Genomic DNA, 288,358 nt, shown 5'->3' with positions numbered 1-288,358 from the left:
TGATATTGCTTCGTTGTTTATGCTACCCTTTAGCAGGATGTAGTTTCCTTCCTTATCTCTTTTAATTAGATCAATTTTTGCTTTTGCTTGATCTGAGATAAGGATGCTACCTACTTTTTGACTTCACCTGAAGCATAATAGATTTTGCTCCATCCAGCCTTTTACCTTTACTCTGTATGTATCTCCCTGCTTTAAATGTGTTTCTTGTAAACAACATATTGTAGGGGTCTGACTTTTGATCCAGTCTGCTTATCTGCCTCCTCTTTATGGGGGAGTTCATCCCATTCACATTTACGGTTAGAATTACTAATTCTGTATTTCCTGCCATCCTAATAACCCCAGATTATGCTTTACTTTTTCTTGCCTCCCCAACCCTCTTTCCCCTTTTTGAACTTATGTACCCCACTTATATCATGATGCTTACCCTCTTTAGAATCTCTCCCTCCCCTTTGAATCTTTTCCCTTCCTTCCCTTATTACTCTTTTTTACTTTTCCTCTCCCCCTTTTTTAATGAGGCGAGAGAGAATTTTCTCTAAAACAAATGTCAATTATTTTCTCTTTGAGCCAACTCTGATGAGAGTAAGATTCACACAATGTTCCTCCCCCTCTCTAAATTCCCTCAGATATGATAAGTTTCAGTTTGATAACTTTTTAAGCATAGTTCCAAATTGCTCTCTAGACTGGTTGGATCTATTCACAGTTCCAACAACAATGTATGAGTGTCCCAGTTTTCCCACATCCCCTCCAACATTTGTCATTATCTTTTCTTGTCAATATGAGAGATGTGTAGTGAAATCTCGGATTGGGGCAAATTTTTTTGAATGATGATGCATCTTTCTGAGGCTTCATATTGTTCAGATGCTTAATACAATCAAAGCAATTTTTCAAATTGTACTCTGCAGTAGATTTCTTCTTTAAATGTGGTGGAAAATGCCTTTGGTGAGAATACATCTCTATTTTATGCTTTGCTTGACATAAATGAATAATCAGAGGGTCAAAGAACAAGATTATCTCTGCTATTATATCTTTCAAGAAATTTTATGTAATTTTGACTTGCCTGGGAAGTACTTTGTTAAAGAACCCTTAAAGCTGAGAAAATAAAATTGATCTAGTATTTTATATTTGATTCCATTCTGTAACTGATTCTGCTCTGTAACTGCCTGAGCCATGTTTCTTTGTCTCTGAGTTAAGTTCAGAAGTTCATGAGTCCAGTAGTTCAGTTTTCCTCTCTGAGTTAAATTTAAAAGTTATTTCTCTATAAATCATTAGGGTTTAAACTTTATTTAAAAGTTATTTAAAGTTGTAAGGAAAACTTTAATTGAAAGAAAACTGTTATCTCAGTACCACTAGTGCCCTTGTACAATTAGAACAAATCTGTTATCCTTGAAGGGGGCAGATTGATGCCAGGGAGTTTGATCTGTTATCTCTATAATAAATACTGTCCTTCAAGAAAATTTGATTTGATATGGCTGTGATACTAAGTAACCATGTAAGTGGACATTACCAATGAGCTTTCTCTAGCAACAAAATGGAAGGAGGGATTGTTATATAAAGTATGGAAGATGAAACCAACTTGTAAATGGTAAATTACAGTAGAAATGTATAATATTCTCTTGAAAAGTTTTGCCTTTCCTGAGGGGATGATTTAAATTAAAAAATGATTCAACTTTACTGTCCTTTGCAACTATTCAGTAAGCAGTGGTTATGTGCCTTTCACATGCATAGCTCTATATATGTTGAAAGTCTTGCCTGACCTTATCATAAGATCATAGATATAAAGATTGAAGGTATTGTAGAGGTCATCTATTCTAAAGCTTCTTAAATTGTAGGTTGCGACCCAATGTTGGAGGGGTGTCATGAAATTATAATTTATTATTGGTAATGTCTGATTTGTATACTTATTTTATATTTCTTTATATCCAGGATTGCTTAAAAAAAGAATCATGAGTGGAAAAAATTTAAGAAATCCTGATTTAGTCCACCATCCTTTTTCCAGATAAAGAACTTGAACCCAAAGGAAGTTAAATGACAGACTCAAAGTCACAAAAATAGTAAGTGGCTGACTTAAGCCTCAAATTCAACTCCTCCAAGTTGTACTCTTTCAACTGTGGCATGTTATGGTATGTACTGTCCTAAGGGGACATAAAGAAAATAACTTGTTGGCAGGATCAAGGAGGGAAAGGAATTGCCAAATAAGTGACAAAAATTTGAATATGCCAGCAAGCTACAGGAAATTCATTTAAAGGGACCAAAGGATTTTTGCCAATCTCACACAGAGCTTCTATATGCCTAGAAATCTATGATTCTGGATGTCAGTGGATACCTAAGGAAAATGCATAGAGCAACAATAATCTATCATCGTAACTACTTGAAATTTGGAATCCAAATTGAAACCCAATTCTTAAAAAGGGTTATCTTCCATACAATATTAAATATAAAGGAATAATGCCATTATAGCAACTTATTCCAGGACCATTCCTATTTAAATAACATTGAAAAAGATGAGAATGAGATGGTAGTGGTAGAAATAGTAGTAGTAGTAGTATTCACAAAAATAATAACTGTCATTTTGTCTGATATTAGTGCAATCTTGAATATGCTATTGATGAGTCTGCAAAAAATAAGCTTATATTCCAATGATTATTTAATTTCAAAAAATGTTTAATTTCTTATTATCCACCTGGACATAAATGTAAGAGGAATAGCAAAATACTTTCTGGGACTTGGGACTTTTTCTCTCTGAATCCCATTTTAAAAAAATGAGAACAAGATAATAGTGATAAGAATAGGAAAATAAGACAGGAATAATGACGTTTATATTGCATGTGCTACAGTTAGATGATGCATTAGATAAATTGCTGAGTCTGAAGTCAGGAAATTCTGAGTTCAAATTTGGCCTTAGACATTTCCTAGCTGTGTGATCCTGAGCAAATCACTTAACCTCTACCTATCTCAGTTTTCTCCACTGTTAAATGGTGATGAACAATAATACCTACCTCTTAGGGTTGAGTGAGAATCAAATTAAGTAATATTGGAAAGGGATTAACACAGTGCCAGGCCTATACTGTGTTTAATAAATGCTCATTCCCTTTCATTTTTTCACTTGAAGTTTTGCAAAGTGCTTTTTCTTATTATCTTTAGGAGAATGAACAAATACATGAAAAAATGTATTAAATACTAATCACATGCAAAGCATGGGGGAAACAAATTTTCTATGTCCCTCATTTCAAGGAGCTTACATTCTAATGGGGAATAACACATATAAGGGAGTGGTTTCCATGGAGGGATATTTTGGTTAGAGAAGACAACAAAAATGTTGAATGGAGCTATAGGAAAATAGATTGAGGCATTCTTTGTATTTAATTACTTTCTATTAATCTCTATATAATTGCATATCTAATCACTATCTCCCTTGTAAGAATGTAAACCCATTATGAATAGGAATTATTTCATTTCTTGTAATTGTATCTCTTAGCATCTAGCACAGTATTTGACTACAGTAGGTATAATGAGGTAGTGTCTAAAAAGATCTCTGAAGGCTGTATATTGATTAACAAGGCTACAAATTAACATTATCTATGTTGAGTTAAATTTTTTTTAAAAATCGTTAAATGGTTCTCAATTGCATTTTAATCTTGTACTAGGATTGTCAATCTGATTCTTCTAGTGTAGTAGACTGAAACTTATTTTTATTTCCAGCTCAGTAATCCTTTTGTTAGGTGACTTCTATGAGTTGGGCACTACTAAACAGCCCTTGCTGTCAAAAGAGCTTTCATTTTTTATCTCTTAATGTTTCTTATTTTCCCAGTTACACATAAAATAATTTTTTACATTTTTCTGAACTTTGATTTCTAGATTCTCTTCCTCCCTTCCCTCATTGACAAGGCACATGTGAAGTTATGCAAAATATTTCTATAAAAGTCATGTTGCAAAAGAAAACATAGATCTCTCCTTCAAAAAAAAAAAAAACCTCAAGAAAAAAAAATAGAGACCTTTAATTAAAATAAAATTCAATTTTATTTAAGTCAAATCCATATTCTCTCCCTCTCTTCCTCCTACTCTTTTCCCTATAGACAAAGCAAGAAAAAACAAAATCCTTTACAAATATGTATAATCAAGCAAATAAACTTCCCACATTAGCCATGTCCAAAAAGTTATGACTCACTCTGTATTCTTTTTTATTGTTGTTGTTCAGAGTATTTTTTAATGGAAACTTTTTATTTTCAAAACATAAGCAAGGATAATTTTTCAACATTGACCTCTACAAAACCTTGTGTGCTAATTTATCCCCCCCTTGTTGGAATCTTTTACAAAGTGTTAAGACATTTCTTTACAAAGTGTGAAGACATTGGAGTTGATTTGATCTGATTTTGGGCCAGAACTTGAAACAAGGTATTAGGTGGAACTGATTGAACAATGCTTGTGTTCACACCTTTAGAGAGCTCAAGTATCTAAGTACTCAGTGGAGTTCACATGAGAATTCAGGGCTTAGTCTGAATTCACACCTCTCTCAGGACCAAAGAGTACTCTGGGAGATAACCCAGAATCCCTCTCCTTCCAGAAGGCGGAGTTAACCTTTGGGAGATCACATAAATATAGCCAGCTTTTGAAGCTTGAAGGACTTCTTCAGGTGGGACAGACTGGAGGTTGAGAAGCCACGAGTCGGACCTGACTGGAGGCTGAAGAAAGCAGAGGCAAGGGTCCAAGGACAAAGCTGCAAGATCTCTTGGAGCCAGGCAGAGAGCTAGGCCTCAACTAACCGGGCTAATTTGTAAGGAGAAATAAATGCTTGCATTTTTAACAGCTGGCTGCGATTTTGGATTAATTATTGATTGTAACTGAGACTAAGGCTGACCTTCCAAGAAAAACCCCTCAACACCCCCTTCTTTTTAATCCCTCCCCCAGATGGTAAGTAATCCAGTATATGTTAAATATGTTAAAAAAAATATATATGCTAAATCCAATGTAGGCATACATTTTTATATAGTTATCTTGCTGCACAAGAAAAATCAGATAAAAAAAATGAGAAAAAAAATAAAATTCAAGCAAATAATAAAAGAAGTGAAAATGCTATGCTGTGATCCACAGTCAGTTCCCACAGTCCTCTCTCTGGGTATAGATGCTTCTCATCATCACAAGATCATTGGGACTGGCTTGAATCATCTCATTGTTGAGAAGAGCCACGTCAATCAGAATTGATCATTGAATAATCTTGCTGTTACCATGTACAATGATCTCCTGGTTCTTCTGTTCATTTCACTTAGCATCAGTTCATGTAAGTCTCTTCAGGTCTCTCTGGAATCATCCTGCTAATTGCTTCATATTGAACAATAATATTCCATAACATTCATATACTATAACATATTCAGTCATTCTCTAACAGATGGGCATCCACTCAGTTTCCATTTTCTGGCCACTACAAAAAGGGCTGCCACAAACATTTTTGCACATGTGGTCCCTTTCTCTTCTTTAAGATCTCTTTGGGATATAAGCCCAGTAGAAACACTGCTGGACAAAATAACGTTTTGGTCATGTATACATCATGTATACTTATTGTGTATCTAATCTATATTTTAATGTATTTAACATCTACTGGTCATCCTGCCATCTAGGGGAGGGGGTTGGGGGGTAAGAGGTGAAAAATTGGAACAAGAGGTTTGGCAATTGTTAATGCTGTAAAGTTACCCATGCATATAACCTGTAAATAAAAGGCTATTAAATAAATAAAAAACAACAACAACAAAAAAAAAAAAAAAACAAAAACAAAAAAAAAACACTGCTGGATCAAAAGGTTTGCACAGTTTGATAACACTTTGAGCATAGTTCCAAATTGCTCTCCAGAATGTTTGGATCAGTTCACAAGTTAGTGGAATCACCAACAATGTATGAATGTCCCAGTTTTCCCACATCTCCTCCAACATTTGTCATTATCTTTTCCTGCCAATCTGACAGATGTGTAGTGGTATCTCAGAGTTGTCTTAATTTGTATTTCTCTTATCAGTAGTGATTTAGAGCACCTTTTCCTATGACCAGAAATGGTTTCAGTTTCTTCATCTGAAAATTGTCTGTTCGTATCCTTTGACCACTTATCAACTGAAGAATGGCTTCAATTCTTATAAATTTAAGTCAATTCTTTATATATTTTAGAAATGAGGCCTTTATCAGAACCTTTGAATGTAAAAATATTTTCTCAATTTTTTGCTTCCCTTCTAATCTTATCTGCATTAGCTTTGTTTGTATAAAAACTTTTAAACTTAATATAATCAAAATTATCTATTTTGTGTTCAATAATGAGCTCCAGTTCTTCTTTGGTCACAAATTCCTTCTCCAATCTGAGAAGTAAACTATCCTATGTTCTTTTAATTTGCTTATAATATCACTCTTTATTTCTAAATCATGAACCCATTTCAATCTTATTTTAGGTGTGGGTCAATGTCTAGTTTCTGCCATACTAGTTTCCAATTTTCCCATCAGTTTTTGTCAAATAGTGAATTCTTATCCCCAAACCTGGGGTCTTTGGGTTTGTCAAATACTAGATACCTGATATGGAAAATAAGTTTTGCATGATTTCACATGTATAATTGATGTCACATTTCCTGTCTTCTCAATGAGTGAAATGGGTAGGAGGGAGAGAAAAAAATTGGGATTCAAATTAAAAATAATAAAAATAAAAATTTTATTTTTTTAAATAAAAAAGCAATTTTATTTTATATTACTTTTTTTTAACCGTTTAACTGAACTTCTAACTATTCTCTATATAGAATAATCTATTTTCTTCCTCTATGTCTTGACACAGGTGTGTATTCCACATCTGGAATGCTTTCTGTTCTCATTTCTACTTCTTTTTTTTAAATTAAAAAATAATTTAATTAATTTATTTTTTATTTATTGACAGTACATATGCATGGATAATTTTTTACAATATCCCTTGCACTCACTTCTGTTCTGATTTTTCCTTTCCCTCCCTCTACCCCCTCCCCTCGATGGCAAGCAGTCCTATACATGTTAAATATATCACAGTACATTCTAGATACAATATATGTGTGCAGAACCGAACAGTTCTCTTGTTGCACAGGAAGAATTGGATTCAAAAGGTAAAAATAACCTGGGAAGAAAAATAAAAATGCAAACAGTTTACACTCATTTCCCAGTGTTCCTTCTCTGGGTGTAGCTGCTTGTCCATCATTGATCAATTGGACCTGAATTAGCTCTTCTCTTTGTCGAAGATATCCACTTCGATCAGAATACATCCTCATATGGTATTGTTGTTAAGTATATAATGATCTCTTGGTTCTGCTCATTTCTACTTCTTGAAACCCCTAGTTACTTTGAAGGTTCAGTTCAAATGCATTTGGTCATCTGCTAGAGCAGTGTTTCCCAAAGTGTGTTACATGTACCCCTAGGGGTATGGGAAGAGTTTGGTGGGGGTATACGTTTCACCAGAATTTGGTGGGGATATGCACTGCATTGTGCTAAGCTGCGCCTAATTCTATGTTCTCATGAGTCAAGTCAAGACAATCTTGTGAGGCATGAGATCGTCTTGTGAGGCATGAGATGGTCCAGTGTGACACGGGGTGAATATACCGCACTTCAATACATAGACAACTTACTTCGTTAATAGTTAGTGGATTCTCCAGGCACCTGTATATTTTTAGCTTTTGTGTGATTTTTCTTATAGGAAAGGTTTATGTGCTTTAGTAAGTCCCACTGATTTTGATTATTTTTATATAGAAGGGTGAAATTGTTTGTGCTGAGATAACAGATCATCATAATTTGTTTCCCTGGTTGTTAATTTTAATCTGAGATGTGGCTCCACGCCCAATAGTCTGTTCCTTTTTTTCGACTTCATGTCTACAAATTCTGAAAAAGCAACTTCACATAAATATGAAGTTATTGATAATATTGATAATATTTTAACAGAAAGGGAAAAACTTATTGTTTATGTGGGAGTTATTTCTGAGTCAGCTATCTGTGGACAGGCAAATCATCAGCTTTGTTAGAGCAATGTTTAGTATAAGCAGAAAAAAAAAGTTAAAATGAATAATAATGGAATTATCATTGCATATAATTGAAACGACTCAATGATAAAATTGGTAATGGACAACAAAAATATTGAATAAATAAAAAAACATTTTTTGAGCACCTGTCCCAAACACATGTAAAGTACTAGGTATCTAAACATATAGGCAAGGAGTTTACTTTCTAAATAGTGGGAAGTTATACCTATAGGAATAGCTTGAGAGGGCCATTTTGGTTGGGAAGCCACAAGAATGATGAATGGAGCCATAAGAGATTTGAATGACATACCCTCTCTAATAAGGTTGATAGTAATGATCTGTCAGCTTCTGAAAAGGATCTGGAGAAATTTGACTTTGAGGATTCTCTATTATCAGAGAAATGGAAGGAGAGGTTGAGATAGTAGTAACTCTGCAAGAGGACAAACATGTTCTAAGTGAATGAATAGGACATAGAATGTGCCCAAAAGGCAAGTTCTAAGATCCAATCCACTGATCCTCAACTGTTATGGGAAATATCTAGAAAAATTGCTTTATTTGCAGTGAGTGAATCTCAAAGGACTTTTATTGAATGTATCCAACAGTCCATATATATCCTTATAGTAGTAGAATAGAGAGATATGTATCTGTATTGATGCTGCATTTTGAGCAAAAGACAGAGTAGATTAATATACCATGCTAAGAATTCAAAGTGTCCTGGATTGCCTATTAGGCAGTCAGTGTTTTCCTGTATTACGCCTGTTCAGGTCCTTATGGTGAAGAAAGACATAGGAAAGATTATTTTTCTTTATCCAGCTGGATTTTACCTAGTTGAGTGCATTCTTGAAAATATTTCAGGTAGATTTGCTACTTCCAAAAGATTATTGGAAAAAGCACTTGGAGACATGGACTACCTGTAAATGTTTGTTTATCTTAATGGCACCAATGGTATCATGTCTATAGGAAGACCTTAGAAGAACATAAGAAAGACTGAAGAAAGCATTTGATTGGCTAAAGGAAAGTGGCTTTAAAATTTCCATTGAGATGTACCAATTTTGTAAAGCCTCAATAAAATATGTGGGTTATACTGTATCTCAACAAGAGTATGAATGCTGCTCACCCATAGCAGACAGAAGCATACCTGACTTGGCTACACCAAAGAACCCTGGAGACCAGAGGACTTCTCTAGGGTCTGGTGGTTATTATTGAAAATTTGTTTAAAAGTCCAATTCTTTTTGTACAGCAAAATAACTGTTTGGACATGTATACTTATATTGTATTTAATTATTACTTTAACATATTTAATATATATTGGCCAACCTGCCATCTGGGAGAGGGGGTGAGGGGAAGGAGGGGAAAAATTGGAACAAAAGGTTTGGCAATTGTCAATGCTGTAAAATTACCCGTGCATATAACTTGTAAATAAAAAGCTATAAGAAAAAAAAGAAAATTTAAAACCAGCCGGCTATTACTAACCCAATGATTGACCTCGACAAGGTTTTCCTTTAGTCACTGATGGACAAGTTAAGATTTGATCAAATACCCCACACATGCACCAGCATCAACTTGTATTGAGCCAAAACAGTTTCTTGCCTTAAGTGGAGATGCCATCTTGGAGAAGCTGAATGCAGTCCTGTTTCAAGAGAGTGATGGTCTATGAAACCAGTTTCATTTACCATCAAATACTTGAGCGGCAGCAGGAAATACTACTACAAGCTGTAAACAGATAGTATTGCGAATTCAAAAACTATGTGAATGAAGAGAAGTTACAATTGGACTGACAATAAGCCACTGATATTCTAACCAATGCCAAAGTGGATTGTATTTGTCAGAGGTAGGTCATAGCATGAGCCAATTATAAATTCAGCATCTGCACATGGCTGGCCAGGCAAGACTAATATGGAGATAGATGCCATGTCCAGAAGGCCTTGTGACACTGAAATTATAGTGATGTTATATATAACGCCCAAGAAACTGGATTACAAACTGGTAACAATTCAGTCAAAAAAATGGTACTTTTCCTAGACAGCATGTCAGCCATATACATGGACTTCATTGAACTAACTCTTTTTACTGTAGTCATCCTGTAGTTGATTGGTAAGGAGAATAGATAGCTGAAAAAAGACTGTGCAGTGATTCAAGCCAAGAATTAAGTCAATGCTATCAAAAGATTCAGATACTAGTCCACTGAAGGCACTTTGCAATTGAGACAATGGCAAATATAGGAGCTGTGCAATTGAGTCTTATATTAGAATGTCATTGATTGATACTAGGAAGGACTTGGTGCTGCTCAGGGTATATCTTTCTTTTTCTTTTTTCTTTTTTAAAATAGCTTTTTTATTTTTCAAATACATGCAACAGCAGTTTTCATGATTCACCTTTGCAAAACCTTGTGTTTCCAAATTCTTTTCCCTCCCTTTTCCCATTTCCTCCCAGAGCCAGCAAGCAATTTAATATAGGTTAAACATGTGCAATTCTTTTTTAACGATATTTCCATATTCGTCATGCTGCACAAGAAAATCAGATCAAAAAGGGAAAGAAAAAAAAGAGGAAAAAAAGCAAACCACAAAAGGTGAAAATACTATGCTTTGATCTATAGTCAGTCTTTATAGTTTTCTTTCTGGATGCAGATGACTCTTTCCATCATAAGTATGTTGGAATTCCCTTTAATCATGTCATTACTGAAAAAAGCCAAGTCCATCACAGTTGATCTTTACATAATCTTGATGTCACTGTTTATAATGTTCTCTTTTTCTACTCACTTCACTTAGCAGCATCAGTTAATACAAGTCTTTTCAAGCTTTTCTGAAATCAGCCTGCTCGTTTCTTATAGAATAATAATATTCTGTTACGGTTATATACCATCACTTATTCAGCCATTCTCCAACTGAGGGGCATCCATTCAGTTTCCAGTTCCTTGCTGCCACAAAAAGGGCTGCTACAAATATTTTTGCACATATGGGTCCTTTTCCCTTTTTTATGATCTCTTTGGAATACAGGCCCAGGAGAGACACTGCTGGATCAAAGTGTATGCACAATTTGATAACCCTTCAGATATAGTTTCAAATGGCTCTCCAGAATGGTTGGATCAGTTCACAACTCCATCAACAATGCATTAGTATTCCAGTTTTCCTACATCCTCTCCAACATTTAGCATTATCTTTTCCTGTCATTTTAGCTAATCTGAGAGATGTGAAGTGGTGCCTCAGAGTTGTCTTAAATTGCATTTCTCTACTCAGTAGTGATTTGAATTTTTTCATATGACTAGATATGGCTTTAATTTCTTTATCTGAAAATTGTCTGTTCATTGTTCATATCCTTTGACCAAGGAATATCTTTCTATAGCCATGAAAACTCTACATGAGAACCTTGGACATAAGGACTAAGAAAGGGCTCTCAAGCTAGGAAGAAGTAGATTTTACTGACACTAGATGATTGTAATTGTCATAAAGAAATATGAAAGTGCTTTAAAATGCTACTGATTTGTGCAATGTATTTAGAGAATATAACAGCAAACATTTAGAATTTGTCTGCGTTGATCTTTTTTTTTTTTTTTAAATTCTGGAAGGAGATAGCAAGAAGATTAGTCATATATTGGTGACTACTTTACAAAGCAGGTACAGTCATACCAAACCAGGAACCAGGAACTAGGAACTAGGAGCCAGAAAATATCAGCAGTTGCTAAAATATTGTAGAAGTAGTATTTCTCAGTACATAAACTCCCTTCTAGGATGCATTTGTACCAAAGTAGAGACTTTGAAAGTATATTTGCTCAAGATCGCATTAGCTTTGTCTGGCATTAAGAAGTTCAGACAATACCTTATTACTCTTCAGGGGATCTACAACCCAAATGTTTCAATTGCACACTGAATAACATGTTAGGAACATGGAGACTAGAACAAAATCTCAATGGAGTGAACATGTGGTTTTCTTAGGATATGCATAAACTCTGACAGGAATGATACCACTGAAATTACATATTATTTGTTGATGTTTGATTTATGCTTTGGACTCTATGAAGATGGAAAACCTGTAAACACAACTACTGCGTCTCTTTCTGAGTGAAAAGCAAAAAGAAGTGATGAATGTAGTCTAGAGGAATCTTGAAAGAAATACATGATGATAGATGCCTAAGTTTGTTTTCAAGACATTAAACAAGGAACCCAAAAATTCTGCTGAGAAATCTGTTCATGGGACAAATGAGTTAGCTGAGCAATGCAAAACTACTTCATAATTAGTTGGAGACAGATTATTAAACTTGCCCATTAACAAGATAGGGCCACGGTAAAAAGACAATTCACTTCCATTTGTTATTGCCAATAGGTGATTTAACTGTGCTGGCTGGAGTAGGACAAGAGCAAGTGAGTACTCAACTTATGAGCATTTAACTCAATGGAAATTAAGCAAAAGGAATTGCTTGCCATATATATAAAAATCTACCAGACTGAGATAGTAGCTCAAAAACAGACTTGTTAATTGAAGACTTTGCATACTATATCTAAAGACTAGTTCAGGCAATCTTGGGCAAGAAGCCTTAATCTTGATGCCTTCCCCTTCAAGGTATCCCCAGTCTATCTCGTATACATCTTGTTTGTACATAGTTTTTAATTGCTTTTTTTTTTTGTTCCTCCATTCCTTTTGTTCTTCTCTTCCTTCTAGATCCCCACTTCCCCATCCCCACCCACACCCCCATTAGCCTATAAGGTATTTAAGAGCTAGGACAATTTTTTGCCTTTCTTTGTACCAGTCCTAGCCCCAACTCTCAGTGCTTAGCACAGAGTCTTGTAAAGATTTTTTAAATGCTTGTTGAATAACAATATAAATGCACTGAACCCAGAGGTAACAACTTTTCTATTAAGTACTTCAATTCTAGACACTTAGAGTGCAAATGCTTCCTACAAACCACAATAATACTGCTATCATGTTATAAGTTAGAAGTTGTTTCATATTAGGATCTTGCATATATTATGAAGTTATTTATTCTTAGTTTTTATCTCACCTCTGTGCTCATAATCTATTTTGTACTTATATGTGTATGTGCATATGTATTTATTTATCTTTTTAGGATATTGACGTAATAGAGATATTGCTGGGTCATAGCGTATGCCTGGTTTTATAGACCTTTGGACATCATTCCAAATTGCTCTACATAATGATTGAATAACTTCAACAGTGATTAGTGTTTTAATTTCCTATTTCCCCTCCAATGTTTATCATTTTCCTTTTCTATTATATTAGCCAATCTCGTAAGTGTTTGGTAATCTATTTTGCATTACCTACCAATGTTATTGTTGTTTTGATTTTTTTTTTTTTGATGTTACGTAAGGCCAGAGAAATTGAGGCAAGACAAGAGATTGCTTTTATTGCTCCACCTTTTTTTAAACAGGTTTTTGAAATAGACTGCCTTTCTGTCAGATCTTAAAAGTAGCTAAGGTTTTTTTCCCCTGTTTTTTCCCCTCATATTAGTACAAACAGGTTACAATTAAGTTCAATGAAGAAGTTAACACTCATAAAGCATTTGTTTTATGCTAAGCATCTTTGCAATCTTGAAATGACTGATTGCTTAATTCTTTAATCATTGTTCTTAAAACTTAACAGAACTTCTTAAATCAACACAACAGACAGACAAGTCAGAAACAAACAGCACAGACACAACACTTAACAAATACAAACTAGGGGCAAATTCCTGATATTTCAGGAGTGCCATGAGGGAAGTTTTCAGGTCGACTATCTCTCTCTCCCAGAAACCCAAACTGAGGCTGTTCAAAGATTAACCAAGCTTCCAAACTCCAGAATAGAACTGGAGAGATCAGATCAGGTGTGTTTCCTGCATTCACAGAGAGCACTCAGATGCGTTTTCCTGCATTTTTACACACAAAAAATACCCAGAACCAAACTGTGCCTAATGGCACCCAGATTTGTGCCTAAAGGCACCCAGATTTGTTCCAACAGGCATCCAGACCAAGTTGTGTTTAAAAGAAGCAACCAGATTTGTGCTTGAAGGCAACCAGATGCAATAGTGCCACATGGTGTCCCATTGACACTTCCCAGAACTGTATGGCTGCATTCAGGCCAGCTTTTCCTGGGGACCCAAATTTGCTATCAGACCAGCTGGAAAATTTATCCTGCAAGGGTTTCAAACCAGATTCTCTACTTAGGCCAGATAAGGGTATCAGTGGTGAGTCCTTGCTGTGTTTGATCTGGTCCCCCTGTGGGGCTCTGGAACAAACTAGGGGCTAGCTCCCCTAAAAGAGTCCAGAACCAGAACCAGAACCAGCCAACCGAATGGAATTCATGTTCAAAATCATTCGGCTAGTCTAAACTCTCCACATTGAAAGATTAAAAACCAATCTCTCTTGGCTCTCTTCAACAATGAGATGATTCAGACCAGTTCCAATTGTTCAGTGATGAAGAGAGCCATCTACACCCAGAGAGATAACCATGGGAACAGAGGGTGGAACATAGCATAGCATTTTCACTCTTTCTGTTACTATTTGCTTGCATTTTTGTTTTCCTTTTCAGGTTTTTTTTCTTCCTTTCTAGATCTGATTTTTCATGTGCAACAAGATAACTGTATAGATATGTATATTGGATTTAACATATAATTTAACATATTTTAAAAAAATAATCTTTGTCTTGCCTCAGTTTCTCTGGCTTTACAGTTATAGATATTTGTTTATTACATAGATATACATGTACTGCAGACACACCTTCATATACTATATCTTGCATAAAATTCAGATTGTAACCACTAAAGTAGCCTATTAAATAATGTTATGTATTGTATTAGCTCTATTACATGTGTTGTTTTTATGTACTTGTTCTGGGTGTGTGTGTGTGTGTGTATGTGTGTGTATAAAATATGTATTTACTATGAATGGCACCCTAAGATGATTATCTGGGACTTCAGATTTGTCATCTTTGTTCTGTTCAGTGCTGATATATATATATATAAAATTTGATGCTATAGTGTATAATTCCAGATATCAAGTGTACTACAGCTGATTTTGCAAGGGCTTCACAATTCTAAATCCCAGGGAAGAATGTAATCTGACTTTGAGAATTTGCTGGTATCCTAGGATTTGCAGTTCAGAGGGAAACATATTTTCTCTTGACCTTGAGGGAAATTTGGGACTCTTTCAGTCTTGGAACCAAAGGTAGATTTTATTTAACATTTGTGAGTTCTTAAAAGGACACATGTAGTCTGGGAGAGATAAATAGAAGAAAGGATCAGAGGCTGTAAGAGTTGAGTAGTAGCAACAGCTGTGAGAAAATAACATTTCCAGCACAACCTCAGATTTAACAAGTTGAGCTGAAAAGAACTAGTGACTGGCTTGGAGGCAACAACCAAAAAGAGAAACTGAAAGAAAGGTAAACTGCAGCAAAGCAGGGAGAAATTGAGTTGTACCATTAGACCCTGTAAACATCTAGGAACAGAGAACTGAGATCTCACACACACACACACACACACACACACACGCACACAACTATATGTACCTCTCCAAGGACTGAGCAAAGTTTCTAAAAGAGGTCTGCCTTTGTTCCAAATTCTCTTCTAATATCTATGTAATAACAGACAGTCTAATATTCTTTATTTTTTATTTTTTTTACCTAAACATATTATGTATCCTGATTTTTCCTCAGACACAAAAAGGATAGAAATTACTTGGGGATACACAAAACTTAAATTAAAACAGAGTACCAAATCTACTCTGCTCTGTACCAGGTACAATGTTAAGTACTTTACAAATATTATCTCATTCTATCCTCATAACGACCCTAGGAAGTAAGTGTTATTTTTGTGCCTATTTTATAGATGAAGAAATAGGCAAACAGAGATTATGTGACTCGTCCAGGATCATACAACTTGTAAGAATGCATAGCTGCATTTAAACTGAGGTATTTTTGACTCCAGGTCCAGCATTCTAACCATTGTGTCGTCTCAGTGCCTAACCTTTGAATGAGTGTTATTTTTTTTCTAACTGGGGGCTCTGAATTATTGTGATTTTACAAATAACTTTTCATCTGATAAAAACTCCATAAAATAGTAGGAAAAGTAGTTACTTGAACATATGAATTAACATAATGCCCCTAGAATAAAAGTAGACTCACTATTGTGATAGAATCTAGCTGATTAGATTTCCAGTTTCTGATATGAGAAAAAAAAGGAACAACAGGACTTGGGTTTGAGATTTAGGTCAAATTCTGTGCTCTCCCTTCTAGTTGAGAGGAAGGAGCAAAAAACATACAGCATCTTCTGTATTGCCACCCACTGGTATAATTCAAACATTCTATCAGCATTGTTGTATTTCTTTGAGACATATAACATCTCTGAAGAATTAAAAATGCCTATTTTAGAAAGCAGTGGAGAAGCAACTGGTAGACATGAATTGTGTGTAACAAATAACCAGTGAGGAAACTTCAAAGAAGAACAGGATAAAAAGATGCGGAACAGGCAGTTTACAACCAACAATTTACTGTAGGCCAGATACTGTAGTTAGTACAAATACAAAAACAAAACAAAACAAAACAAAAAACCCAGTTCCTGTTCTCCAAGGATTTACATTCTAATGGGGGACGAGAGATATCATCATCTTCATCATCATCATTATCATAGTAGAAAGCCTAGAGTCAGGAAGATTCATCTTCCCAAGTTCAGATCTGGCCCCAGCCACTTGCTATATGACCACGGACAGCTCATAAAACCCTGTTTGCCTCAGTTTCCTCATTTGTAAAATGAGCTGGAGAAAGAAGTGGCAAACTACTTCAGTATCAACCCCAAATGGAGTCATGAAGAGTCAGATGAAATAACTGAACAATAGTAACAACAAAAGGGAAAGAGAGGGAAAACAAACCACAAAACAGAGCTAAAGAGCAGGAGTGGGGAGAAGAAATAAAGTGTCTTAATGAAATCTATAGAATTAAAACACAATCAGGAGAGTGAAACGTGGCTAGCCTGAAAACATTCTAAAAATGGAGGTCCCCAAAAGGAACTCACTAATGGAAGAATGAGGCTAGAGAGGCAGAAGGATATTCCAGGGGGAGAAGATCCTATCATCATGGAAATGTGTGATAGGAAAATAAAATAAGCTGATTCTTTGTTAAGGTTGAGGGTTAACTAAAGTGCTCTCCTGGCATTCTCAAAATTCTAGAAGAAATCAAAGAAGATTCTTAGCCTGTCAGATGGACCCATTCTTATAAACTTATGAAAATTTCACAGGATGAGCAAGAAGAAGGTTGTGATCTGCATGAGGGAATATCCAAATTGATGACATAAATCGGCTTGCATTTTTGAGTATGAATCATATCTAGTTATTAATTATCTGTGTACATATTGTTCTCCCACTCCACACCCAGCTTTCTTCATTGAGCTGTTTGAGGGTAGGATGGTTTTATTTTTATTTATATATGCCTTAAGCACTTAATAAATGCTTAAGGGACATATTTCTTGTAAACAACATATTGTAGGATTCCATCTTTTGATCCAGTTTGCTATTCACTTCCATTTTATGGGAGAGTTCGTCTCATTCACATTCACAGTTAAAATAACTAAGTCTGTATTTCCTGCCTTCTTATTTGCCCTAAGTCATACTTTTTTCTTTCTTTTCCCCCTTTTCTCCTTCCCAATATTTTGCTTCTGATGACCACCTCTAAGGGACATATTTATTAAACTTCATCCTAGAGGCTAAAGTATAATATAAAATTCTTTAATGAATTGTAATATATTCTACATAATGGCATTAGAGAAAGCTGGTAGTTGGAATAGATTAAAGAAAAAGGATAGTCAAAAAGAAAGAACTGGTCAGGAAGAAAGACATTAAATCTGATAAACAGCAAGATCTGGTCACTGGAAAAAAGGGATTTGCTAATGGAGCAGGAATAATTCTTTAGGTACCTCCCCCAAGATCATCCCATTTCATTCACCTTCATTTCATGCTCACTAAACCACATGAGTACAGTCTTCTGGGTAATTCATACTAGGAATGTAGTGCTCTGGATATGTAAGCATCTAGTCCCTATAAAGGTCCCTTTCCTATTACAAATTAACAAATTAGTATTTTAGTTTAATGGATGAAGCTTTAAAATTTGGGCATCATAAATCATTCCTCGGCAACTTGTCTTTTTATAGAGAAAATGATAAAGTCACATTCTTGAAACACAACTCTTTCTATTATGTAGTTTTTTAAGTGGAAAGTAAGGAGGTTGTGAAAACAAGCTGTCTTAACACAATTGTGTCTTAACACAATATCCAGGAGACAAGGCATGATAGCTTCCAATTTTTTTTTCAATTTAATTTTTTATTTATTTTAACATTAACTCAGAAAAATTTTGAGTTCTGAATTCTTTTCTACCACCCGACCCGCTCCCAACCATTGAGAAGGTAAGAAATATGATGTCAATTATACATCTTTGAGGGCAGGGAATGTTTTCCTTTTTGTCTTTGTATCCTCAAAGGATTCTCAAAAGTCTTCTCTAGCACCACAATTTGAAAAGTGCTCACCTTTTTCCTTAGTAGGTGTTTTTTATTAAATGTTATTTGGTTGAAAGAATTGACTTGAATTGAAATTGACTTTTTTTAGTTATGGTATTTTATTTTCCCAAACACATGCAAAACATATTTCCATGTTAACCAATTTTGGGGGGAAAAACAAGAAAAAAAGTGAAAAAGAGTGCTTTAATCTGCACCCAGAATCTATCTCTCTCTGAAGGTGGATAGCATTTTTCATCATAAATCTTTCAGCATTGTCTTGGATCATTGTGTGATCAGAAAAGCACATTTAATCATCATAAAATATTATTGTTATTTTGTACACTGTTCTCCTGGTTCTGTTCATTTCACTTTGCATCAGTTCATATAAGTCTCCCCAGGTTTTTCTGAGAGTGAGCTGTTTGTCATTTTTTATAATTTTATGCTTATCATTTTTATTTTTATACTAAAATAATAATTTGTCACAATTATATACCAAAATTTTGTTCAGTCAGTCCTTCAAATTGATTGACCTCCCTTCAATTTCCAATTCCAACATCCAATTCAGTTTCCAATATCCTCTTCTTAAGTAGTTAAAGGCTATCATGTTCATTAAAGAGCTATCATGTGTAAAACAAAGAGATTAGGTTTATTCTGACTGGACCAGAGGACAGAATAAGGAACAATTTGGGGAGAGGCAGATTTAAATTCCATGTAAGGAAAAAAAACTGCTAAGGATTAGATTGGTTGCCTTGGGAGATAATGGAGTCCTCATTGTTTTTTGTTTTCCATCAAAGGGTGAATCAGTTATTTGTCAAGAGTATTATAAAGGGTCATCACTCTGTATTTTCCATCATAGGTTGGATTAGCAATTGTCAGGAATGTTGCAAATGGTTCGTGTTCAAGTATAGAATGATAATGATCTCTGAAGTCCCTGCCACTCTTAGATTCAGGGGAAGCAGGTCATTCCTAAGGAGGATGGACTCTGGGGCAATTAATATATGTCTGGGAAAACTTCCTGCTTTTATGAATCACCCTAATATTCCCACACTAATGAATAAATATCATTTAGTTAGAATGGACATCAAAGGCAGCACTCACTAATGACATTTAAATGGTAGCTGTCAGAAATAACAATCATTAAGAAAGATAGGTACAGGGAGAAAATAACTCAACCTGGCTACATGAAGACTAAAGAGGTTGCAAAGGACAAGAAAGACCGACTACAAACAAATAATAAATGTATTTTAGACATCAGTAGTCAAGTTGTATTCCATCTCCTTCTGTAATTGCCAAGAATCCTAGACATCTCCTTGATATGTAACTTTAGGGATGGATACTAGTAACAACAGCTAACATTTATATAATGTTTGCAAAGTGCTTCATATAGATCATTTCCCTTGATTCCCACTACCACCCTATGAGATAGGTGCTATAATTCCTTCTCCCCCCCATTTTAATGTTGAAGAATTAAGGTTAAGGAATGTTGTGACTTGCTCTGGGTTGCATAGCTCTGTCTAGTCTCATTTACCTTTCTATAAGGGCCACCAGGTAAAAACTAAAGACTCTCTTTAATTTCCTTGCCCCCAGAGACATAAATCTACTCAATGTTGTGAACTCTGGAATAGAGCTGGCTTGGCTAAGTATTGGAAGGTGAGTATTTCAACAGAAATTTGAATCTTCTATGACCCTTCAGCATTCTGTCGACCATTGAACAGAATCAGATTTGCTGTAAGCCCTGCCTTACATGTGTTAGAATGTAAGCTCCTGAAGGCCAAGGAATGTTTTCTTTTTTGTCTTTGTATCCCCAAAGGATTCTCAAAAGTCTTCTCTAGCACCACAATTTGAAAAGGTGCTCAGCTTTTTCCTTAGTAGGTGTTTTTATTAAATATTATTTGGTTGGTAGAATTGACTTGAGTTGAAAATGACCTTTTTTAGTTATGGTATTTTATTTTCCCAAACACATGCAAAGATAGTTTTCAATATTCGCCTTTACAAAACCTTGTGTTATAAATTTTTCTGTCTTCCTCCCTCTCCTTTCTCCAAGACAGCAAGTGATCTGATATAGGTTAAACACATGCAGTTCTTCTAAACATACTTCTATGTTTGAGAAAAACAAACAATAACTACAACAACAAAGATGAAAATACTATGCTTTAATCCACACTCAGTCTCTATAGTTCTCTCTCTGGATGTGGATGTCTCTTTCCATCACCAGTCTATTGGAATTGCCTTGAATCACCTCATTGTTGAAAAGAACCGAGTCTATAACAGCTGATCATCACATGTTATTACTGTATATGGTATTCTTTTGGTTCTGCTCACTTCACTCAGAATCAGTTGATATGTCTTTCCAGGCTTTTCTAAAATCAGTCTTCTCATCATTTCTTATAGAATAAGAAAATGACTTTTTCCCCATAAGAATTGGGTTGTACAACTAGGCCTGGGAACATCAACCAAGAGTTTAAATTAGGGCCTTAAAAGATGTATCTGTCTTGGGGGTAGTGAATTGGTGGTGATTGAGAAATTCCATTCCTTGGAGGAACTTGACCAGACAGAACTTTACATGTGAGTTCTCTGTTATCTCATCTCAGTTCCTTCTTGCTCAGTTCCACTCTTTTGCCATCATTGATATTTCCCAGAGAGGTGAAAAAAAGGTACTGGTAATTCCTCATTCCTTATATTCACAGTCTCCCAAATAACTAAGAAGAAAAAACCACTATTTCCAAAGCAGTCCCTTTTCAATGGAGAGTTATCTCTGAAGTGGAGAATAGAAAGACTGAGAGAAAACAGTTTAAGATATCTAAATTAACAAGCAGATCCTCAAAGCAATGACTCTATAATCATAGCTGATATTTATAAAGTGATTTCTAGTGTTAAGACTATTTTGTGCACATTTTTTTAATCTTCACCCCAATACTGTGAAGAAAATACTAGTTATAATTGTCCCAATATTACAGAGGAGAAAACTGAGGGTCAGAGAAGCTGAGGCTACCTGGTGGTCATATGACTATACATATAGTTTTAGAAGCAGAATTTGACCCCATATTTCTTCTGATTCCATGTTCAATGATTTTTTAAAGTTAGATTTTTTTTATTATTTATGAACTCAAAAGTTATCAACAAAATGTACATTTTGTTATAGGAAGAACAAAAAAGAAGACTGTATATGAAACTATAATCTAAGTGGATTTTTAAAGTACATATTAAATTTAATAAAGTAGTAGTAGTAGTAATAGCTAAGTTGTCCTGTCCCAATTATGTGCTTTTTAAAAAAACTACAGATACTATCTCATATATTAGCACATTACCATTTTTTTTTTTCAGTTCTTTCAGTCCTAAGCTTGTGTGCATAGGATGAGAAATAGCTGGAGTTTAATGGGGGAAAACCATCTGCAGGACTGGCAGTCAGGAAATCTGATTCATTTTTTGAGCCTACCATTTAATACTTGTGTAACCTTTGGCAGTAGAGTATACTATATAGTATACGTAGGATAATGGACAAGTTGCTTTTTCCTATTCAGTGGTGTCTCATTTTGGGGGGACCTTAGGCCTTAGGCCATTGCAGTTCAGAATTCCTAAACTCAAGTGATCCACTAGTCTCAGTCTCCCCGGCCAAAGGAGTGGTTTCCCAGACTAGATAATCAGACTAGAATTCACACTGATATGTTGATGGTGAGGGAAAAGGTTGCATAATAATTAGGAAGTGCTATCAGGCACAGGTCTGGAAGTTTTGAAGGGAACTAACAGGCTGGGTGATTTCTGTGCAACTTGACATAGATCACCTAACCTAGAAGGAACTTTGCTCATCCAGTCTAATCATTTTGCAGATGAGGATGTACAAACCAGAATCAAAATCTCCTAACTTTTAGTAGTTTTTCCAAATTCCCTTGTAAGAAACTGACTTTACTTGAGTAGGAACCTCATGTGTAACATCCCTGGCAAGAGGTCAACCAGAATACATATGAAGACCTCTAATGAAAGGAGACTCATTACCTTTCAAAACAACTCATTTGAGACAGCTCTATTTATTAAGAAAATTTTTCTTATATCAAGTTTGAATCTACCTCTTGGCAGCTTCTATCCCTTGCTCCTGGTTTTCCTGTCTGGAATCAAGCAGAGGAGATCCATTATGTTTTTCAAAAAAGGCTGTCATATATTGAATACAGATGTCACCTGTAAAATGATGGCATTGGGCTGGGTGATCTCTAGGGTATAGTCCAATTTTACCTCCCATAAACTTTTGTCTATTTTAAAAGTTTTCTCTTTTCTTTCTAGCCATTAATTTCTTCAGTCAATCCTCACATGACCTATCTTTGAATTCCCTGACCTAATTGTTCTTCTAGAAATATTGCAGCTTTTCCAGACTTTCCTCCAAAATGGCAACTCAAACCATAGAATGCTGTGGATTTCAGCTAACTGGGGCAGACAAGAGTATTATAGGATTAAAAATCTTCCTTGTTGTGGACATTATACCAATATTAATGCAATCTAAAATGGTAGCTTTTTTACTTCCTTCTTGGCTTATAGGCACTCTACTAACAGCCCCAAGTTTTATTTTTTTTTAACTCAAACTATTATTCAGCCACATCTTCTCCAACTTGTAATTGTGTAGTACCTAGTCTCTGTTGATGGACAGTATGGTACAACCAACTAACCATTTATTAAACATATGCTATATTCCAAGTATTACAGAAGTGGAAGATAATATATCATAAAGAGAAATAGCAAGAAGGTACATTTGGTAGGATTATAGTGTCTATGAGAGTATTAATGGATCTAGAAAAGTAAGCTATTGTGGCAGTTAGATGGCTAGTATATAGTGCACCAGCCCTGAAATCAGGAGGACCTGAGTTCAAATCCAGCTTCAGATATTTAATACTTACTAGCTGAGCAAGTCACTTAACCCCAACTCTGTCATCAAAAAAGAAAAAGAAAGGTAAGCTATCGAGGGCTTTAAATACTAAAATAAAATGATATTTTATTCTAGAAGCATTAGGGAACCATTAGAGTTTATTAAGTAGAGGAATGGCAATCAAATTTGAGATATAAGAAAATCCTGTTAGTTAGTTGGTACAGAGCCTAGAGCACTAGCCTTGAAGTCAGGAGGACCTGAATTCAAATCTGACCTCAAACACTTAGCACTTCCTAGCTGGGTGACCTTGGGCAAATCACTTAACCCCAATTGCCCCAGCCAAAAAAAAAATCTCATTAGGAGGCAGAGCCAAGATGGTAGAGTAAAGGCAGGGGCTCACCTAAGCTCTCCCCCAGTCCCCTACAAGTACTTTAAAAAAAAGTTATTCAAAACATATGCACCGACAATTTGACAACATTGACCCTTGCATAGCCTTATGTTTCATATTTTCTCCTCCTTCTCCCCACCCCCACCCCGAGATGGCAATATGTTAAATGTCAAAATAGATGTTAAATCTAATATTGTAAACATATTTATACAATTCCTTGTTGTACAAGAGAAATCAGATCAAAAAAGAGAAAGTAAATGAGTAAGAAAACAAAATGCAAACAAACAACAACAAAAAGAGTAAAAATGTTATGTTGTGATCCACATTCAGTTTCTACAGTCCTCTTTCTGGGTGTAGATGGCTCTCTTTATCACAAGATCAATGGAACTGGCATCAATCATCTCATTGTTGGAAAGTCACATTCATCAGAATTGATCGTTGTATAATCTTGCTGTTGCTCTGTGCAATGATCTCCTTGTTCTGCTCATTTCACTTAGCACCAGTTCATGTAAATCTCTCCAGGCCTCTCTGAAATCATCCTGCTGGTCATTTTTATATAACAATAATATTCATATACTATAACTTATTCAGCCATTCTCCAACTGATGGGCATCCACTCAGTTTCCAGTTTCTTGTCATTATGAAAAGAGCTGCTACAAACATTTTTGCACATGCGGATCGCTTTCTTTCCTTTAAGATCTCTTTGGAATACAGGCCCAATAGAAACACTTCTGGATCAAAGAATATGCACAGTTTGATAACTTTTTGAACATGGTTCCAAATTGCTCTCCAGAATGGCTGGATCCCTTCACAACTCCACAAACAATGTATCAGTGTCCCAATTTTCCCACATCCCCTCCAACATTCGTCCTTGTCTTTTCCTCTCATTTTAGCCAATCTGAGAGGTATGTAGTGGTTCTCAGAGTTGTCTTAATTTGCATTTCTCTGATCAGTAGTGATTTAGAGCACCTTCTCATATGATTAAAAATAGTTTTAATTTTTTCATCTGAAAATTTTCTGTTCATATCCTTTGACCATTTATCAATTGGAGAATGGCTTGGATTCTTATAAATTTGAGTAAATTCTTTCTATATTTTAGAAATGAGGCCTTTAATATAAAAATGTTTTCCCAGTTTATTGCTTCCCTTCTAATCTTGTCTGCATTAGTTTTAGTTGTACAAAAACTTTTAAACTTAATATAAGCAAAATTATCTATCTGGTATTCAATTATGAGTTCCAGTTCTTCTTTGGATACAAATTTCTTCCTTCTCCACAAATCTGAGAGGTAAACTGTCCTATGTTCCTCTGATTTGCTTATAAAATCACTTTTTTTTTTTTTTTTGCTGAGGCAATTGGAGTTAAGTGACTTGCCCAGGGTCACACCACTAGGAAGTGTTAAGAGTCTGAGACCAGATTTGAACTTGGGTCCTCCTGACTTCAGGGCTGGTCCTCTATCCACTGGGCCACTAGCTGCCCCAATATAGTATCACTCTATGTCTAAATCATGAACCCATTTAGATCTTAACTTGATATGTGGTGTGAGATGTGTATCAAGCCCTAATTTCTTCTACACTAGTTTCCAATTTTCCCAGCAGTTTTTGTCAAATAGTGAGTTCTTATCCTAAAATCTGGGGTCTTTAGGTTGTCAAACACTAGATTGTTATAGTTATTGCCTATTTTGTCCTCTGATGCTAACCCATTCCACTGATCAACTACTCTATTTCTTAGCCAGTAACAAATGGTTCTGATGACTGTTGCTTTATAATATATATAGTTTTAGATCTGGCACAACTAGGCCACCTTCATTGGTATTTTTTTCATTAATTCCCTTGAAATTCTTGACCTTTTGTTCTTCCCGATGAACTTTGTTACTATTTTTTCTAAATCTGAAAAATAATTTCTTGGAAGTTTGATTGGTACTGCACTAAATGAGTCTAAACAAATTCTAAGGCAGCAGAACCCACAAAAAGATGGTGTGGAGCAATTGTTCAGTCCAAGATAATTTAGATGTTCAGTAGGAAAGGTTTATTGCACCAGGATGAGAGTGGAGCATAGTCCACACAGCATGCCAGCACAGCCCTGGTCCCAGCAAACTAGGAGCATGCTTTGGGAGGCTTTGAATCAAAAGCTTCAGTAGTGGCTTCCAGAGCTCTCAGTCTGCAATCTGTAAGGAGGGTCAAAGAGGTGGTCAGAAGGAGATTATAGAAGTCTCTTTGCTGACATTGAGGTTGCACCCATATTCAGAGAGGGATCTCAATCCTGGGTGGCAGTCTGAGAGCAAGGAGGAGCACAAGCACACCAGAGCTTACAGCCATAGTGGAGTGGGAACTCTCCTCACAGTTCCAGAACAGAAAAGAAAAATGCTTGTGATCACTCACAGGTCAGGAGAGTAAAAAACACACTTCTCCTTCAATCTCATCACCCTGGAAGAACTGAAAACTTATACCTTCTTAGAAGGATCTCTAAAAACAGCTGTACAAAACTCCCCCCAAAATGGTAATGTGCTAATATATGAGATAACAAAGGCAAAGAAAGCTCCATATTCAAAACCTTCAAAAAGGTAAGAATTAGTCTCAGACCAAGGTAGAACTCAAAAAGGATTAGAAAAATCAAGAATGAACTGATGCTGAGTGAAGTGAGTAGAACCAAGAGAACATAATACATAGTAACAGCAAGATTATGGTAATGTAAGGTAATTCCAATAGAGTTGGGATGGAAAATGCCATCTGCATCCAGAGAGAAAACTATAGAGACAGAATGTGGCTGGAAGCATAATATTTTCACCTATTATGTTTGTTTGTTTTTTCTTTCTCATTTATCTCCTGTTGGTCTGATTTTTCTTGTACAACATGACAAAGAGGGAAATATGTTTAAAAGAATTGCACATATTTAACTTATATCAGATGTTTGCTGTCTTGAGGAGAGAATAAGTAAGGGAGGGAGAAAAATTTGAAACCCAAAGTCTTACAAAAATTAATGTTGAAAACTATCTTTACATGTATTTGGGAAAATAAAATACTATTAAAAATCAAGTAAGAGAGGTAGAGGAAAAATTGAGAAGAGAAACGAGAATGATGCAAAAAGAAGTACAAAAAGCAAAATTGGTCAAATGGAAAGGTGGTACTCACTGAAGAAAAATTCCTTGAAAGTTAGAATTGTGCAAATAGAAGCTAATGAGTTTATGAGAAATTAAGAAATAATAAAACCAAAAGAATGAAAAAATAGAAGACAATATGAAATATCTCATTGGAAAAACAACTGACTTGGAAAATAACTCCAGAAGAAATAATTCAAAAATTATTGAACTTCCATGAAGGCATCATCAAAAAAAAAAAAAAAAAAAAAAAAAAGCGCCTAGATGTCATCTTTCAAGAAATTGTCAAGGAAAACTTTCCTGACATTCTAGGACTGGGGGCAGCTTAGATGGCTCAGTGTGTAGAGCCTTAGAAATCAGAAAGACCTGAGTTCAAATTCAGCCTCAAATACTTAATTGACACTTATTAGCTGTGTGAGCCTGGGTAAGTCACTTAACCCCATTGCCTCACCAAAAAAAAAAATAATAATGATGATGATGATATACAGGGTAAAATAGAAATTGAACGAATCCACTGATTCCTCCTGAAAAAAAAAAAAAACAAAATGAAAATTTCAAGGAATATTATAGCCTAATTCCAGAACTCTCAGTTCTAGAAGAAAGTACTGCAGACATCCAGAAAGAAACAATTCAAGTATTGCAGAGCTATAGTCAGGATAACACAAGCTTTAGTAGCATCTACATTAAAGAATCAGAGGGCTTGGAATAATATTATTCTAGAGAGCAAAGGAGTTAGGATTACAACCAAGAATCACCTACCCAGCAAAATTGAATATAATTTTTCAATGAAATAGAGGCTTTTCAAGCATTCTTGATGAAAATACCAGAACTGAATAGAAAATTTGACTTTCAAACACAATATTCAAAAGAAGCATAAAAAGGTAACAAGGAAAAGGGAAATCATAAGATTAATTGGTTTACATTCTTATATAGAAAGATAATATTTGTAACCCATAAGAACTTTCTCAATATTTGGGCAGTTATAAGAGTTAGACAGAGGGCACAGGTGTTAATTGAATGTAAAGGGATAATATTTTTAAAATAAAATTACGGTATGATCGAGGAATGTACTGAGAGATAAGGAAAGGGAGAGATAGAATAACATATATTATCTGCCATAAAAGAGGCAAGAAAAAGTTTTTACAATGGAGGGGAAGAAGGGAGCCAAAAGGGAAGTAAGTGAATCTTATCCTCATCAGAATGGGCTTAAAGAGGGAATAACACACAATTGGGTACAGAAATTTATCTTACCCTACAGAAAAGTAGGAGGAAATGGGGTTAAAAGAAAGGGAAGAGTTATAAAAAGGAAGGCAGATTGGGAAAGAAAGTAGTCAAAGCAAAACATTTTTGAGGAGGGACAGGATGCAAGGGGAGAGATAATAAAATAAATGGGGGAAAATATACTTTGCAATAGTAATTGTGAAAAGAATTTTCTTTTTTTTTTTTTAATAGCCTTTTATTTACAGGATATATACATGGGTAACTTTACAGCATTAACAATTGCCAAACCTCTTGTTCCAATTGTGAAAAGAATTTTCAAGTTTCTTTGATAAAGTTCTGATTTTTCAAATATATTGGGAACAGTAAAATTTATAAAAATGAGTCACTCCCTAATTGATAATGACCAAAAGATATGAACAGTTTTCAGATGAAATAATTACAACTATTTATAGCTATATGAAAAATACTTTAACTTATGATTGATTGGAGAAATACACATTGAAACAATTCTAAGGTACTACTTCATACCTATTAGATTAGCTAATAGTCCAGAAAAGGAAAATGATAAATGTTGGAGAGAATATGGAAAAAACAAAACACCAGTGTACTGTTGGTGAAACTGTGAACTGATCCATCCTTTCTGTAGAGCAATTTGGAATTATGCCCAAAGGGCTATAAAACCATGCATACCCTTTGACCTAGCAATTCCACTATTAGATTTGTATCCCAAAAGAGATTACAAACAAAAAGAAAAAGAACTTATATGTTCCAAAATATTTATAGCAGCTCTTTTTTCAGGGCAAATAACTGGAAATTGAAGGGATGCTTATCATTGGGGAATGACTGAACAAATTGTGGTATAGGATTATGATGGAATACTATTGTGCTATAAGAAATGAAGAGTGGGATGCTCTCAGAAAAATCTGGAAAAACTTTCATGAACTCATGCATAGTGAAATATATTAAGTACAAAATAATGATAACATCTGTGAATGACATAACTATTATCAGTAATACAATTATACAAGACAATTATCTGAAGAACTTATGAAAAATGCTATTCATACCTAGAGAAAGAACTGATGGTATCTGAATACAGATTAAAGCATACTCATTTTATTTTTCTTGAGGTTTTGTTTTTGTTTGGTGGGGTAGAGGCAGGGTCTGTATTTTCTTTTACAACGTGACTTTTATGGAAATGTTTTGCATGACTTCATATATGCCTTCTCAATGAGGAGGGTGGAGAAGGAGAAAGGGAGAGAATATGGAACTCAAAAGTTTAAAAAACAAATATTAAAAATTATTGCACATGAGAGGCAGCTCAGTGGATAGAGTACCAGCTCTGGAGTCAGGAGGACCTGAGTTAAAATGTGGACTCAGACACTTAACACTTAATAGCTATGTGATCCTGGGCAAGTCACTTAACCCTAACTGCCTGACCAAAAAAAAAATTTTTTAACTACTGTACCTGTAACAGGAGGGAAATAAAATACTATAATATACTAAATAATGAAAAAAAATTAAATATGAGAAAGATACCCCCTCTACACAAAGACAATGATCCAAGATAATTCTAAAAGATCCAGGATGAAAAATACACTCCACCTCCTATTAGTGAATTGATGAACTTTGAGTGCAGATAGAAGTATACTTTAAAAAAAAAACTTTCTTCACTTTTCTTATTGTTTGGTGCATGTGATTTCTTTACAGCATGGTTACCATGAGAATGTTTTGTGTGATTTCACATTTATAATTGATATCATATTACTTATCTCCTAATGGGGTGGAAGGGAGGTACAGAAAAAAGTCAATTAAAAAAATTAATGCTAAGAAAAAGAAAAGAAAATTATCCTGGCAGTTATGTGGAGGACGGACAGGAGAGAAACTTGAGACAAAGAAACTAATTAGGATGTTATTACAACAATAGAAGTGAGAAACTATAAAGGCCTACACTAAGTGGTGGCCACATAGGTAGAAAGAAGGAAATGAATGTGGGAGATGTTGTGAAGGGGGAAATCATAAGATTTGGCAACTATTTGGACATGTAAGGTGAGAGAAGAATTGATGACAAGTTTGTAAACCTTGATAGGTGGAAGTATCTGTCTTTGGCAGAATTGGGAACTTAGAAGAGGGGTAGTTTGGGGGGGGGGGAAAGATAGTGAGTTAAGTTTTGGACTAGTTGAGTTTGAGATGAAGAAAGATATGTATACCTATCAAATTTTTGTTCTTTATGCAAAACATTTCTGTAAAAGTCATGTTATGAAAGAAAATACAGATTCCCTCTTAGAAAAAGTCCCCAGACCTCAAGAAACCTTTTACTTGTTTTATTTTTCTCCATTTATGTTGTAGTAGTTACTTTGTATATTGCTTCCTTGGTTAGTTTATTTTATTTTGCGTCTTCTCTATATTTCATTTTTATATAAACATATGTATATATCTATATATATCCCGATGTATAGAGCTATACATATACCCATATATATATATATACCTATACATATCTTTCTTCAAGTTCATAATTATTGTTTCTTAAAGCAGAATGATATTCTATTATATTCATGAATCACAACTTATTTAAATATTCTCCAATAGAGAATCTTTGTTTCTAGGTTTTTTGAAACATTTTGGCGTATACGTGATCTTTCTTTTTTGTTAGTGATCTACAGAGGCAAATGTCTGGTGGCATAATCTCTGGGTCAAAAGATAATGGACATTTTGATCTGTTTTATTCACATAATTCCAAATTGCTTTTCAGAATGGCTGGGCCAGTTCACAGCTCCACCAATTCACCAATAGTATATTAGCAGTTTTATAATCTCTGCAACATTGTTTCAATCTTTTGTCCTTGTCAGTTTGTTGAAAGTGAGGTAAAACCTCAGAGTTATTTTAATGTGCGTTTCTCTTATTAATAAGGGGGAATATTCTTCTATGTCATTGTTAATAGTTGTAATTCTTTTAAGAATTATTTGTTCATATCCTTTGCCTCCTTATCTGTTGGAAAATAGCCTTTGGTCTTCTATCTTTTAGTTTTTATCGGATGCATATAGAGATATGTGCTACAAAAAAATTTTCCCCCAGGTATTGATTTCCCCTTTTATCCTGACTGCATTAATTTTGTCCATGCAAAAGTTTTTCAACTGAAATTGTCTGTTTTATGTTTTAGGCAGTTATTCATTCTACATTCTGCACAATGCCCCCCTAAAGGAGTCTGAATTTTTTTTTTCTTTTTCTTTTATGGTGTGTTTACAGCTCCTTATTGGAAAATTTGGGTTAAATATTTGGTTATAGATTCTATGTCATCTGCTGTACTTGATGCGTTTCCTGGGGTTCCACAAAACTCCCCCCAAGTTTCCATTTAATTTCTAATGCTAACCAGTGATGTATCAAAACTGCAATGAGAAAAATTGTGATGTGTAATCTCTTCTGTTTCTTGGCTACCTAAGAATTCATCTCCTATCCATTGATGTGAAAATTACATAGTCTGTTTGTCTTCGGATTTTTTATGGTAATATCTTTAACCTGGTCACGTATCCATTTTGAATTTATTGTGGTTTATGGCAGGGCTTCTTAAACTTTTTCTACTTGTGACCTTTTTCACCCAAAAAATTTTTAGCCAGACCCATCTTGAATTTGAATTGAGTATTTCTGGTAGCGGTATGCAGTACTAAGTGTGCATGTTGTGTGAACCAAGGCTACAGTGAAGTGGAGCAATGCAACATGGGCAAGTGCTGTCACAAACACCCCGGATTTATTATGTGTTTGATTTTGAATTAATATTTGATTGTTGTGTTGCACCCGTATGGATTTTTAAAGCTTTGGTATATGGTATAACATCTTGGTCTAGACAATTTTTGCTATACTGCTTTTCAGTTTTCCTAGAAGGTTTTGTCAAATAGGAATTTTTTCTTCCAACTAGTTACGTTCTCAGTTGTATTGAACGTTGGGTTCTTGAGTTAATTTTTTCCTTGTTTAGACTGTTTCCTTGATCAATATTTTTTGGGGGTGAAAATAGTTTTAATTATATCTTTTTATTTTCAAAATACACGCAAAGCTACTTGTCAAATTCATCTTTGCAAAACTTTTGTGTTCTAATTTTTCTCCTTCCCTTTTTCCTATTCCCCTTTCCTAGATAGTAAGTAATCCAATATAGGTTAAATATGTAATTCTTCTAAATGTATTTTCACATGTATCATGCTGCACAAGAAAAATCAGATCAAAAAGAGAAAAAAGAGAAAGAAAAAAAGCAAGCAAACAACAACAAAAAAGATGAAAATACTATATTTTGACCTATATTCAATCCCCATGGTCCTCTTTTTGGAAGCAGATGCCATCACAAGTCTATAAGAAATGGCCTGAATCATCTCATTGTTGAAAAGAACCACATCCTTCAGAATTGATCATCACATAGTCTTATTGTTGATAGGTATGATGTTCTTTTGGTTCTCCTCACTTCACTTAGCATCAGTTCATATAAGTCTCTCCAGTCTTCTCTGAAATCATCTTTATAGAACAATAATATTTCATTACATTCATATACCATAACTCATTCAGCCACTCTCCAACTGATGGGCATCCATTCAGTTTCCAGTTCCTTGGCACTATAAAAAGGGCTGCTACAAGCATTTTTGCACATTGTAATATTCTTCTCTAAAATGTAATATTCTCTGGGAGCAGTTTTCTTGGGGGGCTTCTGGGGGCAGCCAGGAATCACCACAAATGCAGCCAGGGATTAAAGTCCAATTCTTTTATTGGCTCCTTCAAAATCTTATCTCCTTCACTTGGGGCTCGGCTTGTTCTTTGGAGTCCTTCCGGATCTTGGTTTCAGTGTTCTCCACAGGACAGTCTGCCATCACTTCCCTGTCTTCCTTCATTCTGCCTGACTGCCTTCTCTGGCTTGTGAATCTCCTTGACTGAATCCTGGCTTCTGAATCTCCAGGAGTGAATCCTGGTTGAGGCTCTTAATTTATATATGTTCTCTTAAAGGTGTGAATCTTGTAGAACTCTAGTTAGTACTAAGTACATAATCATTGTCTCTATCAATTCCAGTGAATTAGCACCTTGTTTCAAGTTTTGGCCCATACCATCTCCTTGTAGGATCAGATCAATCATACTGAACCATGCTAAATTAGATAATTATTGTCTCTATCAATTCCACTGACTTAGTACCTTGTAAGAATTCTAACAACACATGTGGGTCCTTTTTCTTTTTATAAGATCTCTTTGGGATACAGACCCAGTAGAGACAATGCTGGATCAAAAGATATACAATTTGATAGCCCTTAGGGCATAATTCCAAATTGCTCTCCAGAGTAATTAGATTAGTTCACAACTCCACCAACAATGTATTAGTGTTCCAGTTTTCCCATATTCCCTCCCACACTGATCATTATCTTTTTCTGTCATGTTGGCCAATCTGAGAGATGTGTAATATTGACCAACATTTTGTAAGCAAACTTTACCATTTTTCTTCCCTGTGTTTAGAGAACAGATAGTATCAGATGTTATTTTTAAATTTTGACAAACTTAATCTTTAATTAAGCTTTCTATTGCCATAGTATTATCAGTTTTCCATTTTTTTTCTGTGAAAGTCAGACCATTTTCATAACAATTACATCAAATCTCCAACATCCCAGTAATTTTAAAGGTATTAGTATTAGGTGAACCAAATGATGATAATTCTACTCCACTGCAGGACATTATTTTCATATCCAGTTTCACCTACCTAGAACTAAATCCTTTTTTGAAAATAGCTCTGGCAGTTTTTACCAAGGTCAGAGTATGGTAGAGAAATAGACATTGCTGAGTGCTGACAAGACTGCCTCAAAAGAAAAGGACCCACATGTACAAAAATATTTGTAGCAACCCTTTTTGTGGTGGCAAGGTGGCAAAAACCCTGAAAATTGAGTGGATGCCCATCAGTTGGAGAATGGCTGAATAAGTTATAGTATGTGCCTCCAGAAAAATAGTATATCCCTCCTGTGGGAACTGAATGTGGATCACAACATTTCATCTTTTTTTGTTGTTGTGCTTTCTGTTTTCTTTCTCATTTTTTCCTTTTTGATCTGATTTTTTCTTGTGCATCTTGATAATTGTTAAAATATGGATACAAGAATTGCTCATGTTTAACATATAGTAGATTACTTGCGGGGGAGAGAGGAGGGAGGAAGGGAGAGAGAAAAAAATTTGAAGTGCAAGATTTTACAAGGGTGAATGTTGAAAACTATTTTTGCATATACTTTGAAAAATAAAAAGCTATTATTAAAAAAGATATATACATACACATACATACATACATACATGTGTATATATATCTATATCTATCTGTTTATAGATAGATATAGATATATATATACACATCATGGTCTCTTCAGGGAGCCATACTTTTCCTGAAAGATAAGAAACTGCTATAGGGAGACATGCACCAATGGGGAATCAGGGTCAGAGACATATATCAGGATCAGAGGGAAGAAAACACAATTATGTTCTCCTTTCTAAGATAGTAGTCATTACCAGATATAATCAGGAAGAGGAGAAGGATTCAGGGAAATTAATGTATGTGGAGGGACAACCCAAATCTATGGTACAATATGTCATATGAATTATAGGGTTTTTGATTTCCAGAAACTCTGAGTTTGTAGGAGTTGGGTCAACATCCTGTATACTAGCATGAGTCTAGAGGATTACATAGATACCTAGGGAAAGTATAAGAACACCCAAGAGGCAAAGGGAATTGTATGAATAATAAATGAGCTCATGAATACTTTCCTTTTCTTTTTCTTTTTTTTTTTTTTTTTTTTTTTGAATGAGGCAGTTGGAGTTAAATGACTTGCTCAGGATCAGCCAGCTTGTAAATGCTCAGTATCTGAGGTCGAATTTGAATTTAGGTCCTCTGGACTCCAGGATCCACCATGCCACCTTGCTGCCCCCTCACAGATTCTTTATTGGGTGTGCAAAAAAGGCAATTGGGTGGCACAGTGGCTAAAGCCCTGAGTTTGGGGTCAGTAGGACTTGAATTCAAAACTGGCTTCAGGAATACTTATAAGCTGAATGACCCTGGATATGTCACTTAAATTCTCTTTAATTTTAACTATAAAATGGTGGCAATAATAACATCTACCTCCTAGGATTGTTGTGAGGATCACCATTTGTAAAGGGTTTGGCATATGGCCTGGCAAATGATGGATGCTATATAAATTCTTAATCCCTTTCCTCCTTCCTGAAAAAATTGACAGGCTGCTGACCCTGACACACACAAAGACACACTTATACATCTATATACATATATGTATATATTTTTTAAAATAGAGAGACATCGCCATTGAATCACTCAATCAACTGGAGGAATGAACAAGCAAAGCCTAAGCATTTCTATGAAATCAATTGTCATCAAAGGCTTTAGACTGGAATTAGAAGTCCTCTCTGAGTTGATCAATTTAGAATCCTCAGATTGGTTGTACAAAAAGTATGTTTGGACTGGTCAGATCCTCGGGGTTTTGTGTAAAATAGTGAGCCAATTTGTAATCCAAGCATTTGAGCATCTGGCAATTGAAACAGATATTCCAGCCAAGAAGGAATTGCTTGGGGAGAGGAGAGAACCTTAGTTTTCTCTGCCCACCTTCTCCCTATTCCCCCCTACTTTGGAGGTCAGGAGAATTTGGTATTGCAGTAGCTGGCAGGGTAATAGTGACTGGCAGCAGTATTGGCATTATCAGTAGCTGAAGACAAATTCAAGACACAGAGGAATGGTAGCTTTGATACTCTACGATCAGTCCAGCAGAAAGACTGCAGCATGCTTAAGGAGATCCTCATGAGTTCGCCCTCTCCACCGAGGGAAGGAAAAAGCCTCCAGTAACGGAAACTATGAATTATTCTTTTACCACATATGTTCTCTAAACTGGAACTCCCTTTCTTCTCAACTCTGTATGTGCTTGTGGGAGAACATATCACAAACTTTGGGAAGATGGAGGAGAAGTGGGAAGGGTTTTGTTACACCTGATATTACCATATCACTTTAAAATAAATATCCAGTTCCTTAAAAAAAAGACAACTGATATCAAATGATAATCCTGGTGGGAAGCATACCAGAAGGAGTTTATGAGTTGTAGATTTAGAAAGACACGCTCAAGAAAAGGATCTACATGTGCAAAAATGTTTGTAACAACTCTTTGTAGCGTCAAGGAACTGGAAACTGAGTGGATGCCCATCACATGGAGAATGGATGAATGCCATGGTATATGAATGTAATAGAGTATGTTCTATAAAAAATGATCAGCAGGCTGATTTCATATCTGGCATATGAACTGATACGGAGTAAAGTGAGCAGAATCAAGAGAACAATGTACACAGTAACACAAGAATATGCAATGATCCGACTGTGATGTGGTGTGACTGTGATCAACAATAAGGTGATTCAAGGCATTTCCAATAAATTTGGGATGGAAAATGTCAATCACATCCAGAGAGAGAACTATGGAAATTGAATATTATTCAAAGCATAGTGTCTTCCCCTTTTTATTGTTGTTCTTTTCCTTTCTTGCATTTTTTTCTCTTTTGATCTTTTTTTTTTTTTGCACAGTATGATGAATATGGAAATACATTTAAAAGAACTGCACATGTTTAACCTATATTGAATTACTAGCTGTCTAGGGGACAGAGGGAGAAAAATTTGGAACACAAGGTTTTGCAAACTATCTTGTTGAAAACTATTTTTGCATGTATTTGGAAAAATAAAATACTATTAGAAAGATACCCTCAGCTCCTTGGCATTACCAAGAGCAATTTGTGTATAGTTAGTATTCTCCCTTCCCCTTCCTATTTTCACTTTTAAGTCCTCTTGATTAAAATAAAAACATACAACAAATGACACAAACCATTGTGAACATCTCTTCTGTATAACTATTTTAAAGAGTTCAAGTTCTTGTTATGACAAGGCTGTAGCACTCTCAGGATGAGACACAGCTAGATGGCACAGAAGTAGATGGAATGAAGAGGTTGCATCAGGCAGAGTTAAATTCAAATCTAGCCTTAGATGCCATGTGTGACACAAGCTTTAATCTGCTTCATTTTCTTCAACTGTCAAATGGGTATAATAGCAGCACCTCTGAGGTTTGGGTAAGGATGAAATGAGATATTTGTAATGCACTTGGCACAGTGTCTGGCACATAGTAAACACTTAAGAAATGCTTATCCATCTCCTTCTTCCCTCTAGAAGTGAGCTTAGAGGTGTGTGACAAAGTCAAGCCCCTACAGAAAGCTTAAATCCATTTATAACATTCTTGATTAAAAAAAAAAGGGGGGGGTAAGTTCTATTGCTGGATGATTTTAATTCTGTGCCTGTGCCTCATAATGAATTTAAATCTCTCTCCTTGTAACTTCTGTTCTTTAACCCTAGTTTTGTATTTAGGAATAAAGCTAAGTCTAATCTTTCTTCCATGGGAAAAAAATCTATCATTTCATTCTTGGTGCACAAGATCCCTTTCAGATCCAAGTTTCTCCCACTCTTCATTCCTCAGCAAAGTTAGTTTTTCTTGAAGCTGCAGGTACAGTGCTGATGCTTGGTATTTGAAGGTAACCTGACTGCCAAATAATTGGTTCATGTAGGGGAATCCTTCATCCCCCATGCTGCTAGGAGAGAATAGGGTAGTCCCATACTACACTATGCTCTTCCAGGATAATCAACCTGAATAATGAACACTAGGTGGCAATAGATGGCTGTTCTCTCTCATTTCCCTATCCCCAAACGGAATAAATTACTCTCTTTACTCTCTTTCAGAAACATACTTCTTCCTATTGATTGGGACATTTGAGTCTCCTTCCTTCCCTCCCTCCCTCCTTCCCTCTCTTTCTCCCTCCCTCCCTCCCTTCTCTCTTTCTGTCTCTCTGATTTTGTCTCTCTGTGTCTCTGTGTCTCTGTCTGTATCACTGTCTGTCTCTCTCCCCCTTTCTTCCCCTTTCTCCCTCCCTCCCTCCCTTCTCTCTGTCTCTCTGTGTGTCTGTCTGTCTCTGTCTCTGTCTGTCTCTCTGTCTCTCTGTCTCTCTGTCTCTCTGTCTCTCTCTCTCTCACACACACACACACACACACACACACACACAAAACTATTTGCATGATTTTGGGCAGGGCCCTCCCCTCTCCTGATCTGTTTCTCTGACTGTAAATTAAAAGAGTGATCCTTAAAATCCCTTCCACTTCTAACACCCTATGATCATTCGAGACACCAGCAACCCTATACAGAGACATAAGCATTGTCAGATGATTTTTTTTTTGAAGCAAGGCCTTCCCTTTGGGAACATGGGCAGTCATGTAAATGTAAGCTGGACTTTTTATTACTTGTCTGGCTTCAGTAAGTGAAAGATGGGAGAGGGGAAAAGAGAAGGAAGGGGATGTCAGAAGCACAGTAAGCACTAGCTTTCTCTTTTCCTTCTGGGCATTTCCTCTCCTCATCCTCTTGAGATTTCACAAAATGCAAGTAATTATCTGGAATCTAGACAAGGACATCAAGAACTAAGTTCAAATCAAACTTTGTTTCTTTTTTTTCTTTTTTTTTGTTTTTTGCTTTGGTCTTTGGATGTTCTGAAAAAGAAACTTTCAGAACTAAACAGACTGCCAATTTAGCAGCTGGCTCCCTAGCTTCTGACAAGGCCTTCAAGAGTTTGGGGAATTAAGCTGCTGTAGTTCAAAATAGCATTATTGCTTTCCATTTGAATATACTTTTAACTATTTCAAAAGATTTATTCACATAGAGAGTAAGTGCATCATTACTGTAAGTCTGGGTAGTAGATAAGTCATCCGCATTCTTCTATACATAAAGATACTGAGTGATTGGGGTCATATAGCTATTGGAAAAGCCAAAATTAGAACTCTAATCGCCTAAATCCATTCTTACCCTAGTGTGTGTGAACTTTTAAAAAAAATGTGGTAATTTCATTTCAATATAATTTTCATAACCCTTTATAATCCTGTGTATTTTATTTTATGCATTTGAAAACATTTTGAGGTGTCAATAGGATTCACCAGGCTGCCAGTGGCCTCCATGATTCATTCCCCAAAAGGCTAAGAACCCCTGAACTACAGTATGATGCTTCACCTTTTCTTTCCAAAAACCAACTAGGCAAATCGGCAGAGAAGAGAAGGAAGGAGGAAAAGCAAAATGTTTAGAATGGGCCACCTGGCTCTTTTTATGGTGGCAAAAAATTGGAAAATGAGTAGATGCCCATCAACTGGGGAATGGCTAAATAAATTATTATATGTGAAAGTAATGGAACATTTTTGTTCTATTAAAAAAAATGAAAAAGCTGATTTTAGAAAGCCCTGGAAAGATTTATATGAACTGATGCTGAGCAAAACAAGCTGAACCAGGAAAACATTGTACACACCAACAGTAAGACTGTGATATGATCAACTATGACAGACTTTGTTCTCAGTGGTTAAGTGATCCCAGGGCAGTCCCAGTAAACTTTGGATGACACACTCAGAGAGAGAGAACTATGGAGACTGAATGTAAATCAACACATGCTGTGTTCACTTTTTTTTCTTTCTTCTGTTTTTTTTTTTTTTTCTCTTGTGGTTTTTCCCTTGTGTTCTGATTTTTTTCTCCCAACATGATTCATAAGTAAATATGTAAAAAGAAATGGCTGCACATGTATAACCAAAAAAAATGTTATTTTTACATGTATCTGGGGAAAATAAAAATTTTAAATAATAAAAATAGAATTGACTACCGTGCCACATTTTTTCTCTTAGATTTCTACATGATTTGCCTGAGACAAATCACATCCTGGTATTAGACTTAGGTCCCCTCACACACTTCTTCTTTTTTTTTTTTTTTTTCCTGAGGCAATTGGAGTTAAGTGACTTGCCCAGGGTTACACAGGGAGGAAGTGATAAGTGTCTGAGGCTTTATTTGAACTGAGGTCCTCCTGACTTCAGGGCTGGTGCTCTATCTACTACACCACCTAGCTGCCTCCCCTTGTAAAGACCCTTTTAAAGACAAAAGCAAAATTTGCTTTCTTAAAACACATCCTTTTACTTTAAGACTCCTATTCATTTTCCTTCCCTTCTCCTCTACCCCCATTCTAAGGAAGAGATGCCCATTGATCATAGAACTAGAGAGAACTTTGGAGAACTTCCAATCCAACTCTTTCAGTTTACAGAGGGAGCTAAGGTTCCAAGAAGGGAAAACACTTTACCAAGGTCACAATTTATCAGTGACCAAGACTAACAATCTAGGTCTCCTGAAATATTAGACTTATCTTTTCATTACATAATGCTACTTCCTCAAAAGGACTGAACTCTTACCCAGGTTAGTCTCCCAGTATATTGGAAAGAACCCTCACAAGCTCTGCCATTTTTTTGTGTATGAATTCACACAAGTTGCTTTATGTTTCTTAGCCTCAGTTGCCTCATCTGTCATATAGTTGATAATAATCCCTGCCACAATCCTTTTAGAGCTATCATGAGAATCAAAGATAATGATGGCGAATGTGCTTAAGAAAATTGGAGATTTAATCAAATATAAGATGTAGTTGTTAGAGTATTTGGGGTACCTATATACATGTAAATCTCAGAGTTCCTGCACATTACCACTGCCATCACCAACCTTATCCCAAAAATTGTCAAAGGTGATAAAGGCAAGAGTCGCATTAGGGAAAACAGCACCACTAAAAGCAGGTGATGTTTACAGAGTATTTCAAGGTTATAAAATATTTTATCTACATCAGTTCATTTTTATACATAAAGTGTTTTTGTTGTTGTTTGTCCTTCATTCTCAAAGAGAACCATGACATCAGGGAGGTGATGCTATGACATGCAAGTGAATGGGATTGAAATGAGGGAAGCCTGTAGGAGGTCACCTGCCTTAGTTTCCCCTAAAGAGCCATCTGGATTCAGTAGCAGATATAAATCAGATCACTGGACATGACCCTGGATGCAGTGAGAGACCTTGGTCTTTTTAAGCTAAAGTTTTCAACAGGTCTCAGTTTAACCGAAGCTGCCCCCATTCAGTGATTAGGTAGCAATTGAGGCAAAGAAACTCCTCTTTCACCTAGTCAAAAAAAAAAAATCTAAATAAATAAATCTGGGAAGGGAAGAGCCTTGGGGTCTCTGGCCAAAGCAGAAATGATTGCTATTTACATTCATTCTGTGTCAATCAGGATCTACTCTTTCTTCCTTTCTCCCCTCTCTTCTTCCCTCCCTCCCTCCTTTCCTCTCTCCCTTCCTTACTTCTTTTCTTCCTTTCTCCCCTCCTTTTCTTCCTCCCTCCCTTCCTTCCTTTTCTGGCTTCTTTCCTTCCTCTCCTTTCTCACTCCTCCCTCCCCACCTCCCCTTTCTTCCTTCCTCCTTCCCTTCCTTCCTCCCTCCCTCCTTTCTTTTCTCCCTCCCTTACTTCTTTCCTCCCTTCCTCCTTTTTTCCTTCTTCCCTCCCTCCCTACTTTTCTTCTGCTTTCTTCCCTTCTCTCCCTCCCTCCCCCTTCCTTCTTTCCTTCTTCCTTCCTTCCTTCCTTCCTTCCTTCCTTCCTTCCTTGCTTCCTTCCTTCCTTCCTTCCTTCCTTCCTTCCTTCCTTCCTTCCTCACAATCCAGTGCAATATCCAGTGAAACAAACTGTCCACACTTTGTCTAATAATGAGAAGAAACTGAAGATTAGAGAGATTTAGAACTAATTCAAGGTTACATAGCTAAATATGTGGTTGAGGCAGAATTTGAACCTAGACCTTTTGATTGAATTCAGGGCTGTTTCTATTACATCAATGGTGTCAATATCAAATAGAAATAGAAGCCACTAAGATGTACAGGCAACATGTTAATTTAAGTTTTAAAATGTAATATCTGTTTTGTATTTTTATTATTTTGTCAAATATTTCCAGACTACATTTTAACTTGGCTCAGTGGCACCGAAGAGTGTTATGGGCCAAACTCAATTCTCCTATGCCTTTGTCCTACATAGTGCTGCCTCTTGGATGTCTTTTGAATTTTTTGTTTCACTGAAGGGAAGAATGCTTTAGGATACTGCAGGCTGGTCTGTACTCTAGGATACTCTCTGTCCACCTGTCTGTTCCTCCATTGGTAAGAAATTATTCATATCTAGTCAGAGAAGAAGTATGATAGGGAAGAACAGAGAAAAAATAAAATGGGAGACACAGAATAGCTGCAAGCAACATCCAGGAAGGCAAAGTATATTCTTCCTTCCCTCTGGAAAAAAAAAAAAACAAACAAACCACAAACTGTGTTCCTTAACTCAGAGCATTAGTACTTGAGCCAACTTATACTTAGCCAGGCTAAAAATGTGCTCAAACAGAAAGGATTTAAACCGCTGGCTTGTTTTTGGCCTCCTTCCAAGGAACCAGAACAAGAGGGTTTATTTGCTGCCTCGAGATTTAGCAACAAACCTTCATGCAAAGCTGGGTGCAGTATGCAGTGTTTGGAGAGACCGAAGACTCAGTTCTGGGCCAGAGCTTTGTATTCCAAGACCGGTCCTCTGATTGAGTGTGTAAGAAACCTTTGATTTAGATCTGTCCTCAGGTCACCATATCTGTAGGCCAGTAATTGTATCTCTCAGCTCAGTCTATCTTCTGTAAAATGGGATTTAATCCACTTTTTATTCAATTTAATAGCATTTTACTGGATCTATATATTTATTGCCTGGAGGTTGTTAAAACACCATGAAACTATTATAATAAGAAATTTATTTGACCCAGTTCAAGCATATATAAATTAAAGTATATGAATGCCTATAACAGGTGCTTGGCAAATGTTTGAAATGTCTAGCTGTGTGGGATTTTTTTTTTAAAAGAACTAAATAACACTTCACCTGCTTGGAATTCTTTGGGAAAGAGTTATTCTAAAGAGATGAACTATTTGAATAAAATAGGATTTAACCCTTTAAGCCCCTTAAAATGCTTTTCTTGATATTTTAAAGGAAAATCTTTTAAAATATATATATTTCCCTTCTTCCTTAGAATATACTGATCACAGAGGCAGCTAGAATGACACAGTGGATAGAATGCTAGACCTCAAGTCAGGAAGATTGAAATTCAAATTCAGTCTCAGACATTTTCTAGTGATCTTGTGTTTGTCACCTCAGTCCACTTCAGTTTCCTCATCTGTACAATGGAGATAAGGATAGCATCTATCTTCCAGGTTATTAGGATAATATGAGATTCACAAAGCACTTTGCAAACCTTAAAGCACTATATAAGTACTATTACCACTGTTATTAATTCAATCTTTTCTTGATGAACCAGGGCCATCATTATGGATCTCAGTTGCTGCACTGACATCAAAAAAGAGTACATACAGAGATATCTGCATGCTAAGTTTACTGCAGAGGAGAGGGCTCTTTGAAACTAATGCAGCTGTGCTTTTTTGAGTTCTTGTTTCTTTTATAATTTTTCCAAGTTTTACTTTGTTAATCTTTACTTTGTAAATCCTAGATGCCTACTGGTCCCTTCTTTGCTTCTAAAAAAAAAGTATGTATAACCTAAACCTTAAAAACCACTCACTGCTACTCTTCATCCTCCTTAGCTATCTAATTTATATCTGTCTTCCTTTCAGCTATACATTCTATGTCTCCATTTTCCTCTCTCTAAATGCTTTGCAATCCTGCTTAGAACTTCATCACTCAACTGAAACTGTTCTTTCCAGAATCATCAGTGATCCCTTAATTGTCTAATGGAAATTCTTAATCCTTCTTGACTTGTCATTTAACACTGTTTTCTAACCTCACTCTGAGGGCTTTCATTACATGGTTCTCTCTGGGCTTTCTTACTATCCATCTGATACCTTCGCAATACCTTTTGCTAAATTATCATGCATGTCATCCCCACTATGGATGTACCTCAACGCTCTGTCCTGGACCTTATTTTCTTTTTTCTCTAACCTCCTTGGTGATTTAATTAGTTCCAACGGACATACTTATCATCCTTATGCAGACGACTCTCATATATATACATCCAATCTCTCCTCTGAGCTCCAGTCTCATATCATCAACTACCTATTGGGCATTTTGAACTAAATGTTCAATAGATATCTCAAACTAAAAGAGTTCTTTATCTTTCCCACAAAATCCACCCTCTTCTAAACTAACAATTCTTGAGAACATAATTCTTTGAGTCATTCTGGCTCACAATCTTATGTCATTTTCAATTTTTTCATTTTTACTCACTTCACATACTCAATCATTTGTCATATCTTGGCATTTCTATCTTGATGATATCTCTCACATCTCTCAGAGAAACATCCCCCTAATTCAGACCCTCATCATCTTTCTTGGTCTATTACAAAAGCTTCTGATTAATCTACCTGCCTCAAGTTTTTCCCTTCTCAAATGCATCCTCTGCACAGATGCCAAACTTTGTGTTTTCCTAAAACACAGGTCTGATCATGTAATCCCACATTTTACCCCATTCAGTAAGTTCTATTGGCTACCCATTACCTCTAGGGTTAAATACAAAATTTTTTGTCATTTAAATCTCTTCATAACTTGACTTCTTTCTATCCTTCTAATCTTCTTATACAATACTTGCCTCCATTCAGTTTGGTTTAGCCATATCAACCTATTTTCTATTCTTAACACAATATAGTATTATATATTTCCCTTTGCATTGGCTATTCCCCATACTTGGGGTGATTTCTTTCTGTACCTCTGTCTTTTAGAATCCCTGGTTTCCTTCAAGAGTTAGCTCAAATTCCCTCCTTCTGCCTTTAAACATCACCTCAGCTGTTAGTGTTTACCCATCTGAGTTTATTTTATGCCTTCGTTGTGTCTTGAATATATTTATGTGTACATGTTGTTTCTCCTATAGAAAATAAGCTCCTTGAGGGCAGAGACTGATTTACTTTTGCCATTGTATCTGGAGAACTTAACATAGTACTGGCATAGAAATGCTCAGTAAATGCTTATGGATTGATGGTTGGGTGATCAACTGTCATTTCTTGCTGTTCTCAGGGTTCCCATTTGTAATTGGCATATTTCCTTATAATTTTCAGCTTTTTAATCTGTTGTGGGATTTATATATCAAATAACCAAGCTTATTAGACTTGTGTGTTAATACCAAAGTAAATCAGTTCCAAGTGAGGAACTCTAGGTCCAACATGCAGAGCTTTGAGTGCATAAACTTTGTGGCATCTATTTTGGTTGCTAAGATTTCATTTCTTCATTTTTTCCCCTGGTCCTCAACTGTATTCTTGATAGATGAATTCCTAAGTAGTTAAATTCTAGATAGCTGGTATTATTTCATAGGACATTTTCTCTCCTAAAGAAAATTATAGTCTAACCAGAAAGAAAAGATGAAATACAAGAAATACTTTGAGAACAATTTAAGACTGCTCAGGAGTGATCCATGCAGTCACTTAATTTTTAGACCTAACATTGCCCATTCCTAAATGCTTAGCTTAGTTCCCTGACATAGAGTAGTGTAGGAAGCAGCGCAGTAGAAAAGAATACTGCACTGGGAGTCAATAAACTTGGGAATGCAGGCTAAGTTTAGTTCTATCATTCCCTTGGCCCTATGACCTTGGGGGAAAAATGTCATTTCTCTGAGCTCCTCTTGACTTGTGTTCAAAATTTACTTAAATGTTAGATTAAATCATCTTTTAAGTCTTCTCCAGCTAGAGCTCCAGGAGAAGCTTTGATGGCAACCTTTGCAGGGTTGGCCAAAGCAGTTCCCATCCAAGGACAGCTTTGTTAGTATAATACTGAAGAGTACTACAACCATCTAGAGAACTGAAGGTCAGGGCTGGAGCAGTGCTTCCTAAATTAAAGGCAATCTGTCTTCAAAACCTGTCTTCAAAGGAAATAAATCAAACCAATTCTGGGCCCCTTCCCTACTCCTTCCCGAGCCGGAGTCATCTAGTGTCAAATCTCTTGGGCAGGACTACAAACCATAGCAAAAGAGGGAGAAGTTAAATAATCATGATGAGAGAAGACAGAAGGGATGGTATTTTCTTCTTAGTTGGTCTCACTCCTCATCAGTTTCATTTTGCCTTTTCCTTATTCCTTCCAACTTCAGATGATATAATCTTTTCAGTTGATTCTTTTGGCTTTTTATTGCCAGCTTCTGGGGTACAGCCAGATTATTTATAATCTTAGAGCTTTGGGGAAGCCAGTGGAAAGGAGCTCCATATCTTCCCCAATGCCTCTCAGCTAAGTCCTGCTCCTTCAACAATAAGCTTTTCCTTTAATGCTTAAGCATAATCTCTATTCCTCACTAGTTGGCATGAAAGGAAAGAAAATCTTGTAGTTTGAACTAGAAGGTGACATGCATTAATTTAGTTATCATTAGGGATGCAAACCCAAGAGTTCCATATTCTTTTCAAAGCCTCAAGGACATCATAGCATTACAATTTTTTAAAATGATTAGACACTTGGTAATGTGGTAAATAGCAGCAATTGGCAAACCTCTCAGGGACCACTATTGGCATTGTTTCTGTCTCTGAGCTCTTAGAGATTTCCCCAAGGATGAAATGGGGGCAAATAGACCTTTAAAAAAGTAATAAAGCGGTCCAGCTCCTTGCCTTCCCCTGCCCCAAGCAGTTTTAAAGTGGATGGTAATAATGAATAGGTATTTTTCTTTTTACTGTTGCTTCTTAAATTAACCCAATTTCTTCTTTGCAGAGATATCCCTGATCATTCTCAGTTTTTAATATCTCTCTTATAAATTAAATAATACGTTACCTTTGTGATTGGTTGAGATATATGACTCTTTTATAAGAAGTAGCAGGGTAGAATGATAGGGAGTCCTTTTCCCAGTATCTCTATGTTCCTAAAGGCATAGCCTCACATCTTTATTAATCTCTGAGACAGGGTCAGTCTCTTTCTGACAGTATAGCTTTGGCAATAGCTATCATGCACAAAGTTAACATCTCTGCCTATTACTTTTTAAAGATTCGTTGGCTTAGACATCAGCAAATCAACCTGCTCTCTGGAACAGTTTAGTATGGGCTTTTTATCCTTTCTCTCTTAGATATGAATACTTTTTTAGAGTGGTCTTGAGATTGTGGTCTTTGAGAACCCCCAATACACAACTTCATAAATGTCAATCTCATCTCTAATTATAGGGAGAGGGAGAAGACACTTAGCAAGCTTGCAAAGGTAAGAAAAAAAACCTTAACATCCTTCTGGAGAATATTGCTTTAAGGAAAACTTCCTCAGCAATGTCAAATTAATTTTTTTTTACCTTGAGGGAGAAGGGCAGAGGCAGCCATATTTAATGGAATAGATGTATTTTTGAAAAGTTGTATGTAAGTGGAATTTTTGTAAATATTATATGACTTAAAATGTACAAAGGTTGCTTGCTATTCAAAAGAATCTTTAATTACCTTGTATGATAAAGAATCATCTATTGTATCTTTGTCATAGACAAAGAGTTTCATTTAATAGGTTTGCTTTTAAGGCAAACCCATAAACAATTTACCATCTAGGGAACCATTTCTCTGTTCTTCATCATCAATAAGCTAAGAAGTTGGAAATATGCAGTGAAATATTATGTTCAAGAAGAGAAGAAGCTGCTTATACTAGAGATTCATCTTTTTAGTTAAGGATTTTGTGGGGGAGTAATTGGGGGATGGGTTATAATAAGTCTCCAGTTTCCATTTTCAGAATGACTCTTGAGCCTTTGGCTGTGTGGAGGCCAAGGGTTTGTTGGCAGAAAAACAAGAGAAAAATTAGTTTGCGTCCTTAGTCTGTGGCTGTCTGCCAACATTTTCTTCAAATGAAACATTCTTATTTTCATCCTGGAAGTATTTGTCAGGTCTATTAAAATTAAAGGGTAGCAGAAACAAAAATGACATTTGCTGGGCTGAAAGTACTGCTTTTAAATCTTAACTGGAAAACAGAAAAAAAAATACACACATATATAATGTATGCAAGACATATATACCTACACACACACACATATATATAGCTTTCAAAGGGGAGAAAAAGGCTCTTTTATAATTACTTGTAAACTAAAATTTGACATGGCTTTGTATTTTTACATTGGTCCCTGTGTTCTGATGTACATATGTGTTTATTTGTATATAGTATATATGGATATATATATATATTTATATTCAGAATCACTGAAACCTACCTCTCAGAAACATATGTAGGACAGATGGATATTATATTCACAAGATAATTAAGAATTCTAGTGGATTTCATTTGCATCTAATTTTTATATTTCCATAAACTTGAAAGCTGTGAAATTAAAATTACTGCCTGACACAACAGTGCAACAAAAGTGCCAGATTTAATCTTCCCCAAATCTTGATGGTTAACAAATCAAAAACTAAAATCAACACCATTAAAAAAGTAGAATAACAGTATCTACAAGGTGTTTACATACAAATCCCTTTGGCAATTTGAAGCACATAAACTTTCTTACTTTTCATTCTTATTAATTCATATAAATGTCTACCTAAAATGATTACTTAATGATCCTTCCTAGCATCAAAATCTGGCTAAGAAGATTTGTTTAGTTCTGGTTGATTAAAATGAAAGGGGAAAAGTCTAGGTCATTCATAAGCAGACTATATTCATTTCATACTTGCTGTACAAATCTACATACCTGTTACTTAATACTGTAATTAAATTTTAACAAGTATTAAAATCCTTGAAATTATATTCAAGAGGTAAAGAAATACACAAACAGCCTGTGTGGTCTGGTTATGACATTTCTAAAGCTCATTTACTTAATTTTTTAGCAAAATCTTTGAAACTAGAAAATCTGAAGTAACTTAGGTTAAAATCCAGGCCATTGCACATTCAAATTCAGTCTCTGGTAAAGTTGGCTGTGAATGTATGGTTACTTACCTCTCCCAGATCTGCATTGTTTCAGTAGATCCACTGGCAAAATTAACTTCATTCTTCTTGTTTTAAAAAAGCCCAAATGAAAATACACATTAGATTATTTCTCTGTGTGTGAAGATCAGTGCCTGAACAAAATTCAGCCAAGCCAGAAAACTTGGTTGCTACAGCAGAGGCAATTCATCATGAATATGTACAGTAATGCAGCTTTAAAAATTTTCTTATTGACAGATTAGCTCCATCTTCTCCTTTGTGTCAGGGAACAAAGCTGTTTAGGAGAGAAAGGCCTCTCTGTTTTCCTTTCACATCTGCCTCTTTGCCTGGGCTTTTGCCTAAGGAATAGGAAAACTGAATTGTATGTCTCTAGGTCCCACACTCCTAGCTGTGCACACATTTTGTATGCACAGGGTAAGCTTCCCAAATCAGCAAATGTGAGATGGCACTGTGCTTCAGAGAATTAATTCTAGGTTGGTATTTCTTGTGCCCTTCAGCACTTCTTTCTCCCTTCTGTAACCAACCCAATCTGGATCTTTTTTAGATCATATGCATGTGAGCTGTGCAATAGAGTGGTATCTCCTTCTAAACGTCCCCAATTTTTTTGATCAGATTGTAATTTTAAGCAAGGTCATATTTGATATACTTTAAGGTTCTTCCAGTTCCATCTGTGAAGTTAGGTATTATTACTGATAATAAGGGCGATGTACCTACGGACTGATGTTCTAATAACAATGGATCTAATCTGAGTTTTGTAGCACAATTTTCATTTGAAGTTATGCCAAATGAAAAAAATACAACAACAAATTTCATGTTAATTACACTGTATTTTAAATTATTTTCCCAGCTTTCTATAGCTAAAGTGTGAAATTTTCTTCATTACAGTAAAACATTATAGTATACAACTGGTTACAAGGTCTGTAGTAATGAGTCAAAGATCATGGTGTGTTTATTCTATATACAGATATAGCTTAATATTTCACAGATACAACTTCTTCTTGGCTTTGGTTCTTGACAAAGCATAAATATTTTTTTTGTTTGTCTTTTTACAATTAGCCTCCTAAATAGCCTCCTCCTCCCCCCAGCTGAAGTAAAGCTTCAACATTTCCCATCAGCAGTGTTTTCTGACCTTCAGCTATGGGGATGAGAGGGTGAAAAAGAGTGATAAAATGATTTGCTGGGAATGAGAAAAGATCATTAACCACAATTTCTAGAAATTGGGATTTTCTTTTTAAAAAAAGAAAACTGTCCATTGCTTTTGAAATTGAAAGGTTCTTCAAAATCCACACAACTGTTGTTTTTTTTTTTTGTTTGTTTGTTTTTTTGCTATTTCTTCCTGCATTTCATGACCAGCAATGGTTGTCTTCATGGCTAGAATCTCTGGCATATATGATATCAATTTCAATCCACAACATATAGTCAATCTCAAATCAAACAAATGCTTAGACAAGATCAACACTTATTCCCACTTAAGACTAAGTGCACAACTTTAGAGTAACATAAAACAGTATAGTTCTTAAGACATTCAGATTTCTCAAGTCAAATCTCAATGAAACGATGCTTTTATGATGTATCTCATCTTGTACATGTCATGACTATACACATCATATGGAACATGCAACAAGAATCACAAAATTACCTTTGGTATGAGGAGTGTATTTGAATTGATAAATTATAGTTTCAATTGCCATTCAGCCTTATACACCAGAAGCACATAACCATAAAGAAACCAGGTTTTGAATAGTAACGAATTATTAATACATTTAGGGAACATTAAATCCTAAAGGGATATTGCGCTTATCTTGAGAGATGTGTAAAGTAGTTAAGGCTCTGGTTTTTCTGCTTAAGTTGAATACTATAACTTTAAAAGGATATTATAAGAGACCCTGTTCTTCATACACAGTAAGATGGCTTAATATGATTGGAATTGTAGAGCTTTGGGAATCTAGGCTTGTTTTTAAAAAAAAATGGCTAGGAAACAGCCCCCTGTCACCTGAGGCTTAATTGCAAACTCTGGATGGTTTCTTGTTTAGTAGCCAAATTTAAGGGTTGGACTTCCTAAACCCCAGGGCAACTTTAAGAATTTATAACAATCTTCCAGAGGGAAAATGCATTCTGTGGTATATTGGGTCTAAACAAGACCAGAGAATCCATTCTGGTCTGCAAATTGAGACATAAGTAGAGAGGCTTGTTTCTACGCCCGATTCAGTCCCAAGAGTTAGTTTTAGCTAATCACACTTGGGAATTACTCTCTACTAAGGACCACATGAGGTTTATGGAGAACTTCAGTGTAGTATTCTTTCCAGCTTTGTTTTTGTTTCAATTTGAGTTTCTAGAAGTTTGTAAATGATATAGGGATCTGGTGTGTAGGTTGGGCAAAGTACAACAGGTTATGGTGCCCACTGAGCAAACACAACAGACTGCAGGGGGTTAGCAACTCTTGGTTAGTGTTATATGATTACTTTCCTATACTTCACTTAGAAGCAAATAAGGAAGAGATCACTTTCAACAAATGTGATAGTGCAGTTGTCTGAATGTACAAGTTGGCACTATTAGGGCCCTTAAAATACATAGTAAGTTTGCAATGATGCTATATGTAGTATTGCTATGGATACTGGTGAAATAGGGCATATGTATATGAAAAGAAGAAGCCCCTAAGTTTAGAACTAAAGAAAACTATCAGGAGTGCTCATAAATCTGAACTAATTTCCTCTAATTTGTTAGTTTCTCTTTCATGGTTTGAATTTGCTATGATTTGATAAACAAAAAAGTTTCAAAAAGTATTTTACAAATAAGAAAATAAAAAAAGATTGTAAAGCATTCATTGTTTTCTATACAGGAAAAAGGAATTAAAGTATCTGAGAAATTATCTTACTTAATAGTCCTGCCTCTTAAGGCACAAACATGTTCATTTTTTTTTTTTTTTTTTTTGCTATTGTCATTAACATATGGTCACCACTTGATTAGATTTAAAAGGCCACATGCATTTCAATAATTTAGAAACAAAGAACCAAAAAAACTGCTAAGAGGAAAAAGTAACTTCAATAGTCCATTTGTCATTCAAATATCAGTCTTTCAAAAAAAATGTAAAATCATAGGCATAACCCTCAAGTGGAAATTGTATTTTATCTCATTTGTTGACCTCATTTTTATTCTCACAACTTTAAATACATCACATTTCAGTCTACCACCAGAATTGGATTCTCAATTATTACTGTGGAAAGAATGGAATTCCGGAAATAAGATATTTGGCAAATAGTCATTTACATGCTACAAATACAAATAGCCTGATATAGTGGGAAGAGCTTGATGACTCAGTGGACAACCTGACCAAGTTAGTTAATTTTTTAACTTGTTTTCTAATTTAATTGAGTGGATGTGGGTTCCTTAACTACTTAACAAACTTAGCAGAAGGGGAAAAAATGTATTTTTAGATCCTTGGGAAAAAGTACTCTGCAAATATAAGGCTATCCTATGCACAGGCGTATTTTTATGAGTTGTCTGTTTATAGGATATAAAAAGTTTCTTGATGTCAAAAGAACATTCTGTCTTTCATATAGAGGCACAGAATCTCAGAACTGGCAAAGATCCCACAGACTTTTTGGTCCCACTCCTACCTAATAGTAAATCACTCTACAAATTCTCTAGTAAGTGGTCATCTAGCCTTTGCTTAAACATCTCCAGTGATATGTAAAACCTTCCCCTGAGGTAGCTCTTTCCATTTCTGGATGGCTCTATTTATTAGGAAACAAGTCAAAATGTGTCTATGCAGTTTCTATCCAGTGCTCTTACCTCTGCTCCTTATGTGCCAAGCAGAACAAGCTTACTCTTGTTTCCACATGAAAATCCTTCAAATATTTGAAGATAGCCATCATATTTCACTGTGTCTCCAAAGACTTTTCCAGGTTAAATATCCTTAGATCATTGGATCTTGAGTTTTGAGCTCCCCTTTCTATCCTGGTAGCCTCTTCTGGACAAATTATAGCTTATCCATTTGGTATGTAGAACCAAATACAATACTCCACATAACGAGTATGGAATGGATCATGGAATGATCACTACTTAGTTCTGAATATACGTAATTCCCATAGCCTGATGACACATTAGCTGCCTCTCCATCCTATCCCATCATTATGTATACCACTGAGTTATATTAGGCTTGAAGTTCACTAAAATCCCAATAACAATTACACATAACTTTTTGTTCAGTCATATCTCTCCCATCCTGAAATTGGGGAATTAAAGTCTTAAATTTAAATACAAAATTTAACACTCACCTCCATTAAATGTCATTTTATTAGATTAGGACTATCATTCTAGTCTGCTGAGATTTCTTCAGATCTTGAATCAATCGTGTAACAAGTTAGTTATTCTTCCCAGCTCTGTATAATCGACAGACTTGATAAGCATTCCATTCTATTCATGATTTCCTATAAATCACTGTTTAAAGGGTTGAATAAAATGAGACTGAGGACCAAGTCCTGGGACACCTTACAAGAGAATATGAAATTCGGTTGACAGTCCTTTAGTTAGACTGGAACTCTTTGTTTCCAGTCATTCAACCAGTTTTAAATCCAACTAATTGCACCATTATCCAGATCACACATTTCTATCTTCTCTATAAGAATATCTTGAGGGACTCTGCCAAATGTCTTGCTGAAACTCCAGTCAGTAATGTATGTCCTATGGGTATGAATATTTCCTTAGGAGTTAGGAATGGGGTGCGTCTGTGAAATTTTATTTTGTTGATCACAGTATTTAGGATAGGACTCTGAGAAGACAAGTGGAAGGGCATAATAGAAACAGTTAGAATCTATTAAGTATACAAGATCTATGCTCTAATATTGAGTATATCTTGTGAAAGTTAAAAAGGTTTAGTACTAGACAAACTGGAGAGGTTTGCCTGCAAGACTGGGAAGGATATATTTGAAGTCATGATGGTTGAGTTACATTGAAGAAGGTATGGGATTGGTTGGCAGTTTAGTTTTGCTCCTACTATAACTTCTCTTACTTCCTTTTTTTGGAATACTGCTCTCTATCTCTTCATTTTTTCCTATACTACTTTTTTTTTTTTAGAGTTGTTTAAATACATCATATCTATCTCTTTAGAAATTACTACTTTCTTTCCTAGCTTTTTTGACAAATTTTTCTTTGGCAATCAAATGACAGGGACATTATAGACATGGGATGAAAAAAAGAATGCTGCTGAATCATTTTCTGGGAATCTCATTTACTATACTTAGTTCTGATTATCTTTGAAGTTTTCTACATAATTGATTATAGATATTCACAAATTATAAATATTATAAATATTCCCAAAGGGAATTTAAAAAAAAAGTAATAATCACAGATTTCCAAAACAAACAAATGACATTACATATCAGGAATTCATACTGCTGAAGTGGAATATGTTGAAATCATACTATTGGTACTCAAACATTGCTGGAAAACTGGACATAAAATATGCCCTCAGTAGCCAAAGCAGGGACCTCTATAATTTAAGTACAACATCTCAGAGAGAGGAGAAAAGCCCTTTGCCCTAGAGAACATTTTTTTCTGAAAGACTCACTAATGAAAAATATGCATCTAGTTCACAAATTATACATTGCACCTTTTCAAGAGAGATTCAGTTTTAAATAAAGTTATGGCTTATGAGTAAAACTGTGAAATGTGCTCTTTTATTACCCTTGACATCAACTCAGTTAGGTGGTTCTGATTCCATTAAACATCCTTACTCCATGGCTATTTTGCCATACGATAAATCCTTTAAGACAATTATAGATATTTGAAAAGAAAAATGATCTCAAGGTCACTGTTAGATAATGTAATAGATATTTGGCCACCACCAAAAAAATTAATAAGTAGAAATTTTTCACTTTAATGCAGAGAACTCTGCATTTTCTTCAGCAGACTACAAGATCCTTTAATAGCAAATGCACTTAAAGTATAGTTTCCAGTCTACAAATTTCCACAATTTGTTAAATAGAAGGCTCCTTACAAAATCTAATGTGCTGAATATAAAGAATATTTACATCACTAGACTCCATCATTTACCAACTGGAAAAACTGTGATTAATTTCCTACTATATAGAGAGCAAGTACTATCAAACTCTTAAATTTGATGAGTGGCTCTGTAAGCATTTAATTGAGATAAAAAGGACAAAAGTTTAATTTTAATCAGAAGAAAAAAAACATAAATTATTCCTACTTAGTGTCGTGATTTACATTTAATTTAGTTTATACTGGAGAAGCAGCAATTAGAATTTTCCCAAAATTATTATTTGGAGTAGACCATATTTACTATTCCTTCAAAGGAATTCAAAGTCAGTAATAAAGTTTTTGAAATATGTTGAGAACAAATAATTTTACACAAGAAAATTTTTACAGATGTAAGTCTTTTGAGGAACTTAAACTTCAACAAATATATATATAAATATGTGTGCATATTTTTTTTCAATTACTATCTTTTTCCTCTGGTCAATTGCTTTTTCTAATCCTTTGGTTCTATATTCTAAGTAGGATCAATTCAATTAAACAAAGATTTATTAAGTGCCTACTATGTATAAGGCAGTGTGTTAAGTCTTAGGATACAAGAATAGTTTTTTGTTTTTTTTTCCCCAAAAGGAGCATCTACATGGTGGGGGAAAAAAACTTCAAGTGAGTGAGGAAGGAATAATGAATGAGGTCTACCCCAAATCAAAAGCTGCCTCTCTAGATCATCTATGAGATTTTCTAATAGTTTTTTAGAGTCTCTTTTTTGGTTAACAGACTTGTAAACCAGAGTGGGAGTGGGAGAGAAAGCTTATTACCATTCTCTGAATAAATCTTTAAAAGGTCTAATCAAAAAGATTCTTAGGGAAACCTAATGGAAGATGTTGTTTCTGTCATTATCAATAAATCATAGATGCTGAGTGTTCAAAGAATGATCAGTTGGATGCCTTCTCTCTCTAATCAAATTAGCAAGTCCCCCAGGGCCCATGAGCTTATTTCTACTTATTAGTTCTCTCAACAAGTACTTGAAAAGCTCTTTTGCACACTGTGGGGTTTCAGTGTTGGCTGACTCACCAGAGAAGGGCCTAGGGAAGTACACAGAGACATTCAGAAGGGGACACTCTTCTATGTCTGGCTTTTTTTGGTTGTAAGCTTTCTTTGTTTATTTACGGTATGACTAGATGTGAATGAAATTATTCTTAGATCACATGGGTTCAAATCTTGACTCTGCTACTTCCTTGCTATGTGACTATGGGGAACTTATTGAACTTTCCTTGAGTCTCAGTTTTCCAAACTATAAAGTGAAGACAATAATACTAATGTGACCTACCTGTTGTGAACTTTACAGCATCAGTTAAATGTGAAACATTGTCACTGCTTGGGGAGGAAAGGATTAGGAATAAGAGTGAAATGCTACCACTATTATTTTCTTTTGTAACCTGATCATTAAAATATTATTAGTTTAAAGATACAGTTAGAAACAAAACATCCCCTGGCCAATTCCAACCAAAGCAAATATGCTTATTAAAAGCAAAATTAAAGAAAACAAAAAGCCTTCTGACATCTTCTTTACAAAATACTTTTTTAAGTACTGAGGGGAAAATTAGCCTAATATTTCAGTCACAGAATAGAAAGCACAAGAATATTGTCTTAATGCTTAGGTGGTGAATATTTAGATTTAAGGGTATTTTTGAATATGTTTCTTCTGTAGATGAATTTGGAGGTGATAAGAATGAATCTAAAAGAACACATGTGTAAGAGTTAAAAGAGAATTTGTTTCTGTAGACTGCAATACAGGTTCAAGGCATAGGGTAATTTTGGAAGCACCCAATGTTGCTTTGACATTCTTAAATCAAAAATCTATAATGCACACAAGGGATGTATTTTTAGGAAAAAGTAAATATCATGCACAATCTGTGTAATGTGAAGTATACTAGCTTTTGTATTTTCATGTTCTGATGAGGCATATAATTCAAGACGCAACTTCTAAAGCCGATCAAGTCACTCACAGGTGTTCTGGGTTTAATCTTTAAAATGTTTGATTTATTCAGAATTTTTTTTTATAACTGTCTTTCGAATGTTAAGAGAAAAAAATCAAGTTTTAAAGAAAGAAATACTGTACCTATTCTATGAAAAATTATGGAAAACTCAATAAAATACTTGGAAGAGGCAGCTTAGAATAATGGAAAAAACACCTGGGCTTCAAGGTGCCACTCTGCCCCTTACTAACCATGTGACCTCTGGCAGGTCATTTCATCTGTCTTGTGCCTCAAGCACCTTCTTTATAAAAGGAGATGGTTGGATTAGGTAAATTCTGATAATTCTATTAATTCTATTCCTTATCTGACTTGGGCTAAGGAAGAACACGGTAATGAAATGCAATCCTAAGTAATTGTTGGCACACATTCAGAAGTTGTTGCTTCTGACATTAGACTCATAAGGCATAATTAACAACCACACCAAAGAACAAGTCAATGAAAGAACAGCGACTAGCTTTTCAGTTCAAAATTTGGAAGCATGCTCACCTAGAAGAATCATTTGCTCAATGCTTATAGGATTAGACTCAAAGCTTTTCCAATACAGATTCCGTGGGGGACATAATGAGGTAAATAAGCTATGTTTTCAAGATCTGTGCAAGAGAACAGTGAATTAAGGACATGAAAAGTTGCCCAGACTGGCTATTTAAGTAGGTTCAGGATAACTTTTCTGGAAGACATCATTATAAACTTTAAGGTCAACCTTCCTTTCAATACTACTGAACCTAGTTTCATATAACCATGAATACTAATTTAAAAAAAAAGTTTGTAAAAATAATACTAACTGACATTCATATAGTTTTAGTTTCACAAGGTGCTTTTATATACATTGTCTCATTTGATTCTCATCACAGTCCCATTAAATAGGTACTATTGGTATCATTTATCTTCAATTTACAGACAAATAAACTGAAAGTAACTCAGAGAACTCATGTTCATGCAGCTAATGTCAAAGGGAGATTGCAGGCCTATTTTCCCTCTATTCTTGGTCAACACTCTTTCCATTACACCTGGTTTCTTCATGAAAAGGGAAACCTCTTTGAAAATAGAGCAGCAAACACAAAGTTAATTTAAGCAGTTACAATGGCTAGAATTTAAGCAAACCAGAGACTAGATCCTAGCGAATGGAAGAGAAAAGGAGATTAAAATATTCACACTCTTTAATATTGAGAGAAGAAAAATGCCCTCAGGAAGAGAATATTTCCACAAGGAAAGCATCATTTAGCATGTGGTGTGTGTGTGATATGATGGATAGTGTGTTGTACTGGAAATGGTGGATGACTGGTTTGTATCCTATCTTAAATCCTGTGTAATAAACATGGGCAGATCATTTAATTTTCATGACCTTTAGTTTCCTCACCTGTAAAACAGGGATAATAAAACTAATACTACCTATCATAAGGGGTGGGTTCTAGGAAAATCTTATATAAATCTGAGTTATTATTATTATTGGTCTGAACCTGTGATTCCATCCATGTAGGGATCGTGGAAGCTCCCCTTACCAAAGCAGATCAGCAATTCAACAATAAATTATAGTCTTTTATTATTATTATTTCTTGAGAAATAAAAATAAATTCTGCATTTTTGGAAGAATACATTCTTTACAGGCAAGAGGTATTTGAACAACTACACTTCCTTCAATAGTGGAAGACCAACAATTTGACAGGCAAAACCTGAAGAAAAACATTACTGTTATTGATAATAATGTTATTGCCCAATAAAATAAGCATTATGGATATAAAACTGTACTAGTGGGTACCCACCTTTGTGTTCTTTATGATTAAACCTGAGCTGTGAGTTAGATGATCATAATCAACATTTCACTCAGTGGAGAACAATATTATGAGAACCAAGGATTTGGTAAGGGCAGTTATAATAGGATTTAAATGGAGTGACATGTTGCTAGTAAATCATATTTGGAATCTTAAATATAGAAGTAGCTTTCTCAAATTATTTGATGAGCTATATTTTAGTATTGCTTCAGTATTAGCAGCTTTAGAGAAACTATAATCTGGGTTCAGTTCTTAAGGAACTTAAGGTGGAATAAAAAAAATTTAAATGTGACTGCATAAGGAGATTTCCATATTTTCTTAAGTTGATCAACTCAGTTTTTGCAAATTATTTCATCTTATGGTATAGGGTAAGAACTCTTTCAATCTATAACAGGTGAAAATTAGCTTAATGGAACACATTTTGTCCCTCCCCCTTCCCCTATAGGTCATCCAGTCTGAAATAAAGAAAAGGAGAAATCAAATTTGTTTAAACAAAGGGAATACTAATATTTGTAACCAGGTCCTGTGCTTCTTAGCTCATGATGAAAGCTCTTTCTATATACATCCTTAAATGGGACAGAGAAAGCATTTTGATCTCTATACCTGCAGTGAGTAAAGAGGGCAAGTACAAAGCCCACAGAATGCCAGAGTGCAACAATGTACCACAACACAAAGCCTGAGGGCACTGGGCAGGAGTATCAGTCCATATAAAATGGGAAGCTGGGATTTTCAGATTCAACATGCATTTGATGACTTGGAATCCACACCTCCTTTGATATAAATACTGCTCAACGTCCTCACAGTGGTTGGTAGCTAAGTGGCTGAAATACTAACGGACAATCTGATTATTGTTATATGATATTCTTTGCAAACAAAATCTATTTCCCTCTCTCGAGACCCCTACTCCCAAACCCATTTCCAACCTAATCACATTTATTGAAAATAAATAAATAAATAAATGCAACCCTAAGACATTTATTTTAAGTTCTTTTCTTAAACACACATACTTCAAAGACACTAACTTTGAACTTGAAAATCCCTTAAAAGTAGGGATTCACTAAAGTGAAAATGGCTTCTCTGATACTTGGTGGCCCAGACTGAAGATGCTTTGTTACCTATTTGCACTTTGAAGACTGCCCTGAAAGCAGATGAAGTCTGAAAACCACTGAATATAAGGAAAGTGACACATCCAATACACACAATGGCATGTGTGTGTTTTCAAAGCATTTGCAAAACAGGATGGAATCACCACAGCTACATCACAGGCTTTATCTAAAGGACAAGCCACTGTGGAATCAATGCCTTTCCCAGCTCACTACACATTATTCCCTTTCCTTTAACATCCCTTCTCAGTACATTATTGGCACTTTAATATCAATTTCATAAATGCGAGTGTGTTTACATAGAAAGGTCAGATGATGATTGTAAAACACTATAATATATACACACAAAGAAATAAACAAATCTCAAAGAGTTGTATTAGCCAAAAATGTGAGAAACAACAATAAAAATGATATCTTAACCACAGCTTTTGCTTTAAAATGCAATTGATACCCAAAGCCATGATTCGCCAACGGCCTCTGTACCTAGACTTCAAGGCCATGGAAAATACCTGAAGGCACTTATTTTCCACACTGCTGAAAGATAATTACAGAAAGAGGTGGGAAGCTTTTCCAGGAGGGGAAGTGATGGAAGAGAGATGGATGAAAATGAATTCTGAACTTCTGTGATCCACACAGAAGTCAGGGTTTAAATGACAACATAACATCTAGGCACTGGAAATGTGTCTCTTGAAAAAAAAAAAAACAGCCAAATTGTAAATATTATTGTGTTTCTATGGATAGAGCACCTCATGCAGCTGACTCTTTGTGGCTGCATCATACACTCTTTGAAATATTTAGCTTGGTTAGCTCATTGGCTTCTTCAATTTCCATTTCACCACAGTCACTTTTTTCTATGGCTTTGCCAAATCTACACCTTTCTTCTGCTTTTACTGGGTCTTTCCGAGGCTTCTTCGCAGATAGGTGAGCATCCTTCGCCTGTGTATTACTATCAGAACCATAAGATGTCTTGTCAGAACTGTGAACAGAAGGCACCAAGTTGGCAATCTCATCTGTTGGAGACCGTCCAATGCTGCCATCTACTTGAACTCGAATGTCCGGTGATATAGATAATTGATGATGTGGCACAATCCCACTGTCCATGCATTTCGGATAAAGGTAGGTTTTCATTTGACCTTTCCCCTTCACATTTACTGTTCCCCTGTAGTCAAATTCATATCCCATCTTGTTCAAGATATGGTAGCTCTCTTCACTCACCTGTATGCGGCACTCCACTCCAGTAGTATCCATCCTGCTGGCAATATTCACTGTATCTCCCCAAATATCATACAGTAACTTTGTAGTGCCAATAACCCCTGCAGTGAGGGGTCCATGGTTAAAGCCAATTCTAAGTTTAAAGTTGAACCAGAGCATATTATTGTTGAAGTCGTCCACAACTTGCATCATTTCTTTGGCAAATTCAAAAAGGGTTCGCAAATGTTCATGTGGATGATTGCTGTCTTGACATTGGGAGGTATTCAGTCCAGAGGCTGCCATGTATGTGGCCCCGATGGTTTTAATCTTCTCAATGTTGTTATAATCTGGTTTGCTTAGCAATTCATCAAAGTCTCCAATCAGTTCATTTAGGACTCGATAACACTCCTTACCTCCTTCGTAGTTCTCTTCATAAAATTCACTGAAGTTTACAATGCTGGCAAAGATTACCCCTCCACTATCATGGTTTTTAGAGTAGCTTTGGGAAACCTTCAGTTGTTCTGCCACATGATAAGGAATAATGTTTCTTAGCAGCCAGTCAGCCTGATCTCTCATACTCTGGATTTTGGTACGGTGAAGATCAGCTTCCACATTTCCATGATAGTGAAGCCTGTAACTGACTTCAAACTCTCGATTCAAGAACCAGACCAGTAAAAGCAGGAGAAAGCAAACGAGTGTCACCTCCTGGCCAATTAGGTCTGCTGGTTTTTTGCTAAAATTTGGCATTGAAGTGTTGCATGGATTCTTCCTGGAACTAGAGAGCAAGGAAAAGACAGAAAAATATTCAATTAGAAATGTTTAATTTTTTTTCTTAAGTCTAACACTTTTATTTTACAAAAAAGAAAATTCAAATCAAAAAAAGATTCTGGCTTCTCCAGAATCACACAACTCATAAGTATTTTCAATATATATATATATATATATATATATATATTATTTTAGTTTTTATTTACAGTTTTTTATTTTTAAAAATACATGCAAAGATTCAATGTTACCCTTGCAAAACTTTCCCCTTCTCCTCTCTGGACAGCAAACAATTCAATATAGTCAAACGTGCAATACTTCTAAACATAAGAAATATGTTTAATATTAAAACTGCTAATCAAAATTTCAAAGCATATAAACACAACACTTAACAGGCATGTAGAGGACCAGCACTTCAAATATCTACTGAACTCTAATTTTTTAAACCAGATCTTTTATATCTCTTGTATAGGGAAGTCCCAGCAAGGAGATTCCTTCTACCAATGCAATTAGCACCTATTTTTTTTTAATTTTTTAGTTTTAACTGCCCATGACATAGCCTTCAGCTAAAGATTCAATTCAGTTTTATTCTGCTAGCAAAAGAGCTAAGAATAATTTGAGATTGAATAGTGTATCCTATATACTAGATCTGGAGATGAATAGAGAAAAACACAAAAATCACCCTCCTGGAGGAGTTTATATTCTACTTGTGGAATATAATATGTGCACAGATAAATAAATAGTTCCCCTTCTTGGAAGAGTTTATAAACTACTTGGGAAATATAATATGTACATGTGTAAATAAATACTTTTCCCATTTACAATCTATATCTTGTATGTACATAGTTACATGTTGTCTTTGCCATTAGAATGTGAATTCTCTGAGAACATGTTTTTCCCTTTCTAGGGCTTAGTATGATGCAGAGTACATGGTAACCACATAATAAATGTTTGTTGATTGACTAATATGAGCTGTAGAGATGACTAAAAATGAGAAAGATGAGTAGAGGTTTAAGAGCACATGATCACAGATTTAGAGTTGGAAGAAACCTCAGAAATTACCTAGTCCAACCCTCTTGTTTTATATATGAGAAAGGAGAGGATCAGAAAAACTAAACGAATTTCCAAAGTCATACAAGTAGTAAGAGGCAGAACTAAGGTTCAAAACCAGATCCTCTGAAAGACCTATGGGTCTGTGAACTGAGTTTTGAAGGCAGATCATCACCATTACCACTACAGTCACCACCCACCACTATTTACTCCTTTCTATATAGCACTTTGAGATTTGCAAAGCAATTTATGTTATCTTGTCTGATAAGGATTTGGGGAGTTTATTCAAGACATGGAGGGTAATGTGCATAGATGGAAGTGGGACATATAATGTCAAGAATGGGAAACAGCTAGTTTTAGAGTTTGATTAGAATATTTAGTGAATGTGAAGGGAATGTGAAATGTAAAATAGATCTGAAAAATAGGCTAGTTTTAAATTGTGAAAAATTTTTAAAAGTGAGGCCAAAAAATTTGCATTTTAACTTAGTGACAGTAAGGAGCACTGAAAGTTTTTTGAGTGAGGACTGACACATTATTTTGGCAGCTATGTTTAAAATATCATGGAGAGGAGAAAACTGGAGCAAAGACACTGCAAACTGCCTACAACTGCCAGGCTAAAGTCAAACTCTGATTCTTACTGTGGTGTGGAGGAAATCTGCCTATTCTAATAGGTTTTACCCTAGGTTGATTCTGTCTAACTGAAATAATCAGAAATAGTTTTCATTTTGTACTTTTATGGACTCTTTTTCAAAGAATGCCAACACAGTTGCTTGACTGACTATTCTGGTTGTAACAATGAAGATTCAGTAAATGAAGACTGGCAAAATTCTTAACTTTTGTGAAACAAAAATTTATATTAACTTTCATTGATATATACATGCATGTGAATATACAAGAAAAAGAAAAACAAGCATGTAACACAAAACAAAAAAATTTCTATGATTGTAAAATTATGTGATAAGGTCAAATAATACAAAAGAAGTGTTCCAGAGGCAGATCCATATATTTTCACAAATTAATTTTTAATTAATTACAAATTTTGGTTATCCATTCCCCAATTATACTGTTGATAAAGAAATTAATGTAGCATTTTTTCAAATGGGAGTTCAGTGGATGTAAAAATTCTGAAGAAATTCTGAAGATGTGCAGGGGCCAAGGATAGGAGAGAAGTGAGATTGCTTGGGAACTAAAACAAATCCACAAATTGGTCAGATGGAATATATGAGAAATACTAAGTTTCCTCACTTTGTTTCAGGAATGAGCAGTGTTTATATGTTGCTGTTCTTGTTTTCTTATAGAGCAACTCATTTGATTAATCATAATCTGTAGAGGACTGGAATTATTGAATTCAATGCACTGAGTTCAGGACTGCTGAGCGTTTGAAGCTTACTACTGATTGGACAATACTCTATGGGCATATGCTTGGAAAATGGTTCTTTCCACTATCCGTACTGGATCAATGATTGGTGTATAGAGGATTGTAGGAGGGACTAAGGGGTGGAGTAAAGCTAGCTAGAGACACACTCTCTGTGGTAGGCCGGGAGAAGGCAGTCACAGAGATTCTGCTTCCATCCTGTTCAATCCTGCGTCTAAGACCAAGAATAAAGACAGACTTTTGCTTATCCTGACTCCGGCTGATTCTGGGGTACCCTGGGTGCTAGCGCGGTCTTACAATAATCAATTATTGCTAGTAGACAATTAATAAAATGGATCAGTGGCACTCTTGAATGCCAAAGATGTTTATATGCCTTTGGAAGAATGGGTATTCCTGGTAGGTGGCAATCAACTCCAATTGATTAATAATTAATGAGAAGAATGAATATTACAATGAAAGGTAGTGAGGGTCTAAGGAATGTGACTTTGATTATGTCACTTTTACTTCCAGATAACTCCCAGTCCTTCAGAAATCTAGACAAAGATCTACTGTCCCACTCAACCCTGTAGAACACAGTGGGATTTGAAAAATCCTGAAGAAAAAGTTAATTCAATCTCATTATAAGTAATGTTCTTCAAATGTTGACTTGACCTAATAGAGAATGAGGGAAAAAATTTGGGTCTCCTCGATAATTGGGCACCCAATAATTATTTTTGGGGGGGAACTTGCTCAGGATCCCATAACTAGTAAGTGTCTGAGGCTGCTTTGGAGCTCAGGTCTTCCTGACTCCACACATCCAATCATTCCCGTGTTACTATACTGATCTTTTTTCTCTTTTGCTCTTAAATTTCCACAACCCTCACATAGTCGGCTTAATATCTGAAGGGTTTACCCCATGCAAGATAGATTCATTTTGGCTCACAGTATTAAAGACTCAGGCTAGTGATAGAGCTTTCTTGTGTTTTCAGTATAGAAGCCAGAGCTACCATAACATGGTTCCTGCCTCAGGCTTCTGGCTCACACACTAGCAGCAATATCAACACCAATATGATCAAGTTGCACTCACGTATATCAATGCTGTATCCTAACTAAATAGTCTTTCTTTGACCTGAATATCTTCCTCTGCTGCGACTAAGTAAATCTCTTTTGCCTATTTGTATCTCAGCACATAGCACAATGCTTGGTACATAATGGTTGCTTAATAAATGTTAATCAAAATAAACTGGAAAAAAAGGGAATATTTGTGGGATTAAATCTGTGAAAAAGGAACAGAAAATATTCTGAAGGAGGAAAGGAGGTAGAAATTTGGATAAATTAATAAGATCACAGATTTGAAAAAAGATGGTCCAAACTCCTCTCTTTTTTTTTATTGTAGGGGAGGCATAAAGGTCTATGTATGGGTAGAGTGGCTTGCTCCAGGGCCCGTAGGTAGTAACTGGCAGAAGCTAGATTAAATCTCATTCTTCAGATTCCAAGTCTCGAGCTCCTCTACTATACCAAATCAACTGTCCTTTACTACTCCATTAGAATTCCTCCTTCATAAATTGATATTTGAATAAGGCTTCAAAGACAATGGTCTCCCCTAAAAAGGGACAGGCAGGAGGAAGAAATGGGGATTCATTTCCTTGAGCTGGGCAATGGAAGGAAAAATAAATCTCATTGTAAGACCAAAGATAATTCATGTACAGGCCAAGTTTTAAAAGAGTGGGGGATGGGAGATAGGGACAGAAGAGTCTAGATCATCCTAGAAAGGGAAATTTAGTAGAAAAGAGGACAATTTGAATTAATGCTTCTTACAAAGGAGCATGGCAGATAAAAGTCATTTAAACAAAGATGTGAGGTAATAGATAGAATATCTCTTGTTCAAATCTGGATTTAGCTCACTATTCAAGCACAGTGTTTATACAAGATATAAATACTAAAAGATCCGTTTTATGGGTTGTCTATCCAAGTGAACAAAGCCATTCTTCAAGTTGCACATATTGAACCTATATAGGATTGCTTGCTCTCTTGGGGAGGGAGCAGGAGAGGAGAGAGATAAAAATTTGGAACACAAGGTTTGGCAAAAGTTAATGTTGAAATTTATCTTCATTTACTTGGTTTCTTTAGTTGAAGAGCTAAGCCAAAGTCTGCATAATTATGTATTTCACTTAGGATATTCTATACTGTCTTATACTTAAATGCAATCAGCATGATGTCATCCATAATAAGAGTAATTGAGAGTGTCACCATTATAGGGAATCTCCTTTCAATTTGGATTCTTAATGGAATATCTTCTATTGTGATTAAAAAAAAAAAAAAACATGGACAATGGGGCAGCTAGGTGGCACAGTGGATAGAGTACCAACTCTGAAGTCAAGAGGACCCGAGTTCAAATCTGGCCTCAGACACGTAACACTTCCTAACACACACACACATAACACTGTGTGACCCTGGCCAAATCACTTAACCCCAATTGCCTCAGCAAAAAAAAGAAAAAGAAAAAAAAAAAAAAAACATGATGAGTATACATCTCTTCATTTCACATTTTTCCTAACAAATAATCAAAAGGTCATTTAAAAAGATACTTTGATAGTATAATCATTTAAGAAATCACATAATTTTGATGAGTACATGGGAGACATTCTGTTTGAGGAGAGCCCTTCAGGTGATGTTTTACTCTTTATAACCAAATAACCTTTTTATAGACAACAAATGATATGTAGTCTGAAATCACATATTCACTATACCTTTGAGTCACACTTTAGCCAATTGTGTGATTATGAACAATGTAGTCTCCTGTGGAATCACTAATGAATATGGCTACAAAGATTTTAACAAAAAATTATAACAATATAAAAAAAATTACCCATAGTGATCAAGTTAGATTTATCTCTGAGATATAAGAATTACTGAACATATATTAAAAGCAAAACCATCTAAAAATCACATAATTATCTCCCACAGATACAGAAAAGTCTTTGACAAAGCATAACACTCATTTCTATATTAAAAAACTAACAACTTTAAAAGTATATACATGAAGGAATCTTTTTTTTTTCTTTTTTTGCTGAGGCAATTGGGGTTAAGTGACTTTCCCAGGGTCACACAGAAGGGATCTTTTTATCATCAGAAAATACAATTATCTAAACAAAAAGCAGGTATTATATGCAATGGCGACATAGCAATTTTTAAAATAAATACATAAGTAAAGATGCCCACTTTCCTGCTATTATTTAATATAGTTCTATCAATGCCAGAAATATCAGTAAGATAAGAGAAAGAAATTAAAAAGCATAAAGATGGATAAAAAAGATATCAAACTATCCCTTACAGAATCTAAGAGGGAATAAGGAAAAAGGAAAACCCATTCCAAATCACTATAAAATACATATTTGGGGATCAATCAACTAAAACATACAAAAAATTGTATAGATTCAATTACAAATACTTTCTAAAATGATAAAGAATAATTTAGCTGGGGGACTATTCAGAGCATGGCTAAGCTGTGAGCTGTGTCAATATAAAAATGATAAAGCTACCAAAGTTAATTTATAATTTTAATGCTGTATCAGTGCTTTTGATAGTTAAAAGGATATGAACAAATAGGTCTCAATGAAGAACTGCAACCTATTAACAACCATATAAAAGAATGCTACAAATCTCTACTAGTAAGGGAAATGCAAATAATGACAACTCTGAAGTTTCATTTCACACTCTGCAAATTGGTAAAGATGAAAAAAGATGGCAATAGTCAATATTAGAGGTTGTGGAAAGAAAAGCACACTAATGCTCTGTTGGTAGAACCGTCAGTACAAACATTTTGAAAAGTAATTTGTAATTATGCAAAAAAAATGACTAAAATATCCATATCCTTTGACCCAAAGATTCAACTACTAGATTTATATCTCAAAGAGACCCCTAATAAGAAAGTCCCCATATTACCCAAATGTTTTTTAATAGCACTTTTAGTGATAACAAATAATTGAAAACAAAATAGAAGATAACTGATTGGGAAAAGGCAAAACAAACTGACATATAAATATAATGGAGCATAATTATGCTGAAACAAATAGAAATACAAAAAAAAAAAACAAAAAAACAAAACAATCCAGGGAAAGAGCTACATGGGCTAATGCAGAAGGAAACAAACAGAATCAAGAAACCAATATATACAATACGACAGCATTGTAAATGGGAAAAAATCAAAAGTGAATGCTGCAAAATAACAAAAAAGACAAACAACTACAAAGAAAAGATACAAGAAAACATCTCCACTCTCTCCTTTTGCACCTTTTGTAATACATATATTTTCAATTTTTTTCAATATAATGATGAGTTCTGCTGGGCTTTTTCTTTTTCCTTCCTTCTCTCCTTCCTTTTTCTCTTCCTTCCTTCCTTCTCTCCCTTCTTTCCTTCCTCCACTCCCCCTCCCTCTAATATTACTTATGTGAAATGACACTCTAGGAGAGAAAGAGGGAGAGACACTGAAGAAATTTTGGTGATGTAAAAAAATCAAAATATGTTAATAAAATTTATTCTTTAAGAAAATTCTCTTTAAAAAATTAAAAGAATTAGTTCATCAAAAGCATTTGTTAAGCCCTTGCTATGTAACAAGCATTGGGTATATATATATAAAAAACCAAAACCCTATCCTTGGCTTTTAAGGAGTTTATATTCTAATGAGGGAGGCAATAATGTAAATTATTACGTACAGATAAGATATATACTGAGTAGAGGGAAGGTACTAGCAGAGGGTGAGTAGGATTAGAAAAGAGAGCCTGCAGAAAGTAGGATTTTAGCTGAGTCTGGAATAAAGCCATGAAAGAGAAGAGACAAGCATTCCAAGAAGTTGTAAGAGAGGAATGAGACTGTCCATCTCTGTTTACACATTTGGAAGGTTGCTCTGTCTCTCTGATCTTGCAAGTGCTCACTACAAGCAATGGGAGTCAGAAACTGGAAAGCAACTCTTCCTTCTCTAGTTGAGAAATACTTGATTATGCTTATGAGACTGCAGAGCAGTCAGAAGTGATAGAAGATAGAAGCAGTCAGAAGACAGAAGAAGATAGAAGACTGCCATTAAGCTGGCAGTCAATTTCTTTTAGGAACAAATGAATTGTTCCTCACTTGCCATTATTGTTATTTATGATTTGGTTCCTCTCTATTTATATAAAAGACATATTAGGTAACTATTAAATCCTTATCTGTTGTGATTAAGAACAGTAGTTCAGATAAAGATCTGAGATGTTTTGATTCTTGTGAAGAGAGATGGAACCTTTTAAATTTTTATTTTTTTTATTTTTTAGCATAACTTTAGGTACCAGGAGAAAGGGAAGATCCCATTGGAAGTCAAAGCAAGGGAGGTATATTTATATCATACCCTCTATGAAAGCACAAGTTGCCATAAACAAGAGAGAGAATGATTCTCTTTGTCTGTCTCTCTGTCTCTTTGTCTGTGTCTCTGTCTTTCTCTTCTGTCTCTGCCTCTGTCCCTCTCCACCTACTCCAATATTTTCCTAGACCTAAATGAGATAACTCCTTGAGACAAAAGTGAGCTAAATTCAAATAGGGCAAGTTTCCTAAAGGGGCAAGCGTGCTACACATAAGATACCCATTTGTAAATGTGCTACAAGGGAAACAAAACCCTACAAGCAGGAAGCAACAACACATATACTTCCTTATAGGAAGGACTTTTGGTTTGGGGAAGTAATTTTTAATCTTTTTATTCCCTCCCCCGTCCCCCCGCTTTCTCTTATTGAAATTAATGTTTTTAAAAATTATTTTATTATTTTTAAAAGGTTATTTTAATCATCTGTGTGATACTAGGATTTTAGTGAAAAGTTTGAACTGAGCTTGTTCCAAGATCAGATTTTGCTGATACAGGTTACAAAAGAATTTTTTGCTCTTCACCTTCCCCTCCCCCCACCCTCCCACCCCCTGCTATTTTTATGTCTTAGTTGTTTAATTTTAAATATTCTTTGTGCTGGGGATAGAAGCAGAATGAAACTGTGTAGGGACATCACAAGTAAATAGCAGGCATAGAGGCTTGGGCCTGACAAAGATAAACCAAAAGCTCACAGAGGAAATAACTCAGGAAGTGAGTCACAAACACTGGTAAGTTACCAGATCCATCTGATCATTCAAAAATTCCTGTTGGAGAAAATTCTGACAGCAGGAAACAGGATCTGGGAATTAATCTGTAAGCTAGCCTCTGAGGATATGGAATTGCTCTAAAAGCAGAAGCTTTAGTGGAAAAAAGAAATTAAAAGACATGCTTAATTTTAAGAAAAACACTTCCCGTGTAGGTAAGGTTAATGCCAGACCTCAGACACAAGAGACATGTCAGATACAAGTTAGGAGTCTTTTGAAGGGCATTAACAGTGACCTCCAGCAGAACAACAACTGCAGAATTGGATTTGCCAAGCATCAGATTCACCCCAGCACTGGCAAGCAAAAGGGTCAGAAAAGAGAGTCATTCTGACAGAAAGTCTTAGAGGAAAAGGTCCCACATTGATACAGGTTCTAATGGCAAAATCTAAAGATGTAATAGGTTGTGGTAAAAACTTACAGAAAGGTTAGATTGTATTTATCTAGTCCACTGTTCAATATAAAGATGAAAAACCATCTCTCTCTTTTGATTTTAAGCACTAAGAGAGGTATGGAAGGACCTGAGAAAACAAATGAGATCAGACTGAAGCAAATACACAGAGGTCTGAAATATTACTCTGAACCTTCCCATCCCTGATCATAAGTAACGGCTCCTACTGCCACAGTTAGCAAAAATAGGATAAATACTAACAGAGATAAAGGACTCCAGCATCTTGACTGGCTAAGGAGCATCCTCCCCGTGTGGGCAGTGGAAGCAAACCAGAGATCATATTACATGAGAAGATTCAACAGCAGAAGCCTACAGAAAGATGGAACAGTTAAAAAAAACAAACCTGATCTCCTAGTAAAGGTAAATGAAAAAGGAAACAGATCTTGAAGTTTAATATGATATGGTAAGCAGGGGGATGGTGGATATGACGCAATTACTTGCCAGGGACAATCAAAGGGCATTTTTAGCAAATACTACTGACCTGATACCCAAATAAATTATCAATGCATATGACTCAGACCTTCAAAGCCCAGATAAAGAAGCCACTAAAAAGATAACAGAAAATAAATGAGAAAAATTTGTGTCTGCTGCAGCCATTGCAGTTTGAGTTGCAGATAAACTAACTCTTGCCCAATATATCTGGTACACAGTATCTCAACAAGGAAAGGCTTCCAATTCTAGATCTAAGCAAAGAGCTATTTGGATGGTAGAAAGGCAGAAAGACATAATAGAGCTTCCAAAGTTCAAAATTAATAAGAAATTTGATTAGTACTGGAGAAAAGAAATGATGGCATCAGAAGAGATCACAACAAATGCTGAAAGTAATATTCATGAATCAACATTATCAATTCTTTACACATCTATTCCATCTGGACTCTAAGGGATCCTCTATATATACAGTAGGTCTCAAATTACCATATTAATCATTCTATCAGAGATATCTAAGGAAAGTACCTTTATTATCTAAGGAAAGTACCTTTATAGAATTTGAATGGGTTTAAAACTGTAAGATGGAGTAACAGAGACTCCCTATATCTGAGATAAATTAAGGTGATCTTGAAATTCCCTAAAGAAGTTGTTGGTATCAATAAGAAGGTGGGACACTAAGGGTTTAGCATGTCCAAGTCTATAAATTCTCTCTCAACTATTAGTATCTGCTGAAACCAATTCAAGTTTACCACAAATACTAGGAAGATATTGCAAACAACAATCTAGGATTCAATATCTGCACATTTTGAGTATCCATACAGTTGTCTAGAAAAGAAACAGACAAGAGAAACTGTGTATATTATAAGAGTTCTTGCTTTATACTATATCTACTAGTATTTGGCTAAGAACTATTTCATTTACTTGTGCTTTGGAATTTCAGAGGAGCAAAATGATGAGCATATCTATAACTAGTACAACTCTCAGATGAAAAAAGCTGAAAAATGGCTATCAAACTAGCCACAATCAGACCAGAGCTCTGAAATAAAATGTAGTATAATGCCTAAATCTATTGTCAAAAATTCCAGCAAAGAGAGAGCGATCTATTGAGAAGCTTTGATGTTCAAGAAGAGCAGTTAGCAGATCTATGAAAAGCTAATCCTGACAAAGATAGTTGGAGACTAGGCAACTTGCCTGTTTACAGAGTAGCCTAGTGAAGGGGAACTTTAGAGGCAATTCACTGCAACAACTTATTGCCCAAGAGAGAATTGATGGGACTTTTTGATGAGCAGATAAAAAGAATCTATGGATACTTACCTTAGTGGTCTCTGAACAAAAGAGAACACCTATTAGTTGTCTGGGAATGTTACGAACCTTATACTGGCTCTGAAAGGGATGCTTCTAGGGAAGGCAACTCTGTTTTGTTACCCAACCACTTTGACTCAAATTGAGGGGTAACTCAGTTCAGACAGGGGGAGAGGATTGAACTAAGAGGCAACTCTTTTCTTTCTTTCTTTTTTTTTAAAGCTTTTTATTTTCAAAATATATGCATAGATAGTTTTCAACATTCACCCTTGAAAAACCCTGTGTTCCAAAAAAATTTTTCCCCTCTCTTCCTCCCACCCCTTCCCTTGGATGGCAAGTAATCCAATATATGTTAAACATGTGCAATTCTTCTACACATATTTCCACAATTATCATACTGCACAAGAAAAATCAGATCAAAAGGAAAAAATGAGGAAGAAAATTAAAAGTAAGCAAACAGCAACCAAAAAAGTGAAAATACTATGTTGTGATCCATTCTCAGTCCCTATAGTTCTTTCTCTGGGTACAGATGGCTCTCTCCATCACAAGACCATTAAAACTGGCCTACACACCTCACTGGGCAACTCTTTTCTTGCCTAGAACTTTACCTATATAGATTCCTAAAGCATAGAGACAACCTACAGAGCAAAGAAATGCTGACAGCCAATATAATGATGAAGCTCATATTATCAGCAAACTCACTTATAGGAACAGAGAGGTCAGGAGATCAAAAGAGAAAAAGACCTATTCAAATTGTATCCAGAATAACATTTACCAGTGCACTGGAAATAGTTACACATAAAGCCCAGAAACATTATAGATTGCCCATGTAAAGTATACCTTGCATGAAAAGTAAAATGCTTATTATGTTTGTGTATTTAATGCTTTAGTATAATAAAATATATTAGCTATGTACTGTTTTATTCACTGTATATTTGTGCATATGCTAATGTTCATATTTATATTTGTTCTTTATAGACCTATTGATATTAAAGCTAGCTAGTGTTTTTTTCTTCAACTTATGGTTATTTGCCTGAACACTATGTAAATGAATGTAAAATGTCCTTCATGTAATTTACCTATTTAGTCAGTGAATTGTCCTATCAAGTGATGATCTGTATTATGCAATGCTTCCTATGCATTTTGTTAATGAAAATTTGCGATCATTGATTCTATAGGATGATTACCTAGAATGCTGGGATAATTATTCTTGTTATATTAAAATGTTGATGTTCCTTTGATACTTGTGCTATATAACTGGAAAATGCAAGTATACTTCAGCTGATTTTTTTTTAGTTGCAAAATATTTGATGTGGGAGAGAACACAGCACCCACTTTATAAGGTCTGCTATAGAGACAGAAGCTTCAAGCATACACTAGCCCCACATTCACAATTTAGTGATATCTTTACATTCTGGCTTGCTGGGGCTTTTTTTTTTAAAACAGGTTTTTGAGGGGATAAAGAAATCAGAAGAGAACACTAAGGTTGTCTGTCTTGTCCATATCAACAGAAGAAGATACACAGACCTGAAGTCCATTGATCCTTACATCTGTGACCCAGCAAGCTCCAAGTTTAGACGATGATAATCAGAAGTAGTTAAAAAACTGATGGATATGCTGCTGATATTGGGTAGCCACCAGAGCTGCCTCTGCTTCTCTCCACCCCCTCCAACCCATTGTTTTTTATTTTTTAAAAAATAATTATGAGCTTGAATACCCATTTTCCATATTCAAAGGAGAGCAGAAAAAAGATTGAACTTTAAGTTGCTAATCTCTATTAAATACAACTTGCTTTTCCTTAAATATATACATTCAACATGAAACTTTGAAATATGTCCCACTTGTTTGTTTTCTTTAGGTCTTTTGCTCTTTTCTGTGCACTTGAACCTTCTTCAATGACCCTCTTTTTCTTTTCTTTTCTTTTCTTTTCTTTTCTTTTCTTTTGGCAACCTTACCACAATCTAGCCTTTTCCCCAACTCCCTCTTCCCCAACTGAAAAAAAAAACCCTCTTATAATAAATATGTATTCAATCCAAACAAATTCTCACATTGGCTATGTATGCCATGTACCTTTAGTTCATCACCTTTTTATTGGAAAGGGGGTAAGTAGTTGCCAATGCATTAATCATAGTTCTTTTAAATCTTTCAAAGATGTTTTTCTTCACAAAACTGTAATTGAATAAATTGCTTTGTAGGTTCTCCTAATTTTATTCTGCATCAGTTAATATCGGTTTTCTCAAGTTTTTTTTTTTAATCCATCCCTTTAAATATTACTTATGGTATAATAATATATCATCACATTCATACATTTATCATTTGTTTAGCCATTCCCAAACTGATGGACATCCTTGAGTTTCCAGCTCTTTGTCACTACAAAAAGAATTGCCATAAATATTTTAGTACATGCAGATCCTTTTCTTCTATCTTTTTGGAGCAAAAGCCAGTAGAATCATCACTGAGTCAATGGATATACGTAGATTAGTGATTTTTTAAAATATAGTTTCAAATTGCTTTTTTCATTCAAATCACTATGCCCAATTCATAGTTTTATCAAAAATGGAAAACAGCATGCCTGCTTTATCTCAGCCACTCCAACAATTGTCATTTTTGCCAAATTTATGATTGCAAGATAGAACCTCAGAATTGTTTTAATGTACTTCTCTAGTGATTTGGACCATTTTTTTGTATGGTTGTTGATAGTTTGGATTTCCCCTCCTATCTCTCCTCCTGACTTCTGGACTGAGATGGGATGCTCACCTCTTGAGCAGCTATAAGGAACAAAAAAATCCTATAAGTGGAAACCAAAAAAGCTCAGTCCAGGTACAACCTCCTTCAGCAAACCTGGTCCCCTTTCCTCTCCCCAATGCATTATTAGTATTCTTCCTCTTCAAATGATCTTGCATTTACTAGATTTGTATATTCCCCCAATAGAAAATAAGATTTTTTTATCTTTGTCTGCCTACTATTTAGTATAATTTATTGTGTGTAGTATATAGTTAATATTTATTGAATAAATCAATTAATATTGACAAAATGTGAATTCTTCCAATTATTCTGGAAAAAAACTTTGAAATGACAAAATAAGTTATTTAAAATATTCAAACTCTCTGATCAAACTATCCTTTTATTAGGTTTATACCCTATACTTAATGACAGCAAGATAGATTTCCTATATAAAAATATTCTTAGCAGCACTAATAATAATAACAAAAAGCTGGAAACAAAGCATATTTTTACACAAATTGTATTTTACTAGACAAATTGTAATATAAGACTATAAAAGAATATTAGAAATAAGTAAAGATGAATATTTAAAAGTCTGGGAAAAACTTTTATGAACTGATACAAAGTAAAGAAAACAGAACCCAAAGAACAATATACAATCTGACAATAATGCAAATTAAAGCATCAGTAAAAGCAAACAAATCTTAGATCAAATATAAGGAATATTGTTAGCGTCAAAGTACTAAGGTTAAAATATACATACATTCTGTTAAATGGTAACCTACAAAAATAGCAAGTCATAAACTATCAGTCTAAATCACTAAAGTTCTACTTAGCCTTCTGTGTGTGTGTGTGTGTTTTTTTTTTGGGGGGGGTAACAATGGGGGTTTGTATATTGGGAAATAACTAGTTTTTCACAACAAAATGTATCAACTGAAAAAATAAATCACAGTTATTTATACCTTATTTGTCATTGGAAAAAAGGAGGAAACAAGAGTATACCTAGATTTTTGTGTTATTTGCCCAAATGATTTTGGGATAGCTCCTGCTAAGATTTTCATTACTTAAGTAAATCAGTTTCAATCCAGTCTTTGAAACTGACTAACATGGAGTTGTCCTTGGGATCCATGCTAGGTAGTTGAAGAGGTAGGAAGGAAAATATAGGGAGAAATATGATTTAGGAGATGATGGTAAGTCCTGAATAATTCCTTGAGTTAAAGGAGAAATTGCCACACAATTAGGTTAAAATGAGGAGGAAGGGGTTGCTTAGGTGATGTAGTGAATAGAGTACCAGCCCTGTAATTAGGAGGACCTGAGTTCAAATGTGACCCCAGACACTTAACATTCCCTAGTTGTGTGACCCTGGGTAAGTCATTTAACCCCAATTACTTCAGAAAAAAAAATGAGGAGGAAGGGAATGGCTCTGACAAGAGGTAGAAGAGTGTTGTATGTATTGCAATTAAAAGAGAACCAAGCTTAAAGCAAAACTTGTAGAAATGCATACTTGTTTTTTTTTTAAATGACAGACAAAAATAATTAAAACATTTAGTCATTGCTTAACATAAACAATTAATTCTATAGCCAACGTGGCTAGAATGCAACTCTTCTTTCTATAAAGGAGTGCTGACAATTTCAGGGCAGCTTGGTGGCGCAGTGGATAGAGTACCAGCCTTAAAGTCAGAAGGACCTGAATTCAAATTTGATCCCAGACACTTGACACTTCCTAGCTGTGTGACCCTGGGCAAGTCACATAACCCCAATTGCCTCAGCAAAAAAAAGATAAAAATAAAAATAATAATAATAATTAAATTTAGCATGATAATCTAAAGTAGTCCCTACTTGCCTGTGTCTTCCTTTGAAGTATTTTCTTTGTAGTTTAAAAATATTTCACTGATGCTCTTTTCTTTTCCTTTGGTATCACTATCACTAACCATCTACTTTCCCTCCAGAATGCTCCCTGTGCCCTTCTCTTCAACCTTCCTCCCACCACCATACAAATTCTCCCTATTAATGAACGAATATAGTCAAATAAAAATTTCATACAATTCCTGTTAAGGTAGTTACTGCTTTCACCATACCCCACTGTCATTTTTCATAGATATATACAATATATAAAGCTTACCTGAAATTCTGTACTGCATCTAAGTGGGATGTTTCTATGGAACTGAAATACAAACGTAGAAAAACAGAATTTTAAAAATAAAGCAAATACTGATGAAAGCAACTTGATGATTACTTAAAAATTTTATCTACCTTTTGAAACACTGAGATGGTTAGCATAAAGACAATATTATATTAATATGGTTTAACCAAAATTCCTGGTTGAGAGTAATTGGGTTTTTTTTAAAGGTACAAACAATGAGACTGTATGAAGACTTCCCTACCACATTCTGAAAATATGTAGTTGACTGTGTGCAGCAGACCCACACAGAAAAGATATCTAAAAACCCATAACTAACTTCCCTCACTTTGATGAAGAACACAAAACCTGCTAGTGGCTAAATACCTCAAATGTCTTTACACACAAAGCTCCAGGGAAAAACTAAAACTAGAATCCTTAAAACAAAAGTTGAAAACAGTTATTTGGAGAAGGAATCACCTTTCATTCATAAAAGTGAAGGGCTAAAAAAGGCACCCAAGACCAAGAATATCCCAATATTATAAAAGAAGATCTTTTCTCACCATCTAAGCAAGTAACATTTTTTTTTTAAAAAAAGGTCTCTATCATTCCTAGGGAGTATCCTGTTATCTAAATCAATGGTCTGACCACATAAGATGATAGTATTACTCTATCTTTATTCACTTTTGACATGTCAATTCTATAAGTATTTAGTAAGCAAATTTTATATGATAGATGCAGAGGATAAAGAAATAATCTCTGCTCTCAAGGCTTTTACCATCAGATAATGGACATAAACACCAAAGCTATTATATAAGGGAGGTCACAGAAAAACAGGAAGAATTCAAGGAGAGAAAAAAGTTCTAGCTGAAGGGACAAGGACTGGGACTGGAAGGAAGAGAATAATTTTGGCTGGCAGAGATGAGAAAGGAGCCTGTTTCAAAGCAAGACATGTTTAGATGCACAGAAATAGGGAGAAGGTGGGACAAGACTGAACAATGACTGTTTGATCAACATGTTCAGAACAGAAAGCAGATAAAAGGATATAGTGTAAAATGTGACTAAAAAGGTAGGCTGCAGTCACATTATGGAAGGCCTTGAATGTCAGGCTTAGTAAGGGGGCATGACTATAGGGTACATTTCTCATTAGCAAACCTTTTTGGAACAAGACCTTATTTTTTGGTTTATTTGAAAAAATGATACCTATACCTGAGCAGGTTTGAAAATATTTTTGAAAACCCAGCTACTTTCTCCCTCAATTAGCTTTTTGGCTTTTTCACCTAATCTACTAGAAATACTGGGATAGGGAGAGGGACTGGTGGGAACCTATGAATTACAGAAGTATTTTTGAGGTATTTCAGGCTGACATACAAAAAAACCCACCTGATTTCAATTCAACAAGTTTTTAAGCACCTACTATGTGCTTCAAATATGCTCATAGACCATAGGATCATAGAAAAAAATTTAGAGATCATCTAGTTCAATACTTAAAATTCAAATAGAAACAAATCCCTGAAGGCTGCATGCTGACTTAGAAAACCACAAATTAACATTATCTTGGTTTCATTGTATTTTTATTTATTTTGCTAAACATTTCCCAATTACATTTTAATTTGATTCTAGTGACACTCACACTCAAGATTTTAGTAACTCTGATATAGCTCAATTCTCATTTTTATAGATGAAAAAATTTAGGCCTGGAAAGAAAATGTGACTTGTCCAAGGTATCACAGATAGCAGTGACAGAAAAGGTACTAGAACCTAGGTGGTTAACCTCCTAATGCCATTTTTTTCCCCATTACATCATGCTGCTTCACACTGAAAAGAAACCATATGTGAAAAATAATGCAGAAGAAGGTAAACTTATTTTGCTTTTTCCTAGAGATCAGAATTGGCAAGGATTATGAAAAGACAGATTTTGATTTAATATGATGAAAATATTTCTTACCCATCCCAGCTAAATTATAGCTATCCAATAAGGAATGGGCTGATGTGTGAAGAATCCCCAGTCACTAGAGGTCTTTAAGCAAACATTTATTAGCAATGTCACATAAGAGACATACTTCAAGTAAGAGTCAGACTATATTATATTTTCAATTCCTGCCAATTTGGAGATTCTGTGGTTCTCTTTGGGGATTTCTATCTTCTCTTTAGAGAAGACAGACTAGGTAGGGATCAGATAAGACAGAAGAAAGCAAGGAAAAAGTTGTAAGTTTGCTGAGGGCAAAGATAAAACTATTGCTCCACTCTATTACTTCTGTCCAATGACTCCCAGGAAACTCTGTCAAGATAGGCAGGAGGGAGAGAATTGGGGATGGGCTAAAGCAGTATTTATTCCATGTAGAATAACAAGGACTTCTTGTTGAAGTCCCAACTGTGAACTCTATTGATGATTTTCCATTTGAATAGGGAAGCAGCATAGAATAGGGCAAAGAGCTTTGAACTGAGAGGATGTAAGTTTGAATCTTAGATCTTTCACATACTGTGTGATTTTGAGTAAGTAAAGTCTGGGGTTTAGTTTCCTCCTCTACAAAGTACTGGATTCAGTGAGGTAAGAGTTCTTTGAGCTTTAAATCTATGAGTCTATAAGCTGACAGTATCAGTTAATTGTGGAAGACAATAAATGGAGATATTTCTTCAAGGATCTTACATTTAAAATGCAGTTCAGTCATATGAAAAAAAAAGAAAAGTATTTACAAACAAGACTTGTAGCACCGTTTATTTAATCTTTATTCTATTGTTAAATTTAAGTAACTTCCCATTTTTTTGCAATGACAAAAATGCTGTAATGAAAATCTTTGAATGAAATATATATTTACCACACTCTCAAGGTAAGTTTCCAACAATGGGATTATCAGGTAATAAGGGAGCATGGACAAATGACTTAGGATGCAAATACTGTTAAACAAATTTGGACTGAAATTTTTACTGATATCTTTATGTTTATATCATCTGCATTTCTCAAAATAGTCTTCATTTTCCCTTTTCAGAGAGTGCTTAAAACAAAGACTAAAAAAGAGGGAAGAAAAACATTTCAATAAGCCTAACCTGCACAATGAACAAATTTGACATTATATGCACCATTTAAAAAAAATTTGTGTTGAATTAAGAGTTATTTCAGAAGCAACAGTTGATACTGTAGGCAATTTTGTTTTATTGACTGCTTTGATCTGTTACAACCATAACTTACCTGTCTGGACACAAAGAGACATAGAGTAAAATGACAAGCACAACTCCCACAATTGTTGCTAATGATGATCTCATCCAGAAACTTAGCTGGCAAAAATTACAGTATTGCACAATGGTGATCAGAATTGCAGAGCACATAAACATGGTATACTGCAATAAGGAAAAAAAAAGAAGCAATTTCAAATTTAATTCAAAATTTCAACAGAACTTCCTATTATATAAGCTTAACTGAGTAACAATATTCAGTGAATATTATATGAAATAAAAACAGTTCTCCTGAAAAGTTATAAAGCCAAATAACAACATGGAGATTTAGAACAAGAATGGGCTTAAAACTGTTTTACAATTAAAGAAACTGAGTCTCATAGAGGAAAGGATTGGCCCAAGGTCATATAGCCAATTACTAGCACCACGGGGACTAGAACCCAGGTCTTTGATTTCTACTTTGGTGCCCTTTTTACTTTACCAGATGCTTTCTATTAGTAAATTTTTATTCATGCTCTTACTCCACCCTCCTCCCCAGTTTGTTGCCATTGATTCAAATACTTCTCAAATGTCATGTCATGCCCTCCCCCACCCCCCCAAACCTGGTCCACAATCATTTATCTTCTTTCTGTCCTTTCAATACGCTTCTCTAAGACATTTTGACAATATTATATTCTGTTACTAAGTATTTTTAAAAGTTTCTTTTGTTCAATACTTATATATTAAGTTTGAGATTAAGTTGCTAAAAGCAAATGCTATTTTTATACATAGTGACTTAGTTTTCCAGACAGATCATTTATCATGAAGTTCATTACCTAGATTTTTAAACAAGTTTAAAATGACAAGTCTAAATTAAGTTTTCTAAGATATTCTAAATCTAATGCTGTTGCAAAGAAAAATGTTGTGTGTAAAGCATCATCATTTCAGAGTTGCCACTATATAATTATGATGCTGTCTCTTAAAGCATCCTACTATGGATAAATCAAACTATAATTTGGCTCTGAAAGAATGAAAATGCAATCATCCCTTAGATGCTTATTTTACATTAGCTTGCCCTAGAAATAGACACAATTTTCAAGTTGTTATCAATTCACAAATTGTGGAGTTCAATTTAGAAGTTCTTTTCTTGATAAATTAATAGCTGATATATGCTGCACTCCAGATCTATGTTATTTATGAGGGGTCATCAGTGTACTAAATGCCTACTATAGTTTCTTTATAAAAATACTTTATTTATTAAATTGAGTATTTGGTAAATGGGAATTTGGAGTTTTTACCTGGACCTTTGGGATAAAGTATTTGAATTTGAAATATCAGAATATTAGAATTGTAATAATTCTAAACTTCTCTTTTACAATTGAACTGTACTTTTCTTTTGGGAGGTTCTTCAAGTGCTGAAGTAGAATTTATAAGTCAGTTAAAAAATTTAAGGAGCATTATATACAAAGAATAGAAGTTGAACCTTTATCTCTAAATATCTATCCTGGATAAAAATTTACTTTTTAGAAGGGACCATATATTTAATGAAGTTTAAAAAAAAAAAGGCTCTTGATATCTAAAAGAATGCCCAAAGTAGCCTCAAAGTATCCAAGTTGCCTTATAGATGAAAAGATAATAGATGCCCCACTAGAACCAAGCAACTAAGATAATCAAGCATGGTAATTGACTTACATGTATGTTTGTTTCAAATTCAGAGGTAAAATGTGAATAAACTGCAAGGGCCGGAAGTGAGACCAGGATTGCGCCAATGAAATGCCGAGGTAGCCAACCAGCTATCACCTCCAGCAGGTGCTTAGTACAAGTCATTACTTCCTCAAGGAAAAATGCCATTCTGTAACAAATAAAGTTACTAAATAATTCAACATTTTAACATATACAGAAAATACCATTTTTCCTGCATGTAGACAAATCACAAAAATAGGTAGGTACATAAATGGTAAATAGGTTATGTAGTAAATTAATTGTACAACAGAGAGACAGACCAACTGGAAGGCTCTTCTACTTGACCACAAATGGAAGGCAAGAAAAGCTGAAAAGTTGATAATGAACAAAATCTATTTACTGAGTCAATAATGGAAATGGTGAGCATAAAATTACTGATTCCAGTAGTCAACTGCATTCCTAATATCATATACATGGAAGATTTTAATTTATGTTGAATGAGAGTTATTCCAAATTGGTTCTTATTCTACAATTTTCCTTGCTTCTGTCTCCTCTTCTCTATTCCTATTGCCATTGTGATGGGAAAGGCTTCAACTATTTCTAAAGCCTCTTGATAGATCTTTGTACCCCCACTCTCTTTTCTTGTCAATTTATCCTTCATACCACTGCCAGACTAATCTTCCTTATGTAGATCTGGCTTATGCCACATGCATCATTTGGTTATTTCTTTACTTAAAAACAACAACACAAAATAACCAGTGAATCTTTCAGTATAGCCTGCTGAATAAAATTTATACTTCTTTGCTTGACACTCAAAGTTTGGATGCTACTTTAAAATCCAGCTTATTGGTCTTATATAGCAGCTTGGGGAATGCCAAGAAAAGACTCACAAGCCTATTTTTCCTGTTCTATTAGTTAAAGTGAGGTTCTGAAAGCAGTACTTGTTCTTTGGGAGTTTAGAAGATTACAGTTTGGGAAGTAGGTGGCAAGAGTATTTGCTGCTTGAGTTTTATCTGTTATGCAGCTGGTCTTTATTTTGAGCAAATGTTGCTTCAATATCATGATTAATTCTGACTAGTTGAGGTGGGTTTCAAAAGAAGAACAGGGGCCTATGAGTAGTGATTGAGAAGGTGGATCCAAATGGGTTTTAGGAACCTGAACATATCATTAGGGCATTACATTATCATCCCTTCTTTTACCAGAATGGCTCTACATGTTCTCATTAACTTTTGATCATCAGTAGGAAATTTAATAACTAGTATACAAAAATTCTCATGAATATCCCTCTAAGAAAGTAACAGAGTTTCAGGAAGCTCAAATAATATAAATATTATTTTATCTTCCTTCCCTGTATCTGTTGAGGGACCAGGATTGTAACCTTGGAATCATCCTCAACTCTTTCTTCTCTTTTAACTCATATCCAGTTAGTTGCCGAGTCTCATCAGTTCTACTACATGAAGTATTTAATGTCCAACCCCTACTCTCAGCTAACATTGCCACCAGCCCAGTTCAGGACTTCATTATCTCTCACCTCAACTACTACAATAGCCTCTTATTGGCTTGACCCTCTCCAATTATTCCTCCTAACAGGTGCCAATTTGACAATTCTAAAGAACAGGTCTGATCATGTCATTTGCCTGTTTGAGAAGTTCCAATGTCTCCCTCTTGCCCCACTGTTTCTTGTGTAAAGTTCCTGATGATCTGGCCAGAGCCTATTTGTATAAGCTTATTATACTTGTTTCTGAATGGATTCTAAGTTCTATCCCTATTGTTCTGCTTGCTCTTCTCCATACTGGACATTCCACCTCTGGTTTTCAGGCTTTGAATAGGATGTCCAGGAATATACTCACATTTCATTTCCATCCATTAGAATCTCTAGCTTCCTTCAAAGCACTTACTCAAATGCTATCTCTTACAGGAAATTTATCCTTATCTATTCAGATGTTAGTGACCTCCTCTCACTCAAAATATTGAATTTTATATGTACATTTATATATACATATGTTGTATATATGCATATATATGTAAAGAGGTTTTCCATTCTGTAAAATGTAATGTACATTCTCCATTCTGTAGAATGTAAGTTCACAGAGACAAAGAGTATTTCATTTTTGTCTTTTTAAATCTCAGCACCTGACATACTTAATAAATGTTTCATGATTTAAATAGGAAAAAAATCAACTTCACAAGTCCAAGATTAGGGAGACAAGGGTAAAGAGAAGTTTATTTAAAAAAAAAAATAGGGGATTTACTAAACTACAAGTTTAATATGAATTAACTGTGATGCAATGGTGAAAAAAGCTAATGCTCAAAACTGGGCTATATGAAAAGTCCAGTGCAAAGGATGAAGACGACAAGTTCCAGTCTCACAGGATTGTGCCCTGATCAGACCAAAACTACACTTGGAATACAATGTTTCACTCTGGATATTACTTTATAGGATGGGCAATGATAGCCTGGAAAGCATACAGCAGAAAGGGACTAAGATCGTGACTTTGGAGGATCATTTGGAACTGAAAGGAACTGGAAATGTTTAACTTGGAGAAGAGAAAACTTAGAAAAGACATAATAGTTGGGTACAAGAATCTGAATAGATGTCCTCTCAAAGAGATTCATATGGTTGTTCTGAATAACAGAACAAGAGTAAGGACTTTATAGGCTGAATGAAAGAAAAAACTTTCTAACAATTAGAAATAATCTAGAATTTTAGGATTAGAAGAAACATAGAATGATTAAGAAATCATTCAAAATCATCAAAAATGAAGAAATCATTTTTACAGATAAGGAATCTGAGTCCCAGAGAAATTGACTTGTTCAAGATCACACAAGTGGCAAAGGCAGAATTTGAATCTTACTCCAAATCCACCCCTCCTTTCCATTTTTTCCTACTCTAACAGTACCTTTAAAGATATAAAAGTCAGCTTTTAGGAAGTAGTGAACTCCCCTTCATTAACTGTCTCCAAACAGAGGCGGGATAGCCTCTTGTGAGAAATGTTTTAAAGGGACTTTTTTCAGTTACAGGTTGGATTATTTGGTCTCTTAGATATCTTCCATTGCTGAGATTCTGTAATCTTTCTAAGATTTATTGACTATTGGAAAAGGCTAAGGAAGAATATAAAATTTCCTTCTCCAAACGTCTTAAATATTCAATCGATTACAGTCTTGTTTGTTTTGAATACTCATGATCTTGAATAGCTGCATGAAAATGACCTCCTATGATTTCAGAAAGGCCTGGAGAGACTTACACGAACTGATGCTGAGTGAAATGAGCAGGACCAGGAGATCATTATATACTTCAACAACAATACTAGATGATGACCAGTTCTGATGGATCAGGCCATCCTCAGCAACGAGATCAACCAAATCATTTCTAATGGAGCAGTAATGAACTGAGCTAGCTACGCCCAGAAAAATAACTCTGGGAGATGACTAAAAACCATTACATTAAATTCCCAATCCCTATATTTATGCACACATGCATTTTTGATTTCCTTCACAAGCTAATTGTACAATAATTCAGAGTCTGATTCTTTTTGTACAGCAAAATAATGTTTTGGTCATGTATAGTTATTGTGTATCTAAGTTATATTTTAATATATTTAACATCTACTGGTCATCCTGCCATCTAGGGGAGGGGGTGGGGGGGGGAAGAGGTGAAAAATTGGAACAAGAGGTTTGGCAATTGTTAATGGTGTAAAGTTACCCATGTATAAATCCTGTAAATAAAAGGCTATTAAATAAAAAAAAAAAAAAGAAAGAAAATGACCTCCTAAACAGAAGTCAAGACAAAAGAAAATATTTCAGGGGATTTTGGTGAGGATAAGGATTGGGAAAAGGCATTGGGATTTAGCAGGCAACCTTAGAGAGAGAAACTTCGGTCAAGTGTAAGGATGATGAAAACAAACTAAGAGTGGGAAGTGATACGACATAGATAAATTCAAGACAATTTAAGGAACAAGAAAGAATTGACTACTGTGGACAGAGGGAAAAGCCTTGCGTAGTAAATAGCATCTTAAATGAACCTTGAGGGAAAGCTAAGAATTCTAAAAGGTAGAAATGAATAGGAAACAAGTCCTACACATGAAGGACAGCCTGTGAGGAGGCAGAAAGACAGAAAAAAGAAAAATCAAATTCAGGCAACAGCCTCCTGGATACTAGTCAGTTTGGGGAGTAATATGAAATATACTGGGAACGGGAGATTAAAGCAATCCTACTGAAGGTTTAAATGACAAACTGAGGATTTTGTATTTTAGGTTTAGCCCAATTTTCTAATAATATTAATAATATGCTCTCATGTGAGATATATTTGGTTGAGGCAGAAGGTTATGGTGTAGGATCCAAATATTAAAGCACCCATTAGCAGATAGTTGAGTAACATAATAATCATGCCAGAAGGTGGCGCTAGTGGCTCAATTTTTATAGAATTAAATTGATTTTTGGACCAAAAAAATTTTCAATTTGCATATTAATTCTGTAATAGACAGAACCGGGAATAAGGCCATAAAATAAAGGAAGTATAGATGAGCAAATAATTTAATCTTTCTATATCTCAGTTTTCTCATCTATAAAATTATAGGGTTAAAATAGATGCCCTCTAAAGACTTCCCTGGCTTCATACCTATAATTCTATCATTACATGTGTGAAATCAAGTAACATATTTTGTATGTTACTTTTAAGCTGACAAAAAACACTCTTCACTCAAATAATTTTCACATTGTGAAAAATATACATTTAATAAAACTATAAAAGCCATCATGCTTCTTATTAGTTTGATAGATAACCTAAATAAAGGAAAACAGGCACAAAAATTCTGAAAATGTCATTGTCTCACAATAGAGGGAAATATAAGTATTTTGTAATTATTTATGCATGCATACAGGTGGTTCTCAGCTTTCTTTGCTTCCAATATGACAAGCTTCCCTCACTGAATTTGACTAATTAACATCTGCACTACAATACTCCTTGTATTTTTAGCATTTTATCCAATGTCCTATGACAGATCAATCTGTCTAGTTAAGTTTATACTTGTCTTAGCATTTTTTTGGATGGAGGCAGGAGAGGTAGGCTTGAAGATCTGAAATTATTTTCAAGGCTTCCCAATGAAATGGGAAGTAAGAAGCATAGTAGTTGCCAATAAAGTACCTTTTACATTGAATACAAAACTTTCATAAGGTGGTTCCAAGGCCTCCGGTACTATTTTGAAAATCTCAACCCAAGCTTGTTGAAAGGCAATCTATATCAAAGAAAATAGTAGATTTTTTTTTCTTTTTTCAGGTATTTGGATTATGCAAAAATTCTTTGCCCATCTCCTCTGCTACTCTAAACTTATGTTTACTTTTTTAAACTTAATCATTAAATGTTTATTATAGTTAATATGTTAGCTTTGGGCAGCTAGATGGCACAATGGATAAAATGCCGGGCCTGGAATTAGGAAAACTCATCTTTCCGAGTTCAAATCTGGCCTCAGACACCTATTAAGCTGTGTGATCCTGGGGAAATCATTTAATTTGGTTTGCCTCAATTTCCTCAATGTGGAATGGAGGAATTTCAAAATGTGCTGGAGAAGGAATTGATAAAATAGTAACTTTGCCAAGCAAACCCCAAATGGGGTCACAAAGAGTCAGTCATGACTGAAAACAACTGAATTAGTTTTAGATCAAATTTCACAGACTCAGAGCTGGAAGGAGAGTTAGAGTTCTAGTCCAAACCTCTCACTAACAGTATATCCATAGCAATGGTGGTCAGTCATTTTTAGGTTAACACTTCCAGAGTGACAAGAAGTTCACCTTCTCATAAGACTGTCTCTCAGACACACAAGAGCTTTATTTTGTAATGTAATTAGCAATTTGAATGCCCAGAACAAATGCCAGATTAAAGGATTAAAGGTTCACATGGAGTATGGCTTAGGGAGGCAAGTGGCAGCACAAGACCCCTCAAAGTTTCTAGAATACTAAAAGGGGAAAAGGCTACAGCTACTACCCATCCCAGGATACAATAACAGCTAGATGGTAGGATGTGTGCCCTCTTATCTTCCTGATCTAAGGCAGACTGCTCATGGCTTTGCTCTAATAAAAGGCAACTAGATAGTACAATGGATAAAGAGTTGAGCCTGGAGTCAGGAAAACCTGAGTTAAAATATGAACTCTGACACTTAGTAGCTGCGTGACCCTGAGCAAGTGACTTAACACTTGTTTATCTCAGTTTCTTCAAATGTAAAATGGGGATAATAATATATACTAAGTATAACATGCTATCCCAAAAGAGATCAAAGGAAAAACCTATTTGTACAAAAATACTGACAGCACCTCTTTTTGTGGTGGCAAAGAATTGGAAATTGAGGGGATTCTAATAAATTGAGGGGTGGCTGAATAAGTTATGGTATATAATTATGATGGAATACCTTTATGCCATAAGAAGTGAAAAACAGGATGGTTTAAAAGACAGTAGCAAACAAATCTGGGAAAACTTATATAAGTTAATACAGAGTGAAATGAGCAGAACCAGAACTTTGTACATAGTAAAAGGAATATTGCAACAATGACTAACAGTGGAAAGACTTACCTACTTCAATCAATATGATGATCCAAGACAATTCCAAAGGACCTATTATGAAAAATGTTATCTACTTCTAAGGAAAGAACTGATGAAATCTAAGTGCAAATTAAAACATACCTTTTAAACTTTATTTTCTTGTTTATGTGTTTTATTTCACAACATGTTTAACATGGAAATATACACCACATGTATAAATGATAGACTTGCTTGCCTTCTCAAGAGGTAGGCAGGAGGGAGAGAGAGAATTTAGAACTTTATAGCAGAAGTCCTGGCCTCTTGCAGACAGAAGAGATGATTCTTTAAAAGACTCCATCTTTCACTGGCCAAGGACCTTTGAACTTTTCAGGGAGCACTCTCCCTGGTTAATTATAGTTACTAAAGCAAACTGTCACTTGTCTTCCTCCTCTTTAAACAAGCTGCTAACATAAATATTCAAAAATGTTTTCCAATTGAGATAATCCCCACCTGCCAGGAGTGAGGAGCCTCCCTTTCTTGGTAGTAGCTGATCCAAACAGAGACATGCCTTTCCAGAGTCTTATTTCTTCTTGATCCAGGAAAGACCCAGGCCATATAGGGTTCCTTCCCCAAAATAATAGAGAATCCCATTCCCTATAGCCAGTAGTCCCCACCTTTTAAAGGTATGTAATCCCAATAGAGATCAGTCATGCTAAAGATCCCATTCTTTACCTAATAGAGATGATGAGGGAGAATACTTCCAGTAGAATAGCAATGATGAAAATCACAACTGCAGTTGGTGGGGGTGGGACAGAAGCCATTCCATGTTTTAGGAAGCAAGTGATGGACAGAATGAGGAAAACTGTTGTTGACAAGAATACATCCAGGAGAGAACTGAAGGTAGCACTGGCATATGTCTTCACAGGAGAGTTTTTTATAACCTGTTTTGAATATGGGAGGGAAAAAGGAAGAGAAACATGAACAGATATTGTATTCCAATTCATTTTAATCCCAACAAATATTTATTAAGTATCTATTATATACCAAGTGTTACATTATACACAAGGCATGAAACACTAAAAATATGCTTAAAAGTGTATAGCCTTTTGGAGAAACACAATATACATACAGATAAAGAAATACAAAATATACACATAGCAAATGTAAAGTATTTTGGAAGGGTATGCGATATTAATAACTAGAGGTGGATCAGAAAAGGCCTTGTGTAGGGAGTAGTACTTCTGCTAGCCTCATTAGGAGCTAGAGATTCCAAAAACAAAAGTGAAAAAAGAAGATTCCAGGAATAGGGGATAGTTTATACAAAGGCCTGGTACCAGGAAGCAAAATACCCAATTTGGGAAATCGCAAGATCAGTTAGGCTGAAATGAATGATGGGGGAATAACATGAAATCAGTCCAAAAAGACAGGTGGGAGTCAAGAGTCTGAAATGTTTTAAATGTCAAAAGGGAGAAGTGTTTGTATTTTCTCCTATAGGCAATAAGAAATTACTGAGCAAAGAAACAACATGGTAAGGCCCATGCTTTAGGGATATTAATATGGCAGCAGTGTGGAAAATGAATTGGAAGGAGGAGAGATTAGAGGCAAAGAGACCAATTAGAAAACTATTGCAATAGTACAAGTACAGGGCAGAGGTTATGAGAGCTGGAACTAGGGAACTGATCACATGAATAGAAAGTAAGGGTCAGAAAAAGACAGATAACAATCAACAAGCCTTGGCAATTAATTGGCAATGGGAGAGGGAAGTAAAGGAAAATAAAGAGTCAAGCAGAACTATAAAGTCTTCAACTAACAGAACAAAGGCTAATAGGAAGATGGTGGTAGCCTACGTATAAACCAGGAAGTTAGGAAGAGGAGTAGGTTTTGGAGAGAAGATACTAAGTTCGGTTTTAGCCATGTTGAATTCAAGATGCTTATGGGATATACAGGTGGAACTGTCCAATAGACAAATTGATGGTAGTTCAGAAGGAGAATAAGGCTTTCTAATTTTACCATATATGCATAAAGTAATACATACACATACACATACATACACACACACACACACACACACACACACACATGGGCACATATACACATATCAAAGAGTGAATTTATGTGGAACTTTCTAGACTCAAGATTCCTAGAACTAAAATACCTTTTTAGGATTACTGAAATTTCAGAGACTGACCTAAACACAAATCAGACTACTCTTTTAGTCTCAGGATTCCTTAAGCAATCCAGGGTATCTCATGGCTAAAGTATTCTACTGGAAAAGACACAGGGCAACAGATACCTAAAAGGTTGAATAATTCAGTTTAAATCAATAAACTGTCATTAAGATCCTAACATTAGTAGGCTCTTTAACAGAGAAAGGAATATAAGGATAATATGCAAATAAATTATGTAAGTTAAAATACTTTTATTTATTTATATAAATGATTTATTCAGGGTCAGTTGGGGAGAATGGTTCTTATACAGAGAGGGCTCCAGGCTATAAAAAGACTTCTTAAAAAATCAGTTGACTATCCTGCACCTGTCAGTTTGATTCATGAGATAAGATACATTCTATAACACAGACTCAATTCCCTCAATATTAAACACAAAGAATGTGTCCCTTATCTTGAATTCTATCCTTATCCTTCTGCTAGACTGTCCCTCTAACCCAAACATAACCCTCTTCTCTATTATGAACCATCTCTTCAAACATTATTCTGCAGGGCCCCATAACTAGGTTATTACTCTTTGGAATTCCCTTCTACACATTTTTTTAAACTTACTTCCTTATGTGGCATAGATTTTCAATAGGTTCAATAGGTTACACTTTCTACTTATTCTACTTCTACATTTTCAAATAAATAAAATAATGTAAATGTGATTTTCATATCATATTTATACTGAAAAATTTTTTAACATTTGGTTATATACTTGGCTCTTAATTTTCCTCTTAAAGAATACCTCCTGATAGTAAGAAACAAAAGTCCCTATTAAATTAAAATAAAATTAAATCTAACTAAATTTTACTGTAGGATACTTAAGCTATAGTATAATACTAACATGGACTCAGTCGCAAGCTAAAATTAATAATAGAGGGAAGAGATCATGTTAAATTTTGTTTGTATATTATTTCAAATAATACTTTGAACAACTCTTTAGATTTTTAGAAATCTTCCACAGTGTGGCACACATTATAATTGGAGTAAAAAAACAAACAAACAAACAAACAAACAAACAAAAAAAACTTTAATCCTAGTTCCTGCTTTGTCACTTAATAGCTGAATGAGCTAAGAAAAGTAACAACGTCTATAAGTTTCATTTTCCTCATATGTAAAATGGGGATACATTACTGCCAGATAGTCTGGGTTACAAACAGAATAAGGTCAGAGATGTGATCCAAAATGGAACTGAGATTCAGAATGAGGATTGGAATTGACTCTGGGTCTTTGGGGAAGGAGTAGTTTAGAATTGAGAGAAGCTTTGAATTCACAAGACTGGATCCTTCTTAAATTAGACAAATAGGCTAGAGACTTGAATATTGAGAAATTAAAGACTTGACTGAAATGTGCTCAGGGGAGTAGGTATGAAAACTAAATAATTAGAACACTCGGTTTAATGAGCAAAATAAGAGGCAAGTTCAAAGATATGGGCAGCAATGTCTTTTGGGAGTAAGCAGGTTAGGGGGAAATTGAAAGAGAAAAATAGTATTAACATGGCTAGTGGAACTGGTATACAGATAGGGAGAAGAAAGAAGGGATGTGTATCAGGACTAAGAAATCAGAAGTGGCCAGATGAATCAGCAGCTGGGATGAGGTCAGAGACAACAGCTGGGATGCTCTAAGAGGGGATATTTGTGCCAGTGGAGGGCTACTGCCAAATGTCTTTTAAGTATATAGTTCAGGGCTTCTTAGCTTGGCTCTTAGTGGTAGTGGTGGGAGGATTTGTTCTGCTCTACTGAGATAATATAAATCTCCTGGGTTTTATGACCTTTGGTTCAACAGTCCTAGAAGTTTGTCTTCAGTGGTGATGCTAGTATTTTATAGTAGATAAAATGAAAAGATGGTTCTATCCCAGCCTGAAGTTGTACAAAATTCTTCAAGTTCCAATAGTTGTTCTAAGTACAATTAATCTTCCAGAGCACTGGACCACTCCTTTTGGAAATTTATTCAGAACCTTCACCAATACTTGCCCCAACTACCTTCCTGGGATTGCTGTTTTTTAAAAATTTGTTCCAAACTTATGATTTCATCAGTTGGTTACTCCAAGTGTGGGAACTTTCTTCAAAGATGGCAAACACTGGTAAAATACCTGTAATTTGTAGTTTTAGAGAATTGCTTTGGGCAATTAGAAGATAAGTAACTTGCCTATATTCACAAAATCAGTGTGTATTAGAGGCAGGACATGAACTCAAGCATTTCTGACTGCAGAATTGGCTTTCTATTTATTAGATTTTGCTGCTTCTTACTTTATTGTGAGATATCAAATGGCATATGAATGTGAAAGTGCTTTAGAAACTGTAAAATAATTTTTAAATGTCAATTATTAATTGTAACAGAATTTAATTGGTTTCTGAATAGTTATGAAACTAGATATTTGAACATGAAAGAAAAAGTAGACAAAACATTAGTGAGATGCATAATTTCATAATTATCACAAAGTATAATTATTCCTATAACTTAAAGTATCACTAAACATTACTACAATATATAAATATATATATATAAAATTTCAATTGTCACCTATCTAAAGTTCCTCAATCCTAACTAGAAAATCTAATGTATATTTTAACACAAGAATGATATATTCAGTAATTGATTTTTGAATGTCTTCTTTTTAACAAGATTACAGTACATTATATATTTGTATATTCATATATGTATGTGTATGTGTATGTTTGTATTTATTCATATTTTCAGGGCCACATTCAGGGCCAACATTTAACAGTTGGGCAACTTTTGATGGAAATTTACATAACATATACTCATAGATTGTTAGAATTAGATACCTCATAAGCATTTAGTTTAACCCCCTCTCATATTACATGTGAGAAATCTGAGGCCTTTAGGAGGAAAGACTTATCTAAGATCCAATTAATTAGTGGCAGATAGAACTAGACTCCAATTATTGCATTAACAGGTTAATAATCTAAGATATTATGAAATTACTAGAAAGTAGAAAGGCTAAAAGATAATGAGCCAAATCATAAATAGGATTTTTCAAAGAAATAAAAACTTGAATTCTATTTGGCCTTTAAAAAAATATCTTAAAATTAAGTTCTTCATATATTGTTTAACCATGTTTAATATATATTGGGTTACTTGCCATCTAGGGGAGGGGGCAAGGGAAAGAGGGAGAAAAATTGGAACACAAGGTTTTTGCAAGGGTTAATGTTGAAAAATTATGCATGCATATGTTTTGAAAATAAAGAAGCTTTAATAAAAGAAATAAAATTAAGTTCTTTAAAATTTCACTTAAAACTGTAGGCATTGAAAAAACTTATATGAACTGATTCTGAGTGAAGTGAGAAGAACCAGGAGAACATTGTACCCAGTAACTGCAAAATTGTGTAATATTCAATTGTGATAGATAGCTCTTCTCAGTAATGTGATGATTGAAGACAATTACAGTAGACCTGAGATAGAAAATGTCATCTGCATCTGGATCCTGAATGTGGATCAAAGCATAGGATTTCTAACTTTTGTTGTTGTTTTTTATTTGCTTTCTCTTTCTTGTGTTTTTTTTTCACCTTTTGATTTGATTTTTCTTGCACAACATGACAAATATGGAAATATTTTTGGAAGGATTGTATATGTTTAACCTATATTGGATTGCTTGCTGTTTTGGGGAGGGAAGTGAGAGAGGGGGAGAAAAAATCTGGAAAATAAAATCTTTTTTTTTTTTAAAGTTAAATACATGCAATTCTTTTAAACGTATCCATATTTGTCATATTGTACAAGAAAAATCTGAACAAAAGGGAAAAACCCTGAAAAAAGAAAAAACAGACAAATAAAACAAACAATAAAAATGATGAAAATGTTACACTTTGATCCATATTCAGTTTCCATAGTTCTCTCACTGAATGCAGATGGCATTTTCCAACCCAAATCTATTAGAATTGCCTTGAATCACTGCATTGTTGAGAAGAACCAAGTCCATCATAGTTGATCATCACATAATCTTGTTAATATTGTATACAATGTGGAACACAAAATCTACAGAAATGAATATGGAAAATTGTCTTTACATGTATTTGGAAAAATAAAATACTATTGAGAAAAAAAACTGTAGGCATAAGAACTTCATAGTTGATAAAGGCATATGGTATTATTTAAAAAGAGGTAAAGAAAGAAAAGAACATAATATTTTGCTTTTTTGGTTTATATTGTTATTGCATCTATTATTTTCCTGATTCTGCCCACTTTACCCCGCTTTAGTTTATGTAGGTCTTTCCATACTTTTCTGAATTCTTCATATTTGTCATTTTTCATGGCAAAATAACATTTCGTTATATTCGTATACCAGTTTGCTTATTTGGTCTTTAAGTAATGGTTATCAATTTTATTTTCAGCTCTTTGCAACCATAAAAAAAGGTTCTATGAACCTTTTGGAATATATGTTGTATAATAACTTTCTACCTTTGATTTTTCTTGATGTAGATGCTTAACAATAGGATCTCTGGGCAAAAGAGTAATGACATTTTAATAACTTTTTATCATAAATCCCAAATTATTTTTCAGAATATTTGGACTAATTCACAATTCTACCTACAGTGTATCAATGTACCTTATTACTACTTCCATCTTTTGTCACTTTTGAGACTTCAGGATTGTTTTGATTTACATTTCTCTTATTACTAGTGATTTAGAGAAATTTTTATATTATTGTTAATATTTTTCAAATCTTTTGTGAACTGTTGGTTTTCTTGGTTTTATATAGCATAAGTTTTCTGCGATAGCTCACTAATTGCTTCCTTGAACTCCAGAATCTTCTCCCTTTCTTCTTCTTCCAATATCATCTCCATATAATTATCTAAGTTGATATTCCTAAAGCATCTATTCAAGAAATTCCACTGGTTTTCTACGGCCTCCAGGAAAAAATACAACTTTTCTTTATGTCATTTAAAGCCCATTATATCAATCATCCTAGTCCATCTACCAGGTTTATTGTGTATTACTCTCTTTTATTTATTCTAAGTTTTAATAAAAACAGTCCTACTTGTTATTTATAATACATGACATCCCATCTTCCATCTCTATGCCTTTGTACAAATTGCTCCCACTGCATCAAATGCATTCCCTTTCTTACCTTCACCTCTTAGAATCCTTACTTTCTTCAAAATTCAACTTAAATGCTAACTCATATACAAGTCCTTCTCTGATTTTCCTAGTTGGAGAACAGATCTCTATCATTATTAAATTGTAATAGAAGGGAAAATATCAATTTCTTAACTTTTCATGATATATTTTAAAATATTGACCATGTGTGGAGTAAAAAACCCCAAAACCTTACAAATAAATGCAGAAAGGATATGTTAAATAGTCTTTGCTGACCACAGCTGACCAACTAAACACAAAAATGAAAATTCTGAAAACCAGAGGTCAACAAAATTTAAAACAAACCAAAAAATCCACTAATGAAATAATGAATAAAAATTGGGTCTTATTTTTTAAAAATAGAGAAACTACTAGCTACTAATAAAGAAAAGCTAAATTGTCAATATGAAAAATGAAAAAGGACAATTAACAACAAATGAGGAAGAAATAAACTTGCTATATGCTAGCAAAAATTAAATGGATACTCACAAAAATATAAACTACTTACACTAGTAGAACAAAAAAAAAGAGAGAATTTAAATAACCTAATCTCAGAAAAAGAAATTGAAAAATCTGCAAACAAACCCCAAAGAAAATAATCTCAGGAGCAGATAGATTTACAAGTGAATGCTAAATCAAGTGAGATAGAGAATGTTTATCTATAATCCTTCCTATTGTGAAGGCTGAGGCTGGTGAAATACATGAACTTGGAGTTTCTGAGGTACAATGCTCTAATCTATCTTATCAAGTGTCCATACTAAGTCTGGCAACAAGATGGTGAGTTCTAGGGAGTGAGGGTCTACCAGAATGCCCAAGAAAAGGATTACACAGGAAAAAGTGCAAATTAAAGCTTCTATGCCAGTCAGTATTAGAATCTAGCTTATGAATTTTCCATCTGGACAAGACAGGGAGAACTAGTCTTATTAAAAGAAAAAAATCAATTCTATTATTTAATGAATATTTAACTTCAAAAATATGGAATGATAGCATCCTACCAAATCCTTTCAATGAAAATAATATTACCCTATACTTAGCAAGACATAAAAAAACCCAACAAAAATCATCAGCTTTTCTGTACATTGCCAACAACCCTTCTCAGCCAAACAAGAGAAATAAAGAAAAAGGAATTCAATTTAAAATTACTTTAGAATGTATAATATATCTGGGAATCTGTTTATCAATACACATACAGGAATTCTATAGATACAATTTTAAAATGCTTTGTATAGAAATAGGTGGCAAATAATTACAGAGTTAATTAAAATTAAGGTGTGAAATGTTCTAATGTCATAAAAACTGTAATACTACTTACATTAATTTATACATAGTGTCATACTATAGAACTATTGTATAGAACTAGACAAAATTATAATAAAATTAATTTACAGAACTAAAAAGTCAAAAATCTCAGAGAAAATAATAAAAACAAATGGTAAGGAAGAGTATCTAACAATACCAGTTTTTAAATTATACTAGATCGTATTCATCATCAAAATTGGTAAAAATACAAAAAGGTGACCAGGTTAAGGATGTAAAATTCAGAATAAATTAGATACAGTAGCAGTGTTCAATAAACTTAACAACATAAATTCCTGAGATGAAAAAAATTTTTTAAACTGCTGGAAAATTTGGAAAGCAGTCTTGGGAAAATCAGTATCAGATCAAGATGTCACACCATAATAAGTTATAAGTAAATAGATGTTTATTTCCTGGATACAATTCTGGGTAAATAGAAGGATGAAAATATTTTTCCCCAGGAAATTTTCCCTCAGGGAATGATTAGAAAACAGGGATGGATAAAATATCATCATCATTTACATTTTAACCAAGAAAGGTTTTCAGGTACAAAACAATTAATATACTGCACAGTGTATTCTGTGTAACAAAAATGCTATAAAAAAATAAAGGAAAAGTTACCTCTTCCTGATAGCTGGTCCTGTAGGCCATCTCTAGATCCCGATCCAAGAAATTCAAACTCAATCTATTAATAGGTGGTTTAAAGAAGTAGTCTTTCATCAGGCTAGAAATGAGAAAATAACAATAGTAGTTATATTGACTATAAATAATATTGTAAATGGTTACAAAGATGTCACTTATAAACTCATTGTACAATTGTTTCTTAACATTGTTCTCTGGATAAATTCTTTGTATGCCTAAACATAATTGTGCTTTATTTTCTTCAAGTACTAAAGAAAGAACATTAGCTGTAGTTATAATGTAGAACAATTGAATCTTATTTTAGAAAACACAATAGCAATATTCAGTATTTAGAGACAGCATATATAGTTTATTACATAAACATCATAAAAGACATTTTGGTGTGCTCTTTTCAATACTGTGCTCAGTGTATATAATTTATCTGGATGATTGAAATTCAAAATAATATTTTGAACTGCCAGTTCAAAATAAAAGTTCTATGCTTCCAATGTATAAGAAGATTGGACTGGACACAATCAACTTGGAAAAAGGAGGGCATTTTTATTATTTTAATTCAAATCAGCAAGGCTAATCAATCAACAACTCCCAGTAAACACATTCCCTCTATCAATGGAGGCCAGTCCATTCTTTGCAACTAATAGTATTAGAGAGTGATCTTTTAAAATCCTGTGAGATGAAGTTATTTGCCCAGATGATACAGACAGTAGATGACCTGAAAGTCTTGGCTCCAAGTCCATCTCTCTGACAATATTAGCTAACTAATTATATGGTGACAAATTAACTAACAGTAATTGTCAGAGTACAAAACAGAAGCTGTAACAATTGAGCTGAGTCAGTTGCAGGGTGTGATTTTTGATACAACCAATGGTCCTATGGGCCATTGAGACCAACAAATCAAGATAATAACCCAATTGCCTTGTATAACTATAAGCAAATCAAATTTGAGGTACACACTCAAACTACAAAAACAACCCCCCCACCACTAACAAATCAACCCCACCTTCAAATTACATTTTTAAATAAATTACTGGCAACAGGAACTCTCCCTTTTATGTGGCAGAATAATTATAAAAATTTAGGTAGAAATGAACACTATAGTGTTTTGTGAGATGGCCTTTCATTTGGGAGAGGAGGACCCTTCATTTGGGCACACCTATATATGTGGAGTGAGGAAAAGAAAAGGCTTTTCTTTCCCTCAGTTGATTCTACTCTGACTCTGCTTCCTCCTCTAGGAGTAGATTTGGGCAAGCTTTTTCACTACTAGAAGCCTTAGTTTTCCTTCCCTATAGGATGAGGACATTAGGTCAAATGACTTCGAAGGTCCCATACAACTTTAAATTCCATGATTCTATTAACCCAATTCTTATCTCCCCTTTGAAGTTACCAGAATGAAAGGAAGTCTAAAATAGCAGCTGCAAGAGTCTGAAACACTGCCATGTATTCTCCATTAGTCAAAGAACAGAATATCACTAATTACTCCCAGTGCTACACCTGCCAAACCCTGAGTTACACCCCTTTCTAAGTGGGGAATCTGCCTACACAGTTTGTATTACCACATCACTAGGTATCCATGTGCCCTGTGGGTGGGGTGGAGCATATTACTCTTAATGATAAATGTCAATAAGATGCTTTTATGGAGAAGCTTGTTCTATGCTTCCAATGCATAAGAAGATTGGACTGGACACAATCAACTTGGAAAAGGAGGGTATTTTTATTATTTAAATTCAAATCAGCAAGGCTAATCAATCAACAAATATTTATTAGACACCTGGTATGCAGTCAAGTATAAAAAAAATATAATACACTAAAATACAAATAAAATGAATGAAACAACTCTTACTAGCAAGAAGCTTAAGAATTCTAGCTGTCCTTTGTATCACCCAACTTCAAATACCCTGATGCTAAATATCTATTATATCAGATAGAGAGCAACAGAAGGGGCGTGATTTCTACCTTAATTAATGTAACACTAATTGAGATAGAGAACACTCTGTATTGTAATCAGTTGTAAGGGCGTGATAAAATTTTAGATTTGTAAACAAAGTAATTCATACACTACCGATTTTTTTTAAATGAGGTATGAAACTCTTTGATTGGGTCAAGAAAGAAATAGCTTATTAGCTGACCTGGGCTAATATCTGGGGGCTATATTTAGTTAAGGATTTTCAGCAAAAGTCAGTCCAGTGGCAAAGCCACGTAGTAGTAGATAATTCAGACTTTTAAGGGGGAAGAATTTCTTCCTTGCTTTTTACTCTGCTCCTCCTGCCTCCAGTACTTTGTTTCCATTTGATAACTTATGAGTAACTGAAAGGAAAGGTTTTTTTTCCCCTTTGTTTTTGAAATGCTAAGTTTATGTTATCAGATTACTTTAATGGGGAGTATTTACTATAGATCATTTACTAGTTTCAAATTAATAGATTCTATTTTCTATGTACATGAACATCATTTTATGCCCTTGATAATTGCTCCAAAATAATTATGCATATGCCAAAATTTGGCTAATCAAGTGAATAAGCATATATAAAATGTTTTATAAGCCTTAACACATCATATAAATGCTATTATTATTAGCAAGAAAAATAATACTGCTGAATATTAAATATATAATTTGGGAAGCCTGGGGATATTTTTAAAAACATCTTGAGAGGAATGCAGAATCCTTTTGTAATGTAAATAATTCTCCTTTAACAGTAAGTTCTGATATTCACATATTGGGTTTGGATACAGTAGAGTCATATATAAATACTTAGAGATGATATAATGAACACAAGAAAGTTCTATCTCTGATGGACACTGGTTGGGTAACCTGGGCAGATCCCAAACCTCTCAGTGTTAAACTTCTGTCAATTTGCATTATTGCATCCCTACATCAATGAAATCACAGATCAGGATCTTTTTTTCTTTTTAAGTTATTAAATAATTAAGGAGGTATTTTTACTTTAAATGTTTTACAATGACAAATTCACTTCCACCTTACCTGTCTTCTTTAATAACATCAACAAAATGAGCATCTGTCTTCTCTCGAATATTCTTGAATCTCAATGGAAGGAGAGCAGATTGATCCAAGCTCACTCCTGCCCATCTTCCTTTCTCTTGTAACATCTCATACAAAGATGTCTGGCTATTGGTCAGCTTCTCTTCCTGAGGAGGATTCAAAAGGCCATTTTGGGTCTTTGGACTATGTCCTCCAGAAGCCTGCTTCGTAACAAAAATAATGAAAACAAATTTAAAATATTTCAACATAGGCATATTATGTATATTTTAGAAGGTATATTACATATATATTTACATAAGGACTAATGGATATATAGAACTCATTATTCAAAAACGTCACACTGATTGAAAATATACAAGTTCTTAAGAATCTGGACAGATTTATAGATGTTTGCTCCATGAGGAATTAAAAAGACATTCATGGAATATCCCTAACCTAATTCAACCATGCTTACAAAGAAAAAAGTCCTATGATTACATTATCTGATAGAATATTGAACTTAAGTAAATTAACAGTTTGATTTTTTTATGGCATTAGAAAAGTTATATGCCTTTGTATTAGTGAATTTCCTTACACAGGAACTTTTTCTAATATATCACAACATTCTCTTTGAAAGTTCCTCTTCCCTTGATTTTAAAAACACTGAACTTTTCTGGTTCTCCTGTGACCTCTTTAAATGTGCTGCCTAACTCTTCTTCCTCTCACTATGTAATCAGGGACATCTCCTGAAGCTCTGGTCTCAGACCTCTACTATTGCTGCAATCATTCCCTCAGTGAACTTGTGGTCTTACTCCAGGCTGTATCTGGGATGATGAAGATATTAGGTTGACTAATATCATCTCACCTCAACCTTCATAATGACCTCAGTCTTATTTTCCAACTACTTAGGCGGTCCTGCAATCATCTTAAACCAATATTTGTCAATCTAAACTCAGTCTCTCTTTATCCCATTTGAGACACCCTTCCAAACTTCCCTATTTCTGAATAAGAGCTAATTCAGGAGTAGGGAAGCAATAGCTTCATTACAGCTACACAAATCAGATGACTTCTTAAACTTTGTCCACCTATGAACCCGTTTTCACCTGAGAAATTTTTATACAATTTTGGGTATATAAAATAGGTGTACAAGTCAAACATTTATGATAATAAATCATAATTTTGCAATGCTCACATTTAGTTACAAGACTCATATGGATTGCAACCCATGGTTTAAGAAGTATTGGTGTAGATGAGCTTCTTGTTGGGGTAGGAATTGGATTTTAACCTCAGAAATCCTTTCCATTTGAAGGTCCATGACTTTGTGAAGGCTCTCTCCTACCTTAAATTAATTTATGTTAATAGCCTCCTAACTGCTCTCTCTCTTCTAGCCTCTTCTTCAATCTAATCTATTTTGCAGTTACAAAATTATTGTTTTAATTTCATATTACTTCCTTGCTTAAGACTTGCTACGGTTCCCTATTGCTTTCTGAATCATGTTCAGATTCTGCTTAGCTTCCAGGGATCTAGAATTTGGTTCCACCCATTCTAAGTCACCACACTTGCTGCTTTTTGTCAAAACACACCGGTGCTATGACCAGGCAGGCCTTCTCCATATCCTCTGCACATGGCAGTCATTCCAATACAATCATGTTACTCTTGCCTCTTATTGAAACAATCATAGTTTTCTGCAACTATTCATGGTTTATAAAGTCCTTTTCACAAAATCCTGAGCATTACTAATATTATTATTCTGTAGGTGAACATAATGAGGCTCCAAGCTATTAAGTGATTTGTCCAGTGTTAGAGCCATGATTCATACCCAGATCTCCTGACTCTACTAGACTAAATTGCCTTTCCAACTATAACTTATTTTTACACAGTATTTTAAGATTTTCAAGGTGTTTTCCCCATAACAACCCTATGAATTCCATGGAGCAAAAAATTTTACCATTTTATTTGTGAGGAAACTGAAGCTCAGAGAAGTTAACTGGGTCGCCTGTGGCAATCCAGGTAACAAACAACATAGATGAAATTCAAACCTAATTTTCTTTTTGGGTCCAGGAATCTAATATGTGGCCTGAGATTTATAGAAAAAGAAAATTAACAAAGACAGCATGGTTAACTTAAGAGGCCAGTTTTTTCTAACTGTCTGACTTTTCTGGCTACATAAATGAATGCTGGTTAATGTTTGGGTCTACCTGACTGTGAAAGTACATTCTCTTCCATGAAACTGCTGAAACTGAGAATCATCATCAATGATGTAAACCCAGAGTCAGATGAGAACAGTGAATAGATTCAACAGTTCTTAGAAAATATGGTCTGATATTTCTAGTCAACTTATTCAAAACTATTCAGTAACTAATTCAAGGTGGAGAAGAGAGGAATAAGCATTTATTTCAGTGCCAGGCACTGTGCTAAGTAATTTTTAACAAATACTATCTCTTTTGATCCTCACAAACAAATCTACTATTATGATCTACATTTTATAGATGAGGAAACTGAAATAAATAGCAGTTAGATGACTTCCCTAGGGTTATATGGCTAGTAAGTATCTGAGGCCATATTGGTCTTTCTGACTACAAATCTTATACTCTATCCACTGCACCACAGCTGCCTTACCTAGTTATACATTAGGTGTATAACTATATACTTTTGTGTGAATTATGTTGAATCACAGACTCTTGGACTAGATGAACTTTGAACTCAAACTGTACTAGAACAGCAGCCTTCTTTACACTATATACTTAAAAGATGGTCATCCAGTCTTTACTTACAGACCTCTAGTGAATGAGAACCCACTATTTTTTAAGGGAAACCATTCTATATTTGGGTAGCCTCCATTGTTAAGAAGTTTTTCCTTAGATAAAGCCTAATTATGTTTCTTTTGACTTTTGACTGCATTTTTATTAATACTTTTTTAAAAAATCCATACTTATGAATAATTGATAGACTTTAAAAATGTTTTCAATTTTAAAAAAATCAATGAGACTTCTGTATATATGGATAGCTAATGCTATGGCTCACTATAGAAAAAACTTGGATGCCTCTAGTTTAAGTCCTAACTTGAATCACTTCCTTGACAGATCTTCCCCTAATTGCTTAGTGCACATTAAACTATAAGCTCTAATTGTACTTATAGTGACTACCATGCCAATGAGCACTTCATTGTTTTTTATTTCGTATATGATAGTTTTGTTTTTCCCTCCCAAAACTGTGAGCTCATGGAAAGTAGGGAAATGTTTTATACTTAATCTGTACCTTGTACAAAGTGATAATGTACACAGAATAAATGTGCCCTATTCTTGTTAGACTCATTCAGAATCAATGGGACTAGAAAAACTTTTCTGATATTACCTAAAAGAGATTTTCACCTGTTCAGAACCAAGCAAATTAAGATTTACCTTAGGAAAGTTCAACAGTAAAATAAATGGGAAACGAGGAGCTAAAGCAAATAAATTACCTTGGCATTATTTTTATGCTCATCTTGGCAGCCATTTTGAATTGTTCCTTCTTCAGGACTGGCTTCACAGTTGGGAGCAAATGTAACACCACATGAAGGACATGTCTACATGAAGAAAGAAATTCAAGGCATAAACCCAAGAAAAATTATCAGCATGCAATTCAATGTCTATAGTTATATAAAATGGTTGTTAAAAAAATGGAAAACATTTAATTGTCTGAGACTACTTCATCCAAGGTGGCAACATAGAGGGTCTAGAAGGAATGCAGTTTCACTGTATACTTATTGAAAAGCAACAAAAAGAAATACTTAAGTGAAGAAAGGTAGCTTTAAAAAAACAAAGAAAAATATCTAAATTGAAAACATTCAAACACAAGGATACTGATTAGAAAAAAAAATTAATGCCATAGAGCAACAGTGCTTCTAAAGTCCAAAAGCAATGCAGATGGGAAAAAAAAACTATATAACTTGAAAGACATTTCTAAATTAAAGAAGGTATGCAAGAATTAACACTAAAAAGAAAATAAAAAGACCATTTAGAATTTAACAAGAGTTTAAAAATGAGATGAAATCAAAGAATTAAAAAAAAAATCCCAGGAAAATAATAATAAAGAAATATGGAGAATGTCATAGAAAACTTAAAAAGAATAAATAGAATCAACCAAAATCTGACTTATTACAGTAGAAACTAATCTTACAGAAAATCACTGAATTATTATAAAAAATGGTGGAATTATATGGAATCAAATGAAGAGCCTGGAAGATAGATCACACTGAAAAAATCTTTAGGATTCTTTCAATTTGTACATTGCCATGAGGTTTTGCTACTTCTAAAAAATTTACAGGACTCTGATAAGGAACAATTCAATTCTCAATACTACTAAATACTTCTCACATTATACAAGAGGAAACAAATATTTTAAGCTACCTGAAGACAAAAATTAACTACAAAGGACACTACTAGTCAGGATCACAGTAGATTTCTCAACAAGGCCAAAGTACAATTGGAAAAAATTGGAAAAAATGCAAAATAAAAACACATGCAAAATTAAGAAGCATACACCATCAATCCAGGTAACCCATGTTACCTACCAAACAAAATTTGGTATACTCTTTCAAGAGATGGACATTTGAAAAGCAATTATATTTCAAAAGTATCCAGAAAAAAATATCTACTTCAAGGAAATTTTCCAACAATGGCTAAACCTCCAGTCAAAAATGATAAATACTTAAAATACTTCATACTTTTAAAATTAAGATAAACCAAGTGTAAACTACTAGCAAAGGATTAAATAGCATCTGAGATTTTTCTCAACTCCCAGTCTATATCCTAAATCCCTATAAGTTTCATAAAGTTGTTTCAAAGAAATAGAAAATAATTAGGAAAAAAGCCCCAAGGAACAGTAAGGAATAATAATAAGATAATCCTAAAGCAAACCCAGATTCAGCATTATAACTGTGAGAATCTTTACCAATGGTTAATAAACATTTATTAAGCACCTAGTATATACCAAGAACTATGCTAAATGTGAGAATTGGATAAGGATTTGTTTCCACAGAGTTATGGAAAAAGTCAGTGAAATGAAACTTAAATTAGAGAAATGAAACAAACCTAAGAAATGAAATCTAATGACTAGGCTGATATAGGACAAAGGAAAAAAACTTACAGAGGGAAGCCACCTATTGGTAGGTGCAGAAGGGATGTATACACAGTCAAATAAAGGTAAAAGAAAATGAGGGCCCAAAGAGATACTAAAGAAGGGAAAGGGACCTGTATGTGCCAAAATGTTTGTGGCAGCACTGTTTGTAGTGGCTAGAAACTGGAAAATGAATGGATGCCCATCATTTGGAGAATGGTTGGGCAAATTGTGGTATATGAATGTTATGGAATATTATTGTTCTGTGAGAAATGACCAGCAGGAGAGGCTTGGAGAGACTTACATGAACTGATGCTGAGTGAAATGAGCAGAACCAGGAGATCATTATATACCTCAACAACGATACTGTATGAGGATGTATTCTGATGGAAGTGGATTTCTTCGACAAAGAGAAGATCTAACTCAGTTTCAATTGATCAATGATGGACAGAAGTAGCTACACCCAAAGAAAGAACACTGGGAAATGAATATAAACTGTTTGCATTTTTGTTTTTCTTCCCGGGTTATTTTTACCTTCTGAATCCAATTCTTCTTGTGCCACAAGAGAACTGTTCGGTTCTACACACATATATTGTATCTAGATACACTGTGACATATTTAACAATGTAAAGGACTGCTTGCCACCTGGGGGAGGGGGTGGAGGGAGGGAGGGAAAAAGTCGGGACAGAAGTGAGTGCAAGGGATAATGTTGTAAAAAAAATTACCCAGGCATGGGTTCTGTCAATAAAAAGTTATAATTGTTTAAAAAAAAGAAAGAAAGAAAGAAAATGAGGGGTAGGATCCCCAAAATGTGAGGAATGGGAGTTAAGGAAGGGACTGCCAAAATGATCACTCATGGGGAACTCTGACCAAATAAGGTAAACACTAATGGGAGATGTAATCAGAGATGGAGATTTCAGTGGAGGAATTGGGCTCTGGAGTATCTAGCCAATGAGGGACATGGGGAGAAACTTGTGTTTTGGTACAGAGAATAAAAATCTGGGTTTTTGCACTTCAAGGGTGTGCCTACAAGTTTAGACACCCACTCTTGCAAGAATTTTTTTTCTATAAACATATATATAGATAGTCTTCAACATCCACCCTTGCAAAACCTTGTGTTGCAAAATTTTTTTTCTTCTTCTCTCCCCACCACCAGACAGCAAGAAATCCAATATATGTTAAACATGTTGCAAGAATTTAAAATAAAATCTTTCCTGAATTCATCAGTGTGTCAGTGGAGTTCCTGGTAAGATGCTTGTGTTATAGAAATTAAAACCAGGAATAATTTTGTTTTGGCACCTGTGACCAGAGAGAAACTTCAAATATTAATCTGTAGCGATGACAGAGGGTCAGTATAACTGGTCAAGAAACTAAGTGGAAAGATGTTTCACAAAGTTTGAATATGTGAGGACAGAGGAAACTTTAATTTTGGAATTGTATCTATACCACTATTCATGTAACGAAGACAAGGTTTTTAGAAGACTCCAAACTGAATTCAAGTCAACAATGCGATATGACAAGCCAAAAAAGCTAGTGCCGTCTTAGGCTACATTAAAAGGATCTACAACAAGGAAGGTGATAACCCTGATAAGACCATATTTAATAAGGTATACTTTGTTCTGTACATCTTATAGAAAGGTCAATGACAAACTGATGTGCATACAAATGAAAGATGACCAGGAGGGTAAGGGAAACTACATCATATTAATAGTATGGAAGGAACTATTGATGTTTAGCCAAGAAAAGATTTAGGGAAAAGATATTAATTAATTAACTAACTAATGATGTTTTTTCCTCTACTAAAATCATTCACCCAGGACTTCTACATATTAATGGTTATATGATTGGGGCTGCATTTACAATTATCCTTTTCCAAAAAGCACAAGGCTTGTTGGCTCTCCTATACAACTTAGGATGGTATGATACAAAAATCGATTAAATGATCTTTAAGATCCCTAAGAATTGGCAAGACAGTGAATGGGGTGGGGGAGGTTTTGGCATTAGGAAGGCCTGGGTTCAAATACATCTTGCCTCTGAATTAGAGGAGAGAGAGAGGGATGGGTGAGTATCTCAGCTTCTCAGGGTCCCCACACAATTCTCTAAGACTGTACATTATAGATGAACTATTAATCTTAACTGCTAGTGGTGATGGTGGTAATGTTTCCATGCTATTAATTCCCTACCCCAATGAATTTTTGAAATTCTACGAATCCACACAAAGATCTTTACAGATTAAATATGAAAGAACACATGGAGAGGGAAGAGACTACTTCTCTATAGGAAGGAACTATTGGTTGCCATTTTAGTCAGCTTTTCAAATCTGTAGCTATATGATTTTTTTCCCTCTTTCAATTATTTCACTTGTTCAAGTCTAATCTGAGTTCAAATTTTTGACATGGTGCTGTTTTCTGTCAAACTCTCAGTAAAGTACTAGGTATTTTGTGGGTCTACAATGGGAACTTGTTCAATGACCAACTGATAAACCCAAAGTAACACATTAGGGTAACAAAGCACTAGACAGTTTGCTTGGAACAAATGTAGCAATAGACAGACAGACAGTTTGGTAGAGAGATGTGGAAATGTCCCACCTACTATCTCTAAAAAGACTAGGGTTCTAACTTTATAGAGAATAGGAGAATGCTTGCAGCTTGGCAATTACTCCCTCACTCACCTATCTTCAAGAAGGATACTGGATTTGGAATTATATCTATTCATGACACAAACATTTGAAATCTAGAGATATTATTCTTTTGGGGGATCAGGATAAAAGGCACTTTCTCTGGTCACTCTATGGGCAGGTAATTCTTCCACAGATCTGGAGGGTAAAAGTATAACCCCCAGGTGGCTTGAAGCAGTACCATGAAGTTCTTAGAAAAGTCAGTCATGAATAGGAAACATACAAGTAAGCAATGAAACAGTCATGGGAAAGTTATCTAGATTAAGCAATGGAATATACAAGAGTCAGGACTTTGTGATCAAGGTCTAAGATGAAATTTCAGTTTAAATGGGGAAAGAATGATCTCATTCTGTGAGTTTACTCTTAAGAGTCTCTGGAATCACAGGCATTAGGAATCAAAGACCTGCTGGAATGGCAGTTTCCTCCCAAATACCTGTGGCTCCTGAGTTCTCCCATTCACCATTCCAAGTTGTTGTCTTGCTTGTCCTTGCTCTATCTTCCTGTATTGCTTCTGCTTATTTCTCCCATTAGTCTATCAGACAATCAGGAGTCACCTTTCCCAACACAAGAGGCTGCTCTTCAGTTCACGAGTCTAGAGTGGAGACTTTTCTCCCACTTCTTCCCATCCCCACCCCTCAAAAGCAGGCTCTTTTCCTATGGAAAGAACTAAAAGTGTCTGTCTAAAACCTTTGTAGGGTGGTATGATGGAAATAATGCCAGGTTGGCAGAGGAGGAGGGTTGTTTCCATTTTGTTACTTCTTAAGCACATCATTTCAACAAAAAGACTAGATTTGAATTCCTATCTTCCTAACTCTAGATCCAGTACTCTGTCCATTGTGCCACTAAGATTCTCTTTAAGATCCTTTTCATCTATATAAAATTTATAAATAAAATTATCATTTTATGACTCCTTAACTTCCCAAAAAGAGACTTTGTCAGTATTTCAGGCATCTGAAAGTGATCCTTACCCTCTCAAAAACCTTGTAGCTACAGAAGTTTAGGAAGGCATAGTTAAACAAACAGTACTGATAAGAAATGTTACTGGTATGACAGATTTTTCTGCAGTCTTCTTTAAAGGCCTTTCCAATGCCTGAAAATTAGTTTAGTACTTTTGCTTATTGCATAAAAATTCTTTCCTAATTCTATTGTCTAGATTAATATAGGTTTTCCCAGTAATCCTTCAATCACATCTTCCCTCCCAATCCACTCTACAGATTAATTTTTTCAAAGAACTCTGATAATGCCACTTTTATATTCAAATGGCTTCAGTAACTCCCATTGCATTATAGAAGAATAAAGTACAAATTCCATACCTAGAATTTAAGACCCTCTAAACCAGGATTCTTAAACATTTTCCACTCATGAACCCTTTTCACCCAAGGAATTTTTATGTGACCCCAAATATGTGTGTATATAAAAAGGTATATAAACCAGATGTTTACTGATAATAAATTGTAATTTTGTGACCCCTCTGCCCCTGCACATTCAATTATAAAACCCAATAGGATCCCAAATCACAGTTTAAAAAGCTAAGCTCAAAACTATAATCTCAATATACTTTTCTTATCTCTCTCTTCCATATTCCATAATACATTTTCTGGACTGTACTCTGTATATATTCCATATTTTCCTGACTGTGTCTTTACTAATGTTCTTTCTACCAGAAATATCTCTCTCTTTGCATCTCTACTCTTCACAGTCTCATCCCTTCTCCAAAAAGCTCCTGAAAAGTCACCTCTTCCTTGAAAACTTCTAATCCTCCAGAGTACTATGCATTTTTCTCATCACAGGCTACCAGATATGGTAGGCATTTAATGACTTATCCTTTCTACTAGATTTTAAGTTCTTTAAGGCTATGGATTCTATTCTAATCATTTTTGTATCTTTCTTCTTTATAGTACTTGAACAAATACTTAAATGTATCTGGGAAGCAGCCATCTTTTGATTAATCATCTTGTAAAGCTAAAAGCCCCTTTGTAATAGAATAATCACCTCCTAATCTATCTGTTTTGGAAAAAGCTATACATTAATCAATAATGTTTACCATGTATAAGGCATAAAATTAACATTTATTTTATAGGGCTAATTTGAAAGTACAAAAGATCAAAAATTTAAAGTGGGAAAGAAGGGAGTCCAACAGAACCAGATCTCAAATTAAAATTGCTGTTAAGTTGTTTTAGTGATGTCCAACTCTTTGTGACCCAATTTGGGATTTTCTTGGCAAAGATATTGAAATGGTTTGCCATTTCCTTCTCCAGTTCTCAAGCATAGAGGAGTGTCATATGACCAAAAAGCAGACCCATGTGACTGAATCAGAATACATAGAGATGAGTCCAGTTATCCCTTCCATATCACAATTTTTCCCATCATAGGTTCTATTTATGTCATGAATCAGCACAAGAAATTAAATGGGAATTTTACAGAAGCCACAGATTACAAGTGAGGATCAACAGACAACACAAAGCCTATAATCAAATACCCCAAATTTTACAATAAAGTACTGAAATTATCCCATAAAAAAATTTCATACTTCTTCTCTGGTGTTAAGGGAAAACCAAAAATATTTTACACAGATTTTACAGATTATGGCACAGTAAAAGAATAATGGAAAGGTAAAAAGAAAAGCTTCAAAAGTCTAATAAGACTTGATTTTGTATGCTGAGGTACTATGGATCCACTGGCATTTATTAAGTAGAGGTGAGATAATGTGGTCAAATCTATGCTTTAGGAAAATCAGTTCAGCAGTTTTGGAGAAGAAGAAATTGAGTGAGGAGAGACATAAGGCAGGGAGATAATAGAAGACTTTTTTAGGTGAGCATTGATAATGGCCGGAACTAGAATGGTTATATGAGTGGAAAGCGGGGAATATACAAGAACTGTTGTAATAAAAAGTGATTATCTTTGAACACGGAATGGAGTATGAAGAGTCCCAAACAACTGTTTGGGAGTTTAAGTTGTCCATCAGATATCCAAATAGATGTCCTTAAGGAAGCTCAGAAGAGACATAGACTAGATTTTCACATCACGGAATGATCTGCATAGAAATGAGAACCAAACCCCAAGGAGCTCCTAGGATCTCCAAGTGAGAGAGTGTAGAGAGAAAGAGAAAAAAAGTCTAGAACAGAATCTTCGGGGACACACTACCAGAACGTCATAGTATGGATCAAGAACCAGCAAAAGAGATTGAAGGAACAGGTAAACAGGTAGAAGGAGAACTTGGAATCAAAGGTGCAACCAAGAGTTTCTACCAGCATTTGGGATTCTGTCCCAAGTTCATTGGCTCTCAGCTTCTGTTGATCTTCCCAGAATCCAGGTACTTCTCCCAAGGTACTCTGTGTATAACCATCTCCCTTTCCTGCTCCCCTTTAAAGAATTTTCCCCTATTAGAAGATAAGAAGATTGAAGATAGAGACTGTTTTGCATACATTTGCTTATATTGGATTGCTAGTGTTTAGCATAATGCCTAGAACATTTTAAGTAAATACTTATTGAAATGCTCTACCTACCTACCTAACCTATTTGCCTATCTAGTGGATGAAGAAGTTACCTTGTTTTTAAAACAGACTGAAGCATGTAGAATAAAATAACGGAAAAGGAGTTTCCAAAAAGTATATATGGGCTGAGGGTAGTGAATTTAAAGATTGTTGAGAAAGTAAAGGTACTTGCTGTTACTGACAGAGGTTGTCAAGACCGGGACAAAAGATATCATACAGTTCTTAGAGAAAAAGCAAATTAAAGGAAAACAAAGAAAAACCTTCCATTAGGACTTCTTTAGATGTCAGAAAAGTAGTTACAGCATTGAATCAATTGCTATATATATATATATATATATATATATATATATACACACATACATAATGTATATGTATCTATGGAGAAGAGAAACCATAACATGTATCACCTGTGCACATATAATTAAATATTGACAATCAATATTGGATTTTTAGAACCAAATAATAAAGATGCCAATATATACTTTAAATTTTATGGTCCTTTGCTATCTAAACAATAAAGATCATATTTTATTTCCTACATGCAGAAACACTGCACCAATACAGAAGTCATTTATCTCAGAACCAACCTCATCTTTCTGAAATTTATCAGAGAACCTAGAAAAGAAGAAAAAAGACCAAAAAATCCTCATAGCAGCCAAAAGAGATACCAAAGTCTAGGTTCTTTAAGCTTTGTGCTATCTTTACCAAAGTCCCTGTCCCTTTACTCAGAGTCTATTTTAGAAACAATTTTAATAAAGTTGTTTATCTGGTTTCCTAACTCAATAACAATTTAGAAAGGAAAGTGTGGGAGGTAGAGGAAAATAGGCGTCTTGACAAAGGTCCAATGACAATAGTAAAAAGTGACATTTATGTAGTAAGATAGGAAACAAAAAATTATCAAACCTAGACAAGAACTGACAATTACCCATAGTAGCTTAGAGGTTATTTAGTGTAGAGAATCTTTCAGTGCAGACACAAATCTTGCCTGCTATTCTCAATAGCCGTGAAGGTATTTGAGTATTATGCACTATAACTGTAATCATCAAAAAAAAAAAAAGATTAAATTATATTTTTCACATTGTTTTTAAGTCAGAGAAATATACAAAAGAAAGATTACTTAGAAATTACTTTAAAAGATTACTTTAAAATAATTCAAATAAATGATGTTTAAATGGATCAGCTTCAGTTTTCTAGAAAACATATTTCTAATACTCCATTCCCTAAAGCATGCCGGATTATAACAATAACAACAACTAATCTCATTTACACATAACTTTAAAATTTACAAAATACTTCTATTATACAGTGATATAAGTGAGGCAACATGTTTTGTCCACAATGTGCTCCTCAGTAAATACAGGTGGGCTGTCAAATAGCAAAGAACAAAACTAGGAATGGCCTTTAAAATCCTAGTATTATTTCCATCAGTCAAAAAATAATTCATACTATAGACTTGACATTTATTTCTATCACAAATATTATAAATAGATTTTGAAAAACCTATTATCTTTTCAATTACTGTAATGGAATAAAAGCACTTCTATTTCTGAACAACAACTTCTTCAAACTGAACCTAATGATAATCATTTTATATACAGATGACAAAGGGAGAAAAGAAACTTTGATCACTTATTTAATGTCATTAAATAAGTAATAGAGACAGTCACAAAGGAATGGTTCCCAAGCTAAAGCTGAAATAAAATCTCAAAGGAGGAAGTATTCTGTTTGAAAACAGAATGCATCCTAACTGAATTGCCCCCATGTGGGCAAATCTACATCATTAACTTCATTACTGATAGTAAACACTAGAAATACCCGGTGAGAGCATAGCCCAGAGGTGTTGAATAATAGATTAATGTAGAACTAATGAACATTAGCTGAAACATGAGCACTTTCTAACTGGATAATCTCTTAAGTGATCATTTTTTTAAAGTACCCTATGTCTCTGTCTGTCTGTCTATCTATCTATCTATCTATCTACTATTTGTCCATCTGATGAAGGGATACTTTAAGGCCCTAAGTTTGTGAACTTTGAAAAAAAAATTTTGATAATTGCATTTCAATAGAATTGGTTTCTTTGTAACCATATGTATTTTATTTTATGCATTTCATCATTCTGAGGAATACTCAGGCTTCACCAGATTGCCAAAGGGGTCCAAAGCACAAAAAAAAAGTTTTAAGAATCCTAGCTAACCACTTTCACAAATCCATGTGAGACCTTTTTATTATAATACAAATTTCAATGCAAAAAAAATTCAAATGCACTATCATTGATTATTTAAATGATGTAATTTTAAAATTAATTATCTTTATTCTAATTAAAAAATTTAAGTGAAAGATTAGGAGTTCTTAATTTTTCATGTACACTAACTTGTACCTTATAACCATAACCTTCAAAGCTCCAATTAATTATAAATATGACAGTTGAATAGTGACTTTACATGATTTAGTTTTTCTTAAAGTGTTTCTGAAAGCACTGATATAATTGTAACTTAGTTCTGGAATCAGAAAGACCCAAGTTCAAATTTTACTTCAGACACTTATTAGCTGTTTGACGCTGGGCAAGATGCTTCACCCTGCTTGCTTTTGCTTCCTCATTTGTAAAATGAGCTGGAGAATGAAATGGCAGACTATTCCAGTATTTTTGCCAAGAAAATCCCAAATAGGGTCATGAGGTGTCAGACACAACTGAAACAACTGCACAAAAAGAAATCCTCATTTGTAAAATGATATGCAAGATTCTCCCTCATTGTGAGGAAAGGTCTTTGTAAATTGTAAAGCACTGTGTAAATCCAAATTAGGATTATCACCTCTATTTAATTCTAATGTTTTTTAACATTCTCTATAATATTCAATGCCTTTCCCTCTTCAGATTTGATGGCTCTCTTCTTCAGGCCTTCTATTTTTTAACTGGCCTGTCCTTACCATATTTTTAAAATTGGTTCCTTCTTTCTCCTTATCTACCTGTAGGTCAGTAGTTTCTTTCTTTTATATCTTAAAAACAAAAATATTGAAACCACATATGGAAGAAAGAATATAGTTCAAAAATGCTAATATGTTTAATATAAGCTGTTTTAATAGCTAGATTTCTATTCTTTTTCTTCCATATTTGTTCATTTCTTCTACTCTTCAAAACTCTGGTAATAATGCACAAATAAGCAAAACAAATTCCTGTGTTAGCCATGTGTGAAAAATGTTATGTCTAATTCTTCCTTTTGAATCTATCACCTTTCTCTCAGAAGGTAGGTCGTATGCCTCACTGATCAAAATCATTGCTCTGGAATCATTGCTGGTCATTCTGTCGATCAAAGTTCTTCATTTTTACAGGTTGAAGTCACTGTATGAAGCTTTCTCTTAGTTCTGCTTATTTCATTCTGCCTCAGTGTATACAGATCTCCTGAGGTTTCTTTGAATCCTTTCCTTTTGTCATTTCTCAAAGTACAATAATATTCCATTTCATTTATGTAATTTGTACAGCTATTATCTAATTAATGGACACCAATTCTGTTTCTAGTTCTCAGCTACAACAAAAAGTACTGCTATGGAAATTTTTTTATACAGATGGGTCCTTTATTTCTTTAATCTCTATGTGATATGGAACTACTAACTATCACTGGATCAAAAAGTATGCAGTTTAATGATTTTCTGATTAAATATAGTTTTGCTAATGACCTGTATTACACAAGAGCATTCATGATAGGAGAAAAAGCGATGGCCCTCCTTACATAATATTGAAAAGCTAACACTCTCATTATACCTGTGTGCCTGCATCATGTATCATTCCTAGCCTCTGAAAATTTTCTTACCTCTTCTATTCTGGCCTTATTTGGCTTCCTTACCCTGTTTTGGCTCCATGATCTGATATACATTCACAGGATCATAGATTTAGAATGACTGTAAATCTTAGAGATCATTTAGTCCAACCTCCTCATTTTATAAAAACCTGAAACCCAGAAGACAGAACTTCTTAATTTTTTTCCACTGATGGCCCCTTTTGACTTAAGAAATTTTTACATGACCTCAGATATGTATGAGATACACATATCTTCAGCTAGATATCTTGAACTGGGTAAGAAGTCAAGAGAAAAGTGAGGGCTGGGGGAAAAAAGATCTGAGAATCATCTGTGTAGAGATGATAATTGATTGGAAACAGATGAAATCATATAGAGGGCAAGAAGTCTCAGGACCCCCAGTTATTGAGGGTGTGATGAGGATGAAGGAAACTCAGTAGGAATGGTCATATTTTTAGGAAGAGATATATATGAGAAAACAATGTCATGAAAACCTTAGAGAGACAAGAATAATAAGAAGATGGTTGATAATATCAAAGACAACAGAGAGGGCAAGAAGGATGAAGATTGAAAAAGAGGCTTTTAAATTTGAGCAATGAAGAGATTACTGTTAATTTTAGAAAAAGCAGCTTCAACTGGATTGTGAGGTGAGAAGTCAGGCTCCAGAGAATTAAAGTGAGAGGAAAAAAAGGGGAGGTATCAATTGTAGATTTTTTTTAAAGGAGTTTAGCCACAAGAAGGAGGAGAAATACTGGATGAAGGGAAGCTTAACTATAACATACAATCTCTTGCTAATGTGTGGGGGAAACGATTACTTCAAAGATACCCACTCCACTTTTAGACAGATTTAATTTTTAACAAGTTTTCCTAAAATTAATCCCATTTTGCCTCTTTCTAATTTTGCTCTCGATTCTCCCCTTTTGACAAGGGGCCCCTAAATAGACAGAAGCCCCTCAAACACCTAATTAAAGGAGAGCAAGTGTAATACCTCTTGTACATAATAGTCCTTCAGATATTTGAACAGAATTATTACTACTATCACCCTGGCCTTTCTTCTCTTTTCCAGGTTCAACACCTCCAATTTATTCAATTTAACTTTATATGACATATATTTGAAGTCCTTCACTATTCTACTTCAAATGTGCTCTGGCCAGGACAAAGTACAAAAGGACTATTGTGGGAAACTCTGACTCTTAATGTAACCTATCCCATTAGCTTTTTTGAGGGTGACCAAATAACATTGATAAATCATATTGAGCACATAGTTACAATTAAACCCCAAGATATTTTTCAGAGTAACTACTCTAGAACTATACTTTCCCAATTTAATATCTGAATTGATTTTTTTTCTTTTTTAGTAGCTTTTTAGGTTTTCCAAATAAGTGCAAAGACAGTTTTCAACATTCACTTTTATAAAACCTTGTGTTTCAAAATTTTCTCCTTTCCTCTCTCATCCCCTCCCTTAGACAGTAAGCAATTCAATATCAGTTAAATGTGTATAATTCTTCTAAATATATTTCTCTATTTGTCATGTGGCACAAGAAAAATCAGATCAAAAGGTAAAAGAAAAAAATACACACACAAAAAGGAAACAAACAACACCAACAAAAAAGTGAAAATACTATGCTTTAATCCACATTCAGTCTCCATACTTTGGATGAGGATGGCTTTTTCCATCACAAATCTATTGAAATTGCCTGAGTTGATTTTTTCAACCCAAGTCTAAGATTTTATATTTATTTTTATTGAATTTTATCTAATAACATTATCAGTCAATAAGCATCTATTAAATGCTTATTCTGGCACTACTCTAAGTACAAGGAACATAAATACAAGCTGAAAGACAGTATCTGACCTCAAAGCAATTCCATTGTGAAGGGGGAGAGGAGAAGACAACACATAAAAAGAAGTTGAAAGGTTTGGGATGGGGGTAGAAGGGATGTCCAGAGTTCAGAATGGAGCCCTAAAAAGGAGTGAGGACTGTGTACTTTCCTTAAAGTTAAGATTATGGGAGGAACCAGCTGGTAGAATAACAAGGTCTTAAGAGAACAATTTAAGTCTTGAGATTCAAACACAGACTGTCAAAGTCATTCTCAATCCTGACTACATTCATTGTGTTAACTATCTTAAGCAGCATTATACCTTCATCCAAGGCATTGGAGTTAAAGTTTAGCAAGTTAGGTACACTTGAAGGAGCATGGTTTAGTGAAAAGAAATCCAGATTTGGAATCAGAGAGCCTGGGTTTAAAATTACAGTCATGTCACCACTAGGCATATATCTCAAAGAAAGAAGTAAAAGACCTCTATGTACAGGTGGGAAATGGTTGACTATAATGGAATATTATCATGCCATTAAAAAACACTATGAAAAGGAAGTATTCAGAGAAATCTGGAAATACTTATGTGAAATGAATGAAACAAGTAGCACCAAAAGAAAAAACACTACAATGACCATGATAACATAATGAAAAACAATTTTGAATAACCAGTCAGGACTCCAGAAAACTGTTGATGAAGCATGCTTCCTACTTCTTGACAGAAAAGAGATGGACTGGAGTACGTGGGTATCCTTGCCTATATAATGACTTGTGTTTTAGAGTCTCAAAAAACAGAGATACTTCTACAAACACAAGTGCATCTCTCAGTTGAGAGAGAAATCAAAGGCAACTTATAATGTCATCCAGAAGAATGCTGAAATGAATAAAGGAAAGCATGCTTGTGATGTCCACGTTAGCAGCCTGAATACCTAAGAATTAGCCAGAGTCAGGATAATCAAAAGTCCTTCGTCTTTATTCTTGGTCTTTAGAGGTAGGATTGAATTGAATGGAAGCAGGATCTCCACAACCTCCTTCTTCCTCATCTACCGCCAAAGTGACCCTGGCTCGCCTTACTCCACCCCTCAGTCCCTCCTACAATTCTCTGTATACACCAATTATCGAGCCAGCACAGGATAGTGGGAAGGACCATTTTCCAAGTATATGCTTATAGAGTATTGTCCAATTGGTAATTAGCCTTAAGTGCTCGGTTGTCTGGACCCCAGTGAATGAACTCAAGAGTTTCAGCCCTCTACACATGCTGTATTAGATACCATTAATAAGCAAAAGCAAACTAATAATGCTTATCTGTGACTTGCATTATATAAAGTTGTTTAGAGACTTTCCTTGATGGAGCTCAATTGATGTCAGCATGAAATTAAAATCTAAAAACATTAGTTAAAAATGAGGACCCTCATGCAATTTAAATACTTTGTTTCCTACTACATAACAGTGTTTCAAATTGTTATGGGGTAATCGATGTTATAAACACATTCATTAAAAGAAAGCTTCTTTGTAAAATTAATTGTGTAATGGTATGGAGGCAGAATATTAGCTACCTCTATATTACTGCAAAATACTGATTTTCTTATATCAAAGAATTTCTAAGGGCACATGTACTAAGTTAAGAAATTATCACTTTTCTTAGTGATATTAATAAAGATGAAGCAAATTCCTTTATAACAAAAATTTCTTCCTAAAATATCTACACATGCTTGTACATATATATACATGTTTGTATATATATATAAATGTAGATGGGTAAAACTAGTTCCTCCTCTGAACATCCATTTTTCTTCATTAATGTTTAGGTTCAGACTTATAGGTTTTGAGTTTTTTGAATTTTGAGTTTTTTCACTCTTTTTTCATTCTACATTATTTTATACTTTCTGTGATTTCTTATGGGTACAGAATAGGTCTGTGTTATTTGAATTCCCTTTCTTATATTTGAAAGTTTCTATTGATGACTTGTAAAATTTGTTAGAATTGTTTAATTTAACAACTATTTTCTTTGGAGTTTACAAAATAGGATATTTTCTAGGAATAATTTGTATATTCTTTCAATTGGCTCTTTGTTTTCTATGTTCAGAAATTCAAGTCAGTTTTCTTATATAATTTTCAACATTATGAACATTTTCTGTTCAGGTTTTTCTGGGAGATCTATAATCCTTAAGTTGTAACCACACATCCTGATTTTGAGATCAATATGGTTTTCTTGTGAGGAGATCATGTTTTCTTTTCACATTATTGTTTTTTTTTCTCAGATGTTCTTTACTTCCATATATTTGCATTTCCAATCAGTTATTTTCTCTTTTGTATCTTTGGTGAGACTTGATACTGTAGATTCAAGTATTTCTATTTTACCAATTATTTCTTCCTCCCCCCCCACCCCATTCTTGATTCCTAGTTGTTACTTTTTCCCCTTCTTAAATTTTTTTTATTTTGATGGTATATTATTTTCCAATTACAAGTAAAGATGGTTTTCAATTTCATTTTTATAAGATTTTGAGTTTAATTTTTTTCACTCCTTCCCTTTCCCTTCTCCAACACAACAAGCAATCTGATATAAGTTATACACATAAATCAGTTTTTAATATATGTCATATATATCCTTTTGGAAAAGAAAAATCAGAACAAAGGGGAAAAACTGTAAGAAAAACAAAATAAAATAAAACATGATGAAAATGGTATGCCTCAATCCACATTTTCCATCCCAAATCTATTGGAATTGTCTTGGATCACTGTATTGCTGAGAAAAGTTAAGTCTATCATAGTTGATTATCACATAATTTTGCTGTTACTGTGTACAATGTTTTCTTGGTTCTGCTCATTTCACTTGTAGTGGTTAGGCTATCAATTCACTGGCAACTTCAAGTCTAGTTCCCTTTCAAGTGAATCTTATGTAGTCTTTTGTTCCTATTTGTGGCTTCCTATAAATCCTTTGTATCTTCTGAATTTTTGCCCAACATATATGTCTTACTTTGAGAGCTTATATAAGAATATGAGCCTCTGTTATACACTTGCAGCCTAGGGATCGTATTCAACTACTAGCTCTCTCTTACCAGCAAATTCAATCTGTTGCCAAGTACCACAGTCCTGGTGGGGGCCATCATCTCACACCTGGACTGCTGTAGTAGCTTGCTCTTTGGTCTCCTTGCCTCCACTCTCTCCTTATTTTAATCTGTTTTTATTTAGCTGTCAAATTGATCCTCCTAAAGTACAAATCTGACTCATCCCTTTATCATGCAATCACCTCCTGTTCCTCCTTATCTCCAAAATCAATGATAAAATCTTCAGGTTTATAAAGTTATCTATAACCAGGACCATTCCTCTCCTCTATGTATTATGTAATACTGTGATACTGGCTCTCTTACTGTTCCTTACACACCATATTACACATATTACTGTGCAGTTTCCCACTGTCCCCCTAGTCAAAACTTTCTTCTTCCTTATCTCAGCCTCTTGGTTTCCTTCAAGTCTCAACAAAAGTCCCACCTTCTTCAAGAGGTCTTTCCTAATTCTCTTTAATGCTAATACCTTCCTTCTGTTGATTAACCCTAGTTTATCGTATATATTGTTTGTTTATATATAGTTGTTTGCAAGTTGTCTCTTCCATGTAACTGTGAGAACTGATTTTTGCTTTTCTTTATATCCTCATTGCTTAGCACAGAACTGGCCATATATTATTTATAATATAGCATTTGTTAATGCTAGCTGGTTGATGCAAACACAAACTATCTATGAATTGCTTCCCAGACTTTACTCTAAGAAGACGCTTAAATGAGCCAAAGAGAAAACAGCTCTGTTGGCTTGGCTTGTGAATTCACAAAGTCCATAGTTTGGGAGAGATGGTCATGGGAAAAAAGAATAATAAGGCCCTTAGACTGGAATTATATTGAGGCATGCATTTTTACAGTAAATTAATATCAAATACACGTTAAGGATGAAAGTAATAAGAAAGTGGAGTACAATTTTGTTTCTGGGGAGTTATAGGCAGGCAAAGTGGGAAAGGGTCACTTTGAAATAATATATAGAAAATTTTCTTTAAATTATCTGCAATTTTTGATTTCCTTCACAAGCTAATTGTACAATATTTCAGAGTCTGATTCTTTTTGTACAGCAAAATAACGTTTTGGTCATGTATACTTATTGTGTATCTAATTTATATTTTAATATATTTAACATCTACTGGTCATCCTGCCATCTAGGGGAGGGGGTGGGGGGGTAAGAGGTGAAAAATTGGAACAAGAGGTTTGGCAATTGTTAATGCTGTAAAGTTACCCATGCATATATCCTGTAAATAAAAGGCTATTAAATAAAAAAAAAAATATCTGCAAGTAGAATTATCTATTATTCATTACTATGAATCTATAAAGATACTACAATTGTATTAAGACAAAAAATTAGAATTAATAAGTGATTAATAATTACCTTAAAATTATTACTTCCCTTATATACTAAGAAGTTTGTCATAAGCCAAAATACATTTATTATTTTACAAATTTTGTTCTAAAATTAAAATAAGATTTTTTTAAAAATATGAAAAAACTAACCTTATTTTTATCAAAAGTTTTAAAACTCTTTGCCAAGTCGCTGACGCTCTCTGGTGATGATGCTCCTTGTAATTTAGGACCTGAAGACAAACTTGAGCGATCCCCTGCCTCAAAGCCAGAAAGTAACACCTCTGAACAGCTGCAATAGGATTCTTTCAGGACTCTTTGACCCGATATCAGGTATGTCTTCAAACCTATAGATAAAAATGACAACCATCACAAATAGAAACAACCATCTAAATATAGTTGACCTTAATTTACATATGTGTACATATAACTTAAAATACTATATAAGTATTAGCTCTCATTATTATTATTCATTTTATTATTATATATGTAATAGGGATTCCCACAAAATTGTCATAAAAGTATGGCTAAACTGAGAATAAACATGGTAATAAAAATCACAGTTCTAATTCAATATCTGCTAAGTATCTATTGAATCTTTTTTTTTTTAGTAAATATATGCATTTATTTAACAATGAAGCAATGGAAGTAATATGTTAATATAAGTAAATTAAAAACACAATTCACACATATATCTGGATTATGGTTTTCTGCTCATGTTCTCAATATTTATGGGAAACAGAGGGCACACAATTATAAAGTACACAAATGGGGAAACCTCATGACTCTGGGTAATACACAACTAGACCTGTACATTTCATTCTTCTCCTATTATATCAAGAACCATGCATAAAAATTCTTGAATAGACATTTCTATTAGCTACCTAGTTAATTCATGCTACTTTTGACTAACACCTTACTGGAAAATAGTTGTTAGACAAAGTAATTGATCTGTGATTTTTTCTGAATCTTTACTTCCAAACTGTTCTTGTACTCAAATTTTGTTCCTAATCTTAATATCATTATTAAAAAATTTGAATGGAAGTACAAATATCACATTTAGATAATTTAGAATAGCATGAAACAGAGAAGTACCATTGATAACATTAATAAGAGAGTCCACATCCAAATAGCTCTCCAGCTATTTGGTCAGAATCATGAATAAAAGTTTTTTTTGTCTTCTAAACATATTTCTACATTTATCATCCTACACAAGAAAAACCAGATCAAAAAGGGGAAAAAATGAGAAAGAAAAAAAAAGCAAGTAAACAACAACAACAACAAAAAAAGGTGAAAACACTGTGCTGTGATCCACATTCAGTCCCCATAGTCTTCTTTCTGGATGCAGATGGTTCTCTCCATCATAAGTCTATTGGAATTGGCCTGAATCACCTCATTGTTGAAAAGAGCCATATCCAATAGAATTTATCATTACATTTTGCAATTGTCAATGCTGAAAAATTACCCATGCATATATCTTGTAAATAAAAAGCTATAATAATAATAATAATAAAGAATTTATCATCACATAATTTTGTTGTTGCTGTGTACAATGTTCTTTTGGTTCTACTCACTTCACTTAGCATCAGTTCATGTAAGTCTTTCAGGCCTTTTTGAAATCACCCTGCTGATCATTTCTTATAAACAATAATATTCCATAATATTCATATATCATAACTTATTCAGCCATTCTTCAACTGATGAGCATCTATCTACTCAGTTTCTAATTCCTTACTACTACAAAAAGGGCTTCTACAAACATTTTTGCACATGCAAATTTTTTTCCCCCTTTATTATCTCTTTGGATTAAAGACACAGTAGAGACACTGCTAGAACAAAAGGTATGCACAATTTTATAGCCCTTTGGGCATAGTTCCAAATTGCTCTCCAGAATGGTTGGAACAGTTCACAACTCCACCAACAATTTATTAGTGTCCCAGTTTTTCCACATCCCCTCCAATCTTTATCATTATCTTTTCCTGTCATCTCAGCCAATCTGATATGTGAGTTGTCTTAATTTGCATTTCTCTAATCAGTAGTGATATAGAGCATTTTTTTAATGTGACTAGAAATGGCTTTAATTTCTTTATCTGAAAATTTTCTGTTCATATCCTTTGACCATTTATTAATCGGAGAATGGCTTATATTTTCATAAATTTGAGTCAATTCTCTATATATTTTAGAAATGAGGGCTTTATCAGAGCCCTTGGATGTAATTTCCTCCCCGTCCCCCTCCTCCCCCCAGGTTTCTGCTTCCCTTCTAATCTTGGCTGCATTGGTTTTGTCTGTACAAAACCTTTTTAATTTGATATAATCAAAACTATTCATTTTGATTTCATATTTTCTAGTTCTTCTTTGGCCACAAATTCTTTTCTTCTCAGAATTGAGAGATAAGACTATCTCTTATTCTCCTAATCTGCTTATAGTATCAACCTTTGTCTACCCATTTCAACCTTATTTTGATATAAGGTGCTAGGTGTTGGTCAATGTCTAGTCTCTGCCATACTATTTTCCAATTTTCTCAGCAATTTTTGTCAAATAATGAGTTCTAATCCCAGAAGCTGGAATCTTTGGGTTCAATTTATCAAACACTAGATCACTATAGTCATTGATTATTGTGTCTTGTATACTTAACCTATTCCACTTATCTACTATTCTATTTCTTAACTAGTACCAAATGGTTTTGATGACTGCTGCTTTATAATATAGTTTTAGTACCTAGTGAATCTTAACATTGACATATATATATATATAAAACAAATCATCATGCTTCTAATTTGTTTACAACAAGTAGTCGAAAGAACACTAGATTCGGGGTGGGAAGACATTGGTTTGACATCTGGCTCTGCTATTCATTACTTCTGTAAACTTAAGCAAGTTATTTAATTTTCTCTGATCATATGATTTCCTCATTTGTTTTTTAAAAAAGGTAGATTAGAAGATCTTCAAGGTTTCTTCTAAATTTTTGCAATAAATTAAATGAAAAGAAAAATTTTCAAACAATTTCTAACAACAAACTACTATTTAAATTCAAGGAGTAGGTTATTCTTCTTAGATCATATAATTTATAACATTTAAATGATTTTCTCATTTCAGCTTGGGAGAACTTAGAGGGATCCAAGGATGGACAAGAGAAAAATCATATTTCTATTCCCTGTATATTAACTAAGGTGTTAGTTTGGGCCTGGCTAACCTCTAGGGAACTGTTTAACTGAAACAAAAGTTCTCAGCCCAATAAGGCATTATGGGAAAGCATTAAAAGAGTTATGAATAGAGGAATCAGGCTGAGGCTCCTCGCTAACCAGCTGGGACCTCTGGCATGTCACTTCCTTCTCTGAAAGTTCCTTGTTTTTGCATTTATAAAATGAAGGGGTTATACTACATGACCCATAAATTCCCCTACACTTATATACTTCAAGGACACAATAATCAGATTATTGGAATTCAGGATGTGTAGCCTTAAGGGGAGCTAGAAAGAGATGAAGAATTTACAAAGTGATACAAAATCCCATCTGGGAGGTCAGAAATCTTTTGAAAATTGTCAGTTTCCTTTATAGCCAGAGTGTCCATTGGGTTTGGAATTTTGTTTGGTTTTGTTTTTGTTGTTGTTTTTATTGGTAGGGGTGGAGTGGCAGATTAGCATAGGTTGTATAAAGTTTCAGTGGGCCTAAAACTGGCTATGGAAAAATAACCATGACAGTTTACTTCCCAGACTTTCCCAGTTCTAAGCCTCAGTCCCAGATGAGTCTATAAAATCCCAGTAACATTTTAATGGAGTCAAGCCCAGAACTGCTTCACTCATGCAGGGAAAGGAGACATCCTTCAGTTTCTGGACTCTTTTGAGTGCCAAAAAGGTTTTCTCTCTACAGTAGCAGTTGTTTTAAAATAAACTTTTCTCCCAAAGGGTTTAAATATAATCTCATTAACCTGAAGAGAAAGTAAAGTAGGATGTTGCCTGAGGACTGCAACAATTAATACACCAAAAAAAGCTCATCAGTCAGGGCCTAAGAAGTCTCAAATATAAGTTTTCCCTACAAATGATATACAATTCTTCTTAATAGGCTATTTTAATTTACTTTAAAAGACCAGTATAACCCTCACCAGGGCAACAAATAGGCAAAAAAGGAACAAAAGTTTTCCAAGTATGCCATCACAAAAATGCCCCCCCAAAATTGGTGTTTTTTAAGATTCTAATAAATTTCCCACTGTCATATTCTCTCCATCCCCCCCCCCCCCCAAACAACAGCAACTAGAAGGTGATATGTATATTGTCAGTTTCATCTATTTGGTAATGAGGAATTTGTTTTTCTTCATTTCTATACACATGAAAAATGGTGATGGCAGAAAAAAAAATAACAGCATTTTTAGCTGGGATCCCTGGGCTTAAATTCTGTCTTTGTCTCTGATTCTTATAAGGAAACTGAAGTTTTTCTAATAATAAAAATCAATAGCTAACATTTATACAGCACTTAAAATGTGCCAGGCGCTGTCCTAAGCTCTTTAGACTTATCTCATTTGATTCTTACAACCTTGAGAGGTAGGTGCTATTAAGATTCCCATTTTACAGATGAGGAAACTGAGGTAAACAGCTATTTGTACTCTGGTCTTCCTGATTCTAGGCTCAACATTCTATCCACTGGGCAATCTGGACAAAATAAACCACTAAAAAACAATGAGAAACTGAGAACAAAGGACTAACAAAAACAAGGCAGCTAGGTGGTGGAATAGAATGAGTTCAAACCTTCCCTTAGACACTCACTAGTTGTGTGACAGTGGCCAAATCACTTCACCATTTTTTGGTCTCAATTTCCTCATCTGTAAAATAAACTGCAGAAGGAAATGACAATTCTCTCCAGTCTCTTTGCCAAGAAAATTTCAAATAAGGTCACGAAGAGACTGACATAACTAAATGAAGTGAACAATAATAGATAAATATGGATAATAAAGACAGGAAAATGGGCTAAGTAAATCCTGATTCAGACTGATTTTATTGCAGCTAAATCAGAGACAATTTGTGAGTACATAAGAAAGCTTAAGATAAGGTCCTTATCTGTAACAGAAAGCTTTGATCTCTGGCAGCTAGATTACACAATGGATAGAGATCTGGACTTGAAATCATAGAGACATGAATTCAAATAAGCCCCCAAAACCTACAAGCTGTGTGATGCTAGACAAGCCACCTAACCCTTTTTAATATTACTTTCCTCATCTTTAAAATGTAGATAATAAGAGCACCTACTTCAGGCAGTTATAGTGAAGCTCAAATGAGACACCATATGCAAAATGCTTAGACAGCCTCAAAGCACTAAGTCAATGATAGTTATTATGAATGTTAAAAGGACAGACCTAATCTTAGCTTGGTGCTCTAGTATTTTTGGAGGGTTGTTTTTTTTTTGTTTTGTTTTGTTTTTGCTGGATTGTTATGGTGACTATGACTAAAAGCTGTCTACTCTTATCAGAGCAATTCTAACTATTATTCTTTAGGCTTATAGGGAAAAAGGCAGAATAGGGACATACCATACCCAGTAAGGAGCAGGATCAGTAGAGATATTGTGCCTGAAGAAGTACAATCCTAAGAAAGGCAAAACATCGTTCAGTCTCATAAGTGTGAGTTGTCACTACTCCTTTGTGATCCCAGCAAACTCATTCTCTGAACTGAAGACATGCATATTTGTGAAACAGTGTGCCCTGTGTTTATGGGGAGAATATTCTTTTTACTATACTATTTTTTAAAAATTTGATCTTTACTTTGAAGTATGTCTTTTGGCTAATTGGATAAAAAGCAGACATAAATGGGAGCTTATCATTTTGAGTAAATGTGGAGCCATATTTAATCCTAGGGCAGTTATTCTGGGAGTTCATGTGAGAGGGGAGATGTACCATAGGTGCTATATCCTCATTTATAAAATGGGGGTAATAACATAAATACTATCTACTTATTGCATGTTGGGAAGAGAGTACTGCATAAATTGCAAAGAATATTGTAAACATGAGCTTTTAAGTAGGAGCCAAAAAAGCATCTACTGAATCACTTCATAAATAATTGTGCCAATATTATTTCTAGTTTGAATTTCTCTTTATAGAAGCACTTTTTTATGATGTGCTTACTGTAATACAAATGTTACAGGAACCAAACTGAGGTCTCCAATCCATCCATAACAGGGAAAACCAATAAACTAATTATTTGTCCTTTTACATTTCAATTTGATTAGCTGAATTAAATGAAGCCTTACACTTTGATGATAGTTCAACACAATTGGCTAAGTTTAACTTACTGACTAGCTTACTGACTGGAAATGCAAAATGCAAAATTTTAAAGAACTTAAACTGAGAAACCATTGTAAGTGAATTAACTATTAAATGAGTAACAAGAGCCGAGTAGGCCCTGAAGTCTAAAATTTAGGGATAGTCCATCAGAAATAATTCACTAGATTAGTGATTTGTTCATACCCCAAAAGTTACACAAGTCATTCCACTAGGATGGATGAAAACAGAGAAGAATAAGCATTCAAAATGCATATAATCATAGTTTGTCTGACTGTTCTTCTCCTTATCTGTATAAATTGTAGGTTAATCTAAAAGGGCAGTCGTGCCCAACCCCAAGCTGGCAGGCAGTCATTCTTTGTACCCATATACCTTTGTTTACCAATATAAAGAAATTTTTTCACTTTCTCTTGAAAATAGTGAGGGTACCATTAGAACCCTCTAATTGTCTACATGTCATTCTAAAAACTCTTGCCACTTAACCAGCCCATCTTTTCTTCCTTCTGTACAATTTCTTAATGAAGTCTTTTACTCCTATTCTTCTTAGAACTCCCTATTAATTATATGTTGCAGTCTGCTGTTACTCACCATGTGCCTAAGTGACATTAATTTTTAATTCTTTCGAAACAGTTATATTCCATATTTTGATGCCGTATAGAAATATAATATTTTTAAATGAGCCTTTGTTTTTTATGAGGAGTTTATGATTAATAAAGGAGATTTGCAAGTTCTCAAAGGCAATCTAGCTTACCTCCTCTCCTTGGCTCTAATTTTAACTTTTTAGACTTTCTTTCAAACAGGTAACCCCTCTATCTTTCTAATTCTACTTTATGAAAAAGAAGAAGAATTTTGTGGGTTTTTTAAAAAGAGGGTTAAATATTTTTATCAGCAAAACAACAATATTTGAGGGGGAAAATGAAAAGAAAAAAAGACATATGAAAGAAAAAATTGGAAAGGGAATGTTCAGCTTGTCAAAAGAGGAATAAAATCTTTCTCAAGCAACATGGGCCAAATAAAACTAATTATGTAAATCACAAAATATTTAGAAGCCACCACAATAATGAAAAAGAGAATTTGGAATATAATGTTCAAGAATAACTTAATTAACAACAACTACAACAACAGAGTATAATCTTAAAAGTGGAAAAAATAGATCTTTAATACAATAGAGAACTTCAAAAAAATTCCTTATGAAAATTTAAGAGATATATAGAATCCTTGAAATGCAAGCATACAAGAACCATAAAAAGATAAACATGAATGCTCATAAAAAGCTAAATGAGGATAAAGGGTTTATGTTTTTATATGAATATGATGCATATGTCCTTTCTGAACCTCCTCATCATCTAGGATCATAGAGGGAGTCTCCTGGCCTCCTGAGAGTAATTCTGTTTTATTGATCTTAAGAAATGGAAAAGGTGGGGAAGAAAGAATGGCAGGAAAAGTGATGGAAGAAGAAAGTTAGGGGAAATTATTTTACATAATAGGAAAGTATAAGTAGAAGTCTATACAAACAAGGAAAGAATAGGAGAAGGAGTTAACAATGAACCTCATTCTAATAAAAGGGGAAAATACAAACACATACAGTTGAGTAGAGGACTATCTTTTTCTTTATTGCATAGCTCTTTATTTTTTCAAATACATGCAAAAATAATTTTCACCATTTACCTTTGCAAAACCTTGCATTCCAAATTTTTCTCCCTCTCTGCCCACAGCAAACAATCCAATATAGATTAAACATGCAATCAGAGAACTATGTTTCATTCAAAAGAAAATGAAAAGGGAAAAGAGAAAAGGGTGAGGACAGATAAATTAAAGAAGGGATTAGTCTTAATCAGAACAAATTCTAAGAACATATAAAATATTTATAATAGCTCTTTTGCCAATTTCAAAGAATTGGAAACTGAAGCATCAAATAGAAAATAGTTGAACAAATTATAGTTTGCAAATGAGATAACAATACTATTGTGCTATAAGAAATTATGACAACAATGGTTTCAGAGAAATCTGGCAAGACGTTTTCTTTTTAAACTGATGCAGAATGAAGTAAGTAGAACCAAGACAACAATTTTATACACTGATAATATTGAGAAAAGAAACAACTTTGAAAGACTTAGAAACTCAGATCAGTGTAGTAACCAAAGACAATGATTCATGAAGAAAAATGCTACCTACTTCCTGGGAGAGATAAAAGAATTCAGGACAGAATGAATCATTTTTTGCAGACACAATCAGTGAGACAGTTTGCTTTGCTTAACTATAAATGTAACAGGAGTTTTATTTTTCTTTCTTTCTCATTTGCAGGTAAAAAAGAAAAAAATTTGCTGAATAAAAATAAATTAGTAAAAAAGCATAGTAGTTAATATATTCAATATTTGCAAGAAAATACACTAGAATCCCAAGGCCTAAAATTTTACAGGGGAAATTGGAAGCAAGAGGAATAAAAAACTCTAAAGAAAATCTGAAGACACAAATAAAAACCATTCCAATGAGGAGGAAAAGAAATAGCTTTGAAAGAGATCACCATAGATGGACAGGAAACTTAACAATCAATTTAAAATTTCAAAAAAGACTAGATTATAAATAAAACTTTCCTAACAGTTATGGTAATTGCCAGATCATGTACACAACCACCTGTTAGCATAACCTTAAAGAACTCAGAATTATCTCTAGATCACAATTAGGCATTAGAGTAGAAGCTTGTTAAGAGTAAACTATAATTTAAAATAGAATGTAGTAAAAAGTACAAAACAAGATGCAAAGTCAGAAGAAAGAAAGGTCATTTTAAAATACACACAACTAGTCAATGAAAAAGATATTACAGCTAAGTCCCTGAAATTATTTTTTTAGGCATCTGGTATACTAAAACATTAATCAGGAAAGATTAAGAATTTAGAAACTGGAAAAACATAAAACGTATGCAATATCTCCTGCTCCTGCTCCAGGCCTCTAATAGACTAACAAGTTAAGTCTCCAGAGTGTGTTGGACTACTTCTCTCTTTAGGGTCTAGGGGTAAACCCAAGAAGTGATGGAAGGTTTTCTAATATTGGCTCACATGTTTTTACTAAGTGTGTTTCTATTGATTACTAGCCAGCCCAATTTAATCAGCTTTTGATAATAAGTATTTACTAAAGTACCACATAGTAAAAAGAGTTGGTGTAAAACATACCCACAAAATTCTGGGATCATTTTCCTACAAGAGCATACAAAGTCCAGGGAATGTGAGCTCACTTAAAGAGGATATGTGACTAAGTAATAACTTGGTTTCTGGTTGGCTGGAAGTCTTTTTCTTTCTTCCTGGAATATCAGTGAAGTTTTTCTGAGCTGTAGCTCTCTATTGGGCCCTAAGGAATATAACTGTTTCCTCTCAGTCCCAGAAAGATCACACTCCCTGAAGCTCCTTATATCTGTCTGTCTGTCTGTCTCTCTCTCTCTATGTGTGTATATATATTCTCTTCCCACATGGATGGATTCTTGGTAATTAATGCATTCTCTCAGATGACATGATTAATAAGGATAAGGTTTCTCAGTATTTCTGGGCTCATTTCCTTTTTCCCACCTTGTTGCCCTGAGTTAACAGATGGAAGGCTTGGTTCCTGAAAGCATTTCAAAAACTGTTTTCCTGGTCTAATTCATTCTCTTGATATCCCTAGGGCCAAAATTTGTTTAATTCTTTCAATTAATCACAATATATTTCATCATTTTATTTTATCCAATGGCTTGAAGCTTGTTAGATATAGAAATTTCTTGTATCGATTGATTCAATAGAAATTGTTTATACCTATTTTACAGATTTGATTAATTGACTGATTCTGTAATTCATCCTAAGTGGCACTTTCACCTAAAAAAGATTTCATGGAGTAGAACAGCTTTTCAATTATAGTAATCAGGCTAAGAGGTATAAGATATCCCTCTTAATGTGTATTTGAGGAAAAATAAAAGAGAAAGGAGAAGATTTTATAGGAAGCTTATGTATATGTAAGATTAATACAAGGCATAAGCACTAAAGAGGGAATTCAAATAATACTTACAGAAAAGTTAGGTAAGAGAGTTGAAGGATGGCAGTGAACTCAAAGGCAATAATTATTGAAACAAACCTATAAGAAAAGAGAATTTCATGCATTCAGGGCTATGTTTTGATTTTTAAAAGAATTCTTCAAAAAGAATATTTTCATAGTTAACTTCAGAAAATAGTATATCTCAGAAAGATTACATGGAAGCAACATGATTATCAAAGGAGATTGTAATATTTAGATCTGAAATAATGAGAAGAGTTTATGAAAAGATCAAGAAATGAAAACTGATTCTCAACTTTGTGTTAATAATCAGATGCTAGCAGTTAATTTATCTTGAACAAGAAAATGTATAATTACATTTGAAGTAAAGAACTAAGAAAGACATTACTTGAAGTGAATGATGATATGAAGTATGATGTTACAGATCAAAGATTAGGAGGAACAGAGGCAGTGTGGTATATTGGAAAGCTCAATGGACTTGGAATCAAAAGAAAGTAGGTTCAAATTTTGCCTCTGATGTTATGTGAGAAAGTCACTTAGTCTTTCAGAGCCTATGTCCTCATGTGCAAAATGGGGATAAAAATGGTAATCCCTCCTTCATAGTCTTATTGTAAGGATCAAATGATAAAATGTATGTAAAATGTTTTTGATAGCACTATATAAATATAAATTACTATACTTATCCAGTAAAACACAAGTTTCTTGAGAGTAAGATTGTTTTCATTTTTGCTTTGGTGTCCCCAGCACCTGGCATGTTGCCTTGTACACTGTGGCTTCTTAATGTTTGTTGAATTGAAGAAATATAAGAGATAAAGAGAGGGAAGGAAAGGAAGTAAACAATAAACAAAGTATCCTTGAGAAAGCAAGGAAAAGGCTAAAGCATAAAAATGAGCCATGTAGAGAAAAATAGAGACCTAGAAAACAAAATGAGTTGGTAGAGGTGGGGGACCGTGAATGTGGCTACAAATTGAAGGAAGTTAAACAACTTCAAAGGAAATGAAAGCTCCAACATGGAAGAATTCAAAAGGAAAGGAAAGGAACATTAGACAGACACCCCCCCCCCAATGAATTAATGGATTAAAAATTACCAAATCAGAAAAGTAATACACAAAAATATCTATAATAAACTTGAAGAGAAATATAATACAGGAAGAAATTTAAGACAGGGAAGATGACAAAAATGACCAAAGAAAATGAACTAAAGTTATGAAGAGAATAATTATGAGAGAAAAGAAACAAAAGAAAATGAATATGAAAAAAGAGAAATCAATATAAAAAACCAAAAGGATTAATAAACCAATATGAGACTATTTAAATACAAAGAGCAAATGCAAAGAAATGAACTGAAAGAGGTTTTCAGATTATAAACTATATAAGGCTATAAGAGAAATAAAATGCCAATGCTAATAATTTAAGAAAATTAGCCTCAAAATTAATTGATATTTAGAACAATATACCTATGATCATACATACTTCAAATATTAAGAAAGGTAACAGAAAATAAACTAAGGACCAAAACTACAAATGGCCTCTCTATATAAACTGCAACTTTATGAACTTTTCTGAACAAACAATTCCATCAACTGGAATACATACACCCATATCCTGGATATTTCAAGCAATAGATCCAGACCTGGGCAAGAAGAATAAGCAAAACAAAAGGAGCAATTTACAGATTTGGGTTAGAAAGAAATTAAATATCCTAACAAATTAAATGAATTTTAAAAAAGACATCCATCTAGTCATTTTTAAATGAAAAGGCTGTTTCTGACATACTTTTCTAAAATAAAGTGGATACCAGGAAATTAAACAATATTAATTTTTTCATTCATTCAATAACATTTATTAAGTGCTGCTACTTAACAAGCACTATGTTAGGTATAAAGCAGATAAAAAGATACATAAGACAAAATATAACCCATAAGGACTTTATAATCTGGTATGGGAAATAAGAGGAACATAGATTAGTATAATACAAATGATAATATGATTGAGCAATTAAGAGAAATATGCTGCTAAGGAAATTATTTCTAGATTAGATGAGGGAAACTTTTATAAAGGAATCTTAACCATAACAAGGAAATCATCAGTTAAAGATATTGGAGTGAGGGAAGCATTCTTATAATACATTCTTATAATAAGGAATAGCATGAGCAAAGGCACAATTAGGAAAGCTTAGGATATACTTGGAGAAAACAAAAAATAGAGTCTGGTATCAGCAATGAATTAATAAAGGAAAAAAGATTCTTCTTCTAAGTTAAAAACTATAAAGAGATTGTAGAGAATCACAGCCCAAACCTAAATGATAGCCTAAGCAACTTAACATTTCTTCCTATATACAATGAGAAGCCATATAAGCTTTAAGAAAAATGAAAAACTAATCTGGAAGCTAAATAAAAGGTGTGCACAGTAGCTGGTACATAGGAAGTCTTTAATAAATACTTATTAAATGGAATTGAATGGAAAGAGAAACTGGTAAGAAGGGATAGTATTTCAGGCAAACGTGTTTTGCATGATCTATTTGACATCATATTGCTTGCCTTCTCAAAGGGAAGGGAAGGGACTGGAGATAAAGCATTTGGAACTCAAATGTTTAAAGAATAAAGTATAAATTAAAAGATAAAAATCTTTTTTAAAAAGCGTATTTTAGACAAATAGTAAGTAACCTTGAATAGAAAGGTAAAGATAATAATGCAATGCCTAAATTGGGGTGAAGGCACAGGGGATGGTAAAAAGGGTAAAAAGTGGATTAAAATAAAAGACGTATATGATTGATATAGAATCAACAGGTCTTGGCTACTGATTAGATGAAGGAAAGGAAAACTTAAAGATTACTCCAAGGTGTCAATAAAACCAGCAAAAAACTGTATAAAAGTATATGGAGATGTTTTATGCACAAAAGTCTAGGCCCATTCTTATGGAAGAAGTCAAGTAGAAAACAGAAAATATTCCTGTCTTTATTACTTATAGATGTGGTAATAAACCTTTGGAAAGGCAAAGCAGACAGGAAAAAAGAGAGGAATCAAATATCAGGTCAATGAATATGAAAATCTGCAAATCCCACTGCTTTTTGTATCACACATGATAGAAAAACTTATAAAGCTCAGATCACTTAGAAAAGAAAAAATAAGTGACAAAACACCAACCAAAAAAAAAAAAAAAAAACCTCCCTATATACATATTTAAAAATAAAGAAGGGAAAGAAGTTATCTAAAAGTAGGTATAGATAAGGAGGCACAGGAAATCTCCAGCCAGTCTGAGGATAGATGATCATTATCATAGACACTCTAGAAAGGATTCTTGCTTAAGAACCAATTAGACCATATAGTGTCTGGGGATCTCTCCTAACTATTGAGTTTCCCATCACACAACACTTATAGAGTTTAAAAAGTGCTTTCTTCAAAACTTTGTGAGGTGAGTTGTTGTTCATGTACTATTATCTTCATATTAGAAAAGAGGAAACAATGTGTCCTTGGTCACAGGGATAATAACTGTTAGAAGTGGAACTTGAAACAATTTAGAAGTTCTGATAAAATTCAGTATTCCTTCAACAATGTGGCCACAGAAGCAATCATCTTTAGGTGAAAGAAGCACCAAGAACTTATTAATAGAAGACACGAACATTACAAACAGTTCTTTATATGAATTTTTAACAGAACACATAAATTGAAGCAAAACATTAACCCCATCAATAATAAAGTCTATCAACCAAGATTGCCTTAAGCAAAACTGTGCAGTAGATAAAATCAGTTTCTAGTAGTCTCCAATATACCTTCTTCTGATAGACTCTTTTCCGTATCAAAAACTTCTGGTAGGAAAGAATTTTTATAAACTAATTTTAGCTAAATCATAAATGACTAATAAACTCCTTTCATTAATAGTAAAATGAATTATATTGTGCAATTTCAGGTATCTTTAAATGAGAGATGATTTAGTTGGAGGAAGAAAGCTAGAGAGGACAAGTTTTTTCCAATAGCCTTCTACCAGAGCAGAAAAATTAGAATTATTTCACCCGAGTCATGAATATTTTTAAGTGGGGAGATGTAAAAGATGGTCTAATGGAATGTATGGTAGTTTAGAAAAGAGGCAATTAGGTCAAAGGAAAGTCTGCATCTCACCCTCACAGGATGTGAGGAGGGTGGCAGTCCATAAGACAAATGACATGAAAAAAAGACACTGGTGGACAATATGGTGAAGAATTATGAAGCAGAACACAAAAGAAGCATACCATCCCCCAAGGTTTATTAGCACCTGGAGCAAAGCTCCAGCTCTCATTCTTTATTTTGTTTATTTGTAAATCTAGTCCCATGCTGATCCTATGATGAACTATAACAAAGAGGCACTAGTACTTTACCAGAAGGAAGTCTATGGCACTACCTAGATCAGCATGGGTTTTTGAGGTTGTTTTTACCACTGCACTAGTCAACTGTTTCTATGATACTAATGACAGACATTGACCAAAGGAAATCTCCAAAAGCATATTTTAATACCACATTGACATAAAGCATACCACTATCCTGGGGCCTAAATTGAGGGCCTAAATACAAATCTATGTTTTATGAAGAGTTAATACGTGCTTTCTGAGGAAAATGCCAAAGAAAGTCAAGAAATTCCAATGGTAATGTGGCAGAAGTAGTCAAAGTTAGAAAATGACTATTTTAGGGTTTGGTGATTAGGAAATTGAAGGAAAGTAATATTAACCTGTAACAGAAAAAGTTAGCATAAGACTATTCTTTCAGATGGTTTCACTAATACATGGGCTAAAATTACACAGATTACAAAGGGAAGAGACTGAACTGCAGATTAGTTTGAAATAACAATAAGTACGAAGATGATTGAAAAGTGGTATAATGAATGGTCTAGATAATACAGAATTCAACAACCAGAATTCATTAAGTGCCTATTTTATGAAAGCCTCTTTACTGGTCATTGGAAGTACAAAAATAAAATGAATCAATCCTTGGCTTCAAGGAGTTTACTTTCTATATGAGAAATTCAACATGTATTAAGTTATCATAAAGTTTATACAAAAGAATAAAAATATTCCAAATAACTTAGGGCTCCACAAGAGATTCCATTAAGGAGAAGGTACCTGAACTATGCTTTGAAAGAAATATGGTTTCTATATGGCAGAAATGAAGAGGAAATACATCCCAAGCATGGGAGACATCCCACACAAAAGACACAGAAGTGGAAGACAAAATTCTAAGGAACAGAGAGTAAATCAGTTTAAATAGAGAGTTCATGATGAGGAATAGCATGAGATATGAATAGGAAGCTAAGTGACAGTCAGGTTTTGGAGCCAAGTTAAGGGTTTGTGTCTTATTTTAGAGACAACAAGAAGTCACTAATGATTCTTGAGTTGGGGAGTGATATAATCAAATTTATATTATAGGGATATCAATTTGCTAGCTGTACAGAGGACAGAATCAAAAGAGGAGAGATTAGAAGCAGAGACAAACCAATTAAGAGTCCATGTGAGAAATAATGAGGACTTGAATTAAAGCAGAGGCTAAGTGGTAGTGGGGAAAGGTGGATAAAATTAATACTGTGTGAGTAGATTTGACAAGATAAAGAATTTGGGTAAGGAAAAAGTTAAGGCTAATGGAGATTGTGAACCTGCATACCTGGAAAGTTGCTTGTGTTTTCAAGACAATTAGGGAAGTTTGGAAGAGTAGCTTTAGAGGACAAGTTCACTGAATAAGGATCATAGATCTTCTACTGGGCCTGTATCCCAAAGAGATCATAAAAGAGGGAAAAGGACCCATATGTGAAAGAAATGTTTGCAGCAGTTCTTTTTGTTGTGCCAAGGAACTGGAAATTGAGTGGATGCCTGTCAATTGGGGAATGGTTAAATAAGTTATGATATATGAATGTTTTGGAACATTAATGTTCTATAAGAAATTATCAGCAGGATTATTTCAGAGAGGTCTGGAGAGACTTATATGAACTGATGCTAAGTGAAATGGGAAGAACCAAGAGAATACTGTACACAACAAGAAGATTATATGATAATATAATGTGATGGATGTGACTAATTTCAACAATGGGGTAATTTAGGCTAGTTACAATGATTTTGTGAGGAAGAGAGCCACCTGCATCCAGAGAGTAGACTGTAGGAACTGAGTATGGATCACAACATAGTATTTTCACCTTTTTTACTGTTATGCTTGCATTTTGTTTCCTTTCTCATTTTTTTTCCTTTTTGATCCGATTTTTCTTGTGCAGCATGATAATGGTGGAAATATGTATAGAAGAATTGTACTTCTTTAACACATATTATATTACTTGCCATCCAGAGGTGAGTGGATGGGGAAAATAGAGGAAGAAAAAAATTGGAACATGAGGTTTTGCAAAGGTGAATATTGAAAACTATGCATGTATTTTGAAAATAAAAAAGCTAAAAAAAAAAAAAAGAATCATAGATCTTTACATACATAGATCTAGAACTAGAAAAACCCTTCAATGTCTTCTAGTCCAATAGGTATTGGACTTCTTTGGATACCTTCTGTATCATTTTCTAGATGAAAAAGTTGAGGTCCAAGGAAGTTAAATGATTTATATAAGGTTACATATGCAATAAATTGAGTTCTGGACAAGCTGAGTTTTAGATGCCTACAGGACATCCAGTTGGAAATGTCTGACAGGAAGACAGTAAAACAGAATTAGAGTTCAGATTGGGGCAGATATAAAGCTTTTGTGAAACATCTACATGATTCACATGAGTTGAGATAATTGAACTCATAGAATCTGATAAGATGCTAAAAGGAAAAAGTATATAGAAATAAGTGAAGAATACTCCAGAAAGAATTGTGAGGAATACTCATACTTAGTGGGATCTAGGATGATCCAGTAAAGGAGATCAAAAGGGAAGTTAGATAGATAGGTAAAAGGATAATTAAAAGAAAACAATGCCAGTAGAAACAAAAGTAGAAGAGAAAATACAGAAAAGTCTAGTCAACAGTGTCAAAAGTTGCAGGAATCTTAAGCAGATTTAGAACTGAGAAAAAGTCCATTAGATGTAATCATTAAGAAAATATAAGAAATTTTGGAAAGTGTAGTTTCAGTAGACTAGTAGGTTGAAAAGCTAGATTGCCTGGAGTTGACAAATCAGTAGGAAGTGATAAAATGGAAGCAATGAGTATAGGCAATTAGATTATCTAATTTCTAGAATATCTTTGTAGGAGATCAGCTGCCAAAGGTAAAAGAGATGTGGTATGGAAGTTTGAGAGAATGACAAAAAAGAGTAAAGATTAAAGATGGGGAAAATCTGAAGAAGTGTCGGAGAACAAGCCACAGGATAGAGATTGAAGATGAGAGAAGAGGAGTGGTTTATCAAGAAAGCTCCTGGAGGATAAGGGAGAAAATGAGATAATGAAGATTCTCTAGTAGCATTGGCAAGAAGATGGATCACCCATCTCTTTACCACCTCTTCATATACTTATCCTTAGGGTTAAAAAATATAAAAGAATCCAACAAGTAATACAATGTGTTAAATGTTTTATTTTTAGAATATTTTCCATGTACCAGTTTCTACTCTGAGTAGGAATGAAAACAAAAACAGGAACTAGAGGAGAAAGACTCAGATGTCTCTCAATAAGTGTAAGATAGATATAGTGGCAGCATAATCTATGGGAGAAATACCGAATAGGAACTAAAATCATAGAAATTTAGGGTTAATAATTTATAATTCTCAAAATGGAACATAAATCTATGTTATTATTATGAATCATAATCCAGTCTAAACCTAATCTTGATCTTAACAAAGCTTATCTTAGTATTAGATAATTGTTTACATACTCTATTTCTGAAATATTAATCTGTAGATTTTCTATGCCATAAGAACCAATACTGTGATAATAGAAATATTTACAAAGGTCAGTATTTTGGCAAAGCTGAAACTATTTCTACCTCTTATCTAAAGTTCAATTTTATATTTATTCTATGATATGGTTAACAGTAATTTCCTTTCCCAATGAGTTGGCTGTATTTGGCAAACATTGACTTTACAATTTTTTTGTGAAAGATATGTGATAGTCAGTCCTTCTTCAAAACTGATCGAATGAGAGCAAGGTAGCATAGGGGATTGAGCATCAGCCCTGGAGTCAGGAGGACCTGAGTTCAAATGCAGCTCAGACACCTGACATTTACCAGCTATGTGACCCAGGGCAAGTGACTTAATCCCAATTGCCTTGAAAAAAGAAAAACTTGTAAAGAATAAAGAAACTGGGGGTGGAGCCAAAACGACAGAGTAGAGAAAGCATTATATCCAAACTCTCTTAACATTCCTCTCCAGACATTTTTAAATAACACCTTAAATTGAATTCTAGAGGAAAAGAGCCAACAAAAGGCCAGAGTAAGACATTCTTCCAGCCCAAGACAACTTATGAGGTCAGAAGGAGACATCTATGAGACAAAAGTAGAGACTGGCTCAAAAACCAAGTAGATGCAATGCTAATGGTGATACTTGGTATTGGTAATAGCAGCAGCAGTAGCTTTGGGAGTTCTCAAGCCAGAGACAATATAGGGATAAGGCAAGAAAGAAATTCCAGGGGATTCTTGTGTTACTACTGGACCAGACACTGTTTGGCAACCCAAATTTATTTCATTGTGTCTTCCTAATTCAGAGTAGGTTGCTTGCAGACTCCAAATGTAAGATCAGGATGTGGAGAAAATGAGTTAATGAGGCAATAGCAAAACAAACTCTTTTTATTAAATGCTAATACTCAACAAAGACATACACTGATATGTGTACTTTGAAAGGCTTTTCCTGGTCCCCCTATACTATTAGTGCCTCACCTTTGAAATTCCTTTCCATTTATTTGTACTATGTTTATTGTATGTACTTTGTGTTGACATGTGGCTTTTCCCATTAGAATGTAAGCTCCTTGAAGGCAGAAATTTTGCTTTTGCCTTTCTTTATACTGCATTGTGTCTGGTACATAGTAAGAAACTGTAAAATTGTTACATTTTGGTTTTTTTATAAAGAAATACATACAAGTTCAACAAAGTAGTAACAAAATTGCTCCATGGTATCCCTTTCTGCATAGCTTTTTCCTTCTGTATGCTTAGAAAAACTTTATGGATGCTCTTTTTTTATGTCTATCATTCCTCACTTATTTCTCTACTAATACCAAATATAAGACCAAAAAACCAAATACATTGGTTATATTTATATTTGATAATGCATTTCTGGCTCTACCTCTAATCCATCACTTCTCTGTCAAGAAGTAGGAACTACCAATTGATCAATGATGAACAGAACCAGCTACACCCAGTGAAAGAACACTGGGAAATGAGTGTGGACCATAACATAGCATTTGCACTCTTTCTGTTGTTGTTTGCTTGCATTTTCGTTTTTCTTCCCAGGTTATTTTTTACCTTCTTTCTAAATCCGATTTTTTTTCTTGTGCAATAAGATAACTGTATAAATATGTATACATATATTGTATTTAACATATACTTTAACATTTTTAACATGTATGGGTCTTCCTGCCATCTAGGGGAGGAGGTGGGGGGAAGGAGAGGAAAAGTTGGAACAGAAATGTTTGCAAGGGTCAATGTTGAAAAATTACCCATGCATATGTTTTGTCAATAAAAAGCTATAATAATAATTTTAAAAAGAAGTAGGAACTATATTAATGTTTTGAAGTCACTCTTGTTTGACAATTTGTTTAGAGTTCTAAGGGCCTTCAAAGTTGTTTTCCCTCATTGTATAAATTGTCCTTCAGGATCTGTTCACTTGGTTCTTTATCAGTTCATACATGTTTCACAATTATGAGTACTAAATTATCTTTTATGATCATCTCTATGCTTTGGTTAGGTAATAATCCACAATACTCCTATGCCATAATTGTGAAAGGTATCCTCTGTTTTTGTGCTGACCTGTTAAATTTAGGTCATATATTCAGTTGGAATTTGTTATAGTAGACAGAACATAATGTTAATCTAACTCTAATTTCTTCTAAATTTCTTTCTAATTTTCCCAGCAGTTCTATCAAATAGGAACTCCTCAACCCAGTATTCAGCATACTTGGGTTTATCAAAACATTACAATATTTAATTGCTTCTAGATTGTATTTGCCTTATTGTTTCACTGAGAAACTTTACAGGTTTTAACTAATACCAAATCGTTTTCATGATTACATTTTATGATATAATTTGAGGTCTGCCACAACTAGTCCTCCTCCTTTCTATCCTATTTCTTTTCATTATTTCTCTTGAAATTAATGACTTTTTGTTACTGTAGATAAATTTTATTATTTTGTCTACACCTTAATTTAGTACTAAATATAGAAATTAATTTATATGATATTGACATTTGTATTATATTGGCATGGACTAATTATAAGTAATGTCTTTGTTTTGCTTTATTTCTATTTGTATTTATATTAATTTAAGTCTTGATTTTGTGCTTATACACTAAAACTGAGATATTTTATATATTCTATTATTATTCTGAATGGTGCTTTTTCTATCACTTCCTAATGCCTTTCATTAGTAATATACTGAAAAGCTGATAATTTTGTTGGGTTTATTGTGCACTCTGCTACTTTACTGAGGACTGAGGATATTAATGGTTTTAATTGTTTTAGTTGAATCTTGAATTCTTTTTTTTTTTTAGATAAAAGTAAGATGCATCTGTTTTTGACTTCTAATTAATCAAGATAACATCTTTTTTTCAACCATTAGACAGAAAAACCAATAGCCAGGGTTGTTGGACTGCCAATTAGACTTATACACCAATACCTATTACTGGCAAATCACTGATGTATTTAACTATTTCATCTTTTATTATATTATAAAAGGTGGGCCATGGAATCTCAAGTTCTTTAAATAAACCACTATATCATTATAAATAGCAATAATTTCTCTCTTTACTTACACTTCTTCTTTTAACTTATTTTATTGTATTGTTGTTATATATTTATAACAATTCTAACATATTCTAACATAATTCTAATATAACAATTATAACAATAGCATTCTACAATCATATTAAATAACTCTGTTGACAATAAATGGGGTTTACTTCTGACATTACTGGAAAGAGCTCTAATATTTCTCCATTACAGATAATACTTGTTCTAAGTTGACACTATTTACCATAATAATATTTACTAAAGGTCTGTTTATTCTTATAGTCTCTAACATTTTTTAACTAAGTAAATGAGTGTCATATTTTGTCAAAAGCATTTTCTGCATCGTTTTTATAATCATATGCTTTTCATTATTTTGTTATAGATATGGTCTATTGTACATAAAGAGTTTCTAATATTAAACTAGACCTGAATTCTTAGCATAATAAACTCAATCCAAGCTGGCGAATAATCTTTTTAATTTATTGCTATTTGGTAATATTTCATTCAATATTTTATATAATTATTCACTGGTGATATTAGTATGTTGTTTTCTTTTTCTGTGTTCTCTTTTCTAATTTTAGATATCAGGACCATATTTATTAAATACAGGAAACTGATATGATGTTTCCTTTTTCTAAATAACTTATGCAGTATTGTAGAACATGGTTATTTGAACATTTTGTAGAATTCACTTGTAAATCCATTTTGGGTTGGTGTTTTTCCCTTTGAGAGTTCATTTATTTGTTTAATTTCTTTTTCTGAAATTTGAATATTTAAATTCTCTGCTTCTTGCTCTGTTAATCTGAGTATTTTGTATTTCTGTAAGTATTCATCTATTTCTTTAACATTATCAGTTTTGTTAGCAAGTAGTTGGCCAAAATAGTTCCTAACAATTTCCCTTACTTTCTTATCATCTATTGTGATTTCTTATTTTTGAATTTTTTTGGTTGTGTTTTAGTTTTCCTCGCATACATATATATATTTTTTAAAAATAAAATTAGCTAGTGATTCAACTATTTTATTAGTCTTTTAAAAAAAAGACTTCCTTCTACAAATATTATGTCCACATCTATTTTACATATTGTATGTAGCCAGAAGAATATAAGATGCTTGAAAACAGTGATTATTTTTTATTTTGTTTGTATCTTCAGGACCTAGAACAGGGCCTTGTGCACAATTAGAGATTTAATTAACAAATGAAAACATTTGGATTAGATTTTAACCAGTTTTATTTAACCAGACTTAAAATAAGCCAATTAGTTAAGCATTTATTCATCACCTACTTTATGCCAGGAATTGTGCTTCTTGCTGAAGCTAATCATTAGGTTTATTGTGAAGAAAATTCTTTTAAAATAATGAAATGCTAAAGAGAGGTGAAATATTTTTTAAAATGACTTTCTGTTTCTTCAGTATTGTATTCTCTATCCATATCTGCACCATAACAAACTGATATGTATAAAAGATTATTGTTATAAATGGCCTTCCTAAATGAACTCAACATGATTCTGTTTAATAAAAGCTTGATTTGATACAAATAGCCTAGAATGTAATTATTAAAATGTGTGTTAATATTTACTGATTCTGGTAATTACTAAGTTCAGTGGAAATAACAAAGTGAACAAAACTTAAATGGGATTTTATCCCACTGAAAGCAAATTACTATTTTAATAATGAGGTCAAGATCAAGGTCAATCTATAAAAATGGATTTTGGGAGGGGGAAGAAATTGGCAAGTTATTTAAGAAATTATTTTCAGGGGCAGCTATGTGGAGTAGTGGATAGAGCACCAGCCCTGAAGTCAGGAGGACCTTAGTTCAAATCTGGCCTCAGACACTTAATACTTCCTAGCTGTGTGACCCTAGACAAATCACAGCCCCAATTGCCTCGAAATAGCAGGTTATTGGGCAAACATTTCTCAAGTATCTCAAATTCCCTCATTGAGAATTCATTATGGGATTAGAGAACAGTAATTAGTCCACTTTGAGTGTTGTGTATAGTCGGAGATGTTTGAAAAGAGTAAGTTGGAGCCTGGTTGTAAGTGGACTTAAATGTTAACTGAAAGAGTTTGTATTTTATTCAATAAGCAATGGGAAGACTGAAGATTTTTGGAGGTGCTGTGAAAAGAATAAGGCTACATTCCATAAAACATAGGGTTAAGGTAACCTTAAGATTCTTGCTGCTCATCTATAAATAATAACTTATGCTGGATAAATACACAATGCCCTAAGTTTCTTTCATTTTACTCCCATTAGGGGAGAAAAAAGTATTTAAGAATAAAACAGAATTCTAAAAACAACAAATCACATAGGCTGGTAAGTTATTAGCTAGTGTGAGAACGATAATGAAGCTGACACATGTGACACCTGAGCACCCAGTGAAAGGCAACACCTTTTAATTTGAGCCCTGAAATAGCATCAGTGTGAGAATAGGAAGAAGTAAAACTGAAAAGCTGACAGTATCCTATTTCACCTTATAGGAGGAAAGTACATTAAAAAGGAACATAAAGGAAAGGGCAAATTCGTAAATGGCCATCCATGCCCCTTCCCTTACCCCAAGTGCTATTTATTCTATCCCTTATCTCGCCTAACTTATAAACCTAAGAGAAAATCAGCTTATTCAATCAGATCCTTCCTCCTGCTTCCATTATTCAACATTTCTTCCTTACAAGCTTGGCTGTGTGACTCAAGCAAGTCACTTAACCTCTATTTGCCTCATTTTCCTCATCTGTCAAATGGGGCTCAAATGAGATAATATTTGTAAAATGCTTAGTGTTTGGCACTATACTATATAAATGTTGGTATTATATAATACTATATAAATGTTAATTGCTATTCCATTATCATTATTATTATTATTTCTTCAGTCTATGTCAACCTATTCAGATTTTTGTTATATTGATCAACCTCCAGCAAATTTTTCTTCCTTTCTCTAAGAGTTGAATACCAATCCATCCCATCATCTGTCCTTTTGTATAATAGCTTCAGTATTCACATTGATATATCTTTAAATCTCCTTACTTTCAAGTTCATCAACTTTTTTGACCTTCATTTCTCCTCTGCCTCAATCATTCATAAGAAATGGTTTAGTTTTAGACTTCCTGCATCATTCCACCTTCATGATTGTGAATCATTAAATCTCTCAACCTAAACACCATTATTTTTAAAAAATTTATTTTTAATCAATTATTTGTTTTTAAATAATTTTCAAAATACATGTAGACAGTTCCCAACACCCTTCCAAAACTCTGCATTCCAAATTTTCTTTCTCTCCCTTCGCCCTACTTCCTCCCCTAGACAGCAAGCAATCCAATATATCTTAAACATGTGTAATTCTTCTATACATATTTCCCACACTTGTGCTGCACAAGGAAAATCAGATCAAAAAAGAAAAAAATGAGAAAGTAAACAAAAAACAAGCAACAACAAAGGTAAAATGCCATGTTGTGATCTGCATTCAGTCCCCACAGTACTCCCTCTGGATGCAGATGGCTCTCTCCATTACAAGTCTATTGTAATTGACCTGAATCACCTGTGTTGAAAAGAGCCAAGTCTGTCAGAATTGATCATTGTATAATTTTGTTATTGCTGTGTACAACGTTCTCTTTGGTTCTATTCATTTCACTTAGCATCAGTTCATGTAAGTCTCTCCAGGCCCCTCTAAAATCATTCTATTGATCATTTCTTATAGAACAATAATATTCCATAACATTCATATACCATAACTTATTCAGCCATTCTCCAACTCTATCAGGAGTTTCCTGTTCCTTGCCACTACAAAGAGGGCTACTACAAACATTTTTGCACATGTGGGTCCTTTTCCTTTTTTTATGATCTCTTTGGGATATAGATCGAGTAGAGACACTGTGGGATCAAAGAGTATGAATAGTTTGATAGCCCTTTGGGCATAGTTCCATAATGTTCTCCAGATCATTGGATTTGACCACAACTCCATCAACAATGTATTAGTGACCCAGTTTTCCCACATCCCCACATATTGCAAAAGATATCCTTATCGTTTGCTGCCATTTTAGTCGATTTGAGAGATAACATCTGCCTTCTAGCTTTCTGCATGAAAAAATTTCCAAATCCCTCCATTTCATACACAAACAAAATTATTTGATTTTTTGTATATATTTAGATATGTTTGATATGTCTCTCTGATAGAGGGAACTTATTTAATTTTTATCTCTATTCCTAGAGTCTGACCCAGAGTAAGTATTTAATCCATGTTTGTAGGTCAATTATTCTGTCATTGCATACATTGCTCTCTTGGTTCTGCTTACTTCACTCTGAATCAATTCATTCAAGTCTTGTCAGGTTTCTCTGAATGTATCTCTTTTGTCAGTTCTTAGTGCATAATAATATCCCAAATTCATATACCATAATTTGTTCAGTTCTACCAGTTGATGGCCATCTCCCTTAGTTTCAGCAACAAAAAGTTCTGTAAGAAATATTTTTGTACATATGGGGTCTTGCCACTTTCTTGGGTTATATGCTGATGTGTGGTATCACTATTTTTTGAGGTTTGGTTGCAAATTGTTTTTTAGAAGGCTAGCAGGGCAAACAGCAGACATTTATTAAGTATTTACTGTGTGCTAGGCATGGTGCTAAGATTTATTCAGAAATTTATCAACAATGCATTAGGATATCTGTCCTATAAATTGTTCAATTTTTTGTCATTATCTTTTATCATCATATCTTTTGCCAGTCTGATGCACTGGTAGTGAAAGGAAGCTCAGAAATGTTTTGTTTACATTTCTCTTAGAACAACTTTAAGGTTCTACCTATTGATTTGATACCTTATTCATATGATTATTGATGGCTTTTGTTTCTTTGCTTGAGAATTGCTTCTTTTAACCTCAGTCATTTAAGTGTATGTAAATGGTTCTTGTTCTTAAGTATTTTAATAAGATGCCAATATACCTTGATAAGGATAGTAAATAGACCTATGATTTAATTGGCATGGAGAATTTCTAAATTACAACTTCTGTCTAATGATGCAGATTAGGATCTTCTCTGCCACTAATAATATTGCCCCATAAGAGTTGCCTAAAACATTTAGAAGTTATTTGTCCAGCATCACACAATCAGGTCTTTACAGGTGGGCTTTATATCCATTATGCTGAACTGTCCTTAATATTTTGGATATCAGATTTTTATTTTTTAGAGAAATTTGTTTTTAAAAAAATTTTCCCATTTAATTATTTCTCTAATTTCCCTTCTAATTCTAATAAGCTTCAGTAACTATGAGATCCAACTATGAAATCCTTTGTTTGACATTCAAATCTCTTCATAACCTGGCCCCTTCCTTCTTTATAGTCTTGCTCCTTAATCCTCTCCAAGTAATTTAGCATCCTGGATATTTCTTATAACTTTCCATCTCCTGATTCCCTCTGTTTTCACTAGCTGTTCCACATACCTGAAACTTCTTCCTCATTTCTGCCTTCTAGCTTCCTTCACATCACAGCTAAAGGAATTTTTAGAAAGGAATTTTTTCCTAGTCCTTAATCTTAATATCTTCTCCCAGAGATTGCCCTTTTAATCTCAAATTATCCTGTTTGTACTTGGTTGTTTGCATATTATGTCCTCCATTCGACTATGAGTTCCTCAAAAGCAGGAATTATTTTTTTCTCTTTCATTGTATTCCCAGTACTTAGCAGAGTACATGGCACATACTAGGCATTTAATAAATGTTAGCTGACCAATTTTACTTGCACTGGTTTTGTTTATGCAAATGTTTTTCAATTTTATATATCCAAAATTGCCCATTTTATCTTTTATGAGCCTCACTAAATGATCTAATAAGGTCTCTTTCAGTTCTAAATCATGTAGTTATTCCCCTTGTAGAAACAGAAATAGATTTTGAGGAACCAAAAAAGGCATTTTTATTGAAAAGCTCATTTTTAAGCTAATGAAATAAAATATTCAATCAGATATGAAGTAAGAACAGACGTTGAACTGAATGAAAATGAGAAAGGGAAGAGATGGGAACAATCATTTACCTACTAAGATACCTCTTTCTCCCCCTCCCCCAATACATACTTTTCAGCCTCATGACATTGGCCTTCTTGCTGTTTCTCAACAAAACATTCAATTTCCCAACTCTGGACATTTTCACTGGCTATCCTTCGTACCTAGAATGCTCTTTCTCCTTATTTTCTATCACCAAGTTACTTCCTTCAAGTCTCACTTAAAATTCTATCTTCTACAGCAATTGCTCTTAATTCTAGTGCTCTCTATTGATTATTTATCATTTATCTTGCTTATAGTTTGTTTGTACACAGTTGTTTGAGTATTGTCTCCTCCATTAAATTATGAGCTCCTTAAGGGCTTTTGCTCCTTCTTTTTATCCAGAGAACTTAGCACTGTGGATAAATACCTGGGACATAGTAGGTACATGATAAATGTTAACTGACTAATTGTATTGGAGGAAGAAATATCTATAGAGATAAAATTACAGATTCACCAAAATACCAAAATATTAAATATAATGTGAAACTGACATATAACTTCAGTAGTATATAACATGTCATGACTTAGTTGAAATAGAAATGATGTAATTGATGAGAATGCTGGTGAAAGCCCTGAGTTCAAATCTGGCTTCAGACACTTATTAGTTGTAGGATTCCTGGGCAATCACTTAATTTCTTTCTCTCTCAGTTTCCTCAGTGGTAAAATAGAGATAATAATAGCACTTATCTCTCAGAGTTGTTGTGAGAATAAAAGGAGATAATATCTATAAAGCACTTACCACAGTTCTAACATACACTAAGTGCTTAATGAATACTTATTTCCTCCTTCCTACTGATTTGTTCCTATTTACTGCTAAAAGGACTTAACAAGGGTGGGTAGTAGTGAGTAGACAAAATTAAGAGATAAGAGAACATTTTGCACCAAAGTTGGAATGAGGCTTATGTATATAAAATTGAGAAAGGTATTTGTTGGAATCTTTACAAAGTGTAAGCCATTAGAATTGATAGAGACAATAATTATCTAATTTAGCATGGTTCAATATGATTGATTTGATCTTAGAAGGAGATGTTTTGGGCCGGAACTTGAAACAAGGTACTAAGTACAACTGATAGACAATGATGCTTGTGTTCACACCTTTAGAGAGCTCATAGAAGCAAGAAATATTTAAGTACTCATTGGAGTTCACATGTTTGGGAGATTTCAGGGTTTCGAAAGAGATATCTGAATTCACACCTCCCTTGAAGCTCTCAGGGCCAGAGAGCATGCTGGGAGATATCCCACAATCCCACTCTCGGAGAAGCAGCATAAAAACAGCTCCAGTGAGCCACTCGAAAGAATTTCTCCAGAACATTGACTGGGGTCAGAGAGGAGCACTCTGGGAAAAATTTCTCCAGAACATTGACTGGGGTCGGAGAGGAGCACTCTGGGAGGAAGGCCACAAGACCTATCTTCGAGGCAAGAGAGATTCATTGCATCTTCCAACTTGGTGATGGCTGGAGGCTGAAGAAAGCAGAAGCAGAAGCCAAGGACAAAGCTGCAAGAGCTCTTCGAACCAAGCAGAGAGATAGGCCTGAGCTAACCGGGCTATATTGAAGGACACAATAAAAGATCTGAACTTTTATCAGCTGGCTGCGATTTTGGAGTAATTATTTACTTGTAACTGAAACTAAGGCTGCCTCCAGAAAACCTCCCTGAGAAACCTGCTTTCTCTCAGAAAGAACTCTTATTTTAAAGAAGAAAAACACCAATAGGTATTCTTTTCCCCTTCAAGCTCAACTTTAGTAGTGTTTGGAAATTTTTACATTATCAATAGAAGTTAAAACTTTTAAGAAGTTTTCTAGAATGTATATATACTACATAAACACAGAGATGACTGCTTTATTTATCTTATCTCCTAAATAGATTATAAGCTTCATAATAAGACAGTGAAAAGAACCCAGCAAGTGCTTAATAAATGTTGACTTGAACTGTTTCATCTTTGTGTACATAGCACATGACAACCCCAACTATTTGTTTATTTGAAATTTATTAAACTATACCTTTTTCTCACCAATACTATTAGTCAAGACAGAGGGAAAGACACACATGTACAGGAATATTTATAGGTGCATTTTTCATTATAACAAACAGAAATAAAATAAGTCCCTATCAGCTGAACAAATTGTGGTACAACTATATAATGAAATTTTGCTGCTATATAAGCAATAATTAATATGATGATTCAGAGAAATATGGAAAGATATATGTGATACATAGTTAAATGGGCAGATCAGGAGAATAATTTATGTGATGACCCTAATCATCATATGAGTAGAAACAATTTTGGAAGTCTTCAGAGCTCTGACCAAAGAAACAAGAAGCCTGAAGATAAAACATATTTTCCACCTTTAGGGCAGTAAATTAATGGACTAGAGATATAGAATCAATCATGTATGTAGAAACCCAGTATTGAATAAATCCATGAATAGCAAGAATCTGGTCTAGGTATTACTTGAGACCTGTTCTCTGTTACGGTGAGCCATTCAAACTATTGGCTCACCATCTCCCTTAACAACTTTTGAAAGACATACTCCTGATAAATTTAGAATAATCTTGATGGAAAATGCATGTAACAGGAACAAGGCATCACAACTATACTATTTACAACTCTGTTTTGACAAATACGCTAGTTATGGTGTATTGAAATGTCAAAGTATGCAATAACCCTGGAAGGTATATAGTATCACCTGGAGGTAGCTGGTATTAATGTAACACTAGTTTAAAGAATATATAAAGCTCAGATTAATAAATGAAGATTGCAAAGCAATCTCAGATTGCTGACCTTGGATATTCATTCACACTCTCAGTATTCACTGGAGCCGGATTTCAATAGGGTACTGTCAGATATAGCCTAGGTATTGATTTATTGATTTTGCTTGGCCAAACATAGTACAAGAGAAATAATCTAGGTGGGAAAAAAAATGGAAGATGAGTTAATGCATTGATAGTGACAGATATGGGGAAAAGTGCATCAAGAAAGTTGGTTGTTTTGTTTTTTTCTTTTTAATCCACAGAAGGAAAAAAGGAAGGGGATACAATAGAATGACTTTGTTATACATATAGGCATGTATAATATTTTCCTTTTAAAAAAATTAAACATAAATCCACAGTTTCTGATTCTTTGAAGGAAAGGGGGAAATTTGGAACACAAAATCTTGCAGAAATGAATGTTGAAGGGCAACTAGGTGGTATAGTGGATAAAGCACCAGCCCTGAAGTCAGGAGGATCTGAGTTCAAATGTGACCTCACACACTTAACACTGCCTAGCTGTATGACCCTGGGCAAGTCACTTAACCCCAATGGCCTCAGCAAAAAAAAAAAAAAAAAGAAAGAAAAGAAAAGGAAAAGGAAAAGAAAAAAAAAGAAATGAATGTTGAAAACTATCTTTGCAAGTGTTTGGAAAACTACAATACTAATGAAAATTTTTTTTAAAAAGAATATCTGTGCTGGTTATAAAAGTTAGCCAGGAATTTCTCTAGTCCTACCTAGGGTGGCAACTTAACTGTTTTAGCTCTCTATTGAATAATCTTTTTATCTGTTTATAAACATAAAAATATTTACAAATATAATAAAATAAATATTTACAAATATAATAAAATAAAATTATGTAACTTTTATATAGCTTCATGACAACCCTGTCAAATAGGTACAAGTGTCATTATTTTCATTTTAATTGCCATTATTTTCATGTTAATCGAGGCTCAGAGAGATTATGTGACTTGGTTATCAGAGTTGAGATATCAATCTGTGTCCTTCCTCAATACAGGAACAACATTTTATCTATTACCCAATTATCATACTTCCTTGTCATTATTTCAAGACTCTTCAGTTTAGGAACAGAAAGGGGACAATATGCAATCTGATTTATGATCAGACTTATTTTTAATCTAATCCTCATTAATTGTATATCTATCTTTGAATATTCATACTGATATATTTTCAGTGTGACACACACTAGTATAGATAAGTACAACTTCAATCTCTAAAGATTTGCTTATATATAAGCTAAATGTTATTTTTGGACAAAATATTTAATCATAACAGTAGTTCCATTCACCAAATCTCACATTTACTGAGCAACTCCTGTGTGCAGAGTATTGTGCTAAACATTGAAAAATACACAAAGCTTAAATATAACAAGACTATCCTCATGAAGTAATATTTTCCAGGAAATTTAATAGGGTATAAGTAAGTAACTATAATACAAATTGCATTATAGGTGTATTTGAAAGTTGAAAATGAAGTAGTGTATGAAGTTGGAGGAATAAGTCATAAAATGGGGTGGGGGAGGTCAGAGAAAGGCATATAGCACATCTACCCTTTTTCCAAAACAGCAAAAGAAGACAGATTCCTTGCTTATTTATAATACTTAAGACAGCACAGCTGATCCAATGACATTTTTCTTCAAATAGAAACTATGGCACAGCCTAAATTATTAATTTCAAGAGAGACAAAAGGGTAGGGGAATGGAGTTTCTTTCATCTCACCCTTAGAAGACTACATTTTTTTTTTCAGAAGTACAAAATAAGCCTGTTAGGCCAATAAATAGGTATCTATCAGTAAGTCAGTGATGGAAGAGTAACAGGCATTTTGGGAAGTTATTAGAGTCAATTAGAGATGTAAAGAAAGTTTGATGCCTACCTCTGGCCCCCTCTCCATTCATAGTGGGTAAATGTGCACTGGTAGCATTGAAGAACAAGAATAGCTCCTAAGTTTAGTTATTAGTGGTCATATCAATTTTAGGATCATGTATGTTTCCTTGAGGATTAAAAGATCCCAATTTCTAGGTTAATGATTAGCTCACAAATGGAAGCTAAATTTTTTAAAGCTTTTTACTTTCAAAACATATGCATAATTTTCAACATTCATCCTTGGAAAATCTTGTATTTCAAAATTTTTCCCTTCCTTCTCTCCATCCCCTCTCCAGTATGTTAAACATGTGCAATTCTTCTACACATATTTCCACAAATATCATGCCGTACAAGAAAAATCAGATCAAGAAGAAAAAAATGAGAAAGAAAACAAAATGCAAGCAAACAACAACAAAAAGAGTGAAAATACCATGTTGTGATCCACAGTCAGTTCCCAAAGTCCTCTCTCTGAATGCAGATGGCTCTCTTCATCACAAGGCCATTGGAACTGGCCTGAATCATCTCATTTTTGAAAAGAGCCATGTCCATCAAAATTGATTATCATATAACCTTGCTGTTGCCTTGTATAATAATCTCCGAGTTCTGCTCATTTCACTTAGCATCAGTTCATGTAAGTCTTTCCAGGCCTCTCTGAAATCATCCTGCTGATCATTTCTTATAGAACAATAATATTCCATAACATTCATACATCATATCTTATTCAGCCATTCCCCAACTGATGGGCATCCACTTACTTTCCAGTTTCTTGCCACCACAAAAAGGGCTGCCACAAATATTACAAACAGAAGCTATTAAAAAGAAGTAAATTATATTATAGCCCCTTTAATTTTTTTTGTATAATTACTGATGGTTATTCTTACTAATCATGGTTTGCCTTCTTTATAATAATGGATGTCTGCCTGAGAGATGGCACAAGAATAAGATGAAAAATGTAAATGACATAAAAATAAAAATTATATTTTAAAAAGTAATGGTTTGTCACTGTATGCTTTTCTTTCCTGAGGCCTCAACCAGACCTATTTGTATATAAGTAATGCAATCCTTTCCTCAATCAAGGAAGAGCTCTCAATTCTCCAATTCAATAATTCTAAATAGAAACAGGTTTGAAACTAGGAAGGTTGCCAAAAAATAATCTCCTTTCAATTGGCTTCAGCTTTGTCCCCTATTTTGTTTTTTGTTTTTTTGAGAAGAATCACCCAATAGTCAGACATTCATTTTAAGACATAAAGAAATTGATACCCACAAAATTACTTTGAAGATTATTCTACTTCGGTCATTTTAAAATGAAATCACACTAAAGAAATTAAAATGAAAATTTCATTAAAAGAAACTGAGCAGAGGAGATCTGCAAATATAGTGAAGGATGAAGGAGTACAAACAATCCAGAATGGGCAACCACTGATTCAGGAAATTCAAGGAAAATTCAGGGAATCCAAGGGGGAAAAAAATCACAGCACAACCACAGGCTTAATTACATTACAAGCAGTACACAGTTACTCAATAACACCCAGTGATTCCCTATGAACTTCTCTATTGTTTGAACAATTGTATTCTTTATTCCCCATTATATGAACAATCTCTATTGTTTGTCACTTAAAGGTCTTTATAACTTGGCTCCATCTCCTCTTTTCAAATTCATTATATATTTCTCCCTTACACATACATTATGGCTTAGTCAAATTGACTTTCTTGTTATCCCTCACATAGGACATTCTAAAACTTTCTTTGCCCTTTCTTGAATGCACTGCCTCACCTATCTCTTAGAATCATTTATTTACTACAAGATTTAACTCAAAATGACAACAATGAGACAATCCCAAAATGTGTGGGATGTAACCAAAACAGCACTTAGGGGAAAAATTTATAACTCCAAACACTTTACATTGAGGTAGCCATGTGGTCCAGTGGATAGAGTGGCAGGTCTATACTTAAGAAGACATATCTTCTGAATTCAAATCTAGCCTAAGACACTTACTATGACCCTGGCCAAATCATTTAACTCTGTTTGCCTCAATGTTCTTAACTGTAAAATGAACTAGAGAAGAACATGGTAAACCACTCCAATATCTCTACCAGGAAAACCTGAAATGGGATCATGAAGAGTTGGACAACACTGACTCAATGAAACCAACAAACACATCAATTAAAGAGACAAAGAGCAAATCAATAAATAGGAATCGATTAAAGACACTACAAAATCAAAACCCTAATTAAATATCAAAATATAAATCTGGAAAATCAAAGGAGAGATTAACAAAAGTGAAAACAAAAATGCTTAAATAAAGAAAAGTAGGGGCTAGGGTTTTGTTTCCTTCACTTTCTTATTTTTATTTTTCCCATTTACATGTAAAGCAACAGTTTTTAGTTATACATGTAGGCTCATTTTTTTTTACATATTTCCTTATGAATCATGTTGGGAGAAGAAAGAAAAAAGTGAACATAGCATATGTTGATTTACATTTAATTCTCTCTCTGGATGTAGATGGGATTTTCCATCCTAAATTTATTAGTATTGCCTTATATTACTGAACCACTGAGAAGATCCAAAGTTTATCATAGTTGATTATCTCACAATATTGCTGTTGCTATGTAGAATGTTTTCCTGGTTCTGCTTCCTTCACCCACTGTCAGTTCATGTAAATCTTTTCAGATCTTTCTAAAATCAACTTGTTCATCATTTTTTATATACCATAACTTTTTCAGCTCTTCCCCAATTGATGGGCATATACTCATTTTCCGATTCTTTGCCACCACCAAAAGAGCTGCTATAAATATTTTTGCATATGTGGGTCCCTTTCCCTCTTTGATGAGAATTGGTACTGCTGAATCGATGGGTATGTATAGTTTTATGGGGCTAGTTTTTTTTTTAATAAATTTTTGTTTTTCTTTTGTTCTGTTTTATCTTTCACAATATGACTAATATATTTTACATGATTGCACATATATAATCCATATCAAACTGCTTACTCTGTTAGGGAGGAGAAAGGAAAAGAGGGAGAAAATTTGGAACTCAAAATTTTATTTTAAATGAATGTTTAAAATTATCTTTAGATATGATAAGAAAAAATACTATTAAAAAAGGAAAACAAACACCAAAAAAGCTAAGCCATTAGCTAATTTGAGTTTTAAAGAAGAAAAGAAAAAACCAAATTATCAGTATAAAAAATGAAAAAGTGAATCTATCACCAATGAAGAAGAAATAAAAGCAATTAGGGGCTATCTTCTTCAACAATATACCAATGAAATGACAAGTTAAATTGAATGGATATTAACAAAAATATAAATGATGAGATTAACAGATAGAATCCCATTTTAAAAAAATGAAAAAACCATGAAAATTTCCAGAATCAAATGAATTTAAAAGTAAATTCTACCAAATACTTAAAGAACAATTAATTTCAATACTATATAAATTATCTGAAAAAAAAAAAGGTTAAAAAAGTCCTAAGGACAGTTAGATGGCTCAACAGATAAGCACTGGCCCTGGATTCAGAAAGACCTGAGCTCAAATCCAGTCTCAGATGCTTAACACTGCTTAGCTATGTGACCCTGGGAAAGTCATTTAATCCCAATTACCTCAAAAAAAGAAAAAAAAAAGAAGAAAAAATCTTAGCAAATTATTTTCATTACACAGAGATGGTCCTGATAGCCGATCTAGGAAGAATAAACTCTGAAGAAGAAAATTATACACCAATTCCCCTAATAAATTTGATTCAAAATTTAAAATAAAACATTAGCAAGGAGATTACAACAACATATCACACATATCATACAATATAACTAGACTGGAGATATTGTTGTTGTCCCTCATTTTTGAAGACAATCAAAATGACATCATCGTGTTAAAATCAAGTCACAGTGTATCTGACTGTGGCTGATCAGACCAATACAAGCTTGGAATGCTATGCCACAAAACAGATCTGTGTAGGACACAAATAGTCTATATGAACATTTGGGATAACTTCTCTAATTTTGCGTATTTTGCATTTCCTTTGGGCTAATTCAATTCTGTTTTGCTCATAGAGCAAAGCACCTTCTCTGATGAGGGCACATCATGCTGGGTGATCCTGTGCCAGTGTCTCCCATATCATGCAATCAATTCTAAAGTTATTAAGAAATATTTTGAGAGTGTCTTTGTATTGCTTTCTCTGACTATCATGTGAGCACATGCCCTGTGTGAATTCTCCATAAAATAATCTTTTTGGCAAGGGTACATTTAGCATTTGAATTAATGTAACCAGTCCAACAGAGTTGCACTCTCTACAGTAGAGTTGGAATGCTTGACACTTTAGTTCGAGAAAGGACCTCAGTTTCTGGTATCTTATCCTACCAAGTGATCTTCAGAATCTTCTTAAGACAATTCAAATGGAAGAGATTCAGTTTCCTGGGATGGCACTAGTTTACTGTCCAGGTTTCACAGGCAAACAACAATGAAGTGAGTACAATGGTTTTGTGGATTTTCATTTTGGTAGTCAGCCTAATACCTCTCTTCTCCCACACTTTCCTTAGAAACCTTCCAAACATTGAATTAGCTCTGGTAATGTGTGCATCAATCTCATCAATGTGGACATCTCTGGAAAGTATACTGCCATACTCATAGATAAGTGAATTTATCCACATCATTTAAAACATTATATACTGTAACTGATGATTCCACATATGGATGGTGTGATGCTGGCTGATGGAGGATTTGTGTTTCCTGGTGTTATTAGGCCAAAATTAGCACAAGCAGCAGAGAAATGATCTATACTTTGTTGCACCTCTGCTTTAAGAGGCTGTATTGTGTACATAATTATCTGCAAACAAAAAAACCATGCTTCAACACTCCTTCCATTTTGGTTTTGGCTTGTAGTCTTTTCAAATTGAAAAATTTACTATCAGTGCAGTAGCTGGCTGATTCTGTATTTGTCCTCATTGAAGGCATTTGACAACGTGGCTGAAAACATCATTCTAAAAAGCATGGGAGCAAGCACACAGCCTTTCACTCCATTGGTTACTGGGAAAGCTCAAAAGCAATACTTATTGCCCAGAATCCAGGCAAACACATCATCATGAAAATGATGTACCATAGTGATGAACTTCTTTGGGCAACTGAATTTTGACATAATTTTCCATAAGCCTTCACAATTGACAGTATCAAAGACCTTGGTCTGATCTACAAATGTTGTATGTGGACCTCTGTTCTGCTCCTGGAATTGTCAGACAGTAAACAGCATATCAACTGTTCCTCAGCCTCTTCTGAATCCACACTGGATCTCAGATAGATGACCTGTTTCTAGGTATAGGACTCTGGAGGACTCTGGCAAGATTTTTGCCAGCTATGACTAAGAGAGAGAGATCCCCCTGTGGTTGCCACAGGACAATCTATTCCCTTTACCTTTATAAACAGACAAGGGAGGTATCCTTGAACTCTTGTGGCATAACTTCTTGCCACATAATCTGGAAATTTTCAGTCATTTTTGTATGAGCAGCAGGGCCCCCACTTAGTAAATCTAGCTGGAAAAGAATCAGCAAACAGTACTTTACCACATAAAAGTAGCCTAAGCATTTAAAACCCCTTCTTCAGTTAGAACTTAAGCTAGGGAGTGATTGATTTCAATTTAAGATAAACAGTCAATAGCTTCAGCATTGATTAATAATGGTCTGTTAAGAGCACTATGGAAGTGTTTAGCCCATCGTCTACTCAACCATGTTCTTATCACCAATATCACCAATCAGTGTGGCACCATCAGCACTAAGTAGTTGAGATGTACCATAGATCTTTGGCCCATAAATAGCTTTCAGTGCATCATAAAAACATTTTGGATTGTTACTGTCAGCATAAAACTGAATTTCACCTGCCTTTTTACTGAGCCAAGAATCCTGCATCTCTCAAATTTCAATGGTACTTTACTTTTGATGGAATTGAATGCTATCTTCTTAGAGATGGATGAATTATCCTGCTGGTACAGCCTGTGGAATTCTCATTTGTTATTTAGCAGTTTCTGAATTTCACCATCATTTTCATCAAACTATCCTTGATGTTTGCGAGTGTTCTGACCTAGATGAGCAAATGCAATGCTCTGCACCAAATCTCTGAAAGCTTCCCACTCCTTTTCTGCTCTATTGCTGTTAATTATGTGTGGCTCAATTACTCTCCAAGTTGGCAAAAAAAAAATTCCTTTTTAGAGAAACACTCTAATCTGTTGACATTAATTCTTCTAGTAGTCTTTTTACCTTGATTTTTGTTGAATGAGAATAAGTCTATGATTAGTCCAGCACTCTGCAACACATATTGCCTTGGCCATTTTCACATCCTGTCTGTTTCTTTTTTTTTTTTAATAGCTTTTTATTTACAAGTTATATGCATGGGTAATTTTACAGCATTGACAATTGCCAAACCTTTTGTTCCAATTCTTCCCCTCCTTCCCCCCATCCCCTCCCCTAGATTGCAGGATGACCAATACATGTTAAATATGTTAAAGTATAAATTAAATACAAAATAAGTATACATGTCCAAACTGTTATTTTGCTGTACAAAAAGAATCGGACTCTGAAATAATGTACAAGTAACCTGTGAAGGAAATCAAAAATGCAGGCAGACAAAAATAGAGGGATTGGGAATTCTATGTAATGGTTCTTAGTCATCTCTCAGAGTTCTTTCGCTGGGTGTAGCTGGTTCAGTTCATTACTGCTCTATTGGAACTGATTTGGTTCATCTCATTGCTGAGGATGGCCAGATCCATCAGAATTGATCATCATATAGTATTGTTGTTGAAGTATATAATGATCTCCTAGTCCTGCTCATTTCAGTCAGCCTCAGTTCATGTAAGGCCTTTCTGAAATCATCCTGTTGGTCATTTCTTACCGAACAATAATATAACATAACATTCATATACCACAATTATTCAGCCATTCTCCAATTGATGGGCATCTATTCAGTTTCCAGTTTCTGGCCACTACAAAGAAGGCTGCCATGAACATTTCTGCACAAAGAGGTCCCTTTACCTTCTTTAAGATCTCTTTGGGATGTAAGCCCAGTAGTAACACTGCTAGATCAAAGGGTATGCACAGTCTGATAACTTTTTGAGCATAATTCCTGTCTGTTTCTTCTTAAAATCACATAATCTATTAAATGTCAATGTTTACTACAAGGGTGCATCCACAAAGTTTTATTGTGTTTAGGTAAATGGAATAGAAAATTGGTGTTGAGAAGCACATGAGATGCATAGGTCTTCAATGGTAAATCACCTCTGCTATTTGTAATATTCTCTTCTGTAAAATATATTGTTCTCTGGGAGCAGGTTTCTTGGGGGGGCTTCTGGAGGCAGCCATCATCTCAAATGCAGCCAGGGATTAAAGTCCAAACCCTTTATTGTCTCTTTTAAGTATTGTCTCCTTTCTTGGGCCCAGTTAGCTTTCTTAGAGGCCTATCTCTCTCCTTGGAACCGAGAGCTCTTGCCGCTAGTCCTTTGCCTCTGCCAGATTCAACCTCTAGCTCTCTCTGAATCTCTCCAGCCAGCACAAGGGTGGAAAATGGAATGAATCTGTTTCTTCCTCTGAGAGTGAGCTTGTTCTCTCTGACTTGTGAATCTCCTGGATTTAATCCTGGCTTGTGAATCTCCCAGAGTCAATACTGGTTGATGCTCCTAGCTTATATATGCTCTCTTAAGATGTGAATCTTGTGAACTGTAGTAAGTACATGTAGAGAACTGTTAAGCACCCTGCTGAACAACCATTGTCTCTATCAATTCCACTGGCTTAACACCTTGTAAGAATTCTAACAGATATATATATATGTATATATATATATATATATGAATAGGTGTTTTATTTTGTCAAATATATATATATATATATATACACACATACACACACAAACATGTATATATGTATATGTAAAATACACGTGTAAGTATAACAATAAAATTAACAAAAATTGCATGGTCATTTCAATAGGAACAGAAAAGGCTTTTGACAAAATAAAACACCTATTCTTATTTTTAAAAAACAAATCAACATTAGAAAGCATAAGAACAAATGGAGTTTTCTTTTAAATTATTAGTATCTAAAGAAGGACAAGCTTTATCTGTATTGGGGATAAGCTATAAGCCTTTGCAATAAGATCATGAATTAAGCAAGGATAGACACTATTACCAAAGATGACAGGAAAAGATAATGATGAATGTTGAAGGGGATGTGGGAAAACTGGGACATTGATACATTGTTGGTGGAATTGTGAATGACTCCAACCATTCTGGAGAGCAATTTGAACTATGCTCAAAAAGTTATCAAGCTGTGCATACCCTTTGATCCAGCAGTGTTACTACAGGGCTTATATCCCAAAGAGATATTAAAGAAGAGAAAGGGACCAGTATGTGCAAAAATGTTTATGGCAGCCCTTTTCGTAGTGGCTAGAAACTGGAAATTGAATGGATGCCCATCAATTGGAGAATGGCTAAATAAATTGTGGTATATGAATGTTATGGAATATTATTTGTTCTATAAGAAATGACCAGCAGGATGAATACAGAGAGGCTTGGAGAGACTTACATGAACTGATGCTAGAACTGATGTCTAGTTTTCTAGAAGAATTAAAAATTAAAATGACTATATTTACATTTAAACCTCAGTTTTCAATATACAAAAAAGCTTTTAGTTTTATATATTATTACATATTCTTCATTTTATTACAAGAAGACCCAGTTATGTTTTGAAACAACAAAATTTTCCTCAGGATTTCTACTACTAGTTCTCATTTTTTGTAACTTTTATTTGTAATGATATAATGAGAGTTTATGGAAAATGCTTTATAAACCTTAAACAAATTGAGTGAAATGAGCAGAACCAGGAGATCATTATACACTTCAATAACATTATTACATGATGATCAATTCTGATGGACGTGGCTCTCTTCAACAATGATAGGATCTAAATCAGTTCCAATTATCTGTAATGAACAGAACCAGTTATACCCAGCAAAAGAACACTGGGAAATGAGTATGGACCACAACATAACATTTTCACTCTTTCTGTTATTGTTTGCTTGCATTTTTGGTTTTTCTTCTCAGGTTATTTTTACCTTCTTTCTAAATCCAATCTTGCTCGTGCAACAAGATAACTGTACAAATATGTTTACATGTATTGTATTTAACATATACTTTAACATATTTAACATGTATGGGACTACCTGCCATCTAGGGGAGGGGGTGGAGGGAAGCAGGGGAAAAGTTGAAACAGAAGTTTTTGAAGGGTCAATTTGAAAAATTACCCATGCATATGTTTTGTATATAAAAAGCTATAATAAATATAACTATTGATTAGAGAAATGAAAATTAAAGCAACTACAAAGTATCCTTTCTCATCTATCAGACTGATAAAGTCGATGAAAAAGTAAAATGAAAGGGCTGGAAAATAGATACATTAATGTATTATTGATAATGTTGTGAACTATTTCAGCCATTAATAGAGTAATTTGGAGTTATCCTCCCCAAATCTATTAAACTCTGTATATCCTTTTACCCAGAAATACTAGTACTTGGTATATTCCCCCAAAAGAAATCAAAGAAAAAGGAAATGCAGACAGATACAAGCATTTCTTTACTGATTTCTCATTATATATATTATATATTATATCTCATTGTGAAACTTAGGAGTTCTTAAGAGTGTAGTTTGGTTTTCTTCTCTCCAGTGAGCATTCTTTAAAATAATAAAATTCTATTTCTTTTTAAAATGTTTTACAAAACTCAGAGTTTTCATTTTACAATGTTACTATCTTACTTTTTTCTGAGGTTTTATTTCAGTTGAACAACTAAGCACCAGAGAATGGTTTTCTTGTCTCCATATCCTTAATCTGGAATCAGTTACTTCTCAATAGTCAAAAGCCAAGAGAATCACGGAATTCCAGTCCCAACCCACCATCTCTGTGCATATCTAATGCTGGTTTTTTGTTATCTATCTATAGATCAATCTATCAACTTATTTATCTATATCAGGAAGATGTGTGCCATTGTTAAACTATGAACCAAATAAACCAATAATAAATGATTTAGTAAACTGCTTATGTTAAAAGCTATTACTCTAAAAACAATGACTTATTTAACAGCTGGTTTCTGGTATCATGATAATCCTTAAAGAAATTAGAATTTTCCAGGCTAGCAAAGTTATAAACTGTGTTTGCATTTACTTTTTTATTTCCATGACTATCTGATTGGGTATTAGCTGATGGTGCAGAGAGGAGAAAATTAATGGCTCATCAATGAGACTTAATAACTACTGATCTTATGGCCAGGAAATGTAGAAGAATTCCATTTCATTTTTTAAAAAGTCAAGTCAAAAAGTCAATAAACATTTATTAAATACTTTATATGTGCTAGGCACTATGCTAAATACTCAAGATACAAAGAAAGGCAAAAACAATCCCTTTCTCAAGAAGTTCACTATCTAATGGAAGAGACAACATGTAAACAACTACTTTTAGAAAAAGGTATATACAAGATAAATTAGGGATAATTTGGGAAATAAGGTACTAATATTAAGCAGTAAAAGGAAAGCGTTCTTTCAGAAAGCAGGGTTTTAGCTAAGGCATAAAGGAAACTCAATTTTGTCGTCTAAAATGAGGGGTTGAAAATAAGACAATCTCTAAGATTCTTTCAACCTCTAACTACTGTGATACATGACACTATTCCAACTTGGGAAAAAAAGGATCTCCTTTACAATATCTTTAAGGACTCAAAGTTTTGTTTTTGTTTTTTATACAGGCATGAGCAATCTTTGAGGACTCAAAGCTTTGTTTTTGTTTTTTATACAGGCATGAGTAATAAGGTTTTCATTTTGCACTATTTCATATAAATTTTTCCTCCTGTCTTTTAATCCTCATATTTGTCACTTCAATAGCATAATAATATCACATTATAATGGAATAACAATTTATTCAACCTTTCTTCCAAAGAATGAACAATGTAAGTTTTCCAGTTTTTGATGGTATCTTTAAAATCTAGTCCTAGTCCTAATCACTGGGTGAAAAAATATCTATCTATATCTAACCATTCTTGAAATGATTGCATCAACTTATAATTCTATCAGTGATGTAATGAAATACTTATTTTCCATAATATTAGCAAAATTCCATGTTGTTGTTTTTGACTTTCTTCAATTTGAGATAAAATGATACTTCAAATTTATTTTAATTTGCATTTTTCTGATTACTATAGTATTCAAATGAATTTGTCAAGTGATACTATGCTTGGTCATTCAAAATCTGTTCATATGCTTTGATCATTTATCCTTCAGGAATGGGTATTATTCCAATAAAACTATATTAATTCCTCATGATACTGGATTTCACAGTTTTATCATCTACATTTATGACAGTTTTACCAATCTGCTTTTCTTTATCTGTTTTTAATAGTATAAAGAAAATATTAGTTCTTTGATTCAATGAAGTATTGCAAACTTTTAGAGTGACTTTAAAGTAAAATATCACTCTATATTCATCAGTATATAACAATCTGCAGCAAAAATCTCCTGTCCTTCAACAGAAGAATTTAAAGTTTCTAGCCTTCAATCTATTTATAAAAGTTGGACAAATGTTACTACAATAGCTATTTGTACCTAACAGCTGTTTTATATCTCTAGGAGTGCAGAAATGAACAGACTATACTTTGATCCTTCCCTTTTTTGGAGATTTAAAAAATGCCACCAGGCAATGACAAAATATTTTTGGATGGTATGGATAATGATATCAAAGTTACAGTCTGTAACAAATATGTATGGTTGGGACTGAGCCAACTAAGTCAAATGCACAATAAGTTACAGATGTAAGTTTGATAAGTTATTTACTTTGGAGTAAAACCAATCTATTCTGCCTATGATAAAATATCCTTTGACAAATTTTTAAAAATTCTTTTTCTACATGAATTAAAGCATATGCTTTCAATCCAATTTAAAGGAATTCAAAGTACAGGAAAATTTATCAGTAAATAAAAATAAATATTTCATTGTATATCTAGTCACTCTACAAAAACAATAAGTAGAAGCAATTTTTTTAAAGTATAATAACATTTTTTAACTGCATAGATGTATAACTCACATGACAGGCAGAATACCCAATTGATCTCACAGATTGGCATAGAGAGTTATGTAGATTAGAATTTTATAGGTTCAAATATAAAACAGATTTTTTCAAACCATACTTACAAAGCTCTGAAGTTAGACTGTGTCCATCTGGCAAACATTCTAACTTTACACATATTACTTTGATTAGAAGCATCTTGGTTTTTTTTTAAAAAGTGAATAACTAAACAAAGTGATTATTTAAAAAATCATAGCTCTAATGCTTTCTAATAAAGAGTTTTTTAAATAGGGGTTATGACATTTTTAAGAGTTTCAATTTTTCTTTTTAGTTGAAAGTAGTTATACACTATTCACTAAAGAAAAGATCATATGACTAGAATATAAACTCCTTGAGAATAAGGATGATCTTTCCTTTTTGTATGTGTACTTCTATGGCTTAGCAGAATATCTGGCACAAAAAAATGTTTAATAAATGTTTACTGAACAACAGTATGATTTGATACAGCATTTTCAAAATCGAATTTCCTATAATATGAATAAAGTATGCCTTAATGAAGGTAAGGATACTAATATTTTTCATTTTTAAGTATTGAATATAAATTTTTTTCAGTCTAGACTTGTTATTCTATTGGAATAAGGAACTCTCAGGGAGGAAATTCCACTAGAGCACTATGATTGCTTGATTCAGTAAGAAATTAAGTGACTTGTCTAATATCTTAAAGATGTAGGATTTAAGACTAAGAACTTCCTGATTAATCCTCTACCCATTGTACTACAATATCATGCTATTTAAAATTTTGTATTAAAAATATCTCTTACCTGTGACCATTAATCAATATGAAAATTAGCTTTATCTGTATTTTGTGGAAAATGTCCCATCTTTCCATCCCAGAAATACCTCAGGTTCTGTCGATATATTTTAAGGACTAAATGTCCATGGTCTAATGAGCTTGGGAGAAACACTGATGTAGTGGAAAGTACATCATTTATGCTTTGGTGTGATGTGGTAAAAAATTCTACATTTTATTATTTTTGGGACCTTAGGCAAGTCATGCCCTCTATAAGATTCAGTTCCCTCACAAGGTTATTATGAACTAAAAAATATTACATAAGTGAAAACTATGGTTTTCCTTTCCATATTTTACATTCCCCTAAAACTTCTGGGCTAAAAGGAAAATAGGGATGGAAAACAAGGTACATTGATGAATAAGTCGTAGGTGACGATGGTCTTCGGTAGAGATGGGGAATAAGCTAGATAGACATAAGAGAGAAATATCAGAATAGCTGGATAGCTATAAAGTCAGACAAATATTCTACCACATTCTACCATTCAATAGCTGGAAGATGCTTAGAAATTCTTTTCAGATCAACTTTCTTTAATTAATTCAATAATATTAAATGTGTATAATGTGACATATCTGCTATTAAACTCTGTTACAAATTTGAATGTGTCTAAGAGAAGTAAAATATTTTAAGAAGTCAACTCATAGTAAGAATAAAGATAATACTCTCAGCCTTCCCATGTTTAGCCAATTTTGAAAATATTTGAGTAAGAGGGGATACTCCATAGATACTATATAAAAGCTAAAGGTTCTAAGGGATTAAAATGTAGAGATATAGAATTTTTAAAAAGGAGAGTGTTTAGATTCAAAATTGCATTTCCTAGGCTAAACTGGGGGGAAGAAGGGGATATAGCTTGAATTCTAAATTAAGAGGCCCAGAGGAAAATGAACTTGCCTCCTGAGCACAAATCTGCCTCCATACTTTTATCCTAGCAACTCATATTCAAAAGCTACCCAAAGGAATTGAGGAGATGAAACTAACTGAATTGAAGCTAATCCTAAAGCAACAGGAGATGGCTAATTGAACGAAGAGGCTTTTGAAGAATTTGAGTAATAGGTGGGAGAAGACTTCTCTTATCTTTTCAAAGACTAAATCCAAAAGACCAGATGCAATACTTTATAAAAAGTCCAGGGTCTAATCAATCTACAGAGCCCATCCATGTAACAGATAGATGTCAATCATCTACTTGACTCAATCCAGCAGCAGCAGAACCTAATAACAGCCAGCACAGTAATTGAGTGATGTTTTCTACTTAGCACAGCAGCAAATTGGTTTATTCAGCTGAGACAATGAACTTGAGGAGGAGCAGATCGAGCTGAGCTAGCAGGACCACAGAGATACTGTACCATGCAATGAGCCAGCCTAGCTAGATAGCAGAGCAATTCATCCATCATGATATCATGCCCTACAATGAATGCTGTAAGGATTTTCCGCCAAAGAAAATAAAATACCCCTAAAATCCTGGAACTTTTAATTGTTGTAGCCACACACGCCCTACATATATGTCTTACTTTTGTTGTTTAGTCGTGACCAACTCTTCTTGACTCCATTTGGAATTTTCTGTGGCAAATATATTGGAGTAGTTTGTCAATTTCTTCTCCAGCTTATCCCACAGATGAGGAAACAGAGGCAAATAGTGTTAAGGGATTTGCCCAGGGTCACACAGGCCTGATTTGAACTCAGAAAGATTGAGTTTTCCTGACTCCAGGCCCAGCTCTCTTTCCCTTCTGCCATCTAGTTTCCCTAAGCCTTAGTACATTTTAATTTAACTTGATGCTCATTTTTCTCTTCTCCTAAATTCCAAATACATTTGTTAAGAGAGTATGCCTCTGTTTTGGGGAAAAAACTTTGTAACTACTGCTGTTGCTATGACATCGAGTTAAGAATGTACTTTTGTTGAGGAATTTACTTTGCTAAAGAATTTACCAAATTTACTGGCTTAATGTTAAAGGTAAACATATCATGGGGAACTTGGAAGCTAATGTTAGAAGGATGTTAATTCTACAGTTAGTCCCTAAGGCCCTGAGAATAGTATCAGTCAATGATTTAGAACAGACCAGTTAGTGGCACTGAGACTTGAGTGACTAAAGCCTTTTTTTTTTTTCTCCTACGTGATTACATTCAATTTTGCCGAGTAGATAATTCTTGATTATCTTTGGCCTCTTGGAAAATCATATTCCAAGTTCTCTTCTCCTTTATACTGGCAGCCATCAAGCCATCATAACTCTTTAGTACTTGAAATAATAATTTTTGGTTGTTTGTTGAACTTTTTTTTTTAGCCCAGAAGCTCCAGGTTTGACCTGAGATTCCATTTTGAGGTTCCTTTCAGAAGCTCAGAATTGAGCAATCTTAAATAAACTATTCTAAATCTCAGCAAGGCTTGAATGGCCTTTCAAAATGTGATGTTATTGGTATTATGTAAATTAATGAATGAAATTCTAATCATTTTGAAACGTGTTTTGATTCTTTTTCCTTCCTTCCTTCCTTCCTTCCTTCCTTCCTTCCTTCCTTCTTTCTTCCTTTCTTTCTTCTTTTTAAAGCATAGAGTTCAGTTCTAAATTGGCTCTTGTTTTCAGCTGCTACAATATTCTTCCCTTCAGGTGTTTGAACAAATTAATGATATTGAAGCTTTTGAAGCTATTTTGGTAATCTTCCTTTTCATTGTTCCTTTCTTCATTGATTACAACCAACAACACTTCGACTGCTCAAAGGAAATTTCCTCACTACATTTCACTTTCCTCCCAATATACATCTGCTTCAGATAGGAAGCATCACTAGTAATACTAGTGATTAGGGCAAACAGAAGGCAAGAAAAACAAAATCCATTACAAATATATGTAAGCATGCACAACAAATTTCCATATTAGCCATGTTCCATTCCCCTCCTCTCAAAAGCAAGAAACATAAAAAGAAAAAAATAGGCTTCAATCTGCTCTCTGAATCCATCAGTTCTATATCTGGAAGTGGACAGCATTTTCTATCCCAAGTTTTTTGGAATTGTGATGGGTCACTGTGTTGATTAAAGTTACTAAATCTTTCAGAAGTGATTATCTTTACAAAACTGTGGTAATTGTATAGACTGTTCTTCTGGCTCTGCTCATTTCATTTTACATCAGTTCATAAGTCTTCATAGGTTTTTCTGAAACCATTTCCTTCATCATTTCTTTTTTTTTTTAATTAATCAATTTATTTTGGGTTAAACAGTTGGGCTTAAGTGACTTGCCTGGGTTTATACAGTTAGTAAATGTTAAGTGTCTGAAGCCATATTTGAATTCAGGTCCTCCTGACTTCAGGGCCAGTGCTGTATCCACTGTACCATCTAGCTGCTCATCATTTCAGCAATAGTATTCCATTAAACACCACAATTTATTCAGTCATTCCCTAATTGGTGAACATCCCTTCAGTTTCCAATTCTTTGCCTACAGAAAAAGAGTTGCTATAAATGAATATTTTCTTTTACATATGGGTCTTTTTATTTTTGCTTTGATCTCTTGGGATTTAGCCCTAGTAATAATAGTATTACTAGTGATGCTCCCAATCTGAAGCAGATGTATATTGGGAGAAAGTGAAATATAGTGAGGAAGTTTCCTTTAAGCAGTCGAAGTGTGGTTGGTTGTAATCAATGAAGAAAGGAACCATGAAGAAGAAGATTACCAAAATAGTTTCAAAAGCTTCAATATCATCAATTTGTTCGAGATACCTGAGGGGAAGAATATTATAGCAGCTAAAAACAAGAGCCAGATTATAGGAAAAATGAGCTGAAGGGGCTGTGGACTTAGAAGAGAAAGCAAGGACCAGCCTCTTAGCTGCACCAGGAACTTATGACCTCTGCACCATGCACCCCTACTATTCTAAGAGTACAGAGAATAATAAAAGGGGCAAACTGACTTAGGAATGGAGGACACTTCATCCAGGATGACTAAACTGACATAATTTTTTTTTAAATCTGAATGAAAGGAGCAAAAGAAACTCCAAAGAAGAAACATTAATTTCTGTCTAAATTAGTTTTCTAGAAGAATTAAAAATTAAAATGACTATATTTACATTTAAACCTCAGTTTTCAATATACAAAAAAGCTTTTTGTTTTATATATTATTACATATTCTTCATTTTATTACAAGAAGACCCAGTTATGTTTTGAAACAACAAAATTTTCCTCAGGATTTCTACTACTAGTTCTCATTTTTTGTAACTCTTATTTGTAATGATATGAGAGTTTATGGAAAATGCTTTATAAACCTTAAGTCATTATATACATGTCAGATAATAATATTTATAAAATCCAGGATCATTTGATTGAGCTAGAAGGGATAGTCCTTAGAACCTAGTGAGACCAACCCCCTGTTTTTATAAATGGAGGAATTGAGACAGAGGCAGTTTAAGCAATTTGCCCGAGGTCATAAAGCTAATAAGGGTTTGAGTTAGGATTTGAACCTAAGTTTTCCAGACTCCTCTTCTAGACTAGACTAGTGCTGCACTTTTGATCCACTATTATCAGTGGTGTTAAATTCAAATAGAAGCAAGGGCAATAAATCTATAAATACTGAGGACCATATATTAATTTAGAAACCACATTATCTATGGTTTTTGAATATTTTTATTTATTTTGTTAATATTTTCCAATTATACTTTAATCTGGTATAGCTGCACAGTGTTTGACACCTCTGCATTTCACCATTTTGCCTACCTTGAGTATAGTTTAGAAAGAGCCTTCCTTACAATTATTAGTTTTAAAAGTATTATTATCACTTCCATTTTATAGATGGAAGAATGAGTTTAAAATAACATTTTGTAATATAGTAGATAGATCTGAATTCAAATCCTACCTTAGACATTATTTGTGTGATCCCAGGCAAATGACTTAGTTCGTTGTCTCTGTCCTCATCTATAAAATGGGGATGATAATAATAGCTTCTACTAACAGAGTTGCTGTGAGAATCAAATGAGATAATATCTGTATGATTCTTGTTATCTTTAAAATGCTAAAGCAATATATAAAGTTAGCTACTATATATCATGCATTTACAAATACACGTGTATGTAAATGAGCCAGTGAACACCCAGGATGCCTGTGTGCCAGGCCTCGGGTGACCCGAGGTCACCAGGTACTGCCCTTTCCAGCCACTTGTTTCTATGGCTGCTACCCCTCATTCTTTTTTTAAAAAAATAATAGCTTTTTATTTTCAAAATATATACAAAGATAGTTTTCAACATTCACCCTTGCTAAATCTTGTGTTCCAAATTTTTTCTCTCTCTTCCCTCTAGTCCCTCCCTTCCTTTGACAGCAAGTAATCAATCTATGTTAAATATGTGCAATTCTTCTATACATATTTCCACAATTATCATGTTACATAAGAAAAATCAGATCAAAAAGGAAAAAATGAGAAAGAAGACTACCTGCCAGCCAACCCACAGGCTCATTGAAGCAGCCAAACACTCCGAGAGAAAAAAAGACAGAATACTCCTTAACAGGCATATATCTGCAAGTGATAAACTTTTTTAGAGTGAGGGGAGAAGGCTGAGAGGAAGGGGATGAAAAAATTGTCATTTTTCTGTCATTTATTTATCTTCAACAAACATGTATTAAGCACTGGTTATGTGCAAGGTCCAAAGCTAGTCCTGGGGTTGGGGGGAAGGAGGAGAAGGTGGTAAGAAAACAGTCCTTGTCCTCAAAAAGCTTATAATCCAGTGGCAGTAACACTACACAAAAATAAGCCACCGTTTAAGTCAATAATAATAATAAAAGTTAATAATAAAATTCTAATTTTAGAATTCTAATAAAAGTTAATGGGTACAAATCTTTACACTATTAATCAATTTTTCTTCATTAAGTCAGCAGTATTATTCACTGAGTTGTTTTTCCATTAATTACAGATCTGCAGGTACAACTCTGGGGAAGAGCTGATTCCATCTTTGTGAACTGAAATTGAGCCATCTATGCAAAAAAAATATATATATATATATATTTTAAGAGGAAAAATCCACCTAGCAATATTTTCTTTCCTTTGAACTTTAAAGATAAAGAATAAATGTGATGATCCATGGGAAAAGTTTCTTTTGCTCTTGAAAAAAAATGGCAGATTGCTTTTTAAAGGTGCAACCTGAAGAATATAGAAGTTTATTTTTTTAATTAATATCTTCTAATGCATTTTTCCTTACTAATGCAGAGCCAATTATAGTAACAAAAGATTTGCTAGTGTTCTTATGTGAAATATTTAATACAGCTGTTCAGGTCCAGCAGATCAAAATGCATCTTGGCAAATAACCAAAGACTGACTGTGTCCCAACTTTAGTATGACATTTTTTTATGAGAACGTCAGCATAAAAACACAGAGATTCTTAAAATGCAGCTCTTTTAATATGGTGTATGCAAAGTAAATTTATATTAGAAAAATAACTTAGACTTGTTTAACATGTTAATCACAAAATTTCCATTAATTCCCTTAAACTGATTTACCTACCAGAAATGAACTCAACATAACTTGGAATGTAAAGAATGTAAGAGTTAAGTAAGAATCATAGAAAGCATAAAATTGTAGAAATAGAAGGGAATCATTCAATCTCAGACATGGAAAAAAACAAAATCCAACCTGTACTTTTACAGGAAATAATAACCACTGTAATCATTCTTGACAAATGGCAATTTGGGAGTTCTGTGTTCTCTTTTAGACCACTAGTGATAATTTTATTAATTTATTGAATCAGTCCATTCTATTTCTGGGCAGCTGATTGTTAAGAAATTTTCCTTGCTACAATGAGGAAATCTGCTTCTCTATAACATCAATCTTTTGTTCCTTGTTCTTCCCTCTTGGTTTAGCCCAAAATGAATTTTATCTCTCTTCCAAATAATAGACCCTTCAAATACCAATCAAATTGGGATTTCCTGACAGAAAGCACCTTAATGTCGGTGCTACACATAGAACACTAGTGTTGGAGTCAGGAAGACCTCCATTCAAATCTCACCTCAGATACTTACTAGCTGTCACTTAACCTTTGTTACCTTTGTGTACCTCAATTTTCTTATCTGTAAAATGGGGATAATAAAGTTGTTGTGAGGATCAAATGAGGCAATGATTAAAGATCACTTAGCACAAAGTAAGCACTATATAAACGCTAGCTATTACTATTAGTATTGCTATTGTTTGCTCAATTAGGTCAGCCAATAGCCATTCACTTGGCAGTCCAGCTGAAGCAGCAAAGTATCCTCAGGGTCAGACAAGAAGCAGCACGTGCCAGGTAAGCTGCGCCACCATCACTACTACCCTTAGCTTAACTGCCATCTACTCTCAGACCAGGTTCCCGAACCCAGAGCCTTGGGAATAGCAATGTCCTCCAAAGCACCAGCCCGGTCCCTACAGCTCTCACTGAGGGGAGAACACAGTGGAAAGGGGGTTGCCTTTCTCAGAACTCCCAGCAGCAAATGCTGCCCAACAACTGCCAATCTGGGAGCGGCAGCCTGTCCCAGCTTACTGTGCGGCCACCATTAAAGGAAGTGACTCTTAAGGAGAAAAGACCAGCTCATCAGTACCGGGCTGGGACCGGCTAACCTCATTTTCTTTTGAACAGTTACTTGATCGGAGGTGTGCTGTAAATATAGCACACCTGAATTTCAAAAAGTCAAGTTAGAAAATCTTCCGTGACATTATTGCCGGCAGGATGGGGAGATGTAAGACAGGTAGGATTGGATCTGGTGAATGACTACCTTGGCTAATCACTAATGAATTGCAACTCACTTCGCATTGCATCTGCAATTTGCATTGCGGACAATCAGACTAACAGAAGCAGGGTACTCAGAGGAAGCACAGAAGGCAGAACGTGTGAAACACCTCAAACCTCCCCCAACACCATCTTCACACCCTTGCTCTGCAGACCTCGATAATAGTCTGTTTCTTGTAACAGTCATCCTAGGAAGGAACTGCTGGGAAATGGAGCCTCACAACGGCTCCTGCAGGTGCTACAGCCACATCAGCTGAAGATGCAGAAAACAGATCTTGCCACCGAAGTCCTCGGCACTGTCAAATGTCAGAAACGTATGATTCTGTCCGTGGAAATGGCATTAAAGAAGAAGCATCACCTCTGCTTTGCCAATACATGCTAAGGACAAAGGTGTGTTTCCACCTGGTTTGCAGCTGATGAGAACGTGAGCTCCTTCTGAGCAGAGAGGCTTACTTTTCTATCTCTATCCCCTATATTGGCACATGGGAAGTGCTTAATAATTGCTTCACTCATTCTACAGTTTAGAACACTAATGCACAGAAAGTTGGGTATTTACCTAAATCTATATCGATGATAGGAGGAGCAGAGCCAGTAATTCAAACCCTCCTCTAATTTGTTGATACCATGCAGCCATCAAGTCCTCCTCCATTTCCTTAAGTTAAACGTTAGCAGTTCTTTTAATCAGCCCTGACATAGTACGGCTTTTAGCCCTCTTATCATCCTGTTCATCTTCCTCTTCTAGTTTGTTGCTGTCTTTTCAACAATTAGAACTGACCACAATACTCCAAATATTGGCATGGGTCCACAAACAACCACATGTTGGGTACAGTCATTCAACCAGATTCAATCCTACCTGTTACTCCACCTCGTCTTACTTCTATCTTTCCATCCTGTCGGCAATGATATAGTGAAAGATTTTCTAAAATGAATTTTTGAGATTCAGCTATGCTATGTTTACAGCATACCTCAGATCAAGTTACTGTTCAAAAAGAAAATGAGGTAAGCCCGTCATAACCTGTTATTGATGAACCTACACCGCCTCTTAAATACTGCCCTAGATAAATAATCTAAACTATCTAATTAACAAAAAATTTCAGGAATTAGAATCAAGAACACCTGACTACCATTTGTACATATTATCCCTTTTTGGAAAACTGGAACATTTACCTATCTCCAGATCTTTTGTATATCTCTCCTATTTTTCATGATTTTCAAACATAGGACTAACAGTGGTTCACCAGTCACATTTACTAGTTCTTTCAGTACCCTGGAATACAGATCATCTGGATTTGGTAACTTGAAATCCCTGGCAGTAATTGGGTTTTCTCTTAACACACCCTGAAAGATTTTAAGGATTACCTCCTCCAACTTCCTAATTTTACAGATGATGAATGAACTGAGGCCCAGAAAAAATAAGAGAACCTGCCTTAAATCATAAAATTAGTTCATGACTTAGCCTGGACTAGAACTCAGGTCTCCAGGTTTGTGGATCCCTTCCGTCCATTACATCATAACTCATAAATTTATTTAAATAAAACAATATCTTCTGGAATCTGGAGAGTGTGGCTGTCTTGCACTACTATCTCAGGTGATAGCCCAGATCAGATGCCCTAATGCTGGCACTAGCCATCAGGTAAAATGGCCACTAGGGTGAAAATCAATACTAATAGCTGATCACTGTTAGGTGTTGTTAGTTGCTTATACAATTCTGTGCTTAGAAAACACTGAGGAGAGGCTCCTTTGCTAAGAACTAGATGTTTTAGTCCTTTGCCTCATATGCACTGATCCTTCTGCTTTGCTCAGACTGGAATGCTCACCCTTGTCTCCAACTCTCTGAATCCTACTTCTCCTCAAAGGCCCAACTTAAATGGCTTCCTCCTTCTGGTGAAGTTTACAGCCATGGCTTGTATTACGCCCCAGGCACCTGATACTGCCCAGTTCTGTAACTATATTATGTGTTTGTATTTATTGCTTCTCCAGCTACATTAAATGCTCCATGAAAGTGGGGTCATTTTTTTACTCATATTTATATTCCACACAGCATCTAGTGTCTTGCAATGTAAGTGTTCCACAAATAGTTGCTAATTGAATGATTACCTTTTCCAAATAACCTATGCTCTTCATTCATCCTTCACCTTTCAATGTATTTGCTCTTTCTTATTTGCTTGTTAACTTACTCATCACTCTTAGAAGTTATGTCAAGAGAAAGTAATAAAGAAAGAAATTTAAAAGATTTTCCAAAAAAGAAAAAAGTAACTTTTCAGCTTATTTGTTGCTGACCAACAGTGACTGGTATTAAATGTATATACTCAAATTAGTTTTGCCAGACTGATAATGTAAATCCTACTAAGGTACAGATTTTGCCTTTCCTTTTCTGTAAACTTATCCAGTTATACTTAACTTGAAGGCCTGTAGTCAAAGAATTGGAATAGATAATGATAGCAGCCACAGACATTGCTGAAGATTTTGAGAAATAAATTCTTAAAAGGAAATTGTTTGTTTTCTTCCCAAGTTGTTGGGTCAAACTATGAAAACAGAAAAGGGTACAGTATCATTGCTTAGAACTTTTAAAACCTCATTTTTCAGATGAGGAAACTGAGACCCAAAAGGATTAAAAAGCCTGCCCATTCACCCAGGGAGTAAGAAATAAGATATAAGACTTGAGCTCTGCTCTTCCACCCCAATCAAGCACCTTTTCTACTGTACCATGCCTTTGAATAAACATTTTGAATATACAAAAATACCAAAAACATAAGATATACCACTTCCTCCTCAGCAATTGACCCAAAAAGTGATTGGCACAAAAACTAGAATCAAAAAATCATTAACTTTGTCATTGACCTATTGATACCACTACAATTGATCTAAAAAAGGACCAATATGTGCAAAAGTATTTTAGCAGAACTTTGAGTTGCAGCAAATAAATGCAAAGCAAGTGAGTGCCCATAATTGAAATATGGATGAAGAAATTATGATATATAAGGGAAATGAATAATTTCTGTAAGGAAATATGTGCTTGGGGCAGCTAGGTGGTGCAGTGAATAGAGCACCATCCCTGAAGTCAGGAGGACCTGAGTTCGAATCTCGCCTCAGACACTTAGCACTTCCTGTGTGACATTGGGCAAGTCACTTAACCCCAAATGACTCAGAAAAAAAAAAGGAAAAAGAAATATGTGCTCTAAGGAATGGTAAAAGAAATAGATTAAGAGAAATTGTATGTGAACTGATATAATCAAATGAACAGAACCGGGAGAACTATTTATACAATGACCACAACACTGTAAAGGAAAATAACTTTGAAAGATTCAAATCCCAATTGTTAAGATAAAACAATCATGACTCAAGAAGAATGATGTTTAAATATACTTCCCACCTCTGGGCAGAGTGCTGATATTCAAGAAGGACTGAGCAAAACACACATTTTTAAATGAGAAAATATTTGTTTTGTTTGACTACATTTATTTGTTGCTTGGGAAGGTTTCGGGGAGTAAATTGTAGGAAGGAAAGTGGGGGTTAGTAGTAGTAGTACAAAAAATTTTAAAGTATCAAAAAAAATTTTAAGTAGCAAAAGAATTTTTTTAACAGAAAAGAGTGTAAGTTCAAAAGACAAAGCAGAGTAGTATTGATAGTATCATATTAAACTTAATATATACTTTAAAAAAACTAATCTGTACATATTAGAATTTTATGGTTCCTTATCCAATTCCCCTTTTCTGTTCTTCTTTGCATATGGAGATGTTCATATTTACTGATGTTTGTCAACTACATAATAAAAAAGGAAATTTAAAAAATAAAATAAAGAGTGCCAATGTCATTAACTCAGTTTCAATATTTCTAAACTACTGTTAGGAAAACATTTTGACTTGATCTTAAAGAAACAAATTAAACATGGTTCCTTTTGTAATTTTTTTTGCTAGTTTTTGAAAAGTTGAAATAACATGAAAAACTTTGCTTAGTAATTAAGAGGACCAACAACTAAGAATGTCTATTTGAAGGCACATGAATGTAAGTATTTTTAAGTACAAAGTTCATATAATAGCACAATGACTATTAGATGCTATATGAAAGATCATAATTAAACTTGCCTTATCCCTTAGTTCCTTGCAAGACTGGCAGAATCTAGTCTTTAAAAAAAAATTAATTCCTCAACCAAATTATGAATAGTCTGTATCCATAGAAGAAGACAAAACTGACAAAGAAGAAACACTGAAAAGCACTGGGTATAAGGTAACAGGACCTTTCACCCAAGCTGCAAGGTAGAATGAGACAGTAGTTTCATACAGCAAATGCTGAGCACACACATTGAGTATCTATGTTAAGAAGTAGAGTTGATGCCAAAGCTTCCTGGAAAAGATATATATAATATGATTTAACACGGACTCTAGGAAGAGAGAAAAAAAGACTTTGGGTACTGCTGTTAGAGAATCTGGCTGGTTCATCAACATGTCCCTGATTTCTGGCTTGCTACCCAGACTTTGGAAGCTTTTCTCAGGGTGAGATCAGAACCTCTCTTTTGAGAGGGAGGATTTGAGTTCAAATCTGACCTCAGACACTTAACACGACCTCGCTGAGTGACCCTGATAAGTTATGAAGGGGAAATTTTAAAAATACAAGTTATGAAGGGGAAATAAAAATGGCATTATGAAGAAGGTGGTTTTTGAACTGGCTAGCAACAAAAATAATACCAATACATATTTACATATCACAATAAGGTTTACAAAGTGTTTTTCTTATAACCTATTTACAAATAAGGAATCTGAAGTACAGAATGATTAAGTGATTTGTTCAGGGACATATAGCTAGTGAGTAGCAAAAGTAAGGCTCAAACTTAAGTCTTGTAATCCAAAGTCCAGTGTGTTTTTCCACTTTATAAAGAGTGTCCCAAAAGCCATGGGCAATTTAAAGCTTTAATAGCTTAAATGGTTATTTTTAGCTGTTATTAAAGCTTTCTTAGCTTTGATTGCTTAAAAGGACACTAAAGCTTTTGAGACATCTTGTATAATGTTTCTCACTCCATTCAGGTCAATTACTTTCATAAAAATAAAAAATAGTCATTAATTTTCTCTCAACCACAACCAGTCACCTCACAAGTATTAGAACAAGAATCAATGACACATTCTACCTACACAAAAGTCTTTTAGAATTGTCTTAGACCAATGACAGGGAAAGATAATGATAAATATTGGTGGGGATGTGGGAAAACTGGTTCACTGATGCATTATTAATGGAGTTGTGAAATGATGGAATCATTCTAGAGAGCAATTATAGCCCAAAGGGCTATAAAACTGTGTCTATTCTTTGATCCAGCAGTGTCAACTGAGTCTGTATCCCAAAAACATCATAAAAGAGGGAAAGGACACATATGTGCAAAAAAGTTTGTAGCAGCCCTTTTTGTGGTAGCAAGGAACTGGAAACTGAGTAGATATTGGGGAATGGCTGAATAAGTTATGGTACATGAATATAATGAAATATTACTGTTCTATAAGAAATGATGAACTAGCTGATTTCAGAAAAGCCTGGAAAGACTTACAGGAACTGATGTTAAGTGATGTAGGCAGAACCAAGAGAATATTGTACACAGTAACTACAAGATTATATTATGATTAACTCTCTTGGATTTGGCTCTTTTCAACAATGAGGTGATTCAAGGCAATTCCAATAAAACTACAGAGACTGAATGTGAATCAAAGTATAGTGTTTTCATCTTTTTGTTGTTGTTTCCATTTGTTTGCTTCTTTCTTTCTTTCTTTCTCATGTTTTTCCCCTTTGGATCTGATTTTACTTGTACAGCAAGTATGGAAATATAGTTAGAAGGATTATACATGTTTAACCAGTATTGGATTGCTCGCTGTCTTGGAGATGTGGGGGAAGAAAGAGAAAATTTTGAAACACAAGATTTTACAAAGGAATTTTGAAAATTATCTTTTAATTTTCTTTTTATTTAGAAACACAAAATACTATTTAAAAAAAGAATTGTCTTAGATTGTTGTATTGCTGAGAAGAGCAAAATCTATCAATGTTGATCAAATGTGCAATGTTGCAGCTACTGTGTACAATACAGGAGAAAATTTTTTAAAGAAAAAAACTAGAATCTAAGTGAATATCTCAGACTGCCTTTTAGATGCTGAGGGAATGTCTGCCAACTTTGGATATATTAATGCAATAGAATATTATTGTGTTGTAAGAAACGAAGGAAATGATTCAGAGGATCCTGACAGTTGCACTCTCAATAGACATTTATTAACTACCTACTGTATGCTGGATACTGTTCTAATATTGAGATGCAAAGAAAGACAAGAGACAGAATTATGTACAGGGGAGTAAGATTAGGTAGGTAAACTGTAAGAAGACTAGAAAGAAAGGGAAGATATGGGTTATGGAGGTGTTTGAATGCCATAGAATTTTATGTTTGGTTTTGGAGGCGATAAAAAGCCACTCACTGGAGTTTATGGAATTGAATAGTAATATGGTCAGATCTGAACTTTAGGAGAATCATTTTGATAAATGAGTGACAGACTAAAAAAAGAGAGAGACTTGTGGCAAACTGGCCAACCAGAACATTATTGCCACAGTGCAGACATGAGAGGAGGAAATGATATAGACGAGATTCAAGATTTACGATAAAGGATATTAGCCACTTCCTTCCTGACAGAAAGGTGATGGACATAAGATGAAGAAATATCCCTGGACACTAGAATTGAGTAGGTTGGTTTTTTCACTATTATTATTTGTTAAGAGTTGTTTTTTTTAAAATCTGTCTAATGGAGGAGAGGGGTGAGAGACAAGAGTATTAACAATAACGATGATCTACTCCTCCAAAAAGAGGAGCAAGGTTCATTTTAAAAATGCATAGAAGAAAAGAAAATTTAGAATGATTCTTAGATAAATAAGAAAGTTTTGAAGGTAATATATAAAAAGTCATTATATATTTTATTTTATAAGGCAAGCAATCTCAATGGAGATATATGGTATCATGCATAATTCTGTTCTATCTATAGTGGGTGTGGAGATGCTTTTTTTGTGTGATAAATCCAGTATTAAAAAAATTATGTAAATGAAAGAATACACCTAAAAACAAATAAAAATCCCCTAAATAATAAGGTTTTTCTCATTTTACACAATTTGATTAATCCTGCCCCTCTCTCTCTCTATATTCATGGAAGTTCTCCCACTCAAATGACACTCTTCCTTCTTCACTAATCCATATCACTCTTTCCCTTAAGCTCCTAACTTTAGGAATTAGGACTGAAAGGGATTTTAGCAATCACTAGTTTAAACTTTTTTTTTTTTTTTTTTTTTTTTTTTTTTTTTTTTTTACAAATGAGAAAAGTGATGTCAAGAGAGGGAAAGTGACTATACCTTTTCAAAGTCTCATAAACATTCATTCTTCTACTTAAGAACCTAGAATGGTTCTCTGCTTTCATAGGACTAATGGCAGGGTCATTGGGAAGCTGGCTTGGGAGTCAAAACCAGGCAGCTAATAGTGTCATTGCATACAGAGCACTAGACCTGGAGTCAGGAAGATCTGAGTTCAAATCCAGCCTCAGACACTTACTCAAGTATGATCCTGGCGACTCTCTTGACTCTCCTTGCCTCAGTTTCCACAATTGTAAAATGGATCTAACAACAGCCCCTACCTCTCAGAACTGTTGTAAGGACCAAATAGTATAATATTTGTAAAATGCTTGGCACAGTGCCTGACACATAGTAAGTGCTATATAAATGATGATTGCCTTTCTTTTCTATTCTCTTTACTACCTGTGAAACCCTGGCCATACCAATTAACAAGAGAGTTAATACTACTAAAACTCCACTAAAGCCTTACTCAACTGGAGTCTCAAAAGCAAGCCCCTTAAAACAAAAGCCAGGCCATCATTAAATTACCAGGTTAAGTAATGTAATCTGTATTTGTCACACAAGGGCATTCTACCTGAATCTGCAAACTCTTCAGCAGGAGGTTGGGTAATGTAAGATGACTTTTTCCACCAAAGCAACTCTCAAAGACCTTATACTAAGGCTTTGATTGCTATCTAATCATAAAATGTCATAGAGTGTCAAAAGGAACTTTCTAATTCATCTTATCCAATCTCTATCAGTACAATATTCCTGACAAGTTATCAAACAATCTTTTCTTGAAAACCTCAAGTGAGGGAGAACTCACTATTTCCCAAAGCGATCCATCCAAAGTAGGACTGGGTTTTAGTTAGTATTTGCTTATATCAAACCTAAATCAGCTTGTCTGGAACTTCTCTCCCTGTCCTTCTGGGTATACATTCTGGCTCCAAGCAGAACAAGTCTAATACTTCTTCCCCATGAGAGTACTTCAAAAATTGTAAGACCACTCTCACGTCCCCGAGTCTACTCTTCTCTTGCCCTAAATAATCCTACTTCCTCCAACATATCACATAGAACATAACCTATAATGGGCAAGAATGCTCAGAGGACACAATTTTTAAAATTTGCACAGAGTACACATATGCCTTGTCCTGGCATATTCTGGGAAATCATAGACGTACAAGTTGCTTATTGACTCTGACATCCATAATAATGGAAATTGCAAGGTTTGATGGCCCTGATCAAGTTCAGAGCTTCCTTGAACTCCAGGCCTGGGTTAATTCCAAAACTCATCAAACTCTGTTGATCCAAAAGACTTTTGAGGAAGTAAGGCAAACACAGACAAAAATCCAACTAGCATAGTGGAGGGAAAGTTCTAGAGTAAGTAAGTATACCTTCCACTTAACCGAATTCCTATATGCCCAAACTCTGTCTCAGCAGAATGCCTCTATTTCCCCACCACTACCATCACCCAACTTCTGAGCAAATTGGAGGATGTTGGTAGAACTAGCTGGAGCATTGCTTGCCCTAACTATGGACTAGCCTAATTAGCCACTGAAAAGACCTGCCCACTCTGGTTTAAAAGGTTGCCAATCTCTGTTTTAGAGGATACACAATGAGCTATAATTGTAATTAAAAACTATAGCAGAGATGTTTAATTTTAGTTCTTTTCCATGGCAAATTAAATTTACACTTTGTAAATTATACAAGTTTATATAGTATTTTTTGTTTGCTTTAAGTACATAAAAAAACAAGGCAAAATAAAAATAAACCACTGGCCATGTTTGAGGGCTGAGTTCTTTTGGTGTTCACTTAAGGGGAAAAAAATTCTATATTAAGGAAGCTTGTGGGAACAGGGCAGGCTATGGAAAATATCCCACATCCCTGGGTCCTAAGGATAGCTAAAAAGCATAATGTCCTTGATGGGCACATCAGACTCTTAAAGATTCTCTCTATTCCACGGAAACCAGAGGAATAGTCTAATTTTACCACACTGTATTTAGACAGTTTGAATTCATTTGAACAAGAAAGTTCCTAGAGTTTTCTGTCAATATTTAAATAGCACTTTTTTAAACTTGCCCTAGATACCAACTATTTATCTAACACTCAATTCCAAAGTTACCAAACAATGCTAAATTAAAAGGGACAATCAAAACTCATATTTATCAAAAAGAAAAAATTTATAATTACATTTCATCAACGATTCCACATCATTATATTTGTAGTATTACTCCAATTCAGCAAAAATAAAAGTTACTTAAAATAGGATATATACTTCATAGTTAACTTTTGATCTATTATCAGCCAAAGAGTGAACATAGTTGTCAGTTGTTTCCCTTTGTGGTGGATTATATATCAAACATCTGACTGCCAGATGTTACAACTTATATATTCTTTTTTATTAACATGTCAAAATAATGGTGCCAGAAAACTGACCTCTTCTGTAGTACAATTAAATTTAATAACTCTGGAAAACAATTTGGAACTATACCCTAAAATTCAGCAAATTGTGCATTCTCTTTGGCTGAAAGATGTGCTCCAAAGGTATATGCCTCAAAGATATCAAAAACAAAAAGAAAGTATTCATATGTATAAAAATATATATGGCAACACTTTTTGTTGTAGCAAAGAATTGGAAATAGACTGCCCCTCAACTGGAGAATGGCTGAACAATTGTGATGTAAGAATGTAATGAAACATTATTGGTCCACAAGAAATAATGAACAGAATTAATTCAGAGAAACCTGAGAACATTTATATGAACTGATTCTGAGTAAAGTGAACCAAAAGAGGAAAAATATTTAATAGTCACAACATTTTAATGAAAAACTATTTTGAAATCTTGGTTAACACTAGTCAGTGAAATAATCATGACTTCAGAATATTGATGATGAAGCATTCTTTCCAATTCTTGGAAGAGAAGAGATGGGCTCTAGATACAGAATAAGTTTTTTTCCATTTCCATTTCCAAAAATTACTGATACAACACACTTACACACACACATGTGTGTGCAAAATCAGCTATTTGTTACCTGAATGTTGATCATCTGAGCCATACATTTCATTCACAACCAATTTTCCTACTATTTCTCATTTAAGAATGACAGGCTATCTTTTCCATTATCTTGCTTCTTTTTTCTTGTAACCATTCTTTTCTTTTTTTTTATTTAATTTAATTTTTTAATTAATTTTTTATTATAACTTTTTATTTACAAGATATATGCATGGGTAATTTTTCAGCATTGACAATTGCAAAACCTTTTGTTCCAACTTTTCCCCTCCTGTCCCTCACCCCTTCCCCCAGATGGCAGGTTGACCAATACATGTTAAAAGATGTGTAACCATTATTTTCAAAAGAATCTGGTTTTTCAGGTTTTTTCTGCAAATTTTCTTAGAAACCTATGAAATTCTCTGGGATTGGAGATTGAGAACAGAATGTAAATTCTTTGAGGACAGGTAATATTTCTTTGGGGATAGCTAAATGGCACAATGAATAGAGAGCTAGGTGTGGAGTCAGGAAGACCTGAGTCCCAGACACTCACTAGTTGGGTGACTAGGGGCAAGACTACTCTGTTTGCCTCAGCTTCCTCATCTGTAAAAGGATTTGGAGAAAGACATGGCAAATTACTCAAGTATCTTTGCCAAGAAAACCCCAAATGAGGTCAAAAACAATTGGACACAACTGAATAACAATATTTCATTTAACATGATCGTATCCCCAATACCTAAACATGATGTTTAGCACACAAGTGTCACTAAATGCTTAATGAACTGGAAAAAAAATTAATTAATAATAAAGACCTATTACATACAGTGATTGGCACTAGAAATATAAAAATGAAAAACATCTTATCCTTGCTTTTAAAATCCTTACATTCTACAAAAAAAGTACATGTACATAATTAATTTGTAATTAACACTTGTTAATGAGAAGTAAAAGCTTATTAAATATTCAAGAACAGAAAAATCACTGTCACCTGGGGAGTTAAGGAGGAGTTAGTTGGTAACATGGCTGTACCTTCTTTCACTATAACAATAAGCTGGTATTTTAAAAGTATTTCAATGCTTAAAAATCACTTTATTTGATCCTCACAGTAATTTTGTGAGACAGATACTTCAGGTATTATCCCCATTTTACAAGTGAGGAAATTGAGAAATTAAGTCAAATGGCAGGATTCAAACCTCAGTCTCCCAAATTCAAACTTTAGCAAGCATTCTAAGGTAAGGTTTTCAAGAGGTAGAGAAGATTGAAATCTAAATTAGTCATGGTAATGAAGGAGTGGGCAGAGCAATATTAAAGAATACTGAATAGTTCAGTTTAGCTAAAATGTAGCATACATGAAGGAGAATTTAATAAAAAAAAAAAAAAAAAAGCTGGAAAGGTAAAATAGAACTAAACCGTGGCTTAGCTGAATGCTTGTCTAAGGAATGGAGACATTATTGAACAGGAAAAAGAGATCTACAGGTTTTTGAGCAGGGAGTAATGTGACTAGAGTCACCAAAGTACATTAGGAGTATTATTTGGACAGCAGTGTGAAGGATATCCTGGAAAAAATGGGAGAAACTGGAATCAGCACAAGAAATCTAACTTTAACAAATTAAGAGGAAACATTTTAACGCCTACAGATTACATGATGAAAGAATTAAAATTTGTAAATCATGAAAATTTCCTAGACTACATTATTTTCTTGAGAGTAGTACTAAAGCTATTAACTATATTTAGTTAATATTGTGAGTAAATAATGGTATAGAGAAAAAAAAATTTATGGGGGATTTGGAGAATTAAGGAACTTTGGAAGGCATCACCTCCAATCATCTTCTTACAGCCAAGAAACAAAGGAAAAAAGACTCTGAAAGATTCATTTATTTGCCAAAGTTTAGTAAGAGACTTTTGAAAAAAATGAAAAGTAAGTGCTCAATTTAATGGATTCTTAAAAGATTTCAAAATGAAAAGCATAAATGCAAAGACTACTACAAGTCATATGTCATCATTATATTTTCTAGTATGTAACAAGTCATAGTACCAGAATGAATGTGTACCAGTTCTCCAAAAGTAAAGATGCTAATGACTGTCAACATGTTTCTATAAATCATAAATTTTAATTTCTTTTTATAAAAATAATATATTTTTATCTGCTTCTTACATTAAGTTCCCAAAAGAGGAAATTTTTTAAAAAGGTGAAAAATCCCTCATATCTTTCTAATTAAGCAAAATAAAATTTCACATAAGCCATGTCTAAAAATGTATCTCTTTTTACATTTTAGGTTTGTTACTTCTCTGTCAGGAAATAAGTGGCCTGTTTCACTTTTATTCTTATTTATTTCTTCCTTTTCGTTTTTCTTTATAATGTTGCTATTATTGTACGACTCAGTTCTGTTCATTTGGCTCTCCATCAGTTCATAAAGGTCTTCCCTCTTTCTTCTGAAAGTTGTCTATTTCTTATGGCACAATAATATCCCATTACATTCCTATACCATAATTTGCTTAGCCACCCCTAATAGAATAGCCTTTTAGTTTCCAATTTTTGGTCACCACAGAAAGAGCTGCTATATTTTTGTATGTATAGATCCTTTTCCTTTTTCATTAATATCTCTGGAGCACAAGTCTACTAGTGATATACTAGGCCAAAAGATATGCAATTTGTTAACTTCTGAGCATTGTTCCAAACTGCTTTCCCAAACAGCTAAATCAATTTACAACTCCATCAATAGTGCACCAGCTTCTCCAACATTTATCATTTTCCTTTTTTGTCATCTTTGCCAACCTGATAGAAGTAAAGTTGAACTTCAAAATTGCTCCAATTTATAAATTTCTTTTAAAAATATATTTTATTGATATCTTTTGATTTTACATCACTTAGGTTTTCCTTGTATCCTTTCCCTTCCCTTTCCCCAGAGAGCCATCCTTGTAACAAAGATTTTTTAAATAAAAATAAAAGGAAGAAAAAATCAATAAAAAACAATCAACAAATCAAAAAAAATGTTTTTGATGTTATATGCAGCATTCCACATCTGGGGACCATTCCCACCGACCTCATCAAAGGAACAGATGGATGAAAGTATAGGTATCTTTTCATATCTGCTTTTTAGGGTAGATCTTATTCTTTATAATTTCTCAACATTAATTTTATACTGTGTAGCAGCACAGTAATAATATTCCATTATATTCATGTACTAGAATTTGTTTAGCCATTCCCCCATCAATGGACATCTATTTCATTTTTGCATTTTTACTACCACAAAAAGCGCTACTATCAATATTTTCTTTTTATCAATATATATGAGATATATGCTGAGTAGTAAAATCACAGAATAAAAGGGCATGGAGATCTGGGTTCATGTATTTTGCTCAATTCCAAACTATTTTCCAGAATGGTTGGATCAATTCACAACTCCAACAACAATGCATTAGGGTACCTATCTTTCTTTTTTTTTGTAATACTATTTCATTTTTCCAAATATATGCAAAGATAGTTTTCAATATTCACCTTTGCAAAACTGCCTATCTTTCCATAGCTCCTTCTGACTTTTTCCCATCTTTTGTTATGTTTGCCAATTTACTAGATGTGTGGTGAAACCTCAGGGTTTTATAATTATTTTGATTTCTCTTATCTTTAGTAATTTAAAACATTCTTTTTTCTTCCTCCCCCCCAAGGCAATTGGAGTTAAATGACTTGCCCAGGGTCACACAGCTAGGAAGTGTTAAGTGTCTGAGACCAGATTAGAACTCAGGTCCTCCTGACTTCAGGACTGGTGCTCTATCCACTGCACCACCTACCTGCCCCTAAAACATTCTTTCAAATAGCTACTAGTTTGCAATTCTTTTGAGAAAAAAAAAATGTTCATATCCTTTAAATATTTCTCTGTTAAAGACACCTGACTCAATTTTAAGGAAATAACTGTGAATAATTCAAGTGTCCTGGGACTTATCCTTTCTAGAGACTCTGCTGTCTTTGCTAGTTAAAACCCAAAAGAGATTTTTTTTCTTTGATTATGAATATTTGTTATAGAAGTTTTATTTTAACTTCTTCAGGAGAAGAGGTGAGAGAGAAAAATTCTTATCAATTACAGAAACATAATTTTTAAAAAAATAACTGAGATGCATGAGAAAAGGAATATATAAACACAGAGGAAGAGATGAGGAGAGTTGGCATCAGATAAGTGAATGAAATAGGCTCTGGGCCCCCCTCTTTACTTCTCTATGCTATTTCACTTGATCGTATCAACTTCTGGGGAGTTAATTATCATCTCTTTGTTGATAATTCTCAGATCTGCTTATCCGGGGCCAATTATCCTCTTTTAATTTCCACACTCAAATCTCCAACTGACTACTAGATATCTTGAACGGGATGGTTTGTAAACATCTTAAATTCAAAGTGTCTGGAACTCAATTCATTATCTTCCTACCTCCCAACCCTGTAGACTCATTTGAGACTACAGAAATTATAAAACCTGCAACTATACATTTTCACCAGAAAAAGACTTAGGATAAAAATATAGGGGTTGTATGTGTGAGACTAGGTTATTAAAAGCACTACAGAGTGTTCCATATTCAATCTAGCTTCTTTCTTCCTTCCATTTAGTTGAAAGCCCAATTTATTCTCTATCTACAATGCTAATACCAATATATACTAGTATTAACATATATATAGCCAATTAATACATATATGTAATTAACATACATATATTTAACTCAATATGTTGCCTTTCCTAAATTAGGAGAACAATAGATAGTTCTATTATTTTTATTATAATTAAATTTTAATTATATTAAATTAATAATTTGGATTAAATTAAAAACTTTTTATACAAACAAAACCAATGCTGCCAAGATTAAAAGTGAAGCAGAAACCTGGGGAAAAAATTTTACATCCAAGGGCTCTGATAAAGACCTCATTTCTAAAATATGTAGAGAATTGACTCAAATTTATAAGAATACAAACCATTTTCCAGTTGATAAATGGTCAAATGATATGAAAAGACAATTTTTAGCCAAAGAAATTAAAGTCATTTCTAATCATATGAAAAAATGTTCTAAATCACTATTGATTAGAGAAATGAAAATTAAGACAACTCTAAGGTACCATTATACATCTCTGAGATTGGCTAAGATAACAGGAAATAATAATGATAAATGTTGGAGAGGACATGGGAAAATTGGAACACTAATACATTTTTAGTAAAGTTCTGAACTGATCCAACCATTCTAAAGAGCAATTTGGAACTATGCCCAAAGTGCTATCAAACTGTGCATACCCTTTGTTCCGGGATAAAAAAAGGGAAAAGAGTTCACATATGCAAAAATGTTTGTAGCAACCTTTTTTTTTTTTTTTTTTTTTTTTTTTGTAGTAGCAAGAAACTGGAAACTAAGTAGATGTCCATCGTTTAGAAATTGGCTAAATAAGTTATGATATATGACAGGAATGGAATATTATTGTTCTATAAGAAATGACCAGAAGGATGATTTCAGAGAGGCCTGGAGAGACTTACATGAACTGACGCTGAGTGAAGTGAGCAGAACCAAGAGAATATTGTACACAGGAATAACAAGATTGTGTAATGATCAACTGTGATGGACTTGGACTCTTCAACAGTGGGGTGATTCAGGACAATTCCAATAGACTTGTGATGGAGAGAGCCATCTGCATTCAGAAAGAGTACTATGGAGATTAAACGTGGATCACTATATTATTTTTATCTTTTTTGTTGTTATTTGCTTGCTTTTTTCTCATTTTGTTTTCCTTTTTTGATTTGATTTTTCTTGTGCAGCATGATAAATGTGGGAATATATTTAAAAGAACTGCATATGTTTAACCTATATGGAATACTTGATTTTGAAATAAGAGGGATAGAAAGGAGGGAGAAAAATTCACAACACAAGGTTTTGCAAGGGTGAATATTGAAAACTATCTTTGCATGTATTTTGAAAATAAAAAGCTATTATCAAAATAAAGAAATATATTGGCTTTCCAACTACGTCTCAATAATAACTACATTTTTATCCATTAGTTTTTCCTATTTGTATTAACTGGTAGATTTCTTTTGTGAAATTATGAATCTCAGTGAAGAGCCCCTATAGCATTCTGAAGTATAATGCAATCACAATAGTATCACAAGAAAATAGGTATATCTGAAGAACTTCACCATCTCTTAGCAATCCCTTTCTTCCATTTGGTCCCTATAATGGACATCTTCCATGGCCGGGATATGTATCTTTGGTAAGCAAATATCTGTTTTATGCCTCATTTGATGTCATAATAATCAAATAGCAACTAATCAGTTAATTATCTGTGATGTGACATTTAGTTTTTCTGTCATATCAAATTCTTCTTGATCCCATTTGGGGTTTTCTTTGCAAAATTGCTGGAGTGGGTTTGCCATTTCCATCTCCAAATCATTTTACAGATGAGGAAACTGAGGTAGATTTAAGTAACTTACCCAAGGTCACATAGGTAATAAGTATTTGAGGCCAGATTTAAATTTAGGTCTTCCTAACTCCAGGTTTAACTCATACTAGTTAAAGAATTAACACTTCATTAAGGAAAAACAGGAAGAATTCAGGAAGGATTAACTAGGTAACATAGTATAGGTATGAGAGCTTCCTCAAAGGAAGAGAACCTTAAAATTAAACTTTATCAATCAGTGCTTCTGGGAGTGCAGACAGTCAACAAGAAGTTCTTCTATTATATACCTCCAGTCGACTGTGTGACTGTAAAATATGGTTTCTATAGAAAATAATTTCTGACTGGAATACTAGTTTTATAATACATAGATTCAAAAAAGTTTTCAAAATACATAATATTTGCAATGTTATTTGTTAAAAAGTAAATATTCCCCATATATGATGGTTTGAATGTAATCACCTTTACCTTCACTAGCAATCATTTTCTCATCTTTTTTTTTGTTTTAAAATTTTGTTTTAAAATGGACTTTCCTTATAAATAAGTTTATTATCTCATGTTCTGACATTAAGCTTAAATACTTCCAACATATTTGGATACTGGGGAAAATGACAATTTATACCTAAAAACTAACACTGACAACTATGATAAATGAAAATTCCTAATGTGTGTAGCATTACCTCATAGCTCTACCTTTGGGCAGAAATTTCTCTAGGATTCCACTATTTGATCTTCTGGGAGCTTCTCTGACCTTATGAATAACATGCTAGTCCCTCCAAATACTAAGAGTCTGGGAGAGTAGAAGTCATGCAAGAGGAGACTTTAAGCATCAAAATCTAGTACATGGGAAAGGGAAGGAGAAGGCAACCAACTTAAAAAAAAAAAGGCAGTACATTTGAAAAGAGAAGCCAAGAAGAGTTCAAAGAGCAGGACAGAAGAGAGGGTGCCTTGGAAGTGTGAGAAGGGCTGCAGCACTGAGGTCACTAACTCTAGGCTCTAAAGAGAGAGGGGGAGAAGGGAAATGTGTTTGAGTGGATGCTGCTTTGCTGAAGCTTATCTAGAGCAAAGATTCTTAAAATGTGCATTGTAACTCCATAAGGTATCATGTAACTGAATGTGGAGATCATAAAATTATGATTTATTATCAGTAATTTGAAAATTATACCTATTGTATACTTATTTTTATTTATTCATTTGCATACCTATTTTATATATCTATATACCCAGGATAAAATGGGCTTGGGAATGGAAAAAAATTTAAGAAGCCTTTATAGAGGATAGACTTCTAAGACAGTTGTTTCTCCTTTTTCTGTGCCTTCTTATTTTTCCTTCTCTCTCTTTCCAGAGAACATTCCCAAAACTTATCCACGTTTTTTTTTTTTTTTGGTTTACTTTTCTACTTATTTTATCTATTAAGTTTACTTATGATAACTGTGGTTAGCTACTGTATTCTAAAATTAATCAATCCCTTGCTCATTTACAGTGCAATAAGGGAGCTGCAAAGACAAAAAGAGGGTATTTTAAAATTGTACCATTTTGCCAATGATAAACTGGGGGCTCAGAGCTAAAGAAAAGGGATTAATAATTCATTTTTACAACTTTCTGAAGCACAAGATTTACACTGGTGGATATATTTCTAATCAAATGAGTCAGGTTAGAAGATTATGATTAATTGGCTAGTATTGGGAAGCAGGATCTTCAACATTTCCTTTCCATTGTTTCTTATGGCCAAGTTTGAAGGAAATCTTTGCCCAGAAGGAAGAAACTGACAGTGCTTAAAGAAATAGGCTGGCCCACATAAGAGCAGTAATAAGAAGTGATATCTCTTTAGACATGGTGTGGAAACATCATTTGTGTGGCTGTTCATGATCGTGTCTGTTTTAAAATGTAAAGGTGATGGGAAAACCTGCTCATGAATAAGGGGAACCTGAAAGGCAATAGCATATAGTATATATAGTATATATATTTCTGAAAAGTGATATTCTACAATGCTGCATTGTGTTTTTACTGGTCAAGTGTCTTCAATGTTAAAAAATCAGAAAAGTGAAGACTTTTCTTAAGCCAATTTTATGTCCTATGCAAGTGTTTTCTATAACTTGCATAACCAGTACTTTGTAAAACTTGTTTGTGCTTCAATAGTACATAGTGTTTTTAAATATATATGTATTTTGGAGAATAGCCAAGAAACTACATACATACTGTCCCAGTTTGGCTTTTGCTCTAAATAAGGTCTGGCTTGACATCATATAAGGCTTATGAGTCAAGTCCCTTTGATGGTCACATAGTCCAGTCACCTCATTTAATAGATGAAGATATTGAGACTCATAGGGATGAGATGGGCCTTGCCAAATCACACAATAAGTGTAAAAGGTGAAATTTAAACCTAGATCTTCTAGCTCTAAATGATCTCTTTCCACTACGGCAGACAGAAACTTACTGAGTGACCCTGAATAAATCACTTAAAATTCTGTTTGCCTTATTCTACTGGAGAAGGAAATAGCAAACTACTCTAGCATCTTTGCCAAGAAAAGCTCTTACAGAGTCACAAAGAGTTGAACACAACTGAACAACAAAAATTGTATCATACTGTGTACCTTTAGAAACAAAGTCCTTCTTAAAAGTTTTTTTGACTGACATTGAAAGTATTCATCACCCCTCCTCACCAATCAGATTGGCTGACATGAGAGAAAATGAAAATGACAAATGTTGGAGAGAATATGGGAAAACTGAGACATTAATGCACTGTTGGTAATGTAGTATACTGATTCAGACATTCAATGGAACAATTTAGAACTGTGACCAAAGGGCTATAAAACCATGCATACCCTTTGACCAAGTAACCCAAAGAAATTTAAAAAAAAAAAAAAAAAAAAAAAAAAGGAAAAGGGCCTATATGTCCCAAAACATTTATAGCAACTCTTTTAGTGTTGGCAAAGAATTGGAAATTGAGGGGATGTCCATCAACTGGGGAATGGCTGAACAAATTGTTGTTTATGACTGTGACAGAATACTACTGTGGCATAAGAAATGATGAGCAGGATACTTTCAGAAAACTCCGGAAAAACTTACATGAACTGATGCAAAGTGAAATGAGAAGAATACTGTATACAGGAATAGCAATACTGTGTAATGATCAACTGTGAATGACTTAGCTATTCTCAATAGTACAATGATCCAAGACAATCCAAAGAATTTAGGGTGAAAAATGCTTTCCATCTCCATTGAAAGAGTTGATGGAGACTGAAGGCATATAAAAGCATACTTTTTCTTTACTTATTTTATTTTTCTTGGGTTTTTTATCTGTGTTTTCTTTCACAACATAACTAATATGAAAATATTTTGCATGACTGCACATACATAACAAATCAAATTCCTTACTTTCCTAAGGAAGGGGAAGAAGAGAAAACGGGGGAGAGAAGTTGGAACTCAAAAAAAAAGTTTAAATAAATGTTAAAAATTGTTTTTTACAAGTAATTATAAAAAAATAAAATATTAAATTAAAAAATAAAGTATTCATCTATAAACAATCTAAGAATATATTGGATTTTAATGCTACTAAATAAAAACCTCAAAAGAAAAAGTGAAATTAGATGTCTTGAGTAAAAAAAAAGTATAGTTGGAAATATGAAAATGATATAAATTACAGTATATCCTCAATATATAACGAACTACTTTCAGAATGTTATGTTGGTCACAGTTATTTTCATTAAGTGTTTTGCATGTTACCTTAATTTAATTGTGCCTAGCCTATTGATAAATCAAAATCTTTTTTTGGTATGTAGCCTAACTTCAAGATTTCCTTTTAATACCTGAATTGTTCACTCAACTTTTCTTTTTTCTTTTTCCTTTTTTCCCTCTGTTTACAAAATAACTGATTCTAGTCCCATTTAACTCTCTTCAAGTTAATCTATTTTCTCTTCTTAATTCATATATGTGACTCAGTCAGTTCATTATTTAAGTACATCTTTTTTAGTGTGCAATGAACTATACAAAATGCTAGGAAAGATACCGAGAGAATTAAGGCACTGATTCCACCCCCAATTAATTTTAGTCTAATATAAGTATTAAGACACATACATAGAAATATAATACAATATATCATATAAAATAATATAAAGTGTTATGAGATTAAGTGAAGGAAGGATCAATTCCAGCGAGACTTTGGACTATAGGTAATAGATGAGGGGAAAGGGATTACGAATATTCCAGGAGTTGGACACAGCTGTAAGCAAAGGCACAGAAATAGGAAAGCACATAATAAATAGGTTCAGGAGTTTGTGAGAAATCCAATTTGGTTGGAACAGAGGATCCTAAAAGCAAAGATCTAAAACTGGAAGGGACCTTAGAGGCCATTTAGTTCAACTGTCTTATTTAAAAATTGGAGAAACAAACCAAGTTCACAAAGAAAATGTCAGGGGTTGGATTTAAAGCTATAAGTTATGAAAAGTCTTTAAGGTCTAAGAAGTTTGAATTTTATTGCATAGGCAAGGAATGGATATTCAGGCTTCTCCAAATTTCTTTTAATAAATACCACCTTAATTTGTTAAGTCTTGCCATTCATTTGCAGAAGAATTATTTTTTTTTATTTTTCCCATATACAATATTAAATACTATTTTTGAATGTCACAAAATGTACAAACTCTAAATAACTATTCCCTTAAAATGTAAAGGAAAACAGGTTATAAAATTTTTCAAGGTAATGTTACAGTCTTAGTAAACTGGAATGTCTGTGTATATAAACTTGGCAAACATAAATGTAGCATGTTAAATGACAAATAAAGTTAGCAAAGTATGTAGCTCATAAAATAACTCCCCTCGTGCTATAAAAGCTTACTTGACAGTATAACATGAAAAAAGAAAGAAGCATTTCAGAAAGAATAGACCTTCTGGAAAAATCTGGAGCTATCTCAGCAGATGCCTATTCATCCCAAAAAGAATTTTTTAAAAATATATAAATGTTTATTTTCAACTAAACAGAGAGATGTTTCTTTTCTATCTGAGGAATATATTTTGCATAACACAATTATAGCAGAACATATCATTTTTTTTCATTTTTATGTTAAAATAATATATTGTATATTATATCAATATCACTATCACAATGATAATTGCATTTATTAAATTGATGACTATGTATGTTTATTTTTAAACTAATTATTAAACTATAGTTATTTTATATTAATTTATATAAGGAATAATATTGATAGAGATAACTAAGATCTATAGATTATTCTTTACAAAGTAGTTCACATAATAAAGCCTCATTTGATACTTATTATTTGATACTCATATTGATACATTGATACTTATTATTTGATACTTTGTAAGGTAAGTAGAACAAGTATTTTTGTCCCCATTTCAAACAATAAAACTGATGCTCAGAGGTAAAGTAACTTGGTCAGTTGGTCAATAGCAAAGTGGGGCTTTAAACTCAAACCTTTTGATGATCTTTCCATCTTCATCTATATCTATATCTAACTATTATACTTTATACTATATATCTATCTATTATATTCTATTGTACACTATTAATAACTCCATATAAAACCTTCATTCCAAAAACATGGAGACTAAAAAGTGTAAGACTTTCACTGTTATAAGATTTTGCAAAAGTATATAGTGTCTTAGGTTAAATCCACCTATTTCAATAACTAATTCCTAATTCAATATCCATCTATCCCAATGCCTAAATATAGAGGCTCCCAAATGCTATCCCAGAAGTTTTTGAGCAACCAAAACTTTATCACAAAAGCTAAGAACAAAATTTTGGTATTTTACTCATATGATAATTGATGATGATGATGATTATAATAATAGCAGCTAACAGTTATTTAATCTTCTAGGATTTACCAAGCATTTTATTTACATTATCTTACGTTTCAGTTTCAAATTTTCTCCCTCCCTCCAGACTTTCCTGCATCTAATAAAAAGGCAAGAAATGTGACATCCATTATTCATATGAAATTATATTTAACATATTTCTGCACTAAAAAATCAAGAAAAATAAAGGAACAAAAAGGCTTCAGTTTGCTCTCTTGAGTCAGTTCTCTATCCAAAACTAGATAGCATTTTACATCATAGTCCTTTGGAGTTGTGGTGAAGGATTATTTTATTGATGAGAGTTATTTAAATCTTTCACAATTAATTATCTTTACAATATTGATGTTTCTGTGTACAGTGTACTCCTAGTTTTGCTCACTGCACTTGCATCATTTTATGTAAGTCTTCCCAAGTTTTTCTGAAACCATTCCCTTCATTACTTCTTACAGCAAAATAGTACTCCATCATATTCATATATCATAACATTACAGCCATCCCCCAATTGACAAGCATCCCTTCACTTTCCAATTCTTTGTCACTACAAAAAAAAAAAAAAAAAAAAAAAAAGCTGCCATAAATAAATATTTTGGTATATGGGGATTCTTTTCCTTTATCTTTGATTTCTTTAGGACACAAAACTAGTAGTAGTATTGCTGGGTCAAAGGGTAAGCACAGTTTTATACCCCTTTAGGCATTGTTCCAAATTGCTCACTAGAATAATTGGACTAGTTCACAGCATTTACAATAATTCATTAGTATGCCTTATTTTCCCATCAAGATTTGTCATTTTCCTTTTCTGCATCTTATCTAGTCTGATGGTTGCAAAGGGGTACCCCGAAGTTGCTTTTTCAAACCTCTATTAGAAATTAGGAATATCTTTTTATATGACTATTGATAGTTTGGGATTCTTTCTTTGAAACAGTCTATGCATGTTCCTTAACTATTTATCATTTGGGGAATGGCTATTTTTACAAATTTGGTTTAGTTTTCTCTATATATCAAAGAAATTTGCTGTAAATTGTTTGTTTCTTCTAATTTTAGCTATACTAGTTTTGTTTATGTAAAAACTTTGCAATTTTATATAATCAAAATTATTAATTTACCTTCCATGATATTCTCTGTTTCTGATTTGGTCATGAACTCTTCCATTATTATAGATCTGACAAGTAATTTCTTCCATGCTCCCTTAATTTGCTTATACTACCTTTTATTTCTAAATATGTACCTATTTTGAATTTATCATGGTAGATGGTGTGAGATGTTGGCTTACGCCTCATTTCTGCCAGACTGGCTTTCCAGTTTTCCCAGCAGTTTTCATTAAATAGTGAGTTCTTGAACCAAAAGCTGAAATCTTCTCAAACACTATACCACTATGCTTTTTTGCTTCCATATATTGTATTAATAATCTACTCATTGTTCAACTATTTTACTTTTATTCAATTCAAATTGTTTTGATATATAGTTTAAAATCTGGTACTATTAGGCCCTTTTCCTTCACTCTTTTTTTTTTTTCATTGATTGATTCCCTTGATTTTCTTGACCTTTTATTCTTCCAGGTAAATTTTATTATTTTTTTCTAGATCTATGTATTCTTTAGTAGTTTGGCTGACATGGCACTTAATAAGTAAATTAATATATGAAAATTTTTCATTTTTATTTCATTGGTTCAGCCTACCCATAAGCAATTAATATTTCTCCAATTATTTAGATCTGTCTTTATTTGTGTGAAGAGAGTTTTGTAATTGTATATATAGTTCCTGGGCATGTCTTGGCAAGTAAAATCCCGAATATGATGGCAAAAAGTAATTCTTTTCTAGTCAGAAACTCTGAAAGTCTTCCCCTCCCAGACTGATTATTTTATGAAGACAAACTAGACCATCTTTTGCCTCAATTTTTTCATAGCCCTTAATTACTGAATGAGCATTACCTCAGACAAATTGAGACCTGGGAAAGACCCTTAGCTTCTGAAAAAGACCACAGTCTTCCATTGCATCTAAAGCAGTCACCAATCTTGACTATGGCTTGTCATTGGAATCCAATGACTCTGGAGGAGAAAATGTGGTTGATGACTTTGTATATCTCTGTTTCATTTATATCCAATTCATCTGCAATTCAAGACATCACCTTGCTGAAGTTATAGATCTGCTTTGAGAATGAAGGACAAATAATTGTCTTCAATTATTTAAAGTTTTCTTTCTATCTCTTCCTGCTAGATTTTGTTGGTATTGATGATCTGTGTGGATTTATTTTATATTCTACAATCCTGCTAATGTCATTATTTCAACTAAGTTTTTATTGACTTTCTAAATAAAGCATCATATCATCTGCAGAAAGTGATTGTTAACTTTGCTTTTATTCCTTTAATTCTTTTTTTTTTTTTTTTTGCCTTAGTACAAAGACCGGATTTTACAATGATAGTTATTAATCCTTGACACTCATATGCAAAGTTATTTATTCATTTTTATATACATCTACTTACTAGATTTCCTAATCCTTATCAGACTAGAAGTTGCAAATCTTAAAAGAATATGGAGAAGAAGAATAGGCATAGAGCAGGATTGGTGATTACTAAGAGTAATACCATAAAAAATCAGATACAAGGACTCAGGAGGTTACAACCTGGCCTTTTATTGTAACACAGTTACAATAACACAGTTAAATGAGTCCACTTAATAGCCCCAAAGGTATCACTAATATTATGATAGAGTAATAATAGCTCATATTTATGGAATACTTTGTGGTCCAAATAATGCTTTTCTTACAACAAACTGAAAAGATAGGTAATGTTAAGTAATGGTTCCACATTATACAAGAGAAAATTAAGCCCAGAGAGGCAAAGTGAGTTGCCCACCATTGAATAGTTAGTAAATGCTACGTAGGCATGGCATTTGAAGTCATGCCTCTCACTTTCTGTACGTTGAAAATTTTCCTTCAAAGAATTACCTATGATTTTCATGATGATAAACCTAAGCCATCAAGAAAAGGTAAATTGTATTCAGTGTTATCTGTTATAAGTATATAATAAATTTTAGAAATATTTCTATTAATGGATGAACAAGTTGTGAGATAAAATTGTAATAGACTACTACTAGGCTATAAAAAATGACAAGCAGGATGAATTCAGAAAAAACCTGGAAAAACTTACATGAATGGATGCAAGGTGAAGGGAGCAGAGCCAAAAGGACATTGCACATAGTAACAGCAATACTGTATGATGATCAAGTGTTAATGAGTTTGATATTCTTAGCAATACAATAACCCAAGATAATTCTAAAGAACTCAATGACAAAAAATGTTCTTTCTCCTCCACAGAAAGACTGGTGAAGTCTGAATGCAAATCAAAGCAACTATTTTTTTACTTCACTTTTTTCTTGAGTATTTGGTTGCATTTTTTTTCGTCTGTTTTCTTTCACAAGATGACTAATACAAAAATATGTTTTGCATGACTGTACATAAATCTATATCAAATTGCTCATTGTCCCAAGGAAGGAGAAAAGGAGAAAGGGAAGGAGGGAATTTGATACTCAATTTTTTAAAAAATGTTAAAAATTGTTTTTGCAAGTAACTAAGGAATAAATGAGTATTATTTTTTAGAAAGAGAAAAAAGAAAATATTTCCATCTCAATATGGCTGAAATAAAGTTTTGGGACTTAAGCCTAATTGTAAAACTTGGTTTTCTTAGGGTTCCAATAGCTGAAGTTTTATTGAAATTGAGTCATCAAATAATGTTAATCAATCAATAAGAATTTGTTGAAAGCCTACCAAATATTTGGTATTATATTTGCCCTGGAGGTTAAAAACAACAGCTATCAAGTTGAACTTAAGCATCACAATCTGCTACTTGAAGCAGCTCCTATTGGGAAATAAAAGGAAAACAAGACCTTAGAACTTAAGAGTGTAGTCCAGCAAGAAATAAACTGAAGTAAAACAAAGAACAAGAACAAGCCTGCTAAGAAATAACATATTAAAAAAACAAATTTTTGAAAAAAATAGATAATCTATGCCTTTACTTAACCAATCTATGTAAATAACTACTGAATCATAGATGTCAAGTTTCGATACTCTAAATATAATCTTAGTTCATACTGAAGATAAAGGTTTTGAGTACTACAAAAACTTAGTGGAAATTAGAATAGTTATTTTTTGGTCAAATGGTTCTGTCAAATACTATTAAGTATTTTTCCATGTCAGCTTATTTTCAAACAACTAATTATTCTTTCTCCTGGCTTTCCAATAGCTAATATCTTTCTCATTCATGAAGAAAATTTAATCATTAAAAAAAAAAAAGCAAGCTCAATTCCATTCACATGTAAAGGAATTACTTTCCAAGATTATTAACAAAAAATATATTTTACATATTTTATTATTTCCCTTATTGCATTCTAGGGACTGTCAAAGAAGGTTTGAACATGATTAAAATGATTAAATAATGTTAAGAATGCTTTAGTGGCAGGTCATCATTAACATTAACAAGTTAGTTAATATAATTATTAACATAATATTAGTTAATATAATCAACTTTCTTTCTGCAGATATGCACAAAGATGTGTCAGGCTAAGACAGCCCATTCTAAGAGGAATGAATATAGTTGCATACTGGTAAATGTTTAATAAGCAATTGTCCTAAAATAAAAATATAGGCAGGACATACTTTTAAGCTTGATCTACATCATTAACATTTTCTCCATCATTTTTCAGCCTAGAAAATCAACACAACAATGAATCAAACCTTGATTTGTATAGTTCACCTATTTCTAAAGTGTAAATACTTACACTGAAAATTTAATAATTGGCAGTGACCAGCCTATATAAGCTGACTCTAGCATATCCCTGAATGAATAGTATGAGGTTCAGAATCAAGATAAGATGAATTGTGTATAGAGTGCAAAGAAGTTTACTTGGCTGAAATAAGAAACAAAACCTAGTGACTAAGGAGTTGCTCCATAGAGCTTCCTTATCATGAGTAAATCCAACTAAGGGACTCCCCTAACTATCTCCTCAGTGTGTTCTGTCTTTCTCTATAAGTTCTTTGATAGTAGGACTGTCTTGTTTTCTTGTTTTTGTAAACTCAGAACTTAGCAGGTGCCTGAAAATAGTAAGAACGTAATAAATGCTTTTTCTTTCTAGGAAAGAAGATACAAAAACAAAAACAAAAAAACCTAAAACTAATTCCTGTCTATTGTGGGATGATGCTACATGCAAATCAGTAAGTACATGATAATCTGAGAAGGAAGTATTTTCTAACAACCAGAGGTATCAGGGAAGATTTCCAATAAAAAGGGATCCCTGAGCTGGACTACACTAAAAGTAAAAAAGAGGGAATGCAATTCCAGGAATAGAGCACAGGCTGAAAAAAGAAAGAAGATGGAATGAGGAATTCTAGAAAAAGCAAGGTTCCAGTTTGGTTGGAAAGTTGTGTGTGTGTGAAAGGGAGTGACACTGAAAAGGTAACAGGGTCTGGAAAATCCAAGAGACAACTAATTCTCCATATGTCCCTTTATAAATCACAATACTTTCAACAAGAAAAGATTTAAAGGAGTAGGTAAACTAAAATTATTTGTTTGGAGGCTTTAAGACAAATCATCTTGTGATTTTAGATAAAAGATTCATTTTCTCTGAATTTTATTTTTAAAGTATACGAGTAAATTCATCTGTTTCTGTTTCTAAAGAGAGGCAGTGTGGTATAATAGATAGAAAGCTACCCTGAAATCTGGGAAATCCTGGATTCAAGTCCTACTTCTGGCACATGTATTGGCTGTATATCTCTAGGCAATTCACTCTTCTCTCAGGATTCTGACAACTCTTAAAACTAAGTTCAAAGAAGTGCTAACCTGAATTGACAAGGAAAATTTCCTCACCCAAGAATTGCCAAGGTCATCCTAATGACAAAAAATGTTTCTGACAAATATTCTTGTAACAGATATTCTCATACCTACAGCTCAAGGTGATGGGATGAAATGGGGTGTTTACAGTACTTTCCTTTAGAATCAATTCATAAAATTCCACTTTGACAAATGTTATTTTCCTACAACATTATGATTGGATAGCTCCACCATTCCAATTATGAAATTTAAGAGCTGATTTTCTTCCTGCTCATTTTAAATCTGCTCTGTTGTTTCAGTTGCTATGCTTAACAGATCTGCTGAACTAGATTTTATTTAAGAGGATTAATTTCCATTTTACTAAAAATAATAACCAAACACCAAAATAATTGCCTTTCTAACTAGTCTGTTTCTAGTATCTCCCTTCTCTAGCATGTCTTTTCCCTCTCTTTGCCCAAGTAATCTTCCTAAGTCATAGTTTTGATCAAATCACTGTACTCAAAAATCAGCAGTAGCTGCCCCATCACCCAGAACAGAAGTCAGCGAACCGTAGACTGCAAGTCTACCAAAATACGCCTTATAGGCTAAGATTACTTTTTACATTTTCAAATGGCTGGAAGAAAAAAATCAAAAGAAGGATATGATTTCGTGACATGTAAAAATTATGTGAAATTCAGATTTCATTGTCCATAAAAAAAAAAAAAAGTTTTATTGGAACCCAGCCATGTTCATTCATTAATGAACATATGGTGACTGCTTTCACACCACAACAGCAGAGCTGAGTAGTTATGACAGGGTTCCCACCACTGGTCAGGTCATTACAAATGATTACAGTAGGGCAGGTACAGCTCAACAGTGTTTCTGTGCTGTACATACTACCATATCACAACATTTTTTTTAAATTACTAGTACCTTCTCATCATGTCAAAATAAGAAACATGGGCCTTGAATGTTATACCTTTAAGACACATTGAATGTGGCTTTCTTTATTGTTGAATTAGTTTGCAAAGGATTATATTTATCAAACAACGACAATATGACCTTGTTAAAAGTATATAATACACACTGACACAACCCAGATTAGCACTCATCACAATATTTTCAACTCACAGAAAAGTAACTGTCAAAAAAATTACAAAATTTAAAATGTAATATCTCTTCACAGCAGAATTTCTCAGCAAAACCTAAAAAATGGAATGAGATTGCCATGGAAGTTAGGTTTCTGAGTGGCTCATTTGCTAGTCAAGCAAGGAAATCTGTTTACCAGTGATGAATTAATTGAATCACTGAATTAATTAATTTGATTATAGCAGTCAAAGAAATGTCACCAGAGAAAAGAAATTTGTTTTGGACTATTAGTCTTTTAGCTCAATTAAAATCATATACTCATGAAGAGATATCAGTATTTGGCAGTACTTATTTATGTGAAAATACATTTTCAAAGAAGAAAAAAATTTCCTTACAGATTAGCATTACCAGATGCTAATTTGCACATTTGCAATCATTGTAATGATAGGAAAATTTAACTTTGAACAGCAATTGCACAAAATATCCCCCCCAAACAAATTCCATTCATCTCATTAGTACACCTGTATTTTTTAAATGTACTCAATTATTATTATTACTATATTTAAAAATTTTCAACAATATTTATGGAAATTTGCTTTTCTTCTTATCATATAATTATCTATAAAATATCCTCAATTTTGCTTCTTAGCCCAGAAAGCCTAAAATATTTATCATTTAGTTCTTTACACAAAAATTTTGTCTACCCAGGGCTAGAGAACAACATGAAAATTCTTTATCCTGGCTTTTAAGAGCTTCCATAATCTATCTCCAGCATATCCTTTTAAGTTACCTTCTCTTCCACACACTGTAAATTCCAGCCAAACTCAGTGTACCAGTCACCATTACTCATCCTATCTTTCCTCATGTCTCTGTGACTTTGCTCACCGCCTTTATATGGGATGGCCTTCTTGACCTCTTCTATCTCTGCCATTGAAATCTTTCTCTTCCTTCAAGGTTCAAACTAAATCTCCAGGAATTTCTTTGATTCCCCCACATATGAAGCAATCTTTCCTTCTTCAGATTTCTCATAATACTCTGGTTCCTTTGAATTTATCTCCTATACTAATATGTAACACAGTTATCTAAATATACCATACTTTTACTAAATTCCAGAATTTAAATTTGTTCAAGGCAGTGACAGTGACAGTGTTCTATTTCATCTATGTAAAATCAGTTTAGCAGAATCACAAGGAGGTTCAAAAAGAAACAATGTGATGAATATATCATATATTTTAAAAACAAAACTCAACAAGCCACATGTTCATAACAGAAATTTGCTATTTCATGTACAGTTCTTTTTCTTTTCTTATTTGTGGGTGAAAATGTGCATATTTTTTGGTATTTGTCAAGCTCAGCTTAGCAAAAAGAAAAAAAGTAATTGTTTATCAAAAAGAAAATAGCACTTAAGCTTTTTTTTTTTTTATTATTAAATCTTCAGCTACTGTTGGGTTTTTTTTTTTTTTTAATTTGGAAAACCACAAAATATCCACATACTATAAGGAACGATATTCAGAAGAATCTGAAGTCCAGTACAAACTAGAACATTGAAACATTAAGTGTGTACAATTATAGAATGGACATCTGCTAAAGTGAGGACTTTAATATGGTAATTGCATCAAAGTCTCAATAAAGGAACTATCTCCACCAAGTGACTTGGGTAAGTCCCAGGGAATCACTTGAAATGCTTTAAGGGTCTTATCTGGGGTCATACAGCTAGTGTTAGAGATGGAATTTAAACCCAATTCTTCCTAACTAAATCCAGCACTGTATCCACTACATTATTGCCTCAATACTAAATTAAGTAATATCATGAAATCTCCCAGAGAGAAGTTAATCTCTTAGAATCCAGAAATATAAAACTGCTTATAATCTCTAAGTTCTTCTGGGAACTAAAAGAAAAACAAAACTATTTAAATTATTCCAGCTGAATTCACTGAGATGTTTAAAAGACACAAAGTCCAAATAATACATTCTTTCCCTAATAGATTTTGAAGCTTTAGCCATATGCTATTATTTATATTGTCATTCCTCTGTTCAAAATCCTTCAATGAATCCCTATTTGTCTTTTTGGCAGAGTCCAAACTTCTCAGTCTAACACTCAAGGTCTTCCCTCTACATGATAATGGAGTCTTATCTTATACTGTTCACCTCTTCCCAAGCTTCAGCCAAACTATACATTCCTTGTGCTCCTTTCAAGGTTTTCTATCACCATGAATATAAAATGATCACACATGCACAGGGGTCCTCAAACTACAGCCTGCGGGCCAGATGCAGCAGCTGAGGACGTTTGTCCCCCTTACCCAGGGCTATGAAGTTTCTTTATTTAAAGGCCCATAAAACAAAGTTTTTGTTTTTACTATAGTCCGGCCCTCCAACAGTCTGAGGGACAGTGAACTGGCCCCCTATTTAAAAAGTTTGAGGATCCCTGCTTCCCTCCTCCTATCTCCCCAATCCCAACATGGACTACTAAAATCTGCATATTTTTCAAGTCTCAGGTTGAATGTTCCCTCCTCCATGAAATTTTTCCTGTCCTTTTCCCATCCTCCAACTCAGTTGGAAAGGAGCTTTACTACCTAAGACTCCATCTAGTAGTTTCATATCAACTTCCTTAAACATTTATCATATAATATAATTACTAGTATGATAATTAAACCATGAAAGAAGGTATGGTATCTAATTTTTATATTTCCAACAAATCCCAGGATCATATTCTGCACACCATAGGTGCTATTTACAGCTGAACTGAATTTAGTCCACATTCAGGTATAGCATTTCAGCAAGATTTCTCAGTAATACTCCTTTTTAGAAAAATTTCTAAGGCTATGCAATTTTCATATACAAAAGAGCTGTGCATTTGTGTTTTTCATAGGAACATAGGTTTAGAGTTGGAAAGGACTTCTGGGATCATTTAATCCAACTTACTCATTTCACAAAATTGAGGCACAGAAAGGCTAAGCAATTTACCCAGTGACACATAACAAGAAAAATGTCAAAAGCAAAATTTGAATCTAGGTCTTCCTGAGCCAATGTTTAGTATTCTATTCCCCAATAGGCTCTGTAACCTCTACTCTGCAAATCATGAAGCAAATATTCCTGTTATCTTTTATTATACTTTTCATTCACTTCTCCACTGACTTAATTAATGGGATAAGAAAATCTTTTGCGAAATTAGTCTTTGAATGTCTTAACAATATAGCTTGCAATTTTTAGTTATTTAACTATAAGGTGTCATGTTGTTACTGGCTAGTAGGGATGAAACCTGGGCCTATATTCCACAAACCAACAATTTTTACCAAGTCAGGGTCTCACTAAAGGCTGAGTCACAGTAAAGGAATGTTGGGACTAAGCACAGTCTTTCTGACAAGAAAGATCTAGAGAATTACCAGGACACTGAAAATGAAGCTGGACATGGATAGATTAGTTCCTTATGGAGATACAGAAGGTAAAAAATGAGGGAATGAATCTGCATGCATCCTATTAATGGAGATAATATTTAAATTTAGTAAAGTTTCAAAGACATAGGATTAACCTGCAAAAAATTATCTGCATTCTAATTTGCTGACCAAGACCAAGAAAAATTCATTAAAAAGAAACACTATTTAAAGTAACAACAAAAACCACCAGAATAAAGACAATAATAAAATATTACCTCAAATAAAGAAAAAGTCAAAATAAGTAGAAGATATTTAATATTCATGGACAAATGGGACTAAGAGAGTGAAAGTAACAACACTTCCCAAAATAAATGTATGTATTTAATATTAATAGCAATAAAAGGAAGTAAAACCATTCAAGGACATGCTAAAGTTAAAAAAAAATATATATGATGAAAGTTGCCTTTCATTCCCAGCATTTAAAATGTGTTACAAAGAAATAATCATCAGGACTATCTAGTACTGAACCTCACCTCAAAAAAAAAAAAAAAAATAGAAAACTAGATCAGTAGACTAGAATAGAGATACCAAATATATATATAAATTATGGTTTAATAAACCCTACAAAATAAAAACAGGAAAAATAATTTCCATACAACAAAAATCAGAATTAAAAGAAAAAGAAAAAATAGATTGGAAAAAATATTACAGCAAATGTTACCTTAAATACACGAGGAACTATTAAAAATCAAAAAAGATAACCCCCAGTTCAGCATGAATAAATAAATGGTCAAAATATACAAACTATCATTTTTCTTTTTAGGATAAATTATATTGATTTTTTAATGTCACCCAAATTTCCCTCTGTATGGCTCTTTCAAATTTTTTTAAAGAAAAAAAAAGAAAAGAAAATCAGCAAAACTGACCAATACACTTTTAAAAATCTGACAATATATGCCATGTTCCATACTCAATTCCACACTTCTACAAAAGAGTGAATGAAGGTATCACTTCAAAACTCTTCTTTGGAGTTAAGGTCTATGTTAATTTCACATTATTTATTTTTGATTATTTTCAACAGTCAATTTTTAAAAGATAACACACAAATCTTTATTAATCATTCGAAAAAAATGTTTAACCTTCCTAATAATCACATATGAAATACAATGGCTGAAATTCACCACATCTATCAAAGCAGAAAGAAAAAAAAACTTCGATGAGGGTAGAATTATGGTGGAGCAAGTACGCTCATTCATGGCCAATATAGTTGCAAACTTATAGAATATGAAGGTAGGGGGAACAAATTCTAGAGATACACAATAAAAGGTACAACAATAACCATACCCATTGACCCAATAATTTCATTGCTAGAAATATTCTTGTGTTACTGGTGTGGGAAGGGAAAAGAGGGAGAGATATTTGTTCTAATATCTTCACAGTAGCATTATTTAAAAAAAAAAAAAAACTAGAAGAAATCTAAACATCCAACAAGTTTTTGTTACTAGATTATATTTACATGATTGGCAAATATAAGAAATATATTAAAAATCTGGAAATATCTTTATGAAATAATGTGAAACAAAACCAGAAAAGGAAAATATATGACCATACATACAAATGAGAGTAAATAAAGAAATAAAGAATCCTGATAGAGATTTTTAAAAGGTGAAACTAAAAAATGGTAACAGCTTATATACCAAAATTATTTACTTAAATATGAATAGTTACAAATAATTTTAATTAATTGAATTGGTGTTTGCTATTTTAATAATAAATCACTTAAATAAATATCTTTAAAAGCATATCTTATTGATGGAAACGTTCTTCAAATACTGCTTTTTGTGGATAATATTACATTAATTATACTAACCTCTGGAACAATACAAAGCTTCTTTAGAGATATCCATAAAAATGTTACAAAAATACTAGACTATTTATTCTGGAAAAAATGAAAATAAAAAATGCATATTGTACAAAATATCGTATGCAGTATATCAATATGTCTATGTTGGACAAGTGTTATAGATAGAAAAAGAGATAGGGCTGGATTACGCTTGGGAAAACTATATATTGCTTTTTTTTCCTTTTTTAACACAAATTTTATATTTATCTCCATTGATAAATGCAAATATTCACCTCTATATAAAGAAAATTATAGAAGAATAAAGTGCATATTAAATATGAAACATAAAATTATACTATAAACAATGAAACATTAACATTTCTGTAAACTTCTACTATTTACTAATTAACCCTATCCAAAGGATGGGCACTAAATTTATAATAGTGCCCTCCTATCTTTGACTTTGTTATTATTTTTGGAAAAAAACAAAATAATTATTAAGCACTTACTATGTTCAAGACGGTATGTAAGTTGTTAAGGATACAAATAAAAAATGAAAGACAGTTTTAAAAAGCACTTATTAAGAGTCTGGTGCCTTCTAGGTACATTTCTGTACCAATCTTCAAGGATCTATGCTGAGAGATTGGGGAAGAGAAGACTATAATATGTATACAAATAAATAAATAAAAGGTTATTTGAGGAGGAATAACACTTAGGAGTAGTGGTGCGGGAAATCAGAAAAGTCTTTATTTAAAAAATGGAACCTAAACTTAGTATGAATTCTGAGAGTAGAAAAAAAGAATATATTGCAGGCATCAAGAGCAGCTTCTATGAAAACAAAGAGGCAGGAGATTATTTTATCTACTTTATTGTGTAGAAAACATGGATTTGCTGCTGTTGTTGTCTTTAACTACACAGCTGTAGTCAATGGGTATAATATTCTTTTGGTTCATTCTACATTGTTTCATATGTCTTACACATTTCTTTCAATTCAACAATTTGTCGTTTCTTATGATGTAATAATATTTCATTCAAATTAAATTCAGTATTTTTAACTATTCACTTAATTGATATCTGGTTATCTAAAATGCCTGGAATTCTCTTGCTCTTCATCTCCATCTCTTGACTTCCCTAAGTCACAGCTAAAATCCCACCTTGCACAAGAAATCTCTCCCCATTCCTCTCAATGCTATAGCCTTCCCCTTGAGATCAACTCCCATTTATCAACATATTTTGTATGTTATGTATTTGTTTGCATGTTGTCTCCTCCTTTAAACTGTAAACTGCTAGAGGACAGGAACTGTTGCATGTTGTCTCCTTTAGATTGTAAACTCCTGGAGGACAGGAACTGTTTTTGCCCCCCCTTTTTTTTTTGTATTCCCAAGTTTAACACAATGCTTGGAGGAACATGCATGGTTAATACTTAATAAAAAGCTTGCTGACTGATATGGAGCTTTCTTGTGTCAATAACTCCATTGAGTGACATGGAAAATAATGTTTTAAGCCACAAAGGAGATAATCTGCAACAGTCTCTTAAATTGTCTTCCTACTTCTAATATCCCTCCAATTTCAATCTATTTTATATATTGCTATTACATTTCTTTCTACAATACTAATTTCACCATAACTACTGCTCAAAAATCCCTAACTTCTGTTTAGCATTCAAGATTCTCCATACTTTGACCCTACTTTATTTATCCAGTCTTATTAATAGCAGTCTTTGATGCAAATTCACCTCAGCAGTTATACAGTTCTCCTAACCTTTAACACATTGTACTTTATCCCAATTATAAATTTTTGCTCATAATTCCTCCCCAACAATCTTCACACATCCTGGAAAATAATGGAGTTTTTCCATCTAATTTTGTAAAGTCCATTCAAATCTCACTAGCAAGGTTTTTGCTGACCATGTCAGGCCACAATGATCTCTTCTTTAAATTCTCATATCATATATACTATCTATATCAGTCATTTAATACTTAATTACATACAGTATATTCCTCCATCTATATTAAAAACTTGGGAGGAAACAGGCCTATGTATTAGGTTTCTTTTTGAATTGTTTTCAGACTCTACATAACATTTCATATGTATTTCATATGTATTAAGTGCTCAATATATACTATATACATATATACTATAGTATATATATATTAAGTACTTAATATATGCTCTATATGCATGTATATAGTACATATATATATATACACACAATATATATATACTAGATAAGTGAACTAATGAATGAATAATTTAGTGTTAACTGTGTTTTAAATGCCAAGCTAAGGTGTTTGTATGTTATATTAAAGGCATGTAGGAGATACAAATTTTGAGTAGGAAGTGCATGACATGATCAGGTCTATATTTCAGAATATCAATTAGGCAACTGTGGAGGTCATTTTGGAGAGGTAAAAACTGAAAACTGGGAAACTAACTGAGATGCTACTGTAATAGTCCCAACCCAAAAAGTAATGAAGCTGTGACCTATGAAATAGACCAAATGAGTAAAGAAGGAGGTGAAATTAAGAAATGTGGTAGAGATGGAATCATTAAGATTTAACAACTGCTTTGGACAGTTAAATAGATAGAGAGTTAAAGACATCTCAAATGGGTGATAGAAAGTATAATAATGCCATCAACACAAATATTCTGAGAGTTGTAATAACACAGCATCTCAGGCAGAATGCCTGTAACGAAAAGCCTGATCTTTGTGATAGAGTTCTTCTTTCTATACAACTTCTCAAATGAAACATAATACAATCTTTTCCTCTTATTTAATTCTGCAGTCAACTCACTGTTCATCTGCAGTACCAAACCCAAGCATATGCCTTCCCAGTGATCCATGATTATTCAAAATATATCACCCCAACAATCAATATGAGAAAAACCAAATGGATAAAAAATACTTACTGGAGAGATTATGACATTTGACTGGTTAAGAACTGTACCTACTTTTCATTATGAGTGCAATAAATTGAGTATCAACAAATGAGTGAGTATGGATGGGTTGTGTACAATATTATCTTTTTTGGTTTCTGTAAATCAAATGCTTGTCAATTTTCCCATTACTATTTAAGATACCACTACCATTCTAGTCACGTAGGTTCACAATCTCAGTATAATGATGCACTCCCCATTCTTCATTATCCCACAAATCCAATTAGTTGTCAAATCTCATTTCTAACTAAATGGCATCTCTTAACTAGAATCCTTTGCTCTGCTTACAAGCCCCCTCTCCAATTGGGGCTCTCATGGCCTCTTGCCTTTATTACAATGACCTCCTAATTAGTTTCTCCATTCTATCCCTCCACCCAGTAGCCAAAGTGACTATCTTAAAACACGTCTAACCATGTCATTTTGCTACTCTATAAACTCCAGAGCCTTCTTATTCATTCTAAGAGCAAATATTATTTCATCTTTAGCTCATTCTTTAAAAATTTTTCCATGTTGTAAGTTTTATAATTAGTAATACATATATGTGATTTTGAAATAAGTAAATACACATATATTGGGGGAAAATATGCTCAAAAAATTTTTGTTACCAGGATACACAATCAAAAACAGTTTGGAGAGCATTGGACTAGACTATCAAAATAGCCTTCCAAGCACTCTTCCTGCCTCTACTTCCCACCAACAAAAATTCCACTCCAATTTGGTCTAGGTGTCACTAATAAGTTAATGTTACTAAAATATATTTCTCATCAACTAACTTTCGTCACGTAACTCATCAAATATAACAAGTAACTAAAAACAAAAACAAACAACAAAAAAACTACTTTCAACAACAAAAATTCCACTGCAATTTGATCTAAATATCACTAATAAGTTAACGTTCCTAAAATACATTTCTCATCAACTAACTTCCATCAAGTAACTTCTCATCAAGTAGCTTATTAAGTACATCATGTAATTAAAAACAAAAACAACAAAAATCCACTTTCAGCAACTGACTTACAATTCCTACTGAATTAAGTATGTTTAGCTTATAGACAAGACTCTCCACAATCTAGTTATCTAGCTTACCTCTCTAGCTTACATCCCACATTACTCTTCAAATATTCCACACTCTACTTAAATTGAATGATTAACCATTCTCTAGGTTTAGAGTACAACTAGGTATTAGTCTCAGATAGAAAAATTGCCCTAAGGCAAAATGCCCAAAGGGCATTTTAGAAGACTCTGACAGTACTTGTATATAACAGAATGCAATGTTATTAAACCCTAAAAATGGCAATATATTATTGCTGTTATCCCTTCAAAGGAAGTATAGGGGAGGAGGAAGAATTTGATGAGAGCTGTGAAAAGAGCAGCTTTTTCTAGGCTTCCAAACAAAAGCCACTGCCAAGTGTGGACATTGGATATACCACTTATACCCCACCCTACTATGGGCATCTATCCAATCACCTTAACCTCATTATTGTATGTCTGTGGAACCTGGACAACATACTAGTGACAAGCCAGGAAACTGAATCACTTAAATTTGAATTATCTTAGGAAGATTCTGAAGATCACTTGGCAGGATAAAATACCAAACACTGAATGAAATTTTTTCTCAAACCTAAACCATCAAGCATTCACAATCTGCTATAAAGGGTGCAACTCAGCAGGGTTGGCCACACTGTTGGAATGTCAAACATACATTTGCCAAAAAGCCCATTTTATGGAGGACCCACACAGGGCAAAAGCTACATAGCGTTAAGAAAACAAAGGGACACAAGAATACTCTCAAAGTCTCAAGAACTTTAGAATTGGTTGTGCAACATGGAAATCTCTGGCACAGGACCAGCCAGCATGGCGTGTCTTCATCAAAAAAGATGCTGTGCTCTATGAGCAAAGCAGAATAGAAGTAGCTCAAAAGAAATAGAAGATGACTAAGAGGACAACTGTTCTTGTGCAGCTACTATCATGAAATGAGGGACTAGGGGGTCACTGGCCACAGGAAGTCTTAATCACATCTCAAAATTTTCAAGCAACCTGACTAAAATAACACTGGCCTGGATAGTCAGAAGACTTATGGTCTAGTTTCTGCTCTAACATTAAATTCTGAGATCTTTGTTTCATCCTCTGAAAAATAAGGAGGTTGGTCAAAGTTTTCTCCAAAATCCAGTTCTGTTTCTAAGTCGATGGAATCTGGGCATCATTTTTGCCCTTTTTTGACCTTATACCTTAATTGAACTTCAATTTCAGTAGGAGTTGAATAAACAAGTCATTTCCCTACTTTGGGGCCAATGTAACTAGATAATTCCTAATCTCCTTTCCAAGTCTGAACTTTCTGTCATGATATGTTGAAGAGCTGCCATCTTCTGCCAAATATGAAAAGCATTCGTTTCTTTTCTAAAGGTTGCCAATCCACATCCACCATCCAATAAAAAAAAAAAAAAAAAAAAAAAAAAAAGCTAAATGCATTACATGAAAGTTTTCTATAATTTCACATATTTATCTTAAATTTAATCAGAATATTAATTGTGTCTCCCTACTTCTCAAATCATTTAAAATAACTTACACTTTGGACTAGTCACTGAAAAAAAAAATGAATAAAGCTAAGCTACCAAATAAAATGAATTTTTATAAATAAAGCACTATAAGATACATTTATGTTTTTATAAAGTCCAAATTTAACAGATCATTTATAACATAAAGAACAAACTTCAATGAACATTAGAAACTAAAACACTTGGAAATGGAATGCATTTTACAAAGTTAGCTACTCAAGCTATAAACCATATTACAAATGTAGTGAGAGAATGAAGTCCTAAGATGGTGGCAATATAGAATACAGATGTCAGAGGCTTTGTTACTGAAAGATATATAGCATAAAAACAGAAATGTGAGCCATGAGAAAAGGCTAGGACTCCACCTTCTTCCTTCAGCTTTTGTTCTAGCTTAACTTTCTTTATCTTCCAAATGAAGAGGATCTTTGGGCAAAAATCAATTTCTCTCTCCATCCAACTCAAAGTTCCTCTGAGTTTGTTTTGGGAGGCAGCATACTCAATTTGGATCTGAAGAGCACATCATTTCTATTAAGGAATAAAGCAAGAATTACAAGGAATGCCTAACTCTAAATCAGATAGTCTTTTGCAACCACAGACTTCAAATCAGCATCAGACACAGACACTCAAAAGAAGAGACTTAATTTTATCTGTGGGAGCTCTGGCTTGCTTTGTGGCTGCCTCAACTAAGTTTAGTGACTCATAATCTCAGTTACAAAATAAAGAGCTGTCAGCATTGCCTTGATAGGAAGAGGTTTTCTAAGTAATTGCAAATTGGCTGATAGCTGAAAAGCAGCTAAAATTACTTTGAAACATTGAAATACAGAAGGATGAAACTTGATGAGCACAACCACTGCATACAACCAGAGGAAAAGATGTACCAAGTCAAGATATAACCTGAAGAAAGCAGAATATGACCAAAGAACAGCAGAAAATATTGTGACTTCCATATTTTATCAATAGCATTTATGTTCAAGGTGTGAGCTATCTCATCATGGATAACCTCTACATGTATGAGTTTGTAGCATGTGCCTGTTGGCACATATTCCCTGGTCACAGTGTTCTCTATGAAGGTAACCATCATGCAGGTGCCCTGGTCAAATGTGGTATGTATATACCACAGTATGTATAAGGCAGCATGTATTGAGGGAAATGAGAGATTTTTAATTATTATTTTAGTTGCTATGCTATTTGATTTTGTTCTGAATCAATATGTTCTCCAGTTCTACATTGGTGGAAACCATAAGCTATGTTTTTGAATGAGTCTTGCCCCACAGAGTTCCTCAAGTCTGATATAGCTTTTTTTAGGGGTTAACAGGAAATAAGGGATGAATCTTGGATTAATACCCAAAAGAGCAATGCTTTGCTTTTGTTATGGTTTCCTTAGTGCTTAGGATAATACAGAGTAAATACTTATAAATACTTAATGAATGAATGAGAAAAGTTACATTAAATTCTAGTCCCATGTTGAATCATGTCATCAAAGTGGGTTCTCAAAAGCTATGCTGACCCAAGCTGAAAAGCAAACAAAAACACTGTCTGTTAATTGAAAATGAATAAGACTAAATTCTTAGAGTCTTTCACTGAAAGATTGACCCCCAGGTGAAGAATTTTTATGTTCTTAGCAATTTATAAAATCACCTATATTAAGATTTTGAAATACTTTTGATCTGCTTTATGGGAGTAAGTACTTGCACTGATAAAATTCTGCATCTTTTAAAGCATGTGAAGGAGAAAAAAAGTTACAAATTATTTTACCACAAAGTGTTTTCCTTCAGTTGTTCCTTCAATGATATGTGGTATACCTAAGTAATAAGCATTCATTTTTTTCTTCTCTTTCAACAAGATTTGAAACAAATTCAATATAATTTCCAAACCACTCAAGCACAATTAAATCACGCCATGTATGATTATCATATAACACAAACTGAAGCACTGAAGTAAAAGCAATTACTTTTTGTAGTACAAGGTCTTATACAACTACAACAGGAGAAATCCAGGACAATCATTTGTAACTGTCCCAAATTTCCACCAAATCCTGATTATACTTTAGAAACATGTCAAAGAGTAACAGAAAGAATAAAATCTTTCTAAGAATAAGAGGAGATAAGCCAAAATGAATACAAAAGATTTTATTGAGGATCGTGGACAATAGGTGACAAAATATAGATGATACCTTATAATATACCCAAAAGTTTTTTTTAACGTTTATGAAAAAAGAACTTAGGCACCTGTACTTTGGTACAATTATTTCTTCAATGTTTGAAGAATATACAACTGCTTCTATCATAGCTCATATTTAAGTGTTTTAATTTATAAGTATGTATTTACATGAAAGTAATATAAGCTTTTGGAGGGAATGGGGAGGACACATTTATCAAAACTATCACAGTCTTCCTATATTATGCAAGATTAATGAGTTTCCATTCCATTTATATTATCACTACCCTTAATTAGTCCCTTATTATCTCTTTCAAAGACTATTATAATAACCTTTTAATTTGTCTTACTACTTCTATATATTCTATATATTTGTCTTACTACTAATATACAGCTACCAAAATCATATACTCAGGTCCAGGTCTGAGCATGTCACTTCCCTACCTAATAGCTTCTTACTACCTCTGAAATAAGATAAAGTCCTGTCATTCAAGATTCTCTATAATCTAACTCCTACCTTTCCAGCCTTATTTCCTATTAATTCCCTTATGTAACTATGTTCCAACCAGACTGGAATGTTAACTGTTTTATAAACTTAACATTTCATCTTCACCTCCATGAATACACATAAGCCATTCCCCAAGCTAACAGTGCACTCTTTCCACTTTTCATGTTTATTAAAAAACGTTATCTTCCTTAAGGCTCCATTCATGTATCACCTCAGGGAAGCCTTTCAAATTACTAATACTCTATCCCTCCTTAAATTACCTTGAATTTAGAGAACTGTTCAATTCTGCACACATATATTGTATCTAGGATATACTGTGACATATTTAACATGTATAGGAATGCTTGCCATCTGGGGGAGGGGGTAGAGGGAGGGAGGGGGAAAGTCAGAACAGAAGTAAGTGCAAGGGATAATGTTGTAAAAAATTACCCAGGCATATGTTCTGTCAATAAAAAGTTATAATTAAAATAAATAAATAAAATAAATTACCTTGTATTTATTAATCTATGTTCATATTGTGTTTCTCCCCCCAGGTAAAAAGTAAGCTCCATATAGATAGATTCTGTGATTTAGTTTTCTCTTTTTCTTTTCTTCTTTTTTTTTTTTAATCTGCTCTCATCACAGTGCTTGCACATAGTAGGAACTTAAGAAATGTAAATCAAATTGAATAATTCATGCTTATATAATATTTTACAGCTTATAAAACATTTCTTTCACAACAACCCAATGAAGTAGGTAGGTAATACATGCATTATTCTCACTTTACAGATAAGGAAATTAAAGCCCAGTGAGTCAAAGTGACTTGCCTTTGGTTAGTAAGACGTAAAAAAACCAGGACTGAAGCCCAGGCTAAATCTGATGTTCTTTCTACAACACCATTCAGAATACAATTACCTCCCATGCCAGATGAAAAGAATCTTGGACAAATAAAGCCAACAGGTACATAATTGTAAATAAATTAGATGGTTTCATAGAATTTTTCCTATTTTGTTTTCCTTTTTTATCTTGTTTTGTGTTTCTTCCACCTAATATAATTTCCTTTCTTCTCCTTCATATAAACACCAAATCCAGTAAACCTTCTCTTAGACATTAGTTTTCATAGCTAAATTCTAATTTTTAAAAAAGTCCTACATTCAAATTTGAAGTTGTAACCACAACTTGGTGGCAACCACAAAATGTGTCCTGACAACTAGGATCAGCAGCAAGACAGCTCCCAGGTACCTATCCGGAGTTCTTTGTCTTAATCCATTCCAATCTCAATTTAGTATATATGTGTTCTGACTCAGCCACATCTAGAGGTAAGAGAAGATATACTTCATGATGTAGAAGTGGTAAGCTTTCAGGTGGTATCCCAACCTCTCATCAGCTGGCAGAAAACACAAATGTATATACTGAACTGAGTGCTAATGGGGGGAAAAGGGAAGAAGGAAGAAGTGTCTCTCTACATATTGGATATTAGGTTGTAGTGGATAATAAATGAAAGAAAATATTTCAAATCAATAAAATTTGTTATAAAGATTAAAAAAAAACATAGCCCCTTCCCTTAAGAGCTTATAGTCTAATAGTGGAGATGAGACATGTGTGTAAATAATATAAAGCAGAATGCAGTAACCCCAAATAAAAGAACCCCTAAAATATTATTTTAAAATGTGAGAAAAATTCCAGCCGAGCATAGCACAGCAAACTCCAGGTTATGACTATTCAGAAGTAGTTCACATTTATAGTACTACTTAATTTACAGAGCAACAAAACTTTAAAACTTTTAGTGTAGATAGTACAGCGCAAATTTAGTCCCATTTTAGGGATGAGGAGATTCAGAGGATAAATGACTCGTCTATGGCTACAAACCCAATAGACTGCAGAGCCAAGAACTCTGGCTGCCAATCACATGGGCAAGGAACTTCCAGGTCCAGGGAGACACTGACCATCCAAAAGCATTCAATTTATGGGCAGACCCTGAGTGGCATATTCATCCTCAAAGCAAACTGTTCCAACAACCAGAACTTGGCTCAGAATTGAAGCTATCAGCTGACACATCAACACATGGCTGAAATTAGAGAACCTATATTTCTAGTCTCAGGCAAGAAACAGTTGATTACTGAAGCAAAGGGAGACCCCAGGACCCTGGACCCCTGATTTTAGACCTATTTTGTGGGGGTTAATTGTTCTCAGTTCATCTTTCAGGTAACAGAGGAAAAGTGTCATTATAGTAGCTAATAGAGATTTCTACCCAGACATAAGCAAACAGTCCTCTATCCTCTTTCCTCTACAAACCTAAAACTTATCTGTAAAATCTGGTTCAAACGTCTTTGAAAGTCAGCTGTATCTCTTTACAAATATTTTGCTATTTCTCCTCCACTAAGTCTATCTGGCCTTCTTCCACCCTAATTTTTTCATCTTACTGAGGTTTTGCTATGGTTGGTAGCACTTTACAAACTATAACACTTATTTACAATTTATAATATTCTCAAAGAAATTTATTACCTCTGATTCTGAGACAGAACCTGAGATTTAATATTGCAAATCATAAAATCCTAGATGCAGAACCAGTTGCTCATCTTTATTTAAACCTCTGTTCTTTCTTGGGTTAACTTAATTGTTTTCAAAGTTATAAAAATGACAGAGCTTATCTTACTTTAAAAAAGAATTTGTTGGTTATTTTTTAGTGACTTTAAGAAGGCATTCATAGCAAGAAGTCTTGGAAAATTTAGCAAAAACAAGTTACATTTTCTTGAATCTTCTATATATTAATCGCTTTTCAAGTAGAACAAGAGTTCTTAACATGAGGTACTCAAGGTCTATGAAGAGCTTTTGGAGGGAAAGTATGAACTTGTCCTTTGTGACTATATTTTATAATGCATTTAAAAACATGATTCTCAAACGGGATCTACAAGCTTCATCAGTCTTCTCTTGTGAGTTTAAAACAACTGAGAGCTTTAGTTTTGTTTTTATATTATCTGAGATCAGGAAAAGAGATGTTTTCTGAGTTGCATCAACTACATTTAAATCCTATCCTGTGAAGGAAAAATCAACAAGTCTAGAATCACATGGCCCTTTGTCTTTGTCCTTTGGCCCAAGGAAATGCTAAACTATTACAACTGCCTCCTACTATGATTCCCAGCTCCCCTACAATATAGGTTTAGCAAGACTGCTCAAACATTCTCTTCTTCAGGTCACTTCATCCCATCCCCCCATATTAAAGTTCTAGAGTGTTTTCTCATTGCCATTTGGATCAAATTCAAAATTCTTACAACGCTGCACTTTAAATCACTTCAGGGCTTAATGGTGGAAAAAGCACTGAAGCTGGAAAACCTGAGCTGCAATCTCCACCAGTGTTCTTTGTGTCTATTTTTCTATATTTCAATTCCATCTTCTAGAAAATGAGCATAACAAACAATACTTGTACTACCTTCCTTATAAAACTGTTAAAAGAAAAGTTATATTTTTTTGAGGCAATACTATATAGTAGAAAGAACACTGAACTAGGTAGGAAAGCCAGATTTGATGAGTCTTAGGTCTGCTACGTATTAGCCATTACTGTGGACAAGTTGTTTCATTTTTCTATATCTCAGTTTCCTCATCTGTCAAATGGGAAAACATTACCTGCATTAACCACTTTATAATGTTCCTGTGAAGAAAACTTTCTATAAATTGTAAAAGAGTTAAATAGCTGTATAATGGCTTTATAGTGTCTGTTGGTGACTAGGAAGTACCACTCCATTACCAGAGTACAGCAGAGAATAACAAGGAAGAGAAGGGGAGGAGGGAAAAGGGAAAGAGGGAAGAAAGGAGATGGAAGGAGGAGATAGGAGGAGGAGGGAGGGGAGAGAGTTGTATTACATGGATATATTTCTACATATCCTACATTACTCTTCCAATCAACATCATTTCACAATAATATCATTAACACTTGATGACCAACCACACTGTGTCACAAAACTCCATGAGAACATATAGCATTCAACTAACAAAAACTTGACACATTTTATCATTGTTTCTCCAGAATAAAATATCCTCTCTTAATACTATTTTACTTGTGTTTTCAGAAAACTACATTGTCTATAGTGAATATCTAGTCCTAACAACTAATTTTTTTTGTACTAGACATAACACAATCTTGTAACATAAATTAACCATCTTATAAAGAACCGAATGCTCTGGACATATTTATGCATTATTGTTTAGTTATGTCTCACTCTTTATGATCCCCTGAACCATTCTGTCCATGGGATTTTCTTGGCACAGATATCTGGAGTGGCCTGCCATTTCCTTTGACAGTAGATTAAGATAAACAGAGTTAAATACCTTGCCCAGGGTCACATAGCCAGTAAGTATCTGAGATCAGCTTTGAATTCAGGTCTTCCCAACTTGAGGTTCTGCAATATATTTACCTAGCTGCCTCCTATATTTATATAGTCCCCACTCTAAAAACGTAAGTTGATGAATATGTTTTAAAATGTTCAAAATATACCATCAAAGAATTTGCTCGAACTTCATACTTCAATACTCATTTTAAAGGGAAAAAGGAAGTTTGTTGTATCCTACCAAATAAAAAGTCATAGAATAAAAAGATTGAGATTCCAGAGGGTTTAGAGGAATTTGTGAGAAGCCCACAAAAGCATAAGTTGAAGATAAAGAAAAGCTTGCTTATTTCAGTTTGCTGTAGAATAAATAAATGAAAAAATAGCAGTTTTAAAATAATTGGGGGGAAAAAAACTAAGATCAAAAGCAATGGCCAACGTTGGTATCATATTATATATAAAAAAAAAACCCAACAACAACAACACTTTTCTTTCATCTCTGTTAATAATCTAAAAACCACAAGAGTAGCATGTACATAAAATCAATTCTGCTATGTGAACTTGCTTAACTGTTTTCAGGCAATGTACTTTCTAGGGAATTTCTTGGGATGTTTATTGGGCAATTTCTTGTCACAGAATAAAATTTATCAATAAATTTAAAAAAAAAAAAGAAATATTTAACCTTCCAAGTTTACAGTGTTTGTGGTTTAAAAAAAAAAAAATACATGTTTTTGTCTCCTCTAAGAGCCTTATTCTAAAAAGTTAAATTGACATTTCAATAGAAAAGATTTAATACCCTCTCCTAGATGAGTTCCAACTATTGAAGGACTCCAGTTTCTAAATACACTATGATCAGTCTTACTTTTTAAATGATACAATTGTCAATTGTATTAAGTACAATTTATAAAGTTACTTATACTGTATGCTGACCTGACATACTTTACTTAATCTGCTGCACCCTTTTTCCATTCCCCAAAACCTGTCAAACAATACAAGCCACATGCAAAAATGAGAAGCAGAGATAATGCTCTACAACCTTACTCTACCTGTGCTCTGCAGAGTGAAGAGGAGGATATCAAACAATCAAGTATAAAGGCTCTGAGGTTAGCAAAAAACATTTCAGTGAACTACAAAGTACAGCTTCACATTTTCAGTGAATTTAGGTTTTTATAATTATTTATCTCCAGTCCCTTAATATTTAAATTTACCACAGTAAACTTGGAGGCAGGGAAATGTCAAGGATTAAGCAATTATCTTTTTGTCAGGTAATAGAATTATAAAACTGCCAATGGACTTGGATATGTCCCCACACAATCATAGAAGTCAGTGCCAAAAGAGACTTTAAAGATCGTTGAAGTGCAACCATACCACAAAACATAATTGTTATATAAATTGAAGGTTTTGCAACTAATTTTTTTAAACACTGTATTTCTCCATCTACGTATACTTCTTAAATAGGATTTTCCTCCTAATTAAGATTTTGGTTAAAAAAAAAACAGAAGGGTTACATAAAAAGAACAAGTTTAGAAATGTGACAGGTAAATTAAATTGTTGATTCTTGGTACAATTTTGTGATATTCTTCATTCCCTAACCTGTTTAAATCCATGCCTTATGCTGCAAAATGATGCCAAATAAAAGCAATTCAAGAAAAATACCATACTAATGCTACATAGACCTTTACTTAAGGCTAACAACAATTAAAAAGGTTTGTGATTTTGGTGGACTAAATAAAAGTCTTAAAATTCTTTAAAAAAAAAAAAAAAGCTAGAATCGATATATCTGTGTACAGTTAATAATAGCTTGAATTTGTATTAAACTTTTTTAAATGTTTTCACATATTATCTGATCCCTATTATAACCCTGCAGGAAGTTAAGCATGTGATAGCTCCATTTTGCAGATGAGGAAAGTGAGGCCCAAAGGAGATGTATAACTTTCAAACATTTTCAAGAAACTAAAAGACAATCTTTCTGATATGACTGGCAAGCAATTGGGAAACAAAATATTTTACAAAAGAAGTTAAATGGTAAGTTTCTCCTTGTGTTTTTTTTTTATGGTAAATCTCAAAAGTTCTTAATTATGTTGAATAATATCTTCCAACCTACCTACCACATCAGTTTAAAAAGTTATAGGGAAATAAAAAAGTTATATATACTTTAAATCATCCTCTCCCTGAAAGTCTCACCTGTATCAGCACTGTTATTGATACCTAAAAATCACAAGAGCAAAAATCAAATTGATTTTAAGGTCCTGATAATTAAAATTATACTAGGACAATTAATCAGCCACAGGGAATGGAAAGACAGAAATACACATACCTTTCAACTGGTCAGCAACAACGCTCTGGCCAACTCGTTCAATAACTTTCCCATCCTCCATTTCATAACGATCATCTAAATATTTTGCTGTAGCCTCCGAAATATGAACCTTGCCAGCCACACCCAGCTGTTCCATAAGATTGGCTAAGTTCACATCATTTGACCACACGTCAAATTTAAACCTCCTCATGCCCAGAATGCCACATAAAACTGTCCCAGTGTGAACCCCAACTCGCATGTTCACCATTTCTTTCTTCTCCTGGCAGAACTGTTCGATGGCTTTAATCATGCCCAAACCCATTTCGATGCAGCAATAGGCATGATCTGCTCTGGGTTCTGGACATCCCGCTACACAGTAATAGCAGTCACCCAGAGTACTTATTTTCTCACATTTTGTATCTTCACATAAACGGTCAAAACGACCAAATAAATCATTCAAAAGACCCACCAGGGCATGGGCAGACTTGTTGGCACTCATTTTTGTGAAACCAACAATATCTGCAAACAAAATGCTTACTTGTTCAATTTGCTGCATCTTAAAAGGACGAAATATTATAGGAGTTTTCTGTATGGAAGACTTTTTCTTCCTATTCTTGGGGCTTGAGGTCGAGTGCCGTTTGACTGAATTCTCACTTTCATCATCCCCCTGCTTCATTAAGTCATCAGCTATGATTCTTGGCATCACAGAGTGAATCATTCGCTCTTTCAGGGCTTTCTCTACCTCCAAGTCTTTCCCGTGCATAATTGATTGTCCCACTTTAAGGAATGTGCTCCTCGATCTAACTTCAGACATGATAAATAAGTGGATCCCAATAGCATGAATACATATGTGGAGCAAAGCTTTGCTTAACAACTCCCAGTGCATATGTCTCATTCCAGATGATGGGAAACAGCATTCATCTCGGAAATGATACCCAAAGAGCTCAAAAAGAATAGAATAGGCTACTCCCAAAAACAAGCTTAAATACAGAGGTAAGTGCATAACAGCATAGAGTAACAAGAGCACTTCAATGCACATTGAAAAACTGCCTACTTGAGATAAGCAAGTGTCTGTGGATAGAGCAAGAGGAGTATGATTAGAGCTGTCATCCCTTCCTGAGAGAGGTGTCAAAACCTGAAACTGTGAAGCTAGAGTCAGAGTAAAAACCAGGAGAATCAGGATCAGTGAGGTCCACACATAGTGCCGAGCATAATGCTTGGTGAAGGTAAATAGGAAAAAACACACACACACTAAAAGGAAGCACAGAGTGGGTACCACAAAGACAATCAATTTAGATCGCATGTGGATACCAAAATAGATGCCCCAGAGAAGACAGGCCACACCGATGTAGAAGAGAGCATAGCGAAACCTGCGCTGGGTCTGGGGAAAGCACCTTTCCATACAAGCCTCCTCTAGGTTGGTTGAGTCAAATTTGGGGTTCCACCATCTACTAGAAGCTCTCTCAAAAAGCTGTGGCAGTTTCTTTTTCCTGCGGAGGCCTCGGCTTCCACCTCCGGTTCTCCTAGGAAGCCCTCCAGATTCACCTGAGCTACTACAACTGGAGGAGATGCTATACTTGCAGTGTTTGGGGTGAGGGTTGGAAGAACAGCCCAAATGCTGCTTGGGGTTGATTTTTACCCGGACACTGTTGCTGTCTCCACTGGAGTCACAGCTTACCTCCGTGCTGTGGTGATGCAGCAACTGCTGGTGTGGAGGGGAAGCCATGTTGCCAAATCTCTTAAAGGTCACTGGAAATTATTAAAATAATCTTGATTATATCAATATATCTACCTTTGGATGGGTGAACGCCAACAGATCTGTTGACTTTTTAAACATTCACCCCGGGTGCTTTGAATGTCCGGTTGAGTGCTCACCGTATGCTCACAGCATTTGCTGCCTAATGTCTAATCAGTGCTTCAATTCAGGTTCAAGCCAAAAAGTAAAAATGTAAAGACCTAAAAAGACCCACGTATTCATGAAAGATGCTGGAAAACGTATTACCAACTTGTTATTTCCCAGATTCCTCTCTACTGACTTTGACCCTTCTGGTAGTTGATTGCACCGTGTTACTTTCTCTCCTCCCACACTGTCCAACAAACAGCAAATCTTTGGGGAAGTCCAAATCTTGATCACTTTCAGCATAACAATCTCTTTTCCGAAAACAACTCTCTCTCCTTAAGAGTACTTCATCTTCCGAAAAAAAAAAAAAAAATTAGAAGAAAAAAAAAATGTAATGCAGCCTTCCCCCCCCAAAAAAAAAAAATATTAAAAAAAAAAAAGACGAAGAAGCCTTGATCTTTCTTCCCTCTACATTAAAGGCGCCGTTGTGACAATGACAAGGCTGCTTCCCAACGCGACAGAACCATCCTCTGCTCCAAACGGTGACTTGAAGAAGAACGAGTCCAACCCCCAAAAGGTTGCTCGGCTGCCTCCTTATTTCTTGCTGTTGGGGAGCTTCGTTTCACCGCCTCCTCTTTGCTAGGTCCCTGCAGAGTCTCGCCGGGCGAAGGGCTGGGGTTGGCAAAAAGAGAGGCTGTCCCTTTCCCGCAATAAAGCAGACCCAAGAGTTTACAGCAGGGACCTGGCGTCGCAAGCCCGGGTCGGGGTGGCGGGGGCTCCGCAGGGAAGAGCACGCCTCCCCCGCCCAGTCCCGGACCGATGCGGGCTGCTGACTCCTGCCCTCGCCCGGGCTCCCCCTCCTACGTCGGGGCAGGCGGCTGCCCACCACCGTCTAGCGGGGCCTGGTTCCCGGCGGCTGCGGCGCCCCGCGCTTTCCTGACCTCCGCGTCCCGGCTCCGGGCGCTAAGGATCTGGGGGGGCGGTATGAAGGGGGAGGGGGAACCCACACCGCTGCCACCGAGTCCGAGGATGCGGGCAGTGGAGGCTCGCCTCTGTGCAGCGGTCTCTTCTCCCACGGCTTCCGCGGCGGAGAGGCTGAGCCCCGGCTTCTCCTCCCGCCTGCGGACGCTGGCCCCGGCGACTCGAGGGACAGCGTGCCCGGCGGGGGAGACGGGGAGAATCCCGGCCTGGCGGGGGATCGCAGGGCCGCCCTGCCGGGGGGGCGCTGCCTCCCCCTCAGCCCGCGGAGGGCGGACTTCGCGGGAGCAGCCGCTGCCGCAGAGCCCTGGGCTCCCTTAGGGCGTCTTCCCGCGGCCCCGGCGGAGGAAGCCTCCGGCAACTAGCTGCCCGGCCCCCGAATCCTTCACTCCCCGGGGGCTGCTCCCGGGGCCCGGAGCCCGGGCTGGAGATGCCGCTGCGGTCGCGGCTGCCCTTGCTGCTTCTGCGGCTGGGGCTGTTGCTGCTGCTGCTGCTGCTGCCGCCGCTGCCGCCGCTGCTTCATGTCGGAGGAGCTGCCGCCGCCACCATCTTCTCCCCACCTCCCGCTGTCACTGACAGACTCGCGCCCGCGCACCGCCCCTCGCCCCTCCGCAACGCGCACGCGCAGCACGGTCACGCCACTTCCCAGGCCGCGGGGCTGGCTGCTCGCTCTCCCCCGCGGGCGCGGCGGGTGCGCGCTCCCTGGCTCTCCCCCGCTCCCTCCTGCCCGCGCGCGCGCGCCCCCATGCCTCGGGCGCCTCTCGGGATCTTCGCCCACCAGCACTAAGCAAGCGCGCGGGCCTCGCGCGTGACTAGGAGCCCCGGAGGACTGGGATCGGAGGCGGGGAAGGAGAGAAAGAAGCGCTGCAGTCTCAAGCCCTGGCTCACGCGGGCGCGGGCTCTGCCCCTGCGCGCGGGAGGGCGCGGGGGCGCGGACCTCCAGCCTGCGGCTAGTCCGGGAGCGGGATGCGTGGAGATGGTGGGCTTCCCCGCCGAGTACCCGAGGAAGGGATGCCCCTGAGCCTTGCGCCCCCGAAAACAGTGTCCCTGGGGAAGAGGCTGCAGGACGGTCTGTAACTTCCCAGTTCACAGAATCCCTTTGCTCCTGGGGCTGACTCTGGGGCTCCAGTTGTGACTCTGCAGAAGCAAGGGGAAGCAAATCTCATCCCTTTTTTTAACTACCAGGGGAGCCTGAGATCACAAGCGATGGGCCCCCTCAAAATCCCCAAATTTGCTCTGATTTGAAGTATTCTAGAAAAACTTGCGATTTCAAAGAAACTCCTAGAGAATCTTTTTATAAAGTGAAGACTTTGGCCACTTCCAAATTTATGTTTTGCATATATTTAAGTTTTCACAAGAGGGAGGGGCACTTCTATGTAAAAACACCAAGTCAGCCAAGGCACCAAGTATATTAAGAGCTTACAGTGTTTCCAGGTATCATATTATCCCTTGAATTTGTTGGCAGTATTCCAAGAACTATGCAAGTCTTTCCCAGGTTGTATCCCTAAGAAGGTTACTGTTTATACTTCTTTGTTACAAGGGAGGTGGGGAAAGAAAGGGAGGAGTAATTGAGAAATGACAACGATGGTTTATTTTTTAAAGCATCAACAAAAATCTTTTTTTTTTTCTAAAAAGGAAGTTTGGTGTTCCCACCCCCAAAGAACCGAAGTTCTATAACCACAACTAGCCACCACATTCTGCAAAGACTGGAAACGCCTAACTTTATCCTTCACCTTACATTCCTACTCACACAGTAAGATGTCGTTCAAATGATCTAATCCAACCACATCATTCCTATAAATAAGAACATTTAGGCTCAAAAAGTGGTCTGCCCAAGTCACAAAGTAAATGGCAGTACTAAATTTGATTAAAGGTATCCTGATTCTCATTTGGGGACTTTTTCTAACCTTTTCCCACAAGAATTCTACACTATGGATTACCATTGATCTGGCTCCACCCTACCTCTCTGGTCTCCTATTTTACAATACAAACTAGGGTTCTAGCTTCAGCCAAGCTCCCATTGCGCTCATAAATCACCAAGCTTAGTCCTCACTTCCATTTCTTTGCTCGTGCTTCATCTGCAATCTCACAAAAAATGTTTCCTTTGTCTTCTTCGAGATCCAATTTAAATTCCACTTCCTTTCTGGGACTTTGCAAATCTAGGCTACTGATCCATTTTTAGGCCACTTGATCCTTTTCTGAATTCCTACAGCACTTGGCCTTATGGACCACTCATTTGAAAACTTATTCTTTGATCTGTTTTGTGTGTGTATGTCTTGTCTCATCAAGTAGACTCTAAACTCTTGGGGACCATGGGATTAGGGTTAAGAAGACAACTGGATACAGGGAAAAGAGTATAGTGATGTAGTCAGGAGATGGGAGAAATCTAGCTTTGACTTTGCCACTAAATCACTGCATGTTCTTCAGCAAGTCATTTCATTTCTCTGAGCTTCAGTTTCCCATCTAAAAAATAAAGGAATTTTTCTTTTATTTTCTTTTGTTTTTACACAGCATGACAAAGATGGGAATATGTTTAGAATAATTGCACATCTTTAACCTGTATCAGATTGCTTACTGACTTGTAGAAGAGGAAAGGGAGAAAGAGAAAAATTTGGAATGCAAGCTTTTGCAGAGGTGAATGCTGAAAATTATCTTTGCATGTATTTGGAAAAATGTTTAAATGGTTCTCTTATGTCTTTTCTAGTTCTGATATTTTAGGTTACATGTTGGACTTTTTGTATCCTCCTCTCATCTCCAGGATTCAGCACATTGCTGTTATTCAGTTGTGTCTGATTCTTTGTGACTCAGTGTAGACCATTAGATTTAGATTTGCTTGCCAAAGATATTAGAATAGTTCACCCTTTTCTTCTCCAGTGCATCCTTTTGTTAGGCAACAGAGGTTTAGTGACCTGGCCAGAGTCACACAGCTAGAAAGTATCTGAGGCTGGATTTGAATTCAGGTCTTTTGACTCCAGGCCCAGTGCTTTATCCCCTGAGCCATCATCTGCCTCTGTTTAGCACATAATAATTCTAGTTTAATTCTATAAATTCTAGTTGAAGGAACGAATAATTGGATTCCCTGGATTTATCCCTCCATTTCTGGTTTTCTTAAAAACAGTTGATAAAATACTGACTGTTTTACAGGCAGTTGACTATTTCCCCCCCTATTCTTTCCAAATCAGTTTCATTCAGTACACTATTAGTTTTACATAGCTTACAAGTAATTAATGAATTACATTTTCTTTGTAGAACCTAGTCAAGAGCAAAAAAGCACACACACACACACATATATGTACTCCCTAGTTCAACTGTTTCTCCCTTGACTAAAAGTATTAGAACTTGAGCAATTTGAATACCATGTTGGAATGACTTCTATGTTTCCATAATGGTTGGTTCTTAGTCAGAGTTTCCAATGATACAGGTCCCTTCTGCTCCAGAAAACTATCAGAGATGTATGTTACCTCCTAGGCACTGGATAGAAGTCTAAGATCTATCTATGGAATCTACCCCAGGTTTCTAACACTTCTGTATGGTTCTTTCTATGTTTTTGAAGAGGGTAGAAACAATTTTCACTCATTTGCAATATCATATTAACATGAAAAAAGTTATACACAATCTTTATGAAGAATTATGAAGGACTTTTTAGTTAAATGGCAATTTGTATAGCAATGTATCTGATCACACACACTCGTATCTCAATTTGACCTGCCTGTCCTAGTACTTCCATGGAAGTCCCTGTAATCCATGCTATAGAAATGGTGATGATGCTCTTTTTGCTTTAGTACAAGTACCTTCTTGACCTCTGAGCTGTTCTCATCAAACCAGTTCTCAGTGTCAGTGAATGTAGTATCCATGCTGTTGATAGCAACTTGGAGGAGTTACCTACTCAATATTCAAGTAGATACTTGGAAATAGAGCTCCCTGTTTAGTTTGATAGGTGCTTTATATGTAAAAATGTAGCCTTCACAAGACATGAGCTTTGAATTCTTTTTCTAAGTGTAGAGACAAGGATCTGAACTAATGTTGACCCCTGCCTTTTTGTAAGTGAAGACACACATTTTCAAGATGAATGGCCAGAGAATGTTAGGCATAAGAGCATAAAATAACAGAATGTTGGAATTGGAAGGAATCTTAATGACCATGTAGTTCAATCCATTCATTTTATGGAAGAAGAAACTGAGGTCCAAAAAAGGGGAAGTAACATGATGATAAGAAGATAAGATATGGTCAAGATATTCTTGGCAGGTGTTTTCATTCTCTAGGCATGAGATATTAAAACATTTATGTAGTCTGAGTACAACTTTATGGAGTTTTTTATTTTGAGAGTGCAAGTAAGAAATATTTGAGACAGTTTTCTTCATGCAGCATTTAAAACCACAAATGGCATCATGATAATAAGAACAATCCTCAGTTTTCACTGTTAAGCAGTGTCATAATTAATGAGCTACAACTAAGTAGTGCAGTGGATAAAATACTGATCCTGACCCTGGGCAAGTCGCTTACCTCAGTTTCCTCATCTGTAAAGTGAGCTGGAGAATCCAAGGCAAACTATGGAGATTGAATATAAATCAAGACATGTTATATTAACTTCTGTTTTCTGTTTTTAAAAAATTCTCTCCCATGATTTTTCCCTCTTGTTCTGATTTTTCTCTCCCAACATGATTCATAAAACAATGTGTATTTTTAAAGTTAACTAATTAATTAATTTTAAAATGAGCTGGAGAAGGCAATAGCAAACTACTTTAGTAATTTAGAAATTGCCAAGAGCAAATGATAAGAGAGAAGGTGGGAATAAACATCACCCAGTCAGAAGCAATAGATAAATATCACCCTGTCGAAAGTGAGAGATACACTAAGATACCAAGATATTTTTCCTAAGGAGTCTGCAATTCCCGTCCTCCAAAAGTGAGCCATTTGGCAGCTTCCTATTTTTATAAATCATTCTTGTTAAGTAATTACTAAGGGCAGTTATTTCCTCACTTTTGTCATTCAAGAAGCCTAATTACTGAAGTGTAAGGGTAGAATGGGTTAACCCCACAGCAAACAGATGCTTTTGGGAGATTAAACTGAAAGCCCCCCCCAAAAAAATCCTCAAAATATCATATTAGGAGCTGAAAAGACTCTTAGGGATCATTAAGTTCAACTCCTTTATTTTACAGAGGAGGAAACTAAAGTTCTAAAGAGTGTCTTGTTCAAGGATGGTCAGTCTTCAGTCAGTCAGTAAACATTTATTAAGTGCCTATCATGTGCCAAGCACTATACTAAATGCTGAAAGTACATAAAAAAGCAAAATAGAGTCCCTGCACACAAAAAGCACACAATCTAATGGGGTAAGACAATTTAACAAAAACAAACAAACAAACAAAAAAAAAAAACCTAAAGGCAGGGTATACTTCATGTGGAGTTGAAGAAGTTCTTGCCATCAGATGGGAAATGATGAGGTGTCTGCCCTGGGTCCCCTCCTAATAAAGAAAAATTAGGAGTTTGGAGAACCTTCTCTAATTTGTGGGAGAGAGGGGCCCAAGTACCTGGGGTATTGAAGAGGTGTGAGTTTCAGGCTTGATTTGATTTTACAAAAATGAGTTTCTAGAAACAGTGAAGAAGTCCAGTAAAGCAGCCAGGGAGAAAGGTAACAAACAAAGAAAGGTTTACTTAAGTCTTATGGAAATTTAGATTCAGTTTTGTTATCCTTCACTTGTGTCTGACTTTTTGTGAACCCTTGGACTATTTTTTCCCATGGAATTTTCTTGGCAAAGATACTAGAGTTTGCTATTTTCTTCTCCAGTGGATCACTTTTTTTTTAAAGGGATGGTGGTGATCAGAACTCTCCATTATGACCTATCCTTCTTGAATAACCCTACACAACATAGCTCATAGTTTCAGTGAGCTAGTCAAGCCCTTTTGCCACAACTAGGCAATAATGAAAGGGGATGTTTTAGGCAGGGGGTCATAAAGTTAGTGGGTGTCTGAGACAGAATTTGAATTTAAGGCATTGTCTCCAAGACTAGCACTCTATCTACTTCACTACTAAACTGTTCCAAGTTCAACTTAGATACAGTCAAATTTCAGGGATTTAAAGTGTTAGATGTGGAGGGGACCTTCAAGTCCATCATGTCCATTTACAGAGAAAATAATCAAAATCCAGAGTTAGAGCAAGGCCTGAAGGAAACTAAGTCCCTCGATTCCTATTCTAGAGCTTTTTCAATCAGGTCATAGAGCTGTGTCTTCCCTGAGGAGTGGAGATAAGGGGCAGGTACAACCTTCATGAGTGCTGTCCTTTAGTCCCAAAATTCAAGAAAAATGGCTGAATATGGGACTCTTCCTTCCTGCTATGCCTTGTCCCACATTCATTTACCACTACCAACCAATCTGGGCCCCATCTCAGGGAAAATTTTGAGCAGCTTGAAAAGAAGAAAGAAGAGATCATATGAATAGGAAAGCAGCAGCATTTCTAGGAAGGCAGCATCTTTCAGCAAGGGATAAGGAGCTGGTTTCCTCCATTGCCTTGATCTGCGAAGTGGCTCAGTTACACCCAAGCACAAGGCCTACATCCATCCAAATACCAGCCACAGCTAAGACTTCTTGGCCTAAGGTAGCATTTCTCTCTTCCCCAGAACAACCTTACTCCTATTCCCTACAGGACTTCATGGCCCTGAAGTGCTTCTCTCTGAATTCAAAAGACAACCTATCATACTTCTATTTGGTCATCCTGTCCCCACCCACAATCCTAGATGGGTCACAGGAAAGTGAAATTTCAAATAAAGGAAAGATCCTTTCAATGGGTAATAGAGGTGTCTCCAGGTGTCTCCTATCTCCCTTCTCTTACTTTGCCCTTCTTTCAGGCTCTGTCTCTGTCTCTTTTTCTCGGTATATGTGTCTGTCTCTTTGTCTGCCTGTCTTTCAATCTCTCCCTATCTTTCTCCATCTCATTCTGATTCTGTGAGGTGCAGTTTCCAAGTCTATCTTTGCCCTTGTCCAAGGAGTCTTCCTAGACAGTCAAGTTACATGTCCAGCCAAAGCCATGTTTCCATTCCAGTTTTTACCATCATCACTGTTTCTCCACAGCCACAACTCTATTCCCACCAATATCTGTCCCTTCTTTTTCCTTAAAGGAATATTAGTATAGGCAACTATTCTTTAAATTTACCTGGGGCAAATTTACTATCTTAGAACAAAGCTTTGATTGTCCTACCCTAGTTATATCTCAGACAAAATATCATCACCAACTCTGTTAAGCAGAAGAAGGCCATTATTATTCTGATGGATCCTATTTGACCAAGTGGTTTTTCACCATATTTTGATATTGTTACCAACCCATATTCTATAATCCTTTTAATTGTGACATTTTAACATTTTAATAATCAATTTGTTAAATATTGGCATAACTATAATAATGAATCTAAATATAATCTTGAAGAATCTTTCCATTTCTCCATTTGTCTTATCAACTATGATGCAGAGTGAGGAAAGTTGGTTTTGGAATTGTAAAATTCTCATTTCTGAGTATTAACTCTGCCACCTTGTTGTGGGATCATAGACAAGTCCAATAATTTCTCTAAATCTCAATTACCTCATCTTTAAAGAATTTTTGTGTGGAAAGCAATTTATAACTTTTAAAGTATTATTTAAATATTGTATTATTACTATTATTTATGGGACCTCATATACTAGTAATCAAATGTTTCTGTTTTAGCCAGAAGTATGGAGACAGACATCTATTTCCAAGATAGGTAAATAGATAAATAGAGCACTTATTAAGCACTATGTGCCAGGAGCTGTGCTAGGAAAGTTTGAGAGACAAGCAACTCTCAGAATGCCATGTCAATGTTTTTCCAAAGATGAAAAACCTCTCCAGAAGAAAATTTCCAGCATCATTCTTTGTCATCCATGTGCCAAGAAGTCTGACTTTTCTCTGTGCTAAGATATTGACTTAATATTGCTTCTGAACAGTCTAGTTCTTTCTGAATAAGGTCTCTTCTTGTTATCTTGTACTGTCTGGTGTTCCATGATAAAATGCCAACTGTCATTTTAAATCAGAATGAACTTTCACCCTCCTAACCTTCAACTTGTAGAATTCCCAGCTTCCTTTAAGAGTTATATCAAGCACAACATCCTGTAGGAGATCTTTTCTGGTTCTTCCTTATAACTGTTAGTACTAGTAACTTATCATCACTTAGCCTCTCTAAGCCTCAGTTTCCTCATTTGTAAAAATGGAGATAATAATAGCCCCTATACAATAGTATTATTGTGAGCATCAAGTGAGATAAAACACATAAAGTACTTAGCCAGTAAAATAAGCAGAATCAGAATACTGTACACAGTAATAGAAAAATTTTTTAATGATCAATTATAAATGACTTAGCTATTTTCAGCAATATAATGATCCAAGACAATTCCAGAGGATTCATAGGAAAAATTCTGTTCACATCCAGAGAAAGAACTAATGGAGTCTGAATGCAAATTGAAGTATACTATTTTTACTTTTTGAATTTTTGGGGTTTTTAAGTCTGTTTTTTTTTCTTTCAAGAGACTAATATGGAAATATGTTTTACATAATTGCATATATGTATATATAATCTATATCAAATTTTTTGCCATCTTAGGGAAGGAGTAGAGGAGAGAAAAAGTGAAGGAAAAAAATCTGGAACTCAGAAAAAATTTTAAGTAAATGTTAAAATTTTAAATTAAATGTTAAAATGAAATTGGAAAAAACAAAATATCACAAAAAGAAGCATTTTGTAAACCTTAAAGCATTACAGAAAATTTAGCTATAATTGTTATTATTATGTATATACTGTGTACTCCATTAGATTATAAGTTCTTTGAAGGTAGGAATTATTTTTGCTTTTTCTTTGTATCCCCAATGCCTAGGACGGTGTCTAGAATGTAGTAAGGATTTAAGAAGTGTTTGTCTATTAATTATCTCATGAGCACTTTTAAAGTGAGGCAAACAATGTTTAGGGCACAATTCCTAATCACAGACTTGTGTAGGCTAAGTGGCATCTTAGCCAGAATGGTTCCAAATGGTATTGTTGTCTCAGCTGCAGCCAAGCCACTCATTCTAAACTCTAGAGCAGTTGGATGACCACTTGATATAGAGGTTGTGGAAGAGTTTCTTCCATCAGGCAGAAGGTTGGGTGATGACCTCCAAGGTCCCTTCCAATTCTACAATTCTCTGACCCACTAAATACGATTTTAGATTTCAAGGATCACTTTACCAACAACAGGACATGTGCTTGAGTTTTTCTGGTAGTAATGATGATTTTGTTGTCACTGTTTTTCTGGAGCACCGACCCCCAACCCCATCCCCCCTCTTTCATCTTCGTCCTTCTCCTCCTCCTATAACAGCAAGCTTGAGAGATACATAGTTTGGGGCTGAAATATAGAAGTTATGGGATGTTTTCAACAAATATAGTCTCTCTTCAGCAGCAGATAGCTGATATGTATTGTGTTTATTGCTGGTGAATAGGATGCTCATATCTCTGATTCAAATTATCGAAGACTAATAATGAAGAACCGGCACTTTGTTGAATGTACTCCAATGCTTTACATTAGTCTGGGAGATATTATCTCTTTCCAACACGAATGGTTTTCAGGGAGGAGTTGAGTAGAGGGGCAGGATGTGGAAACTGGACAGCTTCCCAGTGTCTCCTGAGTCAGGTCTTCATTAGTATAGTTTGTTATTTCATTTGAAGTATATTCCCGGAACATCTGACACACCCATATCCAAATGTAAGTAGCAAGTCATACACCTAAGCCAAGAATAAATGATTTTTGTATACCTTCCACTTCTTAACTTCTCTGGTCCTCACTTTACTCAACTATAAAAGGAGGGGTATGTGATCTCTGAGATCTCTGTTAGTTCTAAATCCACTGATCATATGACAAAGAGATTGTTTAATCCCCTTTAATGATATGGTTACTGCTATGGAATTCATCAGAGAGAATTGCCTCAGCCATGGAGGGATCAGTAGTGAAAGCTGGGTCTAGAATAAAAGACTCAGTAGATTAAATCAGAAGTTGGGCCAAGAATGAAGCACCAGGATGAGGCATAAAAAGCAGGAAAGACATAAAAATTCAAAACAAGCCAGTAGCAAAGTAACAACTAAATGACAGTGTTACATTCTATTTATACTATGGTAGAACATCTTTTCAAGGAAGGCTTATATGGGCTACATATTCTCTTTTCCGTTTCTTAAAGTGAAATGCTATTGGATTCCAGGATATATATGCTTAAAAAAAAAAAAACATAATGAGATACTTCTTTTCTTTTTAGTTCATAGTTACTGCTGTTAAGTCATTTCAGTTGTATCTAATTCATCATGATCCTATTTGTGGTTTTCATGGCAAAGATACCAGGATAGTTTGCATTTCATTGTCCAGCTCATTTTACAGATGAGAAAACTTGCCAATAGGCTTAAGTGACTTGCCCAGTGTCACACAACTAGTAAGAGAACTCAGATTTGAACTCAGGAAAATGAGTCTTCTTGATTTCAAACCCAATGCCCTATCCACAGTTCAGAGCAGTAGGTCCTATTCAGTGGTTCACAAACCCCTTGGAGTGAAAACGATTGTTCTTTATTTTAAAAAATATGGTACCATAAATGGTAATTGCTGAATTATGTTACAAACGTATTTTTCTTCTGTGATAGCAAAATTTTGCACATTTAAAGTTTTATGGATTTCTTTCTATAATAATCCAAAACTGTCTTGTTAATGTGTATAATGATATTGCAACACAATGATTCATGCAGCAATCACATCAAACTTTAATCAATTCCAAATAAGTAAAATGCACTGTTGTAGTTTATCATTGTTGTTTAGTTGTTTTTAGTCATGTCTAATACTTTTTGACCTCAATGAGGATTTTCTTGACAAAAATACTGAAGTAGTTTGCCATTATCTTCCCCAGCTTATTTTACAGATGAGGAAACTAAGGCAAATAGAGTTAAATGATTTGGTCAGAGTCACACAGCTAGTAAGTGTCAGATGTGAACTCTTGACTAGAGTCAGATATTTTTCCTCACTCAAGGCTTAGCACTCTGTACACTTACCACCTAGCTGCCTATAGTTCCTCAACATGCCACAAAATTGTTTCCAAGCTGCTGTGACAGCTTGGAATTAGAGCTCAAGAGACGGATGGATAAAAAGTAGAAAAGTAAATATTTCATATCATAACTACCTATTCATTTTTGTTAATTGTTAAGTAACTAAAAATTTTAAAAATTGAATTTCCATCCCTCAGCAAGATCTACCACCTTCTACCAAGTGGTATTTTGCATAAGCAAGCATTTTTATTTTAGTCTTATTTTAATAAAAATACAAAGAGAAAAAAAATGCAATTCAGAACCAGATTTCAAACTGGGTTTGTTTGGTGCTGAGTCAAATATTGCAAATGTTTGTTCAAATAAAAAAGTCCAACATAAAAATTAATTTTATATATTATATTATGCTACACATCTTAATTATAATCTGTTTCATTAAAATGTTATTTATATTTAACAACATTTATAAAATAAAGAAATTTAATATGAAGTCTTATAGATAATAGCATGAGATACTGCTGAATTACTCTTTTAATTCTTATAGACTGTCCTATACAAAATATTCATATTATTTTATAATTAAGAGTCTTACAATTTTATATTTAGAGTTTTCATAATTATAAGTGAAATACAGAAGTTCATGCTTTATAATTATATTACACAAATTTTAATTTGGAACTTTTGACGACAAAATTTATCATAGTCATTGTAAACAGTTAATAAATTTAAAGAATATTATGATTAGTATATTAAATTACTCTGAGGTTCACAACATTTTAGTGGAACAAAAAGAATTTGTAACCCTGGTTCATGTGATCCTAGAATCTCAGAGCTAGAAAGAACCCCCAGGATCATTCATTCATTCATTCACTTTTTAACAAACATTTAATAAGTGCCTACTATATATGAGGCTAGATAGATATAAAAACAAAAATAGAAAACACTCCCTGCCCCTTAATGCTAATGTCTTCCATCTGTTGATTATCTCTAATTTATCCTGTATATATCTTGTTTCTACATAGTTGTTTGCATGTTTTCTCCTGCATTAGACTGTATGCTCCTTGAGAGAAAGGACAGGCTTTTTTCCCCCCAGTATCCTCAGCACTTAACACAATGCCTAGTACATGGTAAGTGTTCAATAAATGCTTCTTGACTGACTGATCAATAAAGAGTTTGTATTTTACTGTAATATAAACTGGTCAACTCCCATCTGAAGCAGGAATGCCTTCATATTTCCAACAAGTAGTCATCCAACCAGTGATGGTGAGAAGTAGATCCAGAAAAGCAAAACCTGCCTCTTTATAACATCCATTGATCCTCATTCTGCCCCCTTGGGTTAAATGAGAAGTAATAATAGCTAACATTTATATAGTATTTTGAGTTTATAAACCACTTTACATATATCTCTCATTGCTGGGCACAATAGCTCTAGGAGATAATTGCTGTTGTTATCACAATTTTGCAGATAAAGAAACTGAAGTGAAAAACATTAAGCAACTTGAACTTCCAGGATTTGAATTCAAGATTTCCTGACCCTAAGTCCAGAATTGTGTCCACTATGCCCTTTCCTACAGGACAGCTTTTCAATAATTTTTGTTCTCTCTGTTGGATGGAAATGTGATACAGGGATATAAGGAGTGGTTCTAAGTTCCCATAGGATTAATTAAAGACTGCTTACTACCTTAACCATAAAGGGCCAAATTGGGTCTAGAGAGAAGAGGATTGGAGTGAGAATTTTTAAATATTTTCTACCTCTCCAATATTAGTTCTCTAGATCTTGGGATCCCTAAAACTCTTCCCTCTTTTTTAAAAAAGGCAGTAATCAAGGCTATAGAACCTAGGACAACCTGAAAATAGCAAAACTTTTTGTTCATTCTATTGACTGATCAATTTTCTATTCATTGATACAGAAAGGACTTTAGAAATCATCTAGTCCAACCCATTTTAGAGATGAGGAAACTGAAGACCAAAAAGAAGAGGTGACTTGCCTAAAAGTTATATGTACATGACAAAATAACAGAACCAAAACTCAAATCTAGCCCTTTAACTTCTGGTTTCAGTGCTTTCTTGACTCTATCTTACTTCTCTCTAAAAGAAAATGACTAGGAATCATTCTAACTCCCTGATCTGCTCATCTATGGGAAAAAAATTTTTTTTTCATGATTTTTTCATTTTTTCAATGATTTCATAATTTTTCATTAGCATATGCTAATGGCTTTCTTTCCATCCCTCTCAAAAAATTGCCTTGTATTGATTTTGCATATATTTGTATATATTGTATACATCTTATTGTATATGTTCTCTTCTCTAGCATAGAAGCTTCTTGAAGACAGTGATTATTTCACTTTTGTCATGTTTCCCTAATGCCCAGGATAATGCCTGGACGTGATAGGTGCTTAATAAATAATTGTGGATTTATTGCTTTCATTAACTCCTTCTTTAAAAAAAAGAAATTTTTATTATTTTATTATTTTATTTATTTTATTATGAACTTAACATGAATATAAACATTTTAGTATGCTGAAGAAGAAGAAAGAAAGAAAGAAAGAAAGAAAGAAAGAAAGAAAGAAAGAAAGAAAGAAAGAAAGAAAGAAAGAAAGAAAAGAAAGAAAGAAAGAAAGAAAGAAAAACTTTAAGTAACTATAATTCCCTTTCTGGGAGATAAGTGGTAACAAAATTGCTCTAATCACTTATTCTCCTTCTTCACATCTTTTTTGTTTTCTTCTGTGTATTTTGAAATCTTTAAAAAAAAAAAAAAAAAAAAAAGCTTTACTGATGCTTTTTTGAGAAAGTACATCTATCACTACCCACTAACTCTTACCAAATAGAAGCCTTCTCTTACAACACATGTGTAGTCGAGCAAAACAAATTGACAAATTTGCCATGTCTGAGAACACTTGTCTTATTCTGTACCTCTAGTCCAGCACCTCTCTAGCAAGAGATTGATAATATGTTTCACTATCAGTCCTATAAAGTCACTTTTGTACTTAATGACTCATAAATAAACAAGTGAATAAATAACAACTCCTCTACATACAACTGCACACTTACCTCTCTTGTTCAGTCCAACCCTACCATGGTCACTGTTCATTGAACTATTAAGGAACAACGGTATTACACAGCACTAGGATAAGAACTTTGTACTTGGAAGTTGGGTTTTTAGCTAATAAAAAACTCCATATTTATCTTCATGTAACAAAGGCTGTCCCCTAAATGTTATCATTGTTGCTTGAAAGGAGGCAGAATAGATATCTCTATATTCTTTTTCCATCATCCCTCTCGTAATTTTATGGAAGACTTTAATTACTACCAGCAGGGGAAATAGGAGGTAGAGGGCAGAGGTTAACTAACTTTCCTCAAACAGAGGATGTATCAGGCTAGGATTATATCTCTCTGTTCCCTTGAATATTATTTATATAGGAAATATGCTTTTCAGATCTGAGATAAACTTCTGATTACTGTTCATTAATAGAAAAAGGAGGACCCCAAGCTCTATATCTAAGGTTTGACTTTCTTCCAAGCAAATACCATTTCCTCAATGAACACACAAGGCAAGCAGCAGTCAAACCTGTTTATCTAAATCAATAGCAAAATAGAAATCAGAGAAAGAATAATAGGAAAATATAATCAGACAATATAGAGTGAAGAAATTCCCCCCATGGGAGCAAGATAACTCATCTCAACCAAGGAAGTGAAAATTGCCTGAAGTCTCTGGCAGAACAAACTGGAGATTGAGACATAATAGAGACCAGGAGCTCTTCTTAAGTTGACTTCTTCCCAAGGTCTCATTCTCCTTTTAGAAAATTGAAGTAGGGTCAATATTGTCCACCTTTTCTCTTGAATCTGGGGGCCAGAAGACCCCTCCAAAAAACTGAAAAGATCCCATAGAAACTAAAAAATTCTAAAGGGCCTGAAAAGACATAGAGCTCTCTTCTCTCCTGATTTCAGTAATTCTGTCCTGTCCTTCCTCACAAAGCACTGCTCTCCACCAGTGAGAAGAAAGTCCCATACTAATGGGTTTTGGGACTGAGGTTACATCTATTCAATTTCATCTGATTAAATTTGTCTCTTCCCTTTCCCATCTTCTTACTCCATAGCCAGTTGGTTGTTGAATTCTACTAATTTCAGCTCCTCAACTTCTCTTGCATCTATTACCTTTTTCCCCTCTTCCATGGCAATCACCCAAGTTCAAACTCTTTTCATTTCTCCCCTATTATATTGAAATAGCCTCCCTATTAGTCTTCCTGCTTGGACTCTTTTTCCTCTCTAAATTATCTTCTATACAGCTGGCAAAGTAATTTTCTTAAAACATAAGTCCACTTCCTCTAACATCTCACTCCTCCATTTTAAAATCTATTGCCTCTAAGATAAAATGCTAATTGTTTAGCCTAGCATTTAAGGCTCTCTATAGACTGGCACAAATCTACCTTTCCAGTATATTGGAACTACTCCCTTTCACACACTATGTTTCAGTCAAACTACCATATGTTCCCCAAACTTGACATACCATCTCCACCCCAGTGTATTTACACAGGCTGAATGAAACTGCATTCCATCTTCACATTTGCCTTTCAAAATCCTCACCTTATTTCAAGGCTCAGACTAGATGTTCCCTCCCATCCATCATCTTCCTTAAAGACTCTTGCTGACAGTATTTTTCTCTGTTCAAATATTTCTGATCTAGACCTTACCCCCTTAACTTGTACCTTATACTAGCTGTGCAAACATGACTCAACATTGGCAAAATTATTATAGCCCTGAACTTGGTATCAGGAACACTGGGTTCAAATCCTCTCTTGACCACTTATTAGTTTAAGCTTAAGCCTCTAACTTGTAAACCAAAATAAAGATGTTAAAGACTGTTCCTTAGAGGGAAAGAGGTAGCACTTGAGCTGAGGACTTTCACTAAAACTAGAAACTGGGAGCAAAGAAAAGCTCTTTTTACCCATTTACTCATTGGAGCAATGCCTAGCAGTGATCATAAGACCAGCAGCTCTCCTCCTAAAAAAAAAGAGACCAATAAAACAATGTTTAGTAGAGACTACATATCAATGAGAATAGGAGAGAAAAGGAGAAGCAGTATGAAGATATTACCAGAAAATATAGGTGGCCCACAAGCACTGAAATCATGGAATTGCTCTTCCACTGATACATCCTAGTTAAACTTGTTTCTTATATGCATAGACCTCCATGTGTATACCATATGACTACATATGTTCACTATGTGCATCCAACTGTATGTACATCCTGGATACTCATATAACTCCATGAATGAGCCCTAACCACAAATATATATGACTCCATGTGTTTTTCCTAGGTGTGTCCATAATTCCCAGTGATGCTAAGGGTATTTGTGAAGGAATGTGCTACAAGTTTACGGGGAAAATATTATGGCTAATTTTCTTATTATGTTATTTCATTAAATGTGTTTGCTTTGAGCTAATCATTTCCTTTAATAGACTAATAAAAATTAACACATAGGATCTATGTTTTTTGAATGGATCTGAACCCACAGAGTACCTTGAATTTTGGAATTATAGATATAGAATTAGAAAAGAAGGCAGACATCAGTTGTATTGTATGCTTGAGCCTCAGTTAATAGAGGAAAAATTATACTGACCTTTTTTTTAAAAATAGTACCTTTTTTTTCAAAACACATGCATAGATAGTTTTCAACATTCATCCTTGCAAAACCCTATGTTCCAGATTTTTCTCCCTTCCTTTCCCCCATCTCCTCCCTTGGACAGCAAGTGATCCAATATATGTTAAACATGTACAATTCTTTTATACGTATTTCCACAATTATCTTGATATATAAGAAAAATCAGATCAAAAAGGGGGAAAATAAGAAAGAAAAGAAAAGCAAGCAAGCCAACAACAACAAAAAAAATGTGATCCACATTCAGTCCCCACAGTTCTCTCTCTGGGTGCAGATGGCTCTCTCCGTCACAAGTCTTTTGGAATTTGGCCTATTTTCTTTTTTTTTTTTTTTTAATTTAATAGCCTTTTATTTACAGGATATATGCATGGGTAACTTTACAGCATTAACAATTGCCAAACCTCTTGTTCCAATTTTTCACCTCTTACCCCCCCACCCCCTCCCCTAGATGGCAGGATGACCAGTAGATGTTAAATATATTAAAATATAAATTAGATACACAATAAGTATACATGACCAAAACGTTATTTTGCTGTACAAAAAGAATCAGACTCTGAAATATTGTACAATTAGCTTGTGAAGGAAATCAAAAATGCAGGTGTGCATAAATATAGGGATTGGGAATTCAATGTAATGGTTTTTAGTCATCTCCCAGAGTTCTTTTTCTGGGCATAGCTGGTTCAGTTCATTACTGCTCCATTGGAAATGATTTGGTTGATCTCGTTGCTGAGGATGGTCTGGTCCATCAGAACTGGTCATCATATAGTATTGTTGTTGAAGTATATAATGATCTCCTGGTCCTGCTCATTTCACTCAGCATCAGTTTGTGTAAGTCTCTCCATGGCCTATTTTCTAATAGATAACTGTTATTCAGTCATGTCAGATCAGTCTTTATAGTCCCAATTAGGGGTTTTCTTGGTGGAAATACTGGAGAAATTTGCTACTTCTCTAGCTCATTTTAAAAATGAGGAAACTGAGGCAAACAAGGTGACTTGTCTAGAGTCACACAGTTTGCAAGTATTGAGTCTTTCTGCACTTTATCCTTTGTTATGTACTATCTTGCTGCCCTAACAATTTTGACCTTTTAATTAATAAATTCACCTTCACACTTTAGACTTTTATCTTTTTGCTTCTTGTTCCATTGCTGTCCCTTACCATCCACTTTCTTTGCTCCTCATATGCTGAAGAACATCATCTGAGTCCTCTACAAATTATATTGTCTGACTTCAACTGGGTCCCCACTGCTACATAACAATCCTTTATTTTCCCCTGATTGACTATCATATTCTCTACAGTGGCCATTCAAAATTTCTTCTTCCCTTAGGTTCCTTATACCAAAGCTTCTAAAAAGTCTGGTTCGTGATCCTACAGGCGATCCCAGAACTGAATGTAGGGGTTGTGAAAAATTTGGCAAGAGTAAAAGGTTTATGAATGCTCTACATCCTGCAGTATCAAATATTCCCCCAACATTTAATTCTTTACGTAAAAATAAACAAGCATATCTATCTCATTAGTATACATATTTGCTTTCCTCTTTAATAAATGATAAAATTATATGTATACCAAGAATTGTTTTAAAACAAATTTCTTTTTGATTTGTTACCTGTAGATGTTTGATTTGTACACCTATTTTATACACCTATATACCTGGTATCGAATAAAAATTTCTTAGGTGAAAATAGTCATGAGTGGAAAAAGTTTAAGAAGCTCTGCTTTCTATTACCCTTTTCCAATTCCTCCCATTTAAAGCCCTCTGTAATCTGAGTTGCACCTACCTTGTTGATCCCAAAACTATTCTTCTCACCATGTGAGCAAAAAAAACCTAAACTACTAGTTAGCCAGCTCTTCCTTAAAAGTTTATATTCCATCCTTTGCTCAGCCTACTCCTTAGTCCCACAAGGCACTTCCTTCTCATCTTCATCCCTTAAAAATCTCTAAATTCTTTCAAAACTCAGTTCAAGTACCACTCCCTACTGGAGAAAGCCTTTACTGTTCCTCCCCTTTGTCAATGTTCTCCATGAATTATACTTTACTTATCCATAAAATACAAAGCTCCTTCAATACCAAGAAGTACCTTGGTTTTGACTGTATCCCCAAGATCTAGAACAGTGCTTTGTATACCATAGGTGCTCAGTCATGTTTATTAAATTGAATTGCTGAATTACTATCAGTTTCTACAGTGATGTTATAATAAAGGAAGGGAAAAATGATATCCCAATTGCAAAACTGTGAATTACTGAAGAGTGAAAACATATAATAACCTTTGCAACATTTGTCTACTGATGCTTCAAAAGAATATTTACATAAGCTCACTTCAGGCATTAGTAAAATTAAAACCCTGGGGTGTGGGGGGGAAAAGAATCATTTTTTTTCCCCAGGATATTCTGTAAATAAATTCAGGTTGATAAATTCTAGAGAACCGAAGTATGAGATTTTACAACAGAGAAAATTAGGCATAACTAAAAGTATTCAAAAGAGAAATTAACTGGACTCTTCCTCTCCCCCCCCCCCCCCCCCCACCACCACCCCCTACCCCCACTGGACTCCATTTAGTCCTTGACAATAATTGCCTGGAAGCAGAGGATAGTTCAAGGCCTGTTCTCAGTAAAATTATGAGGCCAGCTATTTTTGTCTGGTTCCTTCCCACCTCTCAGTTTGAGCTCCCACACCCCTCCTAGTTCTAACCCCCAAGGTATCTGGTCATATCTTGGTTTCCCACTCTGACGAATTTTGACTTTTATGCTTCCAAGGCCCAGTGCTGGACTGAAAGTGAGGAAGACTGGGTTCTTAGTCTCAGTTCTAATATTTATTAAGCTTCTACTATGAACTTATGGCACTTTTCTCGCCTTTCTTCTATCTATGAGGCTCGGTGAGGGCTTCCTGCCTTCCCTGAAATGGGTCTCAAGCTTCAGCATCTCTCTGATCAGAATTTATAGCTCTACTTTGGCTATTAGAAGCTTATAAAGTCATTAGCATGAAATCCTAGAGTCCTGGTGTTAGAAAAAAACTTAAATGTCAATTAGTCCATTCCTTATATGGACCATGGATCCCTTCATCGTCACCACTCCCAAAGCATCCTTAAATATCTCCAAATTCAAGAAGTTCACTACTTTTTAAAGCTGTTTATTCCATTTGGGGATTATTTTGATGGTTCTAACATTCTGTATCATATTAGGGCTAAAATCTATATTCCTGCAAACCATCCTTTTATCCTCTCCTAATCCCCAGTTGATTCTGGCTGATCCCTGTAGTCAATTAGAATAATAATCTCTTCCCTTTCCTCTCTTCCCACCATCCTTCTCCCCCCCCCCCCCCCCCCCCCCCCCCCCCAATTCTCTCAGACTTGAAGAGAGAAGTCATGTGTCAAGTTCTCTCTTCTTCTGACCCAGTAATTCAATTTCTTTATTCACATAGACTGGTTTAGAATCCCTCCCACAAGCTGGTAGGCCTCCTCTCGTTACACATTAGTTTATCAGTGTTCCCCCTTGTAACCCTATGAAATACTAGTAAAAGAGCAGTCCCCAATCAGCATGAAAGTAAATGGCCAAGAAAAAAGGAAGAGAAAAGGGCTGAGAGTTCAGTACTTAACATTATGGTATAAATATCTGAAAACCAGTTCCCCTAGTTAGACCTTCTCCCAATGACAGTACATTCTGTAAAGGGTGGAAGCCTTTGAAGCCTAAAGGTGCAATCATCCTTAGCAAAGGATATTCCAGAGCTCATAAGGATTTTTGTGGTGTGATGTGTCCCTCAAATTACATCACAGAGGCCGCCTAAGCTAATAATAGATCCAATTTATGTAATACATTAATCACAGCAATCCTGTAAGGTAGATAATGTGTCATTACCTACATTTTACAGACTGAAGAAATTGAGAAGAGGTTTCTCCCACATCACAAGCTAGTAAACTGGGGAGCCAAGCTTTGAATCCTAGGTTTTCTAATTTCAAATCCCCTTTAAAAATGGAGATAATAATAACTCCCTTCTACACTTTATAGGGCTTTTCCCACTACACTATTAAGTCTCCCATGTGTAAGCAATCCCTAATCATGCTCCTTCCAGTAGTATGGGCCTCTCTCTACAGTTCAGAGGTCACACAAAAGCCTGTTATCACATTAAAGGAAGTTTGACTTGGTGGAAATTAAATTACACTGAGCAAACATGTATTAAGCATCTGTTACAAGCACTGGAACTTAGAAGCAACTGGAAGCCTTTCTCTTAAATCGAAATTGTACTCTATGGCCTCTAAAGTTCCTGGCAATTCTAAATTGATCATTCAGTGGCCCTTTGATCTCTACCTTATTATTAGTAAATCGACTTCACACATGTCACTTTCCTAACTAGTCTTGCAAAATGAAGGAATTGGAGTAGGTGATTTCCAGTTCCGACTTTCTCTGTTTTAAGGTCTCTTCCAGATCTAACATTCCAAATGTTCTAAATCTTTTCCAATTCATTCTAAGGTCACTGTTCATTCTGAAGATTTAAAATGTTAAATTTTTCTCTTTTTTTTGTAAGGCTCCAAGAACCTCTTGAGGAAGCTAATTTAGCAATGCCATCTGTTTCTTAGCTGAGCTGCTAGGCAGGTTGGGTAGTCAGGTAACTGGTAAAAAACAGTATCAGCCCCCTTGGGCCAAAGTTGGGAAGTCTGTCCAAAAGCCAGAGAAACGAGATTAGCAAATTGTGGCCCCAGGCAGACTAATCAGCCTAATTCCAGGAAGGGGAAAGACCGAGATTGGTGGAACAAAAGGCAAGGTTTTGAGGTAAAGTGAAGAATCTGGAAGGGCAAAGCAGCCAGGTCGCCAGAGCTCTGTGCCATGTTACTAGGGCAGCCTTGAAATCACATTCTTGGGTTACTTAAGTATCTGGCGAAGGCGAATACTAATCACCTGCAGTGACCAGCCTGACCTTGCTCTTCCTCCTGTTGGGTTGACCTTGTATGACATCTCAGACTTCAAGCTGGTCTATTTCCAATTTCTTAATTGAGGGTATCATCAGATAGGGGTGTAAAAGGAGCATAGACCATTAGAAACTTAAAATCTCAGCACTAAAATGAATCGAATGATAGAGCAGAAAGAAGCCTTAAAACACAAATATCAGAGCTAGAAGGAGCCCTGGAAAATAGGATACAGAACATTAATATTCATAAAAAGCTTAGAACATGGAATATTAGAGCTGTAGGGGATCTTGGAACCCCCCCAAAAAAATTCAGAAGTGGCCTGGACCTTATCATCTAGTGTATAAAAGCAGCAAGGAAGTGGAAAAACATAAAATTATGAAGTTGTAATTGAAAAGGATCCAATTCCTTCATTTCACATAGAATAGAACTGAGTCCTAGACACTTCCCTAATGACTAGCCCAAGATCAAACAGCAACTTAGGTTTGCTGAGACTGGAACCCAAGTCTCCTGATTCCCTGCTCTAGTGCTCTTTTCATCAAACCAAAATTTCAAGGAAACAGGGCAAAGCATTCCCAGTCAGAATTGATTCAAATGGGTAATAACCTGGCTGCAAAGGGAGAAGGGCTAGGCAGTCATGTGACTGGACTATCTCCCTCTCCACTCTCCAGTACGCCCTCAGGGCAGAGTATTCCATCTGCAGAGCAGAGATAGACCCTACATTGGGATAAATAAAGTGTTAGGGCCTCCAAGGTTGCCATATTCAGACGGTTCCTGGCTTGAATGATTCTCTAGGTTTCCAAGGCAGAAATGCATCAACTACAAATGTGGTTAGGGCCCTAGGCATTATTAGGCTTTGATTGATTTAGCTGAAATGAGAGACTCAGTCTCTGTCAATGCTGACATGATTGGACAATGAAATTAGTCACGTAAAACACATGTTCCTACTCGGTGTTCTCAGTCAAAATTTGGTAGCAGAAAGTTATCACAGTGGCAATAGTTTGTTTCCATGTGTTTCCAAAGCACTTTCACTACAACCATCCCAAAGGAAAGGAAGGATGTAATAATGGAAAGAATATTGGATTTGGAATATAAGTATTTGATTTTAAATTTGACTTCCACTGTGACCATAGCCAGAGAGATTACAAGATAACCTCGGTGGAATTCAATTTCCTCTATAAAATGCAGGATTAAATTGGATAAAGCATTTATTTACCAAGTACTCATTAGGTATCAGGCAGTCAAGATACAAAAAATAAAAATAAAAGACAGTCCCCTAATCTCAAAGAGCTTATATTCTAAAGCAGAAAGATAGCACATAAAGGGTAGCTAGAAAGTAAGAGAAGGGGCATCTGAGGAGGCAAAACAGATGGAGAGGAAGTAGAGATGTAGCAGTCTGAAAGAAAAAGAAATAGAGATTGAAAATTGGAAGTATCCAGGATCCTGGGGGCTTTATGAAATGGAGATCCAGGGTGAGGTCAACCAATGAGGAGAAGGGAAGTCATTTCTAGGGTGAGAAGTCTACCAGTATAAAGATAAAGAAGTCTTAGAGAGTGAGAAGAATAAGAGCAAGATGATCTCTAAGGTACCTTCCAGTTCTAGATTCTATGAAGTCAGTAGTTTGTTATTCCCAGAAAAGAAGTTATTTGCTGGAGCAGGTCCTGCGACCTAGATCTTCAAGACTGCCAAGCTCAGGTTCTTTCCACTATAGCAATATCTTTGGAAGAGAGTGAATTCTCTCACAGGGAAAAACCAGGTCTTGGGCAAAATCTGGGTGGAACCACATTGTGCAGAGACCAGTAACATACAGCATTGATTGTTGCATTTCTGAGCCTCAGGTGACTGACTGCCTTTGGGCTTCAGGAAAGAACTGTATCTTACAGCAGGATCTGGAGGAAGGGAAGTTGAGTAGCTTGTCATATGGGCAGTGGGAGGTTTGTTCCAACCTCCTTGTTCATAGTCCCATGTCAGAGAAATGGTATTTCTGTGGCTGGCCGCCCTCACCCAAAGGAGAAATAGTCAGTGCTGGAATCCATAAACTGACCTTTGTCCGAAAGGCTGGCTCATGCAGAGTAGCTGGGGAAACTTCCCCTCCTGCCAATCTGAGTGGTTCAGGAGACAAACTTCCTTCTGGAGGACAGGTGGAGCCAGATATTGTTGTGGAAAGTTTCCAGGTGTTCATGCCCATTGTGACTCTGCGCTTATATTTTATAGGTTTCCTATTCCTCTGCCTGGGCCGCTAAAGCCTACTCCTAACCATCCACATCTATTCATCCCTTCCCTCTTTTAATACAAAAGGCAAGCTGGAAGGAGGGGGGAAATAGCAAAATCATCAGCCTAAAGATTAGAATTTGAGAGTTGGGAGGGAGCTCAAAGACCACTCTAGCCCAGTCTTACTATATTACAGATTAGAAAATGGAAGAGTAGGGGAGGAGACTTACAGAGTATATAAAATGGCAATAGATAGAAATGAAAGAATAGTGATAAAGATGGCAGGAAGCTGAGACTAGAGAGAATTCAGGTCATTTATTTCTTAATCTGGTGTTCCTTCCACCATACAAGGCCACATCCAAGGTAGCCTGGAAATTAAGGAATTATTTAAGTAAAGGCTCTGATGTAGGACAATGTGTATAGGTAGAAGTGAATGAAAATTAATGTTGCATTTAACTCTAGAATTCTGTGATTCTGTGAGACAAAAAGTAATTTATTTTGGCAGGAATATATAGTGCCAAACTAGAGAGGAATAACATAAGCCACAACTTCTCAGGGCCTTTTTTTTTTCATCTATAAAATGCAGATGATAATAATAGCTACTCAACCTGCCCTTAGAGTAGTGGGAAGATCACAAAAATAATGTGAGAAGGCATTTTTAAACATATATAGGATGTTTTGCATGACTGTACATGTATAATCTATATCAAATTGCTTGTCTTCTCAAGGAGAGGGAGAAAAGGGATGGAGGAAGAGAATTTGGAATTCAAAATTTTAAAAAATACATGTTAAAAATGTTTTTACATACAATTGGAAAAGATAACATACAAGATTTTTAAAAATTTAAGTACATAGTACATAAAATGCCTAACAATGCTAAATACTTAGTTGTTGTTTAATAAACTTTTTAATTTTTAAAAAAGAGCCTAACACCTAAATACTGTTTCTTGCAAGAGAGACTATAAATTAAATTTTTAAAATTTGACATCAGTATAAGCAATTACACTTCCCTAATAACAATTTCAATTTGTTAATTTCAATGTATAATATATTATCATCATTTTTCAATCATTCCTTCTAAGTCCTCATAAGAATTCTTTGTCTATTTGTTCTTATTTCTCATCCTTAAAGATGGTCTTACAATTACCTCCACATTCAAGAATCCTGAAATGTCCTTTATTTAATATACTTTTATTGGCTTTTCACCTCTCATTTTGTCTTCCTTTACAAAGCCTTCTCTGCCTTGCCTTATTCAAAATCCTATAACAGTTATCCCTTTCCACATTGTGGGGGTTAAAGGTACAATGCCTCCTTGATCTGGAAAATCTGAGCAAAAATTTTTGGCCGTACATTTGTACCAGAGAAGTCTTCTTGCTTTGCAGATTTCCTCTCTTTTTTTTCTTGATATTATACAATATTACACATATATTTAATACATTTTTGAGTTTCTAACCTTTTTCTGTCATCTTCCTGGCCTTTGTGTGTCATCTGCAGGTTCCACAAAACTCCACAAAAATTCCCATTTAATTTGTTATGCTGACCATGATATAGCAAAACAACAATGGGGAAAGTCATTATGTGGAAATGATACCTGTAGTCTGCACCATCAGTTCTGATCCCTTGACCCTTCAGTTCTCTCCCAAATCAACTAGCCTGTTCTAGCCTTGACCTTTCAGTTCTCTCTTAGGTCATTTTTCCTGCGCTAGCTACTCTCTTCTCTTTTCCTCAACTTGACCTCTTGGTAGAATAATTCAGCTCTACACTGTCCTCTTTTCTGGACCCTTAGTACCTTTATCTTTTTGCCCATCATGCCCAACCAAGACTCAGCTTTGAATCACTCCGGCCATTTGCTGCCTTCATTTGTACTTATATGCTGTTGAATAAAGATGGAAAAAAAATCACACAATTGTTCTGGAATTCATAACCCCAGTGGGCCCTCACCACTGCTAAGCAATCCTACTATACCTCTCTTATCAATTCATTATTTCATTTTCAACAATGGCTCTTCCAATCCTTTTCATCTCTCCTCCTGGCTCTCCATCCCCTTTTGTCAGCTGAGAATCTTGCCTTATATTTTACAGAAAAAAAAAAAAAAAACTGAAGCCATATCTTTTATCTTCTCCCCTCTTTTTCCTCTCCTCTCACTCAGATATATTTTGCCATCTCCTTCAGCCCTATCTCACACAATAAAGTGATCTTAATCTTTATCAAGGCTAATTCTATCTCCTCTAGTGATCCCATTTCTTCCTGTTGACTTCAACAGATTACCCTTTCTCATTATTTTCATTTTCTCCTTGTTTCTTTTATCTTTTTCTATAGTTTACAAACATATCCATGTCTTGCCTGTACTGGGGAAAAAAAAAAAAACACAATCTGTCACTTGATTCTTCCACTCTGTTAACTATTGTCCTATTTATCTTCTACTTTTTCATGGCCAGATTTCTTGAGAAGACTCTTCACAATAGTTGCCTCTCCCTCTCTTCTTAACCCCTTATAATATAACTCCAGAACCAATCATTCCACAGAAACTGCTCTCCCCAAAGTTACCAGTGATTTCTTAGTTGTCAGATCCAATGGCCTTTTCTCAATCCTCTTTCTCATTGACCTCTCCAGTCTTTGATACTGCTGATCACTCTCCTCTTTGATATGTTCTTCCTTCTAGGTTTTCAGAACCCTACTCTCTCCTATTTTTGTACCTAACGGATCAGCCCATTTCTCAGTCTCTGTTGTTGGGCCTTTATTTAGACCACACCTTCTAACATAGGGTTCTATCCGACCCTCTTCTCTTCACCCTCTATACTACTTCATTCAGTGATCTTTTCAGTTCCCCTGGATTTAATTACCATCTCCATACTGATGATTCTCAAATCTTTCTATCCTGCTGGAAAATTCTATGCTGACCTGCAATCTCACATCTCCAACTGCCTTTCAGACATCTCCAACTGAATGTCTAGTAGATATCTTAAACTCTATATTACCAAAAGGGAATTTATCTTTCTCCCTAGACCCTCTCTCCCATGTTCCCATTTCTTTCTTTATTCTTGTAAAAAGAGCAGCACATCCTCCCGGTTCCTCAGATTCACAACCTAGGAGTTATACTGGATTCTTTACTAACACCTGCCTTCCATATTCACACTATTGCCAAGACCTATTGATTTCACCTTTGTTCTATCTCTCTACTATGTCCCTTTGTCTCCTCTTATCACCATCTTTGTATGGGTCCTTATTACCTTACACCTGGACTATTTCAATAGCCTGCTGGTGGGATCTGCTTGACTCAAGTCTTTCTACTTCCACTCTACTCTCATTCAATTACTAAAGTGATTTTTCTAGAGTATAGGTCCCACCACATCAGCCCACACAGACACTCACACACACATCTATATTTAATAAATTCTAGGAGCTCTCTATTGCCTTCAGGGTCAAATGAAAATTCTCTGCTTGGTGTTCAAAGTCCTTCACAACTTACGCTCCTTCTGTCCTTCTAGCCTTTATTTCCTTTTTACCCTTTAATTCCCATATGTACTCTTCAGTTCAGTAACACCAGCCTCTTGGCTGTTCCAGGAACAAGACACTCCATTTCCCCGCTCTGGACATTTTCTCTGCCTGGAAATCTCTCCCTCTTCATTCCTGCCTACTGCCTTGGCTTCCATTAAGCCCCAAGAAAAATCCCATCTTTTACAAGAAGCCTTTCCCAGACCCCACAATTCTAGTGCCTTCCTTATCTAATCATTTCCCAACATAGCTTGTTTGTAAATATTTGTTGTGTCCCCCATTAAATTTTGAGCTTCTTGAATTTGGGGATTATCTTTTGCCTATTTTTGTATCCCTAATTCTTATCACAGTGCCTGACACACAGTAGGTATTTAATAAATGTTTGATTGATTATTCACGTCCCTCTTCTCTGGTCCTGGTCAGTGCATGTCCTGTTTTTTTCACTTTGCATTATTTCATTTTCACAATCTCCTTATAGTTCTTAGATGTAGAGGACCAATATTGAATAAGTCCATAAACAGGAAGAGTCCAGTCCATATATTACTTGAGACCTGCTCTCTATAAGGGCTGAAGAATTCGAGGCATTGGCTCACCATCTCCTTAACAATTCTTGATGGAGAATGCATGTGATAGGAACAAGACCGTACAATTATGCTATTTACAACTCTGTTTTGACAAATACCTTGTCATTGATAATATCTGTTCTTGACGACCCTGTCACAATAGATATCTTGTTATTGCTAGTTAAGGTGAACTGAAAGGTCAAAGTATGGTCCATGCATTAACCCTGGAAGGTATATAGCATCACCTGGAGGTAGCTGGTGTTAATGTAACACTAGTTTAAAAAGTATATAAACCCTGACACTCAGATTAATAAATGAAGATTGCAAAACATATCTTCCACCTGGCCTCAGATATTAATTTACATTCTCAGTATTCACTGGAGCTGGGCTCCAACAGATAGCGCCCAAACAGGGACAGACTCGAGTGTCCCGGTAGGAGAGTGCCCTCTTGGTGAGCTCAACAATTAAGATAAGAGAGGAAAGCAATGTACTCTAGAAGTAAGATAAATAAAGTAATTTATCACTAGAAGTAATTTATCACCAGGTTGACACAAGGAATAAGATATATCACATATGAAATATAAGATAAAATATAAATCATAAGATGTTAGATATCAGATAAAAATATGAGATATAGGATATCAGATATCATAAATTATAGTATATAAAAAATAAAAGATATAAAAATAAAAAATGAGAAAATTTATAAGATTGATCCTTGTCCAGTGGATATCAATATAGTACACATACTGAATCAGAATAGGGAAAAATTGGTCAGATAGCAGAGACAGCGAATATTATCTGAAAGTATTCTCCCAAACTGCTTTGATACCTTTTGACTGGTGCTCAGTGGCAAAATCCACCTTAAAAGAAGACTATTTGATATGGAAGACGGCGTTTTTTGAGGAATGCCTAAAGCAGCATGGGTAAAAAGTACCAGGAAAAATTGATAGAGGAACATCTTACACAAAAATCAGGCAAGGACCTAATGAGACTTTTGGTGACTTTGTCCATTGCTTAATGATGGCTATGTAGCCTTTAATCAGCATGGGGAGGCAGCTTAAATTTTATTGAAACAACTTGGCTTTAAAAATGTTAATGCTTGTTGTAAGAAAACATTAGGTAGGGGAAAACCAAAAAAAGTCTTTAGTAGAAATGATTCAAAGGTGTCACAATGTTGGGACTTCTACTTTTCAAGCTGTAGTAACAATTATTTCATAAATCAGGACAAATCTAAATTTCAGAATTTTTCAAATTCTCATAAAGGCTTTAATTGTGGACAATTAGCTCATATAAGAAAAAAATTGTATTACTCAAAAGGTTGCACTTCATCACAACTCAGTAAATAAACCTTTGACTTTAAGTCCAAAATGCAGGAAGGGCAGATAGTGGACTTCTGAATATCTGAATTCACTCTCAAAATGAAAGGGAAAGTAATTTGATATCGGACAACCATTCAACGGGAGCTACACTTTTCCTTATTCCTTCCTCAAGTGGTGCCTGCAAACAATACCTTAAATTTGACTTATTGACAGTACAAGATTTAACGCATGTTATCTGAAGTACTGGCCTTGATTTGTCTCCCTAGGTGTCACACCAAATTACTGACAATATGGGAATATGTTCTCTCCTCACTGGAGACCCACTGAGGTCCTCTTCCTTCTGTTATACTAGGACTCATTTTAGGATGCATTTCACAGGTATTGCTAGGGTTTAAGGTTAAGCCTGGAGAAATAGATTCTGTTTTGCGAAAATATGTATTCTTTGCCATGCTGCTCTTCACTACAATATGTTTTTTAAAAAGGGGGAGGGGGAATGATAGCACAGTTATTAATAACACCTTATCAAAAAATAGGAAAAGCATAAAATTTAATTTAATTTTTTAAAAAATTCAGGGTGGTGAAGATTTTGGAGGTTCAGGAAAAGAGGTGTTCTGCATGCAATCTATCACTGATTCTAGACTAATTTTAAAATTGAAATTAGAACGGATAATTTAGTTACTCTAAATGATTATCAAAAATTGTTGAGGGATAGTAATTGGATAAAACTGTATTTGAAATTGGAAGCACATAAACGGAAAAAATTATTCAAAATTTTAAGAGATTCTAACTCTAATTCAAAAAGAAGTCTGAGGATCAGCTGCAAGCAGTAGATGTTATTTACAGTTACTACTATAAACAAACTACTACTAAATATGTTTCTAACACCCTGCTTGAATATATACAGCAGAATGAGTTATATGCAATTATTACTGGACTGTATATTGTTCAAGAACTGCTTAATATTTTTTCAGATAGCAATTATGCCATTTATGTGGTTAACACATTACATAACATAGAAACATCATCAGCCCTGGACATCCTACAAGTTAAATGAATTCTTTTAATATTAATTATTTCTATTGTTTAGAAGAATGGTCTGTGTTTGTACAATTTTAATAACTGAATAGTTGTTTTTATTTTTCAAGTTTATAGCCTTTGGCAAAGCTGAAACACTTCTTCCATTTCATTTTTGTCTGTGTCTCTGTTTTTTTGCACAGAATATCTGTGTCATGTTTGTTCTGTGAGTTAGATTTCTTAACATCCTTAATTACCATTTTAAAAATGGAAATAGCCTAATTTTTTCCTGTGAACCCAAGTTATGGCCAAACGAGGAGCTGCAGAAAATAAGTTAGCTAATCAAATAGAGCTGTGAATATGACAGCAGATTCTTAAGGTGTTGAGAGAAATTGATTAAGGAATTTGACAACTAGTCAAAACAATAATTAGGAAAATAGCAGCTTTTTGCTAACCCTTCTTTGACTTCTATCTTGTATGAAGTCTCCTTTTACTCCACTGGAAAAGCACCCCAGATAGGTTTAAGGGTGGACCCTCTCTACAACCCTGATCACTCAGCTACTGGCTTGAATGCATATCAATTGTAAGGATTGTTAACAAGATCATTATAGTCCAAATCTCTTTATTTACTAACTTCTCTCATCTCAGATCAGATCAAGAAAAGAGAATCTTAAAGTACTGTAGGGAAAGCAGCAACACCACCTTGCCCAAACACCTCCCCAGCCCAGCTTCAGAGAATGGGAATAGAGTGGAGGTCAGGCTCCATGAGCAGCATTCCCTGAGACCTGGCACCTGGAACTACCATCAAAGGGAAATCCTGGCACCAGTCACTCCAGCCCTCATCAGGTTCTGTCCAGCAACTTGTTGAGAAGAATCTGGGTGCCCCTGGCAGCATCCAGCATGGTAGTGTGAGATGAGAAAGCCACTCAGCCTCTGTTTTCGGTAAACCCACCATTCTCTGTTTCAGTTACAGAAATGTGTTAGCTAAGTAAATTATGGCAAATTACTCTATTTCTGCCCAGTTTTCTGATCTGTAAAGATAACTAATAATGATTGTTGTTGTGAAGAACACATGATTGCAAAAGATTTTACCATAAAACAAATGCTATATGAATGTTAATTGCTTTATTGGATAAAATTGCTTTATATTTGATAACTTTATATGGGTTTTTAGATGGGACCAATATACAATGCCAATGTTGAGATAAATAATTTTGGGGCATGTAAAAATTAAATTAAGAAAATTCAACTAAATTAAGGCTTCATCAAGCCTGGGAGGAGAATGCATTGAATCTTTTTTTCTATTTCTTCCTCTTTTCCTCCTTCCCTTCTTCCCTGATTGGAAGAAGGGGTAAGAGGGAGAGAAAGAAAATATGCATAATTCAATGAAATTTGTTATTTGAGATGTGATAGTTAAAAACAGTTTTAAAGGAGCTCTAATTAAAGCCCACTAAAGGGATATGTAAATTGTAATCTATTTACACTAAATTTAGAAAAACAGTTCACTGCTATTTTAAAAAAAACAACAAAACTCTGCCAACATAACAGCCTGATTTTGAGTTATCTAGAGTCAGACTTCTCAGGGCCCAGTCACAAAGAATTGATATCTTAACTCTTTCTTGGCTCACAAAAGACAAATGATTTGTGCGAATTGGAAAATATCCAAATGGCAATTTAGTTTGTCTGGAATATTTAACTGAAATTTAGGAAATCTCATGAGCTAAAGTTAAGTAAATTTTAAAATCGGTTCTATGAGATACCACTATATACTTGTCAGATTGGCTAGGATGACAGGAAAAGATAATGTTGAATATTGGAGGGGATGTGGGAAAATTGGGACACTGATACATTGTTGGTGCAACTATGAATGGATCCAACCATTCTGGAGAGCGATTTGGAACTATGCTCAAAAAGTTATCACATTGTGCATACCCTTTGACCCAGAAGTGTTTCTACTGGGCTTATATCCCAAACAAATCTTAAAGGAGGGAAAGGGATCCACATGTGCAAAAATGTTTGTTGCAGCTCTTTTTGTAGTGGCAAGAAACTGGAAACTGAATGGATGCCAATCAGCTGGAGAATGGCTGAACAAATTATGGTATATGAATGCCATGGAATACTATTGTTCTGTAAGAAATGACCAGCAGGATGAATACAGAGAGGCTTGGAGAGACTTACATGAACTGATGCTGAGTGAAATGAGCAGGACCAGGAGATCATTATTCACGGCATCAACAAGACTATATGATGATCAATTCTGATGGACGGGGCTCTCTTCAACAATGAGATGATTCAGACCAGTTCCACTTGTTCAGTAATGAAGAGAGCTATCTACACCCAGCAAAAGAACTCTGGGAAATGAGTGTGAACCACTACATAGAATTCCCAATTCCTCTGTTTTTGTCTGCCTACATTTTTTATTTCCTTCACAGGTTAATTGTACATTATTTCAAAGTCTGATTTTTCTTGGGCAGCAAGATAACTGTATGGATATGTATACATATATTGTATTTAACATATAGTTTAACTTATTTAACATGTATTGGTCTATCTGCCATCTGGGGGAGGGGATGGAAGGAAAAAGGGGAAAAATTGGAATAAAAGGTTTTGCAATTGTCAGTGCTGAAAAATTACCCATGCATATGTCTTGTAAATAAAAAGGTATAATTTGAAATATAATATATATTTTAAATTATACCTTTTTATTTACAAGATATATATATACATATATATATATATATATATATATTAAAAAAAAAAAACCAAATAAATAAATAAATAAAATCTGTTCTATCTGAATTTTTAGAAAAAGTTGTTGGGGCAATTAGGTGGTGCAGTGGTTAGAGCACCAGCCCTGAAGTCAGGGAGACCTGAGTTCAAATCTGGTCTCAGACAGTTAACACTTCCTAGCTGTGTGGCCCTGAGCAAGTCACTTAACTCCAATTGCCTCCTCAGCAAAAAAAAAAAAATTGTCTTATTTTCTCCCTAAAACAAAAGGAAAATTATTTAAGGGAAGGGAAATCCTCCCTGAGAACTTTCTAGCTCAATATTTTGGGGACAGAATAGATTTGTCAACTAAAAACAGGTGAAAAGTTCATTTAGCCTTGTTAATCCTATTTTATAATATTATATAAATATAATTTAAGGTATTAGGTATTTTCACTGTCTCTAAAAAATTAAGACATTACAACTAAGACTATTTAGCTATTACTTAGGAAAAATCTAAAATTGTTAACTAAGTTATTTGGAGCTATTGTCATCATGTTAAACCTAAATCTGATAATTATTGTAAATGGAACAAGAGAGAGGAGGTAAAAGTCTTATCAGTTCGACTTCAAATATGAAAAGTGAAAGTCTTATCAGTTTGACAGTTACATATGAATGTATCAAACAGCCTAGCCCATAAAAACACTAAAAAAGATTGGGTGGGCAACAACCACCTCAACCTCTTCCCTAGAACCTCTGTCAACTCCACTTAATTTGCAAGTTTGCCAATTTTCTTGAAACCATCAGGATAAACAAGATTATTAGCCCTGAGAAATGAGCTGTTTCTATAGACCTGAGTCTATAGACCTAAGAGTCCATAGGCTTGTTTAATGATTAATCCTTCGCACCAGGATGAGTTCAAACATATAAAATCCAAGCTTAGCAATCTCCTATGTGTGTAAATTTTGGAAAACTTAAACATTTTTTACAATATTATTATAAATATTCTTTTACAAAAATGTTTTACCTAGCTCTAATCTGTAATTAGTATAATTTGCTGAGATAAAATCTTATGGAATTGTAACAGTTATAAAATATTCTCTTGAGTTTTGAATGTAATTGCCTGATCATTAAATCATTGACCCATCACTTGAGAGAAATACCATAAGCTACTCAGAGAAATGTGACTCTGAATGGGTAGAGGTCTGTATCTGGAAAAGAGTTGGGAAAACAACTTTGGCCTCCCCTCAAGGTGGGATCCTTCTGATTCAGTTCCCCAATTGTCTCCTTAAATAAGAACATACCTGATTATTCTTGAATCCGGCTAGAAGATAGAACTATTATAAATGGATATCAAACTGAACTAAGGATGATTTTTTTTCATGTGTATGCTCCCAGGCTGAGGCCTGAAGAACCCATTCTGATGGTATTATAGTCATACCTCTGTCTTTTCTTCCTCTAACAAATTTCTATAATCAGAGCAAATGGTCAACACCATCCATGAACACAATTCAATTATATAATATCTTCTTGTTTTTGATCTGAAAATATGTAGTCATCATATCCTAAATAATTTCGTGAATGAGTATTTGGCCTAGTCATCTATCTGTTATAGAGAAATATAGATGTTTGTGTCTGTATGAAATAAATTCCTTAAAGATTTCCAAAATAATGTATAACAATTAACATGATTGTCTACAAAACCTATTATTTTATTGTTTATTGAAACTAAAGCTGAAACATCTTTAATATTTGTATGTACTGTGTGTCCTGTGACGCAAATATATTTCCTTACATGAAAAGTTGCTGGCTAATCTACATTGACCTCTCTACATCTTATAGCAGTCCTTGTGGGCTTGTCTTTCTGTCTCAGATTATCCTAACTTCTTTTTGTTAGATTTGTTTTTTATTCTAGATTTTGGTCAGTTACAGCTTCATTGACCAGCTTCAAGAAGCTGAATCAACAATTCTGAACAACAATACTTCAATCAGTTCCAGCTTACCATCCCTTCGATAAAATAATGGGACCCTGCAAATGATTCAACTCTATGCTCATTCTCAGCAGGAAGTAGTTTAAGAAGATGAGATCATTACCCCTGTCCCCAGAGAACTTTGAGCCCCATTGGTTTGAAGAGGAACTAGAATTTGTTGATGAATGGACTCCAAATTACCCAGTATCTGAGTAGGTCCCCTGTTACAATGTATTTGAGACTTGGTACAAATTTTCACATCTTCGATTCCACAATGTTTCAGGCCCTTCAGAAATATTCTGTACAGGTATGTTGACAATATCCACAGATGTTTCTAACTATAGATACTGTTATAAAGAATGGCACTAGAATCCAAATCATGAATGTGTCAGGAAGATATTTTATAAAATATTACAATTGTGTTTTATTGCAATGTCTTACTTTTATCTCAATGTCTTCTAATTCGCCACCTATGGTTCTTATTATTGAACACCCATTCTATGTGATGGTGCCTAATAAGATTAATTACAATTGGCACAAGTTAGTAGATGAACAGGCTTGAAATAACATAAAAAAAAAACCTTTTTTTAGAAAATGTAGGAAAGAGAGATAAATTATCAGCATTTCTAGATATTACCAACAGTCTAGCAACAAGAGACAGAGAAATTCCATTTAAAATAACATGGAAAGCATAAAATACTTGGGCGTTTACTTGCCAAGACAAACCCAGGAACTCTCTGAACTCAAATATAAAACACTTTTCACACAAATAAAGGTCTAAATAATTGGGGAAATGTTGATTACTCATGGGTAGGGTCAGACAATAAAAATGACAATTCTATCTAAATTAATCTGTTTATTCAGTGCCATAACAATCAAAACATTATTTTAGAGATAGAAGAAATAATAACAAAATTCATCTGAAAGAATAAAGTTCAAGGATATCAAGGGAATCAATAAAAAAAATGCAAAAGAAGGCAGTCTAGCTATACTAGATCTCAAAGTGTATTATCAAGGGATAAGTATCAAAACAATCTATTACAGGCTAAGAAACGGAGTGGCAGATCAGTGGAATAAATTAGGTACAAATCATATTATAGTAAATGACCATATTAATCTATCCAAAGATGTTTTCTGAATAACAGAAATAGAATACATAATAGAATAGATAGAATAAATATTCTAGAATAATAAATATTCTATATAGAATAATAGAAATAGAATATAGATAAAAATAGAAATAGAATAAATATAAATATATATATAATAAAATAAATAAATATTAATAAATTAATAGATATTTTAGATAAATAAATGAATATTTTATAATATATATAGATATATATAAAGAATAAATATTCTATTTATATTCTATAGAATATATTCTATATCTAATATTCTAATATATATTATATAATATATATAATAGAATATAGGATTATATATTATATATTCAGAAAAGGAACAAAAACTTATTATTTAACAAAAATCCTGGGAAAATTGGAAAACAGTATGGCAGAAACTGTATGGCAGAAGATACCAACATTTCACATTGTATACTAAGTTAAGGTCAAAATAGGTACATGATTTACATATAAAAGGTGATAACATGAACAAATTAAGAGAGCATGGAATAGTTTATCTATCAGATTTATGAATAAGGGGAAAATTTAGGACCAAAGAAGATATAGAGCAAATCATAAAATTTAAAATGGATCATTTTGAGTATAAAAAGTGTAAAAGTTTTTCCACAAACAAAACCAATGCAACCAAAATTATAAAAAAATCGGAAAAATTATATGGGGCAGAGGGAACTTGCAACAAGTATCTCTGGTGAAGGTATCTCAAATACATGGGGAACTAAGTCAAACTTATAAAAACATAAATCATTCCCCATTTGCTAAATGGTCAAAGGATATGAACAGGCAGTTTTCAGACAATTAGAATTCAAATCTATAGTCATATGAAAAAATGCTCTGAATCAATATTGATCAGAGAAATGCAAAATAAAACCACTCTGAGATACTATCTCCCACCTATCAGAATGGCCAATATGACAAAAGAGTGAAATATTGGATTTTGGAAAGGATGTGGGAAAACCAGGCATTAATATCCTATTGGTGGAGTTGTAATTTGATCCAACTATTCTGGAGAGCAATTTGGAACCATGCCCAAAGGGCTATAAAATTGTGCATATCCTTTGATCCAATAATATCAAAAAAAAAGGGGGGGTAGGAGGGAGAAAAGACCTATTTGTACAAAAATATTTATAGCAGCTTTTTGTGGTGTCTAAAGAATTAGAAATCAAAGGGATACCCATCATTTAGGGAATGGCTAAACAAGCTATGGCTTATAATTGCTAATAGAATATTATTGTGCTGTAAGAAATGACAAGAAGGGTGATTTCAGAAAAACTTGGAAAGACTTACATACACACAGTGAAATGAACAGAACCAGAAGAACGTTGTACACAGTAAATAGCAATATTGTTCAATGAAGAACTCTGAATAACTTAGCTTTTCTCAGCAATGCAATGATTCAAGACAACCCCAAAGGACTAATGATAAAACATACTGTCCTCTTCTAGAGAAATAAACTGTTATTGATTGAATGCAGACTGAAACATGCCATTTTTTTTTTACTTCCTTTCATTTTTTTCTTTTAGTTGAGTCTTGTGCCAAATGACTAATATGGAAATGTTTGAAATAATTACTCATGCATAATCTATACTTGATTGCTTACTGTCTCAGAGAGATGGAAAGAGAGGGAGGAAAGGATAAAATTTGAAACTCAAAACTTTAAATAAAAATGTTTAAATTTAAAAAATAAATAAATAGCACTTATATTTTTCTTAAAGATAAAAGTTTCACATTTGAAAATACAAAACAAATAGAGACAATTTTAAACAAGCCAGCATAATTGCAATAGTTGTTAATATTTTCTTAATATCTTAATTTCAAATATAATTTCTATCTCTGAAAAGGGGTATTGAAAAGGAAATTTGATTGGGAGTCTGGAAATCTAGATTCCCTTTCTAGTTGTATCATTAATCAGTTATTTAACCATGATCAGTTGTTTGACTTTTCTTTGGGATTCTTTTGAAAATAAGGGGGATGGACTAGATGATAATGAGATATTGCTAACAACAAGACATCAGCAAAAATTACAGTGCTTTGCAAATATTATCCTCTTTTTTTTATTCTGCCAACAATCCTAGGAGGTAGGTGTTATTTTCATCCACATTTTTGTTGTTGTTCAGTTGGCATGTCTACTCTCTGTGACCCCATTTGGAGTTTTCTTAGCAAAGATACTAGAATGTTTGCCATTTCCTTCTCCATTTTACAAATGAGGAAACCGAGGTCAATACGGTTACATGACTTGCTCAGAGTCATACAGTTAGTAAGTGTCTGAGACTGAATTTGAATTCATAAAGATGAATCTATCCACTGTACCATTTAGCTGCCCCATCTCCATTTTACAGATGAGAAAACTGAGGCCAACAGGGTTAAGTGATTTGTCTAGAATCATATGGCTAGTAAGTAGCTGAGGCTGGATTTGAATTTAGAATTTCCTGACTCTAGGTTCAGCATTCTATCTATTACATTCCTTCCTGCTCTAACATTCTATATTCTAAAATTTTTTGTTCTAAATCACATAGTCTGTGCTTCTTTGTAAATTTAACCCCAAAAAAGGCATAGATATTTGATCCCCTTTCATCACATTTAGATCACTGTAGCTTTTTTGTCATGAATCATTTCTAGATCTTCCAAAAGATTAGTTGAACTCTCATTTAGTTACCAAAGTAAGACTTGTGTTCTTCCTAGCACACACAGACTTGGGAAAATTAGTGAGTTAACCTAACTATAATTTAATTTGGTTAGGAATTTTCTTTAAAAAGCAAAGACAAGGTCAACAAGATAAGGCTTGGGAGGGAACTGTGACTCAGACTATCAGGAGTCTTTGGTCTAGAAAACAGTCCTCAAGGTGGCAAATATTAATCAAAAAGTGCCACTGAAAACAAAATCGAACATGAGAAAAAAATCTAGAAGACATTGACCCTTGAAGATAAAGCTCCCCACTACTGTCTCTTGGGTTATTTTCAGCTAAAACTTTAACTTCCCACCTTATACAATTAAGGAACAGTGTGGAGTACTAGTCAGAGATCAAAACTAGTAAGGAAGACCATGGGCAAGTTATACAATTTCTCTGAACTTCTACATCTTCATCTCTAAAATGAAGGTATTAATGCCTATAGATTTCTCAAAAGTTGTTGTGAAGGTCAAATGAGATCATGTATTTTATAATGTACTTTGCCAACTTTACCATGCTATTTAAATGGTAATTATTATCAGTGCTTATTTTTATATTCCATCCAGTATCTTGAAATATCCAGTGGCTGGCCTTCAGTGATTCAGAATGATCATTTTTCATAAACTCAGTGTGGAAATACTGGAAAAACAAAAATCCCACACTCCAAAGTCAGTAAAGTTGAATTTCATATTCTCTCTCCTCCCTCCCCACAATTTCTATATTTCCTCCTTTCCTTTTCTCCTCTTTCCCATCCTCAGTGTCCTTTTGCTTCTCCTAGTCCCCTGTTATTGTGAAAATAGACCTGGCTTTGGATTGCTACCCAGTCACTTACAAGGTATATGGCCTTCCTTGTTTTATTGGGACTTTGGAGCATGTCCAGATCATTCAAGATGAAAGAACTCATGTGTAAGATACTAGGGACCTGCTTCTAGAAGGAGATACTCTGTGTTTGCTAACTACATAGGAGCAGCTTCTTTCCATTCACTGCACATTGTTGCTCTCTCTTTTTAGTAGTATTCAAAGATGAAAGTCATTTTCACTTATAGCATGGGCACCATGCACTAATTTGGATGGGGGAACAGGAATGGGCTTGGGGTTTCAGTCTTGTTTCATTTGTTTTGTTTTGTTTTGTTTTTCAGTTCTAGGAGCAGAAAGTGAAGTCCCAGAGTACCCTGGGACCATGAGGACTTTAGGATCCAGCATTCTAGGATAGATATTGCAACCAGAATAATAGAGAAGTTCTGAATAGTTAAGGTCCCAGGATATAAAACCCAGGAGTTTGGGATTTGAAACTTAATGAACTAATGCTTTATAAGAATTGAATTAAACTTTTAATCTAATCCTTTTCGACTCCTCAGTTCCTGAGATATAGAAGGGAATATGTCCCCAAAAGTGGAGGGGGGGGGCAAATAGTTTTATATTTGTCTTGTTGTGCTTTTGAAGTAATATTCCTTTAAACATAAAAGCAATCTGATGGAACAAGATAGAGAACATTATAGGATGGAAAATGGATGATTTTGAATATTTTAAATTAAAATGGTTTTGTACAAACAAAGCCAATAGGAACAAAATTAGAAGGAAAGCAGGGGAAAAAAACACATTTTATAGCAAGTTTTTCTGATAAAAGGCCTTGTCTAAATGAACAAGGAATGTGAACAGGCAGTTTTCAGACTAAGAAATCAAAGCTATCTCTATAGTCATGTAGGGGAAAAATGCTCTAAATCACTGTAGATTAAAAAAATACAAATTAAACAATTCTGAGCTACTACTTCATATCTATCAGATTGGATAAAGAAAAGGAAGTGATAAATGTTGGAGTGGAAAAAATGGGACAGTAATGCACTATTGGTGGAGTTGTGAACTGATTCAAACACTTTAGAGAGTATTTGGAACTAGGCTCAAAAGGCTATAAAACTGTGAATACCCTTTGATTCAGCAATACCATTTGATTTGTATAACAAAGAAATCAAAGAAAAATACAAGAACATGTGTGACAGATTTGTGTGTGTGTGTGTGGTGGCAAAGAATTAGAAAGTGAAGAGATGCCTATAATTTAAGGAATGGCTAAACAAGTTCATGGATATGATTGGGATATTAATGTGCTATAAGAAATGACAAGCAGGATGATTTCAGAAAAACCTGGAAAGATTTAGATGAACTAATGCAGAGTAAATTGAGCAGAATTAGAACTTTGTATCCAGTAACAGCAATTTGGTATAATGAACAACTGTGAATTATTCACCTATTCTGAGCAATACAATGATACAAGATAGTTCTTTAACAATTATGATAAAAAAAAAAAATACTATACAGTTCCAGAGAAAAAATTGATAGATCTTGAATGAAGATGAAAGCATACTTTTTTAAATTTTATTTCTCTTGGGGGGAGAAGAGGTTCTGTGATTTCTTTTGCAATATGGCTAATGTGGAAATATGTTTTGTGTGATTTCACATGTATAATCTATATCAAATTCCTTGCCTTCTCAAGGAGGGGGTAAGGGAGAGAAGGAGGGAGAGAATTTGTCACTCAAATTAAAAAAAAAAAATGTTTAAAAAATTACATATAATTGACAAAGGATAAACTAAAACGACCCCAGAAAATACTTGATAAATGCCTAGTGAATTGAAAAAAATCAGAGATAGTGTTTTAGATAACAGTGATAGGTGGTGGGTTCTAATTTTCAAATTGCTAGGTTGTGAGAAGAAAAAAAAATTAATTTTGAAGGACCATTAGCATCCTTACCTGGGAAACCAAGTAGACTAGTATACTGGATTTGGAGGCAAAATGCAGATCTCCATACAGAATTCTGGATATTTATGGAAAACCATTTTCTAAGGAAGGGGCAGGTTACTTACCACAAATGAATTCAGACAATTAGCATCCATTTAATACCATCAGCATTTATGATCTGAACAGTGGAAGTGGGGTCACTCCCTTGAAGATTTGCTACCATGCATATGGTGGGAGCCTGGGGGACTTGAGGAGGGAGGCTGCTCCTCCTGAACCACAAGAGAGAATCCAGACCTCAGGTAGCAGCCTCAGACAAGGAGAGATCTTCCTGTGTCTTCCCCCAGGGGTTTGGAGAAGCTACATTAGCACAGTCACCCCCAACTCACAGAATTGTGAACCCTTCAGTGCAAAGAAACAGCCACAGTTTCTTCATAAGCTGCTCAAACTTGGTTCTACCACTAACTTGCTGTGTAATCGTACGCTAGCATTCCTGTGTGATTTAATTTCCTCATTTGTAAAAGGAGGGAATGGGGTTAGATAGATAATAACAGATTATTATCTATCTAATAATAATAGCTAGCATTTGCATACCACTTTCTTGTTCAGTCATTTTTTCAGTTATGTCTGATTCTCTGCCATTTCCTTTTCCAGCTCATTTACAGATAAAGAAACTGAGACACATAGGATTAAGTGATTTACCCAGGGTCACATAACTAGTAAATGTCTGAGGCTAGATTTAAAGTCAGGTCTTCCTGATTCCAGACCCTACATTCTATCTACTACAAGACATACCTGCTCTATGAAGCACTATAAACTTTGAAACAAAGCACCTTACATATGTTATTTCATCTGATTCTCATAACAATTCTTTGAGACATAGGTTACTACTATCCACATCTTTACAGAGAAGGAAACTGAGACTAAGAGATTAAATGATTTATTTAGGGTCACATGGCTATCTGTTAAGTATCTGAAACAATATCTGACTTCAGATCTTCTAGACCCCAAGTCCAATACTTTATCTCCCATACTACCTAGAACAGGATGATTTCTAAGATCTCTTTCAACTCTGAGCTTCTGACTTTGCTACTTATTATGGACAAGTTATTACATCTATATAATAATAATAATACTCTAATAATAATAAATTATGTATATAATATAGTTTATATTCATATATAATGCAATTTTATATTTATATTTATTATATTGTATATTTTTATATGTATATATAATTTAATAAAAAAGTATTATTATTATCTAGTGTTTACTCTATGCCAGGCTCTATGCTAAGCACTTTACAATTGTTATTGTTCATCCTTCATTTCAAAAAGAATCAATGACAACAAGCAGAAATATCTTAACTCTCCAGTGAATTGGATTTAAGTTAGGAAGAGTTTCACAAAGTCTTCAGCTTCATTCTCTCTCCCAGTCACTGAAGTCTAGTTGTAAAGCAAAAGTCAGGGAGAATAGCAATGCTAGGATGAAGATGAGCAAGACCCTGGTTCCTACCATGTCTGAACAAACTCTAAGCACTCCATAGAGCTTGGTTTCAGCCCATTCCACCAGGGAAAGTCTTTGCATAAGTTTTAGACCTACAAGTTACATTCAATTTATTCTGTCCACCAAAATGCTTTTACCACCAAGTCTGGTCCTTCAACTTCTTGGAACCACAGGTGAAAGTTGGGTGAAAGGTAGACATCAAAAGTCTCAGCAAGCCCTCACACCAGAGCTGCTAATCCTCCCTGCATGTGTGTGTGTGAGTGTGAGTGTGTGTGTGTGTGTGTGTGTGTGTTGTATATATGTATAAATAAATATGCACATACACACATACATATTTGTATATACTTCAAACACTAATATTTTACTTTTTGACCCTAAGCAAGTCATTTAACCTGCTTGCCCCAATTTCAACTATAAAATGGGAATAATAATAACACTTAGCTAGAAGGATTAATATCAAATGATGATCATATGAGATAATATTTTTTAAAGTGCTTAGGATAGTGTCTGACACAAAATAGGTGCTTAATAAATGCTTTTTTTCCTTCCTTCCTACATAGACAAACATCTAAGGAACTCACTCCTCAAAATGTCAACTAAAAAGTGTTGGACAGCAGTAGACTTGTGATGGAAAGTACCATCAGCATTCAGAGAGAGAACTATGGAGACTGAATATGGATCAAAGTATACTATTTTCATCTTTGTTGTTGTTGTTATTTGCTTGCTTGTTTTTTCCCTCATTTTTTTTCTCTTTTGATCTGATTTTTCTTGTACAGCATGATGAATATGTTTGAAAGAACTGCACATGTTTATATCAGTTTGCTTGCTATCTTGAGGACACGGCAAGAGAAAAATGGAAGAAAAATTTGGAATACAAGGTTTTGTAAAGGTGAATGTTGAAAAGTATCTTTGCATGTATTTGGAAAAACAAAATACTATTAAAAAAAATAAATTAAACAAGTGTTGGACAAGTGACAGAGTCATGAAGATCTGTTTATAGATAGAGGGCCTATCTTAGCAATAAAAAAAAAAAGTCATCTCTTACCAGAAATTACATGAAAGCTTGCCCTAAAAGAACCTGGACTTACTGCTCAAAGCAACTTATGCCAAAAAGTAGTAGAAACTGGGCAACATTATCACCAGAGCTATAAAACTTTAGCATCCCCCAGGTACCAGCAAGAACAAGATCAGGAATCTAGAACTAAATACCAGAATTCACTAGCCATTATAAATGAACAAATAAATCCTACTACAAATGCAAATGCCCAGATAATCTTGAGAATTCAGGAAGTAAACTATACAGGAGCCAGAGGGCAACCTTACAGACAGAACTGTTGCTCACAACTGTCAGAACATGATATTGGTCCATAAAAATTTAGGAACAAGATTTTTAATATCTACTGCCATTCCAAATACTTACCATGCCCAAACTAGATGGATGACAGTCAAAATACTGAGAGTCAGTGGGAGAAATTAAAACCATGTGGGAACAGAATGAGGTACATATTATCCCTGTTGTTCTATCTGAAATTGGAATTGTCTCAAAGACCCTTTCAATGAGTCTATAAAAAGCAACTTTTTTTCCTCTGCACAATAATCCACAAAATATTAAATACAAAAAAAATAGCAATATGGTGAATTGTTTTCAAGGCATTTAAGTGGCACAGTGTAAGAGAGTGCAGGGCCTGGTGTCAGAATGATCTGAGTTCAAATCCATTCTCAGACACTTACTAGCTATGTGATCCTAGACAAATCACTTAATCCCCTCTTTCTTAGTTTCCTCATCTGTAAAATGAGCCAGAGAAGGAAATGGCAAACTATTCCAGTATCTCTGCCAAGAAAACTCCAAATAGAGTCACAAAGATTCAGACATGACTGAAGAACAAAATTTGTACTAATGATGAGGTCAAGGTAGCTATTCCTAATTCAGAATAAATATGTGACAAATTCACAATGCCATTCTCTTTGCCAAAAGGTAAGTTAATTTTTTTTTATTAAAGCTTTTTATTTACAAAACATATGCATGGGTAATTTTTCAGCATTGACTCTTGCAAAACTTTCTGTTTCAAATTTTCCCTTCCTTCCTCCCACCCCCCCAAATGGCAGATAGTCCAATACATGTTAAATATGTTAAAATATATGTTAAATCCAATATATATATATACACACACACACATATTTATACAGTTATCTTGCTGCACAAGAAAAATCAGATCATGAAGGGAAAAAAAACCTAAGAAAGGAAATAAAATGAAATCAAACAACAACAGAGAGAGCGGAAATGCTCTGTTGTGGTCCACACTCAGTTCCACAGTCCTCTCTCTGGGTGTAGGTGGCTCTCTTCATTAGTGAACAAGTAGAACTGGTTTGAATCATCTCATTGTTGAAGAGAGCCATGTCCATCACATTTGATCACCACATAATTTTCTTGTTGCTGTATACAGTGTTCTCTTGGTCCTTCTCATTTCATTCAGCATCAGTTCATGAAAGTCTCTTCAGGCCTTTCTGAAATCATCCTGCTGGTCATTTCTTACAGAACAATAATATTCCATAACATTCATATACTACAATTTGTTCAGCCATTCTCCAACTGAGGGGCATCCATTCAGTTTCCAGTTTCTGGCCACTACAAAAAGGTCTGCCACAAACATTTTTGCACATGTTTCCCTCCTTTCCCTCCTTTAAGATTTGTTTGGGATATAATCCCAATAGAAACAGTGCTGAGTTAAAGGGTATGCACATTTTGATAGATGTTTAGGCATAGTTCCAAATTGCTCTCCAGAGTGGTTGGATACCTTCATAGTTCCACCACAATGTATCAGTGTCCCAGTTTTCCCACATCCCCTCCAACATTCGTCATTATCTTTTTCTGTCATTTTAACCAATCTGAGAGGTGTGTAGTGGTATCTCAGGGTTATCTTAATTTGCATTTCTCTGATCAATAATGATTTAGAACACCTCTTCATATGACTAAAAAATAGTTTCAATTTCTTCACCTGAAAATTGTCTGCTCATATCTTTTTTGACCATTTATCAATTGGAGAATAGTTGAATTTTTATAAATTTGAGGGAAAAGGTAGCTTTATTTAGAAGAAGAGATTACAAACAAAATAAGAGGTAAAATCGGTATGAGGAGTGGCAAATATAAAATAGATTTGGGAGAGCAATAGAGTAATCTATTTAAGGAATGTGCCATGAACCTAAGAATACCATTGTTTGGAAGGTTAGAGCCAAAGAGTTGTTTAGCAGACTAACCAAAGTTAGCTAGAGAAAGGAGAAAGATGCCATTAAAGGTGAGGACACCATGAGAAGGGAGAAAGAGTGAACTTGTGAACTTAGCCTGGAAATAACTTAGCAAAGATTTTCATCATGAGGAGATCTTTTATAGGGAAAATATAGTGTTGTGGATTTCTCAGAGAAACCAGGGAAGTAAAGGCAGGGATCAGGAGCCAGATGGAATGTACCTGGCAGACCAGGTCCCAGAGCTGTCTAAAGATATGCTAATCAATATCTCAAAGGTTGTTTAAAGATGCCCAGAGGTAGGAGGATAGACTATGAAGATTGATAAAGAGTTCCATCCTCACAATCACCCTCTCAACAGGATAGTCTAAGTACGGTGGTCCTCAAACTTTTGTTCTCAATATCTTTATCCTATTAAAAATTATTGAGGATCTGTCCAAAGAGTTTTGTTTATGTGGTTTATAGTTATGGATATTGATCACATTAAAAATAAAAACTAATTATGAATTTGTAGACTCTCTGAAAGGATTTCAGAGATTCCCAGGATGCTCTGGACCAGATTTTGAGAACCACTGGTCTAGGACTTGGTTATGCCTGATATTAGTTGGTTGGGCTTCTTCCCGACAAGGCAAGAGAAAAAATCCACATCACTCAGACTATTTTTTATCTGAAATCCATTAAAAAGATAAGAAAAATGAAATGATGATGATGATGATGATGATGATGATGATATTATTCAGGGGTTACTGATAGAAAAACCTACTTTGGTGTTAGGATTCTTACAAGGTGCAAAGTCAGTGGAATTGATAAGATAATGATTTTCTAACTTACATGTAGTTAGTACTTACTATAATTCCACATGATTCACACCTTTAAGAGAGCATATATAAGGAGAAGCTCTCAGGGCCAAAGAAGACAAGCGTACTAGAAGCTCTCAGGGCCTCAGCCAGGATTCAGTCGAGGTCTCGGAACCAAGACTACAGATAGGTCTCTAAGAAAGCTAACTGGGCCCAAGGAAGGAAACAAGACTTTGAAGGAGACAATAAAAGATTTGGACCTTTAACTCCTGGCTGCATTTGGGGTGATTACATTGAATTGAAACTAAGGCTGCCTCCAGAAGCCCCCCAAGAAACGTGCTCCCAGAGAACATTAAATTTTAGAGAAGAATATTACACTTTGGAACCTTTCTAACAATTACTAGCTGAGTATTTTTTAAGTCATTTAATCTTTGGATGCCTCAAGTGACTCCCTAAGACTTATCTATTAAATAAGATAATATTACCAAACTTCAACATTTTCTCCCTGTTTCCTCCTCTCCTCATTGGTGACTTCCTCCTGGGGACCATTTTGGGAAGGATCTAGGCCAGGTTCACTTCACTATTACCCTCAATTATCTCCTGACTTCACTTCCATTTCCTCACCCACACACTGCCAAGCAAAGTAGGTACTCTTTCTCACTTGGTCCCTAGCCACAATCATAATTTCATGAGGTCCTCAGGTCCTCCTCCACTCCCAGCTTAACTCCCTTAACTCCTTATATTTCAGACTTTTCCCTTTCCTGACCTGCAACCTTGTCCTCATGGGTACTCTACCCCCTATTCTTTCTAGCACCTTTATATGTGTTGTTTTCCCCATTAGATTGTGAGCTCCTTGAGGGCAGACTATCCTATATTTTTATCCATGGTGAGCTCCCATTTTCAGTCATGTCCCACTTTTTATGACTTCATTTGTTAGTGGGGGGGTTTTTTTGGAGTAATTTGCCATTTCCTTCTCCAGGTCATTTTACAAAAGAGGAAACCAAGGTCAACAGAGTTAACCCAGAGTCACATAATTACTAAGTGTCTGAAGCTGGTTTTGAACTCTGGTTATCTGGATTTCATCCAGGCTAAGTGCTCTAAGGATCATGCCTTAAATCCAAACCAATGTGATTCTCATTGGCCACTAATAGGTTTCAGGTCAAGCCTTACTTGGTCATTGTTTGGGTCCTGATTGATTCAGATTGAATGTAAATAGCAGTCATTTCTGCTCTGGCCAGAGATTCTTCCCCTGCCAGATTTATTTAGATTTTTTTTTAACTAGATGAAAGGAGATTCTTTGCTTCAATTGCTACGCAGCCTTGATCACTGACCTCAGTCAAAGACCTTAGTTTTAAAAAGGCCAAAGTCTCCCACTACATCCAGGGCCATCTCCAGTCTTCTGGATCTGTATCTGGCCACTGAGCCCAGAAGGCTCTGGAGGAGAAAGTGAGGCAGGTGACCTTGCACAGCTCTTTGTCATTTAAATCTAATTTATTCATGACACTTCCCTGAGATCATGGTCCTTTTCAAGAACAAAGGACAAACAACAATATATACTATCTCACCTAGCTGCTCTGATCTTAGTTAGCTTTTAACAAATGCTCTGTCTTGTCTGTCACTATAGTGTCATGGAATGTTGGACTCAGAGTCAAAAGATCAAACTTAGACTATTAGCTCTAACACTTAGTGTGATCTTTGGCAAGTCATAGAATTGTAGGATTTGAAACTGGAAAATTCTTAGGGTTTATTTAGTTTAGACATTTTACAGGAGTGGGGGGAAAAAACACCAATGGGTTTAACTGACTCATCCAAAATCACCTAGATTTTAAGTAGTAAACTTAAGATTCAAATCCTTATTCTTTGATTCTAAACTGACCACACTTTACACTATAGCCAGGAATGTTTTGGTAAATGTTTAACAACTGGCTGGGGAAGGAGAAATGTGCAAAGAGACATTCTCAGATTTAGTCTACATTGTTAATACTTTCTCTGTCTCACTTTCTTAAATGTAAACAATTAAGAAAGCAACTAATCAAGCCAGATTTATAGTATTTGTCAATTTCTGATGTATAAATGTTCATCCTGAAAATTTAGTAATCAGTGCTTGGGAGCTGGTTAAAGCTGGACCCAGCACAATCCTGAACCCCTCTCTCACAATCTCCTTGGAGTCTAGCTTCCTTATTTGTAAAATGAGAATACCATTACCTATATTACTTGTTTCAGAAGATTCAATGGCTCTCCCTTGTATATAAAATGCCTTGTATATTTAAAACATTCTATAAATGTAAACTATTGTTATCATTATAAAGAAGGAGGAGGAGGAGGAGGAGAAAAGAAGAGGTGGAAGAAGAAGAGTAGGAAGAGGAAGAGGAAGGAGGAGAAGGAAGAGGAAATTGTGTGATTTTGACTCACCTTGAACAAGCATTTATGTCTTGAACAACCATTTATGGGAGGGATATTCTGAACAAGGCACTTTACTAAGTGTTAAAGATACAAAGAGTCATACCAGAGTTTATACACAAAAAGATAACTGACATACAAGGCACCATAATGCAGTGGTCTCAAATCCAAATTTTGTGTTTGTTTCAAAAGCATGAATCTATTTGTACTCCCAATATTTATATTCTTTTTCTTAACAAAGATTTGTTAATCCAATTATGTTTGTTTGAACAAAGGGATAAAGGGCTCTATAATAGGATTTTGATGAACTGAAGGCAGTCTAAAGAGGAGATGCCATTCTTTGCAGAGATAATATATGCAATGGGATTTTATGGGGAGGGAGAGGTTCCTGAAGACTGTGGGGTAGGGTGGGAGTGGGGTGGAAAGCTTTCATGGAGGAGCTGAATCTTCACCTGGGCCATGAGGAATGACTGGGATTTATATAAGTAAAGATGAGGGGGAGGACATTTTAGAAAGGGGAACCTGAGTGAGCAAAAAACATAGAGCCTGTGCTCTGTAATACAAAAATAGGAATGCCTGTGGCATGTTTAGGGAATGAGATCAGTTTGGCTTGCATTGAGGGTTACTTCTGGGGACCCAGAGAAACATAAAGATGGAGGCAGATTGGATGTATCTTATTTCATAGGAAATGCACAGGTATTAATTTTTTTTGAGGAGGAGAGATGATTTGTATAAACCAAATCTTTAGAAAGAAGATCCCAGCACAAAGTTTAGGGTGAATTACAAAGGAAGAGAATGGAATCATGTCCATGGTAAAGGCTTGTATCTCCACTAGATATCCATGTTTATTAATGGTGAAACTCAGAATGGGCACAGGCTTTCCATTGCTCAGGTTATCCAGAGCAGAGCAGACCATAGGGCCACCTGAAATTTCTACACTCATAAAAGGGAGTGGCTAGGTCCTCAGAGCTGGTTCCAGAGCTGCTTGGTACAACAAACCTCTCCTAGAGTCTCTTAGGCTAGTCTGAAATGAAATGCAATTCACCCAAAAATGTATCTGTTATATTTTGGGGAGCTGTTAAGGATTTTCTTTTCTTTTTTTCTTTTAGTGGTAAGGTCCTGACAGAGAGATAAAGATCCTAGCAGAGAAATCCTGGCAGAGAAATAAAAAGGGGTTAATGCTGAGAAGAGAATGTCTTCACAGCAGGCAGGTGTCCTGGCAGGCAGCTATGCCAAAGAGAGGTCCCTTGGCATGGCATAATCTTGCTTTGGGCATTCTGCAAAAAAATGAGCCTAAAAATTGCCCTTTAAATAGGAAATCTGAGACTGAAGTTTCAATTGAATGAAATTCCTTCAATATTGTCACTGCCCTCAGGCCTAGATTTCTAATTGAAAAAGACCTCTTAAGTTAGAGCTAAGTAGGAATAGTCCTGGACTAATTTTCAGCTCAATAGAGGGTATAGCCAGCTATTCAATAGAAATATCAGGTCCACATTGATGCATTGTTGGTGGAGTTGTGAACGAATCCAACCATTTTGGAGAGTAGTTTGGAACTATGCTCAAAAAGTTATCAAACTGTGCATACCCTTTGATCCAGCAGTGACTACTGGGATTATATCCCAAAGAGATTATAAAGAAGGGAAAGGGACCTGTATGTGCACGAATGTTTGTGGCAGCCCTTTTTGTAGTGGCTAGAAACTGGAAACTGAATGGATGTCCATCAGTTGGAGAATGGCTGAATAAATTGTGGTATATGAAAATTATGGAATATTACTGTTCTGTAAGAAATGACCAACAGGATGATTTCAGAAAGGCCTGGAGAGACTTACACGAACTGATGCTGAGTGAAATGAGCAGGACCGAGATCATTATATACTTCAACAACAATACTAGATGATGACCAGTTCTGATGGATCAGGCCATCCTCAGCAACGAGATCAACCAAATCATTTCTAATGGAGCAGTAATGAACTGAACTAGCTATGCCCAGAAAAAGAACTCTGGGAGATGACTAAAAACCATTACATTGAATTCCCAATCCCTATATTTATGCACACCTGCATTTTTGATTTCCTTCACAAGCTAATTGTACAATAATTCAGAGTCTGATTCTTTTTGTACAGCAAAATAATGTTTTGGTCATGTATACTTATTGTGTATCTAAGTTATATTTTAATATATTTAACATCTACTGGTCATCCTGCCATCTGGGGGAGGGGGTGGGGGGGGTAGGAGGTGAAGGGTTGGAACAAGAGGTTTGGCAATTGTTAATGCTGTAAAGTTACCCATGTATATATCCTGTAAATAAAAGGCTATTAAATAAAAATAAATAAATAAATAAAATAAATAGATAAAAAAAAAAAAAAAAAAAAAAGAAATATCAGGTCCAGATCTCTAGCTAAATGAGACCACTTAAGTTTGAACTAAGTAGGGAGTGGTCCTGAGCCAATCTTAATGAAGCCACTTAACTGCCCCAAGGATGGGTCCCTGTTAGGGGTTTCAGGGCTCACTCCAAAAGTCAAGGAAAGGTTCAGGGTTCCTCCATCACTTCCTTCCTTCCTTCCTTCTTTCCTTCTTTCCTTCTTTCCTTCTTCCTTCCTCTTTCTTTCTTCCTTTCTTCCTCTCTTCCTTCCCCTCCTTCCCTCCTTCCTTCCCTCCTTCCTTCCTTCCTTCCTTTCTTCCTTCCTTCCTTCCTTCCTTCCTTCCTTCCTTCCTTCCTTCCTTCCTTCCTTTCTTCCTTCCTTCCTTCTTCAATCAGGCTTACATGATTTTCTCAGTCACACAGCTAGTAAGCTTTTGTTTGTTTGTTTTTTGGGGTGTTTTTTGCTAGTAAGTTTTTGAAGCTACATTTAAATTCAGATCCTACTGATTTCAGGGCTGTTGCTCTATCTACGGTGCCACCTACCTGCCCCAAGTTTGTTTGTTTGTTTGTTTGATTTGATTTTCCATGTTGTTTATTTGACAAATATAAATCTCCTGTTTAGGTTGATATTAGATTGTAAACGCATTCAGGACAGAGATCTTAATGGTTTAGAAGTGGATTAGTGGAATAAACACTGGATGTTCAGTTAGGAGATCCAGCTTTAGATTCTATTTTCTAGTTAAGTGACCCTACACAGGTCACTTAAGTCTCTGAAACTGTTTCTTCATCTTTACTATCTAGATAATATCAAGATCACCTACCTTAAAAGGTTGGTTTTTTTTTAATTTATTAAAGCTTTTTATTTTCAAAATATATGCATAGTTTTCAACATTCATCTTTGCAAAACCTTGTGTTCCAAATTTTTTTCCTTACCTTCCCCCTTCCCCTCTTCTAGACAGCATGTAATTCAATACGTTAAATATGTACAATTCTTCTATACATATTTCCACAATTATCATGCTGCACAAGAAAAATCAAATCAAAAAGGAAAAAATGAGAAAGAAAACAAAATGCAAGCAAACAACAACAACAAGAGTAAAAATGCTATGTTGTGATACACCCTCGGTTCCCACAGTCCTCTCTCTGGGGTGTAGATGGCTCTCTTCATCACAAGATCATTGGAACTGGCCTGAATCATCCCATTTTGAAAAGAGCCATGTCCATCAGAATTGATCATTGTATAATCTTGCTGTTGCCATGTACAATGATCTCCTAATTCTACTCACTTCACTTAATATCAGTTCATGTAAATCTCTCCAGGCCTCTCTGAAATCATCCTGCTGATCATCCTGCTGTTGTTCTAAGAATTAAATTAAATATTGAATTGAAAGCTCTTTCTACACCTACAAGCACCAGACAAAGTGATTTGTCATAATATATCTTTGTATCTCTGGTTCTTCTCATCTCCCACCATAGTCATTAGTATATACTTAGTAAATATTGTATGAAGCACAAAAATTAACTGTGTTTTAAATGTAGTCACAGTGATAGTTATGTACTGGACAAAAGCACTGCAAGATGGTTGGTAGCCATTGTTGTGGTATTTTGCTTTATTTTGTCTGCTTTCCCTATTAACAAGTAAATGGGTAGTTTCTAGATTGCAAAGTCTGGAGGCCATGACCCTCCACTTGCTTCCTTGATCCACTTCTGAGGCAATAAGTGAGACAATGGCAATCAGTGAAACAGACAGCTTGTCATGGAGAAGGGCACTATCAGAGAGACAGTCACTTCACTTCTCTGAGAGGGTCTCAGTTTCCCCATCTATAAAATGAGAGATTTGGACTAAGGTCTAATACTCTCTCATACTCCATGCCCTAAAGTCCCTTCCATTTGAAAATTCTGAGATGCTATAATTTGAGAAGGTAGGAAAAGGTAAGCCCAGATAGAACAGGGGGAAAGAATATAGTATAATCAGGGAAGGGGGGAGAACAAAAGAAGGGGAAGGAGAAAAATAATTTTCTCCCTTCTACATCAGAGAATATTTAGAGTCACCACTTTTTTAGATTTTAGATTAATAACTCAAGAGTCAGCAAAAGAAGTGATGTTATCAACTTGCCTGGAAATCATTATATGTCATTCATCTGTCTGAAACATTCTTAGCTTTAGTCAAGTCTGTAAGCTGGGGGATGAAGTAGGTAAGTTCCAGCAGTGCATCAGGGGAGAGAAAATACCATGGAGCCATAGTGCCCTGTAGTGCAGTATGTCATAACACAGGTTCCCAACCCTTTTTATATACAGAAATAAACCAAGTTAGAAGAACTCAAAGTGATCATGACACATGGCAGAAGGCCTGTGCCTAGTGATGACCTCCGGAAGGCTGTCACAGGGAAATACAGTAAACACCAAAGAAAAGATTTTGTGATTGATTAAAAAATAAACTTTAGTCACCACTAAGCCCAAACCCCCTTGAAGCTTATGAGGCAATGTTGTCCTCCCAAGCAGAGAGAAACAAATGAAGAACTCTCTGTACTTATTAAATCTGAACTGGCAAGGGCCCACACTTAGTGGAACACGATGAGAGGAGAGGAGAGGAGGGAGGGGGAAGGATAAGTGCTTGAGATCCACAGCAAAGTCAAAATCCCAGATGGCGCAGCCATGGAGACTAAGACAACTGAGACAGAAGAGAAAAAGCTGAAAAGACAGAAAATGTACTAGAAAAAAAGGCCTGTAAGCTTGGTCTAGGAGGCTAAGCAGTTGGCTACTCAGGTGGACAGAGGCTCCCTTTGGATATCCAAAATCATTATAAAATGTGATCAAATTTCTGTCACCTCCATCCTGAAGCTGGAGTATCTCAGTATCTCAGAATTGGAATGGAAAGTCAGAGGTTGTCCAATCTAATCCATAACTGAAGATTTCCAGGGAGAAATAATCCATTATGCCTTAAGACAGCCCATGTTAGTCTTGTACAGCTCTTGATTATTTGGGTGTTTTTCCTAATATCAAATGTGACTCTGAAGTTTCTACCCATTGTTTCTACTTTTGCTCTCTGGGACCAACTTGAATGAATCGAATTCATTTTCCACATAAGAAAGTCCTTTCAAGTACTCCTAAACAAGGGATTCTTGAGTGTTGAGGGAAATTTTTACTTTTCTATTATAACCAATTATTAAATTAAGGTTTTCATTTCTATGTCATCATTCAGTGATCAACACTTGTAGGCCAGTCAGTCAGTCTCTAAAGAACATTGCTGATAGATGAGATTGCCTAAATCCTAGGGATACATGCTCTGTGATCTTGGGTGGGATACCATCCAAGTAGAAGGACCTTACAAACAGAATCTAATCTTGGTGTATTCTTGCCCTTAGGAAATAAGCCCTTCTCTTTGGAATTTTCCATTAGAATATAAGGTGACCCAGCTTATGAAGGAGAAAGCCAACCAGAGTTTTCTGGGTAGAGATGGACTCCTTTGTCTAGAGTCGGTAGCAACTGAGTCTCACAATCAAGTGATGTTTTCAGAGGAGAACTTTTAGCCCAACCCCTCATTAATTGTTCACCAATCAAGCTTGATTTTCACCACTTAGGGGCATCTCCTTTTCCAAAGGTATTTAAGCAGTCAGTGATCTCCATGTTTTTGTCTTTAATTGCCCAAATAAATCATTGACCATCAATTTATTGACTACCAGCTAGTCTAATTAATTATTAATTACAGAGAAACTTTCTCAGGCTTTTCATTTGTCTCAGTTTGTCAAGCCCTGGAACACCAGAGTTAATGCCCACTAAAGACTGTATGATTAAACCTCCTATTTGCAGGAAGGCTGATTCCTATAGGTAATTTCTGATAATAATGACAGAATTGTGAGGATTTTAACTTCTGTATAGAAAGCCAATGCCTCAGATTTATATTATCCTTACTTGCTCAAAGTACAACCTGACATGATTACTATAGAAAGGAATTGCTTATTGGACTCCATCCAAGGGGGTTTAATCAATTAACAAATAATTATTAAGCATTATTATGTACCAGACATATTTACTTACTGAAATACCAAAATAACCTAATTAAAAGATGGATTTGTGTTATGGACTGTGGAAAAGAGACATAGGACTGGGATCCAAGAGAGTTTCTAATACTTTCTCTGTCACTAATTTCTGTGTGGTCTTTCACAAGTCATTTTCCTTTATGGTTCTCAATTACTTCCTCAGTAAAACCAGAGTCCAAGGTCCCCTTCTACATTGTGATTTATTGGATTTTATTTTCTCAAGTTTGGAGGAAGTGGATGTTCTATCCCATCACCACCACAACAACCATATTGCCAGAAGAGTGTGCCAAGAGCTGGAGCCAGAGATACCATTGTCTCAGCAAAACCTATGTTTGGAGTTCTGCTACTTCCTTCCACATCCCTGAGGGCCCCTGTATTATTGCTGCTTTCCTACTGTCCATCTGTCCAGAGTTCACCCACTGTGATACACTCACACTCATATCTGACCTCGTAGGCAATCCCCTGTGTCTGAGATTTCTCCCCTTTCTATATTCCAATCAAAACTCACATATCCAGTGTCCCACTTCTAGAGTTCTGTGCCAATCTTTACCAACCCTCCAACATACTGACATTCCCACTCCGACTCTCAGGCACTTTGTTATTACTTACTAATGAGCTTAGGTTATTTATTTGTATTGTAATGGCCAAAGAACAAGATGCTCTGATTATAAATGTCAAGAGACAAAAAACTAAATACTTACCACCGTCATAAGGATGTCTGATGCAGAGTATAAATGGAAAAGGGATGTCCTGCATTTAGTAAGATCCTCCAGATGCTCTCCATTGTACTGATGTCATTAAGCCATGGAATACAGGAGGTTCTCTTAATTGAGCTTGGGAATCACTCAAAACAATTTGAATGAATTATCCATATAGGAAAAACTAAGTGGATGAAGAATGCCAATTATCCAGATTTTGCTAGGGGATGTGGAACCATACATCTGCACGTAAGTTTTAAGGATAATGAATCCTTAAATAGGAGAGAAGGCTGAATTGATTTTGGGAAATAAGAAATTCTTTTAATGACTCCAAGCTTCTCCCTGAAACAAAGGTTCATCTTTTTTATATCAATATTATTCCACTTAGTCTCTAAAACTGTGGGTCATCCAAAGGGCAATGCTGAGGTACATGGTGGGTGTAAGAAAACTACAACACATTACAAGTGAACAGTACAAGAGAAACAGTATAAAAGAGATTATCTGGAAGATATATCAGTTAGCTAGCTCAGCAGATAACTAGCATTTATGCATGCCTTTAAAGTTTGCAAAATCTTTTTAAAAAATAACATCTCATTTTATCTTTACAATAATTCTGAGACACAGATGCCATAACTATCCCCATTTTATAGATGAGAAAACTGAGGCAGATAGAAGTTAAATGAGTAGCTCAGAGTCACACAACCAATAAAAGTACCTAAAGTCATATTTGAATTCAAGTCTTCTTGACTCTAGGTTCAATGCTCTACTCTTCTCCACCTTGCTACTCCAGTGTTGACCTTGAAGTCAAGAAGCCCTGAATTCAAATTCTACCTCAGGTTCTAGACAGATGTGTGACTCTAGTTAAATCACTTAACCTCTTTCAGCCTCAGTCAACTCATCTATAAAATGAGAATAATAATAGCACTTACCTCACAAGGTTATTGTGAAGATCAAATAAAATAATATGTGTAAAACACTTTGCAAACCTAAAGTAGGACATAAATAGCAGCTATTATAATTAGCATATATATAAAATCAAAAAAGGAGAGGGCTTGTGAAGTGACATCAAGTGATACCAAGTCAAGTCAATGTGAATTTATTAAGCTCCTAATAACCAGGCACAGTGTTTAGTGTTAGAGACACAAATAGTACCTGCCTTCAAGGAGATTAAGGTTTAAGGGGGGAGATAGCATGCAGTTAATAACAAATAAATTATAGGCAGAATAAGTAGGAAATAATTCACAAAGAGAGGGTTCTGATGACCAGCAGGATGAATACAGAGAGGCTTGGAGAGACTTACATGAAATGATGCTGAATGAAATGAGCAGAACCAGGAGATCATTATATACTTCAACAACGATACTGTATGAGGATGTATTCTGATGGAAGTGGATTTCTTTGAGAGAGATCTAACTTGGTTTCAATTGATCAATGATGGACAGAAGCAGCTACACCTAAAGAAAGAACACTGGGAAATGAATGTAAACTGTTTGCATTTTTGTTTTTCTTCCTGGGTTATTTTTACCTTTTGAATCCAATTCTCCCTGTGCAACAAGAGAATTGTTTGGTTCTGCACACGTATATTGTATCTAGGATATACTGCGACATATTTAACATATATAGGACTGCTTGCCATCTGGGGGAAGGGGTGGAGGGAGAGAGGGGAAAAATTGGAACAGAAGTGAGAGCAAGGGATAATGTTGTAAAAAAATTACCTTGGCATGGGTTCTGTCAATAAAAAGTTATTATAATTTAAAAAAAAAAAAAAGAGGGTTCTGGAATGAAGAAGGATTAAGAAAGACTTCTTGTAGAAAGTAGGATTTTAGCTAAGATTTAAAAAATGCAGGGTAGCTCATAGCCAGAGTGGAGGAGCCTTCCTAGGTTTGGGGGACATCCAGTGAAAAGGCCTGGGAGATCGGTGTTGTGTGAAAAAACCAACATCATCAAGTCAAAATGTGGACAGGAGGAAAGTGTAAGAACACTGGGAAGGGAGGAAGGAGTCAGGTTACAAAGGATTTGGGGGGAAAAACAGGAGGATTTTATTTTTGATTTGACCTTTGGGGGAATCCCAGACAGGCAGTTTTCCACCCCACCTCCCCATCAGCCACCTTCATTGGCCTAATACTAGAAGGGCTCTCAGATGACTGTGAGCCAGTATTGCCCTAATGAGGACATTACTTCACCATGCTGTGAACTGTGTCAACAAATGGGTAAAGCTCAGTGTTTGAAAGGATCAATGAAGCGTTGTCATAGCCTCTGGAAAGACTGTAAGAACTTAGTTCCACAACAGCCCCAGAAGCTGTTCAGCCAGAAGTAGTCAATCTGACCAAAGCTGATTGTGCCTCCAAAGACAGGCAAACTGGATTCTAGGGAAGAGCCTTGGGAACCTCATCTGAGGCCGGCTATGGAAGAATCCACTTGAATGCATCCACCTTGCCTCATAATGAAACAGAACCTGCGTTTCTTCAATCCCATGGGATCTTTTCAACACTGCGAGAAAGGTCTATGGCTTTCCAAAGACATATAAACATTGTTTTTTTCTATGTAGTTACAGTCTAGACTTTTATTGAGAACTTTGCATAGTCTCATGAAGTAATATCAACAAGAAAACTACAAGAAAGTAGTGTGTATGCATAGATCTTTCTGAATCCCCATTAATTGCTTTTGGGATTTCTTTCTCTTCTTGACTTGCCTACGAATTGGATTTAAATGAGGCACAGATGCACAAAGTCATCAGTCTCATTCTCCTTCAGAATCATTGAAATCCAATGATTTTTAGTTATCCCTTTCCCATCGTGGTTTCCTATATATTTCCTGTATATGCAGGTTGGCATAAAAATTAAATGGGAATTTGGGAGGAAGGAGTTTTGCAGAAATTGCAGACAATATGTAAAGGCCAGCAGACCACATCAAAAAAGGTTTAGAAACTCAGAAATGCACAAAATATATCTTTAGCATTGTATAATATCAACATATTTTATCTTTTAATACTACAATAATTCAGACTTCTCTGATAGGACTAAAAATTTTTCCATAGATTTTCCACCCCTAGGAGGACACAATGGACTTACCCATCATCCCAGATGTGGAAGACTTAACTACAATTCTTTTTTTTTTATTATTAAAGCTGTTTATTTTCAAAATGTATGCATAATTTTCAAAATTCACCTTTGCAAAAACTTGTGTTACAAATTTTTTTCCTTATCTTCCCTCACCCCCTCTCCTAGATAGCAAGTAATTCAATATGTTAAACATGTGCAATTCTTCTATATGTATTTCCACAATTATCATATTGTACAAGAAAAATCAGATCAAAAAGGGAAAAAATGAGTAAGAAGACAAAATGATCACAAACAACACTCAATTCTCACAGTCCTCTCTCTAGGTGTTCTAGGCTCTCTTCATCATAAGGCTATTGAAACTGGCCTGAAATCCCAAAGAGATTTTAAAGAAGGGAAAGGGACCTGTATATGCAAGAATATTTGTGTCAGCCCTCTTTGTAGAGGCCAGAAACTGGAAACTGAGTGAATGCCCATCAATTGGAGAATGGCTGAATAAATTGTGGTATATGAATATTATGGAATATTATTGTTCGGTAAGAAATGACCCACAGGATGATTTCAGAAAGACCTGGAGAGACTTACATGAACTGATGCTGAGTGAAATGAGCAGGACCAGGAGATTCTTATATATTTCAACAACAATATTATATGATGATCAATTCTGATGGACGTGGCCCTCTTCAGCAATGAGATGAACCAAATCAGTTCCAAAAGAGCAGTAACAAATTGAACCAGCTACACCAGGGAAAGAACTCTGGGAGATGACTATGAACCACTACATAGAATTCCCAATCCCTATATTTTTGTCCACCTGCATTTTTGATTTCCTTCACAGGTTAATGGTACACTATTTCAAAGTCTGATTTTTTTTGTACAGCAAAATAAATGTTTGGACATGTATACATATATTGTAATTAGTTTATACTTTAACATATTTAACATGTATTGGTCAACCTGGCATGGGGGGGGAGGGAATGGGGGAAGGAGGGGAAAAATTGGAACAAAAGGTTTGGCAATTGTCAATGCTGTAAAATTATCCATGCATATAACTTGTAAATAAAAAGCTATAATAATAAAAGAAAGAAAGAAAGAAACTGGCCTGAATCACACTGTTGAAAAGAGCTATGTCCCATCAGAACTGATCATCATTTAATCTTGCTATTTTTGTGTACAATGTTCTCCTGGTTCTACTCATTTCACTTAGTATCAAGATAATTACAATTTTTAATAAGTCTGCTCATTACTGTAAGGTCAGAAATCTAAGTGATAGTTAATCATTTCCAAATATATGCCGTACTTGATAGTGGTTGTTCATCCATAGTATGGTCACCATGGATAAAGCTGAGTAAGGGGAGGGGTCACCTTATCCTTTACCCACTTAGGTACCAAGAATGGACTTGTGTTTTATTCTGTATACCTTTGACACTAGTCCAGAACCCTAAATTTTTGCAGGGTCTCTTGAACCCCTGAACCCCAATCATTCTCTGCCTCATTTCTGACCTAGCCTTTATCACTAATATGGCATTGCCTCAAACTGATACTTCTTAAAGATTTTAGCTTAAAAAGGTCAAGTCCTCCTGTTGAGATTTAAAGGAGACCCCAAAAGGTGGGGTTGCAGACTGGTGCCACAAAGTGTCTCAAAAGAATTTACAGGCTTGAACCCATCTCCAAATCAAGGGGCAAAGTTTATTATAATTATAACGCCAATTGAAGCAGGCTAAGTTCCAAAAAGATTTAGCAAAGAACCAGGAGCAAGAAGACAAACATAGGAAAAGATAGAGATTGGGTGCTTCATGTCGCTGATATGCTAATTTTATGGCTTAGAGGCAGAATTAAGGAGTAGTCTGGTATGCACCTTGATACTGAATTTTATGGTTTAGAGGTGGGGTTGAGGAGTAGCCTGGTATGCACCTCATTATTGTCTCAGAAACTTTGTTATTACTGACCAACAGATTGTTACCTGACAGTCAGCAAAGTTTGCTGGACTATGTTACAGTATTCCTAAAGCCGGTAGATTTTAGGATCATTGACAGATTGTTATAACAATAGCATTCCTAAGGTCAGGGGGCCTCAGGATTACTGCTATATTTCTCCTAGAAGCTGCACCCACCACTGC

The 288,358-nt window shown here is 34.7% G+C and overlaps 1 protein-coding gene and 1 long non-coding RNA gene across 3 annotated transcripts; one reads left to right on the top strand and one right to left on the bottom strand.

The window, feature by feature from the left end:
* Positions 1-50,092: 50,092 nt before the first annotated feature.
* Positions 50,093-226,123, bottom strand: ADCY9 (adenylate cyclase 9). 2 transcript variants are annotated; one of them, XM_023497722.2, is made up of 10 exons: positions 223,924-226,123; positions 122,222-122,415; positions 104,256-104,360; positions 100,799-101,019; positions 97,801-97,903; positions 89,309-89,517; positions 82,075-82,234; positions 80,420-80,568; positions 77,233-77,274; positions 50,093-61,663 (listed from the first exon to the last, which is right to left on the bottom strand). In XM_023497722.2, the coding sequence occupies exons 1-10, from the start codon at positions 225,626-225,628 to the stop codon at positions 60,472-60,474; spliced, it is 4,080 nt and encodes a 1,359-aa protein (XP_023353490.1). In that variant the 5' UTR covers positions 225,629-226,123; the 3' UTR covers positions 50,093-60,471. The 2 variants fall into 2 exon arrangements, with proteins under 2 accessions (XP_023353490.1, XP_003761935.1); XM_003761887.4 differs by having other exon boundaries at positions 100,799-101,016.
* LOC116420476 lies at positions 202,177-212,035 on the top strand. The gene is made up of 2 exons (XR_004230807.1): positions 202,177-202,247; positions 211,935-212,035. It is a non-coding gene; the product is annotated as an uncharacterized LOC116420476 (long non-coding RNA).
* Positions 226,124-288,358: the final 62,235 nt, after the last annotated feature.

This window comes from Sarcophilus harrisii, chromosome 1, assembly GCF_902635505.1.
Source record: "Sarcophilus harrisii chromosome 1, mSarHar1.11, whole genome shotgun sequence".
NCBI classification, from domain to species: Eukaryota; Metazoa; Chordata; class Mammalia; order Dasyuromorphia; family Dasyuridae; genus Sarcophilus; species Sarcophilus harrisii.
This window is presented reverse-complemented; position numbering and strand designations above follow the sequence as displayed.

Coding starts and splice junctions, on each gene's coding strand:
- ADCY9 (XM_023497722.2), bottom strand. CDS start 225,628: ATGGCTTCCCCTCCACACCAGCAGTTGCTGCATCACCACAGCACGGAG. Junction 104,361..122,221: donor AAACTTTTGATAAAAATAAG/GTTAGTTTTTTC, acceptor TTCTTCATGTAG/ACATGTCCTTCATGTGGTGT. Junction 101,020..104,255: donor AGCATAAAAATAATGCCAAG/GTAATTTATTTG, acceptor TTTGTTACGAAG/CAGGCTTCTGGAGGACATAG.